The 288,358-nt window shown below is 44.2% G+C and overlaps 1 protein-coding gene across 4 annotated transcripts; it reads left to right on the top strand.

Moving 5' to 3' along the window:
- The first annotated feature begins 1,812 nt into the window (after positions 1-1,812).
- FGF12 (fibroblast growth factor 12) lies at positions 1,813-217,924 on the top strand. Of its 4 annotated transcripts, XM_021536858.3 has the most exons (6): positions 1,813-1,893; positions 1,989-2,129; positions 141,173-141,283; positions 148,092-148,195; positions 208,439-208,637; positions 217,345-217,924. In XM_021536858.3, the coding sequence occupies exons 2-6, from the start codon at positions 2,117-2,119 to the stop codon at positions 217,461-217,463; spliced, it is 546 nt and encodes a 181-aa protein (XP_021392533.1). In that variant the 5' UTR covers positions 1,813-1,893; positions 1,989-2,116; the 3' UTR covers positions 217,464-217,924. The 4 variants fall into 4 exon arrangements, with proteins under 4 accessions (XP_021392533.1, XP_021392532.1, XP_021392530.1 ...); XM_021536857.3 differs by lacking the exons at positions 1,813-1,893; positions 1,989-2,129 and adding an exon at positions 80,637-80,739; XM_021536855.3 differs by lacking the exons at positions 1,813-1,893; positions 1,989-2,129 and adding an exon at positions 120,181-120,435.
- Positions 217,925-288,358: the final 70,434 nt, after the last annotated feature.

Consider the following 288,358-nt stretch of genomic DNA (forward strand, 5'->3'; position numbering starts at 1 on the left):
CTAGGAACTGTTTCCCAGCTTTCTCTGTGAAGCTGTTATTGATGGCTGTTAGCTTTCCAGGGAGTGCACAGCTTTGAAATGAGGCTCTTAGTTCATTGGTCCAGTGCCTGCTATTACAAATGGTGCCTCAGATTGTGCTTTTGGTAAACAGCCTGGCTGTGCCTCAGAAGTTAAGAGTTTCTTTGCCTTCTTTCTGTTGAAAGTTGCTCTTGAACTTGGATGTCAGGAACTTTAATGTCCTTTGAGATTTTGCCTGATTTTAGTCTGTGGGAGTTGATAACTTGAGTCCAAGACTGGCTGAGGAGTTGTGGAGCATTCTCGTGTATAATCTGTATTTTGAAATGTTAGTGAGGACTAATAGACCTTGAATGAGTCATTGTTTCATTGCTTTTCAGAAAAAGCACACAGATTGACCCTGGAAGTGTAGTTGAGTCAGTTTGGCATTGATGATGGGTAAAGATATAGCAACAGGGAAATAGGATCCCACATCAGTCACAGAAAGAATTGATGATTTGACTAGAAGGTCAAAGTAAATGGCTGTTGCTTCTTCAGTTTCTAAGCCTGCTTCATCAGTTCTCTATAGCACAGTTTGACTCACAGCTTGCCTACAGTACCTGACTATTCAGTCCTGAAATTAAAAAAAACCCCAAATGTCATTCTTCACAATAGTGTAGGACCTAATAAATGGATAGGAGCCAATTTAAATGTGAATTTTATGTGTTGGGTTTTCATCCTGGGCTGTTTCTAGTTGGTTTTTTTTGGGTTTTTTTTGTGTTTTTTTTGCACTAATGGGCCATCTCTAACTTAAGTTCCCTTGCACTTTGTGGGGTGGCAGCTGAGGTTGGAGCAAGTATTGCTGAACTGCCTGGGCTGTGTGATAAGGTGGAATGATGTGTGCAGTGTTCACCTCCATAACCAAATTCAGGGTTTGGATTTGGGATGGGAATGCCCATAGGTAGTATCTGCAAGATGGTTTGCAGTAGCTCAGAATGAGAGAATATGTAATTACTGAGTGTTTTGCCAGTCCTAGATAAGAAGGGAAGATATGAACACCAGGATGTATAAAGGAACCAAGAGTAAAGCAAAAGAGAGGAGTTAAGTGTTCCTGTATTAGAAGCTTACATTGTGCTAGAGCCATCTATCCTCTATTTGTGCAGCTCCCAGGATGCCATGAGCTGCTTTTTCAGTTGCACAAACCATAAAAATAAACACAGAACTGGGTTTTACCATCCCCATTGCACCAAAGTTAAAAATCTGAAAAAAACTTAAGAGGTAATTCCATTGTGGAGAAACTTTATAACAGGGATGAACTATTTGTTCTTCAAAAAAAGTGACTTGATCCTATTATGAATGTTTTATCAACTTATTAGCAGGGGACTGCTTATTTTATTCATGAGTTGGAGGATGAGTGAAATCCAGTCGTTGCTGGATGCAAAGGTGGAAAAGCATAAAGTAGCCATGAGGTGGATGTTTTGTGAATCAGCATAATTAATCTTGAAACAACATATGCAGGGAAGGCCTGAACCTGAGGCTGGGCATCTCCTGAGAGTCTGCAGGTGTGCGGGCTCAGCCCGGCGCGCAGGATCCAGGGAGGCTGGGGGCGAGCGGAGCGGTCTCCCCGAGCCGCCCGGCGTGGCACTTGTGGTCTGGGGGTTTGCGGGGCAGCAGCGGGGCGGCGTCGTCCCGGCCCGGGGCTGCCGCCGGGCGCGGGACGGGGCCGCCCGTGCGCGCTCGCTGCGCGGCGCGGAGCCCGCAGCCGGGCCCGGCGGTGCCGCGGTGCGGGGCGGGGCGCGGGCGGGGCGCGCATGCGGGCGGTGCCAGGCAGCGCGGCGGGCCGCGGAGCCACTCGCCCCCGCAGCACCGCTCGGCCAGGGACAGCTCCCGCCGGCCCAGGTAACGCGTCCCCCGCGCCCCGCTCCGCGCCCCGCGGGCTGGGGGGGCCCGGCGCCTCACGCCGTCCCCCCCGCCGCTTGCTTGCTTGCTTGCAGCTCCGGGGCTGTGACAGCGCCGTCCCCACCGCGGAGCGAGGCAGCGGCCGCCGGCTCTGCCCGCCGGGCTCTCGGCTGAGGAGGGTGCGCGTCTTCCCGCAACTTCCCGGCGCTCGCAAGGCTCCGCGATGGAAGGGAAAGGTGGGTCGGGCGCGGGGGGGCGGCGGCGAAAGGACCGCAGTGGCCGGGCTGGTGCGGGGCCGGGCGGCCGAGGCTGCCGCTGTGCTGGGGACATTGCAGCACCGGCGGGGAGCGGGCGGGAGGCGCGTCCCTGCCGATCCCGCGGGGTGCTCGGCCCGCTGCGTATGGAGCGAGGGGAAAGGTGGCTGGTTTTTTAGATTTATTTTCCTTTAGGGAGAGACAGATGTTAGTTGGTGATTTGTTTTCTTAATGCTAAGGATTTGCATAATAAATATGAGGTCCGTCCCGTGTTTTCTAGCCAGTCAGCAATAGGGAGGTTTTTAACAGATGAAAAGCATTTTATGATTAGAATGGGTTTAAAAAAATACCTCGTTTTTATTTTTTTGTGAAACGAGATCAGGGCTATAGAGCTCTGCCCTCGTTACATTGCATATTTAATACATCAGAACATCCTGATAGATTGGAAGAAATGCAATGAGTATTGGGCTATTGAACTGTCCACCCTAGAAAGAGGAGATAATTAAATCTTGCCTGGCTAGCTTGTGTGTTTGCATACAGAGATATCTCATCCACATATATCCCTTCAGGTTGAGTGTATGCGCTTTGTTTCTGTACATAGCTCTGTGGTCCCGCACACTTATTTACCTATCCACCTCTACAATTGCACTGGAAATCACACATTCAACTGGTACATGAACTACGTGTTAATTGCCAATGAAATACTGATGGTAAGTCAGTCCTTGCAGAGAAAAGGCGAGTTGCCATTCCTACACAATGTAGCTGCCGGTTCTCCTGTGTAACACAAATCTGTGAGCAGTTTAATTGATACTGATCAGGGCAGTGGGGCGATATGGACGATATTAATTCAAGGAAAACTACGGTAGACTTGTATAACACAATACTACATACCTTCCAGGGAGACGAGCAAGCTATATTTAAATCCCAGGTTTATTTTTGTAACTATCTTGTCAATCAGGGCTATAGTTCTCCTGTGTGGGAATATCTGATTATATGCTGATTAAGGAAGGAAGCTATTTCAATCATAAGGAGGCAGTATGTTCTATAAAGTGCAGTTTCTTGTGGGCAGTGATCAATAAACATACCAGGGCTTGGGGAACACGTAAGTACCTCTCGAGAAAGTGTATCTGCGAAGACTTTACTTAAATTAAAAAGCTCACAGCAGTCACGTTAGCCCTAAAGATAATTTCTGTACTATCCATGATGTTTTCACAGTTAACCTGAGATGGCCACCTTTGCTTTTTGAATATCCTGTTGGTACTTGCCTTGATGTGAAACAAATGGACTGTGACTTCAGAATAACACACTGTGTGCCTTGTCATGCACTACAGGGGCAGGCAAAGGCTCTCCATGGAACTTCAGATGGAGCTCGTGTAGTTGGAGGAGTTGAGCAGGAAGGAAACATCTGCAATAAAACAAGGGTCTAGGTAGCTGGGGGTAAAAGGACCTCCAGAAGGAGGGTTGCCCTACTCCTGTCGTGTGCAAACAGTGACTGTTACGCTGCAGTTGCTGCTGAATTGGCAGTGAAGTGTCTGATAAGGTAGATTTTGGGGCTGCTGATACTTGTGTTTATTAGTTGCAAGATGGGCTCCACAGCAGGGCATGTTTCCAGGTGCTTGACTGGTGGAAGGGATAGTGGGAATAAGTCAAGCCCAAGAGTCACTACTTATTTTGATGCAAAATATTCTGAGCAGTTTGCTGTTATTAGAGATTTTCCTTCATGGGGTAGAAGAAGGGAACAAATACTCTCTGGGTTTCCTCTATCTATGTAAAAAGGAGGGCTGTTGAGAGCAAACCCAGCAGAAATCCAAGTACCAAAATGGGACAGGTCCAAAGCAGGGATGAACTTAAATGGAATACATAAAGAACTTTGGCAGCTCAATGAAGAAATGAGAAGGCAAAGGAAGTCTTGTCACGGCAGGGATCCAATTGTGTTGGCACTGAAGTAGTTTTTGTAACTTGGATAGAGTTGGAGTGGCACAAGAAGGCCTGTGAGGCATGGGTCTCACGGAGCAGTTTTGTGTAGGAGTACAGTCAGGCACAATGCAGAACATCTCCCCAGAGGAAAGATATGAGCCAGACTAAACTCTTCACTTCTTCAGCTTTTGAGACTAATCCTGGATGGATTTGCAACTGCATTGCCTGACTACGCACTGGTTTACATTTTGTTTTCATTACTAACCAGGCCTCTGCATTGCGAGTCCTCTGTTAGGAGATTGGAGAAACATCATCTGCAAGCAACAAAGTCATCTCTTGCTTTTTAAATGCTTCCTCCTGCAGCCTTTCTCCCACCTCTCCAGTCTTCCTCAGTGCAAATTTCAGAACATCTCCAACTCAATGTTGTGCAGATACTGAGGAAGAGTGTGTGCTATATTAAGCAACATAAAGTCTGTTTAAGAAAACCTGCCGTCTGGTCCCTGAATTCAGCTATCCCTGATGAATGCTGTGGACATTTCTGGATAGGGTTTGCTATCACAAGAACTTGGTTGTCTGAATATGGTTGGAGCTGGTGCTTTGCAAAACCTGCAGTCTGCAGTAAAAAAATGGGCTAAAAAACCATCTCTGGCACTGCTTAGAGCAGCCATAACTGATTTCACTGATTGGGCTTACTCACAAGAATGAGGGGAGAAAGACATAACCTAGTTTTTGTGCAGTGGGATGTGGGACTAAGGACTTTACTGTTAGGAATGTAGCAGTAAGAGTACCAGCCAAGAGGGTTCTGTTGAGGTTTGAGGAGGTGGTGCAGCCTGTGCCATCTTCCAGCAGACAAAGCTGGCTAGAACCAAGCATCTCTATCTCCTCACCATGCCTAAAAGATAAATAACACCCCAAGGAGCTGCACAGTTACCAACACATCTTGGTGATCTAAAAGTAGCATTTGGCCTCATCTAACTTACAGCTTCTCTGACTGATTCTGTTCTGCACGTTCACTGCCTCCAAACCTTTTGCAGAAGTAAGGAGCTTAAAAGTTGTAGCTGTTCCCAAAGCTTATTAGGCAATGGGGGATGCAGGGCACTGTGGGTGAGAGCTCTGTTTTGCATCTGCTACCTGATCCCTGTTCTCTGAATCTTGCCACTACAGCAGTTCCTGTGGGCTGCAGCAGTAAGCGACACACCAGGCATCCCTGGAGCTGGGCTTTGCCAAAGCTAACAATAGTTAATGTGGAGGTTAAAGAATGCTTGGTCATTTGCCAGATTCTTCAGTCACAGTTAGAAAGATGCTTAGCAGAGGAAGGAACATCATGCAGTGATGTTCACACTCAGAGGCTGGAAAAGAAATCAGCCAAGCAAGAGTCAAGCTGCACAGTGTGGAATGGATCCCTGGGTTTCTGGATGGAGTAGAGAGGGACTGCAGGCTAACCTTGCTGCAGGGAGAGCTCTGCTTCTCTGAAAGTGTGATACCCTTTCCTGTACTCCTGAAAACACAGAAATTGCTTTCTCCCTCACTGGTAGAAAGCACAGATTGCTACTTTTATCTTGCCTGAGATGGGGATTGGGGTCTTGATGTGTCAATGTTGTATGGGGAGCAGAGCCAGGCTGCCTGCCTGAACTTTCCTCAGGAGCCCAGAGAGTTTTTGGTGCTCTCTGCTGTCCCTGGAAGTCAGTGCTGGGCACTGGTGGCTCTGGAGTGCCTGGGCAGGCTGCCTTCACCATAGGATGCCTGCTGTTAACTAGGAAATACTGCAGGACTTGTCAGCTGGTCCATGGGGACAGCAGAGCTAAGGCATGCTAGCTGAGATGTGGAGATGCTCTTGTCATTCCCTGAGCCATGGTCCTGCCCTGTTGGAGAGACTTCTCCATGCAGTAGGTCTGCCCACAGGACCCTCATCGTCATGCTCAGAAGGGTGTGTGGGAGAAACCAGGGAACCTGTCCTTACAGCTCTCTTCTTCTCAGGGTCCCCAAGCAGCAGGGCTTTGAGGAGATGTCTGCAGAGGACATCTCTGCAGTGTGACCGTCCCAGGCAGATGCTGCCACAGTAGTGCTGCTTGAGACGTTCTCTTCCTAGTCACAAAGCTGGGAGCAGGATTTTTGCTTTGTAGAAAAGCCACAATGCTGCTGTTCCTAGGTATATGATGTTCAGGTCTTTGAGTGGAAGGCCTTAAGCAGTAAAATCCGACTTACTCAGGGCACAGAGTTCCCCTTCCTGGGACTGGCAAACAGGTCTCAGCTCTTTGCATCGTGCTGTCTTGTGGACAGGAGAATGGTCAGAGTGTTTTGAATCATCTTGTTCCACCAGAAGTACTCTGGAGATTCCTTGGCCAGCCCCAGCATTGTGGGCCTGCTTCCTCTGTGCAGCTGTCTGCATGCTAGGCCTGTAAAGGACAGATCATCACCTTGAAGAACTTGTGATCAAAACCCAACAAGAGCCGGGGAATGTTAGGATTGAAGACGGACTTTGTGGACAAGGTGAGAGCGGGTAGCAAGTGAGAACATGCAGTTCTGGAGGTTACTGTGCACTGTTCCCACCTTTGTGGCTTTCTTCAAAAATCAAAGGAAAGATCTTTAAGATCCAAGACATAGTTCATGTCCTGCAGCTGTCTGAGATGCTCATGTCAAACTGTACCCTGTGATACACCTTCCTGACGTGTCCTGTGTTTGCTAGAGTTGAGTCTGCAGCACATACTGTCACACATGTGTTGGAGTAGTGCAGATTGCTTTGGAAAAGTCTGGGTCACACAAGACCTTTTAGGTGCTTGTTTGTAATGCGAACAAAACAGTGGCACTGTTACTTTTGTTACAAGACTGTTTTCTTTCTCAGGGAATACTTGCACCTCTGTCAAGATAGTCAGAGGGTTCTTTGAGCAGTGCATTTTCCACAGAGGAGGCAGCTCCATGTTCCCAGGCTTTCCAGTGACGTGCTGTGAGATCCAGGGCATGTCACTGAGGCCAGCTGTTCTCAAACTGGCTGCTTGAAGTTTGACACAGGGAAGCATATTTGGGGAGGTAAATAAATGGCCTGATCTTTTTTTGCTGTCTCCCCCATGCCCCAGGTTGTGCTTTTCAATGTAGATGCCAGCATTCTGTATAGCAGGGGAGCACTTTGATTGCCTGACCTTAGCACCTTACCCCTGAGGCTGGAGTGGGGTGCTTTGAAAGATGACTTTGGTGCTGTGCTTCAGACTGTCTGCACCAAAAGAGGAGGGGAATGTCAGGCACTAATTTAGCAGTGCAGTCTTGCTTTTCTTTAATGCGTTTCTGAAAGGGAGAGAAATGTCTGTTCCCATTGCTTTAGAAATCACATTAAACTCAACACAAATATGAGGGCTCAAAGATAAGAGCTTGGGTTGCTGTGTGGCTCTTGCAAAAATGAGCCAACCTTGGCTATTTGCTGCCACCTAGAAGAGCAGGTAGTAGTCCAATACCTTTATTAACCATCATTTGAAAGCTGCTGAAATTCTGTGGGTGGGCATCTGCAACTTCTGAATGAGAAGAGTGCAATATGGTACCCCAGGAAGTATCTGTGCTCTAACAGGCCTCTAACATGCTCAAACAGGTAATTAAGGGGGAAAAGTAAGTGGCCATGCTCATAATCCTCCATAGCAACAAACCCACCATGTTACTAAACAAAGGTGGGAAGAGAACCTGAATAATACTCTTAAATCTTATAAAAATTGATGCAGGACTTCGTCATCAGGCATTTATGAAAATACCCAAATACTTCAACCCATTTCCACAAGTTACATGGGGGCTGTGGAAGTCACATTTGGACTCAGTGAAATGTGAGAGTAATTGAAAGGGATTTTTTTAATGCATTCAGTTGTTCTGACATGCCATTTATATACAGAGTGGCTGAAGACATAATCTGTGGATACTCTGAGTAATGACCTGCATATAGCTGTTTCATCCCTAGGTCACATGGGGTCCAGAAATTTTTAAAAAATGTGATTTTTTTTTTTTTTTTGAGGCTTAACTTATTACCAGATTTTCCTTATTTGTTCTTATCTTTCCCTTTCTATCCACTCAGCTATTCAAATCTTGTCCAAATTGCACTAATTTCTAATGTGCCATAAAACTTGATATGCAAGAGCTAGTTATTTAGGGAGAATTGCAGAAACTATTTTAGTCTGTGTGTTTTGACCTATAAATGAGGTAACATTATTAATTTTTACATGCAAATCATGGTGTTTATTAGCATGGCAAAAGGCAATTTGACAATGAAAAATATTCCTGATGGGTATAGTAATTAATGCTTTCACTCAAAGTATAAAGGCTTTAATAATGCTGTTATGCTTAAAATGATTGAAGAAAAAGTTGACTATTTTCCTGTCAGTGATACAAGGATTTTTCCTTTTAATATAACTCCGATATCCCTGCTTTTTTGAAGTGTTCTTTATAGTCAATAAGACTACAAGTCACCAGGCTAATTCATTGAGTTGCTTCTCCCAGGTCTCGGGTTTGGATGAACCTTTTGATTTGATACTTCTGTGGGGATGCACATTGAAAGCGATGGCTTTTCTCTTCAGATTGAATTAAACCTTTTAGGGTGTCGTCATGTTTCAGTAGGGATCTTGTGGCTGGAGATGATGGCCGCTCCGTAGAGCGCCGGAGCGATCCTGCGGCGCCGCGTGGCCGAGGGAGGCTGTGTGTGCATCAGGATGTGCACTTGGAGAAGTAAGGCGTTCCTGCTTGCTATTTTTAATAGCATGTGCAAAGCAAGAAATCAGGGAAGCATGGAACAGCATTTCTAATTTGGAAAACTGGGTTTTTTTTTGAGCTGTGCTTCTTCCTTCTGTGTTTCATCCCTCCACTGGAGGCTGGCTTAAGGCTGGCTTTATCTGCCATCAGCCTTCAATAGGTAAGGTTAATTTGCCAAATGTAACTACTTGGATTTTCTTCATAAATCCTCCAGAAGTGCTGAATGTCTTAGTGGTATAATGAGGGAAAGTTGCCTTCCTTCTCAGTCACTGAGGATGTATTATTAATGCAAAAACACTTTTAATGCTATTTCCAAAAGAGGCTGGCAAGCAGGAAGGCCTCTTCAGGATGACTGAGGCCCATCTGGTCACTGAGAGTTGTATGCAATTCTTACTCCAATACAAAGTGCTATCATTGTTTATTTTTCTCCCCAAGTCCAGGCAGACAAGTTTATTGGTAGGATGGCTTGCTTCAGTGTTGTGATACCACTATGCAAGCAAATGTGGAACTAGAGGCCCTGAGGGATCTTCCAGTTGATGTTGGTCACTAACATGACCCTACTGAGGAGCTTGAACTCTCTAGTTCCAGATTCTGGACCTTGACTCTTCCTCCTCTTACTGACACTCTGTTCTCCCCTTCTTCTCATTTCTGTGTTTATCATTACTTGGGGCATTGAGGAGCAGGATCCAGATGTGGTTGGTTGGCTGTGATTTGTTTGCCGTAGAGTGGAATTACAGTTGTCTTTGCAGTTTGAAAGATCAAACTTGTATGAAATTGAGCAGAGTGGAATAGAGTTCTTCTTTGAAGGACAGCCCTCAGAGCTTCATCCTTTATTGATATGCAGTCCTGAATATATATATTTTAGGGGAGCACTTCAGTGAGTATGAAACTTGTTAAGAATATTTTGCAGCAGTGGTTTTAGAAAGATAAGAAATAAACACCAAAATATTCCACATATACAAAATTATTGTTTCATCACAGATATTATTTTGAGATTCAGTTTGGTTTTCTGACTTTTTTCAAAGCAAGGACATACAGTATGAATTAATTCTCTGCTTGAGAATCTTTGCACATCCTGTGCTTGCTATGATGCAGAATGTCCATTTCTCTGCCCCTTTAGAATAGCTCTGAATTCAGTCTTATACATGCTAGTGGCTCTACCATACTGTAAGTGACAGGGGAACGGCAGTAATGCCAAAATGAGGAAAAATGTATAATCCAGCACCTTTTAGTAAATGGAGGAGAAAAAAAGTTAATTATACATGAAGGGAGACTTGGATTTCCTAATTTGATACTAACAACCCATTGCAGCATAACTGGGTTGACAGTAGAATAAGCTTCCTCAGCAAGACCTGCTTTTTGTAATATTTCCAGCTTATTTGATCTCTTTGAAGGCTGAATTTGAGCTTTTGAGATATTTTCTGGCCTCGAATTCACATTCCCTTTTAGTATTGACCAGTGCTTCTGGTATTGAGACTGCCTGTTAGCTGGGGCCATACATTATCAAATAATCGCATTGGCAAAGTCATCTGTTAATTTTTAAACTTGTTATTCCTATCAGTGTGCCCCAGTGGAGAAATATCATACTGCAAATTATAATAATTTTGTTGCAATATGAGAAGTGCTGGGAGAATCAGCAAAGAAGTTTAAAAATTACTGTCTTGAGTCTCCTCTTCCAGTCAAGATTTTAAGTGAAGTACATGGAGCTGTTCTTGATTTGCACTGGTATAGGCAAATGCCTCATTTGGTCAATAGGCAAAGGCCAGGTCTCTAATGACTTACTGAACTAAAACTAAGGAAATAATACTGATTATATGGTGTAAGACCTATTTGACTGCCTTTAGACCTAGATTATTAACTATTGAAGAAGTAGTAAAGGTTTGAAGAAATAATTTTGTATTGGTTCAAGGGGATGCTAAAATAACAAACATTTGTGGTTTATTTACCTTTTACTTTCTTCCTGCCACTTTAAAGGCAATTTACTTTATTGGTACAAATTATATAGCCTTGAGGCATTTGTATTAACAGCTGCTATTAAAATTGCTATGTGGTATCTTCAAAAGTTGGATTATCCACCCCATCTTAAAAATGACTATGAATTACACTTACAACAAGTGGCTCTGTGCTGAGACATGTCTCTGCCATTGCTACTAAACATAGTGCCAGATATCTAGATTTACCTGTCAGTTTTATTTGCATGATTCATCTCTCAGTATCGTGCATTGCAGGCTCTCGGACCTAAATGGTGCTTTTAGTGCATTCCCCTCTCAAAAAATATCAACATCCAGAAACATCAAGACTTTGTGGGGTTTTTTGTTTGTTTCTTTAAAAAAAGGAAAATAAAGTCACTAGGGATGAATTTCTCACCTCCTTTGATTAGAAGGTTCCCAGAAATAGTGAGGACAAGCCTGACATATTAAAGCATACAGCCGTGGGCAGTATACAGAGACAAAGAACAGAGTGTGTTTAAAATCTTAATTATTTATAGTAAGAAAATACTGGTTTTGGTTAAATTGTCCCTTCTGTGGCAGCACCCTAAGGTTGATGACAGCAGATCTGAGTGCAGAATTTAGCCTCACGCTCTGCTGTCTGTGAAATTGAGAACAGGGCATTGAGGCTGATGCTGAGCTTTACATGCAAGGGGATCTTCTAGTGCAAGCAGTGCTCTGTGCTGTGCAAGTCAGCCAAGCAGTGGCAATTTTTGGATGGATAGCTCATTATAGACATACTGCTGTATATATGAAAACACAGGCAGGTCCTTTTTTATTTAAAGGTTTTCAGGAGCAGTGAATCCAGAAGTCTTGCTGAATCTCAGCACTGTTAAAGCTGGCATCACCACCACATGAGCATTGATGCTCATGTGAAGCATGAATTTATGCTCAGTAATCTCAAAGGCAGGGCTGTTACTGTATTCCTGAAATCAGCTTTATTACCCAGAAGCTGCATGGTGATTTGATAATCCAAACCAAACAGAGCATGTCCTGACTGTGGCTCCAGCTGATTTTGAAAGGAGCTGTAGTGGGCAATTGGCTTGGAGAAAACTGGGACCATGTAGGTGGATATCTCACTTCGGTCCTTCCCTGGTACCTTCACATCACTTCTTTAATTTGGCTTTGGCTTGGAGGCTGCCCTTGGCACCCAGCAGATGTGCCTGGGTCTCCATCCTGTCTCCTCACAGCTGAGGACTTTGTCTTCAGAGATTTCCCTGCCAATGAACAGGGAAATCCTCTCCTCAGTGTCTGGAACATCAGCCTTAGGTGGAGTCAGTGTCTAGCAAAACCTAAGGCAGGGCATTTTGAGCAGTTGTCTGTCAGGAACACTGAAGTTCAGCATCTACCACTTCTTCCTTCTGTTTTCAATGGAGCTGCCTAAAAATCTTATCTATTTTGCAGAAAATCCAATTTTGTGAAATTTCTGTGCTGAACTGGATCAGACCCAATATTTCCCTTACCATCCAGGCCAGTCCAGGGCTTCCTGGACTCTGCATTTTCTGATGGATCTTGCCTTAGAGTCACAACAGTTTTTCAACACCTGTGGTAGCATAAACAGCACAAATGGCAGTGAACTCATGTTTGTAAGCAAAACAATTTTACTGTGTGCTGTTTTTGGAAGGATGTATCACAATAGCCAACTCTTAGAGATTTCTGAGGGATTGGGGACTTCATGGGATGCTTTTAAGGCCTTTCCAGGTGGAGGTACATATAAACCATAAAGCTTTATCACTGTTTTTAGCTTTTGTTCTATTTCCCTAATCAACTTTACACATCTTCTCTCTATTGAACTATGGAGCTTAAGTTGTTGGGAAAAATGGTTTCCAGGCTTCCATTTCAACTTCCTTTTAAAAGAGACACAATGCTATTTTCCAGAAAGATACATCATCAGAGAGATACATCATCAGAAAAGCCTGTGTATTCTTCTCTTCAAAAATACTGAGTTTCAGTTCTAAATAACAGTAGTTTGAACTTGTTTTGAAATTATTTCCTTTGGGGGAAAATATTATTAATTACTGTTATATTACTGTTATTAATACTATTAACAAACAATAATGGGTTATTGAAAGCTTTAAAACTTACTTTTTACCTAGGATTTCCCAGGACAGTTCAACAGAATTGATCTCTAAATTGCAGGTGTTACAATTGACTATATCACATATTTCTGTGCAGAAGGTACCAGCAGCAAATGTTCTGCTCATTGTTTGCCAATGGTTATTGGCTCAAATGTCATGCAAAGCCATGTGAAACAGTTCAGTTCTATGAAGATGTGATCTCATCTGGATAGATTATCTTGTAGCTTTAACAAAAAAGCACTATTCAAGCCACATTGTGCTGTCTTGGTCTATTAACTATGTGGCTTTCACCCCATGTCCCAGAATAGCCCCAGCTGGCACTGATGGCTGTGGACTCCATATATCTATAGTGGTGCTGCTTGGTCCCAGAAACAGTGACCAAGGTGGCTATCAGCCAATGACTGCTGAATGTCCTGAGTGTAATGAATTGAAAATCTCATGTACCTCCTTGAGTAGAAAATACTATCAGCTTGTCTCTAATTATGACCCCAGATAATGATGGAGCAATCCAGAAATATCACAGCATGGACAGTGAACTCAGTGAACTTCCTTGATATAAGACAAACCTGGATGGGTCTGATACTGGAGCCTTCTTTTTTGCTGAAAGACATATTGGACTGTCAGTTCTGTTCCTGGAAGGGCTAATTACAGCCACATGAGGCAATAAATTAGCTCCTGCTCCTCTGGAAAAAAAACCCCTTGGCTCTCAGCTCAACCCATGCTGGCAAAAAAGTGTGGCGATGGAGAGCCAGTTTTACACAGCTGTGCCAAGTTCAATACACCAGTTTTTAAATCACCTGGGTTCAGACCCTTATGTCTGTACTCCATTGGGAAAGAATGGCTACAGAACTCTGGTTAGTGGACTTACTGTGCATAGGGACTGACTTTGGCTCTGCACTTAAGTGTGAGGCTGTCTGGACAGTACGCTCTGGGGTTGAGGTCTTCATTAGCTTATGTAGGAGTAATATTAGGAACCCAGTGTGGCCTTAGTGTCAGATCAGTGGTGACCTGAGACCTTGTCTAGGCAGCATTTACAATGTGGGAGTGGTTGGATCCTGCTCTTGATGTTGTGCTGTTGGCCAGAGAAAAATCATCTTTATGGTCACAAGGAAGAGAACAGTACAGAACAGCAGGACTCCTGGGTTAAATCCTACCTCCCAACTGTAAGTGTTGAAATTACATTTAAATCTTCTGTGCTGCTCAGTGGAATGAAGATTGGTGCATAATGCAGCCCTGAAACCAGGGCACTGATGCTTTGTTTTCTCCTGCTAATCCAAAAGGTTTTGAGCCATTATACTACTAAAGCACATGTTCACCCCCAGCCTAGTGGAGTGATGTTATCTTCCCTCTGTACCTTTTTCTGAAGTTCATAGCTCAGATGTTCTCTGAAACATCTTGGTTGAGTTTAAACTGGAGAGATGGATCCCGTGCCAGCTGCCATCATGACTAGCAAAGTTGAAGTTTACTAGTTATGCTTTGGATGATGAATTCCAAGAGCTTTTCACCACTTCAGCAACAAAAAGAGCAGCAGTGTTCAGTAACTGTAGGTAAGATCATAGTGTTGGGCCTGGAGGCATTGCATTAGGGCTGCAGCAGCCTAAATGGTGGTTGAAGACTGTAGAAGGATCAAAGTGCATCTGACCTGTTTTAGACAAGGACACAAGGAAAACTCTGTTCTGGTTATTTTTTTTTTCCTTCCAGGTGATCACTATTGTAACATCTTGTATTCTGTGGGTTTTTTCCTTAGATGTTATCAAGGCCTGTATGTTTAGGCAGTCACCTGATGTAGGTCTCATAGGGGTGGTAACATCCCTGCTGTGCCTCAGCCCTAATCTTGTCCCTAGCAAAGATGGTGATGCAGAGGCACTAGGAAAACATGGGGTCTGAGAAGTGTTCCTGTAAGCTTGCTGTGTTCTCTAGGCTGATCTGGGCTCTCACAGAAGGACACCCTTTCAGAAACACAGATGAAGGGACAGAAGTAGCAGTCTACATAGTTGTCCCATTTCTGTTACGATTGCTAATCACCTGGCATTTCATAACATCTTTTCCTTCTCCCATGCTGTCAGCTCCAATACCAGCTGTACAACCTTGCAGTCATTGGGATGGCAGAAGATTGCAATCCCATAATTGTGTTAGAGTTGGTTTGCTGCGAGCCTGGTGGATGAAAATTCCCTTGAATGGTAAATGAAGTCAGGAGCCCGTGTGAGCAAATGCTGGGTGCATCACTGCCCTCCTCACGTTTCGTCCTGCATGTGTAATGTTTCCATTAACCTGAAGGACTCGTTCATCTGTTTGCACCATTTTTCAGGGTACACTAGACTTCTGTGTAAAAGATGTTGCTAATATTTTTCCTACTAGAAACAGCTGATTGATAGGCCCTTCCTGGTGGGACTGAAATCCTTAGGATAAGAGAGAGCTCCTTTTACATAAAACATTTAATACTTTAAAATATCAGATTTTTTATAGAGCTATGAAAATGTTATGGATTGTGTATATAATCACTCTTAATTTTAAAATCTACATGTTTTATGAAATTATTATAGTGACCATATTTTAAGTTTAAATTAGTGCAGTTGGTTTGGCTTAATAATCTGTAAAGGGTTCCATGCACAGTAAACCTAATTTTTCATGCTGAAAAAGATCTTCAAAGACAAATATTTGCAGTAATAGTAAAGTTAACATAGAGAAATTATGTGGAAGAACATTATTCTTTGGGTAATTGTTTCCTTTCTTTTTCTTATGGCTCTTTGCTGGAGGTAAATACCCAGGGCTCTCTTGTCAGTGTGTGTGCTTCTAACAGGTGGCTATTTTTAATCACCTTTCTCTGAAGAAAGGGGAAGAAGAGTTGTGCTGTTTTAATTTTGAGGCATCTCAGGTGCTAGTTGGCTGTTTCTGTGGGTGATTGGATGTATTTGGGACTGTTCAGAGAGGTCAGTGAGTCCATCTTGCCAAATCTTGACAGGGGCACACCACTATTAGTTACATAGAACTGTAAAATGGCCATTGAGAGACCCGAATCAATAAGCACCTGTATTGGTGGGTGCTTTCCTGTGTTTGTCTTGTCATGTTGCCTTTGACTTTTGCAGTCACCCCTGTCCTGGCACTCCCACCTGTGCAGAACTGGCACATCTCAACATCTCAGGCTCTTATGCATCTTATGCTGCTGGTGCTTAAGCAAAGGTACTGTAATGCTCCATGCCTGATAATGTCTGTTTGGCTAATGTTGCTATTTCACCAATACAGGGTAGAACACAAACAACCCAAAATCTTTTTCTGAAAATTATCCACTTTGTTCTGTTGCAAAGCCTGGTCAGGAACAAGCAAGGACAGCTCCTTATGGTGGTGGTGCAGCTCACCATGTAACTGTCCTGGGACTTAGGCTTTGTCTTTGCCAATATTTCTACTTTTCAGCTCTTGGTATAGACTGAATAACTTTTGAAATACCTATTTCCTAAAAAGTTAAAATATTTCAATACTAGCAGTTGTCCAGACTAAGAAAAGATGGAATGTGGAATCTGTGGGACTTGAAGTCACTTCATCAGCATGGAATTGCTTGGTTTAGATTCTTCTGTTTAAAGCTAGATCAGCATCTCAAGGACCTTGCAGGGAGTAGTGTTCATGTGACATTTCATGTTTTGTCAAAGGAGCCCAAACCTTGATTCTCATTGGTTTCAATATTTTTCCTAATGCCACATGGCTTCTGGAGCAGAGTCTGGCAGCTGGACTCCATTCTTTCCTCCCTTCAAATCAGCCTGTCTGGTGAAATGCCAGCCTTTGTGACATACAGCACTGAATTGTTGCCTAGCTCTTTGTATTTGTGAGTATCAGAGCTACAAAAAGGAAGCCAAGAGCTATATCAGTGTTACAGAGGAAAATGAGGCACAGAGTAGAGCCACTTACTCAAGGTCACCCTTGAAAGTGCTAGTAAAACTCTCATTCTAGCACAGTTAGGAGTAAAACACCTTTTCCATGATACTCTGAGCTAGAACATCAGAAAATTCATATCTAATGAACGACAAAGACTCCTTATTGCAATGTGAAAGGTGTAGTTCTCCAGGGACTTTCCCTTTATAAGAGAATGGGGGCGTGACCCACAAGTTTGAAGCAGTGTGTTAGTAGGGAAAGTCAGCTGAACTTATTAAAAATATTCTTCAACTATTTTTGGATTAGTTGAAGATGGCAGAACATTTTTATTTGGCCCTGTATGATACTTCACTGCAGTCACTGAGACTGTCTCATTGTTGGAAAATGCAGAGTTCTCCTTGCATAATTGGAGGGGTGGGGTGGGGTTAGAAATCCAAAAGACAATTCTCAATAGTGGTAATAAGGAAAGTCAGGGGGCTTGTTGAGGAAGCACCTGTGACCCTGGATCATATACAGATGACCTCTCTGAGTGAGGATATTATTGCCCTCCTTTGGCATAAAGAAATGGAGCAGCACTAAGTCAGCACAGTAATTATGCTTGCTTTCAGCACGTATGATTCCTGGGTTTAGGGGTTTTAAGGAAATGTGATGTTTTCTGTTATTTACCAATACATAAATATCACAGTGGATATACAGAGTGGAAGTGGTTTTTAGTCTTAAATGAAGATTTTGGTGGAGTTTAGAGAAAGCTAGATCTCTAGGGTGTTCACTTTCTTTCTCTACCTCCCTGAGCATTTCCATAGGAGTACTGTGGTCCTTATAAATTGGAGTTTAGTACCTGCAAGGGCTTTGACTCCAAGCATCAGGCTCCCTGAAGGAGTAACACCAACTCAGAAGAGGGTTGCTCTGAGGACAGAGCAGTGCCTTTGCTCAGGGTGGCAACCATGGAGACTGTGCTTTTGGAGGCATGGCCCATCCTTCAAAGTTAGCCTTTGAACAGCAACTTCAGAAACAAGTTACCTGCTGGAAAATCAGGGAGTGCAGGGACATGGTTACACAGTGCAGATTTAAAGGTGTGTTTTTGCCAGAGGTGGGTGTGAACTGCTCAGAGATTGAGAGGTGAGTACGCATTCATTAAGATGTGCCTTTCAGCAAGTAGGACCTTGAATCCTAAGAAATTAGGAGAAACAGAAGTATGCAGAAGTATCTATGTGTAGGTGATACTCCTGCCTGTTCTGCAAAAGGAGATGTCAAATCAGTGTTTATTTCTGTAGCCTACACATAAGGATACTTTGAAAAGATAATACCGCTTTGCTGGTCCCCCTGTTTTTATGGAGTATAATTCCTTAGAAAGCCTACACTTAATTTAGAAAATAACAGATATAGCTCTGCAGATTTAGTTTTTGCTTTTACTCTAAATTGAAACTGTTCACTCTGTGGTTCAGTGTCTCATGGCTGAGTGCTCTGTATGGAAGATGGATATTTCTCAAAGATTAGATATTTCTCAAAGTGTTCACAATATCAGCTGCTGTCTAATCGCTGCTCAGTATTGAAATGCAACAAATACTAAGACACTTCTCAAAGCTTGAAGGAAAAGGCTCAAGATAAAAACTGTTTCGTAGTATGTGCTTTCTTCAGAAAGCAATGTATGCCATAAGAAATTATTTCTTAGATTTGTGTAGATCTGTGCTGCTGGCTGGTTTTAGTGGTTTTACCTGGGTGACAGGCTTCTTCTTGTATAAGCCAAAAAAACCCCCTTATGTTAAATTCCACATAGAAACCAATCAGAAGCTTAGGGTAGACATGAGAATGTTATTGTAGTACATTCCTGCATGGACTGTAGGTTGTCAGGACCATGGAGTGTTAGTTTAAACCCTGAATACTTTTGTTATGATGGTGCCTTAAAAGCAAAGGGTTGTGCTCCACTGCGAGTGTGGGTGGTGGTCCTTGCTCTGTGGGGGCAGCTGAAGAGCGAGTTTGTTCTGGGCTACCAAGTGAGCTGCCTGAGCCAGTGCAGAGCTCCTGGGGGCTCCTGCTGCTGCAAACCAATCATTCAGCTGGTGCCAGCTCACTTTTATTCTGGGCTTTTCCTAGCCCGGGGTCTCATGGGGCAGTGGTCTGTACTGAGCTGCCCTGGAGGTGTACTGCCCTGTGCAGCTCCCTGTTGCTCCTGGCCAGGAGCCCCTGCAGCAGAGGTGGGGGTTTGCAGGTGGGGCTGGGCTGCTGGCCTGGTTCTGGAGGTGTTCTCACCCTTGGCTGTGTGAGAGCTCCATGCAGGGCTGTGCTGGGAGGGTTTGCCTTCTCCCAGATCTGCAGCCCTGGTGGGACAAACCTGCTGCACAGAGCTGCGGGAGAAAAGCTGTCAAAAGTGTCAGCTCTGTGACATGTGCTGTGGGACAGCAGAGTCTGCTTCCACTGCTGCCTTGTCCTATGCCAGCACTACTTCTAGGAAGCTGTTTAACCATGTAGATACTGACTTTGTATCTGGCTCTGTGTGAATGACAGAAAAGTGTGCCAGCACTCCAAGTCACTGGGCACAAGCACTTCATTCTTGTTCTTTGCACTTCATTCTTTGCACTTCATTCTTGTTCCTTTTTTTTTTTTTTTTTAATTTTTTGGATAGGAAACACCATGTATAGCTATTTATAGATTTACCAGGCCTTTTCTGAAGCTCAACCAACAAGACATTTATGGATGTTCTGTCATCAAGAAAATTCCTTCTTCTGTTGGTTACTTGGGTTTATTGATTTATTTTGAATGATACTTATTAGCATATTACATGGAAGGATTATATTGCAAAGTATCTGACAGATACAGAGTTTCTTTCCTTTCAGTCTCTGCACAGTTATTTGTGAAAACAGGTATGACAACTCAAACCCTCACTCCTGTGTAGGCCATCCTGCTTCCTGGGCAGTAACAGGGATGCCCAGGGGGATGTGGACACAGACTTCTGGCATCCTTATCTGTCCAGTGCAGGAACTTTCTTCCCAATTCTATCTTTATCAAAGTGTGGGGACAGCCAGAGCCCTTCAGATGGATGTTTGAGAGGGACCTGCAAATCACTGACCAAAGCTGAGCTGAGGACTGTGCTCAGTAGAAGGGATGTTTCCTTTTGCTGAGACTCTGCAGCCTCTCAGAGAAGCAGTGCCTTGTGTGTGTGTGTGGCTTTCCTTCCTATCTCTGCCTAAGAGAGGAAAAGGAAGCACAGAGGATGCACCTGAGTGTCCTGAAGCATTCCCAGAGAGCTGCTGTTAAAATGCACTTGGTTTGAATGCAGAGAAGAGGGGTCACGTTTGGCTGCAAGGAGCACAAATTACTGCAGCTTTATTGCAAGGATTTAGGGTGAGAAGGTCAAGCAGATGAGACTTAATGACACACTGGACAAATTAAAAACTCCCAAGCATTAGGTGCTGTGCAGCTTGAGCAGCTCACAAGCTGCTCTTGGGTGCCTTTGGCCAGCAGAGTTTTATTGGAGAGAGAACAGCATCAGATCCCTGGCCTGAGTTTGAATTGCCCATAAGATTTGTACCTCTTGGATCCTCCTTGAGTGCCTCAGAGGAGCTAAATGAATAATGTACAGCCTTGAGGAGAGTAGCACTAATTGTTTAGGAATAACCCTTGCTAAGGCAAATATATTTTAAGTGGAGTCTCAAATGTCTGCCTCAGCAAGCAGTTTGCCTAAGACACTCTGATGGGCAGGTGCTGAGCTCCAGCAATTCTTTTGTGTGGTTATCATGAGATTGCTTAGGTCTGCTACAATATGCAGTATGGTGTGGTCAAAGAAATTACAAAATCATTGTTTGTCCTACAGAATATGGATCTGTGAAAGCCTATTTTCCAGCTCGGCACTTTGGAGAAGTTTTAATGTGGATCTAAGCACTGCCTTGGCATTGTATGTGTGTTTGTGTTTTTGCACCCCACAGAGTCTCATTTGTCAAACAAATTAGTGTCCCACAGGTGACTCTTTAGAAAGTGAAGTCATCCTTGAGTGGTCAATACCAGCCAAATCTGCCCTGAAATAGGAAAAAAATGCCTTCCTTCTTGGATGCTTCTGTGTTGCTTCACCTCAAGCCTTTTGTGCTCTTCTGGAAAGTCCTGGAGGCTAGGATATGGCATTATGGATGATGACAGCTTATTTCTTGTCAGAAGCAGGGAAAATAATTTTTAATTGATTTGTTAATTGCAGATCAGGGTCAAACATTGTGGAAAAGTAATTGGCTTACATTGATCTGATTCCATATTGGATAAGTGTCTTTATTCTAGCATTGATTGGCTCTGGTACCCCAATGGAGCAGTGCCTGAGGGAATGAAACAGGAGTGTCAGGCTGGGAGTGAGTGTGGGCAGTGCCCAGTGTTGGTGGAGTTTGGTTATCAGGCATAGATGTTGCTGAGCCTGGGCTGCTCTGATGTCAGGACAGGCAGTAGCTGTAGAGAGAAATATCAGGGGGATGAGGAAAGGTGATCAACTGATTCCCTGGTCTGAACTCCCAAAATAACCCTGAAATCTATTTTATTCCGCTATGAAAGAATAATTTCCTTGCCTGGGAATTAACATAGCTGTGATGCTATTCTAGCACCATAAATGGGATTGAGAATGTGATGTTCCCTGCCCTGGAGAATCACTGCCTCAGAAATTTGCTGGGGCTCTGCAGTTGTCACTTCCACATTGTATCAGCATCCTCAGCCTCATCAGAGTTTCAGTTTGAAGCAGCATGGGCTTTTGATTGTAAACCATTTTACTTTTGGGACAGCATGAAGGAAACTGTGTTATGCTTTGCTCAGAGAAGGGGAGGGAGGGGTCTGTGCCTTTCTGTGTGTATTTTTGCAGCACACTGAGCCAAAGCCTTCTAATTTAATGGGAGAGATTTGCAAATTCGCACCTGCAGAGTTTGCCTTCACAGGGTTTTCATGCACAAGCTTTTTATTTGTGCCCTGAGAGCAGCCTGCACCTGGCTTCATCTCCCCTGCGAGACCAGCAGCTCAGATCTATTGACAGTTCCCTCTCTCTGGTAATAAATAAATGTCTCATCCTGCAGCATGGACCCCCTTCAAAGGGTAGTAAGGCTCTCCCAGGTGAGCAAGGGCCAGAAACACAGCCCTGCCCATCTGTGCTGCAGATACTGCCACAGCACAAGTGCAGTGGAACGTGGATGACACTGCTGCTGTCTGAGTCTGCAGATCTCCAGGCTGTCAGGAAAGTTGTTTTGTTGGATTTTTGTGCTTGTGCCCACATGTAAAACATCAAGGAGCTGTCCTGCACAGCTGCCCAGAAGTCTGGCCTTGTTTCTGCTGCTTCCTAGCAGTGGTTCATGCATTGCATTTTTCCCTGAGATGAGTAGCTCAGGCTCCCATAACCATGGAAACCTGGTTTGTCTTCCCTAATAGCTTCAGCTGAGCTCAACATCTGTCTGCTTGGGAGAGGGAAGACTGCAAGCTGCAGGTTAATTGTGCACACCTCTGGGCATGCTAAAACCCTTGAACACCTCCAGCAACACCCTGGTGCACCAGGATGAAGCAACAATGCTGAGATAATGTTTGAGGGGCTTATAAAATATATAACAAGCAGGAGGGGAAAACAAGAGTGAAAGAAGGCTCTCCTGAGGCAGGAAGGTGTTATGAAGCTGCCTAAGAAGATACTGCATTATGGTTGTCTTGCTCTGTGTGTGTTGGCCTGGCATCCTGGGCATGTGGACCATTTTGTTATGGCCTTTAAGCTTTAAAAAAGCCATTTTCCATTTTAAGTTAGAAACCCTTTAAACAGCTTGCTTGTAGCAGAGAAGGAAATCTGGTTATAAGCTCATGAGCATAAAATAAGCTTTGAGATGGGGTAAGTGCCTCTCTGTGGTAACAGCAGGGTTCCATGCAGCTTTTCTCATAGTTATTGGAAGAATGGTTGTTGATAAATGTGTCTCATAGCTCTAACTTGGTGCTGGCAGTGTTGCTGGGCTAGTTAACATGGGGATATGGGGAGGAGTGTTTTTAAAAGAAGCTTAAAAACTAATTTAAGAGGGTTGATTCTGCTGCATTTCTGTATAGATACACATGAATTTCCTATGGGCTGCAATTTGAACTTTCCTCTTTGAAGCACAGTTGCAGCCCTGATGGTTGCCAGCCTCTCAGAAAAGTCATTGTGGGAGCTGCCAAAGTTCCTTTCCCGATGTGCCGATCCTGTCTCTCTGTTAAATTAGGAGCAGGCCTGGTGCTAGCTTTTGGAAGTGTGTGGAGAAGTTCTGCCCACACCAGAGAGGTGCTTGAAGCAGGGACCTGTGCCAGGATGCTCTGTAAGCTGGAGCCAGAAGCAGAAATAGCAATAACATTGTCCACTGGCAAGTTGCAACCTCAGTGTGTCCATCTGTGAAAGGGAGGTCATAATATTTCACTGTGGATGCCTTAAGGCTTAGTGTTTATGAAACGTTCTGAACTTCGGGATGGTGCCTGCTGTAGAGGGCACTTACAATGGTCCCCAGATGTCTTTGTTGACACAGCAGGCACATAAAAACACTGGCATCTTCCTAGTACATAGAACAAAGAGATGCTGGAATTACTCTCAAGAAAAAATAAGAGAGTGATTCTAAACCAAACATTTAATATTAATCTGACAGTTATCGCCTGCAGGTGTTATGAGAATGAAAAAGAAAATAGCAGGTAATACCTAGTATAATTCTGTGTTAAGATTAGTGCCTGAACAATAACAGCTGTTTGGGAAATTCTTAATATATGTTCTTAATATATATTCTTAATATATATTCTTAATATAGCTGTTGATGTTCTACATCTAAGCACAGAGCCATCACACTTTCTCTGTGGACATGACAAGCATAAATCTCTGCTTTCTCCATAGCAGCCTGGCAGGAGGGTTTTCATGCCAGTTGCTGCAGTGTTGGAAGCCTGAGCCAGTTCTCCAAAGTCCCCTCTCAGTGGGGACTCTGGCCAGCACAACCGTGCAAGATGCAGCCTTGCAATAACAATATGCTTCACAGAAACAGTTCTTAGCTTTCTGGCTCCTGGGTGTCTGGTGAGCAGGGAATCAAATGCTGGTCTCTTGTCTGCTAAATCCAAGTTAAGATCTTGTGTTTGTGCAACCATGTATACAGCAACTGCTGCAGGTTATGTTACTGGCAGTTTAAATTGAGTATTTTTTTTTCTCTGCTGCTTTTTCTTGGTAATAGGTTCTTTCCCACTCTGTATATACACAGAGAGAAATGGTCTGGATACCTGGATAACCCATCTGCTCAGATTACTAGTCTCTATTTCTAACCTGGACCTGAGAAATTTTTTCCTCAAGTAAATTTAATCAAGATTGCTTCTTCTAATTAAGCTTCAATTAAAATGCATTTATAGCCAAAAAACTTCTTTAAGAGCCAGCTGGGAGCACTTTTTTCCCTAGGAGCTCCTGGGAGCCAGCAGTTCCACATGTTGTCTGTGTCAAACATTGGAAGTGCATCAAGAATACACACCAGCTGTGTCATGGATGGTGCCATGAATTGGTCCAGGTCTGCAGTTTTATCCTCTTGTATTAGGATTTTCTCTGGTAGTACCAAACAGAAGCTCTGTTTGGCCAGTGACTATGGACAAGAACATACACACTCTGCATTTTTATGTTTGTGCCTACACACAATTACAAGAAATACCCGTGCTTATTAACTACAACAGCAGCTGTTTATCACACTGTCTGTGCCACTGATAGGAATTAATTATGGCAAATGTTACCTGAACTCTGATAGCAAGTTAGCTTATTTAGAGCTACATTGCAAAAATTGGTTTTTGGCTTTTTTCTAAGTTGCTTCTAGCATCTATAAAGTTACACAAATAAATTCAAAGCTAATCTCTCTATCAGCACTTCAGAACTGAGAGTGCAGCTCCAACATTCAGTTGATCTAGCATAGACACTGTGGGGATATGAGATAACCTGACCTGGAAGCAAAAAACAAAGTTGGACCTTGAGTTGTGCTAGAAAATAACTGTTCTGTCTACACTTGAGATCTGGACAATGACTTTGAGTTGGGTCTCAACAGTGGATATGGGAAAATGAATGGAAGTGTATTTCTGATGAACAAGTTGGCATCAGGAACTGGGCTGGTTATTCTTGTGCACTCATTGATTTGAAGTTGCCAGGGGTGACTTTCGTTTGCTGGAGGTAGTGATAGCTGCTGATTCTGTCTGCTGAATTCCATTTTCCTGGTGACCTGTTTCTTGCCAACCCAAGTCTATTTTTGGATCAAATGGTGAATGAATGACTACTGTTTAGACTGTTTGTGGAGCTGAGCACCCAAAATGAATGTTGATGCAGAAGTGACAAATCATCCCGTGGCTGCTGAGAAGAATATCTGATGATGACTGCAGCTGTGGTGCAGCTCCACTTACTCTTTACATTTCTGCATCAATAAGATAGGTCTACACAGAAATTACAGGCAAGGGTCAAGTTCAGCAGGTAGGCAGCTGGTCAGGGAAGGAGAAAAAGCTGCTGGAAGGGTTTCAGGACATGGTGGTAATAGTCTTGCCTGTCCACTTATTTGCTTTGACACATTGATCAAATTTTGTCCCTTTACCATGCTTTTGATGTGCAGTCAGGTTTTAAATTTACCCATTAAACTGCAAATGCTTGAAAAGTGCTGTCCCTTTTGTGTGTCGGTGTCTGATACCTGGTGCTTTCAGCCCAGGTTCCCATCATCCCTTCAGGGAATTCCTGTTGAAAAAGATCAAGTAGCAGTTTGGTCCATAAAGAAGCTGAATGTGAACATCTAGGGAAATCTTTTCCCCTTCAGGGAATATTCTTTAGAGATTTCAAAAATGGCTTATATGTTTTTGCACTGTCTAATAATGAGCTCTCAAAAGCTGAGGGAAATCTGGAGGTGGTGTTTTGGTCTTATTGATGCATGAAACAGGGGATCATAGAAAACAATGGGAAAAATTTAGACACCTTTAACTTCCAGAAGTGCTATAAGTTCAGGCCTCTTCATCCCTGTAGCCAGGCAGAGGTGGCTGTGGCTCATTCAAAGCAGCTCAAAGCAGAAGTGGTTTGTAAAGCTCTGCCCGTGGCTCAGCTCCTCCTTGCAGAGGTGCAGCTCCCTTCAGTGCCTGAGAGCTGCAGCACACGGCTGCACCGTGGCAGCCTGGACTCGCTGGTCAGGCATTTCTGGCTGTCTTGAACGACTGCCTCCTAAAGCTCACTGAGAACTTCTGGTGTAGTTACAGATGCTAAAGCAGGCGTGTCACATCTGAGCCCCACGCATACAGATGGAGCCACATGTGCTGTCCACGTTAGAGAGTAAGGACTGCAGAGAGCTAAGCAGGCATTAGCTTTGCTGCAGAGAAGGTAGTGCTGATCTCAGGATAATGAGATCAAAACCCAGATTTGCTTTGATATGTACAGCCCAGACATGCAGTGCTATGCTTTGTGTAGTGCAGGTTAAACCCAATTACTGCAGCAGCTTCTCTTGGGTTCTCAGGCTAAGAAGTGACTGTGGCTTGGCTTCTAGTGCGTCATGGTATGCCCTGGTAGAGCAGCATGTGTGCAGGAACTTGCTGTGTTAAAGGAGCATCTTTGGTTTACCAGGAGACCTTTATCTGGATTCAGGATCTAGGTTTTCAAATGATGATGTAATCTTGATTCCAAAAAAAACCAGGGACAGACAGCTTAGCTGGTACAACACACATGGAGAAAAGGCAAGGAGCTTCTCTATGCCTTCTATTGGCTGTTCCCTCATGGTTTGGAGCTCAGCTGGGCCTGAAGCTGTGCCTTTCCCAGGAGTGAGGTGCCACTGATGGGCTGCTTGCCACTGGCAGGGGCGTGTGGCTCCTGGCTCTGGCAGCATGGCAAGGCTGCATGTGCTGAGCAGATGCAAAAAAACTTGTCTGAGCAGAGGGAGTCAGAGAGGGGACCAAATGGATCTGAGCTGTAATGCCAAATTTTTGCCTGTTCTCATGTTTGAATTGTGCATAGGTTCCAAATGTAGAGATCCTTTTTGTAAGGAAGGAGACTAATGTACCACAATACTTTAAAAGTATTATGGATGTCCCCATGGGATTACTTCTGGCATTGCTGTTCTGGGTGTGAAAATGTACATTGAAAAGCTGGCAAGGTATGGGCAGGAATTTTTTGGTGTTTGGGAACTGTAGTGCCTCTTTGAAGAAAAGAAATTTACAATGCTTTGAAAGGTAACAGATTTAATAAATGATTGCACACTCTTTTAAACCCAATTAAAAGCTATATGAAGAGTCTCAAAGTCTCAATTTAAGGCATCCTCAATCACCAGTAATTTCTGGAAAATAAGTAATGTTTAATTTCTTTAGAAGTGCGTACAGAGCTAGAGCTATGCAACTGAGTGTGGAAAAAAGTCTGATAAAAATCTCTATCACTCCCTCCCCAAATTCAAAAAAGACAGAAAAATACTTCTAATTAAAAATTTAAGAGGTTCTTTGGCTGTCTGACTGCTTGTGTGTTCTTTAAAATAATACATTATTTTCATCTTCTTTTCTGAAAGATCTCTCTCTGCATGCTCTGAGTACCTCCCTTGCTTTACCCTCCAAGATTCTTAATAAAGGAGAACAAAAACCCTCATTTTCTTGTTTGAGAAGGCTTCTACAGCAGCTGATGTTAGTAAAAGTGAAGATGATGTAAACCTAAGCCCATAGAGCTTTCACAGCTGGATAGAAGCTTTGAGTCTGAATTCTGAAGTCTGTTTTGACCATGTGTTTTTAGCTTCTAGCAGTTACACTGCACAAGGCAAAACAGGCACTGCAAGCCCTGGATGTCCATGGTTAGTGTGGAGGGTTCTGCTCAGAGCAGCACCCAGAGGTGACAAGCATCCCCTGCAGGAAATTATCTCTTTCATGCCCTGTGAGATGGGAGAAGGTGTTGTTGACCTGCATGGGGACTTGGGGTAGCAGGTGGGGTGGGCTCCACACTGCAGCTCTGCTCATCAGTCCCTCATTTAATTGGAGTAATTTCTTCAGCTCAGGCTGGGACTAGGAGTTGGTCTTTAGTCCAATATGGAGGTGGGAAAGAATTGGCTCCAGCGGATCCAGCACAGCTTTCCTTGTCCATGAAGAGCTGAGGGTTGTGCTGCTTCAGATGACTAAAGGCTCACATGGACTGACTGCAGAAGCCAGAGCTCATGTGAGCATCTAGTGATGATGCTCCAGTTTTGTTTCTAGTTATTTATGTCTGCTTGTGCTTTGGAAACTTCTTTGTGGGTCTCAGCTACTATGGAGCCCTATTAAGGAGAAAGATTTAAGTCTAAAAATTCAAGGGCTCTGGAGACTGAAATCAGCCTCTAAGGGAAAATGCAGTTTTCCTCAGCTTAAAATAACTTTATAATGTCCTTTACTCTCCAAGGTCTCTTTCAAGGCTCTGCCTGGGTTTGATTTTTGACTTGTGCGGAGTCAGGCTCCTGTGAGAAAGGAGGGCCAGGAAATTCAGAAAAGGCAGCTGGGGAGGAGAAGAGAAGGGGGAAATGCTGATAAGGGTGACGAACAGTTTCACCTTCAGGAGTGATGAACTGTGGGAGAGTTGGCTGCATTGAGGGTCTGGCACAGCTTCAGCACATGCACGTGGGGATGGATCAGCTGAGAGAAATGACTGCATTTATTCAATGAATTTACATGAGGTGCCTGCCTTGCCAGAAAGGGATGGGCTCCCGCCCCCTCCAAAACATCAGTGGCTCCATGCAGGAGCGAGGAGTGGAGCAGCAGGCTCAGCAGAGGGACAGGGCTGGGAAATTTTCAGCAGAGCCTTTGCAATGAAATCTGCTGCATGTGCACCTACATGCAGAGAGGATTTCAACTCTGCCCTGGGCTGTGGCTCTTATGAACTGAAATAATAAATGGCTACCCATAGCCAGCCTGCTGCTGGTTGTTCTATAGGCTGCTTTTGCCTCTAGGCAACCTCTCTCCCCTTTTCCCTTAGGCCCTCATTCCTAGAAATCCACCAGCAGCTTTTTGTACTTTTGATTCCAGGTACTAGATTCTGTTCTGTAGTTGTTTCCCTTAAAAACAGTTCCTGAATGTTGTTTGTAGGGCAGGAAACACTGATTTGTGCTTAAATGTAAGGGACAGAAGAGGAGGAATACACTTGTACCAAAAGGTTGGAGCTGCAAATGCTTTCATGTAATGCTATGAAAGGGAATTGGGGCTTAACATGGGGAGTTCAAGGCCCCCAGTGCATTCTTAGGGCTTTATCAGAGTGTAGGACACTGCAGTGCAAGCCCTGAGGATACAAACCTCTGGCACCCAGGAGTCTAAGAGCTTCTTAAGAAAACATGCTGAAGAGCTTAAACTACTAGAGAGGTGGTGGACTGCCCACCCATGGATCAAGATCAGGCTGGATGCTGAGTAACCTAGTTTAGAGGAAGGCGTTGCCTGGAACATCTTCCCCTGAGCTGGATGATCTTTAACGTCCCTTACAGCCCAAGCCCTTCTGTAATTCTACTTAGTCCTTAGCACTGCTGGGTTACTAACAAGGTGACTGTTGAATAGGCTGCCCAGGACTGTGACTGGGATGTTTTTATACTAAAGGCTCTTCTCAGTAAAACCTATGGAACCAGCAGCAGCTGGGGGTCCTGCAGCTGATGCTCTGCTGCCTCAGCTTTCAGAGCCAAAGAATATTTGAAAGAACAGCACATCCCCCAGTCCTTCTAAAAACAACCCACAGTAAGCAATGAATATTTCATTTTAAAATGGGATTAAATAAGGATTGGATTCTTCCCTTTATGCCTGTTATAGCTGTTGCCTTCTGCACGGCTCAGGGTGCTGCAGGATGTGACCTGGGCTGAAGGTTCATGGAGTTCAGGCTCCATCTGAATGTGCATGTTCTATCCCAAACAGTCACATCTGTGGGAGATGATGAGAGATGAGGTACTGTGAGAAATACTAGCTTGGTGTGAGAATGTTGGCCAGCTCATAGTATAGCAGAGAAGCTTCAGTCTTAAAACTTAAAACTTTAATTCCTGATAGATGCCAGAGTGACAGAGTCTGTCCCTGGTGCACATCACAGTCACTGCCTTGGAGAGATGCTCCTGCTGTAGGGGCCTCATGGGACACACAGGGCTGCTCATGGAAAGTCTGTGCTGTAAAATTCCCTGGCTGCTCTGAATTAATTCTTTTTTAGCTAGAAAGTTGCCTCTGAGTAGGGGGGAAAAAAAATCACGCCATCATATTTTTAATGTGTGATTGAAAATCCATGACAGCTTTTATGTCCTGCATTCAGCCTTACTGACAGGTATCCATACTGGTAATACTGTCAACATCAGCTGTAACTGGTTAACCATCATAGACCTATCTTTGTTTGGGTCTGAGTTTGTCTGAATTTTGTATTACCTCTTGTTAGACCAGATTTGCTAAAGGACAGAGCTCTTTGGTCGAATTTCTGCTCCTTACGTAGGTACTTGCAAACTGTGATCAGATTGTCCTATTAACCTTCTCCCTTCATTAAGGAGAACAGATGGTGCTTCTGGAGCCTTTCTCTAAGCTGAGCTTTTGGTCCTTTAATCATCCTCTTGGAGGCTCTTTGCATTGCATTCAGGTTTTCAATATTCTTCTTGAATTGCAGGCATTAAAACTTACTATAATTTTGACAGTGATAATCCCACATGCTGATTTATTTTTTGTTTTGAGCATCCCACATCCAAAATTCTCTGAGCTTCCCTTGAGCAGAGGACCATTCCAGCAGTGTGCTCAGCTTCCCTAATTGCATGTTGACCATGAAGCTCCTGCCAAAATCAATGGCTTCACAGGAGGCTGCCCCGTTGTTTGTGTTGCTCTGTGTGGGTGGCAGTACTGAAGTCTCTGCTGTGTTCTTTGGTGGAGGTTATTTAGCCATGTGGCTCTGTTGTTCCTTCTCAGTTATTTAGCAGTCCTACGATGTTTGCCATCCTCAGGCTTCATAAGTAATGATTTTAGATTCTCTTCCACTCATTTACACCACAGAGCCAAGGAGCAGCCTCTGCCAAGTCCTCAATAGGAACATGCATGTATACCTGTGACTATTCAGTCATCACTGCATGAAATGATTTTCATCCATTAATACATGTCATGTTATTTCCTCATCTCAATCAAATAATTGTGTAGTACGAAGCTAAATTCTGTATGAAAAGTCCACAGTGTCATTTTATTGACTAAAATAATGTTGAAGTGTATTATTTTGTACTTTTAAAAAAATCTATTAATACTAGGTACTGTGTATTCTGGAGAATTTCCAATTTATGCAAATTCATTTTGTTACACTCATTTCTTGGAGATAATTCTTAGGATTTTTTATTTAATTCTTAAAATACTTGGCACATCAGCACAGCTTTTCCCAGCTACTGTGACTTCCATGTACCCAACATATTTTAAATTGGTATCAATAATAGAGTGTTTCAGGATGTTCTTTTAAAACTGTGGTGAAAGTCATCCAAACCTGCTGAATTTAGGTTCTGTTTAATTAGCTGCACTTTCAGATTCTGCTTAGTTGGTAGTAGAATAAGGAGTGTGGAAGTGATGATGTAACACATGCAGACACCCCTTAACTACTGCTGCTCTGCAATGAAAAGCGGTAAAAAGATCTTATAATTTTTCTGACCCCTACCATGTGGAACTGATTGAAACAGCAGTGGAATAATCTTCAATTGCCTTAAACTCCACCTATATGGTTCTTAATTTTCCTAGCTAAATTTACCTCTGAGCCTTCCTTTATTAAACTTATAGTTGCTAGTTTTTGGTCCCTTGTCGTCACCTTTCCCTTTCTCCCGGGTGATGTGTGTTTAATCCTGTGCTTCCAAGAGGCTGATTGTTGGACACAGCATTTTTGAATTAGTGCATTGTCATCTGGGTGGTGGTGATAATGTTTGGAGGGCATTTCGGTGGCAGCCATGTGGGACCTCCAGGTTTTTCTATGCTGAAATCCCCTGCAATATTTTTTTTATTCTCTATCCATTCCTGATGATTGTTAAAGAATAAGAGTAAAATCTCAGCTTTATCTTTTATCTGAGCTATCATTGACTCAAGGAGAGTTGTTCCTTTTCTTCTGTATTTGCCATTCAGAAATACATTAAAGTCATTTATGGCACCATTGAGGAGTGGAGTTTCAGAAATGAGCAATTCTGGCTTCTCTGGTGTGTTGTAGTCTTCTGCTGCCTAGACAGAGGAAACCAATTAATTTTAACCGTATGAGAGACAAAGAGGAAACAATTCTGAGTTTTTTCTTTCAGAATCTCTGCTCTGCTGTTGGGTTTCCAGTGAGAAACCCCAAAGAAAATCTTTCCTATACTAAATTGTACATAAGACTAACAGTTGGTGGAGCATCATTGCACAAAGTGGATGTTCTCTGTGACCCACAGGGTTCCCAGGTGGAGTGCTTGTTAGCTGAGAAAGGATAAGTGTGTTTAAAAAAGGGTGAATTGCTCAGATGTGGCTGTATGCAGTGAAGCACTATTAGGCCCTTGGGATATTTGCCAGCAAGCTTCAGAAACCCTGAATTTTTCCTCTTGTCCTGGATCTGATAGGACAGCAGGCTGTTCTGTTGCTGTCTTGCCACCCTGAAGAACACTCCATGCAAGGTTTGAAAGCTGTTAGTTCAGAGGGCTTGTGGGGATGAAAATTCCTCCCAAGTACATGCATTATGAAAGTATCATGCATAGTTAATAGCTAAAGACACATGTCACAAGGGCAGAATAGTGCATTATTCTCAAAATATGTAGCTTGAGCTCACCTGTATGCCCAAGTCAGTGCAGTGCATAGTGAGAAAATCAGCTAATCCATAGCATCTGAGTGCAGAACATTGGGGCAGGGGAGCAAATGCAAAGCAACTCAGGCATGCCCAGCTTGCTTTCACTGAAAGATGAAATTATTCAAGTTGTTTTGTGTTGGGCTTGAGCTTTGGGTTTCCTCAGCTTGGTGTAAACAGAGTTCCTTGTTTGTCTTGTGTCTTGTTTGCCTTATTCTTTAAATGGTGAGGGAATTCTTTGATGATTTGTGTGGCACTCAATTAATGGGATTTTTATAACTAGAATCAGCTGATTTGTAGAAACAAATAAAGAAAATATTTTTAAAAGGCTTCCTTTGTGAGAACCACGTCTAAGCATTATGGATGACCTTGATATCGAAACAACAGACACATCACACAGCTTCTAAGTTAGCCTTTCTGAAATCTCATCCACACTCTACCTTTGAAGCAGTTCTTATAAGGATTATCTCCTCTACCCTCAGCCTCTATCCTCCATAATTGAAAGTTTATACAGCAGCCATGTGATTTCAATATGGGCCGCTGGCAAATGTGACTTCTTTAATTCTCTCCCTGTGCCACGATGTGATGGGAATGATGATGGGAGTTGTTACACTCGATAACTACAAGTACTGTTAATGTTGTTGCCAGACAAAACAAATGTTCAACATTGTATGGAGTTTTTTTCCCCTTTTACTTTTGACCCTTCTATCTCAACTGGGCAGAATTGAGATCTGATGAACTCAGACCTACCTGCTTGATGCTGCAGAAGATTCTCTGTAAGTCAATGTCCCACAGTGGGCAGGACTGTTAGTTCTATATTATTGGTATGTTCTGTATTACTGGATATTCTGTATTATAGGCATGTCTGCCTTCTGCACTCTGCTGTAATGTAGCTGTTAATCAGTAAAAACACACAGAATCAAATATGGCCCTTGTCAATGCTACCACTGAGGTGCACTTGCAAGTCGGAGCCCTCAAGAGTAGCTGCAGGTGTTGCCAAGCACACACTGTACCTGCAAGAGGGAAGATGCCCTTTGGAAAACACAGTCTCAGGCTGTGGGTGGTTAGGAACTGATGCTTTAAATTGTAGTTTTGTGCAGATGGCAATCACAAACAGCATTTTTTACCCTTTTGCATTATAGTGTTTTTGCCGTGCTGTAGGTCTGCTACATCTGAATGTGCTCTAAACTTCCAAAGCAGTAGCTGGAGAGGGCAGCCTCAATTGTCCAGTTGGCCATGGGCTGGAGATACTGAGCCTCTATTAATTAGAGCAGTGTGGCAGGATGCCTTCATTCCCTGAATAGTGGCATGCACAGTAGAATGCTGCTGGAAAATTTTCTTCTACCAAAGACACATCTATATGCCTTAAACTTAATGTAGCAAACCCAAGACTTTAAAGGCATCTCAGAGGTCTCATTTGTTATTGCAGATAGTGTGTCTGCTGTATGATGATTTATGGGAGATGGCTTTTGTCTGCTTTGGAGAAAGTACTCTGTGCCCATAAGCAAGTCTCTCTGGCATCCTGTTGGCAGTGGGGTGTGAATTCATTGCAGGGGAGATGTTATTTGAGTCACCTCAGAAGTGACTTATGGTAAATGATCCAGGTTGCCTTCAGGAGCTGTATTTTTGCTATGCTTAATGTTCAAGGCTTGAGATCAGATTTTTGGGATGTTTCCTGCTGGAGCAGGATGGAGTGTTGTATACAAGACAAGGTCAGGGGCAGATCACAGTTGACACTGGGATTCTGCCTGTGTTCAGTAGGAAGCTGGAGTGTTTGTTCCTGGGGTTTGGTCTCAAAGCAACTGCGTGCTTGATGTCACAAAGCCACCCAACACTGAGGCTCAAGGAACTCTTGTTGCTAGAGCAGCTGTTGGCCCCAGGGATGTGGATCCTGTCAGCAGAGCAGGTGACTTTGGGTGATGCAGGTTTGTAGTCCCCCAGAGTGGGTCTCTGAGCAGCACCAGGCTCCTGCTGCAGATCTGTGCTGGCTGTGGCCAGAACCTTCACTCCCACATCTCTTCTGTGCTTTTAAATCCTTGATACTACAGGTGATTTTGGAGATGAGATCCTGGCCTGAAATTGTTCTGGAAAATGGCTCAGGAAGGAAATTCCCCTGAGCTACCCTGCCAGGGGTGTGGGTTCCCCTGTGGGAGTTGATGGTGGCTGCATCCATCCCAGGGCAGCTGCCCTTGTCAAAGGAGAGGTGAATGGGATTTGTGGACACTGAGCTCCCTGAGTGTTATGAAATCTCAGAATCACTGGTTCAGGCAATGCTAAAAAGTGTAAAAACATCAGTGAATGTAAGATTACGTGGCAGTAGCTATGTGATGTGTACCTAAGTCCCTCTCCCTCCCTCTGTTAATACCCTGTAGAAACAGGGTTACTGATCTATACAGCCCATCTTTATGCTGAGAATGGAGAAATCGAAACAAACTGGAGTTGGTTGTGAGAGTTCACATTTCATGTTAAATTTCATGTTCCTCATGTGCTAAACATTAAATCAAATACCATTATGCCAACTATGTATTTTTATTATAAGCATATTAATATCTCAGCTGCTCCTTTGACGTTCTCTGTTGTTCAGAAAGACAGTTCTTGGTGTAGAAGATAAAATGTATTTGTTTTCACTGTTAATAAACATCCAGTTATGTTCATTGACAGGACAATGAATAAGTGCAGCAATATGCCAAGTCTGCTGAGGCCACTTCAGGAATGTGGTGCTGCAGTTCCCTGCAGACCAGGCACGAGGTTCTCATGGGTCTGTTGTTTTCTGCTGTCCACCTCAGAGAAAATGAATTGCAGAACGTGGGAACTTTTTCACATGCTGCATATGCTGTGAGCAGAGATGAATAGCAAAGGATTTTGAAAATACCTGAGTCCTCATTTTGGAAAAAGTGGAAAAATGATCTATTAATCTCTGGTGGGATTCTGCCAGTGTGGAGTAAATCACAAGACAGACTTGTTGTCCTTAGAGTGTTATCTTTCTGTAACAGCACAAACTTGCTTATTTAGTGAATAGAAAAGGTTTTACAGCTTAGTTATTAAAGAAGTGAGAACCAACCTGGCTGCACTATGAAAGAGATGTGCTAATGTGATTTCAGTGTGAAATGGTCCCAGACACTCTGCTCCTTGAAGAGCTATTAATGTTTGGAAATACTTTCTAGTTTTAGGATTTGGGAGGAAAAAGTGATTTGATTTTTTTTTCCACTAAGCTTCTCCTTTCTTTCTTTCTTTTTTTTTTTTTTTTTTAACTTTACGATTGAACCAGAATGTAGGAGAAATTAAACTGTTTTGCTTTAGTTGACAAAGGCACAAATTTCACTTCTGCTTTGTAATAGATTTTTTTTTTTGTTTGGAGTAATTATATTAATTTATTTTTGTCTCCAGGCTAAGACTATTTTCCTGTCCTCATCACTGTAGTTGAACATAGGTTTTAGAGTCTGTCTCCTATGTTTTTAGCTTTTTCCATGTGGGCAGGCTTTAGCATCAATAGGGCTTTTTTTCACCAAGCTCCCTTGATCTACAGCACAGGTAATGATATCCAGGGCTCACCTCCTTTCTAAACTGGATCATCTCTCTTCACAGGAAAGAATCGAAAGAATTACTTGTAACAAGGAGATGAATTCAGCGTGCAGTTCCATATCAGATTTCAGTTATGAAAACTGTTATCTTGGCTAAAGGAAATATACTTTGTCCTTAAAAACAATTAGTTCAATTATTTTTTGCTATGCTGCACTCTGCTGATGGCATGTGTGGCCAGTGAGACTTACTTAAAATATGTATGTTCTTAATATCAGCTCAGAAAGAAAGCTATCTCAGCTGGAAAAAAATTAATGGAATGTAAAAAATTAGATTATTTTTCCATCTAACTCTACCTCTATTTAGTTATCTCAGCTTTTGATGTTGAATTTACAGATAATAATTGTAGCTGCTTGAGAAAAGTCAGGGCAAAGAACAATTACAACTATAAACAAATCCCTTTTCAACTCTGCCTTTCCTTCATTCAGAGCAGTGTCTACAGCAGTGCTGTAACTGTGCACACAAATACTCACTTTCCTAATAACTCCAGGAAAACTAATTACTTTTTCAGAGCCATTTGTAGCCAAAGGAAGGTTTTTTGTTGCTGGTGCAGCTGAAGGTCTGGGTTTATCCTGCATCATCATGATACCACAGGATGCTACATCATCATGGAGCAGCAGCAGCAGCTCAGAAGCCTGGTTAGGGCCACAAAGGGTTTTTCAGGCTGGTTTTGTTAAGTCTGTGCTGAGCTTTACTCAGTCCTTGCTTAACGTGCTCTGTGTCCCTAGTTCAGTGCTCTGAGGCTCACTTGCCTGGCTCTGGTGCAGCCCCAGGCAGGCTCCAGGTGCTGTGTGAGGGCACATCTGGCTCTGGCTGATGCTCCAGCTGTGAGTCAGTCACCGCTGCAGGTGCTGAGCTTTGCTCTGGCCACTTCACAGATAATGTTTAGAGCTTGCAGTCAGAGCTGCTGCAGTGCCTGTGGCCGTGTAAGGGCTGTAAAGATCAGGGCCATCAGCCCCACAGCAGCTGTGGCAGGGGACTGCAGGGGTGGCTTGCTGCAGGTGCTGTGCCAGGCACACCTTGCAGTGTGCAGCACTCTGTTCTTGGAAACCAGACATGAAACTGCCTTTGTGGTGGAACAGCCTGTTATAGCATAACTACCTGAATTTTTGACTTGGAAAGCCTCTTAATCATCTCATAAATCTAATCAGTGCTGTAATTTTTTGAAAACTCGGGATTCAGCTTGGAGCTGAAGCCAAGTGTTCCTGGAGAAGATCTAAATCTGTTGGAGAAGGTGGATCCTTAAGCTAGAAGCATGACATAGAACAGACACCTGTCCTCACTGTTGCTGTCAGAATTGAAGAGCTGGTGTCCATGCTAAGCAGGTTTTCTTTTGCATCTATAGGTTTGAGGTGCTTTTAACCCAGTGCACTGCTCACCAGATCAAAAACATGATTAGAAAATTAGATGTTTAATTATTGTCTCATTAGTTATACAGACCTGCAGTACAGAGCTTCTCTGTCCTGCCTCTGAAGTTGTTCCTAAAGCTTAAACCTTTAAATATAGGGGTTTTCTGTCTACTTTAAGGCATTTTTTAGAATTAAAGACCAACTGATTTGGCTGTAATTTGTAGCCCAGCTCTCTGTTTGATGCTAGTAGAGTTTGATAGCTTAATGCTCTGTCCAAGCAAGAATGAACCCTTCTCTGGGAAGGGGGAGTTCTCATGAGTCTTTCATGCTTCCTTCGTTTCATCTGTGCCTGGATTTCCATGACTGTGAAGTGACTGATAAATTGTGGAGCTGTGAAGGTGCAAATAACTGCAGTGCTCTGGGAACCTTTCCTGTGAAGTGGTAGTGAAAAGCAGTTTTATGGCTATTACTCCTTTTGTGCTTTGCGCACACCAGGCACAATTACCACGACACCACAGGTAGCTGCAGTGCTCCTATAATTAGCTGATGACATGGGGAGCACTGGTGAAGTAAACTTTCCTTGGGAATACACCAGCTACCTACCTAATCATATATTGGAAGGGGCCCTTGGAGCCACAACTAGCACTATTTCACATGTTCTGTGTGTGAAAGCTAGTGTTACAGCCAACTAACTGCCTCACCAAGAGAGCAGAAGGGCATTAAAGTGCTGAATTTAAAGCAACCTGTGAAATTATTTTTGTCTAATAAATCATTTCAGGAGCTGGATTTTGCCATATGCCCAAGTTCCTGTTCCCACCAGCAGCCTGTTTGATCTCACATGTGGTTTTGCACCATGTCACAAAGTTCTCCCTTCTCCCTACCCAGTCCTATCACTGACTTCAGTATTCCTTCATTCAAGTGTGAATGACTCAATGTGGAGGAAGTCTTGGAGATGGGGACAAAGCCTGAGCATCCCTCTTTTCTCCCTACTGCTAGCCAAGCCATCAGAGGAGATAAATCCATTTTTCTTTCCCTCCCTATTTGCTTTAAGTTGGCCTGAAGTTTCATATGCTGAGCACTGCTTGCATCTCACCTTGTGCTGCTGGCTGAGTGGGGTTTTGGGACAGTAGAAATAACCAAGCTTGGATGCTGGAGGAAGGCTGCTGGTTCAGGAGGCTACAAAGGTAATGTCAGCCCTGAGCATCCCAGCACGGTGCTCCTTGGGGCTGGAAGGCTCCCCCACAGCCCTCTCCTGTTGGCCAAAATGGGCTTTAGGCAGGGCAGCAGATCTGCCAGCCCCTTGTCTGGGTCTGAGGGCAGAAGTAAGTGTGAGATTTTGGTGGGAAATCCCAGAAGTGCTCACAGCTAGTGTGGCAGCTTGCACCCAAAAAAATCCCTTAATATTCATTTTGGTCTGCTTTAAAAGTTGTATCAGGATATCTCCTGACATGAAATGTGGGGATTGATTTCCATCTCTGTCAGGAGCTTCTCAGTTCTGAGGTACCTTCTTCTGTAGCTTCTACAAGCCCCAGCAAAGGCAGGAGTGTGGGATTCAGGAAAGGTCCTTGTGTTGACAAGCTGGTGAAACACTTGAGCAAACACTTGTTCCTTTGTACGGTCCAGGGGAATCTCTAATTTAAATGCTGGTGGCTGCAGAAAATACACTAATGAACCAAACCTAGCAGCCTCATTTACCCACATGAAATCACTATCAGCGGATAACTCATTCTCCTGGAAAACACAATAATAGTAATGTAGTATACAGAACACAATGCTGCCCTCTAATAAGTCTGACAGGCAGATTGCAGAGTATATTTAGACTGTATTAGCCAGCCAGAGATTTTAAATGCTTTTATGTGCAGACCCTTGTTTCTCAACTCCTGCTCTTTGCTGGTTGGGCTAAACTAATTAAAGAAAAAGGTACTATAGCTGAGAAGTCTCGAAAAGCTAAAAGCAGGCTTTCTAAACAAAATAAACCTCCTAAATGAACAGCTTTCAATACTTCTTGCAGAAGCAAAAGTTTATTTGTTTTTCTTTGGAAATGGACATGGATATGATGCTATGTTTTGTTCAGTATCTTGGGTTCATCAATATGTACCTTTATTTTTGCAGACTATAAGCACTCAAAAAGACCTGCATTATCTGGCTCTTTTGCTCTTACAACATGAAGTGACAGTTCTATTGAGACAAAAGTCATTTAGTGCATGATATATTGGCCTCTGAGCAGCAGCACTTCTGGTGTGTGTTTAAATGTTTAAAGCTCTTTGTGGCTGAGGTGTGCAGTGCCTGAGGGCTGCCTGCATAGACTTCTTAGAGCATGTAAGCTGTGCAGGACTCTCCTGCTTCTCCTTCGGTGTGCGTGCAAAGCGCTGCCCCTCTGCTTTGGCTGCTGCAAGCTGCCACAGGACAGCTGTGTCCTTGGTGGCTGCAGTGGAAACAGCTCCCATTTCCGTGCTGGAGTGCTGCTTGGGATCTGCTGAGTAAATGTGTCAGGCTTTTGTGAGGAGGGTGTTACAGTAAAATAGCTGGCAGGTGTTGTGGGGCTGTATTTAAAGGGTGCTTGTGGGTTAGAAGGCCTTACAGCTGTGGGAGATAAGTTCCACAGGACATCCCCTCCTCACTTGCACAGCTCCATAGGGACCACATATAGGTGAGTTTGGGGTCTGTGCATCGAGTTGCTCAGCAAATGCACCATCTGGATCAGTCTATTGGTAAAAGATGGTCATGGTCTCGCTGGTTTACCCACATACCTAGAGGAGTCTTTCCCATGTCCTATGCTATTCCATGAGCTGGAACAGAATAAAAAAAAAAATCACAATTTCATATATTTTTATGAAGATTGCTTGTTTCTTTTTGGGATATTTTCTTCTGAAGAGCAGATTAGCTTCTGAAGCAGTGAACTTGTGCTTTTGTCTCTCCAGACTACAAACACTGCATGTAGCTGGAACTGGCCTGATGTGCGTTCAGGTGGGTTAAACCATTGCAGAGAGATTTGGGCAGGTTCAGGCTCCCTCCTGGTCTGTCTGAATTTGACTTGAGTAGCCTGTTCTTATATTCTCCATGGTGAAAATTAGCCCAGAGTAGGAAATCTTTATCTGTGCATGTAATGTAGAGGCAATATCTGCTGTGGGGTTGAAATGTAGAAGCTGCAGTGTTCAGCCTGTTCCCTCTGCAGCCGGAGTTTGGAGGATGGATTTGGCGTTCGAAGAAATACTGGCATGCTGTGCTGTTGAACGCTGGCCCACTTCAGCTGCTGATGGAAAGATAAAATACATTTTGCTCTTGGCTGGCTTCCTTGCTGATGCTAATAACATCACGAGCTAAGCATTTCAGGGGTCATCTTGAGAGAAGCACAGACCTGAATCCCCCTGCTCACACCTTCCTGATGCTGTTGCCATTTCAGGAAAACTTTGCCGGGTCAGAGATCAGTGTTTGCACGTCAGCACAGTGGCTGCCAGGTGACTCCAAGGGCTGCTGTGCAATGGGAGTCATGATCCAAAGCAGGTTCTTCTGACTGGCAGGTTTCTCCATGCCCACGTATTAATTTTTGCACTTGTACAAAGGTCAGACTTAAGACCTGCAGGACTGCAGCTTTCACAACCACCTTTATAGGATACCAGGCTGAGGAATACCTGGTCATGTATGTACATCTTTATTGTCCTCTAGGAAGTTTTCTAATCTCTTCAACATTTTGTAGCACCCCAGGGAGCTTTTCTGTCTCTGCCAATTAATTTGCTGTGGTTATTTCAATTTTGTTCACAATGTGCTCGACAAAAACTCCTTAAAGCTAGACTCTTCACATCAAGAGAGGAAAAACACAAAGCTGGTCTGGATCACAAGTAACAGTAGGAGACATAATGCTTAGCCATAAAAATTGCATACATGCTTATAAGCTGATGCATTGAAAATGCAAGTGCTTCCTCAGCTGCCTGCCACTATGAATCTTAAAGATGATAGAAATAAACTTTAATTTGTTCATTAGTGTGAAAATCAAGCAACTGCAAAGCCAGCTTTTATTATACCTCGCTCAGAGGGATTTTGTGGCAACTACTTAATGCCAGTTATTTCTTGGTCTGTCATTGTCCCAGATAGCAATCACTTTTCTTTCTTCTAGACTCATAGTGGGAATTTATGCTTTTAGCACCTGATTGAGACTTTGGTTTTGCCTGGACAGCCAAGAAAGATGGAAAAAAATGGGAAGCACATGGTGTTACCAGTCACTAGTTCTCAAAACAATTAATTGTGACATGAACGTGCAAAGTGCTGTTTAAAGGTTCCACTAGATATGTCCACAATCCTTGAAATCCTTTTCTCCACAAGAGGAGAAGAGGATTTCCAGGACTGCTTAGGATTTCCATGTGTTTGCTGCTTCAGTGCAGGACTTGGCAAGTAGTGGAGGGCTGCTGTGCAGTGCTCTGGCTTAACACAGGGAGGCTGTGCCATCTCCCCTGCTCGTGCTGTCAGGCAAGCTTTGACTCATAGATGTTAATTAACCCCAAATAGTTTTTCAGCCTCTACTGTGGATTTTTTCTTTCTCAGCACTTAGGCTTCTGCATGAAATTGGCATATTTATCCCACATTCCCCCAGAGTGGAGAAATGTAATTCTGTAAGCACCAAATGTCTCTTTTTCTTCCCCTACACAAGACTTTTTATTGGCCTGCTGCTGCAGATCAGTAATTAGCTGCAGAAGGGTTGTTTGCAATAGTATTTTCTACCTGGGGAGGTTGCAGTAGGTGTAGGGTGGCAGAGGCTCAGTCAGTCCCTGTGTAGACACCCCATTGCCAGCCCTGCTTCTGTCTGTGCTTTGTCTCCTGGCAGCTTTCTCTAAGGGTGCTGCATAATTTCTCTGCTGGAGGTATTTTCATTAATAATGGAATTTAACTTTTTAATGTGCTATTAACTAGATTTCCCTCCCTTAGGCTAATATTAGCTGTGGTGGTTTATGGGGCTTTTCACGTGCACACAAATGGAATTGTGTGCACAATTTGGACCTGTCACTCAGGGTGATGGGTCCCAGGGTTGTCGGTGAAATTTGCCAAGTGACCTGAGGTGAGGCACTTGGATTCAGTGAATGTGAGTTTTTCAGGAAGACTTCATGTTACTGAACTTAAAAGTGCTGGAGGCTGCTCTGGAAAAGGGAGGATGTCCTGTGCCTCAGTTTTCTCTAGTAATTTTAGTCTAGCTGATAAAATAACTCTGCCTGCAGCCTTGATGCTTCAAGCAATTTAAAATGGTGTTGCCTCTGTTGAGAATTTACTGCCATCAGAAAACTCATGTGCCCTCAAGAAAGATGGCTTGATAAATCTTTCATTTGCAGATGTGAGGAAAGGTGAGGATGCCCAGAGAATCCAGGGGGACTTCATGTCCCTTCCTGGGAGAGTGGCAATAGGGGCTGTCCATGTCCCATCTCAGCTGCTTGGCACAATCCCACGAGGGACTTGGTGTTTTCTTGAAGAGCTGAAAGCCAAGTCAGATATGCTTAATCAGGAAAGGAATTTTGACTGGTTTCAGGTTCCTTAGATTTATTAAAATCTTTTTTTCTTCTCCCGTTTATAAATTAAGGCAGTGCTTTCAAAACTCTTTAATTGGGGCTGTAACAAGGCTCATCATATCTGGAATGATGAATAAAGGGTTTGACTGGAGCATATGTTAATGCACAGAGAACAATGACGCTTAAAATAAATGTCCCCAAAGTGCCATATTTGGCAGTGGCTGCAGGAAATCTGTAGTAAATGATGCAGTGCTGCTGTTTTGCTTATGAGGGACAGAAACAGCAGTTCCTGGCTGGTTCAAGGATTTCATTCTGCTGAGCTCCTGTGTGGGCAGCAACCTACAATGAATGTCTTGCAAGGAGGTTTTCAAAAGTAGCCACTGGTCTGAGCTGTCTAAGAGGTTTATTGTCATTCCCTCTCAAAAGGCTGTGAGAAGGCAAGGCACTCCAGCACCAGATGCAGGGACTTTGGGGTTCTGGGGGCTCAGTTGGTTTGAAATATGGGCTGGAATTTGATTATTTATTTAAGGTTCCTAGGCTGCATGTAGTCAAAGTGCTGAATGTCTATTTCTGGAATACACATCTCTCTGCCTCTGTTACAGGATGCCACCTGACAAAGGGGGCTCCTGCATGTTTATTTGCAATTGTGCTATGTAGCCTAAATTGCTTGGATGCAAGAGCAAAGTGCCATTTGCACTAATACACAGCTTTTACACTGGGTTGGTGTTTGTATCTCAAGCAGAGTTCTTTAAGCATAATATAAGCCACTTGCTTTTTTGAAATTGATCTTTTTCCTCTTTTGCTCTTATGCTTGCTGCCCTAGCATGTAACTGAAACAAAAAAAAGCACCTCTTACTTGTCACTTGCAAGGGTTTTAGTGGTGGCAGTATGATGGCCCTGGAAAGGCACACATTAAAAAGCTTGTGGGGGTTGTAAGCCTTTTGATTAGTAAGAGATTTATTTCTCATCTGTGGGCACAAAATTTTGTTACACATCAATTCATTAATCAGATTAAATAAAGCCAACCGAGTTGGCTGTGTGCATAGTGGTGTTTTCACATGAAACAAGAAGAGATGGACAGACCATTTATCATACATTAGACAGTAAAGTTCAGCTCAAGCCTTTTGTCTCTCACCACTGCTTTCATTTTAGGGGACAAAAAACCAAATCTGAAAGCACAGGTAAAGTCTGTAACCCTGCACTTCCAGAAAGGGGGTTAATGCAGAGGACAGGGCAGCACAAGGTGGAGAGTGGAGCTGATTGAAGGGTTCTGCTCCAAGAGGCTGCAGCCACCTTGCAGGCTTCCCAGAAATGCATCTGGAAGTTGAGCAAGATGAGGGGAAAGAGAGGGAAGCACTGGGACGTGGGTGGGGGTCGGTGTTTGTGGCCAGTTCTGCTGTTCCATGAGGTGTGTTTGCACCTGCAGTGTGACCCGGGCTGGCCACGGGCACTGGAGCAGCTCCAACACCCCCATGGGCAGTGGGACATGGGACAGCGTGGTCCCATCCTGCCAGGGACATAAACACTGCCAACTGCCTGCCTGGCTCAAACCGAGCCTGGGATTATAGGCCTGCTTTCAACCAGACTGGGCAGGGCCAGCTGTGCTTCTCGAGCAATCATATCCAAGCCCTGTGGCAGGAGCAGAGTGTGGCAATGTTTCTTCTCTCTGACAAATAGAGCTGCTGCCACAGAGAAGATCAGTGTTAGAGAGCTTGTAGCAACACCCTTGTCACAGCTAGGAGTGGACTAGGGAAAGCTGAGTGGGAGAATTATCTGCATGCCTGTGCCAGGATGATCTTTTGCTTAAAGAAGTCAGGAGAATTTTTACCTGGAATGGCTTACAGATATAAACTTAGAGTTATGGAAATAATTTGTATAATTTCCTTAAAGAACTGTTGGGAGTAATGGGCATATAGGATACTGTGTAATAGAGAAAAAAAAAAAAAAACAATTAAATAAAATAGAAACCAACAAAAATCCATCGGAACCCCTCTCCAAGCAAAATAAAAGACCCTGTCTGCTAGAGGGTTTCCAAACCTCAGCTGGTTGTCTTTGTGCTGTGTTTCTTGTTGTTCCATGTTCTGGGAAGGTTTATTAAATCAGCACAGTGCTGAAGGTTTGGCCGATGGGTCACATTTTCCTGAACCTGCTAAGTCAGGCCAAAAGTCCTGCCAGTTGTGACAAACCCTGCTAGATGTGAACTATCCTACCAAAAGGGGTTGTGGTGCCACTGATCTGTGCCTGGGGAGCCTGCCCAGGGCAGAGCTGTGCAGACACCAAGGAGACAGAGGTGCTTCTACTGAAGACGATGAAGAAAAGGAGAATTGTTTTCCTCTTTTCTGAAAATAGATATTACCTAAATAAACTCCCGGTTCTTTAAAGAACACCTTAGAACCAGCCTGGCTTTTACAGCACACTGGGTCTCAATGCTGAGTGAAGGCTTGGTTCACTTTCAGTGTTTGCTTTCTCATTAGGATTGTGCTAAGAAAATGCACTGTCAGTTCAGCAGGGAGGGAAATTAGACTAATCCTTTGGGGATTTTCTTGTTCTTACTCCAAGATATTGCTTCATTAATGAAACAGAAGAAAATAGAGGATTTCAGACTTTTTTTCTTTACCAGAAAAAAAGTGATCAAACAAGCTTGTAACAACTTTTAACTTTGAATGAAGAACTGATATGAATTAACCAAAACATTTGTTAAACAGTCTTGATTTTTGATCACTGTGGGAAAGGTAAGAAGCATGGATCTACATCAAGACCAGAAACCTGAGCTGGAAAACCACCTTAAGACAAACCCAATTTTCTCCTCAAGTTACAGCTTCCAACCCACCATGGCTACTTACACAGCAGAAACATAAATTTGTGTTTGTTCTCGCCCACCCAGTTGCTGCTGATGTGTAGGTATGACATCTGCTCCCAGTCCCTGGAAGCCAAAATCTCTGCTTTTCCTCATGCTGTTTCTGTCACGTAGCTCTAAGCAGGCTTCACTGGAGATTAACATGTTTAAAAGCTTGTCCTGTAAATTATCTTCAGCTGTATTAATTGACAAATTCTGTAGTTCTTGCTAGTGTTTCAGTGAGCCTGAGCTACCTAAGAGTGAAATAAATGTCACTGCCTTCTCTAGGACAGCGGGACTTCATGAGCTTGCAGTTGAACTGAGACATCCCTTGGGATTGCCTTACAGGCAGAAAAAGTCCTGCAGACTGCATATTAAACTTCCTATTTTTAACTTTATGTCAGGTTTAGAGAGCATAGCAAGACAACCCGATTTTCCCCTGAGGATTCAAGCAGAAATATCACTGTCATTTCAGTTCATTTCTTGGGGATAATTAATTACCGCTGAGGACAACTAATCGTTTTAAGGATTTTTTTTTTTTTTTTTCCTTGAGAAGGGCAGGAACAAACACAGGGTAAAAGTCTTTGGTTGACCCCACATTAGGCCAAGCCAAGGCACATGATATACAAAATATAGTAATTATTTGCAGGCCTGAACCCTGGGGATTCAGAGCTGGTTTGATGGTGTTTGGGTTCCTTGGTCCTGTCCATAATGGGTGAAACCATAACTCAGTTGACATAGTTTATTCAGGTGTGGTTACTGATTTCAGGGGACTGTGAGTAAAGCTCTGCCTGTGGCAAGGGCCAGAAGGGCTCATGAGTTGCTCATTGGGCTGCTTGGGCAGTTGAGGAAGAAGGGCTGTGATCTTCCTGGCTTTTTTTTCCATCAGGCCAGCACCACAAGCCCAGCCAGGAGGAGCTGTGACAGCAGCTGTAGGTGTGATGGCTCAGGACTGAAAGATCTCAGCATGCATAAGCCTCTCTGATACCAGCTGTGGCTCTCCTGCCTATCATCCCATCTCATAATGATTGCTGGATGTTCTCTGTGTTGCAGAGCCAGCCTCCTAATGACATGGTAAAAAAGGAGCTTGATATGAGCTGCCTTTTGCCAAGTTCAGCTGTGTTCCCTCTGTGGTCCTGGCAGGCCTCATTGCTGTGATAAACATATCCATAACTTCATGAAAAAACAAAGGTGATTCTTCTTCCAGGCCTCTCAGGCATGTCACAGGTTTACTGGATGAGAACACCAGTGTTCAGAGATCCTGTCCCCTTCCCCACACCATCCCTGAATGTATCTTGACAAAAGCATCTTTCTGCAGCTGCTACTGGTACCGGTTTGCAGGCTTGTGGTGGCAGACTCATTATAATCTGATGGTAGTTTTGAGCCCTGACAGTCCTCCTAAATGTCACATGTGAACTTTAGATCATGTTGGCAGAGCAGGGCACACCAAACCAGAGGGAATACATGTTCTTAGCTTCAGTGTTTTTCCTGTGAGCTCAGGACCACCTGCTCAGGTCCTGATGCTGTTGGGCATCAGCAAAGTTTTCTCCCTGTTGTTCTTTCAAATACCTACCAGGGTTTTTGAATATGTTTGCCACTGATTCTGTACTGACTGCTAGGGAAGTTTGGAAACATTGTCTGAAGGAGGAGAAGCAAGAGTCCATTCCTAATGTGGCCAAAGAGACTTTTATGTTTCAAGAGGTAAAAGAAGAAACAAATGGAAGGTTTTCCTGAACTCTGGTAACTCTAGCTCTCCAGTGGGCTATTAGAAGGCATCTATTTTCCTGATCAATTATTGCTTTTTCTGAGCCCATAAAACCACAAGAGCATTTAGGGTTTCTCAAGCTCTGTTTCACAAAAGCATGTAAGCACCAGAGGCTGTGCAGTTGCAGATGTTGGGGGACTGTTGCTGAGACAATCCTTTCCTGCCAGTGCAGGTGGCCAGTACCAGCACTGCTGGTGAGCCTGGGGTTGAGGAAGGGGGGAAGACAGGCATGTTTAGTGTGTGCATCAAGAGGCCTGTCAAGGTCAGATACTGCCCTTGAGTCATCATGGAGCACATCCTAGGCAATCTCACTGGTTTAACGGAGGATTTACTCAAGGGTGATGAAAACTCAGACTTTTTTCCTCATTGTGTAGCCATCATCTCTGACCTACTTGTTCTTATAGCATCAAGAGCTATAGTGTGTACATAGGACAATGGGAAAAAGCAAAGGGTCAGTGAAGCCAATTGTATAAAAACTGGTTTTGTAAAGTAATACTGTAATTATATAACCTTTAGATAACTGGCCCAGTTGAGGATGGGTCTGATCCAGCACTGCATGTACAGCCTTTCAGTGCATGGCTGAGCCATACATATTGTGAGCTCATCCCAGGGCTCCTGCTGAGGAAAAACATCATGCCCCTCAGGTGGGAGAAACCAAGTACTGCTGGTGCTTACCCAACAGGCTTATCATGCCCATGGCTGCTTCTCTTGTTCTCCTTAGGCCATGGTGAAAGTGTTAATGTAAACCCACAATTCTCTCCATGTGTTTGATATCGTGACTTCCATAGATATGTACAGGGCAATTATATGGATTGATTTCCAATAAACAGACACTTCAGAGCTAAGTGGAACATATTCTGGTAATGTCATATCAAGAATGCTTTATAAATAAGTCATAGCTGTTATATGTGGTGTGAGAGTATCTTATGAATAAGTTAGACTGCCTGGGGTCAAGCATGTTTTCTTTAGGTCATTGTAAATGTGACAGAAAAGTCAGTTTTCTGCCTATACTGTAACTTGCCTAGGGAAGTGGGACAGACTGGATGGTGGGAAGGAACAAGGGCTAGTGGTAGAAAAACGAAATAATGTTGCCTGGACACGTTTCCAGAAAAATCTCTCTATACTGAATAAGTGATACTTTCTCAGCACAAATCCCAAATACACTTCTTTCTTGGTTTACTCTGTCCCCAGTTAACCTGGTTTTGTCCCAGTCTGGCTTCTCTGAAGGAGAGTCATGATGGAGTAACCTGGTCGTTTTAAATGTTCAGCCCCTTGTGCAGTAAGCTTATCTGCAATGGATATTTGGGATTTTGGGATCTGGGTGTTTGGAATCGTTTCCTGAGGAAGCACAGAGAACAATCCTAGCATGGAAGTGTGTCTCCATGTGGAAGATCCCTTATTTTTCAGGCACTTAAGTAGAAAATATGACCGCCAGTGCACCTAGACATCTGTCACGTACCATCCAGCCAGTGTCCTCTCCTGCCTGGGGAGTTCTTGCTAGAATCAAGTGGACAGGATCAGTGTCATGGCTGGGTCTTTACTTCATTCATGCAGCAAAAGGCTGTTTCAGGTGCTTTTGCTGCAGATGACTTCCTCAGTTGTGGCTGCTTTGCTGCTGGCTGCCTGAATTTTGTCCAGAATCAGAAAATACTGCCAACAGATGCAGTAGCTATTTTTTCCCCCCTGCACAGGATTGAGGACAGCAGAGCTTTTACATAAGTCAAGCTTATTCCTGCATGCATGCATGCAAGTCTCCCATGCTGGCTTGTACTTGCAGCTGGTTCTAGCTCTCCATTAAACAGATTCCTGAGTTCCCTGTTTGTTCTTATTCCTATCAAATCTGTGCTGAGCTGACTGAGCATTTAGCAAGAGTAAATCTGTAAGAAGCACTAATTGAGAGCAGCTGTTATTATCTTGAGAGAAACATCATGAATCTTCCCTCAAGGTATGTGTATTTCAAAACTGAGAGAAAATATTTAGACGGTGGCTGGTCCATAGGGGGGAAAAGGAAACACATTTATAAAGAGAGGTCTGATTCCATCTTCACAACCTGCCATTATACCAGCCAAAGAGTGGCAAAGACCTCCCTGGCCAGCTGTCCTTTCTTCCTCCCCTTGCTGAAAACCTCATTCTACACCATGTCCATGAACTTCAAGTGCCCTCCTAAAATCCATATTCCTGCTGGGAACCTGCTTTGAAGCCATCTTGTGCTGATCAAACCTTGCGTATTTCTAGGTTATGTGTATTCTTGGCCATATTTATCTGCACTGGGCTCCAGTGCTGTCCTATAAATACCTCAGGGAGGATCATATTCCCTCTTGCATTCTTCTTTGCTGGGTTTAAGTGGGCCAAGCTGCTTTAGTCTCTGTTGTGCAGAGCTCTGTTTGCAGCTGACCCTGCTCTGCTCCAGATGGGCTCCATCTCACCCAAACTCTACAATGCAAGAAAGCTACTTCTTTAAAGTCTTTCAGGTTGATAGGCTTAAAGATCAACATCTTGTGTGGCATAAGGCTGGAGTCTGCAAGTTCAGCATTTGGACTTAAATAGTTTTTCATTTTTCACACATTTTTAAAAAATTGCAGTATACACAGTAAACAGATGATGCTCAGCAGGGCACTGCATAAGCGGCTTTCTGTTGTGTATTGCTCTCAGTGATGGATGGAATTAGGCTTCAAGAGTTACTGGCAGCCCTTTCCCAGATCTGTGACAGGGGACGTTCTTTGGTGATTTCATTTTCAACTCTTGAGCCATCACTTCTTAAAGTGCTTGTTTAGCTCTGCCAACCTTCACAGAGACTGAGGAATGTAGGAACACTTGGATCCAAATACCTTAAAGGGTTTATGAAGTTCAGATCCAGCTATGAGTCTGGCAAGTGCCAACTAATGGAAGCTGTCACAGTAGCTGAGATTTATGGTTGGTTTTGTCCATTACCTCTCTGACCGTGACCAAGGGCCAGTGCCTCACCAGACCTCTCACAAAGCAGCCACAGCTCAATGGCTCTGTAGGAAAAGTGTCTTCCCAACCTCCAATATTTGGCTTATTCCCTAAAGCAGGAGTGTTATTCGTCATAAAATATGTCAGCCAGTACCTTTAGATGTTTTTTTCTTATAAATAGATGATCCTTTGTGGATTCATGCCAGTCTCTTCCAGTATAAGGCACTAATACACCGAGTTTCAAAGGCTGTTGCAGCTGAATCGTGCAAGGAAAAAATAGGGTGAATTTTGGAAATGCTGTGATCCAGTTATATGTCAGACTTCTTAAAAATTCTGAATTTTTATTGAAAAACATAGTTGCACATAGTATTGTGCAACATATTCAATGAAGGCTGAGATTTTTGTAATACAAATTTTTCTTTGGTTGTTTAATAGACAACCAGAATTACATGAATTTATTAAGGCTCATGTTAATATCCTTAGTTCCACTTTGTTACTGGACCTAAATTAAGCTTAAATAATTGGTAGAATAAAAGACTTACTAGGAACATGGGAGTTAAATGCTTTCTGATACTTGTGTGGAATGAGTGAATGTGAATGAAGCAGCAGAGCAGCAGTTTTGAGGTGACTGCTTTCCCAAGCTGGTGTAAGCATGCTGTTAATTAACATTTCTCAGTGCTTTGAAAATGTAAATTGCTTTAGGAATGTTAAGTATCATTATTATGGCAGTCTTGAAAAGTAATAGCTTAATCTGTGAAACTGAGTCCATTCTTTAGAATTACAAGTGGGACGATGATGTGGCTGCTAGAGTAGCAAACTCCAATTCAGGACATTTGGTTCAGCTCTTGGGGCTTTTTAGTGGAGTCTGTCTGAGGTCAGCTCGTGGCTGTTTACTGCTCAGTATGAGTGACCTGGAGGAAGGGTAAGGAAGATGAGGACAGGTCTCTCATGGAGAACCACCGAGTTGCTCAGAGAATTAGCACAAGGAGTGGAATGAAAGTGTTACTTGCATAAGCAGGATTTGGACACAGAGAACTGAGAGGGTGGCCTGTTTATGGGAAGCAGAAAGTATGCAAAGGCACAGAGCCCTGCTTCACCTGATTTCACTCACTAGTCAGGTGAAGCAGACCCTCAGGACTTGACCTGAGGATTGTGTCTGTGTAGGACAGTGATGGGGCAACTGCTGCCCCAGCAGCCAAGTCCAGCCCAGGGAGCTCTGTGCTGGGAGCTGAGCACAGCAAATGCTGTCTGTGGGAGGGCAGGCACAGAAATCTGGAGAAGTAGGAAGGTGAATATGTTTTATCTGAAATTAGCACTAGTGAGATTTCTTGTAAAATACCTGAAGCAGTTTATGATACTTGTAATTAAAAAAAAAAGATACTGGAGGGGGAAAACATGTCAGAGATAAGTCAGAGGCTAGCATGTGAATGATCATAAGGCATGACTTATAATGAGAAGCTGCTGGAATTTGATTAATTGGAGACTGATTTGATCTGTCTGGTATCTGGACGGAGAATAGTTTTTAATGTGCTGCAAGATCCAGTGGCTGAAATGAAAGGTGGGCATATTCTGACCAGAAATAAAATGAGGTTTAACTGTGCAGCTAATTAGCCATGGGAACTGTAACTGATGCTGAGGATTATGGTGATCTCTTCATTTCTAGAAATGTTAAAATGAAGATTGAATACGTTTTGTATCCCAGCTTTCATCAAAATTGATTCAGGACTATGTCTTGGTTTCTGGGTAAGGTACAGGACCCAAACAAATAATAACAGTGGCTTTATTCATTCACTGTTTTGGGCAGGTTTAATGAGGGGTGTTGTAATTTTAAGTGCTATCAATGAACTCGAAGCTCTAGGGGTAGTTCAAAGGGAAAATTTTAACTGAAATTGCCAGGGTCAAGGTTTCTCCGATGCTGACTTTTAAGAATGTTGAATCCTCCAGAGTCTCTTCATTTCAACTGGAGTTTTCTCAGCATCTATGAAAATACAGCAGTCAGCTGGAAAAATGAGTGTCTCCAGAACTGGAGGTCAAGAATAACCATGCCTTCAAACCCACATCTACAAATTTTGCCTTATCCTTGCTGTGAGGACAAGTTTAGTTTCCTGTGAAACGAGAGTTCACGTTGGTCAGTGTCTCCCAAGGACATCTATGTGATCTGATGAGCTTTTGGAACAAGTCTCACGGAAGGGTGGCTGCCCTTGTGCCCGTCCCCCGGCGACGCTGGCATCTGACGCTCACAGCGCTGCCTGACACAGAGCTGCTGAGCTGACCTGCTGTCTGCCCAGGGAACACGAGGGCTGTCTTGCAAAAAGAAAAAAAAAACAGTCAGGATCTGGTGTGTGTTGTCTGTAAATGCTTCTGTGTAAAAACCTGAGGAGGGGATGTGTGAGTGCTGCATCAGAGCACTGCTCCAAGCTGGGCAGAGCAGGACTATGAACATGCAGTGCTGCAGGAGACTCAAGCATCATTTCTTTCTATTTTATCTTAATTTTTTGATTTGGTTTTGATTTTTTTTTGTTTGTTTCATTTTTTTTTCTTTTTTGCTTGTTGCAACTTTTTGTTTGTGTGTGTGTGTGGTTTTGTTTTTTGTTTAAACTGTAAGCTCTGTTTTTAACAGCAATTCCACTGAAACAGTTTAGTGTGAATGAGCTAGTGTTTTGCAACAGGGGCATTTTAACCTAAGTGAGTCTCAGTAATACCAGAATGGTTCCTGGTCAAGGAGGGGACCCTTTGGAGTCTGCAGCCTCTGACAGGGAGGGAGATGGTTTGAGGTAGGTCAGCTGTGTAGGGATGGGTGGCTGTTCCTTGCTTTGGTGTGTGTGTTCTCCAGTGCACAGGGAGAGGATACAGGGGATTTGTGTTCTTGAGGTTCTTCTGGTTTGCCTGAACTCACCTCTCTCATCATGGTATCTGCCAAGTGAGGGACAGGGCTGTTAGTGCTCTCTGCTGTGGTGCAGCAGACAAAGAACTAGGTGTCACCAGAAGGTGATGGTATCAAAATGAGACCCTGTGTTCAGAAAGTGTTTTTATTTGCATAAAAACTGCCTAGCCCAGTATTAATGGATACATCTTGCATATATGGGAACCTAAGCATGACCAGTCACTCCAAATGCACAGGCATCAAAATTTGACCTAGTCAAAGTCACACGTTGAAGCAGGAAGCAAAAGCCAAGAATAAATTCAGGGTCCTGAACTTCCCCAACCTCTAGAATGGGAGCCAAATTTCATCTCTCACTTGTAATTATGGTCAAAGCCTGGGCTGAAAATGAGAAGAACTGATTTCTGTTTCTGCTCTGTGGTAGATTTACTGTGTGACCTTGGAGGAAAATGTGTCCTTCTGTGTCTCAATTTACCTCCCACTAATGGCACCAATTGTACACAGTAAGCTTTAATGGACTCTGTTGCTGCACCTACTAAACTTAATGGCTCTCCTTGCAGTGGGAGGAAGACCAGATGCACTGTTCGAAGTGTCTGGATGAAGGGAATTTGCAGAAGGGAGACAGATACTATTTGTTTTAACATATGGGCCCAGGTACAAGCCACACATGCTCAGTAGTGGACACCAAGGGATCACAATTCAGCTGGAGCACAGCAGCTGTCTTGACCCTCCTTGAGCTGATGCTTTCTTTGTGTGTGGTCTCACCTGGTCCAGGTGCTGCTGGAGCACCTGGGGGAAGGTGGGAGTAGGGGAGTGGAATTTGTAAGAAATCCAAGACCCAAATTAATCAAAAATTCACTGAGTGCTACACCTTGATGTTATGTGTGGTTGAGCAAATATAGTATGTGGAGAATTCCTGGCTGAGCAAGACTGTGTCCTGTGCCTTGTTTTCCTCATGCATTCCTCCAAGCTAGCTGTTTTTTAAGTATGCAGAAACTACTTTCAAAGATAAAGCTGATCACTGACTCACTGTGGTTCATAATGCTGAGCTAGAGGAGTTATCAGTCCCAGCACCATGGAAATGAGTGCAGCACCTCTGCTCTGCGCTGCCTCCCGTGCATTGCAGTGGTCTGGCTGGCTCTTCTGAAAAGGTAAGCTAATGTTGCAAAGTTTATCTGATGTGTTTTGTGGTAACTGGTGTCACTAAGTGGAGTATTTCTGGCAAGTGGAATAATGTTTCTCTGTTAGTAGATTAGGTCTAAGCACTACTATCACTTTACACCTTTTGTGCTGATTCTTTATTTCCTAGGCCAAAGGGGTAATAAATCACCATCTGATCTGCTGACCAACCAAAAGCCTGTTCAAGTAAATTATCCCACAAAGAATATTCCTGTGCATTTTACTTTTCAGTTTTTCTAAACCTGATTAAGAAGTCCCTGTTTTGGAGTATCGAGGTTGGTCAGGTCTCAGTGCATCAATATGTCCTCACTTCTAGCACTGGGGTCTCTAGAGCCTTCTCTTATTGATGAATTGTTGGTTTCCATGCTCAGCAAGGGACTGTGGTGCCTGACAAAGACACTTGGCTATATCCAAACCTGTGTTACTGCTCTGGTTTGTTAGAAACTGAAATAGATTCCATTGATTTTTCACCAGGTGCATAATTGCATGCTAAAGGCATCTTTCATCCCAAAAAGCTTATGACTTAGAGAGAGCAAAGGGAGGTTTAAGCCTCCAAAGTTCCTGTGTCAGGTAGCAGTTAATGTGTTCCTTTCCTCCTGTCCAGGAAGAAGGACAGGATTGTTCCTTTGCCATTATGAGGCTTTACACGTTTGCATACACCCTCACCACTACTTTTTTTAAATTCTAAAATTATTTTCTCGTAAAATTGCCCTTGATCTCCAGCCTTAAGACACTGATGCATATTTATAACCCGTCCTCTGTACTTCCTTCTCCCTTGACTTAACCAAATCCCAGTCCTTGCTTGAGCTGGGGATACAAAGCACAAGCTGTAGCCTGAGTGGGGTTGAGGACTGCAAGGGCTCTCTTGCTCTGCTTTTACTCTGTTCTACTTTGAGCTCCAGATGTATAAAGGGGCACTGTTTTGCTGCCTGCTAATGAAGACCTTCAGTGGGATGTAACCTGTTCTTATTCTTATTTGAATTCAAACTCCAGGACACCTGGCTTTCACTGCACAGTTATCTGAGGTCCTCTGTGAGCAAACAATACATGGCAAAGTCCCCCAACAGAGGGGGGCTGCCTCCACAGCCTGCCTCCACTTGATGATCTTAGAGGTCTCTTCCAACCTCGTGATTCTGTGATTCTCTGATTCTGTTGTAATTCAGCAATTCCTGCACCATAATCCCAGGGGCTACAAAAACCTGTGCATTGGGTTGGTGGGAGGTGGTTAGGAAGAGCTGTAAAGGCATCTTTTACACTCTGCCCTTGGATGCAAAATCCATATTCTGAGGGTAGTTTTTTTTTTTATTCAGATGATTTCCCAAGCTCTGGTGTTGAATGCTGTGGAAGAAAGTGATTACTGTTGTTTTTGCAGGCAGAGACGAAGTGCAGGGTGGTCTAGTGAGCTGATTTCTGAAAGCTGCTCTTAGAGATATGTTTATTGGGTTCTTTGGCTTGTTCTCTGCTTGTATAGAGACAGTCAGAGCATTCTGCTTTCTTTCACCTGCTATTGGTGCATGAGAAAACCCAATTCCCTGCACAGGTCTCAGGAAAAGGTCTGGTTATGTTTTGGCAGGTGGATTTCTACCTGCTGGTCTTTGTAAATTCTTCTAGTATCTGCTAGATGTGAAGCATATTCACACAGACAAACACTGCCTGCCTTCAAGAGTGTCTGGGTTTTGGGGTTTTTTTTGGGTGGTGTTAATTTTGTTTTTTTTAACTGCAAAACAGGGGTATGCTGTGGCTTGGACAGGGACATGCCTTTTCCTTTTCTATCTCATCTGTCCATGTCAGCCTTGGCTTCCTCTCTTTGTGGAGATGAAAGAAAAATGTCCCTCATGAGCTGTGCTGCAGAGCTGTCAGCCAGGAGTTGCTGCATGGGTGTCCTCCCTTTGCATTGCACTGTGATGGTGCTCCAGTGGAGCTTCCCTTCCTGGCAAGGCTTCTCAGGAGGCATTGAAAGGGCAGGGCAGCCTCTGAAGGCATGGAGGGCTTTGCATCGTGGCCTTCAAGCATTGGCACAACCCACCTTTTATGGTGCTGTGAGAGCTGGGGCTGGTGCTGAGTGGGACACTCCAGCTGCTGCCAGGGATCAGCTGTTGGGCACTGGCTGAGCACACTCGGGGCCACCCCACTGGGTGCACCAGCTGTGCCAGTTAAGTGGCGGCTGCGTGCTTCATCAGGAGCCACTGCCTCCTGGAAGCCACAGAAATGATCATCTCCACTGGGAAGACAATTTCTGAGCTTCTCCTGTGGAGCAGGTGTGAACTGTGTAGAAGTGGGGTCATCTTTATTTAAGTGCCCTCAACATCAATCAGTTACCAATATTTCACATCCCTTCCCTGGTGCCTTTGGAGGCATCTGACATCCATCAAATAAAGCAGTCTCCAGATGGCCCCAGCATATGGCCCATGTCTCGGAATAGCTGAAATCTAAGTGCTTGCCTCCTTGGGAGGCTGCAGCCCCTTGCTGAGTCTCAGCATCCAAGGGAGATGCCTGCTGCTTTAATCAATGTGTGTTCCATTTTTTTTCTGCTTTGTCATAGTCATAATAATAAGCAAGTCTCGCTTCAGCATCCCTGGCTGCAAGAACCTTTCTGTGCTTGAAATACTAAATGCGTGCCAGTCTCTTTCTTTCCTCTTGTCTTTTCCCTCATCACTTGGATCCTACTGATCTTCTGAATCCTCACAGCATTAATTACCCTCCTCTTCCCTCCTGCTCTCTTATGGCCTTCCTTCTTCTAATCTTTTATTGTATAAATCACCAAGGGTGAAGGCAGAGTAAATATCAATAAAGCAATTCAAGCCACTCATGATGTTCCTGAGGGCTGCCCAAGGGGAATGGCAATTAGTGACAGCTGTGGTTGGTCTGTCCCACTTCACACCAAAGTTTGTCTCAGTCTGTCATCTCTTCATTCCTTTGTCCTCACTGTGTTAAGCATTGTGAAACAGCAAACCAATTCCTGAATCTCCTAGGATAGGCCTCCAGATTTGTACTCCTTTATATATTCTGTCTGATTTGATGCTATAGTCCTGCTGTGTCTAGGAGTACTACCAGTGTAAGTACTGGGAGTTGGGCAGCACCCAAGGAAAAGTAGTCTTGAGCCTATAATGACCATTTTCCTTGACCCTGTTAAAATCTGTTTAGAGGGAGAGCCTCCAGAGGAAGACACACTTCTTTAACTCCTGCTCCCTATCAAAGCAACAAGTCTTTAAAAAATAATTCTAAAAAATGTGTTAAATTATTGGAGTTGGATGGAAAAAAGTCCCTGCACAAGAACTTCAGATGGAAATCTTCCACTAATTCAGTAAATATATCAGGAAAAAAGAAGGTGCTCATTTAAAAGTGGCATATGTGACTAAATACATCACATATTACTGCAGTTAGGGTATGTTAGTAGTTATGATCTGTACATATTTGCTTTGTGTCCAGAAGTATTTTGTCAAGACTTACCTAAATCAAAACTGCAGTTAAAATTCCCACTGAAAAAGGGCCAATCTCTACCAATACAAGCCCTGAAGAGTTGTTTGTGCTGCAGCAGATCTCTGTCAATTCTTCAAAGGTTCATAAACTTTATGAAGTTTACCTTGTGAGTGATGTAACTCTGTGTTTCAGATGTCAGAGGCTGAACAACTTGTATGGGACTCATGCCCTGGTCCCTAATGGCCTCGACCTGCTGAGCCCTGCACAGGTTTGTTATTGCAGAGCTGAATTCACACACCCTCCAGATGCTGATATTGCCACTCAAATGGTGCAATCTGCTGGGATGAGATCTGCCTTGTGTACTTGTCTGTGTAATCTGTGGCTCAATTAATTTAGCCTATGGCATCCATTCAGAAGCCCGTTGCTTCTTATCTGGCTTAGTGGTAGTTCTCTGCCCTGTGTTTGAGATCAGGGCAGATGCTCCCTAGACTGCACCTGAGATTTTAAAGGTTCTGAAAGTGGAGAGCAGAATGAGATTCTGCAATGTGAGAAGGAGTTACTGATACTTTGGTTTCTCTTTAATTTTCCATGAAACTTCATGCTTTTTGGAGCCCCAAAGTCAACGAAAAACATGTCACTTATTCCAGTCCAGGCTAGTCACGGGTGCACAGAGACATGGGTTGGAAGTCCTGAGGCTTCATATCCCACCACTGTGACAACAGACTGTCAGAGCAGGTGTGCAGCTTATGTCTGGGCTATCTTTTGGGGTGAGACCTTGCTTTATTATATCTGTTTGCTGAAGCTTGTCCTCTCTGCTGCAACTACCAGCAGGGACTCCTGTTAGCACCCACTGCTTTGGTTGGTTAAATTGGATGTATCCAGTTTATGTTGCCTAAGTCACCAAAGAGGCACCACACATCAGCAACTTCCCAGCATGACCCTACAGCTGTCCCCATCTCTCCTTCTCCCTTCCCCAGAGGTGCCAGTACATGCATGAGTGCTGTAGAGTGAGCAGTTCCCTTGTGTGCAGATGGCAGTGTATTCATGTCTCTTGTAAATTATTTACAAGTCTTGATAATTATGTGCAGGAGGTATTGTGCTGGGATTACATTAATGAATTCAGTCTTGAAGTTAAAAAAGAGTTCATGATGAGAAAAAGGGCAGGACAGCCTCCTCCTTGGCTGTGGGGGTCAGAGAGGATTGGTGGGGCAGCAGCTGAAATAGGCCAGGAAAGTGTCTGGAGTGTCTCTGCATCACCAGTACCACATTTTTCCTCTGCCTAGATCCCTGCTCACTTCCCTCTGCTGCTCCCAAAACCCCATCCCTTCCATTTCCCCCCTTCCCTTGCAGCTCAGTCACCTGTCTCTACCCCACATCTCACTGCCTGCAGAGAGTTGCTTAAATAGATGCTTTGCCATGTGCTGGTGTCCTCATGAGCGATGGGAGCTGCAGGAAGCACCGTCAGCCTGGAGCCTTCCCTGCACCTCATCACAGCAGTTCCAGCTCTTTGTCACCAAAGGCAGATGCCTTTTATAATTCCTGCTGATAATGGTTGTAAGACACATCCTCTACAAGCTGTGAGGGGGTACTTAGCAGAAGGAGAGAAAACTCTTTCCAACCAGATGGTTGTATCAGCACTTGTTTGACGCCAAGGTTGGCTCTTGGTTAAATTGGGATCCCACTTTTCGTGCCTACGTCTGCTGAAGGAAAAAAGTTTGAGTTGGGGCCATGAAATGATTAACTTTTTTTCATGTTTATTTCCACGCTTTCTTGCTACATGTAAAGCATACAGCTTAAAAAACAGCTATAGGTGTAATAGTTTGGACTGTGGTACTGTACTAAGATGAGTCAGTTCTGTCTCCACTGAGAAGCAGGAAGAAAATCTCTGTGGTTGTCATGCTCTATCACCTTTCCTAATTACTTTGAACATATATTTCTGAAGATGCCCTCCCTATTGTCTCACACACCAAATGATTTATACTGTGCTTTGAAGACCACTGCTGGTGTAAGACCACAGCTCTGGAAGGCACTCAGGAAGGTTTCAAGGATGGTAAGCTCCTTATTTCTGTGGTTATTCTCCGTGCATTTATTGGTATGTTGATGGGTACGAATAAAAGCTTGTGGTTTTTCATTAAGACCTTGTTTGGTCTGTTCAGAATGATGATGCATTATGAAAGAGCAACCTTTATTCTTTTAAGTTCACCTTTGAATACGAAAACACAAGAAAATTGTTGCTTGTACAAACAGATATTGAAAAAAAAACTGTTCTAGAAAACCTCCTGAAGTAAAACTGGGATCTAGAGAAAAGGAGTGGTAGGAGGTGTGAATGGAATTTTGACACAGTTTGTTCATGTAGATGTGGGGTCTGTGACTGTGAATACAGGAGATATTTCCTATGGGTGCTCTGGGTCAGTTTTATGCCCATCATGTGGTGTGCCAGACTGGCTTAGTGGCTTGGGTGGTCAGAGGTTAAACTGTAACTCACATTTCAAGTGATGCAGAGCCTTGTGCCTGTGTTTGAGACTGTGTTAAACTGTATGGATTTAGCCAGTATGTTTTGTCCCCAGATTTTTAAGTCTTTTTCTATCCCACTTTCTCTTTAAAATGCTCATTCACAAAGCTTCATATCACAGTTTTTACCAGTTCGAAAGTTATAATTAAATCAGCCAGAAAAAGAAGAGACTGAACACTCAGCATATCTGAGATGGGATCAATTTAAGACAAAAAGGTTTAAATGGATTAGAAGAGCTTTGGGTGTCATCTGTCTCAGCCTGTGCCTTCCCCACTGCCTGACGTGAATGCCTTGGAGCTGCTGTTGAAAGCACACTCACAGCGTGATGCTATTGTGGAGCCTGGAGTCAGCGCACGCTAAACTCCACTGATAGAATTGTGAATTGGATTTTTTTTTCCTTCTGATGTTTTATATCTTCATTAAAAACTAGAATCATACCTAATAGCCCCCAATGGCAAATGTTTGAATCAGAATCTTATAGATATGACATTTTGAGGATTCTGCATTTCTCATGCAGCATTTAATCTGAAATGCCATAAGAAAATCCTGTATTATCTCCTCTCAGAATTTGCAAGCAGGGCTTTGAACAGAAATAGAGTTTTAGTAGAGGCAAGTATCAGTTCTCCAGGTAATCTGATCAATCCTTTCCTGCTACACCACATGTTCTGCAAATGCTTTTTTCTCCACAGTTTTTCATAGTGAGAAATGTGAATAGTTTTCCCTAGCCAGCCAAACCACTGCACTTCTTCCAAGCTGGTGGGGGGGAGTCCAGGCCCAATTGCATATTTTTGTAGGGAATGGCATAATGAAACAAAGACTGTGAGGTCCTTAGCACTTCACTGTTCAGCCTGACTCAAGGCTTTTAGCAGGAGAACAAGTGAAGTGTATGCTGGCAAAATGGCTTTAGTTGCCTGTTGACTGACTGAAGGCAAAATCAGGCCTGTCCAGAAAGACTTTATGGTGAAGTTCAGTTGCCAAGCACTGATGTTTAGTGCCACTTCAGTCTCCTCAAGAAATGTAGGATATTCATGTGGGCAGACAGAGCACCAGTGCACGCGGGGCTAGTACAGCTGCACACCAACATGAGTGAAAACTGAATTTAGGACTGGATATTATGTTGGTGGTAATAATTTTACTTGGAGAATCTTTATTAGAACAGTGATGTAAACGTGGAAGGACAAAAATAGTTGTAAAGGCTCTCTTCTTGCTGTGTGTTTTAGGACTTTTTTGGCTGGGTAACTTTCATTATAATGAGATCTTAGAAATTTTACAGGAGAGGATTCCAAAGAGCTCTGGCACAGGGACCGTGCCAGTCTCTGGCTGTGTGACTTGTCCACATCTGCTGGTCCACATGGGCAGAGCTGTGCTCTATTACAGGCCTTAGCTCTGTGTGCCACTGTTTGCAGGACAAGAGGAAGGGTGAATGGGACAGGTAGGACGTTGTGTAAGAGTGCTGTGTCTTGTATTGCTGCTGGTTTTTATCTTTACTAAGGCTTGTTCTAAACCCTCTTTGTCTAAAATCCTGCTGTCTGAGTCACCCAGCCACGCTCCATGAGAACACGATCTAACCACCGTTAGCAGACTTTTGCTTTTATTATCCTTTGGTCCAGATTTCATATAGCTCTCACTAATTCAGATCTGAATATGAATGCCTCTGTCTTCCCACAGCACTTCTGTGCAACTTCTGTCATGCAAACTTGAGTTTAACTCATCTCTTTCTGTTGATTTGATCATCTTTCCACACTTACTATTGCTTATTCAGTTTCACCCTGCAAGAACTAAAAAGGCTAGGAGAAAACAGGCTTCTAAGGGTGTATGTTTCTCAAGTGAGAAACCATGGATAGCTTTTGTATTTATAATTTTTTTGTTTTGTTAGGATGTTTTCAATATCTCTTTTGTCTCATGTCTCTGTGCCCTCAGAAAGCCAGTCCGAGCTTGTTCTGTAAAATTGCCAGTCCGTTGTGCAACAACACGTGCTGGATCTTCTATAGAAAGGGAGAGTTTTGCCAAGAAAGGGCATCTGCTGGGCAAGGAGGACTTATTAATGTACAAGCACCTTCTGGCCTCTGTCCCTGCCTTCAGGGCTTGATGCAACGTCCTGAAGAAGTCAGGAGCAGCAAGGCTGGAAAAGGGCTCAAGACCTCCTCACTGGCTTTCTGGTTCCCTGAGCAAAATGTTTGTCAGGCTGCTTTCCATCTCCGTGGTAATTGTATGTTTGTGCAGACATGTCAGTATGGGGAAGGCTGTTACCTTAATTGCATTCAGTCATTACATAAAAGACTGTCAATGAGGAGCTGTAACTACTCAGGAGTTTTAATTATGCCCTGATGTGACGTTATTGTCCTGGCCTTGCACACTTCTGTGGGTGTATTTCTGAAGGAGGTGGCTTTTGTTGCTCCAAGCAGATGACTCCTCTCAAGAAGTTGTTCTCTCCATCAAGGTGACATTCTGGAATGACAGTGTGACACGTAACTGAGGAGGAGGAGAAGTGCTTAACAAGGAACTGCAACTTCATTGTAATGTTTCCCCATATTGCCAGTCTTTTGCAAAGGGGAATGCTTGTGATCTCCAGGGTTTCCTGTGGCATCACTCTTAATAGCCATCCTTTTAATCATGAAGAGAAGTTGCATCTTCTTAACAGCTGTACCTTCAAACAGACCAAGAAAGGGCCTGGTTTAGCTCCCTGTCTTGTTTCAGACTGCAGGTCAAGGAGAACTTGGTTGAATGGTTTGTAATAACAGATTAATTTATATTAAATGTCCAGACATATTGGACAGACGGGGAATCTCAAACTGAGATACCCCAGGCTCTAACTACCCTATCAGGGATGCTTAGTGCTTCCAAAATATCTTGTCCCTTTGAGGTCTCCTGACCCCAGCTACAAGAGAATGAAAACACCTTTATATATTGGGTTCTTTCTTTAAGAAGGTCTGTAAATAGATCTTGCCCAGACTGTGCTCTTGTGCTGAGCGTCTGCTGCTTCACATTTGTAATTCATGAAGAGGCTGTAATGGAGGAGTGAGCTGCTGGGCTGGATTTAAATGATGCCACATATTTTTCATAGCACTACAAGAGGGTGATGCTTCTGGCATGTTTAGCTTTGGTGTCTGTTTTGAGGAGGTGTCTGCTGTTGGTGGGGCAGGACTGATAATCAAGTGCTCTACAGAGGCAGAAGCTTTTCCCCAGAACTGGAAGTCTGCAAGAACCTTTCCTCTACCTCCCATTGCTTCCTGACATTGTGGTAAAGGGCTGGTCCTCAGGTCTGGCACAGCACCTGGGTAGAACAAGTGGGATAGTACAATTTGTGGAAAATTTATTTAGTGACTTTCACTTGTTTGTTAGAGGGACAGAAAGCAGCTGCAATGAACAGATACTTAATTAGTACTAAGTGTCAGCTGCACTACAGTCTTAACCTACTGGGTAAGCCATTCCTGCAATAAATAAATGGGATACATCAGGGAAGGTTAGTTTGTTGTATCTTTTAGCAATGGGGAGATATGAAAGATTTTGTCATTTAGGGGCTGGAGGATTTCTTTGCGCTTAGGTCTAAGTGAACGGAAATTTTCAACACTGCAAGTGCAGCTGGATGAATAATTTGTAGTGAATAATATATCTCAAGGCTTTCACTGCATTTGGGATTGACAGAAAACACATCACTATTTTAATTATTGGGAATGATTTGCTGAAATATTCAGGAGCTATTTTTGGTTCCTGCAGACTGTGCATGAAAAAGTTAGCTATTTAAAAGCCAGACTCTTGTCGCCCCCACCCCCTCCCCTGTGCTCCTGTCTGGTCTCCTTTACCCATACAAGCTTCCCAGAGCAGGGCAGCAGGACTCCCTGCATCCTGGCTTGAGACTTAACACACAGGAACCCTTAAAAAAATATAATAAAAGTTATTGGAAGTCTTCCTACTCTTACACTCGGCAGAGGGCATGAGGGGGGTCAGGATGAGGTTGGTTTATTGGCTTCTTGAGGTGCTTGTGGAGCTGAGGGCTTTCTGTGTGACTGCGGTGGGAATCTGCAAAGTGAAGAATGGAGACTTCTGGAGAGGCAAGGAAAGCAGTACAAAAATATTATGTCTCTTCCTCTCCTTTACTTTTAACAGCTTCGAAGCAATCAAAAACTTGGGACTGGCCATCAGCAATTCAGTGTTATCTGAACATTGTATTAAAGGATGTTGGGATAATCCAGATTCCTAATGTGGGGAGCTACTGGTGTAACCAGTTTCCTGAAACTCCTGGAAACAGCTATTTGCCCTCCTGACCCTCTTCCCCTCCTCTTTCCTCCCCAAGGGTGGTACCCCACTGCTGAACTCCACCCATAGGACATGGCTTGCTGCCCACTACTGCAGGGGAGAGTTGGCTGGGGAGGGATGCAGACACTATCAAGAAAATAAGGGAGAAACAAGCTTCTTTCAGGGAGAAGGGTAGGAATAATTGAAATATAAATCTTCTCATCTGCGAAGAAAGCAAGGCAGCAATTTAAAATGGAATGGATAGGCATGAATAAAATTGTTATTTTCCTGAATAACTGAAATAGCAACCAGAAAGTGAGGAGGGAGAAGCAGGTACAGATCAGGCTGCTTTGCCTGGGCTTCTGTCAGCTGCTCTCTAAAATGCTCTGCTACCCTCTGCTGGCTTCCTGAGGATCTGTGCAATCTAATTGCTGTTCCTTGTACAGTCCCCTGCCAACTTTCTGAGCTGCATTGAGGAACCCAGATCTGCTGATGGAGGTTTATATTTTCTCTGATTCCAAAGTAGCAGTACAATAATAATGAAATAGCAGTTTTGTGGTTTTGAGTTTTTTTGTTGGATTTCTAGTTTGGGTTGTGTTGAGTTTTTTTTCCTGTTGTATGTATGCAGTCTCTCTTGGTCTACAGTTATAATCACAAAAGTAGCTTGGTTAGGATGTTCAAATGAATGACTAATAGCTTTGTAGCTTGGTTGTCTGTGCAGTGGAGCTGTTCAGAGTTTGGGAGTGACACGGGTTTTGTAGTCCTGCAGAATGCAAACCCTTGTCCTCTATTGCCTGCAGAGGACATGAGTACCAGCAGAATCAGTAACAGCCAACATCCCATGATCTCCAGGAGTTCAGAACAGGTCCTGCTCAGCCTGGTGCAGGGGCAGTGTTCAAACCTCCATCATCCTTCACTGTGCCTTTATCAGTCAGTAGCTTCTTGTTTTTTCTCTTTTCCATTTTCCCTGTTCTTTAATTGATTTTACTTTTGTGGCTTCATAGCAGAGAAGCTGTAGGTAGGGATTTAAAGGGCAGTGGTTTGACAGATTTTACAAGAAACTCCTCCCAGGTATTAATTCCTGGGTTATGGGGTCAGAGAGGCTCTTGTGATCTTTCAGTCTGACCTCCTGTGGAGTGCAAGTCACAGGACTGCCCTCAATTGACTCCTGCTTGAAGTGCAGTGCTGAATAAAGAAAATATCCCCTTTTGCTTTGAAACTTTCCAGTGACAGAAGATTCACCTTGTTAAATTGTTCCAATGCTTCAACATTAAATACTTCTGAACTTTGCTTTGTTGAGTTTCAGCTTCCAGCTTTGGGCTTTTTTTGTTGTTGTTGCTTTGTGCATTTGGGAAGCCATAGAGTTGCCAACCAGGTGGAGGTCAGGGAGGTACCTTGGTTGTAAGAAGTGAAAAGTTCTAAATTCTGGGTAGGTGTGGGGTGGGATGTGAAATCACAAACTCATCACCCAGAATAAAAAAAAGCAATACAAGGGCATGATGAGGAGTGTGTGTGCTTTTCCCCAGTGTTTGTCTGCACTGGGTATTTCTAGTGCTTACATACTTAAAACAAACACTTAAGGATGATTTATGCAGGTTTTCAAATGAAATCTTACTGCAAAAGTCTTGCAGAGGTTGACTTTAACGAGAAATTTCTTGAATTACAAAAACATTTGTTATTTTGAGTGCATTTTTTTGTAAATCAGATGTGCTGAGGTCCTTTGGGATGTAGGCTGCTACATTCAGCACAACTGCTGTTAGCTTCTTACGCTGTTCCAATTTATGATACATTTTATAAGCAGCTCCATCTATCTCACAGCTTGGCAGGGGTTTGGAGTGGAGAGCAGCCAGTGCCTTTTGTACTGGATTAGCCTGAGAGAGTATGACCACAAGCCTGGCAGGCAGCAAGCCCAGCTATAAGGCCATCTTAAAGGAAAACAGCTTTTTGTGGTTCAGGCAGAGGAAAGGGATGCAGTAGATTTGGGTTACTTCCACCACAGAATGTGCTGTGACAGCAGATGACCAAACTTATTCTGTGGCTTGACCTCCATCAAGCAAAACTTGCTGTTTTTAAAGCCACTGGAAACCCCACAGGAGATGGTGGGAAGTCAGCTGGTGTGGAGGTGTGGGACAGGCTTTTAGGTTTCAGAGTCTTGCTTCTTCTTGGCAGGGCATTGAGCCCAGCACATGGCACCAAGAGTCCTCAGTGCAAACTTGTAATAGAGCTCCTTCCATGGCCTTGTGGGCTGCTTGTGTGAGGCTCTGGGAGCTGCTTATTCCTGTCCTGCTGCAATGTCGCTGCCTGTGAAGTGGGGACAGAAATGCCAAGCTCAGCGTCTCTGCCAAGGCGGACTGTAAGGATTTGTTAACGCACACAGCTGTTGTGGGATCAGCTCTGCCGCTGATGTTCAGCACACCCAATCTATCCTCTGGCATTGATGCTTTCTAAACCAAAGAAGTGTTTTGAGCTGATGCCAGTAGTCATGGGTATGTCTTACAAGATCTTTTGCAGCCAGATGCAAACTTGTCTGGGCTGTGTTTTGGGCTGGCTGGACTCAGTCTGCTTCAAGACTGCAGGCTGTGTAATTACACAGCTGGGGTGTCTGAGCTGAAAAATCCAGCCTCCCAGCAGACCTTAGTAGCCAAGTGTGGTGCTTTGCTGACATGGTTACAAGGCTTTGGGACTGGAGACAGTTTACATCCCTCCCTCTTAGGGAAACTTGTCACTTGACAATAAAAAGAGTGTGGACACTTCTGAAAAGAAAGCATGTGCCCCAGCCTTTGAAAGCCCTGTACCCTCTTCCCAGGAAGACTAAGGGGATGGTATAGAGTATGAAACTGAGAAGGCTTCAACTGAAGTGTTTTACACTATAAAATCACTTTTCAATGTCCATCTTGATCTTGTCAGACCGCAGCTAGTTCTGGAGGAAGACAAGATGCAGACTGACAGCCTCTAAATCAGGCAGTAAGGGAGGTCACAAGGTATTTATGTGAGCACCTCTGCAGAGGGGACCCCAGACTGCTGCATTCCCCTGATGCAGCCTGTCTGTGTAGTGACAGGAGATGATTTTCCTGCAGCAAATCATGAGTATTTCAGGAAATCAGTATTTCTGGCAGTTCAGCAAGAAAGCACTTAGCAAGCTGAGGATGAGGGCATATCTGTGATCACTGGGACTTCCTGAAAGCTGTTTCTTCCCCAGCTGCCTGTATAAGAGGGCATCAATAATGGAGGTGTGAAAAAGTAGAGAAAGACAATGAATCACCCACCACTCCAAAAGGATAGGGAAAGAGACAAAGGGAGAAGAGCCCTTCAAGTCCTTAAAAAACAGTCTTTCACATCAGTTTTGGAAACAAAACTGGTAATGGTTAGGGAAGAACAATCTCATCTACAAAATTCACCAGTGGGGTTTGGCTTCTTAGTACTGAGGGGAAAAATGTACTTTGGAAGCTACATTCCTCCCTGTTTTCCAGGACACTGCACCCTTTGGCTGCAAGTGCAGCAGACAACTTTCCCAAAAAGGCACTTTGGGGATGTAGCCTACATCTCTGGAAGGAACTGAATGGGGAGCATGTCTGCTAATGAAAGCTGCAGCCAGAAATAAGAGTTCTGGAGATTGAAAACTAGGTTAAAAGCAGCCAGCAACGGAAAGCAGCTGAAGATGGAGTGGGTTAAAGAGCTCTTGAGCATTACACAGTGGATGGTTTAGCTTCTCTCCCAACTCTTGGTAATGCAGTCCTGGCAGATTGACAGGGCTTCTGGGGTGAGTTGTCACAAGATGCTTCAGCTTGTTGGTTTTTTCCCTTAGATTTTTATTTTTAGTTTAATTCTCCCACTTAACACACACTACAGTGACCCCTACTGCTGCCAGCAGTCAAGGACCCATCTCAGTACAACCATAAAACTATGGGAAAGTATTGCCTGTAGTTTTGAAACAACATAGTATCATTTATAACCCTTAAATATGCAGAAAGTCTGTTGCTAAACTATGCACCACCAAAGAGCAAAGCTTCTGTAAACCCATAAATGATGCTTAGATTATGGATACAGTGTTTGTGTAAAGAATAAGAATCAGCAAAGCCTTCAGAATAAACCTATTCTCCCTTTTCCAAAAAAGACTGGGGAGGAGTGCTGACCAGTTGGGCCTCCCACGTGGCAAAACTGCTGTACTGCAGCACATGCAAAAACAGCATCTTTATGTTCCTGCTTGGTCCCAGCCACCAGGAATCTCCTATTTTTCAAGAGCAGTTGTGGGGTAGGAAAATCCTGACAGAAATAAGAATATGAAAGGATGTTCAAAGCTACTGCTCTTAGGAAAGTGGATGGCAGCTGCTCCATCTTCTGTAATGCCTTGTGATGTGTTAACAGAAGAGCATCATTCTGGTCTGCACAGTATTTAATGTCTGTGTTAACTGCCCTGACCCTGGGCTGAACCATCACCTTCACATCTGAGCTCTCTTTTCAGCAGGATTTTTCTGGTGTGTAAAATCTTAGCAGGAGCATTAGATCTTAACAGGACTTACAAATGAGATAGTGAGGAAATATAAAACTTGTAGCATGGAGTAAAAGGAAGTTTGAAAAGTTAGAATATTATATGTAAATAGCAGGGTCTCGGTGAAGTGCAGTGCAAACACAGCTGCTGTGTGGCATGATGGCCAAGTGCCCATTTCCATCAATCCTAGTTGGTGTAAACACCCATAGGAAAAATGATAATTGGCCTCAGCAGGCGTCTTCCATGAAACCTTCCTTGATGAGAGTGCCACTGTGGAAGAAAAAATTATGGAGTACCAGAGACATGGCCCAACAGTTTCTACAAGGTGAGTACCTAACTGTTAAAGCAAGATGTGGAAGATCAGAACAATACTTTAAAATGAGATTATCCAAGCACTTCTGCCTGCATCCCTGACAGACCAGTGCAGGCTTTCCCCTGTGAGCTGCCCCCCAGGAATTGCTTTGTTCCAGTTTTAGCTGCTCAGACTATGCCATAGGCTGGAGTAGATGTTAGCTCTGAGGTTGTACCTGATTGTTGATTTACTTTGTGTTAATGTAGCCCATTTCCAGATGCTTGCCCCAATGGTGTACAAATAAAGCTGTTGTCTGTTCTATCTCATCAAAAGCACTGCAAGTTTTACCTGGAGACTGGGGCTGCCAGGTGTTCTGTGCTCATTGAGACCTGACCCCACTTCTGGGCTGGATAAATGGGCAAAGAGACAGTTCAGGTGCCCTGCCTGACCCCAGGGGAGCTCTGCCAAGTGGCCAAGCACCAGGAGGGATCCCTGGCTCTCCCCGTGAGTGATGCCCGCTCCTCTGCATCGACAGTCTGACCCGTGGCCATGCTATGTCCAGTGCACATCCATGGGCACTGGCAGCAATGCTCTTCTCCCCAGCTGCCAGATTTAGTGATGCCTCGGGCCTGGGGAAAGGCAGCTGAGTTACTGCAGCTGTGTGGGGACCCAGAAGTCCTACTTAGGCACTCTTTCAGAAGTTATCTTTGACCATCTGTCCTCTGAGAACATCATCCTGAGATGGATCCTTCTGCTTCTGCCTGCTTGCCTCTGTGTAGCTGGCTGTTGACATTAACCACCTTGGACATTTGTGGCCTTGCCTGACAGCTCTTGCTGCGCCCAGGGTGGTGACTGAGAGAGCAGCTGAGGAGCAAGGCTTTTCTGAGCCCTGCCTTGCTCTCACTTGCTATCACTGCCATTCTGGGACCGTAGTGTATAAAAATGGGGAGCATTCTTGATATCAGACTCTCCTCCTTCTGCAACACTGCACACTGTGCCATACAGCTCTGCAGAGCTGAGCCAGAGTGCTTTAGTGCACTGCTGAGTGGTGCTGGATTCCTTATGGCTTCATTATGGCTTGACACTGAGCACTGGGGAATGAAAAATAGATGATGAGGCCGTGACACTTGCTGTAACTCAGCAGGGAAAAAGAAAAGACACCACCTTGGGAACCTGCCTTCCCATTCCTCACAGCTTCCAGTGTCGTGTGCTGCCTCACAGAGTGCCTGGCACTGACCTTGGGAACTCTGAGGCTCTGCTGTCATGAAAAGCAAATAGCTAAACTGTGCTTTACAACAAGCTGCTCCTGTGAGGCTTAAGCAAGGACAAGTTGAGGCTGTGACAGAGGGAAGCAGCAGGAGGTCCACAGAGTTGGGTCTGTTTTTTCTCAGAAAGAAGCCATTGCTTTCCTTTCCCTTGTGCAGAACCTCCAATCCTGACCCAAGGACCTTCTGGAGAGAGGCAGTGATTGCTCTATAGCAGGAAAATGTTGAGCTGTCATTCCCTGCTTCTGAGTCATCCTGCTAAATCTGTGCACAGCAGCTGGCTGAGAAGGGGAGTGGGAGATGGAAAATCCCCTTTGGGATCAGGATAACAGTCAAGGAACCAAAGTGGAGGAGAAAAAATAAGTCAAACCTCTGAGTGTAGGGATTTGAATGTGGGGCTGGTGTTCAAGATATCTAGATAGAGCAAATGGAGTCCTCACTGCTGGGATGTAACATCTAAGGAGGGTTTATGTGAACCTGAATGCTGCATAGTTGAGGTTGCCTCTGTGTTGGAGCTTTAAGCAAATGCCAGCTGAAAGGAAATAATTTTGTCAGTGGTCTGAGGATGTGGATGCATGACACATGAGAACTGGCTCAGAACAGCTGTGCTTTAATTGGACATTTTTCCCCATTGTAACTACTGTTTCACTGCTGAGTTGCGGGATGCAGCTTTTTGGGAATGGAAAGTGATGGCTGTGGTTCCACTCACTTGTGAGCCCCCTGTAGCAGGTAGGATTGTTTGTGCAGGGAGAGAAATGGTGTGTGGAGCTAAGGCAGCACTGGGGACATGGGGTGACTCAAGCCTGCAGTTGTGGTTTTTGATTCTGCAGAGGATTTCTCATTTGAGGGAAATTGCCAAAATTTATTGCTGCCATTGGGTGACATTTGTTTAGATAATGTCTGTGACTGTCCCAAATGCAAACAGGCAGAGGGCTAATGCAGGTCTGGCTAGAGGTCAAGCATGTCCTGTAGCAGAGCCAGTGCAGTGGCTCTGCCAGCAGCCTGGCACACAGCACACTATGGTGACTTTTCTCAAGTAGCTGGAAAAGGCATCCTGGCTACATGCCATTCACAAGCTAAGGTGAGAATTAGAAAAGGTGTGTTTTAGTGACTCATAAATAGCTTAGCACATGCTGACAGAGCAGCAGCTCAGCTTTAGAATTTCAGTTTTGCATACCTAAAGTGTCTGTTAGGAAAAAAAATAAATATATCAGCGCCTGAAATGTATGGGCTAAATTCAGACCTCTTGGAGCAGTATCAGTTATAGCAGATCAGAAACTGGCCCCATCTCTCTAACATTATTGGAAAATCCTCTGCACCCAGCCCTAAACCTCTTAGGGTCTCCTCTAATCCTTCCTCAGTCCATCCTGTGGTTGCAGTTACAGCTTTAGCTTGTGCTGAGTTGCATTTTTTGCTGTGCCAGGTCCATCACATGTGCTGTGTGTAGTGTGGTCCAGGTTTTAAACTCTGCCTGTGGGAAGTAGATAGTCATTGCAATGCTTGACCTTCAAGGCCTCTGGTAGTGCCTGATAAAGAAATGCCTGGCTGATTTATCTGCTCACACACAGAAGCATTTTCCTCCTGTATTTTTCTCTTCTTTGAAATTCCACCCATTGGTCATCCATCTTTTGTGATTTCCTCTTTCTTGCTGTTCTCCATAGCAATAATCACATAATAGCACTCATCTTTGACTTGAACACTTCTTGTTCCTCCCTGATTTGCCAGAATATATATGTTTTGCAATGGGATTTGCTAGAATCTTTGTTCCATCTTAAGTGAAATATCTTCAGCTGCTGAGGAAAGTAGGATTTTTTATGTTCTTAAAGGGGAGGAGAGTTCTCCAGAGGTTGATAAGCAGTCTGTGGGCTGGCACTGCTGTGTTTTCAGCAAAAGCAGGATAAGGCCATTACTCAGTATGTCACATGTCAGCAATGATTCCTGTCCCTGGGAGCCAGCCATGTTACCTGTCACTGGTGTGCTTATTGCAAACTGGTGTTGCTAACTTTTAGAAGATTTGGGGCCTTTCTTAAATCCCTGAGCCATTATGTAAGAATGGTAACTTGGCATATTTAGATTTCCTCGTTCTAATGGCTGCAGAGAAAAGCTAACAACAGAAACCTTAAAAGATGCTGGACCATGAGTCAAATGCAAAAAGGAACCCAAAATATGTTACTTAGGTTTGGGTTTTCTCTTACAGCAGAGGGTGGAGAAAGTGATTCTTTCTGCCTTGTAGCTGGCAGGGTCTGAGCCTGGTCATAGCAACTGTCTCCACCATTTGTCCTGAAACTATGAACAGCAAAAAATCATCTCTGTCCCATGAAGCTGGTGTGTGGATATGCATGTGCAGGGGGCTGCAGAGCAGTGGGGGACTTGTGGCCTAATGGGGAACAAGTCAAGTTCATCTCTGTTCACACCGCTGTCAGACAAACACTCCTGGTATTCCTCAGTTGTCTGTGATTGAGAATCTTGCAGAAATGTTTTATTTTGATGAGGTCAAAGCCTTTAATTGCAATTTTATTTTCATAATACTGCTAAAATACTTTAGCAAAGTTGAGATACTTCAGAAAAATGTAATTTTATGGAAAATAATATGTTAAATTATTTTTTTTACAACTGCCCCAAAGTAATAGTGTGCTCTGAGAGAGAGAGACAGGTTTTGGTGTTGTTTTTTTTTTTTTGGTTTTTTTTTTTGTTTTGTTTTGTTTTTTGTTTTTTTTTTTTGTTAGCTCTCTTGCATTCTGGTGAGGACTAAATGACATAGGTCTCAGAAAAGGAAATTTTCCAGACAAAAAGTCTTAAGTTCACCTGGAAAAAATGTACCCAGTAGGAAGTCCTGTCCTAACAATCCAGGATTTCAAAGGTGGCTCTTACAAAGGTCTTGTAAATCCCATCCTCAAATCTCTTGAAACATTAATTTTCCTTTACCTACATAGATCCTTTATAACTGCACTGTAATATTATTATTTAATATCTAGCTTTTGTCATTTTCTTCCTTTCAGAGCCAGCAGGGACAAGTCTGTGTGTAGGTCTGATAAAGAACCTTAGCTGTGCTATACTGCAGGCACTGGGAATTGCATGTTCCAGAATAGTGGTCTTTCCAGAGAAATCTCTTTCAAAGGTGTCTCTGTGCACTCTTCAGCCGTGGTGGTCACTTAATGAGTGAGGGTCTGAACTGTGGTGTCCTGATAGTGGCTTTTCTGACATTGGAGCAGCTGTGAATTGGAGCAGAAAGTGTTTCTTGTACCATCATTCCCAAGGCAGGCAGGCAAGTACTTGCTTGTCTTGATGAGGCTGTGCCACATGTGTTGTATTAGCATGCCAGAATAAATACACTTCAGGTCTAGACAACAGCAAAAGGCTCTGTAAGTGTCACTGGAAGTAGGCAGATGGGGAGGCTCGTGCTTCCACAGATGCTGCTCCCAACCTCAGATGCCCTCTGGAACATTAGGAGTGAGTTTGCTGGAGGGAAAGGGGAGATGGCTTTTTGCGTGGTTGGTCCATTGTACTTTTACCCTCAGAAAATCCCCTTTATTAAGCCTGACAATTTTTCCCTGTGAGGTGGATGGATTGGTTGCACTCCTAGATGAGGAAAGCAGACTGACAGTTGTTCATGTTGCAGGCAGGAAACTGGAGGGAAAGCCTAGAGCACATCCTGAATTTGGAAGCTGCACCTATCCCAGCTCTGGCTTTGCCTTGGCGGTTGCCTGCTGAAAGCAGAGGAGCCAAGGGGCTGTCGGTGGGCACAGCCCAGGAGCTCTGCTGGGCAGCACAGCCCAGGAGCTCTGCTGGCCAGCAGGCTGGCTTGCTGCCCACCTCCAAACCCTGGCTCAGCTGTGATCTGCTGCCCTCAAAACTTGGGTCATGCCTCGGGCAAAGCCATCATTACCTACTGTGGATTAATAGCCTCAATTACTGGAGCCCTGTGGGTCAGATCTTCCCCGTGCTGGCTGCATTACAGCCCTTTAATCTGCTTTCCTCTCTCATAACCTCTGAGCCTGGAGGGATCGGCAGGCGAGGGAGATCTTCTGCCTTCCAGCGTGTTTTCCCTTGGAAGGGCTGCAGATGTGGAGCAGCAGCCACAGCTGGCAGGGGACTTGAACCCAACAAAGAGGTGCACCTAGAAGGTGCTTCTGCAGCTCTAGCGTTCAAAGGACAAACATGGCAACATCTGGAGGTCTGCCATGAACTGCATCTGCAAAAAATCACAGCAGCCATCCTGTGGGGGACTGGCAGTCAGGTTTGGTCATCTAGGTAAGGGGCTGCATGTCTCCTGGGGGAGGGACATCCCCCCAAATTCCTTAATGTTCTTTGAGCAACTGGGTAAAGGTGAGGCACAAGTCTGGATTTCTAAGATGCCTCCTCACTGGGTGTTTCCCTAAAAGAAAAAAGAGCAGGTCTCTTCAATGGGGAACTTACCAGTGAAGAGGGACTGAGCTGTGCAGTACTGGATGTGCTCTTAAATGATCTTGAAGAGTGAAGGGATGAAGAAGAGACAAAATCTTTGGAGTAAGAGAAACAGAAGTGGACATAAAAGAGCTGCAGAAGGAGCATCTGATATGGAGCATCTGCTGAACCAACAACTATAAACTGGGGAGGAGTGCAGGGTAATGCACCCATTGATGAAACCCAAATATATGGGGGAGTGGTGTATATAAATATATATATTGTGGTAAGTGTAAGGGGTGCTACTGGGGTCCATTTCCTCACTGGAAAAAGACCACAGATAAAGTGAATCTCTCTAGAAGTGCTACCTCAGCAGATGCAAGCAGAAAATATTGGAAAAGGTACAGAAAGTAAATAGGATCTATCATCCTGCTGTTCTAGAAATCCCTGGAGCACTTGCACCTTGAGTACTGTGTGCAGCTCCAGTTATCCTATCTCAGAAAAGATGTGATAGAACTAGAAAGGCACAGGAAACAGTGACAAGGTCAGTGGAGTGTGAAAAGTAGCTGCTCTCAGGCAATGATGGAACAGATTAGGCATTTTCACGTGCCTTCAGAAATTAAACAATTGAGGAAGGAAATAGACAGAGGTGTATAAAACCATGACTATTATGGAGGACATAAAAGTACTATTTCACAATATAATCTTATAATGCTCACCTTATAACTTAAGGTGAGCATTAAATGATTAAATGGAGCTATTGAGAAGGAGTTTTGAACTAATAAAAGCTTTTTCCTGCCATATGATTAACCTGTAGAACTCCTTGCCAAAAGATAGTTAGGAGGCCAATGGTATTACTGGTTTCCAAAAATAGGTATAAAAAGTAGCTGGGGAGAAATCCATCAAGAGTTCTTAAACACATTGTGAGACATCCTGTAGTTGAGGGCATCTGCTGGGCAGTGGAAGTGGATGGAACAGTGTCTGGCTGCCTCTTTTTCCAGAGGATCTGTTCTGTGCTGCTTATACTACTGCCAAAATGTTTGGAGATGCTCTAGAAGTTCAGGTTCTGAGGAATTGTCACTGTGCTGAAAAATATTCAGAATAACCACTTCTCCCTAATTCAGACTGGAGACATTTAATACACAAAGCCTTCTTTACATGTAATATTAGATTTTTTCTTAAAGTCAGGAAATTCAGCTCCTGAGTGCTCATTACTATAAGCTTTTTATATGTCTCAGGATAAACCTATTAAATTATCAAGGCTATGGGACATATTTTCTTTTGCTCCAGAACCTGCTTTGGTGAGCTCAGAAGGGGCTGAGATTTTACCAAGTCAGTCTCTCCAGGAGGACCTGGAGTTGGTGGTTTCTGCTCACTCTTGTTCAGAAAAGCAACAAAGAAATTATTCTTTCTTGTCTGATGTACAAACTCAAACTCTGTCTTTTTTTTTTTTTTTTTTTTGTCTCCTATTTGCTCTCAGAAGGTGTGTGGTATATTTTATTCATGGTAGAGTTTTCAGAAGAATCTTTTCCTTAGTTCAGCTTTATACTGATCAGGGAGAGGCTCATTCCCTACTTGTACACAAATTTATTGTGTGATCTTCAGCAAACCTCTCAACTTTGTGCTGCAGTTCCCACTGTCTCTGGTGTGATTGTGCCATGCTTTGGTGGAGCTGGGTACAGTAGGAGCTGTATGTGGCTGGTATGTCCCTTGCCAGCTTCATCAAGAGGAAAAGGGTAAGCAGAAATATCCAGAGCACAATGGTGACAGTGGTTTGCACTAAAAAGGGCTTGGCCCGTTTTGGTAGATTTTATTCTTGCAAGGAGAGGTGTTGTGGAGTGGTTCTCTGCCAGCACTGAAGAATATGAAGTCACTGGTCACATATCGACCCATGGAGTGAGCTTGGAGAAATGAGCACCGAGTGCAAGGAGTTCTGTAAATTTACAAGAGGGAGGGACAAGGTGCAAGCTCTGCGTCAGCACCAGCTTGGACAAAGCTCTTAAGGTTAATGGGCCCTTTCTCATCATATCCGCCTGTGTTTGGCCAGAAAATACAAGGGCAGAGACTTGCAACAAAACCCAAACCAACCAACCAGAAATAATGCACCTGCACAAGCTGCTTGTCTGTGTACCCATCACAGTGTTCAAAGAACTACCACTCAGCATGGGTGAAAACAGAACAGCATAGACCCAGCACCCTGAAAGATTATTACTGCCTTTGTATGAACACAAGGAAATTAGCTTTCCTGGCTAGTCTCTTCTTGGAGCTTTTGTAGATTTTCTTTCTTTTTTGGCTTTTGTTACAGGTGAACTCATACACATTATGCTATTTTAATACCTAGCAAAGAGCCTTGTCGACTAAATCACCTTATTTTTCTCTGATCAGAGTGCAGTACATTCCTCTTTTTAGCAGAAGGTATTAATTTAAGTTCCATAATCCTAAACATATTCTCATTTCTATTCAGTGCTTCAGAAGGCCAATGGCATTTTAATTTAATAAGGGAGAAACACACATGACATTGTGTTCCCTGTAAATGTCTTCTGACCTCAGTGAGGCTTTCACAGCTTTCTTTGTGTTCCAGCAAATGAAATCCCTGCTTTTATTCAATCATGCTATCATTTCTAAAACCTGTGTTCTACCAGTGGCTAAAAATCTAAATATCTCTAGCATTTTCACAGTAACTTTTGACATGTTATTTGCTTTATTATTTAGTAGTGTGAGCTCATCAGAGGAGCCATAGTGAGATTTATGCACTGTGTCCCACTGAAGTATTGTTTGGGTACATGCTGTCTCTCTGCACTGAAATAAATTTTATTTTGGTTTACCTTGTTTTCAGATTAAAATGAGTTAACACATCTAGCAATATCTCAATTTATGTCAACTCCATTTATCCTTTCAAATTCTTTAAGCTTTGTATACTGGGCTAAGATTTACCTAATTGGGTACATTATATTACTGAGTATTTTGTGTCATGTAAACAGTTGAGTCATATGCATCACAGTTCTTCCTTTACCATCTTTATGCTTCCATTTTGCTGTCTAAACTTCCTTAAACATACTCAGTTTGAAAGAGCACGTGCTTGTTGCAGTCCTTATGGCCCTTCTTTGGAAATGTCAGGTAATATTCATTCTTTTCATTGGTTTGAGTCTGCCCCCTTTTCCTCTAATGTGACTCAGCAACTGACCCCATAGTGTGCTGGATAATCAGACTTGCCTGCAAGCTGATGGAAACTCCCCAAAGAAATGGAATTTATTAGTGGTTTTTATTTTGAGTAGATTTTCTAGGAACAGCTGTGTTTAATGAACAGAGGTCTCAAAATTCAGCTACCTGTTGCATTTTCACTTTTTATTCTAACAAACATCTGTATCAGATCCAAGACACTTGCTCTTGCATGTTCATGGGATAAATCTGTCCATTCCCATGCTAGCTTGACACGTTTAACATCTAAGTGCAACTCTTCCCTCTTACCTAGTGCTGAACTTCAGTCCTGGCATCTCTAAATGAGAGCCCCTCATTTACAGCTCCATGTTGGCTGCTAAGCAAGGAGGGCACCTTGACTTTGGATCTCACTGTACTGCCCTTCATCAGCCAGACCCAGAATTGTTCTCATCTCAAACATGCTGCTGAAGCATTTGCAGAAAGAGGACTATTATTTTTTTGTGCTATTACTGAAGTAGTGGAGAACCACCAGTTCTGTTTTAAGGCTTCACTGTGCACAGGCCTTGTTCCAGCAGGGCTGTAGGCTTGCCCTCTGGTGATCAGGTGTAGCAGAGGACTGAAGGACAACTCTGGGAGAAGGGGAGAGGTAACTGCTCTAGTCTCTGTTTGATATGTGCCCTGACATGGCACCGTAGCCTTTCATTGATTGATTGATGGCTGGGGAGCAGGGATTTCTGAGGAGTGTGATGGAGCAGCAATCCTGGGTAACTGGGGACATAGAGAAGGGCAGTTTCATTAAGCTTTTTGCTATGACTTGGTGCATATGCAAGGTCCTGTCCAAAATAGCTGATAAATTAAGACAGAGTGAGGATTTTTCAGCCTAAGTCACATCAGACAATAAAAACTGAATTTAGCATGAATCCCAGGGATGTTAGTAATATCTTCCATCCTTATAACAGTCCTGACTGTATGCTACTGGTTTTGCTCCTAGCTAAGTGCTGTTCTTCAGCATATGAAGTAGAGTTGACTGGAAAATAAGAGCTACCATTTCATGAAATGTTTAGCATTTTAACTGTTTTTTTTTCTCCTTTTCTATTCAAGAGTAAAACTAAAACTGTGGAATATTTATTGAGAGCATGAAAGACTCCAGATGCTCTCAAAAATATTAATTTTGCCACACATGCTTGATAGATTCTCACACCTAAACAGCATTTCTTTTGTTATGCCTGGTTTATGTGCCACAGTATTCTGATCTAGATGGTAACACTCTTTCATCCCATTGAAGTGCTGGCCAGAAGCTTGTTACATCCTGGAGTGCAGTCTCTAGAAAAATATCCATCTCTTGAGCTGGTCACAGACACCTGGTCACTTCTTCCAGATATTAAGAGAAACAAAAGCAGAGAAGGCTTTGAAAGGTGGTGTGTGAGTAGGGAACCCTGCTTGAGCACAAGGTAATTCAGCTAAAAACTCACCCTTGTGCTGGGTTCCTATTTGTCCCTGGAGGGCGTTGCTTTTTAGTGCACTATTACTCAGGTGAAAGAGTTCTTTTGAACAGCTTTTGTATACGACAGTACTGTTTTGTTGAAGGAGTTTTTCTGTGCTGCTGTGCTTTCTAGCCTTGTGTTGTGGGTTTTGTGTAATTTCATGAATTGGAGACAGTTCTAGTTAGTTTCCCTTACCATCCTTGCATGTGAAATATGTGTCCTACCTTTCTCAGTGAAGCGCCAACACTGTAACAGAGATAGTTTAAAAGCAGGTAAAAAATAAGGTACTTTTAGTTTCAACGGAGCGCCCTTTGCAGGAAGCCGGTGCCTGGGGTAGGTGGAAAGACGGAGGCTCCCTCGTTTCCAGCGTGCTCGTCAAGGAGCACCTGGTGATTTAAGACCAGAGGGGTCTCTTCTTGCCGGCCGCGCTGGGGCCCCGCGGTTCCAGCCCCGGGGGCTGCAGGGCCGCGCTCGCTGCCCCCCACGCGGCGCCTTCTGCCGCCGGGCACCCGCGGGCACCGGCCCTGCCGGGCCCGCACGGCGGCCACCATGGGGCGGGCGGCAGGGCTGTCTCCTCCCTCCATCCCTTCCTCCCTGCCCGCCGCGACTCGCAGAACGGGGCCGGGCCGCGGTGGCGGGGGGAAGCGGCAGAGCCGCGCCGGAGGAGCGGAGGGTCCCGGCGGCGCGGCCCGGCGCGGCCCGGCCCGGCGGGGGCTGTGCCGGCAGGGGGCAGGGCTGGGAGCCGGCCGCGCGTGTTTCTAGGGCTTGACGTCCTTCCAGCCAGCCCGCCCCGCTCCCCGGCACGGCCGGCCCTCCGCCGGCGGACAAGTCCCGAGAAGTGGCGGCGGGGTCCCCCTGCCTGCCCCGGGATGGGCCGGGAAGTTTGGCGGCGCGGGGGCCCGGCGCCCCGCCGCTGAGAGCCGGCCGCTCCGGGCCGGTCCCTTTTCCGAGGAGCGGGAGGGCGCCACAAAGTGAAATCCATGAGGATTCTCGGGCTTCTCCTGGAGAAAGGCTCGCATATGCTGCAGTGTCTCTGTGGAAGGCGCCTGAGATCCAGCCACAGCCCAGGTGGGGAGCGCGCGTCCTTGTCCCCCGCCCTCGCTGCCCGCCCGCCGCCGCTCGGCCGGGCTGGCCCCGTTCCCTCGCCCGCCGGGCCGGGCCGGGCCGGGCGCTGTCCGCGGTGCTGACCCCGCCGCGCATCCCGGGACCGAGCGCCCCTCGCTCGGCATCCCCACAGCCGGCTCCCCTCCGCCCCCAGCATCCCCACCCAGCCCGGCCCGCTCTGCCCGAGGCCTGGCCCCCACCCCACCCCGTGCTTGATCCTGCCTGGAGCCCCCACCCACACTGAACCCCACGTGTGTCCTTTGTCCTCACAGAGATTCCTACCTCACACATGGCCCTCTTTATTGTATCCCACCTGCAGCCCACTCAGGACATTTTTATTCATATGGGACCCGTGTATTTCTCATCCCACCTGGAACTCCCAACTGTGCCTTCTGTTATCACCTGGCCATTATGGGGATAGCCTTCCCCAGAGTGCTGGCCTCTCTGTGAGAGCTTTCTATACTTTGTGCTTCTGGTAGTAGTAATGTCGCAGTCATTTTGTGCTGAAGGGTGCTGAATGAGTTTTTGAATGGCAGTGTACTTAGAAGCAAAGAGAAATCCCTGCCTGCTCCTGATGGGGTGCCTGAGGATACTCCCAACTCCTCTCTCAGCTCCTACCCTGTTGGGGAGAGCATTTCACTAGGATGGGAAAAAGTGCAGTGGGGTGAATTTCTGAACAATATTGGTGATCCTAAACACTTCTCCTGAGTTCTTCTTGAAGAGGGGAATAAGTGCACGAGTGCCTTGGTTTGGTGTGGTAGTACCTCTGAGTTTTAGAACGATCTTGTTGAAACTTTTAAAGTGGTATTTCTACAATTTCTTCTGTGCTACACGTTTCTTCCATGAATCAGAATTCTCTCTCTAGAACACTGGATAAATGTCTATGGAATGAAATCCTGTTTTATTGTTCTTATTAATATCTGTACAAGCTACTAATTGGATGCTTATGAGCGTGTCTTTTAGAGTATTTCTTCCTAATGCTTGTGTTGGGTTTTTTTGTGAGATCTTGGTCCTAGAAGAGAAAAATACCCATGCCTCCAGTGCAAATGGTGTTCTCTTGAAGAGAAAGGCTGTTCTTAGGGGAACACTGTTGCTGAGGTAGCCTGGATTCCCTTATGGCCTTGCTAAGGAAAAGCTGTTAATGGTTATAGCCACCCATTTATGCCTCAATAGCCTCTTCCCTCCAATGACACTCTTGTGTGCAAGTTGCTGTCTGTGACAACCTCATGGCTACAGAGGAATCTTTGGGAGAGAATGCTGGACTCCCTTCAAAGACTGTTCTGCCCTGCTTTGAAGAACAATATGATAAATAAATAGAATAAATTGTGATTGCATGTGGAAGCAGTACAGACACTGGTCTCTTTTCAGTGAAAAGCTATAATGGAGTTTTCATCATAGTGCTATGTGTGAATGTCTGGTTTGTGTCTTTTGGAAGAGCAGTAAAGAAAACAATGAGCTACTGGTAAAAGTGGGGTGTACTCAGGCCACGGGGGATGCTAGGCTGTAACTTTAGTGAACTAGATAGTTTGCTATCTAGTATAAGATACTATACTTACTATATATATAATAAACTATAGTATCCTACTAGTTTCCTGGCTGAGTTGGTTTGCCTTTACAGGTGGATCCTGTGCTGGAGTGTGCTTGATGCATATGTGGTGCCTGAGTCTTTTCTTACAACCGCTGTTCTGAGGAATGGTATTGACTTTGCATAGTCCTTGTATTTTATGATGTTGTGCTGTAAGGAGACAGTCTATGGGAATGATCTCCAACTGAGTTTATTTTCCAGGTACTAACCCCACATCACCCTGAGCCTGACCACTCCAGATGGGGTCTGTTGCTTTGAATCAGCATGCTAAAATCCATTCCCTCTTTTTGGCTGTGTTTTTTCATTTTCTGTTAAGGTTTGGGTTTATGTTCTTGAAAAATGCGCAGTAAAATGAAAGCTTACACGTATAAAAGGGTCACTGTGGGGTGGGCCTGCTGGAGGATAAATCTCCTTGCTAACTTCTTCATAAGCTGAGCATGCCCCAAGAGACAGGTGTATACTTTGGCAACAACCCTAAAGGCGTAGTGCTGTGCCCAGCATGGCTCTGTGGGGCCAAGCCAGTCAGAGATGTAAACCAGCAGAATGATTATAGAATTATGGGAGTGGAAGGACTGAGGAAACATCGACTACAGCAGTGGTGGCACAGAATGTTGTGAGCTACTTATGTGTCCTTGATCCTCTGATCTGAAGTTATTCTGACAGGTTGACCAAACCTTTTGCCTTCCTCATATCTATGTTTTCTTTAACGCAAACAACTCATAAGCATGTAAGCACACATTTAAAGCCAGATTCATATTTGTGTGTTGTGCTGACTCAGAGCCTTAGATCACTCCTGATTCTGACAAAAGCTAATACAGTCTTCAAAGAGAAACAGTGAAATATTGAAGGTAGTTGTATAGTACTGTACAGCTCTATTGTGATGTTAGCAAAAATATTAGCAATATTTTTTTATTGTTATGCAAAGACCTCTCACCTCTTTCCTTTATCTAACTCTAGTCTGTTGTTTCCTTATTCTCCACTTCCGAGGTGTACAGACCTTGCCTTAGCAACAGGCTGTGGTTTTTGGAACAGCACCTTGCAAAATGGGGCTTAATGGGTCTCCAAGCCAGCACAAAAGTGCAAGTAATTCATAACAATGCAGAGTAAGAGATTTAGCCTCTTCCTGTGTGAATTTCTTTACAAGTATTTTAGCACAGCAACATCCTGTATAATCTTTCAGGTGCTTCACTTGTTATCTTAGTTTCAGAGTTTGCAAGCTGACTGATAGTATTGCACACGCAGAGATATTTCCTGATGTGATGGTACAACCACAGTTAATTTTAAGTGTTTTTTTCTTTAATTATTTTCTCTGCTAACACTCTTTTCCCCTTTGCTTAGGAGATGTGGTTTGCCATCCAGATTTCTATTTTTGCTTTTGGCTTCCTACCCAAAATTATGAAATAGATAGCTACTACACTGTTAAGTTCAAGATAAAAATTAAATAATGTAGCTGTGAAAAACTATTTTGGGTGACCTGTACCAGGTTTGCAGCTGCTTTGATGTAAAAGGCCCTGTACCCATAGACTGCATAGTAGAAGCATGGAGATTTCTGCTAGTGAGTGTGTTTTAGTCTTCTTCCATAAGGATTTCTTACTTGGCTCTATGAGTGTTCTGTCTCATGCCTGTCCTCCCCTTGGCTCCTGTGCAGATTCTCCTGTGGGATGCACCATTGCTAAAACCACAGCTACTTCTCACATCAACCAGCAATAGCATTCAGCATCAATGCATTCTCAGCTTTATTTTCAGTAGTAGAGGTTTAGTTGTATCCAGAGACTGATCTATTATCAAACATTCGCAAGAGTACTTCTCAGTTTAAGTTCCTATTTTGCAAATTGATGTCTTCAGTACAAATTAAGCTCATATTGAAAATAAATCCTGACCTTGGCTTCCATGGGAGTCTCATACTGGTGAAATTTGGAAATGTTCCTGGAAATATACTGATTGATACTGGCTTTATGGCAAATTAAAATGATGTCTGGCACAGTAGGTCTTCATATTTCTCCAGGCATCACAACAGAAAGTTTGATATTTGAGGCAACAGGAACAAGCATTCTGACTAGGTAGGCAGGGTCAGGCTGTGCCTCTGCCATTAATTAGCTAGTCTGTTGCTGCCCATATACATCTTTGCATTTTCCCTGAGATTATTTATGGCACTGTCATAATGTGTCTGCACGTGCAAGACATCTTTAGATGCAAATGGAATCACACACATAGGAGGTACAATTCCATATTCAAGAATAGCATTTGGCTTACGAGCAGAACAGGCACTCCATTGTTTGCTTGTGCAGTCATCTATGCATCCATCTACATTTTATTTACATACATACTAGTTCTTGAAAATTTTCCCACTGCTGTTTATTATAGTAAACAGCAAGTTAGAGTGTACAGCAAATACTGCACAGTTCAACTTCAAATTACTGGAAGCAACAGTATGTAAGTGACAGATAGCAGAACCTGGAGTTCCTTGCTGAGTTCAGGGAGCACAGAGAGGCTTTGATCTGTCCAGCTCAGAGTGTGGATGTGCATTGCTGCTGGGAGATGGGAACGGTGGCGTAGTGCTGCTGAGCTGGAGCTGGGAGAGGGTCACAAGGCTGAGAAGCTCTGGGATCACACTGGGGGTCATCAGTACATTTTCCTTCACACACCAGGTGTCTGGCCTGCCGTTCTCTGCCACTGTTACAGCACACATTTTGTTCAGGCTCCCTCTTCCTATTTTCTGTTTTTGGAAAAGTAACATTTGCTGACCAGTGGAAGTTAAGTACCTGTGCTGTTCTGGGAGAATGCCTATTGTTGACACTCATATGCTAGTGGAAAGAATACCTTTGTCTGATTTAGTTTAATTCACCTGGGAAATGAATTAAACAAAACTCTGAAAACTCTTTTTTATTGTAACAGGAGCACTCCTCTGGGGTATTATTCAAGAATAGCTATAGAATTTTAAATCCACACTTTCCTTTATTCTGAAGTAACCCTCTCATGCAGACATTGGCTAAGCATCTCTCCTGGAAGCCCATAGTGCTTCTGAATCTTTGTAAAAAAAATCAGTTCTGGAAATTATGATTTTTTTTTAACATTTTTATTTGGTAAAATTACTTGGTTTCTATCATACAAAAATTCCAGAGATACAAATGATAATGAACTTAGTTATATACATGTAACCTTCTTAAGTGCTTGCAGCAAGTTCTGTGTAGTTATGCAAAGGAAAGTCTTTCATAACATGCAGGATTTTATTTTTCAGTTTGCAATAAACTATTTCATTAATCTTCAAAAGAAATGCAGGTCCAGGAACTCCCTGGGTGTAAAGTGGCTTAGCAATGCAGACCTGTCAGCCAGATGTCTGAGGTTACAGAGCTGAGCTTCTGGAATTGCTGGATCTTCACTCAGTTTTCTGAGTATTGAAACTTGTCTGAGTCCTACCAGAGCACCACTGATATTGAATCATATTTGAAAAATGTTTTACTTTCTGTGAATGAGCAAATACAAGCAAAATAAGAGTAATTTGAATTTTCTTAAGTATCTGTAATCAGGATGATAAAGAGGTTGGCTGGTTTATGGCACTTCTCACCTAAATGTTTGCATGGTTTTGCAAAGGAATAAAGCTTAACTTCCTTCACTTCCCAATCTCAGCCAAGAAAAGAGTAAGAGGTGTCTGAGGTGTACAATTGTGATGCATTAGAAACTCAAACACTTATGGGAAGTGTTAGCTAACAATATAATGAAATATTTTTTCAGCTTTTCCATTGGTTTTCCTGAATGACTGTGTGTTTAAAATTCTGTGTTGCTATTTTTCCACTTGAAGTGTAACTATAGAATCCAGGGTCAAAGGGAGATGTTTAAAGTTGATGACTTTCAGAGCAGATGCTTTCAGCTTAAGAGCTGTGTGACTGTCCTCAGGTCATGTCCACTGAAGACCAAGGAGTATTTCTGGAGACAGTCTCAGCTCACTGAACCATCTGAGTGCGTATTTAACTCTATTCATGCACCTAGTCCCAACCAGAACCATTACTGAACTATGAGATGAGTGGTATGTATCATCCCGAAAATTCTTCTTGTTTGTCCTGTCCAAAGAGCATTGACAGTAGGCTTGTTTTCTGTTTCCAGCAAATCCCTTTGGAGGTATTTCACAGCCATCAGTTCCCAGATGCAAAGCCTGTTCATTAAAGAAATTGAAATCTTCCTGCTTTGTTTGTGAGAGCGATCTACTTCTAGCTCACTGAACTTTGTCTCAAAACCAAGCCACTTGTCTTCCCATAGCCCTTTCTGCTGCTTTCCAGAAGTAACCTGTTTAATTTTTTACCAAACTGATGCTAGTTTTAAATTTTTTAGTCCAGGTTGTACATATATCATCAAAAGTTCAGCATAGTCTGAAAACTAGATAAGATTGCTTGTAGAATATAGAATTTTTTCAGTTGTAAAAGACCTCTAAGATTATTGAGTACAACTGTTAACCCAGCACTGCCAAATCCACCACTAAGTGCCACATCTGCATGTCTTAAATACCTCAAGGGATGGTGACTCTACCACTTCCCTGGGCAGCCTTTTCTAATGCTTAGCAACTTTTTCTGTCAGGGAGTTGAGGAGAGCAATAAGGTCCCCTCTGATGCTCCCTTTCTCCAAGTTAAACACTCCCAGTTCCCTCAGCCACTCCTCACAGGACTTGTTCTCTAAACTCTTCCCCAACTCTGTTCTGGAGCTGGATGGATCACCTCGGTGTCTTCCTTGAAGTCAGGGGCCCAAAACTGGATACAGAATTGAGCTGTAGACTCATAAGTGTCCAGTACAGGGGATGCTTGTAATGGATACCAGATGCAATGGTAGTGAGCAAAGCTTTCAATTGTGTGAATAAATGTTTGATTAATAGGCCTTTAAATAATTCTTCTTCCCCTTGGAGGAAAAGAGATGCGTAATGTTTAATAATAAAAATAGTGTTTCTTCCTATAGCCTGAAATGGCATGGAAGGAGGTAATCATGTTTTGTATGGCAAAGCATTTTTCTAAATGGCATGTTTATGCCTTTCTAGCATGGTGGCTGCAATTGGCTGCTGGGCCGATTTGCATGTGCTAAATTGCAGTCCTGGGGATCTGTGAAAACAACCCAGCAAAGCCAATCTCAGCTGGGAGCATGGAAGCTGCTGCTAAATTTGTGATGAGCCACCCCCAGGCCCAGCATGAGTCATTATCATTGTTTTGTTTTCCAGAAGTTGGTACCAAATGCTTCCAGGATCCAAAGTGTGGATTATCTCTGGAATTGTATTTGTTCCCTCAAAGCTTTGTTTGTTCCAGATAAGAGGAAAGAATAGGAAAGAAATCTGTTTTTAAGAAAATGAAATAATTGTCTCCTTATTAGTGTTCTCTTCCTGCTTTTGACGTGCACTCACAGCCATTTGTTCACTTGAAAAGTCACTTTTGCACGGCCCAGCAGTTGCTGCTTGGTCCTAATCAGTTTGCTTTGTGCTGTCAAGGCAAGGGGGGGCAACAGTAAGTACAGTAGGATGAGGCAACTTGACTGAAGTCATTGTTTGGCTCTGGCAGAGCTGAGGTGGGCAGTTTCTGCTGTCTCTTCTTCTATTTTCCTTGTTGGTTTCTCAGCAAGTGTTTTTATGAAGCCACAGCTGCCTGTGGGACTAGCTGGGACATCCATTTGTTGTAGGTCAGGAGTCTTTGATGTGAGGACTGCAGGGTCTTACACCTGATGCCACTTGCTGAAGTTTCTTGTCCGTGGGAAGATAGGACAAAGTATTGAGAGAAAAAAAGACCCTGCTTTGTGCTGTGATTGTGACAGTCAATTTGTTCCCAACTTTTAGCCCTTGTTCCAGGTTGTCTTCTGAAATGGACTTCTTTGATGTGCTGTGGACCATGCAAGTGTACGTGTAGGGACTGTGGGTGGAATGCAGAGGAAATGCTGGGTCCTGCAGAGGAAAGGTCCAGAAGTAGGAAAATGCATGTGTGTGGGCATACAGAAGCATATAAAATTGATTAAAATTCAAAACTTCAACATACAGTGGGTGGAAAAGACATGGACGGAGTGGGAGGCCTACATGAGCATAGGAGTGGAATAAGGAGCTGAGAGCACCGATAAAAGGGAACGGAGAAAGAGCAACTTCTAGTGAAACTGGTTTTAAAATGTAGTTAAACATGCTGTGCCTGCTTTGTGGACAGGAGTACCCAATCTGGTATTCCCTCCTCTGCATTACTTATTTTCAGGTTGGGAAAATCTGCTGGGAGGATCCAAAGTATGTCTGGAGGGAGGGGCAGGCAATGCAATCTTCCTTATGGAGCCGAGGATGAAGCTGGACATACTTGTACAGAGCATTCAAAATGAAAAAGCACAAGGATCAAAAGTGTCCATGACACTCCACAATGCTCAGGCCTTTCTATGACATTGTTGTGTCTACAGATAACCACTGGAACAGTATTGCAATGTCCTCCACACTGCAAGTTCCTTCTCAAGCTCTGGATTTCCTCTTTTGTTGCAATGTGACATGAAAACCAAACCAAAGAAAATAATGATTCTACTGCTGGTGGGACTGGACAGCCAATGTGCTGCCACTGCTTTTCTGAGTTCCTGCGACTTAGTGTTGCCATTGTTTATCCTCTTCTGTGGCATTCTGGTGCTGGAGAGAGGGGCATGTGAGCCTATGTTGAATGGCAGCAGTGAAATTCAAGTGCAGATCCCTCTCCTGTGTCCCAGTGCGTGGTGTTCCCTTTGCTCTCAGTTCTGTGTGCCCAAGCCCTTTACTTATCTGATGCTTCAGTTTAGCAATAGCATAGGCATATCCTGGGTGGTGTATTTGTGAGGCTGGAGGGACTGTTAGGTGTTGTTTGTGAAAGGCTGATTTCCCCAGGTATTTATGCTCAGTGCAAGCAGGGTATAATCTTTGTAAATATTCAGTTGGTTGATCAGACAAATATGTATATAAATGTTCACATATGGTTTAATGTTCTGTGGCTGTGCTTGGGTGTTCCTCTCTAATAACTCTAATTTACCTTTAATGGTTAAGACAAAGAAACCTGGTTTGCTTTTTCCTCTGTTTCTGTGTTTGCTGGAGTTTCTGTGATAAATCCTTTACTGGGCTCACCCTTAACCTGAAGAGACAGTTGTGGGAATATAAATCATGCTCCCAGATGCTTGCAGGCTGCTTAGCAAATAAATGCACTTTCCCTGTCCCACCTTCCCTGCTAAATGGCTGACACACATCTTAAAACATCTCACTGAAGATCTGTTTTTGCCTTGCAGCTCGTTTACAGCACCTTGGCTGAGAAGGTGATGTGGCTGCATTTTAGGGTTGGTCTGGGGTTTGTTTTTGAGGTCAGAAAAGATCAGAGTTAGAACAATCAAATTTGTTCAGATGGTGTGTGAATCGTGAATAAGGAGGGCAATTAAATGGGAGCATGTCCTTTCCTGAGGAAACACTTTAGTGAATGAATTTCACACTTGTTTGGCATTTCTGGCAAGTGGATCTTGCTGAGAGTGCTCCCATGAGAGCTTCTCTCCTGCTCATCCACAGCTCGTGCCCTTTGGGTCAATACTTCTCTGTCTAACATGCTGTTTGGCAAGGGATGCTCCCACCTCCCAGAGAAGGTCAGGCAATACACTCTAAATGATGGTCTGCTAAGTATAAAAATATCCAAACCAGAGGCTTTTCTTTGTTAGTAGTGAAAAAAAAAACTAATTCCAAACTGGCAGAAGGATCCAGACAGGCACACTGCTTTGTGAAATAGCCATGGGTACCTTTTGGGGACTGTGCTAAGGGCTGTCCTGGCATAAGGCTGCGTCTACTCAGTGGGAAGAGTTTATTGCTTATGTCCATGGCCACTGAAAAAAAGTGTTTCAATAAGAAAATCAGGTTTTGACAATGGACTGGCAGGGTGCAGAAAGAGAAATGCAGTGCCCTGAAATGTGCTGGGAAGATACTTATGGGTCCAATTCCCACCCAGAGCAGGGACAAAGGACTGGTAAATACTGCTTACTCAGCCCAAAGGCATCACTTCTCTTTCTCTCTTGTTGGCCTGCTCACTCATGTGAGCTCCAGACTCACTACAAGTCTCAGACTCACTAGATTTTCCCTGATGCTTCTTTGCTTCTGGTCTGTAGAAGGGGAGGACAGCATAATGTTGGGGAGGAGAGAAAGGCATTGAATCTCTATTTATGGGAATGTTGTTCATTTGGCTGGTAAAATGCTGCTGGGGTTAAACATTAGAGGAATGATGTGCTTGTTACTCAGTGAGCACATGTTGCCCCACTAACTACCAAAGGACAGTCATCTGTTTTAGCACTTCTATAATCACTTGTTAAGCTTTGAGACTAAGAGCCAATATGTCTTACTCCTTTCTTCATCTCTGCTTTATCCACAATGGTGTTGCGTTATAGAGACAGATCTTCACTGGGGAAAAGTCACCAATAGAAAGATATAGGGAAGTAGTATCAATTAACAGAAAAATATGAGAGCAATTAATCTGGGCCAGAATAAAGTGTCCATCTAGTCCAATAGCCTTTCTCTATCCCCATCAAATAGGAAAAAGTAAGAAAATCTGATCTGTCCCCCAAATGCTCTCCCAGCTGCTAGCTATTTTCAGCTTAGAAAATTATCTGAGTCAGACATGGTTCAATGTACGTAAGAGTTCTCAGTGGATGTTTCCTTTGTGTACTTGACCAGTCTCCTCTTGAGTTCACGTATATTTTTAGCATCATAGTGTCCTGTGGAAAGGATTTCCCCAGACCTGTTACATGAAGAAGCCTTTCTTTTCCTTTGTTTTGAACTTGATTCTGCTAGCTTTGGTTGGTGCTTTCCAGACACCTGTACTGAACGAGATTGCAAATAACAGACTCCATCGTCCTCTCATGCTACTTGTGATTGCAGAGACTACAAGCATACTCCTGCTAAACTGTCTCTCACAGTTTGAAGAGTCTTGGATCTTACTGCTGCCTCTCTCTAAACCATTCCCAGTTCTAGTAAATGCTTGTTGCAATGAGAGGAGCACAACATCACACACTTGCCTCAGGTAGGACATTGCTTTTCTTTATGCCCAGGGGTTCAAAACCAATGGGGTCAATTCAGCTGGAGAGACAGCAGTTGTCATGGGGGGGTACAGAAAGGAAAGCAGGCTGGTGAGTAGGCTGTTATGGCCAAATGATGAGTTCTGTAGCTGTCAGTCCCTACAAGCTTGTGATCAAAGTGGCATCTCAAGCTGGGGGTGGACACAGCCTCAGTGAGCCCTTTAGCCACGTCAGGAGATGAGGATGGCTGTGCTGGAAGCGCTGGGTGTGACGAAGCGTGGGGGATCACCTTGAGACACGACTTCAGCTTTGGGATGCTTTGAGCTCCCTTCTGCCTGATGAGCTGTGCTGGCAGCTGGCTGCCCATGGACCAGAGCAAGAGTAGGGGAGCTGGTCCCCTCTGATATGAGATGCTGCCTCTCACGTCCAGAGGAGAGAAACCAGGATACCTGGGGTGGAACTGATTTAGAAGGGACCCACAAGGACTGTGGAAATTCAAATCCTGTTTTAGTATACATCTGCATGGTGAGATGAGCTGCACTTAAACTCCATTGATTGCATTGGCAAGATCTCCACCGAGTGTAGGGGAAGCCAGGGAGAGTTGCTCAGTCTGACATTTATGCTGAGGGTACCTGCACATAACTCCACCCTGGGTTCCACCACACCTTCCTCTGCCTTATCGCCTGCCTGTAGTGTGGGACAATGCTGCCTTCTTTGCAAAGTACCTATGTGACTAATCTAGGACCTGTGTGACAACTGAAGAATTATAAGCTTCAAGCCTGTTTAATATTACTCTGTCTGTACACTGTGACTGGGGAAAGGGAGTAAGATTTTAGGAATTTAAGAAAAAATGCACCATGAGAATTTTAGAGTACAGTTGAAATTCCTCATTTTTGCTTTAAGAGGCATTTGAGACCCCCAGCCATTCAGTAAGCTCCCATTAAAAGCACATGCATTACAAATTTCTCATGTAAAAGTATTTAATGTTCAGTAGGAGTGCAGCTTGCCAGGGAGAATATGCTGGCTTCCTATTAAGAGAAACAGATGAAGGCAATTGCTTTCTAAGGGTTAAGTATGACCTGGTAAGCCAAGGCCTGCAGCATTAGCAAGTGCCAGCCAGCAGCTGGAATAGCTCAGTGATGGATCCATTCCTCCAAAGAGAGCCTTGCTCAGTGAGGGTTTCTAATGCTGAATCAGCAACAGCACAGAGGACTCTCTAAAGGGCTCAGAGTTAACAGCTTCTGCACACTAAAGGTTAATGGTGCTATCTCAGGAGGTAATTTCAGAAGAAAAAGGTTTTATTCACTGTTGTTTGGGGTTTGCCTATCCTCTCTATATTACCTGCAGCAGTGTGCTAAACGCATAGGCAAAGTGGGCTGTGACCTCAATCAGCTAGTTAATTTTAAGCCTATGCTTAAGTGATTTGCTAAAACTGTGCTTATTCAGAGAAAGAAAGCTGATTGTATTTTCATTGCTCAAGCTAGGTGAATTATAACATCTAAGTTATTTTAATGATGAAGATTATGCTTTGAAACAATTATTTACATTCCTATGAAGAATATCAGTCAGTATGTCTGATGATTGATAGCCATGTTCATACTTTGCTAATAACCCCCTCAAAGCTACTTGAAATACTGTATTGTGCATTACATTTACATTTTTATCTCTGTAATTTTAAGATGAGCAGAGCTCATTAAATCAAAGTATTTTTATGTCTTGTGTCAATAGAAAATGTTCTTTTAAATGTTCAGAAGGAATTGGTTACAGAAATATGGGAAAGAAAGGAAAGAGATTGTTTTCCTTTCGTGTTCAGTACATTCTTCATACTTTTGCTTTTTGATGACTAAACTGTTCTGTATTTGCAATTGAAAACTGTTGATTGGAAATTCTTGTGAGACTAACATAAATGGGGCTTGATTTTGAAAAATACATTCATGATCATTTGCCTAATTTGTGTGTGCAATTAGTATGATTGCCACTGAAAATGGCCATCTGAGAACAGACTCTTGGAGACTTTCATCTTTTTCTGATCTGTTTTCTCTCTCTCCTCCTTAAGGTGCCAGCTTCTATGATGTCTAAATATTACCCATGGACTTGGTAATATGTGTATTGATATCCTTCCCTCTCTTACCTCTCCACTTTCAGGTGTTTGTCAAAAGGCTGAGAATGATTATTCCCTCTGCTTCCTTCTCAAGTCCACTTGATGCAACACAGAAGAGGTTCTTTCATCTAAGTTGTTGATCTTGCAATTTAGAGAGTCAGATGTCACTGGCAACTCTATAGGCCCTTACGTGGCCACAGTAATATTTAAGTAGTTTCCAGGTGTGCACAAAGGCTTACAGCTCTCATCTGTCAGCTCTCTTACTCCCTCCTGAGGAAACCTGTGCTCGCAAGGGACATTTATTGGTGACAAGGTGGAATTGTTTAATTTTGCTTTGTTTTAAACATGTGATGAATTAAAAAGGTTAAGATAGATGAGTCTCTAGAGTATTCCCTTCACTGAAGCTGAGAAACCTGGTTCAGGTTAGGGATTTGAAGGGCATGTCAGCTCAAGATATCTTTGAGCTGATTCGGAGTCCTTTTTAGGAGCATGGTATCAAGGCTGCAGTTTCTCAGTGGCTTCACCTGATGGGTAAGAGAAGGGAATGAGCTTGTGAACCCAACCTCTTGGGGCAATACTCCTATTTCCTCCTAATGCTGGTGCTGGGGATTAAGTCAGTGGGAAACTAACCTATTGTTATTATCGGTATTTTAAAAATTAATTGCTTTTAATCAAACCAGCCATACTCGAGTCATCATGTGGCTACACAAGTGCTGCTGTTGTAGGGAGGGAATCAGCAAAAAAGGTGTAGCCTGAGGCAGTGAGAGGAATGGGTGGAGCTGTTTAGAGCTACTCACACATACCTGGGTTTGAAGCAATGGGCACTGCCTCACTGCTGGTGACATTCACATCCAGTTCATTGCTCCTGAAATGTTCTCCATCCTGAGGTACAGCTAAGTCAGATCTAAAGATTAGGTGTACCTTCCAGTCTGGAGTGTGACTCAGCCCTGCAGCTGCAGAGGTGGGAGAGCCATGGCAGTGTACAGAAGAAAAATATCCCCAGTCTCATTAATGATGGGATAGAGAGCACATACTGCCTGATTGCTTATTGCCCATGGCCTTTCATTAAGAGTAAACTCAATTTTCCCAGTATTGACAGCTGCCTGGTGGAACGGTCATGCTATGTGGCAGGCGCTGAACTGCCAAGAACAAAAGCCCAGATACAACAATATGTCAGGAATGATACTGGCAGTGTATTTTGTTCTTTTCTTCTGTGCTCTATCTTCTTGTTGAGAAAAAAGAATTTATAGGGACGAGACATTAAATATGTCAATCCTGGCTTGTCTGCTAGCTAGGAAATGCTGGAAAGTTAATGGATTTAAGTGGGAAAGATGGTTCTTGTTTGTACTTGCTTGTTCCTGGGGTTGAGACTCATTTAATTAAAGGAATGTAGCATCCTTTCCAAGAAGTCCCCCAAGCCAATCAAAACCTTTGGGTTTTTTTCCTGCCAAGTCTTTCTGATCCTTTCCAAAGCACAAACATTTATTGTGCTGTGAGGGAGAGCTTTGGAAAGGAACAAGCAGAACATGTTTTGCCAGGGAGCATCAGTTTCTGTTGGCCCTAGCACTGCTCTTCCCCCTGCTCTGTCCAACCAAAGGCCCCCTCCATTAGCATAGCTCGCTCAAGCATCTTCCCTCCTCATTCTGTGAGCTGCTCCAGCCCCTTCCAAACATATAATTATAGGCATGAAAAAAAGAAATTTGTTCTTATTCAGCACCTGATAAAACAGTGACTCAGGCATTTTCATTTTCCATTGGAAATGCAAGTTCTCACACATTCGGAGTGCTCACCAGCATGCAGCCTGAATATTAAAGAGAATTCTGTCTGCCCCGTGGAAGGGCAAAATAGTTACAAATGCAAAGTGCCAGGTGGAGGCTCTCACAAGTAGCTTCATTTGGCCACATGGTGAAGCAAACCAAGGTCACTCACCTGTCTCTGCACTTTCCCCTGCAGTGTAGTTATCCCAGCAAAATCCCAGCCTACACCCAGCAGTGGGCTATGGAGACCTGGCCAGACTGGCAGCCTGGAGCTTTCTGGCCACTGGGACTGCATGATCAGCCTGGAATTTAAGACAAATGGTAAGGGCACCTCATCAGATTTAGGATGGCCCTTGTGAAAAGGGTGACGACACTCTGTTCCTAAAATAAACATGTTTCTGTGCTGTGTCAGGAGATGGCTCATACACAGGCTGGAAGGAAGCAAGATAGTTGCTGAAAGGCATAAATCTTTCTAACCACCTTCAGTGGTTATTTTTAAGCTCAGGGCACGCAGTGCTATGAATCCCATCCCATTAGGGCTGGAAAAGTGTTGGCCAGGAAGATGGGTGCTCTGGAGCATGAGAGCGCTCTTCTTCCTGCCCACATGACCTGTGCCTTGCAAAGAAAACCCCTGGGCTGTGACAAGACTGAAAGCATGTTGTTTGATTTTAGTTTAAAGTGAATTAATTAAATGGTGTTTTATTGTATTCCACAGCAGCCAGAGTTGTAGGATAAATATTTATACGGAACAGCTACTGAGTTAAGAAAAGATGCACCCGAAGTACAAATATATGTTTTTGCCTTTGCTTTTACCTGAAGGTCCCTGAAGACTTGAATCAATTATTCCTATGGGTCCCTTCAAACTCAAAATACTCTACAGTTCTATGACTTTGTTGGAATCAATTATTACTTATACCCCTTCTGGATATGGCTTTTTTTTGTTTTCATATAGCTCAGGAAACAAATGTAAATGAGGTAAAATACAAGTCCATGAGAGTCCATGAGTGCTTCTCCTTTATCTTGTTGTTAACCTATGCCCAAATCCACCATGGCCTGGCAGCTTTTTACAGAAGTGTACTGGACCAAATCCAAATAAGTGTCTAGTCCCTCATTCTCCAAGCATTTGCACTTGCATCAATTGCTGATGTAGCTTAGTAAACAGGACCCCTTGTGGGAAGGACTGTAACATCTCTGAACATGAGCCAAAATCCTTTAATCATAAAGAGATAATCCACTAAATAATTAGAGCCCAGCAGTCTGCAGGGCATGGGGGCTGCTTTCTGGCTTTGCTCCCAAAGATTCAAAAAGTTCTTCAGAAATGGCTGCCCTAGTGCATGATGCAGTGGAGAGAGCTGGGAGAAGACAACATTTCAGTTTGGGTTTGGTTTTTCCCCCATGACAACATAACTTCTATATAAGAAAAAGGGATCAACATCTTGATCTGTTGGGAAAAAGGCGACATTTCTTCTGAAAAAGGGATCTTCCACAGGGTATTTTTTACATCTAATTCTCATTTGGCAGAATGTGGGTGCATTTTTACTGATGGAAAAAGCCTTTCCATAAATGTTTGAGGATGTAGGAGCAGTGGCACTTTACATATTGCACTCTGTCAGGAAATGAATGGCAGGTAAGTGTGCGTGTATTTGTTAATGAATTTGCTCATGTGTTCCCAGTGCCTGTAGTGCCTGGTGTGAAATCTGTCTGGCTATGTTATAAGCCTGGGTAGAGAGAATTGACAGACTATTAGTTTAACCAGTGTGGTTGGAGAGGTGGCAGTTTCACCCTCCAATCCACTGTCACTTTTGCTATTGTACATATACTGGAGTCAGGAAATAAAGTTGATCTTTTTAGGTTCTTTTTCTTTCCTTTTACATCGAACCTGCTTCAGTGAGTTATTTCGTGATGCTGTGTGACATCCTCATGGTTATAAGAGAGGCTTTGCTGTTGCCCTGTCAGTTGTGGTGGTTGCACATTTCTCTAAGTCTCGTAGCATTTTCTGCTTTGGGTGATCATAGGTCAGCAGTGACAGCCTCCTTGGAGTCTCAGACACTCAGACCTGACAAGTCTCTCACACTGCAGAGCTTGGGGCTCCAGCTTAGGGCTCTGTGTCACCTCTGTCCCCACTTTGGGTGAGGCACATCTCCCAGTGATGCTGCCTCTTGCAGTGTGTATTAGCAATCACTGGACTGGTACCTCTCCCCACTTTTCTTGTAGTAGTAGTCTTCTTTTTTTCCCTTTAGGATGTTTGTAGTGAATCTGAGGATTTGCAGAGCAGAGATTTGCATATTTTCTTTAATCTAACTAGGTCCAGCAGCAGACTGTGTTGGTATGTTCATCACATAAGCACATACCCAGAGCAGCCAGTGTGCTGGTATAATTGATTCTGCAGTTCAAGCATTTTTTTTTTTTTTTTCTGCTATTTTTGTCATTCAAAATAAATAGATGTGCCTGCCAATAGCTCAAATATAACTTCAATTAGGTTCAGTAACATTCCATCTCAACCCGTACTCCATGGCACTTTCCAGGTAAACTTACATCCCATAAAAAACACAAGGATTACTCCTGTCTTGGACTATAGTTAGTATTCTTCCAGTTAATATGATCATCCCTAGAATAGAAAAATTTTGAGCATCCAGCTATTTTCAGCCAAGCCCCTGACATGCCCAGCTTCTACCACTTGAAGGGAATGTCAGATATTTTCACATGACAGAAGTGTGGCCAAATTCTGTTCTAAAAAATATTCTTAACTTTGGGGTTACCGTTTCTTTACTGTATTTCAGTTTCTATTTATTCTTGGAACTTGCAAGAGATACATATCCAAATCTGCTAGATAGTTTTACAAATTACAGGCTCATTTAGACACATGTGTAGGCCTTTTCCTTTAATGATAACCCTCAGCAAGCTTGAAAATTAGTGATACAGACTGACAGATACACCTGGAGGCATTCACAGCCTTAAAATATTAGCCCATGTTTTCCACCTTTTATTTACTTGTTGGGTTTTGTGTGTACTGTAATATTCATGGAGTGAAACAAAATAAAGAACTGAAAAGAGCATTTTTATGTAATTTTGTGATCCCTGTTAAAGTGCTTTTTGTGTTTATCAGAATGAATCACTTGTGTAAAATTCTGTGCTCTTTTTGCTTTTCTTGACATTGTGAAATATCTACATATGAGTGTAGGGAATGAAAGCACATACAATATGGGGAGCAGAGATGCACGTAGGGAGTATTTGCAGTGAATTCTTGTGATGATCAGGAAAGAGAAGCCTATGAAGCCAGCTTTGAAGAATGTCCTGTGACAGCCAGACTGAACTTGAATGTGTCCTGGCATATTTCCATAACAAACCAGAAAATCCTGCAGTGAGCAGTCGATCGAACGCTGCCCTGCCGGCGGCTCGCTCAGCCCATGCAGGAGCAGCCTCCTCACCTCCCACCAGCAAACGGGGCCTGAGCAGGGTGGGAGCAGCCATGGCTTTAAAACATTCCTTGCCATATGTCACAGCGCCAGCCTGACCTGCCGCCGTGCGCCACGCAAACAAAATCCGTGTCCGAAAGATGTGTGCCAGGCAGAACACGTGTTCCTTTTCTCTCTGCTCTCCGGAGCAGTCACTGCGCTTTTTTCATCTGTAGTTTGCAGTTTTTCATCACCTGCAAGTCACTGGTGTTTTCTGAAGGCTGGAAATTGAAAAAGAAATGCACCAATCACCTTCTGACTGCTGTCTGTGCTGTGTCTGCCAGCACCACGCAGATCCCCCGTGGGCATTAAGGCCAATGCCACCCACATCATTACCCAGCTGGAAGGCAGCTGCTGGCAGGGACAGCCACTTTCTGCAGAAGCAGGGAAAGACTAAGGTTTCTCACAGTGTGCACAGATGCTTTCCACGAACATATGCTTAATTAAGAGGCAAACTCACCACCTGCTCTGCAGCGTGGGTATCCAGGCTCCTTTCAGGCAGGTATTTGCTTTGCTGTGTGCTTATGCTTTTACAGGGGTCTGGAAGTGCTTTTGGTAGTGTTTGTGCAGCTGCGCCTGAAACCCCAGGCATCAGGTGCTGTTAGCATGCAGAGCTGCCAGCTTCATTAAGGTAATTGTGCTCAAGTCCTTTCCTTCCTTACCCGAGTTTAATGAGGAGCCACAGCATCCCCTCGATGCTTCCAGGGGCTGCAGGGAGCTGCATGTGAGTGGAAACTGGAGTGGGTTTGCCCTCTGCCCCTACAGACTCTGGGGCTGCTGCCATCACCCACAAAGCCCAGCACTGGGCACGGAAGGTGAGTTCCTAAAGGCAGATTTTGCTGCTTAAATTAGTATCTCATTTTTTAAAGATGCAAAGAAATTCATTGCTCCCCTTGGAACACTTGCTTCTGCTAGAATGTTGCACAGGTTTGGAACCCCTCATGAGCCCTTGCCTAAGCCTCAGACTCTCAGTCTGCAGCCAAATTCCCAGTGGAGCTGGCAGTGCTGCGGCAGCCCGGGCAGGGATAAATGGGCCATGCACTCTGCAGCATTGGTGGCAGGGACAGATTAACCCTCTTTTGCAGAACCAGTGCAGTGATGGCAGCTGGTGGTGGCTGAGTCCCCTCTCCCTGGGGTGCCCTGAAAATGGGCATGTGGCCTAGCACAAATACCTGTGCTGAAACAGAAGTCACTTAATATATCTGCCAGGCTTGGCCTGTTTTCTTTCTTTGGATTGTTCTCTCTGCACCCATCTCAAAAATGCCTTTTCCACATTCTCTGTGCCTAGTTTGTGATGCATATGACATCTTCAGTGAAAACGAACATCTCTTCTGCAGCATTTTTAGATTTCTGGGTCCCAAGAGGAGATAATGCACAGGGATTTCAACCTGCAGCCACAGAATCTCTACGAAGGAGCATGTGCAGAAATACAAAATGCACATCTGTGCTCCAATCAGGGAAACATGTTCTTGTGCCCAGCAGGTTTCCAGCCTTTTCATTCATTAAAGATGATTCAGGATGAGGACAATTAATTATTCACTAAGAGTCATTTTGAATTTTCACTGGCTGCAAGAAAGTGCCTGTGAGACAGCAGGAAAACAAGTATGGCAGTGAGGGGCTTGCTCCATGCTGAAACATGGGGTCAGAGCCCCCCAAGAGCTTGTTAGACTGGCAGCTTGTGGTAGACCAGTACCCCACTCACCACAGAGGAGGCAGCACCCAGGCAGCACTGGGGGGAGCTGGAGCACTGTGCCAGCCTGCCATGAGCTCACAGAGGCAAGGAGCACAGAGCTTGAACCTCCAGGGACCCGCCCAGAGCCTGCCTGGGTTGCTGCACTGTGTTGCAAAAAGCAAAGCTGGTCCTGGACCCATGTTTTTCCAGCTGTGCAGACACACAGATGAACCAGGGGTTTATTGCTCTGCAGGACACGTTTTTCCCTGCTGTGAGACAGAAACCATCAGCTCAGGTATTGTAAGGTGAGAGGAGGAGTGGGAAGCCCACAGCCAGCTCGTATTCAAGATGGTGATAAGAGATAGGGCTGTGTTTCCTACCTGAATGAGTCCCAGGAAGGCTGGTTTGAGTTGTGCCTATGTCCTGCTGCTGAGGTGACACTGGCACAGGGGGCTGTGCCCAGCTGCAGGCTGGGTGCCGGGGATGTCGCTGGTCCCCGGGGAGTGCACAGGAGCTCACGGCACTGGGCTGCCAGCACCAGAACAGCAGGAGAAAGGTGAGTGGGGGTTGGCTTGCTGCTGGCAGCCCCTCTCTAAGCCTGAGGTGATTGCCCAGATTTCAGCGTGAGTAGGAACAGCATTTGCACATCTTGCTTTTGGTGGGATATCATGTGCCCGAGTCAGGGTTCAGCACCAGCAAAAAGTGGCTGTACTTCATGATGTTGTTCACACTGGCATAACAGGCACTGGCTGGGAATGCTTTGTAATTAGTACCAAGAAAATGGGAAGGCTCTTCTAAAATACAACTATCCCATAGAAAGCTTTTACTTTTCCTAGCATAAGTAGCAAGGTAGAACACTAACGGTGCTCTTTTTGAGTCTTTTTTTTCCAAGTGGAGTTAATCTTATACCTGTGCTGCCCAGGGCTGTGCTGCAGATACACAGAAGGCTCTGTTCTGGCTGTACTGACACCTTGTTTAAAACAAAACCTACTTGGAACAATTGCTAAGAGGAGAGCTTGGCGTTGGCCCACTGAGACTTTGCAGTATCCTGTGTGTACTTATTATTTTCTGTGATCAATGGCACTGCAAAGCCTGTTTCCCAGGGTAGGAAATGCCTTATTGTATAAACAGGCTATACTGGGAAGGAAAATAGTACCCAGGAGAGAAAGCAGTGATGCATTAGAAGTAACAGGCTCTATCAGTGTGATTTTGTTGGGCAAGGTAACCTCAAAGATTTATTTAAATAGGGCAGAGATATGAGTGACTGCTACATTCTCATTTTTTAATGCATTTTCCAGTCAGAGAGCAGATAGCAGTAAAGGCATTGCTTTTTTGCAACACAAGCTCATTTAAACTGAGGCTCGGCAGTACTTGTTCTGTGGTGAGATAAAGCAATACCCAACACCTTTTTCTGAGGAGGAAAAGTGGGTATTCAGACAGGAATAGCTGCATTGGTGAGTTTTTTTTTTTTTTTCTGTTAATTTTCAGCAAGTTTTTAAATACTGAATAAACTAATACTGAATAGATCTGTTTCGTGAGGGGAGAAAAAAGGAGAACAACTTCAGAGGTTTGCACCTGTTATCCATTCTCAGTTCTTGCTGTGGGGTCAGGATATGGGACCAAGGGAACCATGGAAATTTCCTTTTCCCAGGCGAGCAACTAGCAAATACAGCAAAACCCAGTTTATTCTGTTAAAATGGAATACAGTGCTTGACATAAATGCTGTAGTGGAAAGCTGTATGTAGCAGCCTTTTTCCTACGTTAATTTCTTATTTTATAGGAGAAATTACAAATGTTGGGCTTGCATGACTGGCAGAGCGAGAACTGCTCAAGGCAACATAAACAAATAGCTATGAATAACAGATCTAGGAGTAGACAAATGAACACAACTTGCTTGCAGACAAATGAACAAGCAGTACAGCTAAGGCCAAGCTAGTTAGCTAATGTTTTTCTTTGTAATCTGTGCAGCTACATTACCCTGCAGGTGCTAATATCTACAGCTGGTGCATTAGTACATTGGTTTGATTGGTGTCCCTTATAATTTGGCACTATATCCAGAGATGCTCCCCGGATTTTGCTGGATGTATATTAAAGGCTGCTTAGGTGCAGAACCTAAGCTTCCCATGACTGTGCTAAAACAGATGGCAAAGGGGCAAAAGCTGCCTCCCTTGTAAATACTGTGTGTGAAAAAACTGCAGGTGCAGGTTTAGGCAGCTGCCTCCTGCTTCTGAGTGAGTTCTGGCTTGCAGTGACCAGGACCAGGCAGGAGGGGAAGGAAGTGTGCAAGGGGTGGAAAGAAGCACTGAACCCATCTGTTCTCTCTCATTACCTGTAGACCAAGGCCAAGGTGTTTAACTATGCCCACTCCAAGGCTCTGGTCAGCTTCTGACTTGGCTGCCTCTGGCTGCTCTAAAGTCCCCTTCTCCTTCGCAGTGCTGTCCCCTGGCCAGCGTGGCGGGCACACTGCGGGGTGCTGCTCTGAGCTGTTATACAGGTGATTTGCTCTGCCCTGTTGCTGGTTGCATTTTCAGCAGGGAGTGAAGGTGACCTTACCTGCACTCAGATTTTTGAGATCTTTAAAGCAGAGCAAGATATGTGGAAGCAAGTGGACATTTCCAATGTCAATTATAGACCTTTACATTTATCAGCAAGCAATTCTAGCACTTGGATTTGCTAGGTACAGAGCACAAAGGGAAAGGCAGTTTAATTTAGCACCGGGACAACAACATATCTGGGGGTTTGTGCAGTGCCAAAAAGTTTGGAGGGAATGAACGAGATTTGTCACACTTAGTCCAAAACTCCAACAGAAAAAAAATACACTATGATTTTAACTTGTTAATAAGACTTAGAATAAAGCTTTGTGAATAAAAAAACAGGCAGGCTTTTGACCTGCAGAGAAATAAATTTTCTTTCTTTTCAGTTCTTCCAAGTTTTTTTTTTTTTAAACTAGCACTGTAAAATGTCACAAATACAAAGCACTTGTCAAACTGCATGCAGATTTTTTTTTTTTTTTAATGGGGAGATGATGAAACAGATGATTTCATTGACCTGTCACCTGCAGCACAGGGCACCTGCGCTTCTGTTGCAGAGCTGCCACGCGTGCGAAGGCGTGTGACATGGAGGGGAAAGCCCGGCTAAGAGCGCAGAGCTGTCCCATTTCACTGGGAACAGCAGGAGAAACCTTGCCTTTGGAAACGGGCGGGCCGGGGCCGGGGCCGGCCGCCGAGGGGCAGCTCGGGTGCTGGGCCGTGTTCCCGAGCGCCAGGCGGCGGTGCTGCCGCGGGACACAGCGCGCCCGCGGAGCGCCGCCGCCGGCCAGCCCCTCCGCCCCTCCTCTCCGAGCACCCTTCTCCTTTCGCCCCTTTCTAGGCCACGCGTTGTTTTCGCGAGCCCAAATTACGTATTTCGCATTTCTGTTGAGCAGCGAGCCCACCCTTGAGCCCGACCAGTTGTGCCTGTTTTGTCGCGCAGAGGCGTCTGACGCTGCGCATCTGCGGGCGGCGGGTGGGAGCTGTCCCGGCGGGTCCGGCCCCCTGCTTCTGAACGCTGGTGTTCAGAGGAGTATCTCGGGCTGCCAGCGGCTGCATTTCCCTCCAGCTGAGCCTGCAGCAAGTCCCGGCCCCTGGTACAATCTCCGGGGCAGCTTTGGTGCGTGCGGGAGCCTCAGCTCCCTGCCCTGCAGGCGGCGGAGGGATGCCCGGCTCAGCACAAGGGGAGCGCTCCCACTCTGCCTTGTGAGAGGGCTGCTATGTGCAGAAGTCCTGCCTTATTCATACAGACCTTCCAGGTCCTTGTAAGAAAAATTCCTCTGTGTTTATACTCTAAGGTTTGGTTTTTCATTTCTTTTCCTTCACCTTTCCTTCGTCCCCCTTTGCCACTCTTTTCCTCCCTTCCCCCTTGTTCTTTCCCCTTTATTTCTTCTCCCCTTTCCACTCCCGCCCCCGTATTTCTTCTTTTTCTTCCTATTTGTTTTCTTCTTTTTCCATCCATTTTTCTTCCCTTTTTTCTTCCTTTTTCTTCCCTCTTTCTATCCCTTTTTCTTCAGTTTCCCTCCTCTTCGTTTCTCCCTTTTCCTCTTTGTTCCTCCCTTTTTTCCTTCCTTTTTCTTCCTTCCTCTTATATATATTTTCCTTTCCGCGCTTACCTTGCTTTAATTTATTTTTCTTTGTTTTTTTGTTTGGTTCGTTTTGTTTTCCCCCCGTTTTCCCCGCTCCCTCTGCTCCGGAGCCGGCCGGAGGGTGCGCGCGGCTCCGGCGCCGCTGGGCGGCGCTGCCGCTCCGCGGCCGCCGGGCCGTGCGGGCGCGCCGGCTCGGGGCCTTCGGGGCGAGCGCTCGCCGGCCTTGAAAATGAGGAAATAAAGAAAGGGAGGCAGAGCGCCGCTTCACAAAGCGTGGGTTAGCACAGGAGTCGGTAGCGGTGTCCTTCCCGTGTAAATTCCGCTCTGCACTGATTTAAGCAGACAGTTAATTTTATCCTAATTTTCTTAAATCCCTGTGGGTTTGGTTGAGAACCTGCCGCGTCTCTTCCAGCACAGAGCGCACGTTCCTGCATAGGGACTAACTGTGCCTCGACGTAGATGCTCAGCCCCAGGGGGACAGCACTGTAATGATGAAAAGAAAGTCAAACTTGGTTTATTTCCTCATTTCACTGGTGATTCTTGTATTGTGTCTCAGTTTCAGCAGCAGCTCTCGTGTGGTCTGGTCGCCATATTCCACTGCTGTCCCCCTCTGTTGTGTGTCAGTCTCTTATAACAGGGATTCATTGAGTCCCTTCCAATCTTATCCAAACTATTCCACATGCAAAAATAAATTCAAAAAAAAAAAAAAAATAGGCTTGTTCTAATCCACAGGCCCTTGGAAACAAAACTGGGAAAGCTTTGGCCTAGGTGCAGCAGTGACCAGGATGCCCTCAAACAAAAATCAATGTTGGATTTAAAGGCAAAGTAGGATATTTTCCCAATTTTGGAAAATCCCCCTTCCCCAAAAAATAAATTAATAGCCTGAGGAGCTTTACCTTCTTCCAAGTCTTTATCTAATTGCATTTCCAATTCTTTCTATGAGAGACGTATTCCAAGATATTTTGTAATTCCCGCCACCACCCAAAAACAGGGGAAAGTTTACAGCCTTCTGAGGTTTCCTTAAGACTAACCATTCAATGGTTAAATAATGTAGGAAAGAAACAAGTTTAATTTAAAGTAAAATAAAATAGTTCTGTGACCCCAATATTGTTTTCCATTTTTCAAAAATTCATTGTAGGAAAAGAAGACAACTTGGTGCGATACTGTATTTTACTTTTTTTCACTCTACTCACAGGTGTAAAAAAAGCCTGGAAATTTTCTGAAATTGTGTGCACTGAGAGCTGTAATCCTATAACCCTGTGAGGCACAGTCACTCTAGTCATGCTGCTGTAGTTGGATTCCTCACTTATTTACTCGGGATGGAAAAGGATCTGAGTGAGAAACATCTTTGTGAAGCCCTGGTGTTTCCCCAGAGTGGGATGGAAGCTGCAGGATTAATCCTTGTTTTGCACACTGGAAAGACAGGGCTTCTGTGATGCCTATGAGTGTCTTGCCAGTGAAAATGGTTTTGTTGGTGCAGCCCTGGGGAAGTGTGGGCTTGGGTGGGATTAGTGGGTCCCCACTGCTTGCCTGGTGGCACCTCCATCTCCTCTGCCTCTGGGCTGCTGAGCTCAAAGTTCTGGGGGCAGAAGGATTGTGGGTTTGAAAAATAAAGTCCTGGTGAAGCAAGGTGGCAACCTTGTCATTTATTGCAGTGCGAATCCAGGGATCCTGTAAATACGCTGGAAGAGCTGGTGAGGGGGCAAGAGGGGCTGGGGGGCCAAGGCTGCTCTGCAGCATCTGTGCCAAGCTCTCTCCGTATGGCCTCCCAGGGGGGAGCCAGGTCTGCTGGGCTTCTGCTCAAGGTGCAGAGAAGCTGAGCTGCAAGCAGAGGGGAGCTGTCAGAGGTGGCAGCTGAAGAGTGTCGGTCCCTTCTGAAAGGGAGCCCTTCCTGACAGCTCCATCTGTGCAAGCATGGGGAAAGCTGGGGCCTCTCCATCAGCCCCTCTTGCCTGCATTGCATGAAAAATCCCACCCTGAAATCCATCTGCCCCCCAGGGACGTGTCTTTGCAAGCTGTCCTACGGGGAAGGCTCACAAAAGCAGTATCATCACCCTGATTTCGTGCAGTGTGGGGAGGAGGGTACGCACCTGCGGTCACTCCGTGGTCTGGGGGCAGTCAAAGAGAAGTTGGTCAGGCCGGTGCTTTCTATTGGCATTGAAGGTGATCTGCAGTATTTGTGTCTCAAATGCTTCAGTGCTGTGCTTGTGAATCAAGCAGAAAGACTGCTTTAAAAACAGGCAGTCTGGTTTTAGAGCTGGCATAATCATAATTCCTACGCCACTAGGAGCAGGGGGGAGGAGCAGATAAAAATCAGAAAATTAGAATTTTTTTACAATAAAAGCCAAAGTGCTAGAAGCCAAAACTGTCATTGTAATGTGAGCTCTTTTTTGATAGTGTCCTATTACATCGTGTAAGAGGTTGAACACGCATACAGATATCTTGGTTGGTAATTATCTGATTTGTGATATGTAGCTAATGCGAATTTGTTGTTCTGTACATTATGCAGCAGCAATTCATTTCTGAACAACATTAAATGGCACTATGGCAGTTCAGTGCAGAAATTACGGGCATAAACATATGTTTCACTTTGGCTGAGTAGTAGCTAAGTCAAGACACCAGCCATGCTGGTCAGGGGACATGTGGGGTGAAGAGCTGAGGGTACATCTGTTCCTAACTCACCCTGGCAACAGAATCCTCCTCTCCCAGATGATGCCGGGTATCCTCAAATTATCCAGCAAGCAGAAAAGATCTGTGCGGACAGATGTGGGTACCAGCTGGCCAGGGGACCCCACAAGTGGGGGCTGACATCTTCCCTATTCTGGAATGAGTTTGTGGAGAGTGGTGTCTCTGCAGGCTGCACCAATTAATAGCAAAGTCTGCAGGAGTGGCTTCCAAATTAGATAAGCTTTGGAGCTGATGTCTGAATGATGGTAACAATATAAACTCTTAACTGAATGCACTCCTGTCACTGCATCCCTAACAACTCTTAGATAAGACTATTTGTATTTTATGGGATCTTATTTGCTTTCACTTTATTTAATGATACCACTAAATAAAAAACACTCAATAATTGTTGTTGCTTACTTTAATTCATCAATTAAATGTGCAAGGCTATTAGTATAGATATATTTTAAGATGGATCAATTAGCAAAGGTTAAATAAAACACCCTACTGAATGCACATCAAATGTCTCCCCATTCTTAGAGTATTAAAACTAGATTTTTTGAAAGATGGAAAGTATTAGTACTACAGATCAGAAAAAGGGTCTTTTGGTTCATGTTATTGTAGGCTGTGTCAAATAAATTTTTCACAAATGCGTACAAAAAGCCTCCTTGGAACAGAAGGAGCAGAATGAGAGTAGCAATGTGCCCAGTGGACCTGTTGGAAGTGTCTTACTCCTCTGACTGCTAGAAACCATGTCTAATTTCTAGTCTAAATTTATTCTTGGCCAGTTTGTATGTGTTTCCTCTTGTGCCAGCATTGTCCTTCAGCTTATCTGTCCTCTGACTGCTGTTATTTATGCCCTGTGTACATTTCTTTCTGCCTGGGCAATGAAGATCTATGAAACGTGCATTCTGCTTTAGTTTGTAGGCAGTTTCACTTTCTTAATTGCTCTAGTGCCGGGGTTTCAAACAACACAAGGGAGCATCCTTTGTTTTAAGAAGAAAAGCTTTAATTGAAGCTGCACAATATTGTGGGCATATTTCCTGTTTGATCAAGGGTTTATGAATTCTCTATAATTTTTTTCAATTTTTATTTTCCCCATGAAATTGCAAAGCTGGGTCAAATTTAAGCTGAGTCCATATCAAATGATTAAATAAATAAAAAAAGAAAGAAGACTTTTCAGACCCTACATTGTGCCAGGAGTCAAGGAAAAAAAAGTGAGAGAATTGCAATAAATGCTGGAGCTATCCATGAGCAAATAACAATAAGGCTGGGAGTAGCATGTATCCTTTTCTAGAACAAGTGCCTGGTGTCTACCTCCTTATGTCAACTGTTTTTTGTCAAGATGAACTTTGCAGGAGTCAGTCTGGTGTACTTAACTGGGGTGAGAGCTGGTGCCTGCTGCCCAGGGCTCTCTCACACACCCCACACAGGGCAGTGGTAGTGTAAGGGATGGATGGTGGAGCTTATGGGGAGATCCCTGTGAGATCTGGAAGTTTGCTTCATTTATGTAGACTTTGATAATCCCAGCTCACGGGGGTTTTTTTGGCTCATGACAGCTAAGACTTGCTGATGAATAAGCAAAGACCTCAAAGTTATTGAAGGTAATGAAGTGTCCATGAATTATGCTCTTTCACAAGGACATGTTTGTGTTGCATATGCTCCTTTTACTGCTACTGTCTTCAAGCTTCTTTACCTGCATCTGTAATGAGGAGACAGACACTGCCCTGGTAGCTACAGATCTACACACCTAATTTCCTAAGTGCCTGACTTCATCAGTGCAGACTTAAAAGTAGCTCTGAGTCACTGCCCTGTCAAAGCAGTTTTTTCATCTGAGGGCACCTTCTTGCACCCCACATTTTACAACATTTGAGGTGGGCTGAAGTGGGTATTAGAGCTACTAGAAGTATTTAGTTTAGTATTTGAGTTTCTAGAAGTATCTACTGTAATGGACTGAAGAAATAATAGATTTGCCTCTTAACATTGAGAAGGGAACATGTATTATTAGTATTCTTTAGCAAACAGAAGGGTTCCCAAAGCCAAGTAAATGAGCGACAAAGCTTGCATCAGGCTTATGAAAATGAGTTAGGGGAGGGAGACCATCCTTACAACCCTGTACATAAGTCAAGCATAAGTCAACTCTCCTCCAGGCTGGAACTGCCCAGAATGTTTTGATTTACTTCCTTTGTATGGGGAGGTTGCCCAGGGATACAGAGCCTCTGAAACTGAAATAGAGCCTCTGGAAGACAGAAACACCAGTGGGGCCTAACTCTGCAGAAGAGCTACCTCAGGAATAACCAGTTCCATGAAAATAATTTTGTGCCTCCTTTTCCGTGGTGCAGATAATCTGAGACTGTGAGAATATTAGGATTTCAACCCATTTGCTGCTCCAGCCCTCTTTCAAGACTGAAGGATGCTTTTTGGGAAGGAAGTCCCAACATGCTTCTGCAGCTGATGGACAGCTGGTCATCTCTCCATGGAGTGCTGAGGATCTCTGTTGCCATATTGCTACCTGTACCCAGCACAAAGCCATCTTCTCCTTAATTACTGACAAAAATATCTCTTCAGAAGCCTCCCAATAATTACTCAAGTATCCACTTAAGTGGCTTTTAATTCAGGCTCCTCACCCCCACATGTGTGCATTTTCTAATTGCCAAGCACATCTGGTCCTATGTATAAGCATCTGCCAAAAGAAAATGCTAATACCCTGTCCCCTGGTTGCATGAGCTTCAGTGAGCCCATAGCCTCTCAGGAGATGGTCTTTCCAACAGGCTAGAGCAGGAGCATTCAATCATAATGAAAGATGAAAACTCTTATTGTGAGCTACTGTACATCTGACAACACTTGGCAGTTCTACAGCATCTCTTGTCTTGCTGGCTGCTTTGCCAGCTCCTCTCATTATTGGAGGCTGCTCCTTTCCCCTGTGCTGGGGCAGGAGTGTCCATGGGCTCCTGTAAAAGTTCTGGGGGTAGGTGGCAAGGATAAGCCTTAGACATTTTGCTGGGTGCCACAGCAGACTACTGATATTTCTCATGGAGTGGTGGGAGGTCAGAAATTCCAACTTTGCAGCTTTCTTTGTGGGAGTAGAAAGGGAAGCTCAGGGGATCCTGTCCTCTCATCCTGTAGGACCCAGCAGCATTCAAGAAGGAATGCTTTAGATCATTATATGGGTAAGCAGGGTCTGTTGCCTGTTTCTCCATGACTCACAGAAGGCATTGCTCTCTCTGTTTTACTGGGGTAGTCTCCAGACACCAGGTCCAATCAGTGACCTGTTTGTAGCTGGCTCCAGCAGCCCTTTAGTGGAATATTTTTTCCTGTTTGTGATGGAGACCAAAGGGACACTAACTCTGTCCCTGAGGTGAGAAAAGGAACATGCATGTGAAGAGGGAGGGCAGGCAAACATGGCCAGAGAGGAAGAAAGAAATCACACTGTACAGGAATTCCTTGTCCAAGACAGAAGCTGTAGAGGGGTCATGAATAAAGGATGCAAGGAAAAGGGGCTGCCCAAGTCCAAAAGCTGTTCTAGCAAAGCCCTAGAAGAGCCATAGAAAGTGGTCAGAACAGCTATTGCATCTTCTGTTTTAGGCACTTCAGGAGTTTAGCAGTCTGAGAGCAGAAAAGGCAGGAACCGTAATTCATGTCAGAGACACGTGTGAGTGGTACATACAGGCTGGGAGGCTGTGATGGATGCATCAAGAAGGAGTAGCCGAGCAATCAGTAAAGGCGCTTTTTTCCCTTGAAAAATATCACTTTGTCAAAACCATGCAAGGGAGAAATGAAATGGCCATTTCAGATGAGCACGGAGGGATTTCAGTGTCAAATTTCATGCCACTGCTCTGCCTACTGCAAAAGCAGAGACTTGGTCTGAACAGTGGTGAGACCACCACTTCTACCGCATCAGTGTGCTTTCCTCTCTTCTGGCATTTCACAGTGAGCTCCACAAGGTCCCATTTTCATTTCACCTGGGGAAGAAACACAACTTTGAATGCAAGATTTTCTGCAGAGTAGATTTCTGCTGTAATACCGACTGACGCTGGGTGAGTGTCAGAGGCCAGGCAGAAGAGACCAGTTGTGATTACAAGTCTAGTCTCCACCATAACACAAATCAGGACTGCACCAAACAAGCCCAGTAAGTCCTGTGTGGCAGGCATAATCAATAGGGCAAGAAACTTGTAGCTAAATGGGACTGGGACTAGGTGTTAGAAGTAGGCTTTCTCAGCTGATGGTGGTAGAGAGCCGCATTCCTAAGGGAGCTGTGGCATTTACAGTGCTGCAGGTGCCTGAGCAGAGATCAGACTATCAGACAAGCCTTGTCAGTGATGATGAAGGTACTGCTGGCTCAGTACATGGGTGACTTCTCCAGGGTCCCTTGTACCCTGTGCACTGTGATATCAGCTCATCTATTTTTGAAAGAGGTTGGCTCTTAGGGTGAAATGATAGCAAATCCATCACAAGTCTTGCCATGTTGTTCTCTTGATGAATTACCTTTGATATTAACAATAAACATGAGCCTTGCCTTGACTTACAGCCTCCAGATTTCACTCTGACTTTGCTGAATTGAGACAGTCCCTCCTTTCAAAAATGTGAGAGATTTATCAGTCAGGGCTAAGTTTTCTCTGTCATTTTCTTGGATACCAAGGCTCTCAACCATTTGTCTTTTGTGGCCAGATTTTCAGCAACACCAAACCATTAATAGTCACAGTATTAACAGGCTAAACACAGGCAAGTACCAAGAGCATTTTCAAGAGTGGCCCCATGTGAATCCCTGTAGATTAATTACTACAACCAAGAGACCAAACTGCTCATGTCTTTCACTATATCCATATTCTTCATAGTTCTCAGATCATCTTTGTTCTGCCACTTCTGAAGTGTGGTAACCAGACTTCATGACTTGTGATACTGGTGTTTGCTGCACTGATACAAATGTATTTCTACCGATTTGGTAAAATAAGCATTGCTCATTTTTCTCCCTATTGCTCCATCTGTGTCTGCATGGGCTTGGGCTCTCCTAGCTGCAGAAAGCTCCTCTTAGTTGTATCTCTGTCATGGTTTCCAATTCCCAGAGTCACTGCTTTCTGAGGAAAAAAAATTTGCCCAATATTGAAGTAATACAGGCAGCACAATTTATCCACAGAGATTTGATCTGGATGTGTTAAAAGGAAACTTGTTTCTATGAACTCAGTTTCCATGTCAGTTCAGTTTATTCTCTTCACCAGACTTACTGTGATCATTAATTACTACAACATTAGTCTTTGTATGCTTGGCAAACTTAGATTTCCTTCCAGACCACTGATATCTTTATTGGTGTCTGGATTTTGCAGCAGCTCTCAGATTCCAGGGAAAGAGGACATGGGATCTCATTTTGCTGAAGAGATAGAGGAGTTGATTTATTGCTGGAGAGGGAAATAAATTACAATGCAAATAGCAAGAGGTGTGCTTGTAAGCCAGGGGTTTGTGGGGGAAGCAATGCATTCACCCAGATCCTTTTCACCCAGCACTTTAGGTCATCAGGGGATGAGCGAGTCTTCAAACCTTGTCCTGGCTGCATGACAGCTCTAATCTCATATTTACTTTTAGTGTTGAATGTGCTCTTGTATGCAGGAGAAAGAAGCAGGTTTTGTTAAGTAAGATGCAATCTGAATACATGTAACTTCAGAGGCATTTCTAGGGCAGGATTAATGTCCCAGCACTCCTGGATTGCAGAGCTGGATGGCAGTGGGAGTACCAGGTCCTGCCAGAGCTGCTGCTTTTCTTTTAAGCTCTGCAAACTGGAAGGACACTTTGCTGAGTGGCAGAGCAGTGGGCTGCCCCAGTGAGGCATTGCTCTGCTGACCCAACAGGATTTGAGATTTGACCTAGCTCAGGCTGCAAATCCTGGGCTTCTGGATTTGGAGTCTGAATGAAGGGACAAGCAAAGTTTGGGTTTAGGGAACTTTCCGTGGCTTCTTTAGGTCTGTCAGAATCCATGATGTGCAAACGGACAGATTTACAGGTCTGGAGAAAGTTTGATATTTCTCTTGACAGCTTCCTCTCCCTCTTGACCTATGCCAGTGCTACAAAGGTGCAATAAGGAGGTGGATGTCTTCAGTCTCCAAGCCTTGACCTGCTGTGGAGCAGCAGATGGTCCCACAGCCCTGCTGGAGGAGCACAATAGGGGTTTTGCTCTCCCTCCCTCTTTTTTATCATTCTCAATCATATAATCGGGTTGGTTTGCGTCCACCAAGATCTAATCAGGAATGATCTCTTTGACTTTCAGCAAAGGCAACTTAATGGAAACTTTAAATTGAAAGACTTTTCCTGACACACTTGAAAATGGTTTTGGTTGAAATTGGTGTCTGGCTGCATGGTTACAACATGAGGAGTTTTCCTTCTTCCCAGGGAGAGGGAAACGTTTGGACAGCCTCTCAGACCTGAACCCAGGGTCTTGGGGGCCCTGGCCTGGAGCTGCACTGTGGGGTTTCACTCCCCTCTCTAGCCAGACCACACCACCTTCATGCAGGTGACCTTTAAATCCAGTCACAACCATGTTCAGTGTCCATGGGACCTGGGGATCTCTGGCATCATTGAAACTATAGGCCAAAATGGGCTACAAGTTGTCATCAAATAGGATGTAAAGAGAACAAGGGGGATGGCTGACCTCTCCTAGGGAGAAAAGTGGGAATTGTCTTGTTCCTAAAAGCGCTGCTATCTGAAGGATTGAGAATCTGGTCTAGATGTGTGCATGCATGGAGCATGATGTGTGTGTATTCAGCCTCAGGCTCACAAGTGGGGCTGTTTAGTGGTGGCTATTCCATTATTTCACTTCAAGATTCTGCTCTGCATTAAAAGCACAAGGGATGTGGTATTTTTCCAACATACTGTGAATGCAGATGTAAGAACTGAAGTGAAATTCTCAAGTCCATGCTTTCTTTCCTCTTCCGAGTTCCTGTGGCTTAAGACTATTTGACAGGTAGCCATAGGTGAAAAATCCCTAAGGAAGTGGGTGGAGGAAGTTGCTGGGTGTTGGGAGAAACCCAGTGAGGAAGAGGAGGTAGAAGGAGGAAGAAAGGAAGAGGGGAAGCTGTCTGTCCTGTCTTTTAAATTCTCTAGTACAGGCAAGAAGATACTTGAGTTTTCTTTCCAGATGCATGGGTGGGTGTTTCTAAGCCTGGAACAGCTGGCTGTGTGTGTGCCAATGGCTCAGCAAGGGTGGCCTCGTGGCTCTGTCCTGCACAAGGTGACCTGCAAGGACAGTGTCCATCCTTTCATTACTCCTTGATGGGAGATCCTTCAGCAAGGGCCCTTATGACTGAAGTGCTGTGAGGGAGCTGTCACTGGGGAGGTGTTTGCAGGCCCTTTCTCTTGGACTCCTGCTGCTTAGGAAGCCACAACTGAAGAGTATCACTGCAAGGACAGCAGCTTTTCATGTCCTGACCCCATTGGGGAAGGCAATGACAGAATGTTGATGAACAGGACTCTTGGGCTGAGGTGATAAAAACAGATTTGCAATGAGCCCACCTTGAACAAGCCCCAGGTCTGGCTCTGGCATGTGGGACAGGCACTGACCTATCTGCAGGGAGGTCTTTGTATGTGGCAACAGTTTGAGAAGCTCCCTGCTACTTTTCAGGCTTCATTTCAGGGAAATGATCCCAACAGGTGCTTCCAGAACCCTGGAGACAAAAGTCCATTCATTCATACAGAAGGCTTCTTGAAGAAAAATGCTTCAAAACACTTTCACTTCTAGATACCCACAGTTCCCTTCAGTGAGGTGAACCCTTCTTGTGTTGCCCTGCCTCCACCTCATATAGGTGAGCAGTCTACAAGGACAAATAAAAGCTTCCGCTAGAAAACCTTCTCTTAAAAAGGAAAAAAAAAAATGTAAATGCATAAAATCCTAGTAGTAGAATTATCTCTTTTTCTTGGCTGCAGCTGGTTTTGTTGTGCTGGTACTGCTTGTGGCCTGCTTTTTGCAGTTGTGGTTTCATTCTACAGTCTGCCAGATGTGTACCTGCCCCTTGCTTTAACATCTAGACAGGCTCAACTTCTCCCCAGGCTGGAGTTGGATTGAAAGACAGCAGCTAAACTAATAAATACTTCTTGTGATGAGTTGCAAATTTTGTTTAATTGAATCTTTGAAGGCAAAAAGGGGAGTGAAGGGCCCATTAAATGAATTATTTCAATATAGCAATCAGGTGATGCAGGCTTTTTTGTGTTTATTAAAAGGCCAAGTCAGCTCAAAGCTCAGCTGAGCGAGAACAGCCCAGAAAGCTGGCCAGTTCTTGTACTCTGCTGCTGTTTAAGGGCCAGATCTCTCTCCCTGAATAGCATATTTAAAGTGGCCATGTGAATTCTTATTAGGCATCCAAACATAGATACAAACTCATGCATTGTAAACAGAATTACCCTGCACAGAAACCGAGCAAAATGCAGTAAGGTCTCGTCTTTTCTTTTATCAGGTTACCCAGGCATGGGTTTTTTTTCAAAAAGTCCGCCCACGCAGAGAGACTGGGGAATGCCAAAGCTGCATGAATTTTAATTATGCTAGACATAAAACAAGGGGCTACCTTGTAAAGAATAAAGTTAATAAAACATGGATATGGGCTTAATTCTGCTTATTAAGCAGCCCTGGCAATGCACATTTTAGATGTAATTTACACAGCGTGGAAATTTGGTACTGTTCTTAAGAGGTGTCTGCATGCAGACTTTCAAACTCAACAGTGCCTTCCTATTGGAAGAGATTTGTTGCTATGCTGCTGTAAAATGGTGAACTAGGCCATTCATAATTATTGGCCAGAGATGGGATCCTTTCTTTTTTTTCCCATTCAACCACAGCAATGTGCACACACATTTTAAAGTGGTATTAAATGTAAATCTCTTCCTTAATTTTCATGTATGCATTTTCAGTAGCTCTGCAGATAAAATAGTAAAAATCCTGCATATATTTGTATCTGTCGTTAGCTCTATATGTACAGAATTAGTAAAGCAGAAATATGCCTAATGACTGAATCTACAGAACACAACCCATGGCTTTTGAAGGCTCTATGAAAAATAAACAGGATATTCTGTTAGCAACCCTGCGGGAATTATTGCACTTCACTAAGGAAAGATGCCAATAACCTCCGTTTTGACCTAGATAGATCATTCTGTTTAGGAAGGTAAGGGAATGCAATTCTAGATCTCTTCTCTGCTCAAGTCACCAAAGCCCTGAAATTCAGCCAGGCCTTCATTTTAAACCTCAGCACTAAGGACAGATGAGTTTATATATCAAGAGAGTGAAACCTCAAAAATGGTAGTGTCTTGTAATATTGATGCTGGTCATGCAGAAGCTTCTGTATGTTTGGGGTAGGAATATTTAGTGAGCACAGTGAGTCTGATCCTTCAGCTGCCACATGGAGTCTGAGCCTCTGCCTGTTCCTCTGTGCTAGATGGGGTCTTTCTCCACATACTGCAGGAGGAGCACTGGCATATCTCTCCAATGTCATCAAAACAGTCTGTCTTGGTTATTTCATGAGTTGGTGCTACTCTTGCATTCTGTTTTTCATAGGGTGCACTGTGCAGCTTTGCAGACTGGTACTGAAGTGAGGAGGAAGCCCGGAGAGAAGGGGCATGTCAGAAAAATTGCCTTAATAACTATATAATATATATACTATTTTATATTAAAATATGTTTTAAAATTATGTTCCTTAAGGAAAAATGCCATATTGGCCCAGTTTGCTCAAACAATTCAGCTTCCAGTGGTAGTAATGAGGAAGGCAGCCTGTGACTCTCACAGACGCTAGGTGGTTTGGAACAGTGTAGGCTGCACAACCCTCAAAGAGGAGTGGCTGATACAGATGAAAATGGAAGATGTTTTGAGCCCTGTTTCCCCAAATGGAAGTTGAAGGAGAGAACTTTCACTATTAGAGATGAAAGCACATGGAGACTTTTCTGTTTCACTTGGCAGCTCACCAAAGGTTATGTTTCACTGGTGAGAATGACAGTTCAGGAGCATGATGAGATTGGCATTCCATTCTCCATCTCAAGACCACTCTGAGCTTCCTTGGTGTTTATAAAAGCTTGGGCTCTTCAGGAAGTTTTGTGAAGTTGGGGCATGATTTGACCCATGCAGATGTACGTGTCAGTTATGTCACCAGGAGCTCATGGCACTGTGCCCATGTTCAGAACCAAACCCTGTGGACAGACTCCTTGGCCATCTACAGATAAAGGCAGACCTGCATGTTGGCAAATGCAACACTACATTCAGTTTCACAAGCTTTGGCTTAATTTAATTCAGTCACTGCAGAAGCAGGAAAGACCTGGGAGAAGCCTTTCCTCCTAAGAGTTGCAGCAACTCTCTTTTCAGATCCACTAATCATCAGGAAAAAACATACTGTGACTGACTTTATCACTGATTAGGATCATTTTTAGGTGCAGAGCTGCTGCTCCAAGTTTACAGCTACACAACAAAACAAATTTGTCACACGTCAAAATAACTGGAACTTATGTAATATGGGGTGGATAAACTGGCATTTTTTCATCAGCAAAAAAAGTATATATATAGATGGAAAAAATCTCTTTCTTGAGAAGATATGAAGATATGCTCACATCTTTTGAAGATGAAGCTTTGGATAATTCACTGGCATTTCAGACAGTGATTCTCTGATTGCAAACAGCTTTCTTGAGGCCATGTCTGTACCTTGTACTGCAGTAATTCTTTGATGTTAAGTGAAATAATCCGATAGAGAAAATTAAAATCTGAAGCATTTTAGCTACAGGAAAGGGAAGAAAAATCTTTATTGATTGGGATGGTGAAATCTGAACAAAAATGTTGGCAGTAGTTGAAAAGAGAGCAACAGCCTGGAGAACCTGATTCCACCTTGTTTTGGTATGCATAGAGACTAAGAGTAAAAATCAGGAAGTAATGCCAGAGTTTAGTTAATCATTATGGACATAGTTGGTCAGTTGTCTTTTTTCCCTAATACAGTAAAATAATTTAGAGCTGAAATCTAGAGGTGAAGAATTCAGAAATTTTTTAGAACTTAGAAGGGAAGTAGTTAAAAAGATTATTTTGCTAAATCTGGTAATTCTTAGGGAGTGTCACCAACTGGTCTAAAATGCTTTTGTCAGCTGGAAACATGCATCATCCGTACACCTTCAGGACTGGCTTAATCCTGTCCTGCCGTTGTGTCCTCTCTCCCCAGCCGAGATCCCCTCTCCCTCCACCCCGACGCCTGTGCGCTCCCCGAGGTGTCTTGCTCGTCTCCTAACTAACCTGGTAGCTACCATCGCTACCTGTTACTTGAACCTGAAATCTGGAGAGCACCGTCCTTGTGCAGCAGCAGCAGTTACTTATCTAGATAACCAAAGATGTATCTCCACCTTCATTTTTTTTTCCGTGCGGTTTTGTGGCAGGAGATATGCGGGAGCCTGCCCAGCACCTGCTGATGGCGGTGTGGGGCCGGGGGCAGCTCGCCCGGCAGAGCAGCCCTCGGGACTGTCCCTTCTCTCTGCTTCCTCGGAGAAGCAGGGAAAGCCACCGACACGCTCGGCTGCCGAGGCTGGGTGCTCGGGCGTTGTCAGCAGTGGCCAGGCAGGCAGTCGGGGCGGCTGCACGAGTGGCAGGCGGCTCCGCCGGGAGGGCTGCGGTCCCGGGGAAGCCCGGCTGCGGGCAGGGGCGGCGGGTCTGCCCGGGCGGAGGGGCAGAGCCGCCGCGGAGCTGCAATGGCCTCGCTTTGCCTGCGCGGTATTTCTCATCCAAACCTCGATCACGTAGGATTGCGTAGAAGAGGGCGAGCGGGAGCAGCTGCAATTCTCTCTAAGCCCGGAGCCCGGCTCCTGCCCGGGCGCCGCGGGGCTGCGAGGCTCCCCGCCGCCTTGGCAACAGCCCTGCGCAGCGTGGGCGTCCGGGGGGGCTTCCCCGGCCCCTCCCTCCCTTCGCCTCCCCCCACCTCTCCTCGCCTCCCCCCTCCCGGCTCGGGCAGGAGGATGCAGGCGGGAAGCGGGCGCGGCTCGGCTCCTCCTCGCCCCGCCGCCGTCGGGCGGCACCGCGGAGCATCCTGAGCCCCGCACGGAGCACCAGCAGCAGTGGCAGCCGCACCCCCCCGCCCTTTTCCTCCTCCACCTCCTCCCCGCCTTGCATCGCTCCTCCCGCCGCCGTCCCTGCCGCGGCAGCCGGGCCCGGGGCCGCCCCGGTGCCGAGTGCTCGGCGGCCGCCCGGTCGGCCGGACGATGTGGGTTGCTGCCGTCGGGGAGAGCCGGTGCCGGGGCAGAGGCGGCGAGCAGGGCAGGAGAAGCTGCGCCAGCCATGGCGCTGTGAGTCCGGGGCGCCGAGCTGCGGCGATGTGAGCCCGCACTCGCGGCCGGGCGCTTCTTTTTTTTTTTTTTTTTTTTTTTTTTTTTTTTTTTTTTTTTTTTAAGAATTTAATTTTTTTCCCTTTCTTTTAAATTTGTTTGTGGGCCTGCTGCTTTTCCCCGTGGCTGCTTTTTCCTTCCCCTCCCGCCCTCTCTGAGAGCAGAGTGGGTAGGGGGGGAGAGGAGAAAGAGGAGGAGTGCGAACAGAAATGCAGCGCGGCTCTCCCTGAGCCCGGCCGCGGAGCCGCGTCCATGTGCGCGCCCTGCCGCGCAGCGCCTCGGAGCCGCCGCGCCGGGGCCGGGGCTGCCCGCGGGCCGAGGGGTCTCTGACTCATCCCACAGCCCTCGCCGGAGGGCGGCCGGAGAGAGGAAGCGCCGCCGCCTGCGCCCGGGCGGAGCGGAGCGGCACCGCGCCGCAGGGACCGGCGGATCCTCCGCGTCCCCCTATCCTTTGGACACAGCGGACCTTCGCCAGCGGGGCGGCCGCTCCCGGATCTACGCGGCGCTGCGCGCTACCAGCCCGGCCGGGGGTCTCGCCGACGGCCGCCCGCGCCGGGATTTGCGCTCCCCGGGGACAGACCCATGGGCGGCGGGGTCCGGCGTCCAGCCATGGTTGTTAGCCCGGGCGCCCTGCTCCGCCTGGCCGGCTGAGCCCTCCCCGGCGCCGGGACTCGGGGCTGCAGCGCGTTTAGCGGGGTCGTTCCCGTCCCCGGTCCCCGCGGGGCGCGGCGGCGGCTCGGCCCCAGCGCGCCCGGGCGGCGCACCCCGGAGCGGCGCGGCGCGGGGGGCCCATGAGCGGCGATGGCAGCGGCTATCGCCAGCTCGCTGATCCGGCAGAAGCGGCAAGCGAGGGAGTCCAACAGCGACCGGGTGTCCGCCTCCAAGCGCCGCTCCAGCCCCAGCAAGGACGGGCGCTCCCTATGCGAGAGGCATGTCCTGGGGGTCTTCAGCAAAGTGCGCTTCTGCAGCGGCAGGAAAAGGCCGGTGAGGAGGAGACCGGGTGAGTACGGCGGGCCGGGGCCGTGGGAACCCGCTTGGCGGAGAGGGACCCGCCGGGATGGCTGCACCGGGGCACCGCCGGCTGCCGGCTGGGGACGAGGCTTGCTCCGCGCTCAACTTTGGCCTGGGTCCTGGCAGATCTGCTCCCCTGGTCGGATGGGATGGGTGGGCAATTCCTGCTGCCAGCATCCCTTCACGACTGTCCGAAGGGTGAGCACAGAGGGTCTCTAGCAAGAGTGGCCCAGCAGTTTAATCTGTCGAAGCTTCACCCAGAATTGTATTTTTCCACTTCCTCGTAGATAAGTTTTTAAAATAGTGTCTCATTTTCTGCATGGAGACAAGGAAATAGATAAACTGAGGATCAGTTAAAATTGTGGCCATTTGGTTACTAAATCCATCAAGTGCTACTTCAAGAGCAGAGTTTCTAAGCTAATTTCAGTAGCTTAGAAAGCTTTTTTGATGGCAGCTGCACGATGGTTACACCTGATACTGAGTTTTTGAGACCTAGAAATGCTCTTTAGGATAGTCCTTTTTTGTCTTCTTAATTTTCTTTATACTTTTATCCTTGTGTGTGCTCAGCCTTGATTCCCTGTGAAGAACTTCACCCTAGTGTACACCCTAGTGCTCACATCCCCACAACGGAGTCCCACCACCCACAGTTTCAATTCTGAGCATTGCTCTGGGCTCTCAGCTGTCCTTGGTAGGCTTGAGAACTCAGCACCTGGCAAGAATAGGTCCTCCATAGTTTCTGAGTGGAATGATGATTTATGTCTTGCTTTATTTTTTTTACTGCTATAAGTCACCATAAAGGTAAGAAAAGAGATTGGTTTGAGAAGCTGCTGTGAAGATGTAGTTTTTTCAGATGTTCTTCAGTATAATGGTTAAAAAAGGGGGATACTCACTCACTTAGCCATTCAGGATGTACCAGCAACCTGTGTAACCCCCCACGTTTTCCATAAACATTAGTATTATGTTTGTTCATCAGTCTCTTCATGAAGCCCCTTTTCCACAGCTAAGATCTGTTGGTAATGACTCTCCACCAAGGTGTCAGATGTAGCTAAGGCTGCTCTTCTTGTCTATAGACTGATGTACATGACCTGGACTCATCTGAGCAAGGGAAGGAAATGGGACAAAGCCTCTCACCATAGAAGGCCACTTCTGTCAGAAGGCCACTGTTGTCAAACAAAGGGGAAAGAATATTTACTCTGGATTGCTGTCAGCACTCCAGATTCACAGGCTGTGAGGCAGGAACCATATTTAGTTACAAAAATGTTTGAAGACTCAATGCATGGGTTAGGCTGTGCAAACCCATTTTTTTAATGGTCTGCTTTAAAGCAGGTATCACAAGATGCTGTAAAATACTTAAGATATAGCGTGACTTGAAATATTCAAAGGGGAAAAATTGCCTATCATTTTCTTCTTACTCAAGTTATGATGGGTGGTGGCTTGCTGGACTATCCTATATATTGGTTAATCTGTGAGACAAGACCAGAACACGGCTCTTGCCCAAAAAAATGTTGGCATTTTGTCTCAGGAATCACTCTTTGTAGGATCAAGAATGGGAACTGGGAATCTTATTGATGTAATTTTTTATATTCCTCTTTCCTCTCCATCCTAATCTGCTATTAAATGCAGTCTCCTAAGGATTAAAAGGGCTGGGAAGTGTAGATCTTTAGCTAGATTTCAAGATGCTTTGTCTAATGAAAGTTTTAGTGACTTCCAGCAGAATTTGGTTGGGAAAGCTTTCTATTGGTCTTACCCCAGTGCTCCCAGCTACACAAGTCCAATTCTGCTTCCTTGGAGTCAGTAAATGCCTGTGAATAATTGATGAATTTTAAGAATTCCCTCAACTTTCATGGACTTCCATGCTGAGGAACATTTTTGATAACTTATAGGCAAGAGTGATTTTAGGGAATCTTTTTATTGACTTAGAAGGAGGATCAGCGCTACTCAGTGTTGTAAAAATAGAGCTGCTCAATCTTCAGAGCTGTCAGTCAATTGCTTGTAACCATACTGTATTCATTTTATAAAATCAAAAAACTAGAGGAATTAAGTTGCTATAAAAAAAAAAAATCTTAAGTCTCCTTTCATAGGCTATGGACTGAGTCTGCTTTAGTTTCCTGCATCCATCTTTTAACTAGGGATTTATTTCACTGATACGTCGTATTTCCTGGTCTTGGGCACTCAGGAGGCAGCACGCTACTGAGATTCTTCTGCTCGCATTGTTTATTCAGGGGACTGTATTGTGCCCAGATAACTTGCTTATTTCAGAATCCAGTTTATCACAGAAAATGACATGCAAATGAATTGAAAGTGGTTTAAAGAAATGTGCATACATTGTGCAGTGACCCACAACCCCAGTGATTATAGGTACTTAATGATATGCTGTTTCAGTAGTTTGCAAGTCAGTGAAGGGAATGAGAGAAACACCCTTGTTCAAAAGAGGTACAGTTGTGTTTGGAGATGATACAGTGCTAGGGGATCTCTCCTTACGTTTTTAAACATGACTTTGTCCTCTGGCTATGGAGAGTAGCTGTCAAAATACTTCAGATTTACAGAGTGGTTTTCATTCTATAGCACTCAACAAGCTCTACCAAATGGAGAGGGTTCTTCCCATTTTACAGAAGGTGAGACCAGATCCAGCTATGGAGCAGTTACCTGACACAGAGACCTAATTCCCAATGCTGGGACCAGCACACCACACTTTGGGCTCTGCTGCCACTGAGGTCGGGATGCTGCAGTGGTGGAGCTGTAGCTTGCACATTACACAGATACAACTCTACTGGAGGTTCATGTTCCCTTTGCTCTTTGCTTCTGTAAAGTAACCGTGTGAGCTTACATTGATTAAATAAGATGCTTAATACATGTCTTAATATGTGACTCAAACAGTGCTGTAACTAAAATAGTCAGTAAAGACGTGGGTGAGCAGGGTTACTTGGCACTGGTTGGCACCCTGTGCTCCACTTTGCAGCCTGTGTGAAGTGAGAGTGACATACTCCTGCTGTCATATGGGAAGGGAGAATTTGCACCCTGGAGCAGTTGAGTCTCGCATATTGGGCATGAGTACTCAGAGGTTTTGGCAAGCTATGGGGAACCAGATCCATGCAGGGATATCTTGTATAACGAAAGCTATCTGCTCCTGGGGAAAACAGACTGCAGAAACATCTCATTTGTTGGTTGCAATAGGAACTGTGTTGTAAAATGAGAACTAATTTTGTCTGTCTTTTCAATAAGCAAAGGCAGCTGTCTCATATGCACACTGCGTTCTTTTAGAGCTCTTGGTTGTGTTTTGCTCCAAGATGACTTACTAGTTTAAGATAGGCCAAATAAGGACACTGAGTGCTGTGGACTAAACTGAACATTTGGACACATGGGCTTAATCCATTATTGTGAGTTAATACAAGTCATTTGCTGCAATTGTGCATCTATAAATTATATATTTTGCTCTGAACCATAATGACTTGATAGAGGATTCAAAAGAAATTATTGTATGGCATGGCTTGTCAGTGCAGGTTCAAGGGGTGGATTCTTCCTCAGAGACTGGTAGATCCAAGAGTTGAATGCAGGAGATGAGACAAGCTGCTCTCTCCATATGACTTCCCTGCCAACAAAGAGTTGAACCAAGTACTTTCATCCTCTTTGTGTCTGAATTAAAGCATCCAAGCGTGTCTCTTCTTCAGCTGTTTAACAGCAGTCTGAAAAGCCTGGGCTGGTGGGTCCAGCTTGTTTGTGAAAGCTGTCACTGTTGCTTCACTAGCCATCTTCTCAGGCGGAGCGCACCCCAGAGAGCTGGGGTAGAGGTGGCTTTCCATCATGCCATGGCCACTGAACAGCAAAGCTGAGCAGTTTGGCAGCTTTGCATGAAGGGAGACAGACTAGAACATCAGGCACAGTATCTCTGGGGATTGCTAGAATTTTTATCCAAGTGAAACCCACTGAAAGGGTGCTATTCCTTGTGGAAGTCATGTTTGAATTGAGGCAGCTTTGGGTCAGGCAATGCCAGGCACTTTGCAGCATTGTCTCAGTCCCCTCAGATGTTGTGTTTATAGGTGAGTTACCAGCTCAGAACGCAGAGCTCATTCTCAAACAGGTTTTTCACCCCAGGGAAAAAAAAAGTGTTTTTTAAATTTCTTTTTTATCCCCTGTTTGGTACATATTTTGTGCTTTTCCAGGGAAAGATGCTTTTCCTTAAGGATATATAAAGGCTTCTTCCAAAGTGAAGGAAATGGCTTGCACATAGGAAAAAAGGAGTAACTTAAACCAGTTTTTCTCTTTGCAATATTTCTCATTTTGAATAATAAATAGAGATTTGGAACTTAAAATATATTAAAGTAGCTATTTTTGCAGCAATATAAGTAAAATATAAGGGCAACTTTAGTTGAAGGACATAGAAGGACTTTGTTCATTCAGAGATTCATTTAAAGCATTTGAGAAGTCTGTCATCTGCAAGCTGTTAAATTCCCCGACTTAAATCCTGAAGTCCATTCTGATTTCATGCAGGGTGAAAATGATGATTGAAGCTTAGGGTAAAAACCACCCTTTTAGCCCATAGTCCTTGCCTGCTTTTGTGGAGTGGTGCATCTCAGAACAGCTGTAATACCTGCCCAACCTGTGGAATTTGTCCACTTTGTTGCTACTGTCTGAAAGCTGGCTGCATTACCCAGGGCATAGCTGCTCCCTGCAGGAGAGAATTCCTTCTGGATCCCAGCTCTTTTCTGTGTGTCCATGCATGTCTGGGTGTGTGCCCAGCCAAGGAGGGTCCATCACATTCTTCTGCCTGCTCCTCTGCAGAATTTGCTGCTGTTTTCTCTATCTAAGAAGTGGCTGATGGGAATGGAAATGGCTGGAAATGTGACATCACCTGGCAGCGGGAGCTCCTAGAAGTGCTAGCTGAGATAACGGCATGGATGCCAGAGTCTCCAGCCAGACCTGAGCCTGGATAACACCAAAGGGAAGGGCACAGCCCTGAGGGGGCAGTGCTGTAAACTCCTTCTGCACCACCCATGCTAATGAATGCCAGCATAATCAGAAAGGAGGAAGAGGCTCCCTCCTGCTCATGCCAGCTCGGCTGATGGGTCTGGGTTTATCCAGTTGTTCCCGAGGGTGGTATCGCACACCTTGGTGACTTGCAGATGTGGTAGATGTCATGGTGCATGACTGTGCTCCGTTACTGGGGGTCAGATAGCAACTCCGAGCTCTCAGTCTCTAAAATTTGGGGAAGAGCTGCAGGTTCCTGGCTTTCTCCAGAGCATGGAAAACTCAGCTGCCAGCCTGCTTCCCAACACAGCTTATGGCCGAGCATGTCAGTCAGTAAGCTGCTTCGTACTGGTTCTGGACTGAATATGGTTGATGCCAAGAAAATCCATGGAAGTTATCCAGGCTCTGAGAGGGATGGATATCTTCTGTCCCCATGGCCTCAGGGGTAGCTGTGCTTGTGAGAGCAGTGAAAATTGTTAGGCAGCAGAGGCTCACCATTAGATCAATACAAATGATTGATTCCTCCGTCACCAGCCAAATGGGAGAGTCAAGGCAAAAAGTGGTTTGTGAGTGATTATTTCCCTTCATCATAAAAGATCCATATAAATCAATTTATTGTTGACTGATAACACTGCTGGGTTGGTTTTTTTTTGGGTGGAATTTCATTTAGAAGATTCTGATATGTGTATTTTTCTTTAACTTTCAGGTATTCTTCTAAATGAAATGTTCCTTTGAAACAGAAACCCAAAAGCTTGAGTTCCAAAAAAATACCAAAATGGAGACAAGGTTTTCTTTCTTTCTTACTTGCTTTGCTGAATTCAACACAAAATTTGAATAATTCCAGTAGACCAGATACTTCATATTTTAAGAGATAAATTACCCATTAACCAAACAATCATCAGCTTTACTTGGGAAGTGAGGAGAGCAGAGCTGCCGTGGGAACTGATGAAGCTGTTTGAGAGACAAACATAATCATGAGTGTCACTGTGGTGGGGAGCAAGTGCAGATGCAGTTGGGCTTATCTGCTTTCCTTCCTTTCCCCCCCCCAGAAAGGAATACCATGAACCACAGTGGCCATGTAGGCGTTTGTTTCAGCCCCATCTGTCTCATTTGATCTGTCCTTCTGAACAGTCATGTGCACATTACTTCTGAGATTTTTCTGCTCCTGCACGGTTGAAATCAAGCTGTGATTTGTTATTAAAATCAAAGGAAGAATTTTATCAAGCGAAAGACATGTAAGAGATTGACATTCCTTTCATATTCGCAAATTCCATGGCTTGGCAGAAGGTGACCAAGAACATAGACAAGAACAGGTCAGAGAAAGCAGCTCCAAAGAACTAATCATTGAATACAGATACATTTTTGTGTGGTCTGTCATAGTGTCATTGCCACGACTGCATTATTGTTGTGTCTTGATCTTGGAAATGTTGTGAGAAGAGACCTGTACTGAAGTCATCTACTCTGTGCCTGGGCTGTACTTGCTGCAGTCTGTCAGGGAACAGTACCTTTGTGCTCTGCTCTCCTGTTTAATACGTGGTTCATCTCCATTCCCCAGCTAACACAAGATTCTTCATGTTCATGCGTTATCCTTTCTGAGCATGGAGTAAGCTACTACACCTGTTTTACCTTCTCCCTCTTCTGACATGCAGCAGAATCCTGAAATAACTCTGCCTTTCTGGAGGCTAGTTTTACTTTGCATCTCTGTTAAAAGCTGTAGGAGAGCCATGGATGCACTCGTGGGTGCCTCTCATCCAGCTTGCAGGAACAGGGGTTTTGTGCTTTGAGGGAGTCAGTGCAGAGACTGAGCTTGTGCAGCATGGTCACAGGGCTGTAGGGCTACAGCTTCTTAACAGTACCGCTGAAAATAGCAGCTACAACACATTTCTAAAATGGTAAAGCAGAAGGCATGTTTCTTGAGAGCTGTAGAATATGACTGTGGGATTCACTGTTCAGGCAGACCACTCACTTTGGCTTTTCCAGCCCCCACGCTGCAGCTCAGACATGTAACTGTACTTGTTCCTAGCACTGAAATGAGGCTTTCTGACACTCTGATGGAGCTTATGTGGCTGCTGACAAAATCCACCTGGATGCAAGCTGGCATTTGCCAAACATCTCTTCTGTCCTGTATTCATTCCAGAATGCCCTGGCTAAAGGTGACAGAGAGACAAGGCCATGAAGCTGAAGGCAGGGTGGTGACCTGGGGCCTGAGCCTTTCCAATCTTCTGGGAGGAGCTGTGGCTGGTTGCTGGTGTGATGAGGCTCCATGCAGCACCTCCAGGCATTTCTGCTCTCTGCCCCTGCAGAGAGGGCTGCACTGGGAGATGGAAGTTAATGCTGGAAGCAGCAGCATCACGGAAGGGATCTGTGCAGCTCTGTTGCTGCATCTGCTCTGTGGCTTTGGGCTTGTCATGAGGAGGTGACTGTTCCTCTGTGCTGGGGTACCCACTGAAGAGGTGCTGCCTGGGGTTCTGCAGCTCTAAGCAGAGCTCTAAGTTTGGAAGACTGTTGAGCTCTTGAGCTCAATAGCAATGGGTGAGGTAGCAGTAGCAGCTCCTCTCTTGTCTTGGCAGCAGGTGCACCTGTTGTACCTGAAGTTATGTGTGGGAGGTGGAATTCTGTGCAATCCCGTCTGACTTGCATCAGTGCTCCCTCCTCCTTCAGTCTTACCAAGCACAAAAACAAACTCAATTTGCAATGGTGCTTGGCTGGCCCTGCTGTGTTCCTGAAGAGGAACCCTCAGCTGTGCACCTCCGGCACTTCACTGGCCAGAAGGTGGGCAGCTGTAGTAAAAGGAGAGGAGCAGGTCTGCTGTCACCTGCCTGTGTTCCCCGTCTTTCTTCCTGGGATGTTTTCAGCACAATTCTTTTTTGGAGTGTGCAACTTCATTGATAGATGTCAGAATGGCTGGTTGCCTCTCATGGTGGGGGCTTATGTGAGGGTGAAGATCCAGGGCTAGGTACAACCACTCCAGTGGTATAGGGCACAGAGCTTCTTTCACATCCCACAGCAGCATCTATGGAGTGCTCTGTGCACTCCTGTCTCACCTTCTCTCCAGCAGCCTGCTCTGTTAAGGGCATATGTTACTTCCAGTGGACAGCTACATGCTGTGAACTGGCAAAATAACCACAGAGAGGCAATGTAATTCTGTTACTTGTGCCTCTTCTCCAGCTGAAACCCGATTGCAGTTATGATAAAGATAAAATCCCCCTTAAATGTTCCTTTCTTGAGATACTTAAGCATTTTGGATTGGAATGAAGGAAAAAAAGAGAGGTCTTGGGGTTAATAGAACATACTCACTTAATTGATATTTATCTAGAATAGCACAGTTGGCTGTCTCCTCCCTTGTTGGCTGCACAGATAGTTTCTTTGCTTAGCAGTTGCCACCCATGTTGCCTCAGCTGCCAAATAAATACATTTCATTCATCCCCCAAAGCAAAACTGTTTGCAAAAGGTCAAGTGGATGGGTCTGCTGCAAAGGAAGCCGGGCTGCAAAAAGCCAGTCCACATTTTCCAGAACATTGAGAAGCAGTAGAAATTAGCAAAAAGACAGCTGGTTTTGGCTTCCAGTGCCCAGCTTAGGGTTGGGTTACTGAAGGTTCCCTGGGGTCTTGGGAGCCACTGGGCTGCAGGAGATGCAGGGATCAGATGCTGGCAGGTCCAGCTGGTGGTTTTCTGGCTCAGCTCCTGTAACTGGAGCCAGGGTGAGTCACTGGTATCGATCTGCAGCCGTCCCTGTGGTCATTCTGTGGTGATCAGCACCAGGCTCTTGTGGGGATTGTCACTGGTGTAAAAGGGCTGGCAGAGCATGTGGTGTAATGAGTAATTCTGTGCTGGCTTCTACAGTTAGGTGTGGTGCTCATCAGTATGGGCTCTGCCTGCTGGCAGACACAGAGCATCAGTACTGAAACATTTCTAAATATTTATTTGGGCTTTCATTTAATTTCATTCTGTGCCACTCCTACCTTCTTTGCTTCCATAAACATTTCTTCTTCTATTTTTCTTCCTGTTTCTTCTTCTACTCTACTTTCCATTAAATAAATTCTAAGATTTTAGAGCTACAGCCCCATAGCAGCTTTTGAATGATTAGCAAGCACCAAGTGAAGTTTTAGAGCTTTCTGAGCTCTCCTGGGCAGCTGGGGGAGCAGGAGCTTTGTTCAGAAACCTGTTGGAGAGGCAGATTTTCTGTTTTCACTCCATCTGCACTGTGTCATCCTCAGCACACGCATCCCTGGAGAGGGAGCTCATTGATTTCAGCTCTCTTCTGAGATGGCAGTTGGGTGACAGGTGAACCTGCCTGTCTCACTGGAGTCCTGAGGGCTGCTTGATACCAGAAATGAGGTGTTTGTGCTGAGAGATGAGCAGTAGAACATCATCGTTATTTAAAACAGAGCTTTAGATGGAACGAAGTGGATGATCGCTTTCTCACACCTGGAGCATTTTCATTAGTTTGAGGGAAACCTTTGGCTCTAATGGAAAATTAAAATCATTATGCAGATTAAAAAAAGGTGTGTTTTCACAAAGCAAAAGGAAAGAACTTCGTGTCATATGATGGAATTTGGCCATTTTTAGCATGATCTTGCTCTTTGAAGTATAATGTTTCAGAATGGCACAAGCAGCACATTTTCATTATGCATTTGGGTGTTGTATAAGATTTGTTGAAATTTAGTAACAGCATCATTTTAAGTCAAAAATGCTTCCAGACTGCTTCAGAAATGCTTAAGATGCACTAGTGCAGTGAACAAAACATATTCTTGTAATACAACCCGATTGATTCGAGCTTTAATTTCTTCCACATCACAGGCTCATTACCTGTTAAATAAAGGAGTTTCACATGCTCATCCCATTGGAAAATGCTTCGAGATTGCTTGAGGAATACTGTAGCAAAAGAGGATGTTATCACTTGGGGCTATTTAAAGCTTGCAGAATGACACTGGGACCCAAATTTTTCCCTGAGTTGTTATCCAGTGATTATTCAGGGCACTTCTGTGAGCTCATCTTGGTAGGACCAGGTACCTTCCCCAAGACTCATAGCATCTGAAGTGATTAATTTCTCCTCAGTGCTTGTTGGTAGTATGTTCTGTCCATTTTTTATTTTAATGAATTTACTATTCTAGGTGTTCAGAGCAGAGTGGAAGTTTGATGTTTGTTTCCTTAGTATATTTTTTTTTTGTGTTAGGGACTTCTCAGTGTTTCTGCAGTATTTCAGTCCTGCTGGATTGATAGGGGAAGTGAAGAGATTTAGCATCTTAGAATAGCATAAATCCCAGCACTGTGGCAGGCCTGAACAGCAGGGACGGTGTCTGCCCTGCTCATGTGATCACTATTAGTGATGAGGTGCCTTGCATGGGGCACTCCAAGGTGAGGAGAGATGGGGACTCTATTGTGGAGTCTGTCAAAACCTCAGGATACAGAATGTGCTAATGTCACCAAGTCATGGTCACCTAGCTGCAGGGCTGAAAGGGACCCTCACTGTTGATTAGTCCAGCTTCAGTCCTACTCTGATTCCAGATGTGCGTTCCATAGAAGGCTGTTCTTAAACTTGTTTTCTGCATCCTCCCACAGAGCAAATTCTGGGTAGAATGTCCTAATATCCAGACCACATCTCTGTAGGAAGCCAGGAAGAAATCTGATAAACAGCAACAAAGTTTTAGGTTGCATTTTGGAGTCAAGAGAACAAAATAAATTCTTTCTAACTGTACACACAGCAGAGCACTGCCACAACATTCCCCAGCATTTTTGAGCCATCAAACAAGTCCTTAGGATGGGTCTGACATGTAGCTCTGTAGGAAACCTTCTCTCTGGGAAGCTGCAGGCCAAGAGGTGCTGCAAGCACGACAAAAATGGCATAGCTGCTTTTCAGTTTCTCCTCCTGTCAGCTCAAGGCAGCAAAGCAAGCAGCTTCTCCAGACATCATCCAAGCTCACCTTTCCAACTCTCTTGGCATAACATATGTGGGAATATACCCTTCCTTCTCTGGTATGAGCTTTGGGCTCAGTCATCCTGAAAGCTCTGCAGTGTGGGTGTTCTCATTTGTTGAATCCTCATGCAGCTCTTGAGCTCCCATTGCTGGCACAGGGAAAGTCAGGATTTTACTCCCCATGTTTCCCCTTTGTGGGTGTTGGCTCAGGAGCTGGCACAGCCCAGGGGGCCAGGGACAACCACGCTTGGTTGGTTCATGAGAGACGTCTGCACCCAGATGAGATGTGCTCAGTGGCTGTGAGCTCACACATAATATTTATGCTATCCTCTGTTTCACTCTCGGTGAATATGCTGCAATTTTGGCTAATTACACAATATGTCAGGAATAATTGCAGGGTGTTCCTCAAAATAAATAATACATTTTGTATGCTCTGCTATCCATACTCATGATCAAGTTTTAACCTTCAGTAGCCAAGGCATTGACTGTGCTGGAAAATGACAACTTAGGAGCTGTAGCTACAACTTATTTTACATTAAATTTCTAATTTTTAAAATTCCTTTACCTGAAAAAGCTTATCCTGCATAAATTCTAGAACAGCCTTACATCTCTTCTGTATGCCTTTTGTTCCTGCCTGGCTTTGGTTTTATCATCAGAGCTGAAGTCAATACAGGTGTAGAAAATCGCTCTTGAAAGGGAAATGTTTTGAAATTTTGTCTGCTGCTAAAACAGACTGAATCAACAAAGCAACATAAACTGCATCCTGGGGGAGGCAAAGACAAACGTGGCAGTGAACTGTATGAAGAATTGGTTTTTTTTAGTTCTCTGGTCAAATAAAAGGAGTTTCTGGGGAGAAGAGGATTCAGACTCAATGCAGTATTTCATTGTACTTAAAATGAAACTTCGGATTTAATCTCTGTCTCTGTTAACATTTTTTTCATTACGTTTCCAAAGAAAATATCATGTCAAAAGAAAAAATGAAAACTTGCATTCTTTTCAGGCTTCTCTTTTTTTTTTTTTGGTTAGTGAGATGGAGTTAGTATATGGCTTTATCTACTCTTACTCTGAACTTTTCAGCAAAACATTCAGCTAGACAGTTTTACTCAGAAATAGTCAGCAATGCTGTGCCAGAATACCTGGTGGGAGGTGGGCCATCAGTTCTCATCCACTTTTTGTCCCACTGTTTCATCTGCAGTGGTCTTTTGGTTCATTTTTGGCCTGCTGTGATGGCTGTTTTGTCCCTGGTGTTTGTGCAGAGTGGGTAGCTCATGTGTCATGTACATCAGTTTGGTGTTTGCCTTCTGGGAAGACTCACCCACAACTTCATACCTCGTTATCCTTGAGCTGTTGACCTTAGGTGGCTGTCACATGGGATCCAGATCTCAGAGAGTGGGTGAGCTGCAGGGTGACTTCTTTACTTTCTAACATCCACAGGCTGTGCTAAGGCCATCCACAGAGATGTAGCAGCGATTCCATGTGGCACCCCTCATTTTCAATGTTTTATATGACTAATTTCTCTGCCCCTTACCTCAGACTTGTATTAACATCCCTGTAAAGCTGATTCCTTGGATATGGGAGGGCCTACATAAAAGCCACAGATGTGCAATCACATCATTTCCACCTACTCTACAAGTGAGAAATAAGACTTCTCTGGTGGAGGGACTCATCTTGGTTAGAGCAAAGCAGGCATCGTGGAAGGGTGCAGGCAGGCATCTGTGATCCATACTGGAGAGATAATTACTATTCCTCCTGGCAGGTGCCAGCACAGGAAAGGAAATCACTTCTCTGGATGCTCTTTTTGCCTGCAAGGTGCCATTCTGCTCTAGTGACTCAGTGACGGTGACAGGAGGCAATTGTGCTGATGGGTGCTGTCATCGGCTCGCGCCCATCATCCCTCTGAGTTGGGGAAATGTCATTTTTGGAAGCATGTCCTTCAAACAGAGAGGCCATCCCTGCCAGCACAGCCCGTTATTACATGTAATGCATCCTGGAAACACCGGTTGTTTCTCTGTAGTTATTAGCCCTGGGTGGAGATTTGCACTTGAGATGAATAAATACACGAGTGTACCGTGCAGTCCTGTTGTCCCAGAGCCATCTTGTTCTCCAGATGAATGCTTTGTAATTGGAGGGTGACACTGTTCCTGTAATCATGTTAAACTGAAGCTGGGTATGGTCTTTGTTCTGCATCATTGGGAAGGGACCTGGGATTGACTGTTTGGTGCCCCCAAAACCATAGACCTCGTGAGCAAACCTTGATGTCAGTAAGTCTGTTTCCATCTCTCCCTCCTACTCACAGACTGAGTGATGTGCCAGTGTCTTAAGCCAAATGGCTGCATCTAAACTGAAGGGGTTCATGGCAGCTTTGCAAGGTGGAGTTGGATGCCTGGCTTTGCTGCAGGGCTCCCTAATGTTTGGGCAGCTGTTTTTACTCACCATGACCGGACCTATGTGCAGGCAGCCTGAGGAGACATCCAGATAAACACAAATGCTCCCCTCTGTCACTCACTTCCCTTGGCTCTGCTGTTTTTTTGCCCTCTCCCTGCCTGTTACTCAGGATACTACAGGCAGCATTGCCCAGGCCATCCTACTTGTAGGCTTCCTCAAGGAATACACATCCTTCAGCTCCAAACAGTTTTGCTGAGTTTAATGACAGAAACTGGAAAATACTGTGACACTGGGAAATGTCTTGCCTCTGCCTGTGCACTTCTGTGCACTGAGTGACTCCTGAGGGAGCTGAAAACGCTCAGCACGTTGCAGCAGGATTTCCCACCTCCACACCTGCATGACACAGTTGGAATGTCCTCCAGGATCCCCGCGTGGGGCTCACGATGCTCCGACCTGCTCCGTGCGTGACTCGCTGCAGGTGCAGCCACAGCCAGCCATGTGCAGCATCTGCTGAAGGCTTACAGCCACGGTCACTGTGTGGCAGAGTTGGGCAGGGTGTTTGGCCAGAGGAAACACACTCTGGGTCTTCAAGGGCGGCAGCTCCTTTCGCAGCTGCAAGTGGTGTTATTCCTGGGCTTCCCAGTTTGGGTGGATTCAGTGAATTGTAGTGAGTTAAGCTATTAAACTTAGGTTGACAGTGATGTGTTTAATTTGAGACAGTCAAATTACTTCATCTTAACTCCAAACACCCTGGAGAATTTGGCAGCTCCTGGCTGGGAAAATAACCCCAACATTTATCTCCCTCAGCTTTTCATCCCCGAGTTCTGTGCTGATGCCTGTCACCATAGTAATCTGCATGGAGCTTGCTGGTTCTCGTGCCAATTTATTACAAGCCTTTATTAATACTGTACTTCTGAAGGAGGGATTTTGGTGCCCTTCTCTGTCTACAAAATTTGTGTTTGCAAAATTTGGCTTATTGAGTATTCTGGAACCCATCCTTTTTAGGGGAGGGGAACTGCGGTTTCTGCAGTGGCACTTAAAATGCAGAGTTAATCTAAGTAAATTAGGAGCAGTTTATGCTCTGACTTGCATGCTGGGTTTGGTGTGCTAAGGATTTGAGTGCTGGTTAGGTGAGTCATAAATCAACCTCCAATTATGACAGCTGCAGCCTGAATGGGGGGAAAATAAGAATAATGGAATGTGTAAATTCCAGGCTAAAATGTTTAATTGCAATAAACAAATGTTTGAAGAACATTTAGGTGAAATATGCTCCTGAGATGTATTACAGTTCCTGTGTTTGCAGTCATATCCTCAGCAAAACTGTTGCACGGGCACAGAAGGGAGTCAGCAGTGTGCTGAGGTGGTTCAGAGGAGAGCTGGAGATGCTTTCTCCCTCACCAGACCGATGTCCTTAGGAGGTGCCAGAGGGACTGTTCTGGGAGCCTGCTGCTGGCATCTCTCACAGCCTTGCTGTGCTCAAACCAGACAGAGGCACTGAGCTGCAGTGAAAGAGCAAACAAATGGGCAAGTCTCCTGTGGAAATTCTGCAGTAGGTGTCTTCCTTGTACCTTCTTGCAGGTTGCTGGATAGAAAATTGCTGCTTCCCATCTGAGCTTGCAGAGTCATCTGTTGTTTGACAGCTCGTTGTGCAGAGAGCAGTAACCCCATGAGCATCAGTTTATGCCATAACCCACACTGAGTACCACTGGCACCCAGCACAGTAACTTCTGAAGTAGATTTAGAAGCAGTTCTGCACCAGTAACCTCAAGTGGAAGCTTGCCTGCCAACCAAGAGCATTGCAAGAATACTTGGAGCCAGTGGCTCAAATCCCTCAAAGGTCACTAAGCCCTTCATCTTTTTTAGGAGTTCATTGAAAAGTGGCCCCTCCAAGTTCTGTGCCATGGGTTGGAGAATTCAGATTGAGGCGACTTCCATGAGTATGGTTGGACTCAAAGGACTCAAGTCCTTTTATAATTCCCAGCCCAAGGCAAAGTGGGGACTGGCTTGCTGCAGCCTCAGGTTATTGTGTTGCTGTAATAAGGGGCATTCTGAGAGTTGAAAGAAATGAGACCTTATCAGACTACCTTCCATAGTGGAGTTGCAGCTGGAAGTTGTGCCCTGTTCTTTGTTGCTTCAGAGCAGGGTTTGAAGCAAATTGAGATACCCTACAGTGATTTTAAAAGAGGTCCTCCCCCAGGGGTTTAGTGCTGCTTCTTTGCTGATGGAAATAAGCAGGAGTTGGTGCCTTCAGTGGGGCTTTGCTAAATGCTGCATTGGTGCATAACCTCATAGCTCCTCTCTGCATTAAGGGGAGTTGTTATACTTCTGTGTTCTCCATTTTCCATTTAAGGGGTGAATTCCTTATTCCCCTTAAATAGGAGAGCTAAATGAAAAGGTCATTAAAGAGTAATATTTCTGTCAATGGTCTTGCTCTTTTCCCCACAGCACACAGCAGATATCTTCAGCAATGCCTGCAGCTTGAGGGTGAGGGACATGACTCTGCAGAGTAGCTGATTTAGCCATGATCCTCTGGCCTTCAGTGAGCATGCCCCTGGAGATCAAACAAAGTGCATGTGAGCACCCTGCAACTATCATGTCCTTGGCAAGCCCCAGGAGGATGAAGATCACTGTATAGCTGCATAATAAGGCAGAAAGCACAGCAGCTCATGGTGAACTGAGATGACTTTAAGGCTCAGCAGCAGGACAGCAGAAGTGAATAATGGCAGCATCACATTACCATTTAAGTAGAGACAGGAAGATTAGCAGTCAGATCATGATTTAGTTAGCCTCAGCTGTGCCAGAGGGCTCAGAAAGTTAAAAGCAGGGCAGGCAGAAGTGGTGTGTTTGGCCTGTGGAAAGGGTAACCAAGCAAGATGCCCTTCAGGGGATGTTCAGTGAGTTGCCAGTGGATGACTGCCCTAAGAAGGGTTGTTAGGTGACAGCTGTGTCTTCACTGCAGGTAAAGTGCCCAGTCTGACAGATGCTACACACTAGGAGAGTTACATCTTAGCCCTTGCTCTGTGCTATTGTTCTGCTCTGCACTCTGATGTCCCCATGGTGCTTCCTCAGCTTGCTCTTCCCTTGAATCTTTCAGAATTGCCACATTGGAAGGAGCTGAACTTACTGCATCTGCATAAAGAGAGTCCACTGAGTTTTCTTCAGTGCTTCCCAGCCCTCAACAGCTGTATACAAGCAGCTAGAACAAGAGCTTTAAAGTAAACACCTTGAAGTATAGCAGTATTGCTTATAAAGTGGGGATAAAAATATCTCTTTGCATATTGCATGGGAAACCTGGTCGCATGGGGTCTTGCACTGGGAGTAGAAGCTGCATGGAAATCTATTCAGTCAGTAGTTTGGGAGTAAGGCAGCAAGAACATCGTAAATCCATTCTGAAGTGCTTGACTTTGTGTTTAGGGGGACACTAATTTGGTGCTGAAGTCTTGTCCATGTTCTGCAGGGAAAGCTGCTTCTATAGCAGAAGGAAAGTGGACACAGAGGAGTCTGAGGAGGAATAGGTTTATCCCAAGTGTGTTCTGCAGTATTGTGCCTTTAAAAGCAAGAGGATTTCAGTCTCCTTTGCTTTATAAGGCTGAGGTTAGGGAGCAGGTTTAAGTTTGATTTGTGATAAACTCTAAGAATTATAGAAAAAAAAATTCTCATAGCAGAGTTTTTGCTTATCTGTGTTGCATTTTTTTTTTCCTTTATTTTACAGTTATCTTTCTCTTATTGAATATAGCCTGAAGCAGTATCATTGAGGGAAATACAGACAAAAGTATAGAAGGCATGGGGTTTTATTGTATTTTTTTTCCCCCTGGTACTCAGTAAGCACTGTCAATAATATCTGCTGGGAAGGGTGGTTCTCTTTTTATTGCAAACCTGGAAAGTTCCCAGTCTATTTCGTTGTCTTTCTGTTCTGACTTATGAGGGTGTCTCAGCGTCCTTACTTGACAAGGAGACTTACTGGTTTTGAGGGTTTTTTTTCTATAAACTGAGGTTTTCAGCACAAATGCTGCAACATAAGGGTTAGCAGTGCTGGAAGATTGATAGAATTGCTCTGTAGATGGAAAGAAGTGATGTTAAAATATATTATATGACAAAAGTAGGTCTCTTAAAAGTCACATGCAGCATTTTACCTCTGGGCTAGCAGCAAAATTCCCATCTTGTGATTATACAATTTTCTCTTCCGGTAATAGCTCCATACTGAGAGGGGAAGATGGGTAAAACCTTGCCCCTTGTTAAAAGTTGTCTTTGCCTAAAATTTCATCTGCAGGCCTCCAGCCACACTGCTCACTGTATGAAAGGCAAATCCCAGTACCTCGTTTATGCCCAGACATAAGACGAGAGGTTCCCTGGTGGGAAGCAGCTCCTCCGGCAGCTGTTGTCACCTGTGCACCTGTTTGTGTCTGAGCTGCCTCCTTGGCAGGCACTGGAGAGATACTGGTGGTTTTGGGACCCTATGGGCCTGGCCAGCCTGTGGGGGTTTGGGGATGCAAAGAGAGATCAGTTCAGGTGGAGAGGTGGCTGTACTGTGTGAGACAAATCACCCAGTGCTCAAGTGACTCCCCAACCCTCCTTGTGTTTGAGAACTCACTGCTGGCTGTGTACCTCCCTGCACTGCTTCTGTGTTTCATTCAGGTAGCTAAAAGTACCTGAAAGTGCAGCTTCTCTGCTGTAGAAAGAGACCCAAGGAAATGAAGAAACTAGGGGAGACCTGTGTGTCTCCAAAATGCTCTCTGATCCTTTGGTGCCTGGAAGAGGCATTTTTTTGCTATAGGCCATCCTAAATGAGTGTGGGCAGGGATGTTCTGCAGAAGAGGATCTGTGTAGTGGGGAAAGACAGGAGCTCTGCTGCTTTCAGACTGTGTTAGGGACAGGAGGAATGTGGTTTTGTGTATGGCTGAGAACTCTCTGCTTCACTCCCTTTGAGTTTTACTTTTGAGTTTGGGTGTGAGCCTCAAAGTTCAGTAAAATCAGGTCATGTAACACAAGATTTCCCCTCCAAGTCATCCCTAGGTAGGCTGTGACTCAGAAACAGCTGGCATTATGAAGAGGGCAGTTGTTAAATCTGACCAGGTGTCTGTTAGGTCAGTAAGATAAAGGAATCTGAAAGGGTTTTATTTGCTATGGTGATACAGCCTTCTGATGCAAGTGTTTGCATCTATAGAAATGATGCAAGGAAGCATCAGGGGATCTTGGGTGCTATTCTGATAAACTGTAAAAATGTCATAAGTTATTAATAACAAGCACATTTGGTCAGTGTTTTACATGGTAGGCTATTTAGTAAAAATGGGAGAGGTTTTCCTGTTCCAAAATCATTTGCATGGTTGAAATATAGTTTGCATCCCTAAGAAAGAGGAAAAGGTGCTATTCCAATCCTATCCTGTAGCTAAGTTATCTTCTGAAGAAAAGAGATAAAGTCAGGGTTGTTCTCTCTCCCTGCTCCTCTTCAGAGAGCTTTAAGACAAGACCTCCCCACTTCTCCAGCACACAGAAAACCTCAGACTGAAGGAACATCTTCTACATCTCTCCTTCTGGGAGCTCTTCCATTTAATGCAATGTACTTCAGCATTAAAATTTAACCAGTGAGTAAAATTAAGGCTAAGATTCATTCAGGGACTCAAACGTAGGTGTCTCATATCAAAGAGTGCCTATTAGTGCCTTTACTATTGTGGTATTAGATAAAAGGGAGGAAAGGGACAGACTTGAGGAGGGTGGTGCAGGCATCTGTGCCTGAGAATGCAGCTTTTCATTTCCTCTAGCTTTGATGTGCTTTTCTAACAAAAAGCAAGTTAAATCAAGCTTCTACATTCAACAAAATAGGTAATTCATTTTGGTAAGAAGAATGAGCTAAGTGTTTTGCTAGGTGTTATTTTGACATATGTTGGCTTGACCAACACTAGCTCCTAGTAGATGACCAGTACTATTGTACTTATTTACTGTCCCAGCATTGAGAGTTGCTGGGAGAAAGCCTGACTGCAGCCTACAGCACTCGCTGCGCTGAAATCACTTCTTTTTTAAGGCAGCATAGAAACCATCTGATCTGATTTATTCAGTGGCTTTTGCAGCTGTGAGAAAGTACCCGACTCTCCCCTGCCTAGTGTAGGGATTGCTGAAACTGAAATCCTTTGTACTTGCAGCCTGTCTTCATCTGAGATCCCTGCTGCTGCTGTCAGTGCAGGAGAGCAGGGTGAGGGTTCCCCAAAGGGGAGTCGTGCAGGGATGCAGCCAGAGCGGGGCTCCGGATGGGAACATCAACAACAACGTGACCACGGTTATGTAACGAGCATGGCTTATTAAACAGCCTCACCAGAGGCATGAAAGGCAGGAGCCTGATGAGATTTTGGTATGCTACGCTGGATTCTTTCCTGTCCATTGAGCCAGCAATAATTGGGTCTTATTTATTTACTTTTGGAGGGTGGTCACATAAAACCACTAAGACCTGTCACACAAGGAGGATCTCCTCCATGCAGCGAGTGTGTCTGCTCACACACAGCTCACTTCTGTTCCAGCAGCAATGCCTTCGACAAGTTTTTAAGCTCACATGATTACAATTGAATTTGGTTTTGACTACTTAGTTTGTTTGGTTGGTAGGGTGACACGGAAACACCTCTGTCATGTGAAGTTCAAGCTGGTTTTGCTTTTGTTCATGTTTTCCTTTTACCCTTCAGCAGGAAGGTATAAAATGTTGCAGAGGCAATATGGAAGAGCTAGCCATGTCCTGGCTGGCTCATGATACATATGGGCTGGGAAAGGTCCCTGTGGGAGACAAAGATTCTGATCTGCCAGAGTGTGTGGCACATGTTTTAGAAGGGGGAGAACATGCAGGATTTTAAAACAGAGGTGGTCTGAGGTGCCCATAAATGCTTCAGAGGTCAGTTTTGGAAATGTCTTGTCTGTCCCTTTCTGAATTTTTGTGCCCAAGTCCCACAGAGTTGCACTCACGTGCAGCCCTAATTCAGCACTCAGTTGCTCTGGGTTTACACCACTGTAATACCAGTGATTTAAGCAGCTGTTCATTGGCATAAAACTGGCACTGTGTGATAGTGACTCAACCATACAAAAAGCAAGGTGGTTGTTTTCACAAGCCGAATGAGAAACAATGGGCACGTTCTTTGCAACAGTTTTAGCAAATACTCTTCTGAACAAGTGGCATATTTTAAATACGTCAACTGTCTAAATCCTTCCATTTGGTAGGTAACTTTCAGAGAATTGATATTCCATAATCTGTTTCTACTGCACCAAGTATGCATTTCATTTTACCTGCTCATCTGATCTCAATTGTATTTGCCTGTCTGTGTATTATATGTGAATATTTTACAGCCATGCTTGGAAGGAATCACTGAAAGCAGTCTTACCTGCCAAGCACTTCTACATCTACTCAGGGCTTAATGGGGGACAAGCAAATTGGGTCTTGTGCTACTCGGTATATCTGATAATAGCTATTATTTTTATTTTGCAGAACCCCAGCTGAAAGGAATTGTGACAAGGTTATTCAGCCAGCAGGAATACTTCCTGCAGATGCACCCAGATGGTACAATTGATGGGACCAAGGACGAAAACAGTGACTACAGTAAGAAAAATTAGCCTGTTTTGCAACCCAATTACAATCAAATGCATCACCTAGTAGGTCTCACTTGTGCAACTTCATTTTTGAAAAGATCAAATTAGGAGGAAGACAGCTGTTTTCTGCATATTTTTTTCAATCTATCCGTCCCCTTTAAATCTTGCCAGTATAATTTCATATGTTTCCTCTCGGATCTTCTTCCCTCCTGCCCCGATTCTGTAACTGCCATCTGGGTGGGGTGGAGAATAAAACCCATGATTTGAATTGCTGCCAGAAGAGAAAGGAGATTATATTTATACACATGCCACGTGGGTAAAGGATACGGGGAATTCTCTCTCCAAGGAGAAGAGGAGAAAGTCGTTTTTACTATTTTAGCCTCAAAATTCAGCAAGCATCAGGAATTTCTAGGCTGGAGAAAAGCAGCTGTTCACTGAAGTCTCGTGCTTTGAGGCTGGTGTAAAGGCTGAGGGTATCAAATGACCTTGTCAAAGGAGGTCATCTTCCAAAACCATGTTCAAAAGGATTGGGTTTGTGCTGGACAGCAAAGTTTAAAAACCATGGCCATATGCAGGAGCCATACTGGTTTAAATGCATGCAAAGCAGTAGTCAGGCTTCCTTTTGAAGAGGAAGTTGTTTTGTCAATGCCAAAGCTCTTCAAAAGGTTAAAAAAGGTGTAGAATATTTTCTGCAGTATCTCTGCATTTCATAGGCATCAGACTGCTGTCCCTGAGTGGGCACTTAAGCTCAGATCCTTGCTGCCACAAATTGCATCAACAGGGTGGGATTCGAGTCTTGCATTTTCTATGTTGGTTTGGAGCTCCCTGTACCACTGCTAAAGGGGTATTTAACCTGGCCAGCTTGGAATTTGGCTTCCCAAATTATTAGAGGTGAACAAAAATTAATCTGTGTGGCAGGGTTGATGGAAGCAAACTTCATGTACTTTGTGAAAGGAGGAGCCTGCTTGATTTGCAGACAAATTCTTGTCTAATTCAAAGAAGCTCCTAGCGGGATTGAAGGTGGCATTCCTCCAGGAAGGCAGGGCTAATCTGCAGGTGAGAGGCATCTGTAGGGGTGCAGCACTGACACTGTCCTCTGAAGGTGCACTTGGACAGGGGTGCAGGGTGGCTGCAGCCCCTCATCCCTGGGGTTTACCCCATCCCCAGGAAGCTGCAGGGTGCTGTAGCAGGAGCATGCTGTGTTCTGGGGCTGCCCTGCTGCAGGCAGCTCAGGGCTGGGGCTCCATAAAGGAGAGAGGAGCTGTGGGAAGATGGTGACTGAAGTTGCAGGTGGCTGGCAAAGCCCTTGTGGAATGACTCAAGAGACTGCACCAGAAACGTGGCCTGTATCAAATGCAAATGTCAGGTTTTAGTCCCTTTTCATACACTCATATAGAACAAATTAAATACTGCAAATTGCAGTAAGACGATTTCTTATTTATGTGCGGAGCAGAAGAATCTGTAGATTTAGACACACACACACTTCTATGCTCAGAGACTCAGGAGGTCTCCTTCAAAAGAGTCTGGCCTTGAGACACTCACACCAACACATGGGGTGAGTTCAGTGGACTGGATTACCTGCTTTTACTTAAAAGAAGACAACCTAGGGTGTTCTTAAACTACAGAAAATCCCATTGGAGGCCTATTTGTTAAAAATATGGGAAGACATGCCAGAGGTGACAGGGATTCATTGACTTCATCTATCACGGAGGACTGAGCAACAAAATAATGGGCTTAAATGGGAGCAGGGATGAATTTAGGTAAACAGCAGAGAAATATAAGAGCAGTTCTGCAATATTTCAGACTGACAGGAGAGATGAGGGGAGCTGCTGCACTCTCAGTGGTCGCAGGGGAACCTCCTGAATTCCTGTGGCTGAGGTTGGGCCCCAGTTGCCCAAAGAGCTGTGATTTATTAATCCCCCCAGAAATGTCAGAGATGAGTTTGGCCAGGTGCTGAGTACTTGAGAGCTGCTTCCACCCAGTGTTCTTAACTGGAAATAGATGGGCTAAAGTACACTTCTAGAGTGTAAATTTATCTGGTGAGATGGCAGCCCTGCCTCGGCAGCTTGGTGGGACAGGAGGCATCTCACTGAAGTGTGCCAAGGCACTGGCTCAAAGTCAGGGACTATGCTGGAAAGTTTAGGCAAGTTTTTGAGAGAAGATCGAAGCCAAAGAATTCCCCATCTTCTGATCTCAGGGGACTCAAAAGAGGGAAAGAATCCAACCTAATATTTGGCTCTGGAAAATGAAATTAGGACTGTGCTTTATTCAATTTTATATAGCATTTTGCCACATGGTCTCATCAATAAATCTTCAGTGTGAATTAACATTTTAGAATATATAAAGCTTCCAGTTACAGCTTCGAAATGAAATCACATTTTGCACTTTGGAAGTGCCAAAGTCAAGCTGATTGCCTTTATTCTTTTCTCTTCCTCCAAAAAAATATCAAATTTTGACCAGAAGAAAGTCTTAAGTAAATTGTTTAAGTGAACAGCTTACAGATTTGCCTTCACTGCAGTTTTCTGTTTTGAAGTACTTCTGCAGAAGATTCCACACCAGCCAGTCAGAAGTGTGTGCAAGAGCAAAACTCATCAAAGACTAGAAAAATAATATTTTCCCGTCCCTGAAGAGCGGTTGCTTAACTTGCATCCATGGCAGGGAAGGGCACTCTAGAGGGTCACAAGAGGATCTTTCCCACCCTAGATGACCATCTATTCTCCATGCAGAAGTCATCTTAGCACAGTTAAACAGCTGGTGAACGCCGTGTTCTATACATTGCTTTGTGTTCTGTATCCCCGCAATGATTATTCAAATTAACATTGTGAAAGAATGCATAATTTTCATGGAATACATTAGGTTGGTTTACTCTGACAAAATAAATGTTTAAAATGAGACATGCCATGTCCCTCAGATATATCTGATGGAATTAAAAGTTCTAATAAAAACCCAGTTATTTATACAAGAGGAACTGCTAATATTTAAGCAATTTTAAAATTAATTATCTGTTGCCCATTTTATGTATGTTCTTGAAGCTGATGGCATTAATTTTCCACCTCCTCTCACTTCAAGAAAAAAAAAATCCCAGAAGCCAAATTCTAATGGCATTTGAATGGGCATCCAGCCAGCTTCCCAGGAGCCAGCACTTGGGACATCTGTTCCTTCTGCCATGCTGTTAGAGACGTGCCATCTCAACGTAAGCAAGGGGGCACATTCTCTGGCTACTGGCATTGGCATATGTGAAGAGTTTTCTTCCCACTGGAATGCATTTCCATGGTGTATGGCTCCTGTTTGTGTTCCTCCTGTGATGTATGAACCACAGCTTGGGGCAGCATCTTTTCCTTCCAGCTCCAGTGATCTCCAGTGGCCTTTCAGGGCTCACTGCTGCTGTCAGTGTTTGCATTGTTGCTTCTCTCCCCTAGGCTGAGCAGGGTAATGCCCCTTCATAAGGGCAAGTGGACTTCCTTGTCTGCCCACATTGTCCTGCTGAGCATCTGAGAAGCTTTGGCAAATGACAGTACAGAAAGGACAGGTGAACTGGACTGAGCAGGTGGAAACAGCCCAGCATATATAGGATATTTTTTGGGCTTTCCAGCCAAAAACGCCAAAAGATTAAAGAGGCTTGCATTCCAGCATCCCACTTGGCTCTTCATCTGTACAGAGCCTTGTCGAGTTCCTTCAAACATTTCTAGGAATGAGCTATTCCATAACCTCTCGGGTGCAGTGCTGCACTATTTTCCTTGTAGATATTTTTCTGCATAACCAGTCCTCATTTCTATTTGAGGCTTTTGTCTAGTACCTCTTGTCCTTTCATTCTGTTCCTCTGAGAAGAACCTTTACCTTCTTTGAGTTAAGCAAATGCAGTTCCCTCTGTTTCTTCTTTTGTTATGTCTTGTACCAGAGCCTCTTGATCATGTCAGCAGCCTTCCTTACTCCCCTCAGGACCTTAATCCTCACCACCTCATGCACTGAGGCTGCTCTGGCCTGTTGCATCCTCCATCAGTTCTTTGTTATTCATGTGCAGCACAAGTGTCTTGCTCAAGAACAAATCCCCTGTTATAAATTACTTTAGCTCCTCTGGTTTGCTGCTGTTTAAAGCTGAGCATGTTGAGTACACCTTGTATGTGGCAGGTCCTGCCTCACTTTGCCATTTCTGTAGATAACTTAGACCCATGGGGAAACATGCTTTTAGAATTTAGCTGATAAATTACCATAACATAACAGTGACAATATACTGATTCATTTAGGACTGGAGTGTGCTAGAAGTAGTAGGGTCAGGTGTAAATACCACTGGTTTAAGATGGTAAGATGTGATGAAAGAAAAGGGCACAAATATTCAACATCTTCAAGTTTTTTCCATTTTGCCCATGAAGTAAAAGAGCATGTTGCTTCCATGAAGCTGCAGATGGCATAGAATATGTGCCATTTGCAGTAGAGAAACAGTTTTAAAGCATTTTAAAAATTTTCTCATGTCAACTACCGAGTGTCCAGTTCTATCCTACCACAGCTAGTCCTCTTTCCTGTTTTCAAATCTGCTGTTTCAAATGAATCAGATTTTTTTTTGAGACAAAAAATGAGACATCTTGCTTTTGAAGTTGATTGAGGAGTTACCCCCCATTTTTGCTTTAAAGCTTATAAGCTTTTAAATCTGTTCTAAATATGAAATACTTATTTGGAAACATGATAGTAAAAGGTACCAACTTCTACAAAGGTATGTCTAGATTTGAGTGCAAATATAGCTCTGGGAATTTACAGAATCTTCATTGACCCAAACCACTGTGTTTTTTAAGAGAGGAAGATACTGGCTTTCTAAAACTTCTTTTGGTTGGCACTTACCTCTGTCAGCATTGTGTCCTTATGCTTGCCTGCCCACTTGCTCCCCTGCATTAGAGAAGGAGATGCTGTGCCATGATCATGGATCCAGCAGGGTCCCAGGGAGTTTGGGAGCTGGCAGTGGTCCTCCTACTGTAGCACAGCACAATAGGATTCTTCCTTTGCTCCCTTTGCATGTAGAGGTGGAAAGAGATTTGGAAACATGGGTGCTTCCAAGTGGAACTTCTCTACTGCTAATTCTGGGTGTTATCACCTTGCTGCCTAATGAATGCTTTGAATGGTCTGTCACAGGTTTCCTATGCAAGACAAATTGGCTGTAGGAAATGAATGATGATGCCCATTTTGTTTCATTATTAGCAGTAATATGCTCCATTTTTCAGTAGGAGGAAGAAATAGGGAAGGGGAATTGCTCATAGACTTGTTAATTGCAGAAGGTTTTAGACCTTCATGGTGGGGAGAAAGAGATAGGCAACACTCCTAATGCTGAATAGTTACTCTGGGATGTGTTTGTCTTGTCTAGGGACAGTACCAGAGTAGCACTGTCCTTGACTCCAGTTATTCACAGAACAATACCCAGCCTGGACTGCATTTTCCATATACATCTATTGACATTCTCCCCCAAACACACACACACAGCCACTGGATTTGGTAAGATTTCAGCACACTGATGTTTTACAGAATATGGTGTGTGAAAGCACAAGAGGCTGAGATGAGGGGCTTTTTCACTAGACTTGAGATGTCTCCATTTTAGGCAGTTTAGTCTTCATTCGGAATTAAGTAAAAAAAAATAATATATTCATGTGCACTGGAATTTATGGATCCTCTTTTGGAGGCAACCTTTAAACCAGCACAGCCAAGACACATGGTGGATGTCCTGAGCAAAGTGGCATTGCATATTCTTGTTTCAGGGCTCTTGTGTAGGAAGAGACCTTGAGTGAAGTATTTCCACTGTGCTTGTGCTTATATTTCTGCCTGACCCTGTGTCCATCTTTCCCTATCTTCAGCTTCCTGGGATGAGCTCTAATTAGCTCTTTGTAAGCTGCAGCACAAGGGATCCTGTGACATCTAGCTCTTGTCCTATAAAGCTCAGTGAAAACAAAGCCATGCTAATGCTCCAGTGCTCAGTCTATCAGTGCTGATAACAGTCTCCTCTTTGAGCCCGTGCTGTTAGAAACGTAGCAAAAGCCTGAAGTACATTAATGTATATACTCATGGGAAGAATCTTTCAGTGAGATACAGGGTCTGCTGGGTGGGAATCAAGCAATAAAGTAATTAACTGAGAGGAAGTGGTTGCAATGCTTTAATCAATAAGACTGCAGTAAAACTGAATAATGGAAGATCTTGTCCTCTTCTGTCCTCTCCAGTGCTGGTCCTGAATGGGGAGCAGTGCTGATGTCCCAGAGTGAAGCACTCTCTCTTCTTGAGTTTCTTCATTCCCTTGACAGCCCAGGATCACATGGGCAAACACAGTCAAGTTAATTTGCATTCTTCTGGCCATGGTCACTGTCTGTGTACTCTTTTAGCATATGGCAAATGCAAGAAAGTGTGACTAGGCTTAAATGTGTCTCAGAGAGAGCTAAACTGAGTTGTGTTGTTGTGTTTGCCACAGGCAAAGTCTGTATATGTGCAGTTGGCCTGGCTCAGCTGGCCCTCAGAAAGCCATCACGATGCTCCTGCTTGGGAGCACGGATGAGCCCTTGGCATTGCAAAGGCAGTGATCAGACAGACTGATGGGTGTGTTAAGGCATTTGGGAGGCAGCCAAACTCAGTACTTTTAAAAATTTCCTTTCACCATCAGCTCCATGGCTGCGGTCCTTCCCTGTAGCTGGAAGCAGGATGCATGATCCTAGTGCTTCTAGATGCATGATCCTATTGCTCTTCACTTGTGTGAAGAGGCAGGAGTGGGGTGGGCAGGCCCTGGGGCAAAAGCAACAGTGGCCATGTAGGGGGATGTGTCCATAACATTTGCTTTTCTTTTCCTTCCACAGCCCTTTTCAATCTAATTCCTGTGGGTCTTCGCGTGGTGGCAATCCAAGGGGTGAAGGCAGGTCTGTACGTTGCCATGAACGCTGAGGGATATCTCTACAGCTCAGTGAGTACTTTGCACTGTGGGGCTCCTGGGGTGCCTTGGTTTTGTAGGTGGGAGGAACAGACTGTGCCGGGACTTGCAGCTTTTTCTGAAAACAGTCACAGATCAGCAAACCTTTAAAAGCAGGAGCTGGGGGAGCTGCTGTAAGGCCATGCAATATTCACTTAATAGTGTCTCCATGGAGATTCATGGCAGTATTTCCTGACCTGTGAAGATACACTTTCTGTTCCTTTAAATATGTACTTAATGTAGGTCACATTGTTGAGCATTTGTATAGAGTTGGCTGGTCATATTCTGATTTCTCATTTGTGAAATGGCATGGACTCACTGGGATTGCTTCTGAATTGCACCCAGATACCTTATCATGGGTGGTGCCCCAATGGGCCATACTCTGCTTTTGACTGCAGTGTAAATCCACAGCAAAACCCTGACTCTCTTGGCAGAAATTCCTGTATTTGTGTGGTCTTTTTAATGCACATAAAAGATAAGTGCGGCAATTTTTGCCAACTAATTCCCTTATAACTTTCTTAGATGGCATGAAAGGGCATGAGGTTATTCATAAGATTCTCATTTAAAGTAAGTAATTGATTTTCACAGTGAATAATTGATTCGGTGATTTATTAAATATGGCAACCCTTTGCCAGAATTTTTATGCTTCAAATAACTTTGTTCTAGTTCTATATAGTAAAAAGGGATAGTTAATAATACACTTCCATTTCTGTAGTTATGATAGCTTTACAGTGCATAGCCAGATTCTAATCTCATCTGCCTTTGTGTAAATTTACAGTGCAGTGATTCTGCTCTTGTCTGGGCACTTTGCTTCAGAAGTGTTGTGAGCATGACGATGAGACCACTGAAAGGACAACAGTCCGGGTTGCTCTATGCAATTTTTTCCTAACTTTTATCTTCCATCTTTATTCCTGGTCAGTTTTATACTGCTCACGTGATTGGGTTTTCGTCTTTTCACTTGGGATGTAACAAGGCTCTGTCTCCCAGCAGCTCAGGGTAGGTTAGTATGCCTGGCGAGATAGGTCTCAATACTGGCTGCGTGTCAAGAAGGGACAGAGATCAGTCTGGATCTCTGTGGATGCCAGACGCTTCCTGTTCTTTCATAGCCCAGTAAACATAATTGACTGCTTCTAAATAAATTAAATTGGTTTACTAACAATGAAAACTTCCTCTCTTTGTAAAGCTATCAGTGTCCTAAAGGTATTACCAAGCATGGTGTGGTACTGCATTATTGCGTGTGTCCCTCTGGGGACATTGTGGGTCTCAGGACTTATGCTTTGCCCTATTTGTGCAGTGCAGAACATGGTTCTGGCCTAATGCTGAGGCTCCTTGTACCATCACTGTCCTGTAAATGAGGATTGCAGGAAATCAAGAGTGTGTCACAAGGCCACAGCTAACCAACGGGGTCCTCTTGGACCAATGAGTGGTCATCATTTTCTGAACAATTAGTGCACGGGAGGGAACGGTGTGGGTCTTGGGAAAAAGAAGAAATAGAGAATTGAAAGAATGATATTTGGCAGCTGAGAGACTGGAGGAGATGCAGAGAAAAATTTTCCCTCTCTCTTAGTAGTGAGACACGATATAAAGGGTGGGAGGGGTGCACCAAGAGGTGGTAGACAGCAGGAAGACCATGCTGTCCAGGAAACACATCTGTTAGTCATTTCAAGTATCCTAAAAAGCATCAGATCACACATGTATTCAAGTGAGAGTGATTTAATGGGCCTGCTTATTTCCAACAAGTGTGCCTGTCTTGAGTAGGTTAATCAGGGAAGGCTGATGGGGAAGGATGCACTGTGGTGGCCGGTGGTTAATGAAGTGAACCTCATTACATGCCACAGCTTGATGGCATTGAGCTCTGTCTCAGCTAATAAGAGTGAAACTGCTCGTTTTATCAATGTGATCCAAGGTTGCTGCTTGCAATAAATGTGTGATGCACTACTCCAGGGTGATGGGCCTTTTTGGATGCTTTCCTTGTGATGACTGGTAGCTCTGTCTTACAGCGGTAAATCAATGAATGCACTGTGCATGGGAGCAAACCCCAAGGCAAGAAAATAGAAGATTTGTGGATAATGTGTGTTAGGAGCAGGAAGTGTGGGTCAAGCTCATTGTAAAGGACAAGGGATGACATCAGGATGCCATGAAAGAACTGCATATGTCTGAGAAGAGTTCGACCTCTTCAGGCAGTCTCTTTTGGATGCTGCAGGTTTCCTTGTGGGGTGAGGATCCCCAGGCCGTGCTGCCTGGACCTCATTGCTGACTACATCAAGGGACACATGGTCCCTGGTCTTTGCTTAGCAGACTCTAAACTACATCTTTGTCCTCTCTGTGTACATACCTGTTTTTTTTCACTAGCCATTTTTGGGGATTTCTGAAAAAAAATGGGTCAATATTCCCCACAGATATTGTTCACTCACATGAGCCAATTGATAAATAAATTGCTTGGCTGCCATCCATGATGCGTGGAAGCCCTGTAAGGACTTCTTAGAACACCCTCAAGTCCAGGATTGATTTCAGATAAAATTGTCCAGGATAATGTTTTTTTTTTCTGTTTGTTTGTTTTAGGTTTGGGTTATGTTTTTTCCCCTCCTCTTGAACGCAGATTCACGTTGTAACTGAACATGTTATCACTGTGGGTTTGTTTTGGTTTTGTTTTGTGGGGTTTTGGTTTTGTTTTGTGGGGTTTTTGGTGATGTTTAATCTCTTTGTGACAGCTGAGGTCTTGGCTGACATCCTCTGCCCTGAATCAAACCAGAGGCTGTTATCCCTGGTCTTAGGGATGGCTTGTGCCAGCTCCTTCTGAGTTTAGGCCAATGGGCTCTTGAATGAATGGGCTTAGAATAACCAGCCCCTGGAAAAAGTCTTCCTTGTGTTAATTAGCACAAAAGTAGAGCTGCGTAGAGTCCTCTAAAGCCAAACGTGGTGACACAGCATTTCCTAGAAACTTGCAAGACCTTTCTGATGGCTTGGCCACATCGCTACCTTCAGCAATGAGTTTCCCCATCCCTACCTCATCTGTTCAGGCAGGGATAGTGTCAGGCTGGATTGCTGGCTTGAAGCCAACCATATATTCCTAGCCAGCTTTAGAGGCCTAAATTTATTAGATGCTAAACCTTCTTTGTTTGGGAAGCAGCTGTTTGGGACTCGTGCATTGTTTACTTACACTAGATACCTGATTTAGTTTCCCCTAGACTAGGTTATTGCTATCTCTGAGGCTGACAGGGAATTAGGTGCTGAGTAGACCAGAAAATCATGCTTTGGTTGGAGACATCCTGCTTTGCAGAAAGTAGGATGCAAACCACTGTCTGCACAGCAAGCTTGTGGAGTCACTTGTGTGTTGTGTTTTGATTTCCTGTAATGTACAGCAGCTGTAAATTCCCTGAGGGTGCACAAAGGTTTCACTCAGCACCTGTTCTGGGGAGGGGCTTGACTCTCCTGAAGATCCACTGTTAGCATTTGATGCCAAAGTAAAAATGCACAGAATGAATGAAGGCAGTGGGTATAACTTACAGTGCCTCAGCACTTGGGAAGAACCCAAGACCACTGGCTGGTTGTTGCACAGGATTCAGAAACATGGAATAAAGAGGTCTGTCCTACTCCAATGAGTTTACAGCCTAATCCTAATGGGAGAAGACTCAGAACATGCTCTCCTGTCTGTCTGGAGTTAATAGTTCTACCACCAAATCAATTTCCACTCCTGTATAACTTCATGAAGTTTCTCCCCTCAGTTCCCAGCTTTCCCTCTGTTATTCCTGCAACAACTCACAGGGGCATAGGAAAGGGAGTGCTTGTGAAGAATTTTGCCTGGGAGGCAAACCTGGTTCTCTTGGAGCAGATCTTCATCGTGGGGCAGCAGAGTCTCCACAGGTCCACCCAATCACTCCAACTGCACTGAAAGTGCATCTCTCAATATGATGATCATGTCTAATTCAGTGGCATTGCAGCTGGGATTGATTTTGCCCTAAGTGCAAAACACTTCTCGTCTACAATGTATTGCTCTCAGATATTCCTTGTTGTTTAACTTGGAGTTCCAATTATTTTTGAAATGCCAAATTATGATACATAATTTATTGGGAAGACATAGAAAACCCTAGCAGAGACAGAGAATACAGAAGAAAAAAATGGGTCACTTACAGGAGCTCACTATGGTTTTTCAGTATAAACCTATGAGTTTGAAATGCTGAAATTAGAGCCTGAATCACTTCAAAGATTCCTGCTAATAAGGGAATGATTATGCGCAATAAAAAAAAAAAAACAAAAACAAAACAAAAAAAAACCACTAAGCAGCATTGAGAAAACCCCAGTCATGCTAAAAGCTCAGTGTGTCTTTGCATTTTCTTTTCCTCTCCTTTTTTTCTGCTTTATCATTTTGCATAATAAACATGTCTTGAATAATAATGAACAAGCATCTGGGGAAATATGTATATTAACTGTATTTTTAATCTGCTTGCAATGCTGTAACTATTTTGCTACAACTCCTCTAGGGTTGCTGCACTCCCGTTTACATCACTCCAAGGTCAGGGGCTGCAATCAATAATACTGCATTCTCTCCCCTAATAGGCTTGGGGTGTTAAACCTGTTCCTGCCAATGCCATTTCTTTAATTCCTTGATCTCCAGTGGTGCTAGTTGATTTGGTTAGAAGTACAGATAGGCCAGGCAGGTATCCTGGACATTTTGCAAACCTTGTAAGAAAGCACACTTGTTGGGGGCATTCCCTAGTTTACAGGCCTCATTAGGAAGCCAGGTCAGTGGAGGGGGAGAGAAATGTCTCAAAGGCAAAGCACAGCAGGAGACCAATGTAACGTGCTTCTAATTTCTCTCCAGAGCTCCTCTTCTTCATTGGTTAAAAGGGGCTCACTGAATGAAGGCATTAACTGGGAGATAAAAAGCTCCTCCTGTCCCCTGATTTTTTAATAAATATAGGAACAAAATGAATATTCAAGGAAGCAGCAGTCCTGAGAAGAGCCAGCCCCTGGGAACAGGTTCCTGCCTTGCATCAAATGTTCCTAAAATACAGCTCCTGGCAGGCACCCTGGCCATGCTGTCCTTGTAGCATGGAAACTTCTAAATACAACTCTCATTATTAAAGTGGGCCCTTTTCCCCTGGTGAGATGCTGCCATCCATGTTGTTCAACTTGTCAGGTGGAGGAGAGCAGCACAGAGCATTTCTGTGGCTCTTTGGGGGCAGGTTTCTCATCTGGCACCCTGCTGAGGTACCTGCATTCCCTGAACTTCCCAGCACAGCGCTGTGGTACAGCTCCCAAAGGGAGGGTGGGGATGTGCAGCTTGAATTCACATCTAGAATGAGTTAGATCAGACTTTGCTGTTCAAGCAAGAGACCTTCAGAGGAAAAAATCAGTAACAGCAGGGCCTGATCCTGCTTTCCTAGCTGCTGTTACCTTGTCTTATATGATAGCAATACAAATTATAAAGCATAACTAAGCTTCAGTAAAAATATTCTTCTCTTAGCCTTAGTTGCACAAGATATTTAGGAACATGCAATTGTCTACCTAACACCAGCTGGGGGAGCAGGGATGAGCTGTTCCCCTTCTGAGCAGTGGTCTGTCAGTGTTGGAATGAATTATGATCTTTTGTTGAAATTTCATTTTGGAAGAAGACTGGGGGAAAATGCTCCAGATGTGCTGACTCATCTAATTTTGATACTTCCCCAAAGAAACATTACATATTCCCATTTTAAAAGAACTTTAGAGTGGTTTATATTGCCTTATCATTCGTAATAAAATCAGAACAAAATGTTTAGATTTTGTTGGAGCATCTTAATCCCACATGATTCCCTTGAAATGTGGAGGGAGAGTAAAACACCGTCAGGGATGGGTTGCTGTAAATTGAAGTGAAGGCAAGAGTAGAAACTAGAGAGGTGGATCAGTGGAGGCTGGCATCTCCTACAGTGTTTTCTTTGCTGATTCCCTCGAGGCCAGACAGGCCTAGCCCTGGATAAGAAGGCAGGCAAAGCCTTTGGAGCAGGTGCTAAGCTGCAGTAGTGGTGCATAGAGCTTGCCTGGTTTTGTCCTGTGTGTTGTGTGTGATCAGTTAATCACTGTCGGGGAAATGATGAGGTTAAAGCAGAACAGTCAATGGCAATGCAATGTCTGAGTTGGATTTTGGAAGGGAACTCTTAACACGTCTAGATTGAGGACAGGACAGTATGCAGGGAAGCCCCTGTTTAGCAGAAAATATGTGCAGGTGGAGCATTTATCCCAGCAGGGAAAAAACAAAAGACAACTGTAAAAATGTCCTTCTGGAGAGGTGTTTACAGCAGAAGTCCCTTTTGTTGCCATTCTTTTGCTAGCTGGGGGTGCAGGACTGGCTGGTAACTGAGCTCCTTTCTCCACTACCTGGCTAATACTTGGCTTTTCCTAAAACTCTTTGGCCTGCTTTGCTTGTTTTTAACACCATTTATCCAGTGCCTATTTTGACAATAAATTGTCATCAAATAATTTGTCTGTTATCTGTTTTCCAGGAGCGAAACCTAGACAGAACTCCAGGATATCCTGGGTTACAGTGGGACTATCATTGGCATTTTATTTTGTAGTGGAGGGAGGACACATGTTGTCCTTCCTGAGTCCAGGACACTGATATGAAAAGAAGCAAGATAAGTTTTGAGTGAGAATATGTTTGACTGAGGTCAGGTGGGTGTTAATGAAATGATTTGGATCTTTTTTCTAATAATACAAAACTCAAATACAAAATGGATAAAACTAGAAAATAGTGTGCCTTTGCCAAACAATGACCAACAGCTCTGGAGGTGAAAGCAGGAGAGAGGCTAAAACATCCAAGGAAAAAACTTTACTGACTGTGCATGTAATTATAACTGTGAGCCAAGTGATAGAAAACTTCAAAAATAGAGAACACTGAATTTTAATGCTGTTTTCTAAGGAAAAGAAAAAGTTCCTGGACTATTTCAAGACAGCCTGGCTGAAACAGTGGTGAATATAGGGTACTGTAGCAGCAAGGCCTGGATGGAAACCTGAACTAGCCCTAATTTGCTCTCAAAGGGTAATGTCCTGACTAAGCATCTGCAAAACAAAAGTAATTTTATTGAGGTCTCTGAATCACAGGAGCTCAGTTCAGGTGCTTGAGACTTTTGTTACCATGGATCCCAAGATACAGGGCTGGCTTCTGACACAGAAACCTTCTGAAGTTGTTGAAGCAGAGGTGCACAGCAGGAGTTAGGAACCTGGCCTGAAATGTGTGTGTGCAGTTCAGTGAAGTGCTAGAATTGCACCTTGGTGCTTTTGTGAATCTGTGTTCCCTGGTCACCCCTGTTGCAGAGATGCAGGCTATGGGGAACACCAGCCTCTTCCAAATGCTTCTTCTGGCATCTTTCTGAATGAGACTTTCCATGCTGCAAGGAAATCTCCAAATCCACCCATCTTCTCTTGCAGTGAAAGGGAGCATGGGGTGGCAGGGGTGTGTGTGTGCTGCTGTCCCTGCTGTGGTGTGGTGTGAGGTGCTGTGTGGTGACAGTGTGCTCAGCTCTGCAGAGCCACGGGATGGCCAGGGCTGTGCCGGGAGCCTCGAGCTGTGTGCAAGCAGGGAGGAGCTCAGGGACACCTTGCCAGCAGCACTGCCCAAGGGCAGCCTGGCAGGACACAGCTCCGTGTCTGCTCCAGGGCCTCCTGAGCCTTCATGGCATCGGAGGTGTGCCAGGGCAGCACTGCAAGGGCTGTGTCCTGTGCACGCTGGCCCTGTGACAGGCCTTGGAGGGCACTGGGCAAGCAGCCCGCAGCCCTGCTCACCCACCACAGCCACTGCCACAGCGACTGACTTTTTAAAAATATAAGCCCAGCCCTCCTGCGAGACTAAAAATGTCAGCCTCGAGGGGAAATGGCTGAGTGTGTCAGATCTGCTGGTTGTTTATTTCTAGGGCACTTAATTGTATTAGTCGACTTGTACATTTTGAATTAATTAATATCTACTGTAATACTTGGGGTTTTTCTATGTATTTTTTTGCCTCTGGAATGGTTCTAGGGTGGGGCCCACAGGGTTTTGAGATGATGCCATCCAATACCATGGAACAGGCACATTCAGAGGTCCTTGGTTCTTCAGGGCAGAAAGATGACACAAGACAGTCATTATTACAATAGAGGCTTTGCTTCACCCTCGACCTTTTGCAGAGCAGGTCAGTTTAGCAATCATCCCAAACCCTCTGCAGCCAGTTAGTATAACCAACATTCTGCAGAGCATATTGTTTCACACATTAACCTTATTGTGAGCTAAAACACACAGACAACTCATTCATCCCACCTGCTGATCCTTCTCCCGCCCAGGCAGTTGTGACACTGCAGGGTAGTTAGCAGAGCACTGCATGTGCTTTCACATTCCTGTCTGTGCTATCAGGAATTCTCATCAGCCTGTGGGCTCAGGAGTCCTTCAGAGAAGTGTCTGGTGACCCAATGGCCATGGCTGATGGCCACCAGCCCCACACAGTGGTGCAGTGCAGGAGGGAGTAGAGGGTGTAATCATACAGATGCAGGATTATAAGAAATCTGGGATTTTGAGAATTCCAGTACTAAAGTCATGGCTTCTTCTGCATCATGAATAGGAGGAGAAAATCCTCACTTCACTGGAGGCTGAGCCCAGATAGGATGATTCAGAGCAGAGTGTGGACTTGCAACTTGGTCCTTCTTTACCAAACTGAAATGAAACACTCTCTGCTGCACCAGCAGTTGTTTTTAGACTGCTTGCAGGACTGGAGAACCAAGTAATCATAGTTGAACTGGTACCCATTAGGCCTTTTATGGTGTATCATCACCTTTCTGCCTGCAATTAGGTTACATGCTTAATCTTTCGTGACTAATTTCATTTGCTTGCAGCAGTTTTGCTGTTCTTTAGTTACACTTCCCAGCAGCTTCTGCTGCTCACCTTAGTTCTGTCATCCTTTCTCCTGTTCCTTTACCCTTTCTTACTCTCATATCAGTGTGTTTTGGACAACATACCCAAACCAGCAGATTTATCTTAGCAGATGCAAACTATGTATTCTTATGCCTGTGGCTTTCTCAACAGCTTTTGCTTGATTAGCAAAGGAACCATCTTCACTGCTGATGAACTAAGGATTGCATACTTTGTTTTGTGGAGGTTTCTACTCTTCTGTGGAAAAGCCTAACAAGCCCTGAAGTGTTTAAATAGTATTAAATTAATCATTCCTCCGTGAAATCAATAAATCCCTCACACCCACACGTAAGTCACAGGTTAATGCAGTGTTTCGCCGTCTCAGCCATTGAGAAGGCAGTAAGGAGCCTGTGAGGGTGCCCTGCCACCTCCCACATGCTGCTGGTATCCCAGGTGCAGAGAAGCTGTGCTTTTGGAGCCGTGGTAACCTTTCATGCAGCTCTTCCCTTCAAGTGAGGGGATTGCAGAAAGCTGAAAGTATTTTGGTATTCACAATGTGCTCCCTAATCCTCCAAATACATACCTATGCACCAGCCCCATGCTGAAAGCTTTCTGAAACATGAACAACCTCTTGACATAAATTAGACGTGGCACAATGATGGTCTTTGTCTCCTCACCACTTTCCTCCTGAGATGACCAAAGGATTTCCTCCTCTCTATAAGACACTTCCTTGGTCAGCTGCTGAAGGCTGTGCATCAAATGCATTATTGATAACAGCCCTTGGAAGTGCATGCACACCTTACAGACTCCCAGCTGCTGTCTGGAACGCTGCAGAGGAATGACTGCAGCTGGACAAAGATTATCTGCTTCTTCCTAAAAACCCCCAAGATAGAAATCAGTATAAATCTCCTGCACAGCCTTTTCTCTCCCACCACTAAATCATTGTAAGTGTGAAGTAGAAGAGAAGAAAATAGAACCTCAGGATTTTGAACAAAGCTGTTGAGTGAGGAGGCACCAAAAAAGAATGTCCAACTTTCTAGACACATGCAGAGTGAGATGAGGAGAGAGATTTAGCTTAATTCTGACATTCCCTCAAGCATAGTGGCCGTGCTGGGCTGTTGGTTCCCATAGCAGGAATCTGAAGCAAGCAGGGGTTGAGAAGGGCAGTTCTTGGTATTCCTGCTCAGTGTTCAAAGTCCATGTACTCATGCCACACATGCCTTTAAAGTGGCTTTCCTGCTTCTGGTAGCTTGAATCCCCACATTGTCCCATATTGCTCTAAGTTGATTCATGTGCACTGCAGAGTGGTTCTCTTTTCCTCCCGAGGCTGGATAACTGCTGGTGGTGGAGCTGGGACAGCTGATGGGTTTGGAGCATTGGACTGTACTTGGTGCCAAGGAGAATCACCACCCTCTGCAGCTGGTGCCTGCTGTCTGTTTCCTGCAGCCCAGTCCTCTGTGCTGTGTCTATTCCCATGCCAGTTAGGGGGCTGCACAGAGCCCCTTCCTTCCCAGCAGGGCAGGGCACACTGCTACAAGCAGGACCTTTGCCAGGGATCCAGCCAGCTCAGGAGGAGAGTGCTGTGCACGTGTACAGCAAGTGGGTTCTGTAATGTTGGTTGTTGCCCTCCTAGTTCTTAGGAGAAAAGGTCTCAGAGTTGTTACACTAGCTTGTCCAAAGCAACTTCTGTCTTCTTGCACCTCTTCCTACTGCTCTGGGCATTTTGGCTGGACAAAGCACTTCTCCTTGATTCTGCTGACATGCTGCAGAAGCTGTTGTTAAACAGCACTGGCTATGCTGTCCTTAGAGATATCCTGTGTCTTTTTTACCTCCTGCTTGTCTATCTTCATAGAGACTCACCACAGTCTTGTCCACAGGAGATGTCTGTGGATGTCGTGTGAGATCCCTGTGGGCTCTCCCATTTTCTCTGATAATTTTCCACTCAAATTGGGAAACTTCATCATGTAGCTAAGGAAACTGAGTGTAGAGGAGTGATGTGATATGCCCAAGGTCATGTGTGGAGACTAGATTAGGCCTTCTGTTCTCCCTAATCCTAATACTTTGCCTTAATCACAAGCTTTCTTCTGTATCACTGTGATTATTTAGGGAACTGGTGCATCAGCAGCAGCACAACTTGTTTGTGTAGTATATCGTGTCTGAGAAAATCAGTTTGCTTTCAAAGCTGTGCACTCTGTAGGCTGGGATTGCTTTTCCCTCTGTCTTCCCATTGCATTTCTTTTCTGGCTCCTCAGCATTTATGTCCCTAGCAATCATCATTGAGGATAATGGGAGCAGGCAAAAGAACCACAGGAGAGTCGTGCTTTGCCAGCCATCTTCCCTTGCACATCTTAATACCATATGTCAAGTGCAGTTGCTCAGGGCTCCACAGATATCTCTTTTTCAGCCACCCGAGGAGCTGGGGCTGTTTACAGTGTTGGCTTCACAAGATGGCAGGTGGAGAATTAGGAACTGCTCTTGAGAAGCTCAGGATTGCAGCAGTGCTCTGAAAAGAAACACTTGGTAAAGTGCTGATGCCCCCAGGAGCTGAACAGCTGGGTCTTGCAAGAAAACTATTTGCAGTAACAAAAGCAGGCATGGGTTTTCAGATAGCTTAAAGCCCTGCTTTCAGAGGTATTGAGCACCCAGTACATCCCCTTGCTCTCACTGAGATGAATGTAAAGGTGGCCCTTGTGGGTGCATTTAACTCAGTGTCCACCTCGAGTAAGTGCCACTCACAGTGACAGCTGGAAGAAACCAGTAACAGAGACAGTAGCAGAGTCAGCTCTCTGACAGCTGAGAAAACATCTTGGACTGTGCTGGAATACTTGGTTTTTCAGAGCTAGGTTTAGTTTTAGAAACCATCCAGGTGGATTGCTGGGCAGTCTGGCTGGAATTCACAGAGCTTCAGTAGTGCTTTATAGTTCTGGTATAGTGCCATGCACTGTGTCATCCCCTCTCCAGGCATCTCGTGCCATCCAGGCATGACCAGAGACTTAATGAGAGCTGTGGGACAGCCCTAAACTGGTGGTTTTGCTTGGAGGTGGACTGGGTGGGACTCAACAGAAATTCTATTCCATAGGGTTTTTTCAGTGGTGGAAGGAAGCATGGCTGTAAAGCATCACATATTAAGGCAATCAGTGGTGAAAGGACCAGTACAATTTCTGTGGTATTGAAGGGTGTATTTTAGTGTCTGCTGTCACTACCACTGGGTTATACTTGGAGCAAACAACTGGTATTTATGATATTCATTAGAAAACTGAGATGAGTGTGTTTATTCCAGCATCCCTGAGACTCCTGCTCAGTCTTTGGGTAATGTCCAGTGAATGGGTGCATGCTCATGTCACTGCATCTGTGGAAGACCAGCTCCTTTGTGAGGCATGAATTTTCTGTGAATGTCCTTTGTTAATAGTGATAGAATGATTTTGGTAAAAAAATGGTAATTCATTAGAAATAGTGCCTGGTTTGGAAACTGGAAATTATCGTGTCTTTCTGGGATGTGATAGCAAGATTGACCTGTCTACCAGAAAGCTCAAAGTGATTTCCAGAAGAAGAAGAGAATTGTCTACCTTTTACACAAGAAAGGAGAGGTGTGGAAAAGGGAAAGGTAGCTGTTGGCCCTCTTATGTTTGGTTTGTAACTCCTTAGTGGCAAAGCACCCAGGCTCCCATAGCCTCAGCTTCTTTCATGAGACAGGCGAATTTCATGTAGTTTGTAAAATATTTCTGCATCCCCATAGAAGCTTTTCCCTCTGGATTCCAAGTGTGCGTGTCTCAAACTTCATTGTGTAACAATCTCTGTTTTTGTAAGGAGCTCTGAGAGACAATTTATTAAAGGTTTAGCAGAGTATTTAATAGTTTCTTGCATCTCCAGGAGTGTTGTGCAAAGAAGGTCTTTGTGAAAGTTTATTATTCAAATTTGGAGGACTGGAAGGAAATCAATTTCCTTCTTCAAAACTGCATTTTTTCACCTACTCCATTTGCTTATCACTCTCTGCCTTGCCAGGATTATTCTAATCAGATTTGACATACAAAAAAATAATAACATAAAAATAATTCTCCTCTTTCAAGTCATTGTGAGACTTAAATAAATTAAGACATTGATCAGATTCTGCTCACTGTTGAAGCTGTGAATACAATGGAGGGTACCTGTCGTGGCTGGGGATTGTGTCAGATGTGTGTTTTTTTATCTTCAGAGGGAGGGCCAGAAGGGAGGATTGAAATCAGACTCATCCCTGGGGGTTACTTGGTTAAACCTGTGTTTCAGGTACCACCTGGGATGTGGACCTGCAAGGCACATGGCCACAGTCCAGCCCAGAGGGGACAAATGGCAGAGAAGGGATGCCTGTGTGGCTGCAGGAAGCTGCTCCAGCAACCAGGGCTGCCAGGCTCTGCTTCACCACCACCTCGTGCACTGGGCTGCTGCAAAGGGGAGCCCAGTGTCCAAATTGCTGGAGTGGTTTTCAAGTCTGTCCTCAACCTAATGCACCAAAATGCCAGCCTGTAGTAAGGCAAACACAGCTTCTCTGCATACAGCTTATTTCTGATCTGGCAGCTGTTTGGGAACCTTATTTGCTGTTCATGTCAATACTGATAGCACTCCTATGGGTGCTGTGACCTTGAGCATCCTTTCATTCTTCCTCAATAAGCTCATTATGAGCTCCTAAATCGTCATCAGGGATTTTTCATGAGCTAAAATGAATGTGTCTTTCTGTAAATACTGCCACAATGAAGTATGTTCACCTCTCAGCATGAGGTCTGGGCTTGTGGGTTTGGTGGACAAAGGCCACTCTGATACTGATTCTGGCCCCTTGTATGACAATCTGTGTTTCCGTTGTGTTTGACAGAGAATAACTCTATATTCCATAGATCCATAGGGATCTTCTTGATAGTGGCTAAAAGGTGTGGGTGGGTGTTCATATTCAGCCCATTAGACAATTCACAGGCTCCTGACAGCAGTAGTTTATTTTGAAGTCCCAGGCACACAGAGCTTGGTAGCACCATTTAGTAATAAAACAGGCCTGCAGTCAACATTTTTTAAAGATGTTGTGTCCCTCTTTGCAAATGGGAGTTTGGCTCTTAGGGTACTCTTAGGACAGTTTGTAGGGTTCAGCTCCCTGCTCTCACAGAAGAAATGCCTTGCCTTGACTCGATGATTCAGTTCAATTGTCTAAACCTGGACATTCGTCTCCCTCTGCAAGGTGTCAGCATCCCCTGCCTGGCTTCCACAACACCATGGATCTGCCTTAGGACCTGTTTCCTGCCTGCCAGTCCTGTGCATGTCTCACATGCCCCAGGACATCTTAGATGGCACTGGAAACCAATGTTGAGGTAACCAGATCGAGCCCTTAATCTCTCTGCCTCAGCTGCTCATCTCTCTGGTGTTGATAAGATTCCCTTCTCGCTCCCTCGGAGACAGTGTGGAGATAAGCGTGTTGTGATTGACAGGCACTCGGATGCTGTGCTAAGGGCACAGAGCTTGAGTAGGTAAGAGAGTGACTACATGACAGCATGATGGTTTTTTTACATTGTTCTTTACCTCAGAAGATTTTCTCCTTCACATGTCCTTTTTCTATCAGGTTGTTAGTGCTCTGAAAGAGATCAGCTCACATGAGCCTCTCACACCTGACTCCTTCTGACATTGCTCCAGTCCTAGCTAGGTTTCTCTGAGTTCAGCCATCCTGTCCCTATTTGACCTATTTGCCCCATATTGATCAATTAAAGAAGTGTTCCAATACCTCAGCAGTGTTTGGACGCAGCTTCTATTTGAGATAGCTCTATTCATTAATAGAAATGGCAAAAAAAATTACTTGGTTTTCAGGTTTGTCAAGTTGGAATGATGCAGGGAAGTAGGGAAATCACTGTCTGACTTCAAAATGGAATAAATTGGCCTGACACCACCTGAAAGAATAAACCCAGAAGCTAGATATCGTATTTTTCAGCTAAATCACTGCTCTGACACCTAGTTACTTCATTACCAGTGGTGCTGTAAATACTCACAGCTCCCTGTGGTTTCAGTGGGATTTCAAAGTAATCACCAGCCCTGCAGTTCTTTCCCCTTTTATTTACAGACTTCAAAAGCTCAGATTTCTGCTCATCATTTAGGACTCTCTTTCTTGTCGTTTATTTGGAGACTGTCCGAAAGAAATTTTCTATAGCCAGGAGATGTTTTCAAAGTTTGCTCTAAAGGTACTGAACACTGGAAGTCTCTAGAACATAAGAAAACAAGACAGTCAAGCTGTAAGACCCCACTGAAATCTGTGGCAGGGTATGAGTTCATCTCCATCCTAGGGTTTTCCCTGGGAAAGATCAAAGAATTATCCTCTACAGCAGAGGACTGCCATGCTCAGCAGGGGCGATGGGTGCGTTGAGGGCAGCAAGAGGAAGCTGTGAAGGGCTGTGTGCTCTGCAACAAAAGCTTCAGCCACACAGTTTTCCCTGTACATCTTTCCAAAGACCCCACAAGAGAGTCTGCAGCATGCACTTCTTAGGTCATTACGTCCTTTTATTTATCTTCACTTTCACAGTGTCCCCTTTCTTTATGCCTGTAGTCATCAATTATATCTTCAAATACTTGGGTATAATCTGCTCACAGTAGTGTCACTTCAAATTGTAAAATACTTTATGGTTAACAGTTTCCACAGTTTCTGTGAACACTGATGTAAACACCACTAATGGACTTTCCCTCCTGCAACTCTTGAATCTTGAGTCATTGAAACCTGCATGAGGTGAGCAAAAGCTGACAGGCATTCTGAGTGTGTTTTAAAGTTGGTGGCCTTGCGTAGATTCTCTGTTCACTTTTATTCTTTGGGTTTTTTCCTGAAAACACACCTACGAGAAGGCTGCAGTAGCTGTTGCTGTATTTCCATGCATTGCTAGCCCTGGGAGCCAGGAGCTGTTCATATCCATCTCTGGGGCTTATACAGTAACTAAGTCATAAGGGACATGTGCATATCCTCAATTCTACAGGAAATCTTTTACCTGCAGTTACTCCTCTGGTCAAGTTTTGGCTGAAATGAGGAAGTGTTTTTCTTCAGAAGATCCTCGGGGACTAGCTTTTGATCTAGACCTCAGGGCACCTCTTGTGCTCTGCAAAATTTGGCAGCATCCATGTGGTGAAAATATCCCTCCCTGCATCTTTCTAACTCATCTCCCTGTAGGAGCCATCTGTCTGTCTAATCTTCCCAGGGCTAATGGATGGCTGTGCTTAAGAGTTTGACCATCCAAGTAGAGTCCTCGAGTGATGGAGCCAATGATGCAATGATTGCTGGGGCATGGTGAGCTCTGTGCAGCCTGGCTACAGCTGCTTCCTTGCTTTCTTTCCATCACTCAAATCTGCAGTGTAATTTTTAAAACTGCCATGGCAGATGACCCTAGTCTTGTGCCTCTAATGCAAATATTGACCACATTTCCTTTAAAAAATGTTTGGAGGAAGGAAGGAGGAATAGCTCAGAGGAGGTACGTTGTCATCTGTACAAAGCTAAATCCACATTGAGTAGGACAAAGACTAATTTCCATACTCAGAAGGTGTAATTGCATAGCAAGTACAGTGTGCATGCTTGGTAGGTAAATTGTAACACTCTGAGGCTGTCATAACAAAAATGTTGAGGGCACAAACCAGATTTACATATTTGAAAAAGTGGACTTACACATTACTCTTGCCCATTCAGCTGCCCAAATCAGCTAATGTATTAATGTATTAGCTTAATACATGATAGCCTTGACTCCTCAAATACACATATTCAGAGAAAAATAAAGATTTAGAAGCATTTTTTCAGTAAATATGGGGATTAATCACAAATCCAATAAAAAATGGCAGTTTTACTTCCCCTTTTACAGTCTTTTATGGTTTGAAAGCATCTGAAATGATGCTATTTCCTGATTAGATACCTTTTTAAAATTTTCTACCAGTCATTTTCCTGTGGCTTTTTTTTTTTTTTGTGTTTCTTTTCTGTTTTAAGCTACTGAATAGTTCTTTAGTGTGTGACAGCAGAGTCAGCAGAAAGTAACTGTCCAGACTGCAAAAATGGACTTATTTAACCTGGTCTTTAGATTACGGTGAATAAATGAGAAGGAAAAATGTGTTTCTGGATGTTTTCAGCCTTCAGCAATTCAATGACCATGCCCTTTTCAACCTCAGCTAAATGAAATATACACTCCTAATGAAGTTCTGCCATTCAATTATTTTCATGTTTTCATGGGTTTTTGTGGTTTTTTTTTTTAGATCACCTTCATTGCCCAGACAAATGGCACCTCCGTAGCTTTGTTGGTCTGTCCCTTTTCTGCTAAGGATATCCCATCACCTTTAGTGTTGGAATACTTACAGATGTATTTGAGAAAGCAGTTGCAAGATGGAAAGTGTGACTGAGCCCTCCTGTTCTGTGGAAAGCAAGCTGTGAGGCCCCTGTCAGAATTGGATGAGTCATTTTTACCTAGAGCAATATTTTAATGATGCGATTGAGCCAGGACTGGGGGGTTTTCATCCATCCTGTACAGAGGATGGTGTATTCTGAGTGACTGCTTGTCCTCTCACAGCAGTTTGGAAGGGATCTGCAAAGTTTCATGTGATGTGACAGAGCAGAGCAAATAGGGAACTAATTAGGTGTAGGCACATAGTGGGGTAAAGCAGGTGCTAGAGACAGCGAAAGTGTCATAAAGGTTGGTGTGCAGACAAGAGGGAGGAGAAGATGAGTTCAAGCATTGAGGTGAGTCCTTGGAAGTCCAACCCCACTGAGAAGTCTCAGAGGAGGGTGAACCTCTCTGTCTGAGTATCTCTGACGTTTTCCTGGAGAGCATTAGCAAGTTTAAAACAGAGAAAAAAACTATTCTTCACATAATATGCGATGGCTGTAAAGAATAGCACAGACTGCTGAAGATTCAGGGCTGTCAGCAGGGTTCTTAAACTTTTCATCAGTATAGCCAGTACTGATCCCCACCAGCAACAAAATACTCAGCAGAAGGAAACCTATGTTCAAGAGGGTGTAGGAGCAGTGGGATAGAAAAGATCTTTGGAAGACTGGAGAATTGACTTTGAATCATGGAGAAAACTCATCGCTCTCCTGCCTTAGCTGTTGAGCTCTCTTTCTTATCTCATCATGTTTCATACACTCTTTTCTCCTGATGTCACACGTGCTGGGGGCATTAGCCCAGTGGCCTACAAAACAACAGAGCAAACTTTGTGGGCAGAGCTGGATTTTGCAGCTGGCTTCAGGTCTGGAGGTAGTGGGCACAAAATTAAACACAGGAGATTCTGTCCGAACACCAGGAAATGTTATTTTACTGTGAGGGTGGCTGAGCACAGGCACAGGTTGCTCGGGGAGGTTGTGGAGTTTCCCTCCTTGGAGGGATTTCTGCCTTTTTGATTCCTGGCATTCCCTGGTATATTTTAGTGGTCTCTGCAGATGTCTCTGGAGATTTTTGTAAGACTCAGCTGAAGTGGCTTCCTGGCTCTGGAAGCTAGGGGACCACGAATAGAATAAAGCCATCCAGTGTCTTTAGATGCCTTTAAAAGTGCAAATGTGTTGACGAGATCAGACCTGGGTAAAAAAGTGCAGCAGCATAGCAACCTGCTACAATAAGCTAGTGCATAAATATTCCAGAAGAAAGGTTCAGAACCATCTGCAAAGACCACTAAAACTTAGCAGGGAAGCCAGAAATCAAAAAGAGAGTTAATAATCAGTCTTCAGTGTCTCAGGAGCATACGGGCCTCTTTCTGCATTATGCTACATGAATGTCTTTTGTATTGCAGTATCAGCCTTTAGGTGAAAAAAAAAAGAGGGAGGCACAGCAATTTTAATAAAGTACTCACATATAGACTGGAGCTATTATCTTGCTGAAAGTCCTGGTTCTTTTGAAGGAACAATCTGGTAGCCATTAAAAAATAGCAATAAAAAAATCTCCTGCCCCAAAATTTTGCATGCTTGCATTTGTGTTACTAGTTTCCTTTGTGAGAAGTAGGAGTAAAGTCATAGGAAGGACAGAGAAGACTTGGGCATGAGAAAGTGGGTTGTGGAAGAGATTCTTTATGTCATGCAAAACCTATCACCTCCACGTCCAGATTCCTCTCTGTCCAACTCAATACCACCCTAATAAATCTCCACCTCTTGGCTGATACCTGCATCCAGGACATGCTATCAGTCACTGCTGACAAGGACTATTAGTCATTATTGCTAGGATAGAAACTCAGTCTGAACAGGCTGGATGGAAGACAAACCAGTTTCTCTGTGCTGAGAAATGTTTGCTGCCAGGGGTGTGTGGCCTGGGAGTCAGCAGAGCTGCCTGCTGCCAGCGCAGTCCCTGCAGCACCACAATTCTTGGGCAACACTCGCTGTTTTAATGAGTAACATGTTCCTTTGTGCATTGCTTCCCTTGCTCTGCACCAGCCCTCCTCCCAGGTGCTCCAGAAGCCCCGAGATGATCCTGCAATCAGATAATAAAAGTGTTGTCACTTAATTTGCACTCTTGCTTCAGAAGGAAGTGATAACATTCCGATGATCTGCCTTTAAAGGGAGCTCGTTTGTTGCTCTTACTCAGTGAGAAGGGAGAGAGATTGTCTTGTTCCATTTGGAAACTGCAGTATTAATTAAAAGGTTTCCAGAAACCATCTGTGAGCTTTTATTACAACTTGAGGTTTGTTCCCACTTGTTCGAGGGGAGCAGGGGTTGCAGGCTGAGGGCTTGCAATTGTTTAACTTTTGTGTATAGACCCGTGAGCACATACAGAGCAAAACTTATTAAAGACAATAGTGCTGCCTCTCTGCTTTTCCTCTGACAGGCTCCCCAGTCACCCAAGTTCTCTGTATGGCTTTTGCCTCTCGTTTTGTGTCTGACATTTTTGCTACTGGGAGTTTTTTCAGTAGAATTCCTCCAGACGTGCTGTCATGGATTGTTCCAAGCCACAATCCAACAGGACAGAAGGTGCCTGAGTTAGCTTCAGCAGTGAAATTATACAGCAGAAGGCATTATTAAAAGTGGATCTTTTGTCCAATAAATCCTCCTTTATGACTCAGAGATTGGAAGGAATTCAGAGAAGGGCAACAGAAACAATTCTGGGGCTGAGGGTTGAGTTAGAGGGGATATGTTAAGGGAGGAAAAGGTATTAGCATTTGTTAAGGGAGAAAATTAAGAAAAGTGTAATGAGATGTACTGACTAAGAAGGGGGATGTTTTCAGGAAACCAGCAATAAACATAAAATGCTGCAAATTACATAGGAAGTTCCAACCTGGTGATGGACGTGCACTGGTTCAGTGACTTTAGCTGTAAAATGGAGCTTTCCAGGTGTGTAGTGAATATAAATACAGGTATGTGATGGAGATCACTGTCCTTGCACTGCTAGGGATGTGTCCCTTTCACCTGGACCTTAACCAAGGGTGGGTTGACAGGGCTTAGTAGTATCTTCTCTTTTGATACCCCTGTAAAAGGGACATATTTACTGTGATGGAAGAAAAAGCCCTCTCATTTGCAAAGAACAAGTAATTTGGAAGCTGGAGAAAGCTTTTATTATCCACTGAGTGTGTGTTAATTAACTGCCTCACAAATTAACTCTTTGTAGAAGGTGCTTAAGTGAAATGCCCTAAAGCTTCTTAAGCATCTTCTCTGGAAAAAGAAGTTGGGATTTGCTGTAAAGTCCAGTCACAGATCTGAGGAGAGCCTGCAGCAATCCTGCAAGAAGGATGCTGGCAACATTTCCATCCTAGCTCCATTCTCTGATCTCTTGGCAGCTTTTCATTTCAGCAATGACAGTATTCTTTTAACCCAGCTTTTGTACCTGTTGAGTTTTCCTGGAAGCACTGTCTCTGGTTTGTGCTGCATGTATTCTAGTCTGCTGGATTTTGTATTGATCATGGATGTCTATGACAGATGCATCTGATCTTAAAATCTCCTAGTTAAAGGAGCTTGTAGACGAGCCATGTTTATGTTTTCCCAGCTCATTAGAGGAATAGCATGTGCTGTATTCCTGACTTTTGACTCTTGGACTTCATTGTGGGAGGGAGGAGAATGTGGTTGTTTTCCTTTTGCTGTGTTTGTGGCTGGGGGTCATGAGCATCTCCTTGTGCCCACTCTGTGGCCTTAATTTATTAGGGTTTTTTTACTCCTCCCCTCAGCTGCTGCCTGTTACTTGCCTCTTGTGCCACTTCTTTTCTTGGGAAAGCCTCATGGTGCTTGAGGCGGCAGTGACAGCTCTGTGAACACCCCCTGCTCCCCTTTTGGGGACGGGGCTTCTCTGTTCAGGGCACATGGGAACCTGAAAAAAGCAGCAGGGATGTGCACAAGGATTAGTCCCAGCCTGTCAGCAGCCCATCAGCACAGATGCAGCAGCGTGTTTCAGGCTGATGCCTCTGCACCTCCTTTCTTCATCTCCCTGGGAAGGCAGGACGGACAAGCCCAGCTCTATTTTCACCAGGGAAAAGTGAGAATTACTCAGCGCAGCTCCGGGCGAGGCAGTCTGAATCTCTGTCTGCGTGATGGGAGTGGGCTGTGCGGAGCACCGGGGGGGAAGGGGATGCTGGGTTGCTTTGCTCCAGCATCCGTGCCACGGAGCAGAATCCCGGCCCGGAGCCTCCGAGCAGGTTTGCAGCAGCAGGAGCACACGGGGCTTTCTGTGCCGGGCTGGGCACCTCCCTCTGCTCCGGGCAGCGCTGCTCCATTCCCACTCCTAGCAGCCAAAGGTACCAGCAACACTTCTGCATACAGAACTTCGCTAGGGCATAACAGCTTGCATGATTTAATTATTTTAATTGGAATTAACTGGGAAAATAATTCCCTCTTTCAGTAGGAATAAGCAGGATGCAGCCTGTCAGAGTTTTTTCAAATGAGCTCTGCTGAAGGCAGAGGTGCAGAGATATGTAGTCAGCCTGCTTTAATGAGATTTGGCTGCAATTTTGTGATGAAATTATTCTAGGTTAAACTCAATCACATACAGAAAAAAGTGTTTCATTGTATTAAGGCATATTTGAGACCCACAAATCTCAGTCACAGTATTGGTGAGATAAAAACTATCAGAAATTATGCCATTTTGAAAGATTTTCATTTTCTGAATAGATGTTGGAGAACAAATACTGCTCATAATGCTGGGTGCAGATTTACCAGGATGTAATAATTCACGGATTTCTTTCCCAAATAGTTATTAAACTAAGAAAAAGCAGTGCAGATTTGCAAAATATTGAGATTATTATAAAATTCTTAGATATAGACAGTGACCTTCAGCTGAGAGACCGTGAGTTGTTTCAATTTAAATAGATGGAAGACTAAACATTCAACTGTAACTAAGATTTATTATTTTATAAAAATTAAGAAAATTAGTTATAGAGACAAACTAGGCTGTAAAACTGTGGACTTGAATACAAAAGTGTCTTGTTTTTTTTTTTTTTTGTTTTTGTCTTTGTGAGAGAGGTAAAAAGCTGTATAATTAATATACCACACCTAGGAAAAGTCTGCTAGGGAAGGCATTTAGTCTCAGAGATTTTTTTTAAAAGCAACAACCCATAATAATAACCATAGTAATAATAATATAAAACAACCCAGAAAAACCTACATAGATTAAAAAATGGGATATTTGCAGGCAGGAAGTCCATAAAAATGCAAAATGTGATTGAGTGAGGAAAGGTACTGCTCTTTGGTCAGAAAGCATAGGGGAGAAATGAGAATTACCAATATGGAGAGGAGTGAGATGACCATCAAAAAAAGTAAGAGAAAAAAGAATGAAGAAAGCAAAACAATTAGTGGAATGCTGTTTAGTCACTAGTATATAAGGAGAAGGAATGGTGCTCTTCATCACTTAATCTGTTGCCAGAGAGGATGAAGAAAGTGAGTGTTTAGGAAGCAGAATGAAGCAATTGCATCTAAGTAGGAAATGGTGCCCCAGACTGCTGAAGGATGTGACATCCCAAATCGTGAGTCTGTTGACACACAGACATCTGCTCGTTTCATGAAGGCCATGTGGAAAAGTCCTTCATACTGGGGAATATGGGAAATTTTGTTTAAAAATGAGCAGAATAAACATTATGGACATGTAGAAGCTCATCCTTTTGGCTTCAGTGTAATCTAGAAAGGGAAGAATCATTTCAAACGATGGAGATGAAATGTAACCTGCATTTAATAAAGGTAGATTGTGCAGATTATTCTGTTACTGGTCTCCTAGACAGGGGGAATGCAGTAAATCTGATTTGTCTGGATTTCAGTGAGCATTTGCTGTCATGCCACATGTGTTACTCGTGCAGTTGGGAAGGGCAGGATTAGGAGAAGAGAGGACTGCAAAGGGAGGAGGATCCCTGCAGTGGAGCTGACAACAGGCTGTGCTGCAGGGTGAGCCTGTCCTGGCTGCAAAGCTGCTGAAGTTTAACTGAGGGGAGCACATGGAAAGCCAGGTCTGGGACATGCTGTCACTGCAGTGGGCAGCTGGAGGATTGTGTAGGAAACACAGGAGTGATTCTGGGGCACTGGGATTGGTGAAACATCAGTGACACAAGAAGTTGTCGTGTTATGTAAATATTAAAGAATTTGGCCTAGTAATAAGAATTTTCAGTCTTACGTTTGCTATAAATTTGAACCAGTAAGGGAATGCAACTCAGAAAATGCCAAATAACCACACAAGTTGTAATAGGCACAGATCAGCCATGGAGAGTTGAACAGATACTGAAATGCTAAAAAAATCACCACAATCAGTCTTATTTTGTGTGTGAATTAGTTGTATTAAAAAAGGTTGAGCTGAGCAAGTTGAGAGCCTTTTCACATGATCTGCTTTCAACTGATTTGTTTAGTCCCCAGCAAAACGGAAGATGAAAATGCATTATAATTACTGTATAAATTACCATGAGGGGGTAAATACCAGCAGTGTTTATGCTGAAGGCCAAAGCTGGCACAAGAACAAATGGTCACTGCCTGGAAGTGAATCCAATCCAATAACTCATTTAAAAGTGAAACTTGATGAACTTGTGAAAGAGATGATGAGATATTGCCAGGAACAGGGCAGCAGTGGACTAGGAGGGTACTTTGCCTCTAGTAATTTGCCTCTGTCTTAGAACAGTCATTTTTTATTGCCAAAAGTCCAGTTATGGTGAGATTGGTTTTTAAATTGAAGTAATTTATTAATGACATTGAGAGAAGCAAATTATAAATGACCAAAACCCTGTAAGTATTCCCTTGGGAAATTGCAGAAGTGTTTATAAATGTGCCCCTGTAGGATGCTGTGAATTAAAACAGGCAAAAGCAAGAAAATTATAAACCATGGGTCATGGTGCTACCAAAGGCCACTTTAGTAAGTTAGGCCACTTCAGCCTCTGTAAATGGCTGAAGTTGTTTTCCTGTGGTTAAACACATGTATCACTAAGGGGCTTTTTCCAGCCATGCCCTGGCTGTCTCCAGGACACACCTGAGTGCCCAGTGAGTGCCTTTTGTGCCCGTGGCACATCTTTGCCAAAAGCAGTGCTTAATTCCCAGAGCTAAATGCAGTTAATCACCTGCTCATCTCTTTGCATCTTCTGTGATCCCTCACTCTTTGCTGAGAAATGCAGATGTTTACGATGCTTTTGTCTCACTTGTGGCTTGGTGATTAATATTCTGCAAGTTGCTGAGCTTATGGGTACCGATTTCCTGCTCTACTTACTGTACTTAAGTCAGCTTGGTTTGTTTTTCTTCCTCTTGCTAATATATCCACCTGGCCAGTTAATTGTGTAGGAAAAGAGCCAGGGAAGACAGAAAAAGCAGAAAACATGATGTTGAGCTCAGCTTGGGAGTATTCTGCAGTTCATTTCTGTGTTGGGAGTGTGTAAGGGGCTGCATGGCAAAGTTTGCTGTGCCAGAGGAAGCTGCTTGTGGTGATGTTCCCTTGATAAGGTCCTGAATTATGAGCAGGAGTGATGGGCTCTGTCCTGGCTTGATTTTGTGGGTGGGCAAACAATGTGTGGATTCTGGACTTCCTCCCCAGAAGCTTGCATAAGGATTCACTGTCATTCTTGAAGGTGAAGAAATATTAATTTTAAAGATGTGTCGCTCTCGTCTTTGGTATCTGTTGCTGTGAATTGATGAGAATTCACACTGCATTTCTTCTTTACCCGACATGGAAAAAGATTTTACAAGACTGGATTAAAACCAAAATCTTGAGGAGAGGTATATGAGGGTGTTTCCCTACTTGCTGGTTGCTCATTACCAGGATAAGGTAGATCCTTGTTTACTGAGGGCATCCAGATTTGCATCTCCAAGCAGATCCTGTGAAACAGCAGAGTTTGGGACCTGGTACTTAGGTTGCATGCTTCTATTTCATGTAAATAAATATCCAGGGGATCACGAGTTAGAACAAGTCCCCAGGACCACCAAGCAGAAATAAGGGTGTATTGGGATGGGGTTGTTCAGGTTGTTTCTGGCTCTCCTGGGAAATGTGCTCCAGTTCATGGAAAGCATCAGTGGTCAACAAAGTAAGTGAGACAGTGGTCTTCCCTTCCAGCACAGCCTTGCCTGCCCACTGGTCTGGTTTCTTGTCCTTAGCAGTCTGTACTAATTCTTCCATCACCTTACTCTCTGAAATGGAATAATCTTAGTCCTTTTATTGATCCATGTCCATTCAGTCCCAGTTTGCCTCCTGTCTTCTTCCTTTTCCCACATTTCCTTTTGTCTCTCTGGTTGGTGGTCCAGCTTTCTCTCATTTGTATTCAAATTGGCCAACTCATCCATTTTGTCAGGATCCAACAGAGAAGATAGATGAAAAGAAATCTCTCTGCTGTCAATTCAAAGCAGTCCTGGCACAGCCTGTAACCATCCAGAGTTGAAATTGCCAGGAATTTGTTCACTGGAATGCATTCAGTTTGGACAGAATCAGTAGGAAATAACAGCTCTTGAACTATAGCACATCTCCCCTGTACTCATGTGTGAACTGCTCATTTTCACAGATCATCAGCTTAGCTAAAGCTTGAGTGAATATTCTTTACTCTGAAGAATGAGGATGAGGGATGTTTCTGCAGGAAAACATCACTAGAATTAACATATTTTTCTTATATTTTTCCCATAAATGTCTGAGCTGTCACCACTGAAAGTTTCCGGGTGAATTAATCTCGAAATAGTTGAAATTATCAGTTTAATGGTTAAAACTTGGCAAAGTTATAAGTGTGTGAAAAAGGTGTTATCACGGGTTTTGTCAGACAACCTTAATAATAGTTTCACCTACAACAGCAAAATTCAGTAATGCAGTGTAATTCTGAGGCATCAGCACTGCACGGATGAACACCATTAGATAAATGGGACCTAAGAGAGTGCAGAACACCAGGAGTACCCTGGTACTTAATGCCCTGGGTCTGTTCTGTATTCAGGAGGGTCTGAATATAATCAGAGTGGAAAGCAGCTCCCAGGATGTGTGTGCAGCAAAACCCGTGCTGTGTGCGGGTAGTCCCCAGCACTGTCACACCTCAGCCTCGTCACCTGGCCCACTCTTCCACCTCCCAGCTCGGATTTGAACAAAATTTGTGGTGGTACCAAACTGATGGATCACCATCCCATTTGCTAAAATGTCGTCCCTGACAGCATAGGCTGTGCCAGCAAATGTTACTGAGAACGTCCAGGATAGCAACTCCAGGCCATTTATCAAGTCCATCTAAGGCTTGCAAGATAGAATTTCTCACTTCTCTCAGTAGTGGTGCCAGGAGTAGAAGAAATCCATCCCCAACAGGTGTCCTCCTGCATACCTATGTCCTCTTCTCAAGTGTATTGAACCAATCAGTCCTGGAGCCCATATGTCAGTTTAGCCTATCCTTGCTCAATAGATGGAAGAGAAAGTGTGGGACAAAACAAGTTTATCCCTCCTAGTCATGTACAAGCTTCCTTGCTCAGTTTCTTGACAGTTTATTGAGTTGCCTTTGTTCTGCCTTGTTACAGGAAGCATTGACTTAATGAGTTTCAGTGTTCCAGCAGGATCTGTGTGAAAATGTGAAGGTAGAAGAGGGGCAATAGCTGTAGCAAAGAGAAGGGACTGTGAGTTTTCAGCAGTTGAGGAGCTGTCTAAGGCTGCAAGGAGAATGTTTCAGCTGGCGTAAGAGCTATGGACTCCCCAGTGACTTATCACGAGATACTGTGAAAATGATTTGAGCTTTAAGGCATTCACTAACTGCTAGAGATCAGAATGAGACCTAATATAGGGTACTTCCCTATTTCCAATTACTGTCAAGAGACCTTGGTCCTGGCCTGCTCCCATATTTTCCAAAGCATTCTGCAAGGAGGAGATTCCATGAGTCATCCTGGTCATAGTGATAAGCCGAACTAAGGCTGCACAAAAGTGTTGGAAGTGCTTTGCTGCAACAGTAGCTCATGACTTGCTTCTTGCCATGGGGACCCAGTGTTGCAGTGGGATAGCATCAGTGGGAAAAGCAGAGCTGTTTCCACTCACTTTCCTCGTTAAATGGGCTGAGGTGTGCAGGGCATTTTGGGGAGTTCAGCCTGGGCTCTCCTTCCGTTGGTCTCCACTTTAGGATCATCGCTGCCAAGACAACCAGACAGCTTCTGCATATGTCTGATAGTTTGGGCAGGCAGTTGTCATGGTTATGAGTGCTGCATAAGAACCAAAATAGATATATAGAATGATGGTGATGGAAGCTGGCACATAGCCTGTCTTTTCTGTACATGAGCTGACAGGATGTGGCATGGAGGAACCACCTGTGCCCTGGCTCCCTCCTGCTCCCTCAAAGTCAGGACTAGCCATGCATTCGGCCTTCCCTGCTGCAGGTTGCAAAGGGAGCCAAGCTGTCTGAAAAAGGCAAAGTGAAGTTTTTCTGGGGGAAAAAATAGACAAGTGAAGATGTTAATTTGTGAGAAGAAGCTCATTTTTTGAGTTTTTGATTGCAGGGTATGAAAAATCTCAGTGTCTGAGAGTGTCAAACTTTGTCTCTCCTTATTTCTTTTTTCGCTCTTGAAGGGAAATATCAACCCATAACACTGTCTTTTGTCCTCTGAAACTGATTGTCAAATGCTAATTTTTTTTTTTAGTAATATCTTTTTGACTGGTACTTGTCATCACAAAACTCTTCCTTGGGTTTTGCTGTACAAATGCATCAAAACCTAATGGCATGGGGAGTTCCACTGAAGAACAGTGAGCTGCTTCTCCAGGGATATCTGCTTCTGGTGGCCAGCTGAGCACACAGGGGAAGCAGAGTTCTTCCTTTGCTCCAGCTGCAAAGGTCCATCAGGCCCCTGGAGAAACCAGCCCAGCCTGTGCAGCTGTACTAGTTTGTGAATCTCAGTCACAAGCCCCTGAGAACTTCAAGGCGGAGTGGTTTATCTGTGCAGCAGGCAGATGAGCAGCAGAGAGATTGCCTAAGTCCATCTTCTGCTCTGGATTTGCAATTGGCCTCGAGGGTAAGGGAAGTCAGAAGACACAAAACAAAAGCATTGGGAGGAGGTGATCGAGAGCTTTAGTCAAAGATGTTGCAGGGTTTTGGACAGAACCTTGGTAAAATTCTGCAGCCAGGTCCTCACAGGATCCTGAGCAACAGAATTTTGATTGAATTCAAGCTGCCAGCATCAGGGCCTGCATTAATATACTTTGTTTTACTACCTTTCCTCTGCCCTCTTTCTTCTACAGAACCTAAAGCTACCTGGACTCTGTAACACCATGGGATGAAGGGTAAAAGAAGAGGGGTTATTCTGTATGCTTTTTAGCCCAGATCTCTGTTTTGAAACCTCTTATGGCAGGGTTTTAAATTGGTTTAGGGACAGAGCCTGAGTGTGATAAGATGTTAGTTAACACGATGGAATAATCAAGTCACTTTGATTTTTCCCCAGGCAAGCCTCTCTGCAGTCTATTAAAATGAAATACGATACTACTGCTGTTTCCCTCAGCTGTAGTCAAGGAGATATTTGTTTTAATTCAGTACGAGATTGCCCCACAGGCTCCGATTTCTACTATCCGTATTGATGTTTGTAATTTATTGCCCTTTTACAATACACACTAAAAGGATGTTGTATTTGCCAGACTGGTTTTTGAGAACTTTATCTCCGAATCAGTCTGTGTAGGATACACTGAAATTGTTCTCTCTGTCGTTAATGTTCTGTGTCATACAATATTAACACAGGCTCCATTCGTTTTACAGGCAGCCTTGGGTTTAGTAAGGGACACAAATAGTATACAACATATTCACGGAATGTAATTATATTATCCTGGGCATGATTAAACAGATGCCCTGTTTGTCCCAGTTTACATAAATGTTCAACATGTTTCTGATCTGCTGGCACTTCCACTGCAAATGGCCTGCGAAGGTACAAGTGACCACACCATAGATGAAAGTATCTGTTACTGTCACGTTCCATCCAGCAGGGATGCATTTCAGTGTGTAATTGATGAGGAATGTTGGGACAAAAGATGCTGCAAAAGTGCAAGAGCCTATTTTAAGCTCGCAGTTTAAGCCAGGCCCATGAGAACTGAAACAATCTGAAGGTTACAGACGCCAGTCCCATGTGAAGCTGTGCTCAGGGCAAGCCACAGGTCTGACTAGTGGTGCAGGCAGCTACTTCAACACTTTATCTAATACATTTTCTAGTTGGCAAATCTGAGTTTCACAGAACCAGACTTCTTCAAAGGGAGAATGACAAATTGATGAGATGTTACAATATTTCAATTAGATGAAGTGAAACAAAGTTTTCATTTTGACATTGATATGTCATAACATTATGATTTGATTGAAAATGTCCTTTCTGCTATGACAGATTCCACTTTCAGTTCTCCCCTTCCTGATTTTTTTTGACTGCTTAATACATCAATATCTCACCCTGCTTTGAACTGAGAACATTCCAGACATTTCCAGAAGAGACTTTTCCTAGAAAGGCTGTTGGTTCAGTCCCACTGTCTTGTGTCTTGATTGTTTAGCATCCACCACCTCTTTGGATCCAAAGAATTACTGCAACTAAATCTTATGCAACATTTTATATTTCTTAAGGCTGAAGAGAAAGGTGAAAGAAAGGTAGAAGCAAATTTTTTGGATGGAAGAAGAGCTGCTAAACTAATTTAGATTATTCTCCTTTGAGATGTGGCTGAGGATTTATTGTTGGATCTCACTGTACCTCTGTTTGAAATACTTTAGTGAAGCATTTGAAGCATAAAACTCCTTCATCTTTCCTATCCATTACCTCTTACTCTTGCTGGACTCAAAGACTTGGCTTATTAGAAAAATACAATAAAAGACTAATTGCAATGAACAGGAGATTTTAATTACTTGATTTACATATAGAGAATTAGTCTAAAATCAATATTAGGCTGTCAGTAAAGAAAACTAGCTCAGTGGGGTTTTTTTCTGGGTTTTCATGTCAAGGAAATGTAAGTTTAAACAATGCCATTTGGAATACTCTTTGGGATTACTTTCCTCTTCTTCCCTTAGTTATTCATCCTTGGCTATTTCAAGACTTTTTTTCCCCATGAAAATTGGAGAATAAAGGGAACTTCCTATGTTATCATTGTACTCATGATAAAAGATACCACGAGTTTTACCTGTGGATCCAGTTGTCAGAAGGTATTAGGAAGGGACGGTGTTGTGCACTGAGACTCTAAAGTCAAGGCTGAGATAGAAACATTGAAAAACAAAAACATGTTGACTGTTCTGGAGGAACAATGTTGTCTTTCCTAGTTATGGCCACTGCTGGTGCCTGGAGAGGCAAACTGACACATCCTGAAGACTGGCCTCAATAAACTGGAGCCGTTAATCTTTCATCACCCTGTGAGCAGTACCTGGTGTAAATTACCAAGCAGAGCATCACTGAGGTGGCACACAATTTGCAGAAGTTATTTATTATCTGAAGTTACCTTTCTTTACTGCAGAAGCTGTTGCAGTAGACTTTCTCTCTTCAACATGAGGCTCCCTCTCCCTCCAAGGTTAAACCAAGTGGCAGAGGGAAGTGCTGTCCCTGCAGCAGGACACTTGCCATGTCCTGACGTTGTGGGCTGACCACGCCTTTGGCACACAGCAAGCATTGGCAAGGGTCTACACCACCCCACCAGTGCCTCTTGCTGAGCCTGGAGGGCAGCCAGCTCCCCTCTCTGCCTTGGGGCAGGATGAACTGTAGATAGGGTCCTGTGTCTCTTTGTACATGTGTGTAATGCCATGCACTGCCCAAATAACAGGAGATTCCTGTAATTTTCATAGAGGCCTCAGGAGACATTTTACTGCTCCTGGAAGTCCCCAGAATTACTGCCAGTGATTGATCCTTTGGGATGGGATGTGTGTTTGCTCCCTGCATTGCCCTTCTGGGTGCTCTATTCCTTCTCATCCACTGCTAGCCAAGAATCCCAGTTCTCCATTAAAATGACTCTTCTATTTAAAATACAAGAATAAAAAGAAGTCATAAAGAGCCTAGAACTCCCACTTGGTGGAAATGAGAGTTACATAAAACATTCAAGTGAATGGACAAAATGGGAGAGAAAAAAACTTTGATGACCTCAAATGGGTAAAAGAAGTTACTTTGGATCATCAGTGATTCAGTTCTCTTCCTGAGGCTTGATTCAGTCATTGGATTTGGAGTCTCCTTGTTAAAAGAGATGTTCAGAGCACAAGGAGTGTATCAAGCTGCTACGGACTTTTGCATGAAGAGGTGTGAAGAGCTTGTTTTGCTTAGTATGTGGGGAAAATCTTATCCCAAATGATCTTAGTAAGGACCTGTCCTGGTTATGATGCTGCTCTGTGTTGTACCTGACTCCCCTTGCCCTTCACACCATCTCTGTGCCCCAGCAGTGGGGTGGGGCCTCCTGTGGAGCCACTGTGGTTTTTGCACTGCAGTCAGATGGGAAAGGCCCTCCTGCTTCTCCCTTTGATATGAGCTTCACTTGGACTTCTGAGAGATGGAAATTCACATTTCACTGGGTCATCCTTCAACACCCCCCAAACTGGAGCAGCTGGCTTGCACACATCCATCTGTACTCAACTCACGCTCCTGGATTTGAAATATTAGGGGAAAGTGAGCAGACAAGACTGAAATGTGAATTCTTGGAGAATGTAAAGGCTGTTTAAAGAGTTGCTATTCCATTATAGTGATAGTGATCAAGTGTAAACTGAGAGAGATGTTGTGGTTCTGCAGAGCTGCTGCTGTACAGAATTTGTATCGTTCTCATTTGTAGTATGTGACTGTGGATTTCCCATATACTGAACCTGAGATTTCTGTAGCATTTTGGCTCAGGTGTGTAGCATCTGTTTTTGTAGGTCTCTCTTGAAGCCACCCCTAAAATTCTGGCAATTTGACATGAACAATGTTGTTTCAGATTCATCACACATTGCAGGACCATTTTCCAGTTGTGATACACTCTGGCTAGTTTTAAATTGTCTGAGCTTAAAGGCATAAAGAAAACAAAAACTTTTTAAACACAAAGATATTTGTTTAGTTGTATGTCAAGAAGAATAATTTTTCATCCAGCTTTTCCCCCTCATACATACATAATAAAGGTCAGCAAAACAGAACAATATCTCTTTTCATGGCTGATTCATCACTGACATGAACATTGTTCCTCTTCCTGCCCAGGGAGGAGATAGCTCAGCCTTTGATCCTCAGAGTAGCTGGGGATGGAAAAGCCCTCAGAAGTCCATAATCTCTCTTATTTTTAGCCCTTTTTGCGTTGTGAGAAGGGTCCTGCAGATTCTTCTGTACCAGACTGCCTGTTAAGCTTTGTTGAAGGTCATGATTTCTGTCCCACTTCTCCTAGGGCCTTTCTGCTCCGTGGTGGATCTACACCTATCTGCACACAGGTGTTGGTGTTCCCTGCCAGGGTGAAACCTGGCATGCATGAAGTCTTCAATAATGATATCCACAAATCTAACAAAGCCATCTGGTTCCCCTTGTGTTCTGACCTGTGGTTGATGAAGGCTGTGGATCACCCACTGACCACCACAGTGGTTTAACTGGGCAGAAATGAGTAAGGGATCTAAAGAAGGAGTATGTCTCAGAGTGGGGAATGCAGACATAATGTGCATTGATCTCATCTCTAATGAGGCATCAAAGTGTCCTACAAACAAATGGTGGGTTAGGGTACACACCGTGTTCTTCATGTTTGCTTTTCATGATTACAAATAACTATGTCACTGACTTGTATTAGATACAGATTCACAGAATATCCTCTCAGAGTCCCACAGAATATTTCTGTAAAAGATGAAACTTAAAGGACATGGTAGAAAATGCCAAAGGCCACAATAACATTGTTTATTTTTTGACTACAGAGGATAGAAATGAGACATCACGTTCAAACTTTGCATAAAGAAACAATATTTTTATATAAATGCAAACCAAAGCTCAGAACATTTTGACTGAATATTATTTAGTGGCTCTTGTTCTCTCCCAAACAGGATGTTCCAAACACATACAGATCCTTTATCTGGAAAAATACATCCGCCTCTTCTGTTCATAAAATATACAATTCCTCAGTCACCATTCACATGCCGTCTATATTACATTGATTTCCTTGTCTTTGGTTGATAAAAATGGTTCCATTCAGGCTGTATTTGAGAGGAGAAACAAGGACAGGCATATGCAAGTGAACACAACTGAGCTCATATAGCGAGCCATAATCCACACTAATGCCCAGAATTCTGTAGAAGTGCAGCTCAACTATGTGTATGTGGACCAACACAATAACAATAGTTTTGTTAATTGAACACATGACAGCCTCCTGTTGTTACAATAATTATTAATCCCCAATAAAAAAACAGCTGAATGTATCCAGACACTGCAAACATTTTTATGAATTGTGCATTTATTAACTCTCAACCTACCCTGTATTTCTGGAGGGAAATGATTACTTCATCTATTCTATACCACATATGTTTTGAGTCCTGGTCTTCCTGAGTGTCAGTGGGCAGGTAACCATTCCTTATTTGCTGATGACGGGTTTATAACAGAGAATGAAAGGGTAAGTAAAGCTGGGAAAAGCCTCTTAATAGGTACTGCCAGCAGCTGTTTGATAAAGTGGAAAAAAAAAATAAGGAAAAGTAACAAAAATATAATCTCAATTAACAGTCTGTGTTGAGGAGGAGCTGTGTGATACATTAGCATCATCCTTTGGGACTGATGTCCACTTACTCTCATGGTCAGGACTGTTTTCATCTCCCATTTTTCTCTCCCCATCTTCCAGGCAGTAGGTCAGCTTAGGCCTTTGCCCAGAGCATCTCTTGTAGTCTCCTCCCTGTGAGGGGCTGTCCTGCCTGTCTTGGAACTTTCCAAACTTTAAATAGCAATGTGATAAGGAGTAGCTGAAAAATCATTCTGTTCCATGGAGCTCTTGGTGTCACATGAGCATGAGAGTTTGGGGACAGCTGATGAGATTGGGGTGGCCAGTCTCTGCTGGAGAACACAAACCTGGGGAGAGCCTGGAGCCTAGACCCACACCACAGACGTCCCACTGGAACCCTGTACAACGCACAGATATTTTTATTTTCATGAAGCACTTCCCAATGATGGAAGTTTTAATTTAAGCTTTGGAATTTTTTTAGGCTGTGGGATGCTTTGCTTATTTATCATTCTTTAGATTCACCAAAGAACTGTTGGAGAACATGAGGTGTGAATGTAGTGTGGAGGTCCCCAGGTCAGACACAAATCCTTTCTCAGGCAGTCAGGGCTGGCTGCAGCCATGGTGAGGATGGGGACAGGAGGGTGGGTGCACAGTCATGGAGAATGCACTTCAGACCTTGCCACTTATGACCTCCCTCCTTGGCAAGTTAATCCATCTTTGCTGCTTCCAGCCTGGAGAGCACATCTGGGGACCTGCCCTTGGCCTGTCCTCAGCTGCTGATGGAAAGGCTGAAAAGGAATGGAGGATCTTCCTTGCACAGCTCCTGTGTGACTTTGGGGAGGCCAGAAGGAGAGAGGTGAAGGCACTGTGAATAAACACAGTGCCCTGCTAGCATGTGTAGATGTTTTCCAGGGAGGATTTTGGAAGATTTCCCATGGGAGACATCCAGGCACCTGTGCAGGCTGTGATTCTGAAACCCTTCCTATCAGCCCTCAGATGGGAGAGATCACAGCCAGTTAGTTTGATGTTAGAATCAAATGCAACTACATTTAATAAAGCAGATTCAGGGAGTTTTGCAGGCCCCCTTCTGCTGTTGCTGCCTCTGGGTTTGTTGTCAAGGTTGTTTAACAACCTTGACAAATGTTCTTAATAAGTGACAGGCTGCCTTGGCAGGGTTTCCATGCACATCAGACGTGCTGCTCGAGGTTAATCCAGCCGTCCCGCTCCTGCTCGGGAGAGCCTCTCAGACACAGCCTCATGTTTGGCAGGATCAGGGCTGCCTTGCACTGGGGAGGTCCACATGAAGCCATGTCACGGTCCTGTGGACACAAATGGCAGGGTCTGAAGGAGTGGTAACATTTCTTCACTTTTTTTTTTTTGGTTTTTTTGTCCTTGCAGCTGCGACATGTCAGGGCAGACGTGCCAGTGTCATTTTCCATCCTCAGTCAGTGTGTGACATTTTTTATGATGGCCCTTTATAGGCCACATCATCTTCCCTTCTATTGCTTAAAAGTCTATTACCTTTTTATGCATCAGTTCAATCTCCTTTTCTGCTATGAACTGCTTTGTGGTAGGACATGGAGGTTCAAAAATGCTACAGTTGTGGATTTGGCTTCCCCAGGAGGTGAATTGATTCAGTGACTTTTTATTTAATCCAACCTTTACATTTTGGGGCTACAGCAATTTTCATTGAGGTAAGTTATGCATTTAATACCTTGGTGGGAGTACTTACATGGTCTCTGAAGCAGCTTGTGCTGCTCTGAGAGGGGAGGTTTTATTGGAAACCCCCAATGTCATATCTGATGTGGCAACTCCTATGTATAGTAAAAGAACTTGCATGCAGAAAAATAATCTGTGTCTGGACTTGTCTGTATCCAATACAGATATTAACTGGGAATCCCTGTTGGCAAATAAAAATGGGGAAATACAGTCTGAAGAAGTCTTTGATGGTTTTGATAGTTTGTGCCCTTTTAGACACTAAAAGGATTTTCTGATCTGTCAGGATCAATACTGAGCTGAGCTCTGCACAGCTGGTTGCACCATCTTTCATTAGCACAGGGCCCAGTGGAAGTGATTTGAAATGATCTTGTCACTAGATTTTGGAAATTATTTTTCCTTTTCTCCCCTGCTCTTGATTCAGTAATCAATATCCTCTTGATCTTAACAGAACTCAAATATTAGTTGTAAATAATGATAAAAATCATCGAAAGCTCAAAGAGCACACTTTTCCTTCTGTTCTGCCCAGACAGTGCCTGGCTCCAGGCACTGTTGGCACAGCTGAAGACTCAGATTGGTGGAAGGTGAGAAGCAGGATCCCTGCTCTCCTCTCTGACTGCAGGGCCCTCAGTTTGCAGTTCTGCCATTTTAGGATTTTTGGTATAATTCATCTACTGTTTAAGTCTGCAAGACTTCTGTTGAACAGAGACATTGTAATACATGTTTGCCTGTGTAAATACATGTTTTAGTGCATTTAAAAAGGGAAATTTTTAGTGACTGAAGTTGTTTTGATCAATTAATTGGATTTACAGCCCTTGTGACTAATAGGCAGCTCACTTTGTGAGTGCCCATGTGAGTACCATGTAGCACCTGAAGGTGTTTTCCTGACTTCCACAGAGCCTGTCCACTTGCATGCCAGTGGTAGTTCCTGTTGCAGTCTCAAAATGAGGATTTAGCAGCCATAGCAGAGAAGCAGTGAGGATTCCTGTTACTGAGAATTAAATTACTTTCCAGAATAAGCTGTGGTGAAATGATCCCCAGCACCCTGTGAGGCAGTGGCATGCATAATTAAAAACCAAACTACTCGTGGCAAGTAAATGAACAGAGCATGTCTTGTCAGCTTCCTCTTTTGTCTTTTTATTTTTTGTTACTGTATATCAATCTTTGCTTTGGAGTTCACAAAACTCAGTCATTTGTGGCGCCTCTCTCATCATTAGTATGGCAAACACGGCCAGAATCAGCTTTCTTGTGTTAGTAAAAAACCAAAGCACAGCAACTAACAGACTGGGTCAACTCCCAGTATTCCCATCTCATCTTATAGCTTGTCCATTCAGAGTAGACAAAAAAATGCTCTCCAGCAGATAGGATTGAGGTAATCTGCCAACCCTTCCCTTTTGTGTGTTGTTGAATTTTGCTCTCTGTGACATTCCCTGGCCCAGATTCCCCAGCTGTTTGCACTGGATGCATGGTAACTTACTGCCAGGCTGTTTTCTGGAGTCAACAATCTGAAATTGTTGACTGAGATTGTTGGGGTAGTGACAGCTCTCCTGGAGGCAGAACAGAGAAAAGAGCAAGATAGGTGTGGTTTCTTTCAGTCCTTGTTCAGTCTCCAAAGTTATCCTGGCAGGTCTTATATCCTCTTAAATCCTGCTGATCTATGACTGAGGGAGGCTGATCTATAACCCAGGGTATGCTTGGTTCCATGCTCTAAAGCCACTGGGCTTCACCGTGACGCTCAGGTTATCTCCAGGACCTTGACCTGAAGAAACACACAGCTGATTTTGATGGTGTGACAGAGCCACAGGAGCCCCTTTCACAGCCCAGGAGAGCGGGCCAGGGGCTCTGCAGCCTCAGCAGCCTGACTTTGCTGCAGCAATTTGGTTGTGAGTCCATCTACAGACTTGGATGGACTGGGCACAGGGACATGCTCTGTTGCATGGGCTCAAAACTCACCCAGATTGCTCTTACACCATGAGCATGATTACTCTCAAGAGAATGGTCTCTCTCTGCTGTCTCCAGTCATTCTGCTTGCCACATGTGCCTTCAGCCCTGGAAAAAGGTGAAACTTGAGCCAAGGAGAGAAAAAAATGCAAATAGAGGAACCTTAGGTGATGGGTGGGGAAGAATCCAAATTTCTCATCATTCCAGCAGGTCCCCTAAAATTGCTCAGGATCTCACAGAAATTTTTCTTATCCTGAAAATCAATAGAAGGTAATTAAGTAGAGGTTAGAAAGGGTCCTTGCTGATAAGCCAAATAGGCTTTTGGCTCCTTCCATTTACCTGCCAGGCTCATTAACAAAATCTGAACTCATTCCAAGGACCTGCTTGCTGCTTCCCCTCAGGGCTTGCCCTTCCTCCCAGCTCTCATACCCCACCTCTGTCAAACACAGCATTTTGAGCAAATCACTTACCTAGGCAGCTTTCAAACGTTCTCTCAAAGGAGAGCTGAATTGGGAAGATTTAACTGAAGATGGGTTTAGAAAAAAGCAAAAAAAAGCAAGGACACAAAGGGTCTGTTCCAAGGGGATACAGCAGCAGCTGAAGAGCAGAGGGAAAAAAGCACTGTATAAAGAATTAGCTGCATGAAAGTATATCCAATTTTTATAGACTTACCCAGATTTTTCCACACTCCAGCTACCATTATTAACTGCCTAAACCTGTATTTCTGAACAGAAAGGAGTTATATATCTGAAAAGCATGTAAGTTTGAAAAATCCTTAGGCTCTCTTGGACCCACTGCATCTGTGCAGTGACTGCTGTCAAGGTGCAGGGTGATTAGCTCTGCTTGCTTCTTCCAGGACTGTGGTCTTGCATTAGTAAAGCATGGGAGATGCTGCAGCATTTAATTTCAGACCTGCCTTCTGAGCCAGAGCAGCTCTCTGACTAGCAGGCGAGAGGGAAGGAATGGGAATGTGATGACCTGTGCTATCAGTGAACCACTTGAGAAGTCTCCACAGGGAACTCCTGCCCCTGCACAAAGTGGGGCTGGATTAACTTAATGTAAGGTGGGAGGACACATAATTAAAGAAGTTGCTCTGCATAGAAGCGTGTTGTGGTTAAATGGGGGACAGACTCTGAAGAGTCTTGAGCAGTTTGTGTTGAGTTTGATTTAAGCCAACATTTTCATTAATGGTGTATGTGATAGGAGACCATACTCCTAGAAGAAATACGTGGTTTGTGCCAAATTGGGATTCACTTTAAAGGACATAGCCTGAATTAAAGTATCATCTTGATACATTGGAGAAGTACTCAAAATCAATAGAGCAGAATTCAGTAAAGAGAAGTTTCTTATGAGTTACACTCTAGAAAGAAGACTTAAGTGCACAGATAAAGCATGAAAAATATGGAAGGCAGCAACACTGCAGGAAAGAAATAGGAACTTACAGCAGACCACAAATTGAACATGAGTAAAGATTGCTTGGGAATCTTTACAAAAAGAGTACTTTTCAGTCTGGCTCTGAATGGATGTCACTGGGAGGAAAGGTTGTTATTCTGCTTCTCAGGTGAAGGACTGGAGCCAGTTCTGGGTACTCTATTTAGGAAAATGACAGGAAAGCTTGAAAAAAAAAAGGTTAAGAGGAAAAAAGAGGTATGAGGAAAACAATATTGTTTAGAGGCAAGAAATATGAAATACTGGGAGGATGAAGTGCATATTTTTTTTGTAGAAGAGAGAAGGTTAAGTGTGGCACAGAGGCATCAGGACTATGACAGGCGAGTATCTATAAAATTTGGTTTGGTATATTTGCTGCTACCTCAGAGCAGATCAAGAGATTTGAGATCTCTAGAGATATACGACAGCAGTATTTCCACATTAAAATGATGCTTGACTGCTTGAGTGTCTTCTAAGCAAAGACATTTGGAATGGTATTCCATCCTCATCTTGTGCATCTGCAGTCAGTGAATTAATTTCTATATATACACAGCAGGCTGTAGGCGCAGGCACGTCACTGACCTGGGATGGCAGGCTGTAGGCACTCTGTGTATTTTAATTCTCTTCAATTCCTCTTCTTCCACTTTTTGAGACCTGTTTGATTACCAATGGCATTACAAGTCATTGAGCACTGTTAATAACCCCAGTTAATCACAGCAGCACATTTCCCCTTGAAAGAGTTCAAATGGTGAGAGCAAGCACAGCCAAATTTAATGTCTCCACTGCAGAGATTATGTGCTCCCAGCTCTTACTGCAGGGCCATCAGGACCAGGCAAAAAGAGAGCTGCAAATGTTTAGTGCTTCTGTGAGCTGGCCCTCCTGGAGTCTCGTTGGTTTCTCAGATGAGGCTGAAGATTTTCCTATGGTTTGGGCCAGGATAATAATTACAATGCAGTTTTGCACACAGAGATTTGCTTGCTGTATGTTTTTTTTTTTTTTTGCATTAGAAGTTAAGCCTCATCCCGCATCCTGTTATTTTTAATGAGCCCTGCTTATAGAACAGCATAGCCACTTGTAAGTCTTAATAGTACTAATAGTTACAGTACTTATACATCTTTATGCATCTTCTACTTTGCATCTACATTACAACACAGATTTCCAATAGTATTTGGATAGGGAAAGATGCTTACAGAAGCTTTGTAGGATTTCCAGACATGCTTAAATTACTTAGGTGTCTAATTCCCTTTTGATGCTCAGCTGGAGCTAAGGTGCCAGAGCTGTTTCATATCCTGAGTAAGTGAGTGAAGTGCATGTTGAAACTGCTAAATATCTACCTTTGGAGATGGGCATCCAAGCACGTACTGTGCTCGGGTACAGTCTGGCTGTGACAGTAATTAAAGTACAAAAGACAGATGATTTTAGGTTTAAAAATGCAGGGCCAAGTTTCCACTTGTGACCATCCACTGTGATACGACACATGCAGATCTGAAGCCATTAAACCTCAGGGTTATTACTGATGACAAAATTAAAAGAGCCACTCAAAGTCAATTAATTTTAATGCAAAAGGCCTGTGACCCTCAAACCTAAAAGCACATATGGCACAGAAATGGGCATTCATTGGTTTGAGGCCAACCTTAGAAAGGTTTAACAAAAATGTTATGTAAAAAATGAAATTATTAATATTCATACCAGTCCTGAGGAATGACATTTTGATTTCCTAACACCAGTATTACCATTTTGCTTTTTGTCAGCAAACCTAAATTGATTTTTGGCTCAGTTTTGCCCTTTGAGGTAAATCCATGGTAGTAAAGTTGTACTTTCATAGCTTACTGAGTGTGCATGCATGCATTGGAAAGGTGGCTGTTTTGATGTAAGATGAGAGTCTGTGGGAAAAGTAATGTAGCAGGACAACTTTTAGTAATAACCATTTCTGTTAGCCACTGGTTTGTATTTTCATGGTAGCTGGATAGCCTGGAGCCAGGATCACAGAGGACAAAGAAAAGTTCATCTTCCCAAACCTGGATGAAACTCTGACAGGTAGAGATACCCTGGAAAGTAGCTGGAAGGAGCAGCAGGATACTCAGACAGGCAGTGCCAGGCTCCATCCCTCAGGAGAAACCAGCTGCAAGGGCTGTGCCTGAGCGGGGCTGTCACAGCACAAAGGTCCCTGGAGGAATTACTGGAGAGCCACAGTTGTGAGAGGTTTTTTGCCCTGCTGTTGAGGTTATTTGTCTCAGTTTAAGGAGCCACACAGTGAAAATATTGTTACTGGAAGAATGAAAGTCTTGCAGTGCAGCTGGGCGCTCACTGCCTGCTGAGCAGTCGTGGGACCTTTGCGCTGTGATTAGAAGATGAGTGTGACACTTTTTGTTTTGAGAAACTCTCAATTTAAATTAATCTAGCACCAGAGCACATTTGGGCTGGCAGGACACTCAGGAAATTAGCTGGGAGCCAGGCTGGTATCTTCAGCTCTCATCTTGTTTCACTCTTACTGCCATTGCTTGGTGACACTCAATTTGAAAAATACTGGCTTAGGAGAAATGGGCTTGTCACCTGTCCAAACAGCCAGTCTCCAATCCTCTGAATGCCTAAAGGATTTTCACTAGGTGGAAGGGAAGAGTTCATCAATAATACAAAAGCAGCATTTAAAACACAGAGGTAAGTTTTATCAAGGGATCTTAAAGGTTAAAGAAGATCAGAAAAGTTTTAGCTATCTGTGGGTGGTGTATTTGTCTTCTTTGAAGACACAGAAGATTGCAATTAATATTATATTTGTATTGACAGAACAGCAGGGAAATCCTGCTGCCAGGCACAACCAGTCACTGCCTGTCCTCTCCCTGGTAGAAGTGAAAGCCTTCCAAGAAAAACTGCTGGTGTGTTCATTCAGCACCAAAAAGGCTGCAGTTTTGCATAGGCACCATCAGACCAAGGTGAGCATTCCAAATCCTGAGGTCCCTGATGGCCCTTCCAAGATTGAGACAATTCACATCAATGTTTTCTTCATAACATGAAGAAAATATCCAGACCCTGGGAATCATTGCCCTAAGTACTCCCTTATATGCAGGAGGGATGGCTGACTGTAAATTCCTGGAGAGTCTGGTCCCTGCTTCCTGTGCCTCCAAGTGAGGAGGAGCCAAGCACACTGCAATGAAATCTCAGAGGCAGAACAAGCTGCAGCACCACTTCAGTCCTCTCAATGAGTATATGGATTTGGACAAAATTAAACCTTGAAATCACAAACCATGTAACCCACTGACGCCAAACTGCTGTCTGTGTAGATAGCCTCTTTTAAAAACATGCTCTTCTCCCTGAGCTGTCAGGGCCCCTGTTTTGTCACAGAGCCACCCTGCTGTGACAGGACATGAGGCTCTCTCTACCAGCCAAACTCCTTCTTCTGTTGTGTCTTCCAGGCCCTGCCCAGATTTTTTTTTTTTCCCCACTGTATGGCTATATCTGTTTTAATAGAGGACAGATGTCAGTCAAGAATCTGAATACATTTGCTGGACCCCAAACTGTGTTGGGGGTTTTTTTCTCTCTTCCTTTCTCTCAACAGTGGTAATGTTGTCATTGATGAGCAAAAGTTACTGAAATTCTCTGGTGACCTACTCATAAATAGGAGAGATAAACAGAAGGGAGGAGATATCTCTGCTGCCTAGAGTGTTTCAAGCACATTCTGCGTATCTGTTGTTGCATTTTTAGGCTAAAGACATCATAAAGCCAGTAGCTGAGGGAGTGATTATATGACAGCAGTTTCCTACTAAGAGAAAAAAATGCTTTTGCTGGTCCTTGTGTACAGTTGTTGTAGGGTAGTGTATGCAATACCACATGGCCAAACCAGAGGCATTATTTTCTAGCAGAAGGGAGGCTTGAGGTTGGTTTGTGTTTCAGTTTCTGATTGTCTTCTCCTTGTGATCATGGGACTGCCCACAGTGCTCTCCCCAGCTCCAGGACTGCCATCCGTGCACGCTGCAATGAGAGCAGCCACAGCATGTGAGCTCTGCTCTCCTCCTCTTTCCTTCTCTCCTCAGTGCAGTGGCAGCTCTGTGCACTGGGGCAGTTCTGTGCAAGCCCCTTCCAGCCCTGGTGACACACTCGGGGGATGAATTTCTGCCTGTGGCTGCTCCCAGCCATCGGTCCCTGCTGGCTGCCTCTGCTCCTTCCTTGGAAACAGCTTTTTCATGGAAATTAACCTGTTTGGCCAAGGTTGCTCACTGTTGCTGTTTGGATTATTTTCAAGAGTGAGTTGACAGCAACAGCAATAAACTGTCATGTGTTTGGACAAGAGCCACATCTCTGCACCACTTCCCAGCTGCTGCAAGGGTTGCATACAGGAGGTTTGGAAAAGTTGAGATGTAGACCCGGAGGTTCTTGGATGCAGAAGTGAGGCAGCAGGAAAAGACACTCCTTTTCTGCACTAAAATTTCTCCAAGGCAGGAGGAGAGAGGTTTGACCAATGCTGAGGTTTCATCCAGGGTAGCAGAAATCCCATGCAAGCAGCAGCTGCACATGTGTATGCTGCACAATACATACAAACCAGCTTAGAATATTTAAAATACAGCATGTGTTCAACTCATCAAACCTTTTCTGCAGCACCTGTACAGTCCTGATGCACTGGGACATGCTGGGTATCTGTGCCTGCTCTGTGTGTTCATGTTTCCCGTGGGGGAGTGACAGGAATGGATAAGCCTTAGCACAGTGTGACAAGGCCTCCCACATCCCACAGGGCAGCCAGGATGGCATCGCTGCAGGGCCATCCTGCTTGCCTGCAGGGGGATCAGGGCTGTGGAAGATCCCCAGGAGGATCCCTGCTGGCTCTCAAGGTGGCTTGAGAAGAGGAGAGCCTGAATATCTGCTTCTGCATAGGCTCTTCCCCAAATTTCTGCTATTATCACAAATAATTTTGTGATAAGGTGTGGTGATAAGGTCTGTTTATGTACTGTGAACTACACATGTGAGAGCAAGGGAGGGACAGGAGACCTCTGTGCCATCCCATGGTGGGCACAAGATGCCCTGTCAGCCCAGACTGCACCAGTTCACAGCTCCTAGTTCTAGTGTTGTGATATGGGATTAGGCTGCCAGCCAGGGGGCCTTTATCTGTCATTGCTTTGTGCCATGATTCAGGATTGCAGCAGACAGAGGGCAGTCAGTGTGCTGAAATCAGTTGCATGGAAGTTGAATTTCAAGTGTGCAGTACTTCAAGATGGCTTGCTGGCTGCTGGGCTCGGACTCTCTGTGTTGGGTTGAGATGTTGACAGAGGCCTTGGTGCTGTTATATTCTTGCTCTATCATGCCAGCAGTGTTTCCCATGGGAGAACAATATGTCTCTTTCTCATTATGCTTGAAAAACCCTGTTCCTGTCTCACGTTTCTGTATGTTGGAAGTTGCCAAAGAGAAGTTGCTTCTTTCAGTGAATCGAAGTCAAAATGGAGGGGGAGAGTGCTTAAAGTTTATAGGGCATAGTGCCTGTGACTTGTGCCTGAAGAGTACTGAATTTTTAGAATTTCAGAGTAGCTGAATTTCTAGATTATCTCAGTTATCTAAAACTGTGTCTCAGAAACTGAAGCTTACTGTGGTGAAATAAAGCATTGGAGAATAAAGAAGGAGGTATGGGAAGAGGAAGAAAATTATTTTAAGTTATGGATTAAAGGAAAAGGAAGAAGTAGGTATGATGTGGCATTGCTCATATTGTGAGACTAAAGGAGACAAGATGTTTGGGGATTTTAGAGTAAACTGTCATCCTCAAAAGCATGGGAGAGAGTACATCCCTTTCCCAGTCCAGATTGCCCTAAGAAACACTGTGCAGAGTCATTCCTGAAAGGGCTGTTGTCATATGATGAAGATTAAATCACTGTGCTTCCCTGCTGTCCCAAGCATATTTCTCCCAAAAGTGCAGTCAGTGCAGTTGTTCTGCATGGCCTGTAAACGCCAACACATCTCCCCCGTGCTCTGTCCCTGAGTGCACACCTTCAGCTTTCAAATGGCTTCTGGTGCTGAGGGATTGCATGATACACTTCAGGAATCCCCAGCTTCTCTCTGGTCATCAGATTTGCATCAACTCTTTGCTTTCAGCAATTTCTGAGTATCTGACCACAAATTTTCATAATCCCACAGTATTCTAGTCACTATCTGCACAGATCTGACCTTTGTCCTAGCAGTGGATCAGAGTGGAGAGCAGTTTAGTACTGGGGGAGTTTGCTTCATGAATGATTCATGCTGGGATGGCCCTAGTCCTATTCAGTTCAAAATGAACAGTGAGAAATTGCAGAATTAGAACTCTTAACTGGCAGAGGCCCTTGAAGCACTATGGCCACCCTACCTGTCATCACTCTTGCTCGTTTTTTCACATGAAGTCAGTGGATGTCACAGTACCCCATCTCAGGGCCTTCTGAGGATCCACAGGTTAGAGGGGTTGTGCAGGTGGAGCTGTGAGCTGCCTCTGGCTCTGCTTTGGCTTTTAATCACCAGGAGATGCTTGTGTCAGAGCGCAGCAGCAAGAATGGCAGTGTGCTCCATTGTGTTGCCTGCAGGGACAGCAGCCCACTGCTTGGAGCACACGGTGTTCAGGAGTTTGCCACATTGATAAAGGGAAAGCATATCAGGCTTTGACAAGTTACACTGGAGGCTGAACATTGTCAGCTGGAGAGTACATGCTAGCACATAGACTGCATGCATAAAAAGCTATTTATCTTTGCAAAGGGAGAAGCTGCTGCTGCTGCTAGGGAATTCATTTCCAGAGACCTTTTGGGGCTTTTTGATGTGCTCGGCGTCACTGCGGAGTGACTTTCACTTTCCCAAACGTTGTGCTACTCCTGCTAGAGAGAGATGGGGCACAGCAACGTAGTGCCACGGTGGCAGGGATCTTGGGCTAAGAAGGTGATGTGGAGTGGAGCTTTTGGGTAGTGGAGCCTGCTCTGTTTGGCACACCAGTATCTCTCCGTTCAGTCCTGAATGCAGTAAAGGAAAGCTTTTACAGTGAAAGCTAGGATTCAGAAAATCCAGATCCTGACTCTGACACAGCCTTTTCAAGGATCTTATATAACTGACCTCATTTCTCTTAGTCCATTACCTCCTCACCACGGTGGGACTTCCTTGTTGGATCCTTGTGTGAGTGGGATAAATGGAAATACTCAGTTGCTCTGCTGGTAGGCACCATTTGTTTACCTACAGGGATAGACCTCCACCCTTGCTTGTAGTATTATGGATTTGATCCTTCTTCTGTGACCTGCCTTTGTCAATGTCAGTATGGCATGACACAGACAACTATGATGATCAGAATTGGTTTTGGCAGTTTCTAATCTCCTTAAAATATTAGGTATTCTTCTGTCATTTCCTCCCAAACACATTGAAATCTCAACAATGGTGAATCCTCCATGGGCTGAGAACTGACAGTCACTGAGCTGGGCAGCAAAGTACAATCAATCCTGGAGCTGCTCTTCCAAGCTGAGCCCCACCAGGAGTCCTCCATCCTGTAATGTTTCACTGAAGCCTCTCCTGGCTCAGGCCCTCTTGTCTCTCCTTGGGGATCTACATTAGCTCTCACAGCCAGCTCTGAACACAGAGTGCCTGCCACACTTCTGCAGTCCCCCAAGAGGCTGGGTGCTTTACCTAAGTACCAGGACACCCCTGCTGGTCCCAGCAGGCACAAGCTCCCCACTGCCAAGAGCAAGAAGGAGCTTTCACTGCATTTTCCCTGTTCTTACATCTTTCCCTTGGTGCTGTTGCTGACCACTGCCAGACTGGCAATCTGGCAGTGCCAGCAGTGCAGCAGTTCTTTAGTCAGTTTTAATAAGTGTGTTTGAAAGAGGCTGCTGGCTGGAGAGGTGTGGAGGCTCATCACACAGCGTGCCTGTTGTGAGCGTATGTCTGGCGTCGGGATGAAGCCCATGGCTCTGGCTGTGAGGCTGCAGCATGGAGGGTTTCAGCTGCCCATTAAAAGCAGCTGATGGATCAATGTTGCCAGCAGACATTGTCCCCTGCATCATGACCAGTAATTAGTACTTGGGGCTCTGCTGTCCTTTTACAATAATCTCTTCTTCCGTCGCCCTCTTCAAAGGTGGCTTTGCATACAAGACCAAGAGTGAAACCATAGCTCATTACTTGATTGCATAATTACATTCAGTTACAGTGTAATTTGGTTATGGATGCAATTAAATGGATCAAGGTCAGCAGTAGGGCTCAGGACACAAGTGGGGTGAAAAAAGGCAGAGTACCACCACGTTAGCAACTTCAGCAGCTCAGGTCAGTGTTTTTGTGGCCATGCTGCTTGTCCCTCTGGCTTCACAAGATGTATGTGATGCTTTTCAGATGGCTTTTCCCATGGCTGTGGGGTAGCCAGCAGTGATGTGGTGGGTGGGCTGGAGAGCTGCAGGCACTTGGATCATTTGAAGAGCCCCTTTGCCTTCCTGGCAGAGATTTTCCACAGGCATCCCTCGAGACCCCTGAACCTGATGGGTTGTGTCCATAGGGACTTTGGGCTAGGTTTTGGGTGGAAAACAGAATGTGACAGCTATTGAAGCAGGTATATTTCAAACATCTTTGCAGTATTTTTTGGATCATACAATTTGTGGAGGAAAGAAATCGGAAGGTTGTAGATGGAGCTTTGTTGAGAGCTGTTGTTTTGTAGTAAGGAGAGAAACAATGCAGGGAGCTTCTTGCACTCTGTCCTGCTGCATTGGAGCATGGATTGTGCTGCACTATGGCATCTGCTTCCTGGATATGGACACTACTTGGTGCACAGACTTTCCTCTCCATTCACAAAATCAGGGAAAGGAGAAACCAAATATATTAATGTATGCCAAGACTTGTAATAATGAATTTATGTTCCTTAAAAAGGTAACTGTAAGTAACTTATGCAACAAAGTTTATGGGAGTTGAGCCCTTCAGAGCAACTTGGTCTATCCACTGCCTTCCAGAGCCTGATATGAATAAATAGTTTAATGGCTATTAATGTGAATGCTGCTGATTTGAGTCTCAGTTCTTACAATATTAAACCCTACAGCCAGTTCTGCCCTTAAGGAACATTCTTTCTGCAAAGGCTTTGTATCCATGCAAATGTTATCTGCACCCTCTGAAGAGGCTGCAGCTAAAGAATTGCTTTTGAAAATGTGTAGCGCCAGTATTATCACGCCTTGGTTTTTTATCAAATGTATGCTAATGAAAAAAACAAAAGAACAAACCCCAAGACTTTTCAATATCAAAGTTAAATTTAGAAAGCAGACTTTTTAAAGCATTCTTGTCAGTTGAAAGTTTATTTTTTAATGACGAGCTTAAAAACCAAAAACTCATAACTCTCATTATTTTTCTTTTGTGCCTTAGTTGCCTCATATTTTTTATGGCCCTCTTCTAAGTGAAATGATCCCCATGGTGCTCTTACTTTCTGTGTGTTCCTCTAAGTGCAGTTGCATGTATTTGTGAATTAGCAGTTTGCTAATATGCTTTCCTTAGGTCAATTGAGATGCAGTAGTGTGGAACTAGTAAATAAAACTCAATGATTTGATAAGCACTCTACCACTTGCCTGACTGAATTTTTGTTTCACAGGTTTTCACCTTCCAGGTACTTTTTTGTTGTGCTATATGGTGAGGGTTGTTGATGGCTACACTGTTTGTGACAGGATAGGCTGGGACACCTTGCCTGTTGCTGACCCCAAGTGCCATGGATTGTGGGGGCAGAAGTGACTGTTCAGGTCACTTCATCACAGTTTGCCAGATCATTCTGCTTGCATGAAATCCCTGCCTTTGGCTCAGTTAAATCAGACACTTGACACAGGTTATGTTTGTGGGTTTCTCCCAATGCCGTAAGTTATATTTCCACAGGACTTCTCATCTTCACCTTCATCTCCGTTGATACGGAAGTGATCATATCAATTTTAATACAAACATTCATAAATCAGTACTTACTCCTAGAACAGAAGATTTAGTCCAGCTTTAGTGATTCTTAGAGGATCCAATTGTGCTCATGTTGCTGTACTAATGATTCAAGACTTAGTATTGATGAAAACAGATGGAAACTAAGAAATATTGCAAATAGTAAGAAAGGACTGTTATGCCCATGAGCAAATCTTTTCTTTTTGGCAGAGCTTTTTTGGTTCAATGGGGCCTTTTTCCCTCCCCCAGTCGTGTAACAGCATAGAAGAAAATAGGAATTACATGTTTATCTCTAGTGATATAGTCAGAACAGCTCTGAGATTTTCTTCCCCTTCAGCATGTTTGCTGAAACATATAAATAAGATTTCTTTAAAATTTATCATGCTAAGGCGGATATTTTCACACCTTGGAAGAGTCCAGCTGTGACGTGTAGTAAACTCCAGGCTTTCTGCAAGCCAGGCACTGATTTCAGATAGGCAGGCTTAGCTACTGCTTTGTTGGTACTATGGCCAGTGTAGCTGTTTGTTGATGTTGGTGGTAAGTGCTGTTTGGAAGGCTTTGTGTTACTACATCCAGGGTGACTGAGGCATTTGAGATCATAAAGCAGCAATCTGAAATGTAAATTCCACATGGCAGAAGAGGACCTTGTGTACAGCCCCCACCCAGGTTACAGTGGGCTGCTCACGTCCCTGTTTTCCAGAGGGCATACAGGGCCCTCAGCCCCTTTTAGGAACACTGACATTTCACATCATCACATGCCTACTTTATTATACCCCACTGCAGTAAGCCAACTATCCAAGCTATTTCTGGGATTAGTGCTTTAGTTAGACCAGGATCACATTTTTTGAAAAATCCCTCCAGTCCCCTTCACACACAGCTCTTCAGTTTGCACTGCAGAGTGCTTCAGGCTGTGCAAACCAGCTTCACTTCTAGGTGAAACTAAACTAAAATAGCTTCACTTCCGGGTGAAATAAACTGAAGGGTTGTCTTTAGGAGTGCCCCTAAAATACTAGATGGTCAGACCATGGGACCAGGTGGCAGCTAGACCAGACTGAACCCATCCTGAAATGTCTACAGCGCCAGCATCCAGCCCTTGGCACCAACAGTTTCACTTTATGAATTTGGTCCTGCAGTGTAAACACAGTCTATGTAAAAAATAATCAAATGCCTTCAGATCTAATTGTAAACCCTGAATCTCACTGAGCCTGTATGCTGCAGTAAGTAGCTACAAAGAAAAAGCAGTAATTTTTAACTCTGGATTGCTCTGTTGATTTTGGGTCATATAATTTAAAGACATTTGTACAGTCTTCTGTATACTAGTCCCACAATAAAATGGTCTCCTGCTTTACTGTGCATTGTGCCAAATGGAGTTAGTGTGTTATATTACTCTCTCTAGAGTGACTATATTATCTTAGTTTGGAAGTTGAAGTCATTAGTTGGCTTCTGAACAGGATCAGATGCCAAAGCTAATCTGTGTTCTCTAGCAAAGTGTGCAACAGAGTGAAAAATTTCACTACAGCCACTGCTGCAAAATCCCTTATGATATACTTCCATCTGTCTGATTCCTGGGAAGCAGAGCATCAGCTATGATGGGTCAGCTGGCTGCATACACTGGAACAGCCAGATCTGAGCTGTGGCATAGTGTGGCTCCATTCAAAATGTTTGTACATTGCCCACGGGTTATTTCACATCAAAAGGAAACTAACAGAAAAAGAACAAGTCAGGTTGTCAGCACATACATACCATGGAAATCCATTCAAGGTATTAATAAGCCCAGTATTGCCTGTGAAGTTGTTTTGGGCTGTGAGATTTGTCAGCTCATCCACACTGTGCATAGTTACTGTGGTCAATATGTGGATGGAAATTCTGTCACAGCAGAATTTCTTAATTCTCAGAAAACCAATGAATAAATGTCTAAAAGCTACAGAAATGTGCCTGCACACCCTCCACACTCTTCCTTTACAGCACCTACCTACCTACCTACCTTCACTGGGGGTTGGGATGATGAGCAGAGGGGTGTGAAGTGTCACCTGAGTGTCACCCTAGCAGATATTAAGGGAGCCCCTTGGACTTTTTTTGCTGGCTTTGTCAGCAGAAGTATTGCTGGGGCCCAAGCTTCGAGGCACAGATGCCAGAGGGTTCCCTTTGGCTCTCACAGTGGGCAGCAGAGCTGGCCTCCTCCCAAAAATACTCTGTGAACCTTTTCTTCTCACTGTGTAGGCACTGCAGCAGTGGGTACAGGGCATGGAAAAAGCCACATAAATTGTCACACTTCGTAACATCTCATCTTGGTTGTAAGAACCTACTGGTCCAACACCAGCTCACCCCAGCCTCAGCTGATGCTTTAGACCACAAGACTTTCTGTTAATTGCCCAGTTGTAGCCAATTTGTCAGTAAGCTGTCAAAATATTAATAATCTAGCACCACTCATTTTCAAAATGGATGTTTCAACAGCAAAGAAATTGAATTTCCAGCCCTGGTCATGACAGCTCTGAAACTGGCTTAATGCAGGAGAGATGTTTCCAGCATTAAGAAAGATAGAGTGTGTTTCCAGCGAGTCTCACAGTTTGAATTTAAGAGTCAAAGCAGAGAGGCTATCTCAGCACATCAGCATCTCAGGGCTGTAATAGGCCTGGTGAGCTCCTTGGCAAGTCCTCTTATCTTCTGCCCACATGACGATGAATTACACAGAAAGAATGAGTTCCACAGAAAATTGGGTTGAGGCCATTTTCTTCCCTCAGACCTGCACTCTGTGCAGGCTGTACCATTGGGTGAGAACAGGGCAGTTTTGTCTGTGTGTTAAAAACCATAAAACACTTCTAAGACTGTTCTTTACAAGGGCTGGGACTTATTCTCAGTCCTTTTCTGACTGACATTGTTATAATTGCATTATTTCATTTATGTCAGAAAGAGAGGGTGTTTGCCTAGGAAACTGAACTGGAACTTGGTTCAAATTAGCTTTTTCACTCACTGACACCTCCTGTTTGCAGACCATGTAGCCAGCTATCTGCTCTTTTAGTGCTCAGGACCTCAGCATGTAGGAATGATGAGGTCTACCCTGTCCTCCTGTCATTGTGAGGGCATTTTATTGAATGCCCGAGGCATTTATACTCTGTTGTGAACCCTTGAGGATGGTTTTCATAGCAATAAAAACATGAGGAACCCAGTATTGACTGCTTATTTTTCACTAAAAGGTTTCCTTTGACTATCAGAAGAAAATAATCTCATGTTTATAAATGCATAACCATCACTTTAGTTTATCCATTGCAATTATTATCAACAATAATAAAAATAGCAGGATCGCAAACATAACCAAAGGCAACAAATCAATTTATTCTGCCCTGTGCTCAGACTCTGATGGATGCCAAGAAACAGAGATCATAGGTTCAGAGCATCCCATCTGGCTGTGCTTCTAGGATTCTTACATTATTATTTTTCTTTATAGTTATTTCAGGCTTTAGCAGATGAGGCAGTGCGATGCTAATTTAGGAAATCTGTTCTTCTTGTATGCAACTAACATATCTTCATCTAGTGCCATCTTGTCTCATGATCATTATGTCTGAAAGCAAAAATGTATTTCTGGATGGTGTTTTGGAGTAAGCAGAGTTGATAACATTGTTAGCAATTTCAGACACTTTTTCTGGAAAACAGAATATAGAGAAGACAACAGATGAGTTGGGATTCCCTGGTTAGAAATTATCCTGGGGTTTCACCAGATCCCCAGGCTGCCAGGAATGCAGTAGCAGGGACAGTGGTGTTAGGAAACACCCCTTTCGTGGGAAGCAGTTGCTTTCTTGGAAGAGCAGTGCTGCACTGGATGGGCCAAGTGCCACACGAGTGAGCTGTGCTGTGATCACTACTCCAGTTCATAGCAGTCCAAACTTTCAGAGGCTTTAAAATTCCAGCTTGAAACAGAATTCAACATTTTAAACCAAATCAATCAAGTAAATTTCAATCATACCTTATATTTTAAAAAGAAGGGATGAAAATTTTCTCTCTCCAACCATGAATTTGAATTTGGGGTCCATCGTTATGAAAAAGTGAAGCAAAGGGCAAAATATGTGCCTTGCTCATTGTGCCACATGGGTGAGCAGCTCGATGTGCTGGCTTCTGCAGGTCACACTGCCCACAGGGCTGTGCAGTCACTGGTACCCAGAGCTGACTGACAGAGCCTGTTCTCTCATCCAGTCCTCCTGGGCTCTCCAGGGAGGTATGGAAGTGAGCAGCCTTGGCTGGAAGAGTCATCTCCAGTTATGTTCTTGTCAGCAGTCATTAAGCTGAAAGCTGTGTTCCTGTAAGGATTGCGTGAGCAGCTCACCAAAGGCCAATGCAGTTAATTTGGGCAATTTATGAAGTATTTGGTGAAAATGTGCCTGCACCATGGGCAGGCCTGGAGCTGAAAGAAAAAGAACACAATACTAAGATGTGGTGGGCTGGACAGGTGTGGATTAGGATCCCCAAAACTCATTTGCTTTGTAGCCAGAGGGAGACGGTGGCTTGTGTGGCTCTGTGTGTGCTCACTGCGGTCGAGGTAACTGGTTTATCTGGGCTGAAACAGAGCTCAGTGTCTTGCAGGACCTGCCACGGGTTTTGGTCAATGCCCTGCTACGTGCTGGGCAGATATCCTTGCTGCTGCAGGACACCTTGGACATGTCCATGCTGCAATCACACCTTTGTCTCCAGCATTCCTCAGTGATGGTGACATGAATTATTTAATCAGTCCTTGGACATTAAAAGGTGCTTGAGGACAACCTTTGTCCGCATATAAAGATCGCCAGCCTAATTACAGAGGCTTGTCCAGCACTTGGGTTTTGCTACCTGTCTAGGAATATTGGATCAGCTCACAAGACTTAGCAGATCTGCACTCCACTTCTTGTGTGGGTGTTTTAAAGGGAAGCCAGCTGAGCAATTATTTGCCTTGAGTACAGAGAGTTCCCACAAAAGTGAGGGCAGATAGCCCTCTAGTTAAATTTTCAGAGGCAGTAAGTTAGGTGACTTGCTAATGCTGCTTCCCAGCTCCCAGAGCTGGAGAACAGACCTGCATGGATGATGATTTATTTGAAAATGTGTTCCCTCCAGCCCACAGATGGTCCAGGCAGAGTCAGAATGCTTTCAGATACCATATTGCCTCACTGTACACTCCCATGTAGCAGCTTGTTATTTTAAAATGTATGTGCTCTCTCCTACTTCTAAAAGGCCACCATGAAGACTTGTCACCAATCTCTTACAGAGCTAGAAGGGGGAGGAAGAGTGGAGTGTGAAGAGTAGAATATCACCTGCCATCTGGACAAAGATGTGATGAGATGTAAAGTTTGGATGCACATTTGCGGTTCTTGATCACATGCCAAGAGAGAGCTCAGCTACAATTATTTTAAAGCATTTCCAGACAGATGCAACCCTAGGTCAGGGGAGAAGCTACACAGAGGCAGGTGGGCACTGAGCTGCATTGGACTCTGTTCAAGGCATGTCTGCACAGGGCTTATCCTGCAAGTGGAACCTCTGGGGTTAAAGACCTGTCCTGGCAATAAGAGTATGCCAGGATCAAGTGCTGTCGTATGAGGTTTGTGATCACAAATTCCCAGATGTTCTAAAACATAGTCTCTGAGCTTTCAGGGGTTTAAATGGGAGTTGGGCATTTGCATTTCATCTGGAAGCTCTAATGTCTTCCAAGAATCCAGTGTCTTGCATATCCATATTGATTTCAATGCTGAATTACTCAGTGCTGTTAGCATCAGAGGAGTGCTGATGAAACCCTGCCTTAACTGAGGTCAGTGAGGAATGTAGAATGGGCTTTACAATGTAAAGAGCACCATAAAACAGATGCTCTTCTACAGTGCCATCCTTTTCCCTGGGATGGAACAGTGCTTACACCGACAAGTGAACACAATCCAGTCATTCCATGCTCTGCCTCCACAACAACAGTGAAGTGCCTCTGCTGATAGCTGTGCTGATATTTATGATTCCTACTTAATATGTTTTAAATGAGTTGATGACCTCTTAAGTATTAACACTAACATCAGTAAGCATCCTGAGCCAGATTCTCTGGAAGGGAAGCCTTGCCATGCCACAGACTATGGTACAGTTTAGTGCTTTTACCCCATCTGAAGATCTGGCTCAGTAATTGTGCAGAACATAAAAGAGAAACCCATAAGTGCTGTAAACAAAGGAAAACTGTTACTCAGGGAATGTGTTAGTTAGATATTTCAACACTCATAATTAACATCCCTTTCCTAAACTGTGGCACAAACTACTTGCAGAATGGTTTTTTTCTTTTATTGCTGCTAGTTTCAGTGACTAAATTTATTAAGTCATTAGGTTTGCTTGTGGATGTGTGTATTTGCTGTTCTCCTTTGGGTTATAATAAAAGGAGATCTAAAAAAAAAAAAAAAAAAAAAAGATACCTTTATTTATCTGGCAATTTTGGGAATGGTTGTAGGGAAATGGTGAGCAATATGAACAAAGCTGCCCAGTCTGGGGGGGACGCTGAATGAGCAGCTGGGTTTGAATACAACAGCAACCTGTGAGTTTCCTGCTGGCTTTCCCTGAGCATTGCATATGGAAACCTGTCACCATTTCTGCCATGATCTGGGGACACCAGGGGCTTCTGGGGAGCAGATTGGTGGCTCTTGTGATCAGAACCCAGATACACCTTGCTGTTGCTTACTGGGTGCGGTGGTGTGTTGCACAACAACTGGGGACCCTTTATTTTGCACTTCCTGGCTGAGGATGCTCAGTGGCAGGGACGCTCCCAGGCCAGTATGGCAGCTGGCACTGTTTTGTTCAGCAGCACCAGGGCTGTCCACTGCCCTGGCAGCAGTGTGATTGCACCAGGGCTACAGCACTGTTGGGTTGGCATTTTTTGAAGAAGCTGGGATCTCCGAGGCTGTCAGTGCATCACTGAATGTCCTGCAGCTTCGTGCCCACAGGTCTGACAGCAGTGCCTCTGCACTGATGTCAGTGGAACTTCTCCAGCTTTACAGAAATGCAGAGGGTCCAGTCAAACTTACTGTGTTCAAAGAGTTTAGGTTAGATCTACCTGGCCAGGCCAGGTGAAAGCTGAGGTGGATTAGGAAAAAACTCACAAACCAGTACTCACAAACCAGTCTGTGCTGTGGTGAGGGACAGATGGGCCCAGACATTCCCAACATCTCCCAGAAGAACCAAAGTGAGAGACTGGGAGAGATTGGCTTGTGCCTGGAAGACATCCATATTTCCCTCTACAGATGGCAGGAGACATACTGGGATCAAGGATAAATGCAACATCTTGGTTTTCTAACCCATAAATAACTTCTGGGGCAATCCGTGGTACCTTAGACCCTCCCTGAGCAGGTCTGACACACTGAATGCCCTCCCACCCCTGCCAATGGCAGATGCAGCCATTTAGCTCCTTTTGCTTCCAGGTGTCATTGAATGTGATCTCCCTTTTTTTTCTGTGTGATAGTACTGCGTTAGGGCTTTTTTTTTTTTTAGACTGAAATTTCCAGTAAAACTACAGTTTGCACAAACCAGACCTATGTTTGTTTTTTCAAAGCAAATCTAATTACTCTTTTTAATACAACTGTCTTTTGTTCAAGAGACTCAATTGAGATGCAAAATACAAGTTGCAAGCAGATGCTAATAATTTTGCATGTAAATTGCTAATTTTTTTTTTGCAAATATTTCATACAAGTTTTTAATTTAACGATTTAAAAAATAACTGCTTTTCCAAGCCACTTGCAGTAATATCTGTAGACACTTAACAAAATACCTCAGGCTCTAAATCTCCAAATGGTAAACAAATAAATGTATTTTTTTACTTTGTATGCAAAAATAATTCAGTCAAAGACATATTTCACATTGAAATAAATTGAGAGAATATTTTTTCTACAAATCACAAGCATTCTCTTTAATGAGAAGACCTGATGGGCTTTCTGAATGAACTAGTTCATGACAGTTCTGACAGGGGAACTCTGTGGGCTTTGTGCAGAAAATAGAGTCACTGTTTATTTCTTTGTTTAAAGACTGAAGATGTCTGGTGATTAAAAAATAGAAGCCATCTGTCCTGTCATGTCTTATACCTGGTCATGCTTTTTCAATCAAGGAGAGAGTTGGAAAAATAATTGAGTGGAAGTCGTTATAACCTTGTTTTTGAAGGTCCCTGCAGCAAGTGAGGAAGTGAAGAGGTGCTCATGACCCCAGGGCTTTACCATAGCATTCCCTCTGGGGCAGGGTGTCCTTATGTCCTGTCAGAAGCATGTGGGGGGCACAGACCGTGGATCTCTTTGTTGTGTTTACCCTCTCTTTATCTGAGATGAAGAGAAAGTATTGGACTCCAGGTCTGCCCATCTAGCACATTTCATCTACAGTGAATTTATCTTATAAACAAATCCAAACAAATAAAAAAACCCTAAATTGTGCGTGATCCAGAGGTCTGGTGAATAGATCAGCAATTTTTAAAAAATATTTTTTGTTACCCCAGATTTCTGTCTGTGCATCAGTGGCTGCTACAGCCTGCTTTGTTATTGTGCAGTCTGTTGTGCTCACCTGCAGTTCTGTCTTTCTTCCCAGCTCATCTCAGCCTAATACAACTGAAACAGTAGTTCCCCCCTGATTCAGCATAATTGCACAATTAATTTTGACAGTGACGCTTGCAGAGAGGTTCTGCCATTAATATCCCAAAAGCCTTTTGTTTCTGGTAGCCCCGAAGCTGACAGCAAAAGGTGTGATGAAACTAAATGATGCAGTGCAGCTGAAGGCTGGCCATGGGGCACCAAGAAGATAGCAGTGAAGGAAAACATAAGGGTTTGCATGTTAATGAGATTTAGAGGACACTAAAAATCCTCAGGAAGTTCTTGGAAGAGTGGCCTGAGTCGTGCTTCTCTGTCCTGCCTCCTCTCCAGTCATCTGGTTCTTTCTTCATCCTCTTGCTCTTTGTGTCAAGTCCATGGTAGTGCCCGCAGAGGTTTCTGCTGCTCAGACCTGTGAGGAGCCTCAGTTTGGAGGCAGGATGAGCAGAGCAGTGTCCCACGAGTGGCTGTCTCCATGTGGCGCAGTTGTTGCAGGTGAGATGATGTATGTAAGAAGGGTAATAGTAGATAAAACCAATATTATTTAACTGGAACTTAGCTGTCAAATCTGTGGATTTTAAAGGCTGCTGGATGGACACACCTGGCGTGTTTCATAGTAGAGTTGCCATGGTTCAAATCCTGAAGTGCTGTTTCCACTGAATTATGGGAGATGAGGAATCAACCAGCCAACTCACAAAACAAATGGGATGCTTCTGTTTGCTTGTGGGGGAGCGTAAACATTTAAAGGAAATCAATAGATTTTTCTTTATTTTCTTAAAGTCTTCATTACTTTCATGTCTTTACATGCATTTGCTTTAAAATAATATAAGAACTTTGTAAGTTAATTGGTACAAGTGGGTATACAATACAGCATCTGCTTTTATGAACTACTCCTGCATGTCATAAAATATTACACTGCAGTAATTTTAAAGTAGATATTGAGCTAAAAATTTAACTTGCAATAACTTCTAATTTAAATATTTGTTTTACTTTGTGAAATTACATTTTCAAAATTGATTAGCTTTTGTATTTCTTCTTCATTAAAAATAGTCTTAGTTCCATGTTTAAGTCAAGTTGGAAGGTCTTTCACAGCCCGACAACTTTTTAGTCCCCCTAGAGGGAATTTTCGTGATCAGCTTTTGCTGATGGGGTAATGAAGGCTTGGGGATGGGGATTGAGTTGTCCAGTTTGGTTTGAGAGCTGCTGCCTGGCTGGGGCTGGTGCCAGGGAGTGCCCCCGAGGCAGCAGTTCAGAGGCAGCTCCTGCAAACCCAGCTCCCAGGTGAGCTGTGCCTTCCCAGGCAAGGCAAAGCCTGGAGATAAAGGGCAGATTAAGGAATGCTTAAACACTGTTCTTTTGGGAAGCTACTTCAAACACCATTTTATAGTGCTGTAAGTCATCTAGATCTCTCTTAACTTGTCTCACTCTCTTTTAAAAATACTTACTTCTCTGGCACAAAGGACTCCCTCAGATAAGGCAAAATGGCCTGTTTTACTGATGGTGTTTTTACCTGTGTGGTGCTAATGATTGATAAAAAATTCACATGTGCAGCACAGCTCTGCGCTTTCTGCTGTGCTTCATCTTCTGTAGCTTCAAGCCTGCCAGTCTCTGCGGGTCTGTTGCACACTGGATTTATTGTCACACCAGCAACACTTTATATATCCCCCAGATCGCTTGGGAACACATTCCTGAGTGTTGCTGAATGTTCAGAATGTTTGCTCTTGAACAAGGTCTGCAGTAAACACGTGGCATTACTCCAGATGCTTTGCTTAATGTTGGTCATGGGTTTTGCATTGGCAAGGCTGGAGAAGCTCCCAAAGACTTGGGAGTGGCTAAGGTTTGGGAGGGAGCATCAGTTGCCTTTAGAAGCATCTGTCTTTACTCACAGGCCTCAGAAATGCCAGATCTGGGATCTGTAAGAAGGGATTTTTTTTGCAGAAATTGTTTTGCTTCAGAAAAGCAATTTTCACTGTGGCTTGAACTTTTTTTGCAAGAATAGTTTCTAGAAAATTAGTGAGAGAATTTGTTTAGCCAGGATGGGTTTTCTGCTCAATCTCAAAGTGTGGGAACAAAACCCCACCCACTAACAACCACTGAAGGTTGGGGACCCCACTGTTACAGAATCCCCTGGCCAGACAGATCTTTTAAAAGAGGTTTAATGTTTCTCTGTTCTGTAAATCTTGAATACTGGGACATAACAAGTACTAGTCCATAGATGAGTGTAGTTTTGTCGTGGAGACTTCATGCAAAGCCAGGGCAAGTGGCAATGGCACAGCCACTCCCACAGTCCTGGACAGATCCATATGTGCTTTGCTCCCAGGCAGGTGTGGAAATGCTCCTCAGTACCTGCAGAAATACTTATGCCAGAAATCTTGAAAATTACTTATTTCTCTTTATTGAAAGATTTCTAAGCTTTGTGCCAGTATTTCCTCACATCGCTTTTGAAATTAAATGGTTTACTTGCTTTTGTACTCTCATTTCTTTGAATCCTCATAAATGGTTTAATAAACTGCCTTTTGCCTCTAAGAATTGAAGAAACCTCAATATCTTAGACAACAAGCATTGTACATTTGCCCATCACAGGGAATGTATGAGCAAAGCCAGGGGAAGGCATCAGGAACAGCAAGGGTGTCTCTGCTTCTCAACTCTCTTTTTCTTTCTTTTAAATCCTGGCAAATTTCTGGCTTTTCCTGCACATTTTTCATGCCTGCTCACTGTAGGCTGTTTTGCAAGCCACAGCTCTGCCAGGGAAGGACAGCCTTGCCTTTCAGCTGGGAGTTGTCTAGATGGGTGTTACTGCTGGGAGCTGGCATTGCTGATGCCTGTTGTTTTCTGTTGCTAACTGCAATGTGTGATGCCTAATTTAGAAGATCAGTGATTATTAATTCTTCCATTGCTTTTTCTTCTTCTCTCTCTCTCTCTCTCTCTCTTACTGCAGGATGTTTTCACACCAGAGTGCAAATTTAAAGAATCTGTCTTTGAAAACTACTACATTATTTATTCTTCCACGCTGTACCGGCAGCAAGAATCCGGACGAGCGTGGTTCCTGGGACTCAATAAAGAAGGTCAAATTATGAAGGGAAACCGAGTGAAAAAAACCAAACCCTCATCACATTTTGTACCCAAACCCATTGAAGGTATGGAATCTGCCCACTTTCTCCCTCAGTGGGGTTTGGGTAGGGGGAAGTAACAACTTCAGAGCTGGAGTTTCCTGGGTGGGGATGTTGGGCTTTGAGACCAGAAAGCAAGAAGAAAAGTTTGGAGCACTTCAGATAAGTGATGGGCTGCACTGTTAGCATTTCCTCTGCTTTTCTTCTAGCCTCAAAGGGGTTTCTTAGCTTTGGGATGCTAAAGGATGAATCTAAAAGTCCAGCAACACAAGAAATTATTGGTAAAGAAAAGCAGCCAGCAGTTGCAAAGGAATGTGATGCAGCAGTGATCATAATGTTGTCTTTTCAGAGGATTTTGCCAGTGTATTTCAGTAGATTTCCAGTCCCATATAGAGTCAGCAGAGACAGGATTTATCTCACCTGATTTTAGACTTTGCCACTCCGTTCATAGTACAGAAGAAAAATGGGTCGTACCAGCACAGCTGTGGATGTTCTTTATATTTCTACCCTGAGATTAAATCTGTTTTTCCTCATATGCAAAGATATCCTAGTTAGTCACTGGGGGGTAGAGTTGTTGTCCAAAGTTAGATGGGATACTGTCATCCCATATGTCTTCATCACAGTGTGAGGCTTCAGTGAAAGTCATGGAGTTGAAGTTCTGCCCTCCTGCTGATGCCTGTACACTCTGAAGTGTGCCTCACACTCCTGCCAGGACATTTTGCTTTTTGTGGACTGGCCCTGATAAATGGAGAGATAGTGTGATAAGCCTAGTACTTACCAGGTACTAACTTGATTCTGGAAATAGCACTTGCTATCTCTTGCTTAGGAGAAGCACTACTTTTTGATCCCCAAACTAGGTATGCCTTTCTGACCCCATCTTTATCCTGCCATTTGTCCCCTTCAGGGGCACAGTAGCCTGGAGCTGGCCTTGGCTGCACAGCTCTGTGTTCCCTCTTACTACTTCATGTTGGCTTGGGAGAAGGCTTGAACTGATGCTCCCCTAACAGATACCACTCACAAGTGCTGGAGGCCAGAGCTCACTCCACACAGCAGTGGCCTTTTTAAAAGCTTCCCAGCTCAGGGGTGGAATTTGTGAGTGTAAGGAAAAGGCCGTCTGAAGCAAAGCATTAGAGAAATTCAGTGCAGCATTCCTGGAGTATCTGTGGGCTTTGCACAGGAAATGGAAATGTTGAAAGAGCAGAGAATGGCCTGGAGCTGCTTGTCCTGTGCTTGTTTTCAACAGCTTCTCTCAGCCAGGAGCCCTTTGCTGTTTATCTGAGGCATTAGTGGGATTGGTACCCTAAGCCCTCGTGTTGCTAAGGAGCAGGATCTGCTTCAGGCATGGGGTTGGTCACCAGCTTCTCTCTTGCCTTGACCGGAGGAGAGTCTTTTACAAGCCCCAGCTTTCACAGCTGGGCTTCCACCTCCTTCTGGTATTTCTTCACTTCCTGGCTGGGCATTGGCACTGATCAGTGGGATCCTTTGAATCCAGGCTTCTTTTTTAATCTAGCATGCATGGTGTCTGCTGAACAGCTCAATAGTTTCCTTCTGCATTCATTAAACTAGGCCATTCCTGTGGCTCTCCTCGTGGAAAGCCTTGCCTAAAACAGAGCTACCTGACCCACAGCAGAGATCTCATTTCAGCAAATGCCACTCTGGCTTTCATTTTGAGTAACCCAGCCCAGCCTGAGAGCTTCCCTTTCCCGCAGTTGCATCCTCCCACACTTGCCTCAATCACAGCTGTCACATAACCTCCTGAGCAGCGAGCTTTGGAAGTTGGCAGCCAAATTAAGGGCTCCTCCACTCCTTCCCTCCTCCACATGCTTTGCAGTCAGGCTTTGTGAGCGCTGCTGCATCAAAGAGCTGGCAGTCTCCCAAGCCAAGGCACGTGTCAGCTTCCCAAAGCATTCAGCTGTCTGGGACTGTGCCTCCAGACGGAGGACTCTGTTCCCAAGCCTGAGATTCATTGTAGGCAGCAGAGGCTGGTGGGGAGGCTTGGAGTAAAGCGGGTTCATCTCCACGTGACTTCTGTGCACCGCATCCATCAAAGTCCCCGTGAGCAGAGCTTGCAGAGATGTTACAGAAAAGGGGCAATTCCTACCCTGTTTTAACAGCTTCTTTCTCTTTGTTATGACTCCAAGGAAATACTCAAAGCACTCTCCTGCTGTATTTGTATGTCAGTTCTGCAGAATGCTGTGGCTTGCCCCAGTGTGTGGGCTTTGCTGCTTATTCAGGGCACAGCTTCCATCCACAGGAACTTTGCAACTTCCATCCACAGTCACATCCCCAGGTTTTCTGTTACTGGATACCAGCACCAGCATTAGCCCTGTCCCGTGATTGCTGACACAGGAGTGTGTGTGAGGAGGAATCTGCTCCCCCTGGGAAGAAGTGCCACATCCATTGCTAGGAATCACTTCACCTATCATTCAATAGCAGTTATATCTGAGATTAAACTTCCCTGTTGTTTCTGATATACAGAAAAATTATGCAGCAGTTTAGTGAAGAAAGGGTTCACGAGGAAGGGAAACAGAAAAAAGCCCAGATTGCTCCCTAAGCTCATTTGATTCCCATCGCTTCATCCTGCTCACTGAATTCAGAAGTCTCCTTGAAATTGCAAATAGACAGTAAACTTATACATAAATAAGAAATATCCTCACTGATAATTTCTAAATACTCATGGGAGCACATATGCATATATACACAGTGGTATCTGTGTATGGATGTGTGTAATGCATGGCTTTTAGCAGCTATGGCTTTCTGCTGTGCTAAACACTCAGAGTGTTTTGACTCATGTAGATTGGCAGGATGCTGGAGGTAATTTATACAATATTCAGTAGATACCAACTGGAAAAGTTTTGGGTTTTGGTTGGTAGGAGTTTTTTTTAGTTTAGTGTAGGTAGGATTTGTTTGTTTTTGGAAATAAGATTAAGCTTAATCAATATGAAAGCACAAAAAACTTACTAAGTAATAACAGGGGAGACGTTAAGTTCTTCTCCCATCTGTGCACAGGCAAAGCCAAGGCGAACAGCCTGGTAGGCAGCAGTTGATGTACTGTGTGCTGCCAGTTTTGCTTCAAAACACACATACGCAACACATTTATTTTGATATTTTTATTTCTGATCACTGATTATTCAAGCTAAATGAACCCTAAAGGGAAGACATCAAGATTGAGCTACACTGCACAAGAAATGAGCTTGAGTATAATTGTCATTTGAACAACAAGCAATCTTTTAGAGAAATTTCAGTCTCTTTAAGTGTCTGTAATGATTAGTGCAGAACAATCCTACCATCCACAGTGCCTTTTGTTCTTCTAAATATCCAAATCCCTCTCAATGTGAGAAATTTCCAGTCATTTAAGTAGGAATATTATCAGATGCTTACTGTGGATGTGCTCTGTTATTTATATTTCCTTCTTCTTAAAGACATAATTTCCAAATGTAACTCTCCCAAAGAAAGAATTAATTTCCTGTCTCTCCTGGCACAAACTAGAAAACATCTAGGGTGGCAAATCTGGCCACAGAAGCAGAAAACTTCCTCCAAGTCAGCAGAGCAGTCCCTAACTCTGAATTTATGGCGCTTCAGCCTCATGATGCGAACATGTCTCAGATACAAAGGTGACCTGTTAATGGCTAGTCTGCATCCATTTATTACCACTGATGAGTATCCAAGCAGACAGATCTTTCCCAGTGTCATTCCTCAGGGAAATAACATCCAAGTTTTGTTAAGGCAGAGTCCTCAGATGTTGTAGAGAAGTACAAGACTGTTGACTAGGAAAATGCAGTAGACCTCGTGAAAATGCTTCAAAGGTATCACCTTAATACATAAAGCATAGAGTCATAGGAAGTCTTGTGTTGGAAAGGACCTTAAACAACATCTAGTGCCAACCCCCTGCCATGGGGAGAGATGCCTCCCTGCCCAGATTAGGCTGTTCAGGACCTCATCCAGCCTTCCCTTGGGCACTTCCAGGGATGGGGCATCAACAGCTTCTCTGGGCAGCCTGTGGGAGTACCTCACTGCCCTCACAGAGAAGAATTTCTTCCTAATGTCTGACCTAAATATCTCCTTTTTTAATTTAAAACCATTCTCCCTTGTCCTGTTACTACCTGCCTGTATAAACTGTTACTTTCCCAACATCCTAAGAAGTATTCTTAAAAAATCAAACCTCAAAATCTCCACACTCTGTAAGTCTTTGCTAACATAGCTCCTCTCTTGGGTCTGTCTTCCAGGTGGTCAGGCTTTGATATGTTTTCTATGCCACACTAACTTACGTTCATCTATCAGACTCTTGATCATCTTATTAGATGGCAAATGTGATGTATTTTAACCATGATTTTGCTTGTTTTTTTGCTATCCTGTGCTGCCTGTCTTATCTGAACAAAATGTGATTCTACCTGGCAACATCCTTTACATTTTACCATCAAACATACACAAGCTCTCATACCTCTGAAATGCATCAGCTGGGATTTAGAACATGGTAGTTAGAGGCAGAAATGAGGGTGCCTAATCACTCACTCCCTGGTGCCCCTGAGTGCTGCTGCTCAGGCAATTAATTCACCAAAGCATTGGCAAATTCAGCCCCTCGGGCAGACACCAACACCCAGAGCTGTGGTGTCTGTCCAGGCAAGGAGCCTCCTCTGGGCTGCTACCAGAGGATGTGCTTCCACCATCGGGCACGTGGTGATTCTGTAGGGCTGCCCACCTCCTGAACAGCAGCTTAGAAAAGTTGTGGTTCCTCCTGACTCACAAGGGTCTGAGACAAGGAAAGCCACAGAGTGAAGATAGATAGATAGATAGATAGATAGATAGATAGATAGATAGATAGATAGATAGATAGATAGGAAATATCTAATGTGCTTAATAAGCATTTTGCCATATTCTAGAGAAGGGAAATGGAGTTTGTTGCATCCCCTGAACCTCCTCAACTTGCAGTGATGCCAAGTGAGAAATGCTAGGGTCAGGACACAAAATGATGCTTCCAAACTCAGGCAGTCCCTGATGCCCAGGGTGATTTTAGTGTCATCGTGTGGGTGATGTGCCAGTGCCGTGTCTGGGAAACAGAAATGAGAGTGTGATCCTGTGCCAGCATGTAGGCAAGAGTTTGAGCTGTTTCTGGGTGACAGGCAGCCCCTTCCACGCCTTTGCCTTCAGGAAGTGTGGTCCCTGCCACCCCTGTCCTCCTCACTTGTACACTCAGTCTCCTTCCTAATTGGTGAGTTTGTTCTTTGTGCAAATTTTTCCCTTGTGCCTGTGAGTGGCAGGCACTGCTGCTTCACGGGGGAGCAGGGAATCGAAAGCCTCAAGAACCAGATATGGGCACAGCTCCACTGTGTTCACCCCCTTCCATTAATGCCTACAGCTCTTCAGCAGATCAAGTTAACAACACTTTCCAGTTAAAACATGAATATGGATGTGTTGATTGGAATCTGGGGCATAGGAGCTGATTATCTGATTGAAACTCCAAAGCATTAGCTTGGTTTCTAGACATTAAGGGCTGTATTTGGCTTGGTGTGTGGGTGTGGGTGGGTGGGAGAAGCAAGGCAAAGCAGGGAGGGAACTCTTGTTCTAGCTGAATTGCTCATCCTTCCAAAGCTCCTTGTGCTGTGTGCTCCAGCAGACCTCCCAGGTGTCCGGGCATCACTGTCACACTGCTGCTGCTTCACCTCAGAGCAGGTGACAGGGAAGTGTGTCTGCACACACACACACACACATACAGAGGGATCCCAAAGAGACCTGTCAGTGAGTGCTGCAAGTCCTGGAGCCCAGTGATGTACTTTCAAAGCTGTGAAGATCTGGGCACTCACAAGAGTCCATTTGCAAACACCCCCTCCTCAGTCCATGACTAACATCTCCCTGCGTGAGTCACGCTCAGACTCCCTCAGCACAAAGAGGAACAAGCTGCAGTCCAAGAGCCTGTGTTGCACAACATGTTGGGCTGTCTCTGAAGCCCTGTGCCTGTGCAGATGTAGATGTACACACCTGTGTGCCATGGTGCAGGGGGTTTACAGCCCTGCTGAGACATGGCCATGGTTCAGCACATGTGCACAAGCATCTTGACTAGGAGAATACCCAGGCATCTCTTGTGCATGATGCCATGTAAGTACTGCATACACTGATCTAGGTTTATCTAAATACTGAAAATATGCTTGTCCTATACTGCTACAGATTTTCTGGCATGGGCTCTTGGCACAGCCTGTCTGGTACAGAGGCTTTGACAGCTCTGTCTGAAAAGCTCAATGTGAGCAGTCTCCAGCCATGCCCTACATCAGTATTTGTATCCTGCACTAGACTGGAAGATAAAACTTTCCTGCCTTATTTGCTTGCCAGTTACAGGGTCAAATGTTGTTTACTTCAGTAGTCTGGTTTATATTCTTTACTCTGTGAGCCTTGTTGGCAACTCAAGGTTTTTGCCCAAAGGCCGTGGTGAGAGGCAGGGAGTTGAAGAAAGGCAGCATGCCATGGTGATGCTGCAGCATTCACCTGTGGTTAAATGTTTGGCCCAGCCTGATGGGTTACTGGGGATGGGTGTGGGTGAGATGAGCTTGGTTCTGGGGGAACAACTCATGGAGATCCCTCCAGCTCCAGCTTGGGACCAGAGAGGTCAGGGTGAAGGCAACAGTGCACTTGAGACAAAACTTGTGTATGGAATGTCAGGGGCATTGGGACAACACTGGCACAAATACATAATTCTGCTGGGCAAACATCACATCCGAGAATAAGGTGAGTCACAGAAGTGATGCACACCCTCAGTGCTGTCCAAAGACTGCAGCTCAGGGTGAGAAATCACAAGGGCACAGGTTTTCCTCAGTTGTTAACCATTTCATGCGTTCTTTAGGATTTTATTTGATACTTTGCCACTGTCACCATGTTGTTGAGGAACATTTTCCAAGGTGCGAGGGGCAGCTTCAGGACTGAGAGGGGATGTGAGAACCCTTTTCCATCTGTTGCTGCCATGCTACACATTGTCCTTGCAGCATGCAGACAGCATCCATTGTCTGCACCTGATGAGCAGTCCTGGCATGGCTCATCCTGGCTCAGATCCATGGGACAACTCCTTCATTTTCTCTTTTTTTTTTTTTTTCCTAATTTTCATGAAAGAAATAGCTCCAGTAGCAGTAACAGTTTGGAGAGCAGTACCTCCTTTCAGCCTTGCTGGGAGGACCAGTGTGTGTGTGTGTGTGTGTGTGTGTGTGTGTGTGTGTGTGTGTGTGTTTAAACTGCTTTGAAAGCCTTGCATGAAAAATACTCCACGGGAAAAGTAATATATTTTTACTGCTCTTATATTGAATTCAATATCCCTCCTATTAATACACAGTTGACTGCACTTTATCTTTGTCCTGTATTGTTGCACAGTGCTGTAACTGTTTATCTGGTCAGGAGTAAAAGCACAGAGCAATAATGTCATTTTCAGCCTGCCTCTAATTGCTAGGATTTATTTGGAAATCAAGGGGGATTATAGATACAAGCACTTACATTGCCTTTTTGTACATGGGGTGTTTCTTTTTCATTTCTTCAGATAATTTTTAAAGTTTTATTCTTGTTGATTAGCCAGAACCTTACCCTGATAGGTTCTATCCTGTGCTGGAGCTCTGTGCCATTGTCTGTGATGTGACAACTTCACAAAATGAAGCAATACACAATTATTTCTTCATTTCCTAATTTTTGCAAAGATCTGGACATGACATTTGCAGTCTGGACCTGCCTTATGTTCTCATATCCTCTGTGCCTGCCCTTGAGATGCCTCACTCTTTCAATGCCATTTGCACCCTGCCACATTTGCAGTGAGCTCATCAGAGATGCTCTCCTTGGTGTGAACAGCTCGTGCCCCTGCTCTGGCACACCTCACATGGCACAGCCGTGAGGACAGTCCACGTGGTGAGCTGGACAAATGCTTTGTCCTGCCCAGGACGTGGGGATGAGCCATGCCTTGGGCAGACGTTGCCTTCTCCGGCTGTCTGGGCTCCAGCAAGTACATTTTTATAGGACACACACTGCATAGCCAGGGGCTGGAGAGAAGGTGCCCTCCAGCCACCCTGTTCTCAGGTGCTGCCAGATGACCACAGAAAGCTGGGACAGCTCCTGACTTGCTGTCACTGAACTCATCCATGTGTCTGCTCACAGCCCTGACCTTGGCTGGCTGGCTTGATTTACAGAGGAATAAAGAGGAAGAGCCGAGAGCAGACTCGGCTCCCGGCCGATGGAGCCAAATGGGCTTGAGTCACCTCTTCAGATCCACAGCTCAGCACCCAGAACGCTTGCATGGCTCAGATGCAGGTGTAGTTTTGATTCAGGTCTCTCAAGGGCTTTTGTTGCAGGTCAAGGGCTGGGAACCAGGTCATTCTTGAACCTGTTGTTAGATGATAATCAGCATCTCAAGGCAGTACATGGCTCTGTGAGCTAAAATGTTTATTTTATGTATACGAATATAACATGAAAAAAACTGTAAAACACATAAAACCTAGAAAGAAGAAAGATTTATCTGTGAGCAGTCAATCTGCTGTCTCTCTCTTCCTTTGAAATAATACAAAGACAGAAGCAAATGGCAGCAAGGGCAAGTAAACAGATCCTGCTGGGTAACACGATCTGCTGCTGGGTCGATAGGGGTTTTGTAAGTGTGGGTGTGTGTATATGTTTGCAATGGGGCTGGAATCCAGCATCATGTATAAAGAAATAATTTGTTGTGGTCATGACTGTCTGTGACTTCAGGGCTGTTAACGGGTGTCTCCTCTGTTTGCAGTGTGCATGTACAGAGAGCCATCGCTGCATGAAATTGGAGAAAAACAAGGACGCTCAAGGAAAAGTTCAGGGACACCAACCATGAATGGAGGCAAAGTTGTTAACCAAGACTCGACATAGCTGACAAATACCCTCCCTTCTTCCAACTCCTCCCCTCCCACCCACCTACCCACCCCACCTGGCGAAACCACACTGAGATGATGACAACTGGGCAAGGCAGGACCTACTGGTAGTGGCTTGGAGTGTGAACTCCAGAATCTTTCTTTGTGTAGGACAAGAAAATCGAAACCCAGATCCTGTCTGTTGCAACGTTTTAAAAAACAACAACAAAAAAAAAAGTGAAGAAAAAATGTTTTAAATCAGGACTCCATTAACATTTTCAAAAGCAAACTGTTTGCTCTGTGATCAAAGGGGAAAAAAATCTCATCTCTGCATAATAATAATAATAACTAATAAATATAATAATAATAATAATAATAATAATAAAGATGTTACCTTTAAAAATAAAACAAAGCTTTTGGAAAATTGAACTTAGCATATGATGTGCAACAAACACATGAGAATTACATCCTGTGACTGTGCTTTCTGTCTTATCCTTTCACCTCACATTCACACTGCTGTTTTTAACATCCGTGCTTCCCTGGGGATGGATGGGATTTTTCACAAAACAGGAAGGGTGGGGGTACATTATGGCTGTGTTGGCTCTGCTATCAGTAAAATATGGCCTGCCTGAATTAGGAGCCTGGCAGTTATGGGCAGTGAAGTAGCTACTCTTTATTCAGCCTTTTCCATCTACATTCAAACCCTGCATAGTTATTTGTTGCTAATGTCACTCCATGAGTATGTTCAACTCAAGTCTGGCATTTTATGCCTTTTTATCATAATTATTTATATTTATAGGCTTGCTTTACTGTATTAGTTTTCAGAGGAATTTCAGAAATGGGTTTTCAGGTCTCACAGGATGAAACAATCATATTTATTAGGGCAGAGTTGGAGATAAAGGTCAGGAGGGATAGCTGCTTGCTGTGAAATATGAAACAGATCAAGAAATGCTGCTGAAATCCTTGCTATCAGATGGAAATGGTAAGGCATGTGCTGTATGAGAGGGTACCAGGATTTCAGCAAGGGAAAGAGGGATGTGGTGTGGCTAGGAGGGAACATGTGGGGCTGTGCCTGTCCATTTGTGCCAGGGTGAGGGCATTTCCTTCTAGCAGCTGGGGTCTCCCTAAACGCTCTGGCTCCACACATACCACACATGTTCAAAGCGGAGGCTGCAAACCCCTCCAATCCCCAGCTTTACCACTGTGATGGTCTGAGCCCCCTGAGATGCTGGGGCAGCCCGGATTTGGGTGTGGGCATGAGTCTTGCTGGTGCCAGGGCTGCAGATGCTGGAGCAGCACTTCAGAAGTGATGAGTTCCCAAGTGGGAAAAGGCCAGGAGGAGGGCAGTGGGGTGAGGGATGCCCAGTGCTGAGCCCACCTGCAGCAGCCAGGGCTTTAGTGGGGACTGCAAGGCTCTCCCTGTGTGGTGATTTCTCTCCTTGTCCGGGGGTCAGCAGTGAGCCCTCGCTGCTGGGTGGGGCTGAAGCAGGGCAGCGTGGGCTGGTTTCCCATTACAGAGCACACACATTAACTCCAGCCTCTGGCCACTTTGGGCAGCCAGGGCCTGCAGGCACCAGCAGCAGTGCTGGAGTTGGTGTGACAAAAACAGGCACTGCCCTGAATCAGGAGCCTGGGGAGCCTTTACTGCTCAGCCATGGGCACAGCTCCTGCGAGGGGTGAAAACTAAAGGAAAAAGCAATCGCCCAAGGGCCTGGAGAGGGAACAGAACAATTCTTTATACACAGGGAACCAGCCTAAATCCTTGCAGTTACAGGCTGTGTGGGTGTTCGTATTGCTCATAACAGGCACCTGTGAAATTCCAAATACCACCTTAATTGTGGGACACCTGTGCCATCCCAGCCAATGCCTCAGCTGGCTGGCAGCCACACAGGCAGAGCTGCTGCTGGCAGTGCCAGGGAGAGAAGAGTGCCAGGGCTGTGCCAGAGCTGGCCACAATGCTCCTGCAAAGCCACTTCTGTCCTGGTGCCTCTGTCCCCACACACGAGGTGATGTTGGGGCGCGTCAGGGCTCGGTGAGCGGCTCCGTGCAGAAAGCCAAGAGACAGCCAAAGCTCAAGGTTATGGAAGAGTCCCAGGATCAGCATGAAAGAATGAATTTCAAGCATGTTCTTTTGTGTTTTGGAAAAGCTGAAACCTTGAAATAAAGAGCCTCTTGCCACGGCTCTGCTGCCCAATGCTGCACCTACAGCAGGGAACCCCTGTGTTACACATCATGTCAGTGACTTACTGCTGCCTTAGGAGAACACACCCAACCCCATCTGATGTAATTCACTGCCTACATTTCATATCCCTCACAAACTAGACAGCCCCCCAAATTAAAGGATCACTGGAGACATGTACACTCAAAGAAATAGAGTCTCAAGGCCAGTATGTTGAGTTAGCAGGTTCCTGAACAGTGCAAGTCACCAAACATGGTTTAGGCACTGAGCCACAAGTTTTCCAGCTGCGCTACTGGAAAAAGCCCAGCACCAGCACAGAATAGAACACCCCCAACACACCATGATACCACCAGCCTCTTCTGGGCCTAGCCACAGCAGCTAGCCAAAGGCATTGATGTCATCTAGAGCAGCTCCAGCATGGACTAAAAATTGCTCTGGCCAATGTGCAGGATACCCTTTGCCTAAGTCCCAAAGAGCTGTGGGCAACAGCAGCCCCAGTCCTACCATGTGCTGGTTTTTCCATTGCAAGACTCACCACATCCCGCGCTGGGCTTCTGCCTTGTTAATAGTCTTTGGCCACATCATTACAAGAATCCCTGGAAATGCCATATTCAGCTCTAGATGTCAAAATAATCTGCTTTTATATTCCATGGTGTTTGAGCTGATCACTTCCATGTGACACTCACTGAGTCTGCCCACAGCAAGAGCCAATTGCTCCTGCTCTCAGCCAGTGTCTGCACCACCTCGGAGCAGCTCTTCTGACGTGTTCAGTTAAGTGCTGGCCCTCCTTATTCCCTTCTTAACCATGAGCCACACACAACGGCATAAACTGTGATAAAAGCCCTGAGGGAATACTGGGGTTTTTTCCTGACCTCTAGGAAGCTGCAAAAGTCTGCTCATGGTGTCGTGCAGGGACTCCTGAGATCACGAGAGCCCAAACACCAGTGAGGCTGCACAGTGTCCACTGGCACCAGCTGCTGACTGGCTCCAAGTAACCCAACACCCTCCAGATGCCTGGGAAAATCCAGGAGATCCACAGCTTGTAGATATCATCTAGAGCTTCATGCATTTATTTTACTCAAGTGCCTTGCAAGCTCTGTCCCCAGGCTTTATCTCAAGGAGGTAATGTGGGTTTTGTTGATTATCCATCTTTGCTTCCCAATTTTCAGGGAAAAAAGGAATCCACAGAGAATTTTTTTACTTACTTTGAAGTTCCTACAGTCTCTTCATTGATTCTCTCTCTCTTCTTGCTTGGCGTTAAAGTCTTGATAAGTGATGTTTCTTTTTTTTTTTTTTTTTTTTTTTTCTTTTTTTAGCCACACATACAGCAACCATTTAGGAAGTTTTGTGACTCAGTTTAACATTATAGTGTCCACAACCCTTGTCTGGCTGCATGTGATACTAGCAGGACAAATTTCCTTGCCATGATGGCATGGCTTTGGGCAAACACCTAGCACAGAAAAGTATAGTATGAAAAAAGAAGGATGTTTTTGTCTAACCTGGCCCATAGCTACTGTTAACTCTGTTAAGGCTGCAGCAAAACTTTGCTCTCTGAGTAAGAGATGCTCCTATAAAAGATTCTGAGCACAGAAGTCCAGCAGCAGAAAATACGTCACAGATATATGAGTACAATTAAAGCATTCATTTAGTTTCACCTCATTTTTAATTGTGATGTTGGCGTGGGTCTGGCTGTATGTGCTGTGCAAAACAGCCCCTCTCACCTAAGCATCAAGGACAAAACCTGATAAAATGGCTACAGCTTGGACCATAAGGATTTTCCTGGGAAGAAAATTCAGAAAAAGCTGCAGACAAGCATGCCAGCAAGTTCTGCCACAAGTGTCAGCACTGGCATGTGACAGTGTGCTATAAAGTGAAGCTGACACTCAACAAAGCCATTTATGAAAATTGTCTGTCAACAACATTTTTGTGTTTGCGCTCAGAGAGCTTCTGGCTGATAAAGGCCCACGCAATCCCCCAAGCTGTCACGGGCTTCGCTTTACACCTTTATATCTTAAACTGCACTGATTGTGCACCAGGAGAGCTCCTGCCCCAGAACGGCACCATTGCCACACCCTGAACAACGCCGAGGAGGAGATGGTGTAAGCACCCATGGCTGAGCAGGACTAGCAGGAGACAAAGTGTGCCATCCTTCCTGGTTCCACGCCAGCGGGGCTGCAGCCTGGATGCATGACAGGCATGAAAAAACATCTTGAGGATGACACTTCCTAAAGCAAGGAAGGCATAGAATTCTCATTAGTTAAAGCACACAAACCCAACCTTTACTAATGGGTGTGCAGTAAAATACATTACTTTTAACATGGGGGAGATGTTGGCCCCAGAACATGTCCAGCACTAAAACTGTTAACTGGGGCACAGTGTAGCCCTGGTCCTAGATGGCAAAGATCAGTTTGTCACTGCATCGAGGAAATCAAAAACAAGAAAAGACACAAGTGAGTGTCTTCAGGGACAGATTCCTCTCCCTAAACTGAAACAAAATGTTTTAGTTGCTGCTGTGGGATGACCCGCTGCACACACCTAGGAGTAAAACCAAAAGAAAGAGCACTGCACTTCCTTAGTGAAGCAAGAGATGTTTCCATGGCATTCCTGTTTTCCCTCTCCCACCACCAATGCTTCAGCCTTCAAGTCGATGGAAGGCTGTTTCCATGGAGCAGAAGGCATCAAGGCTTACATCCTCCTCACCTGCATGGAGTTAAGCTTGACTGCTCTGCTTCAGCTGCTGAACTACAGCCATGGGCATCCTTCAATTTCCCCAAGTTCTTCTTACCCATCTTTATTAAGGAAAAAATAAAAATCAAAAAAAAAATTCCATAGCCAGGCTGATACATTTTTAGCATCATGTTTAAGAGCATGAAGATCTCAAAACTGTTGATACATTTGTGAACACAAAGTTAAAGCTTAATAAGTCCCATTCCAGGAGAGAGGATTTCTATTCATGATAGTTGCACAATGAAGTGCTGCATGCACAGAAAGTTGGACATCTTCCCAGCCTGCCTCCCTCTTGGACTTCAGGCTCTCCCATGGTAGAGGAGGTCTAGGCCAGCATGGCTCCATCTCACCACAGCATTCACCAGGAATTGTGGTGATGACACAGGGAGTTCACATAGACTCCAGAGCATTCCCAGCTGACATAACTGCAGTTTCAGTGCAGAAAAATTTGACCTTCCATGGTCAAATCTTCTTTCTGGAAAGTAAAGGATCTCTCATCAAACAATTGCTTGAAAAGAAATAAGGGGGTTTGTTTTACTCAAAATACTCTGGTGCAGGCACAGGGATAATCCATCTGTGGAAAATGCCATTAATATTTACTGAGCAATACAAATGGAAAAAAACAAGGCATTAGCAATTATTAAAAAAAAAGTCTGCAAATGGGATCTGAGGAATAGCAGACGATCACTCTCCCAAGAGTCTGTTAAGAACAGGTTATATATTGTTCCATTTTCCATGCTCATTACAATCACTGCCCCAATAATAGCTGAATGCCTTTTTCTATTCTAGTACAATTTTCCCGTGGGAACTAAATAACTCTATGTAAATACTGAGCAGAATTGGTAGAAGAAAGCTGGACGGTTCTGCTGGGCTACCCTTGTGGCAGTCTGCATCTTGGGGAGCTGGTTACAACTCCTCTTTCTCATAGCTTGATACAAGAGTAAAGGGGCAGCACTGGGCAGGAGGAGCATGTTGGTCAGTCCAACTAAATGACATTGTGAAGAAAAAAATTATGTCAGACAATAATTTTCAGAAATTAAGGCTTTGGTGAATTTTAATTCCTCGAGCTCTTAAAAAAAAATTGCAGGGAGAAAAAGAACCAGTGGGTCCATATTAGTTCCAGTCCCTAAGCAAGGACTTTGGTGGCATTTAAGTTTTACGTCCAGCTCCTGGCTTGTCTCTTACACACAGTGATGCCTCCTTTCCTTTCTCAGAGCTCTCAGTTTCCCTGGGGATCCTCCTCACCGAGTCCTTGGGGCACCCTGGCCCAAAGAGGGCAGAGCAGCTCCTGCTGGGGCAGCAGTGGGAGCCCAAACTCAGTGTCCTGCTCAGGCTCTCAGCTGTGGCCCAAGCCAGAGGGGCTCCTCACAGAGGCCCCCCAGGGCACCTCCTCCAAACATGGCAGGAAAGACAGGAAAACAGAGCTCATTGTCCTGAGCAATTCTGCTTCCCAGGGCCCTGCTCTGTGCAGAGCCCAAAGCAAGAACCCCAAAATGTGAGGTGCACAGACATCAGCTCCCCTGGTGTGCTGTGCCCGGTCTGGGCTGTGGTGCCAGGAGCAGCCATGAGCAGGGGTTTTGGGGATCACAAAGGTTATGAAGTGATCTGATCCCATGATAACAGGACATTGCAAAGGTGAAGAGCTTCTGATTCGACTGTGCCTCACGGGGGTCACTTACACGCTGTGACTCCGACACTGCCACTTATTAATTTTATTTTCCAACTTACTGCACAAGCTGGCAAATCAAACTGTTTCACTCAATTCACCATTAAACAAAGAAGCAAAACAGTGCACAGGGAACAAGATTTACGTGACATCAACTCAATTTGAAGATCAAAAAGAGGTGTGTTTAACTTTGCATTATCTTCATTTTTTAATTTTCACTGGGTTTTGTTCTTCCTGCTATCAGACAGCTCAGAAAGCAGAACTAATAGGGAAAACTGGCTTCTGCTGTGGGAGGAGAAAATGTTATCTCACAAACAGATGGGATACTCTGGTGACTCCCAGCTGAGCTCCTTTGAGCTTCAGATGAGGAGTCTTCACATGAGAATGTAATGAATTTTCACAAGGTCCCAGTTAGGGCACTGTGAGACTTGTCCTTCACTGGCAAGTTCATATGATTCTCCCAGCAAGGTCAATGGGCTGCCAGGTAGGACCTAAATCTGAATTCAGACTGTGCATTCAGAACTTCCCAGGAAAAGCTCCCTGTGGGTGCATAGAGACCTAAATTTGCCATGGAAAAGGGTCCACTTCAAATTACCATCTTTGGATTCCACTTTCATATTTGTCCCTGTAAACCCAAACTCAACTTTCAAATTCTATGGTCACCTCTGTATTCTTGAATCTCCAAATTCAAACACTAGACTGTTTCAAAATTTTATTCCATCTGTAGGATTGAATATGCTTTGTATAAATTGGTAGCATTTAAAATAAGAAAAACACTCACTCTATTGACAATATTTAATGGACAAGGAACACAATAATCTAGCTCTAGACATACCCAAACTGTGGAGTCCACATCCATGCAGAAATTTAACTTGAACTGCTGCAGTTTGATCCCACTTTATATTAATACAGTAAAACCAGTTTTCTGTTCAGAAATATGTTCTTCTGGACAAGCTACTGCAAATACATCAGCAGGTGGTGGCTTCAGAGAGACAGAATGGCTGCAGTCCTGAGTCAAAGCTGGGGGTTCTTTAAACAGAAAGACATATTCATCAATAAAAGGAAATCTTTCTAAAGTCGACATGGGCTGGTTCCAGGTGAAGGCTTTGTCTTTTCTTTGTAAAATATTTGCCTGCTCCTACAGATTTGCAGGAATAAATTTTACATCTTGTGTAGCTTGTACTAAAACAACTGACCAAAAAGACCCCCAAAATCCAAACAAAATACCCCCAGTTCCATATTGCTACCCACTTGGATTCTGCATTGTTTTGGAAACTTCAAGGAGTTGAAAATCAAACTCACCCCCAGGGCAACTCCAATGAAATCAATGTGCAACCCTGGGAATTAATCTGGCCCAAGCCTCATTTTCTCTTTAACTGCAGGAATCAAGGTCATTTTCCCATCTGGATTTTGCAGAGGCTTCTGCACATACTGATGAGTTATACCTTTTATCAAACCTTGACCCATCATTTTCAGGGCTAGAAAATGATTGCACAGTGTCAGAGGATCACAGGAAATAAGATGAAGTCTCTTGGTGCTAATATCCAGACCTTATATTTACTACGTGCCACCTCTCCTGTGTCCCCCAAAGTTATATCCAGTATCCTTCCAGAGTACAGTGTGGGAATCTGTCCTCCTTTGTCCAAAATCTCACACTTAATGCCAGATGACACCACTCATTCTCTGTCTTCACTTCAGGGAGGTTACTCTTCTCCACATCTGTAGGTTTTATGCAACAGTGTGACCATCATTTTTCTGCTGGCTGAAGGACTAAAAAATCAAACTGTAAGTTTTTGGTTTTGGAGGGGAAGTGGGTCTGTCTGTTTATCTATGCCTATAAGCTTGTACCTCCTCCCTCCTCAGTAATCCCCTCTGTGCCAGCCCATGTGATGTCTGGGTGGATCTGGCCCTGCAGGAACCTCTGATGGCAGCAGAACATCGTGTGGTCAGCCTGCCTTAGATCTTGACTTGGTCAAAAACTGCTTTTGAGAATTTGAGGGCAAAGAACTCATGGGAGCAAGCAATTAGAGCAATTATTGCAAGTTCCAAAAATGGTAGGTACGTCAAAAACTGCGTAAAGGATTGGCTGCAGACTCCTCTCCCTCACAAGGTGGGTTGTGTCAGGCATGCTGGCCAAGGTTCCACCTGAGACATCCAGCCTCATCATGGGGCCAAAACATGCCATTCAAACGTGGCAGTGACTGTAAAACAATGTATTGGAGATAAAGGGGCTGCAGGAGCAGTTCCTGACCAGAAGCAGACTGCACAAGGCTATCTTTTAACCCAAACTTGATATGAGCACATCACCTCCTCGCTCTATAGACTGGTGTGCCAAATGTCTGCTAGGAAATAACACTGAGAAATTTGCGGTTTGGGATATTTTCATATCCTGAGCAGAGGATTATTTGCTGTTTAGTGTGCAATTGATAGCTTTACTGCTCCTGGACAGAATAACAAACAGCTGTGCTGCCAAATAAAAGAGATCTTTTGGATCATCTCAGAGCACCATCTTGGCAGCCTTGGAGCCCCAGTGACTTGCAGAAAGGGTGAGTGGTCGTGGGGCAGGTTTGCCAGCTGGTACAGGCACTTGCAGCTGCCTGGGGCTCATGTATAAAAGATTTCATCACAGATTATTAAAGGCAGAAAGAACAGTTGTAAATCAGAGAGTCTGACCTCTTGTGTAACACAGACTGGTGATTTCAGAGCAGAAGTCAGAGATTAGGCTGACCAGAGCTACTCAGCCTGGCAATGGAAATTCTGCTCTTAGTTCACTGGAAGCTCACATGCCACAGTGTTGTAATTCCACAATGCAGAAGAGAGTTCATTCAGAGGCTGCAGACCAGGTAATCAGATTCTATGCAGGTTTACTTCTTGATTATTTATTCAATAAGGATCACATTAAAAGCCCACTGGAGGCAGTGAAAGACTCCTGTTGACTTTGCAGCAGCCTAAATCAGACCTGAAGCGTTCAGAGTTTTAATATGCACAATTGGAATTTGGTAGCTTCCAGAGGTCTGTATCAAATGATGAGCTCCCTTTGGAGCAATGTGCTCATCACACATCTTTACTTGCCCGAGGGTAACCTCTCATAACTTGCTCCAAACAGCTTTCCTGCCTGGATTGGCACTTCCTGGGGAGACCTCTGAACTAGGATCACCTACTGACCCCCTTCCATGCAAAAAGGATTTCTTGGCTGAGATGAAGGAAAGCGTGCCTGGTGAGGACAGCAGAGAGCCAGAGCCAAAGCTCAGGAGTAAGGAGCAGTTGGGGCAGAGCTGTAGAAAGGACTCCAAACAGCTTTGTGTGAAGCCTCAGCTAATGTTGTCTGAACCCTCTATTTTATTTTCCTTTCAAAACAGGACACCAGAGGCACTCCTTCCTCCCTTTCTGCTGCACCACCATTCTTCTCCAGCAAAACCTGAATGCTGTCTTTTGCCAGAGCTTCTGGTGTTCCTGCAGAGCACAACAGACCACAGAAACTGCCCATATGGATGGATTCTGGGGTAAAATCTTTCTGGGTGCAGGGTCACATAAGCCAAATAAAAATGTGGTCTTTGATAACCCTTGCTATGTGTAAAAGCACCAAAAAGAATGATCTGACAATATCTAAATATGTCAGATGTGGAGCCAGATGTGTTACATTGTCTGTTGACCACTTTATTATCTTCTAACCCATCTGTAGAAGATTAAAAACCTATATAATATTTTTTGGTGGAACAGTATTTTTCCAATGAGAAAAAACACAGCCTCTGATTTGTATTCCTCTGACTTGAAATCATTCATTTTAAATGACTGTTTGTTCTGCTAATTTAGAATCCGGGCAGGCATGGAAACAATTTATTTTGGTTTGCAAAAGTAGCTGAGCTTGGCTTTGTTAAGAGCATATGTACTTTGTTGCTTTGGGATCAGTACAGCTCCCTGCTGGAATAAGAGTTCTCCAGAGGCAGGAGCTCCACACTGACACCCTCAGAGAGGAACCCGTCCTTGACTGAACATCAGATCTGTTGCGTTTCCCTTGTCTTCTCCCCAAGAGTTTTTTCTAAGAATCACTTATGAACTAAGCCCTCCATGGCCACCCCAATGTGATGCAGACAACAGATAAATGCTCCCTCAGGAGCCCAGTCTGGCACGGATCCTCTGGCCAAGCTCACATGGGGCTGCTCCACTCCAAAATCCAATGTGACTCGAGTTCCCTGCTCCCATGAAAAAGTCCTTGCACTTCTTACAGCCTCAGTAGAAACTTGGAGTCTCCTACTTCTGGAAGCATGAAAACACATTCAAAAAACCAACTCGTGCAGATAAAAAAGGATTTTGACATCTCTAACAATGGCACTATCCCAGTAAATAAATTATCAACACTCACTTATAATTAGTTTTGTTGTACTTGTACCTGCTTTGCAGCAAATTTCCCAAGACAGAGTTCTGATGTCTTCTAATTTTATTTTCCATAATGTCTAAGCAAAACCAATTTTTTTGAAAAATGCTTCTTGATATTTGAAGCAGAAAAGTAATTGGTATTGAACCAATTCAAAAGCTGGATAATATTGTCTTTCATGATATGCTGGGCAATGACACGGACTCCAGCAACATTACATGAAGTGAGGCTTTTTAAAAATAGCTTTCATTCTGGTTTGCCACTAAACCTCACTAACAGCACATTAAAGACATGTATTTCAGTACCCCAGCACAGACATTTTGTCCTGTAACTCAAAATGTTTCATCTTATTGCTCTGAGGATTCCTGCCAGTTGGCACCTTTGCACATGTGCTAAGTTGCTAAATTTCTAATCTTTCCCCACTTACCTGGTTTGACACAGCATAGATATGTGAGGCAGAGGGAATTGGCCCTGGGAGTGTGGGCACTGCACTTTTGGGGTTGTCAGCCCTTACATGGGCACTCTGCAGTCAGCACAGCAAAGGGCTCCTTGCATAAGCTGGTAAACAACAAAATGTTAGAAGCTGAATGAATTGAAACAATAGCTCTCTAACAGCAGAGTAATTTTCAACAGAGGTGAAAATTCTCTTCTTCTTCAGGAAGAGAAGAAGCCAAACACAGCTGATTTCCTGCAGACAGTTCATCTCTTTATCTCTGGGAGCAGATAGCTCTTCCAGCATCTTAGCCAGTGTCAGGCCATGACCCCAGTGCCTGCCTCACTGCAGACACAACAGTAGGATCCCTTCTCACAGGCTCCTGACTGTGGAGGATTTCTTGCCACTGTCAGATTAATGAGAGTCTCACAGTCCTAGGGTGGCTTTTGCTCTGAACCAGAGACTTTCCTTTCTCCATTGAATGGTACGAAATTAATGAAAATTAACAACAGCCCATGAAGAGAAGCACATTAAAGCTATACAGCTGCTATAAACACACAGAGATTGGGTCATCTCTCCACAGATGGCTGCTCTGAGTACTTCTAGCACTGTTGCTAACTAATCCTATTAGAGAGAGCCAGGACTGTCCGAGATTTCCCAGCCATGTGTCCACAGGCAGTGTGCAGACAGAATTGCATGGCAGCAGCTGCTGACAGCCTGCCTGGCCCTCAGCTGCCTGAATTTCACAGCAGTGTTGTGCTGAACTGCCAGCTGTGCCTAGCTCTGTTCTGGGTTCACCAGGGATCTTCTTCCAACCACATCTGTCCTGCCAGGTTGGTGCCAGAGCAGGGAATAAATTCTGTCCAGAGAGTGGCCCTGAGTATCCAAGGCAGGCAGCACAGACTCAGCTGTCTTCACAGAGAAGAAAATTGGCTTTTAGAGCCCCTTGCAAAAATAAATAAATAAATAAACACAGCTCTTAATTCAAATGTGAGAGAGGCTTGTGGCCAAAAATTTTGCATTTTGCAGTATTTCAGAGAGCTCTGGTCTTTGTTCCAGGCTGAAACTCCAGCCCAGTTGGCACACATCCCATGGGTTTCAGAGCAGCTCAGATTTCATTCTCTAACACACACTGCTGAAAGCGCTGGCTTACAAAAGGTGAATTACTTCTAAGAAATGGGCTAGGGCCAGACTGGCCCTCCCTATTACTGGCTGCTGGTGTTTTAGTGTGAATAGCAGGCAGGTAGCTGGTGGTGAAAAGAACCCACAGCAAGAGCAGAGTCCCAAGGCTGTTAGAGGCAAAAGCTGCAGCCTACCTCCTGGCTGAGCTGCACAGCTGCAGTGAGGCTGCCCATAAGATGCTTTACAGGGAAGGAATGGAACGACACCTCTTCTGCTGAGCTCTTTACCTGCTGAGCTCTCTGCCAGGAGAGTGAGTTTGAAAAGCACTGGCAATCCTCCCTGTGTGCCAGACACCATGGCTCTTTCTCCCTGTGGTGAACAGCAGCCTGCTGAGGATGTCAAATGGCAATTCTGCTGCTGCCTCATGCACCTGAGGGGAAATAAACCATTGCTAGCAAACGTGTTTTTCTGAATGTCCCCCATCTACAGGTGTTTGAATGTTGGAATGAAAATGCCACCTGGCTCTGGGAGTCTGCTCCCAGCAGCGGCACCAGCTCTGCCTGCCCTCACTCTCTGCCCCCTCCCACCCTTGAGGAAGGGATTTGGGCTGGTCCTGACTCCAGACTAGGTCAGCTGGGCTCTATTCCCAGCCCTCCTCCCCCTGCTCCCCGATGCTGTGCAGCTCAGATCCCTTCTGTGAGCTCAGTTTATCTTTCTGCAGCAGAAGAGTGAGCCATGGGTTTGTGTTTGAAAGCTCCAGACCAGCAGTACAACAGGAGAGAGAGGAGTATGGAGACTGTCCCAGCTGCTCCTGTTTCTGCAATGGCCTGAGCTCAGGAGTTGATGGGAACGGGGCTCCAGCAACCTCCAGCTCTGGTTTTGGAAGTAAATTTCCACACTGACGAAGAGGCACAAGTCTAAATCTCCTTCCTCCTGTACTCCTGCCCATTCTCTATGGTGCCTCTGAAAATTACAGTTTTGCCATTTGAAAACAAAAGTGCTTAGTTGGCAAGAAAGACTCCATAAAGAAAGCAATGGAAGCTGTCACATCTGTACTGTCTGAACACCATCTGTCTCCCAAGTTTACTCTGAAACAAAGAAAATCCCATCCAGTCCTCCTGAAATATATCAGTAAATTGCTTAGCAGTGGCACTTGGAGAAGGAATGAACATATTTCAATTAGACAATGGCATCATTAAACACCATCTCAGTAAATAAAACCTGGAGGTTAACATTTGTAGAGATTAAGCAATCTGTTAAGTAAAGTTTACTGTGGCATATTAGGGTTTTTGTTATACAGCTATATACATGTAGCATCCAAAACAACCTCCTTAGCTTACTTTTAAGATAATAGTTTTTATTTAAGCACATGTGATTACCTGAGAGTTACCTGAAGTCCTGAGACTGGCTTGGAACTGTAGATACCTGCAGAAATAGGTGCATCACTTGTGGTAGAGAAAAAAAGGACAGCAGAGTGATGGAGAGGAAAAGTAAAATCACAGAACTGTTTGGTTTGGAAGAGACCTATAAAGATCAAAAAGACAAAATCAAAAAGATCAAAGCAAATCAAAAAGATTGCTTTAGGGGATGATGACAAATGCTGAAAATGGGATGTAACTGCTGCAAACAGCCTATTTACCTTCAGAAAATCCTAAATCCAGGTTAGGTAGAACTGAAAGCTGGGATAACACCTAACTGGAAAATATCTATCACCTCTGATTTCCAAGACTTTGTGACCACTATGGTTATGACATTTTAATTTACTGCTTTGTACCCTGTAAATCTCAAAATAGCCTCACACATATTTGGTCCTGGAAGGACTGTATGCACTGCAAGCTTAAGCTAAGAGGAGGATCCACTGTTTCTTGGCTGATTTTACAAACAGTCTTTGCATCCAAAGCAGAGTAAACCTGGGCAGGCTTCAGCTTCTTCCAAACTCAGATAAATGTTTTTGATTAAGATAAAGCAGTGCAAATCCTTAAGAAGGCTGCTCCTGCAGAGTGCTCCTGCAGGTCCCTGTGAGAACAGGGAGATCTCACTGTGCTTTTCAAGAGTGGATTCTCTGCAGCTTCAAGGAGTGGCTGCTCACAGCTGCCATCACTGTGACCCTCCATTAACTCTATGAACAAGACATGGGGCAGAATTTGTTTTCAAAGGACCTTGTGAATATTCAGTGTGAAAAGTGACCAGCACATTTGCACGGCAGTGAGTTATTCCTCACAAACAGCCAAAACGAGTGGGCCCATGTTAAATAGGGATAAATGAGCCTCAGGCAAACACAGCCTGTGATGATGCACCTTGCACTGCACTCCCCTAAGTGCTGCACCAGACCCACCAGGTAAAACAGCCCAGAGAGCTGCTGAGAGCTGCTGGAATCCCCTGTACTGCAGCACCCCTGCTCCTGTGCTGCCAGCTCTGTTCACTGCCACTTCCCCCTCTCCTTCAACACCACTGCCCCCCACGCGAGCTGGGAGATTATCCCAATTATTCCAGCTGTTGTGCTACACCACACTGAACTTAATTAAAGCTAACAAAGCATGCCTCACTGGCCCTGTTGTCATCTAGCACTGAAGGCTGAGGATCCAAATGAGCAGGGTTCAGGCTGATGTCACACTTGAGAGAGTTTGGCAGGGGAGAGGGGGGAGAAAACAAAAAAAAAAAGTGTGGATTTTGCATGGCTGTTTTTATCATTAGAAAACTTCAGTGAAATATTGATAGGGTGGGATGATACTGTGATTCTTGGGGTTTATTTGTTTTGATATCTTTTTGAAATGCAGACTTCTTAGACAAATATTTCTAGGTATACCTTGGATTACCAAGCAGATTTACCTGCAGCTGTGCTCATACAAGGTCCTAGATAGTCTTTCAAATCCAATCACTTGTGCTGATACAGGCAAGATGAAGTCTTCCGCTTTAACACCGTGATGAACACAGTGGCATCATCAATGCATCCACCTGAAACAAAATGGAAAGAATAAGAAAGAAAAGACTGCAGTAGAGCCCACATTATACACACTGCCAGCTTATTTCCCTAAGCAGAGAACTCCAGACTCACCAGCACCAGGGTGGATGATAAACAAGGGCCATGGCATTTGGCAAAAAGAAGTCCATTTGCTCATCCAGCTCCATCCAAACTTGCAGCAATCAGTGCACAAAGGTGCTCAGGTAGGAAAGAGGAATGGAAATAATTTGCCAGTAACAGCTGGGACTGACACTGGACCCTAACCCAGTGCCCCCAGGGTGAGAACAAGCACAGGTTAGGCAGGACCAGCAGCTGAAGGTGATCTCTTCCCCAGGCCTTGCTTATCTAACCAGACACAGCTCCGAGAGCCCCTGCCAGTGGCTTACAGGCTATGGGCTCAGTCCACTTCTACATTTTTGGGCTGCTAATTTTTGCTGTAACCAGCTGAGAATACACCAGATGCCCATAAAACGGCACTTCCCTCCCATGGCTGGTTTTTCAGGTGCTGTTGGGTTCCACATCCCAGCAGCTGAGAGCATCTCTGAGTGAGAAATGCTAAAAGGGGATCCTGAGGTCATCTTCAAGGACTAAGCAACAATTTCCAAACCACAAGGGATTGAAACTCTTCACACATGGCCCCACTCCTACAGACTTCTAAGCTGCTTAGTTGTTTTTAAAAATGAATGATGACATTCACATATCCTCTCTCAATGCCAGAAAGGCCAGAAATTTGCAAGTTTTCATGTGATGGCACTTCAGCAGGCTGAGACGCATTTCTGGGCTTCTCAGCATGTGGATTGAAGCAAACTTCTCTCCATTTTCATCTTTGGTGTTATACCAGGGATGTGCATTCCAGAGGCATTCAGAGCTTTGTGAAAAGCACAGAATAATTTCCAAAATCTAGGTTTATGCTGAATGAAAGAAGGGACTCCCTGTCCCTCTGGCACACAATCAAAGAGGCCAGCCTCCACCTGAGCAACACTGAACATCCACAGAGAAAGCTTTGTGCAAGATTCACATCCTGAATATACAAACTTCTCTAAGATACCATGCAAAAGTGATAACCACACGCAGAGCTCACTTAACACTCAGCACCTCAAGTGTTAATACAGCACAGAGGAAGCCATGTAATCCCTGAAATGAGGACAGTGCTCCAAGAATGGATCGATCCAGAGTTGCCCTTCAGTACCCAGCTGCTGACAGACAGCAAATTGATCAGTGTGGTTTGAATTCCTCTCCTGACAATTCAGGCAGGAGAGGGCCAGGAGCTCTGTAAATGCATAATCTGTGCCTGGCACTCGCTCGCTGTGTTCTAAACCACGATAAAACCTTTGGAGCAAGCTGTTTCCCCTCCAGTTGGTTAACATTTGTATCCAGCTGAACTCCTGGGGTGATAACTACAGCAAACCTCCTCCTCTGAGGCAGATAAATAAAACATTCTGTAAAGAAAAGTGCAGGGTATTGGCACGTCTCTCCCACAGGCTGTAAGCAGCTGAATGCCGCATCCCAGTGAAGGCGAGGAGCGAGCAGGTTTTTTTTTCCCGGGGAGGCTCTGCTCCCTCTCTGCCTTTCTCCCTAGTAACTGATCCATTTTTCTGTTCCTCCTTTCCCCTGGCTGGTGCACAGAGCCATGCCCTGGCACAGGACACAGCAGCATCTTTGCTAATTCTCAAAGTGCCACCTACAGTTTGTGCGAGTGCATGTGTGTGAGCAAACACAGTCCCAGGCAGACATCCTACAAACCATATATATATATAATATATATATATATATCTCTGACTACTGAGACATGATCAAACCAGCCCGTAGCTCTCACATGAGAGGACAGAAATAAGTCTGGAAACGTTTCTGTTCTGGGAGCAGGGGGAAATCAGGCGCTGAGCACACCAGCTCTGCAGGGGCACAGCAAACCCTGCAGGGAACGGAGCAGGGTCTGAGTGCACCTGTGTGCTCTGTGAGTGATCCTCCACTCCCAGCTCACAAGAACTGCCACAAAACCAGAATATGGATCCAGGACCTGTTTTCCTTCAGTGAAATACACCAGTGGATGTGGCAGTACCAGCTCCCCAGAGGCGCCACAAAAATGCTGGCACGTGGGGAAAAGCGCTGGAGTGGAGCAGGGCAGTGGCCTCCGCAGTCCCAGTGGTTCAGCATCCCCAGCACCGCTGCCATCCCACTCCCCAGCCCTGCCAAAAGGGCCCTGCACTGTGCAGAAGCTTTTTTTAGACTGTAAAGAAGGCAAACAGGGTAAATTAAATGAACACAACAGCTGAGAGGTTTAGGATTTAATCAGAGCTGGCTTCCTACTGCTTGCTTGCTTTCTTCACTTATTTTCAAAGGAAAATGTCCTTGCCCATGGAAAATATAGAAAACCCCCAAACCCAAACAACTATTCCCTATTCCCACTGTGCAATTGAAATGGCAGGGGTAGGGGAAGGGTTTTGTTTATTTTTTATTAATTTTCTTTCAGAGGTAATTTAAGAGAAATAAGAGAGGACTTCACCGATCCTGTGTTGTCACATAGCAATCAGACTGGCTGGGGAGCTCACAAAATCCATGCCTAGACCCACAGGAAAAACAATGGCCAAACACACTCTCAGCTGGAGGTTTTCCTTGGAGTTTTGCCTCCCTCACCTGTTTTGTCTGGGGGGGGGTTGACAGTTCTGTGCAATAGCTTTGTCCTTTCCTTGGGGTTTCATCCAGCCCATAGCAGGCTGAGATGGACTGCCATCATCAGGGGAGCCCTCTGACCAGATTTCCACTGGTGTTATGTGCAGAGCTCAAACAAACTCCCATGGTTTGCTGAAGATCCTGATTCTGGCTGGAAAAATCCCTTCTCAGGCTTGAGCAGATGTTTGCAAGAGAAGACTTGGAGAGGCTGGAGTGCTCTGCTCTGGAGCTCCTCATCCTTTCTGCCCCCTGCCCAACCAACCCTAGAGAACACAACTACAGTCCTCTGTTTGGACATGGGCACACTTGAAAATGGTAGTTTACTGTGATTTCACTTGGACTGACAGGAAAACAGGAACACAGAATGGTTTTTAAATACACCCTGTGGCTAAAAGCCTGGAAGCAGCTGGCCTCTGGCCAGGCTGTGAGAATGAACAATGATATTTTGGGGCAGAGACGGAGGCGAGCCCAGATTCTTCCTGCTATAATTTGACTTTTTTGAATGTACTTAAATGGAGAGGTTGTTAACTAATCGGATGTCTTTCAGTTTGACTCTTAGCTTTGGCTCACGATAGAGCAGATACACAAAGAGCACATTCCCTACACACCCTTCAGTCATCAGTTATTCCTCTCACCCATCAGTTTCTTTCTTTCTTTTGTATTTTTTAATGTTTCTGTGCTGTACATTTAGACCTTCTGTGAGAAAATGAACACAGAAAAACTTTTCTTCCTTTCTGTTCTTAATAAACACTTTTATTCTGCATGTTAACTGATTTCTTGGCTTCTGAAGAAGTAAATAAAATGTAAGGAAGTCAAAATCAAAGATGAAATATTGAGGTTATCCAGACTTCTTGTTTCCTTTACAGCTCTGCCATCAACCATTTGAGATTTAATTTCTGTTCCAAAACAGCAAGCAAGAAAAGTTTACAAATTCTTCAGAACTCCCACAGAAAATGGGAAAAAACAGTCTTACTTAACCATCTAGACAACTATTGTGTCTGCTCCAGCTCATGGCTGTCAGACCCCAATCTCCTCATCAGTGGTGGCAGCAGCCACCTCCATCCACAGGTGATGGGACCACACTGACTCCAGCCTGAGGCTGTGGTGCTGAGACGTGTCCTGCACCATCCTGTGTGACAGAGGAAACAAAGTCACTGAGGGCTGGCCCCACACCATTGGGAATGGCACAGAAAGCTCCTTCAGGGTGGGTCTGGCTTATTTAGGGTTGAAGGAGCACTTAAATCACTGCTGCTGAGACAGGTTCTCAGCTCTTTTTAACAATACAAGAATAACTAAACAGGACTGTTTAGGGTTTTTTAGTTTTTTTTGATCAGCAGGTGGTCACTCATCATAGCAGATGATCAAAGTAGACAGATCAGAGGTACACTACTCTCCTGGTCTTTTCTGCTAGAGAGAGATGTTTGTTAGGGGTGGAGAGAAGGAAACTGAAAATGCAAAAGGCAAACTTGACCAGACTACTCCCACTCTTTGAAAACCCAAAATACATGTGTGCATGCATAAGCTGGCTAGATGGGGGATAAATCCCAGCTGTACGTGGACTCACCCAGCAATATCCTTGTTTGTACTCTTACTTCTTCCCTCTACTGAATCCTGTTGCCTTGGAGCCTTGCAGTGGGTTGAGAAGAGCCCCAGAGAACAGGGGCACTGCCTGGGGATGGTGCCACAGCCCCACACCCGTCTGGAGGATCCTGCTGCCATCGGGAGCTGAGCCAGGTGCTACAGGAGAAGACAAACACAGGCACCTGAAGGTCCCCTCAATGCTTAATTACAAAGTGGGTGGGGTGCTTGTTGCCAGAGGGCTAAAAGGCAGAAAGACAGAAAGCCAGTCCTGTGGCAAGCCTGGCTGCCCTTTCCATGAGGTGATCCTGCTGCAATCCCGTACCATTTTGTTGAAGCCAGTGCTCTACTATGACTAAGTATGTTTGAGTGGTAGAGGACAGATAAGCCTGAAAATAACTCTCTGGGTATGAGACACAGCAAAAGTCCTTCAAGCAGGGGACACCCTGCAGAGATATCAGAAATGGGATGCTGGGATGGACAACAATCAAAACACAGAGTTTTTCCCTTAGAGACCACAGTCAGCCAGCTGTGGCAAACCAGTCCAGAGGAAACTACATCCCATGAATTCCAATTGTCATGCAGGGACCCCTAATGCTCTACACTTTCCTACAGGCCTGACACACTCCTGCAAAGCAGCAGGTTCAGCAGGGGAGGTCAAGAAGAAGGTGTGGCACTGCTGAAACATCTTGATCAAATGAAAGAAGGGGTCCAGTGAACCCAGTGACCTGGACCCTCGTGTGGCTGTGAAACTGGTTGGCAAAGACCCTCCTCCTCCAGGCTGCCAGCTCACATCTTTAGCTCTTAACTGGCAGGGATGCAGTTTGCTAACTGCTCTCACAGTGCCTTGCACAAGAGAATCCTCTTAGAAACACTGCTGAAATGGAACCAGAACAGCAGGGCAAACAGGGGCACAAAGTTAATGGTTAAAGGGGCACATTTTGCATCAAGAGGCAGCAGGCTCCAAGCACTGCCCGCTCGGCACTGCTGGGCTACCAAAGCTGCCTTTCCCTGGCAGACATTGGCCTGCCTCCCTGGTGGAAATGGATCTCTGTGTGCACGTGTCCAAGCAGCTGGCAGGGCTGTGACCCTCTCCCCTGCCTCTTAAGACACCTACTGACCACGTCCTGGGGAGCTGTGCAGATAAACAATACGTGAGAAGGTGTGTGAGGAGGAGCGTGCAAGACAGGGCGAGAGAAAGGAGAATATGAAAAACCAGACATCTAACAAAGAAGGAGGAAAGATGTTCAGGCAAAGCAGTGAGATGAGAGAGAGAGTTGTTATTAGAGGCAAGAAGTGAAAAGAGGCAAATTAAACACTGGTTCAAACCAGAGTAAAAATAGCACAGGAGGAAAAGGAAAAAGAAAAGACTGCAAAGGAATACAACTGATGTCTTTCAGTAGGTGCTATCACACTCACATACCTGCTCTGCCAGATTTGCAGAGGAGCACACCCTGAAATTACCTGCAGGGCAGCAGGATGGCCCTGGAAACAGCCCTGGCTGTAGCCCTCATGCCCTCCAGCTGGGCCAGCTGAGATAACTAACTGGGGGACTACTGCTGGCCACTGCAGTTAGTTACTCACATCAAGTGTTGACCAGACACTGCAAAAGAACTTGGCTCTGTGGCTGCTTTTTGAGACATCTGCATCTCCCTTCAACCACAAAAGCAGATGGGGTCTGGTCCATGCAGCTAAATCCAGATTAAAGCCAAAGTTACATCCAGATACAAAATTAATTGGTGCAGAATTCTTCATGTTGCAATGTCAAGAAGGGTGTCACTATTAAGATATGTCAGAAAGTTAAGACAGACTCAAAGTCTGTACATTTATACTTGATTTCCAATCTGGAAATTAAAACTGAGGATGAGGTCAAGATCAAAACTTAATCTCAGGTCATGACCTCCCTCCTGTGCCCCATGTCCAGCTGGATCCACACAATGAGCTGCATTAATCTCTGGGGACAGCAAAGAAAACTGAAAGCAAAGCAAAGCAGGAATTTATGTGCATGAAAGAACCATATGACAGGGTCCAAAGCAATAATGCATCACTGAAAAAATATCAGTTTATAAAATGCATCTTGTGGTTGTCTCCCTAGCCCCTTCCCAAAGCAGGCTTTGTCCTTATCCTGGATGCCCAAATTCAGAACCAAGTGTCACCAATACGCATCCCAAGAATGCAGCTGGTACCATGGTGCTTGCTGCTGACACTCAGACATCTGAGGAGGTGTAGGGCACTGGAAAGGTAAAAATGAGTCACTCCACACCTGTGTGCCTGCCCTGCTCAATCCTCATTCCCCCCTGGATTAGCCTCCAGGGCAGGAATGTCTCTAAGGTTTTAAGAAAGCTGTCCTGCTCCCTTTCCTGCCTTCAGTTTTCCTGCCTGACCTTCCCCAGGCGACTCTGCAGTTCAGCTCCCTCCCTGCAAAAGGAGGATCACAGAACCACCCTGCTCCAAGACAGCATTGCAAGAATAAATGCATTAACAGTTGCATTATGCACAAAAGCAATGAGAGGTTGGATGAACATGAAAGATGACTGCACATTTGATTTCTAATGTTACATCCCTGATCAGGCCAAGGAACCTGACTGTATCTAAGGGCCACTCATGCTGACAGCCTCTGGAGAGCAGACAAGACAGCCTCCTCAGAATAATCTCAAAACCCAAGTGGAAAGAGCAGCCCTGGCAACTCTTTGGTTCTGCTGTCACTTCTCTTACAGTGTTTCCCCACATTTCCAGGGGTGCACACACTCAGAGAGCTGGAGATCTGAGCAGAATGAAATACCAAGAGGAAACAAAGCCCTAGGGCACATATTTATATGCAGTCATAAAAACACAATTCTTGCTTTGATTCTGTATAATCCTGACAATCTTCAAGTGTAAATACATGCTTCTCCAACTAATCTGAGGTGAATACCAATGTTAGTGCACCATTTCTTTGCTTTAATATGAATACAGGTCTTTGGAGGAAAGAGAAGCTGTGTTTGTGTGTCTGCGTGATAGACCGGTGGGTTTGAAACATTGACTAAACATTTTTGTGCCACAGTTTCATGGGTAGGATTCATGCTATGAACTCTTTAAAGAATAATAGCTCTACTCCAAGCCCCTTGCCCTCCCCTCCCTCCACCTCAGTGTTGCTGCTCTGCTGTGGGAGCAGGTCTCTTGATTCAGACAAGCTGAAATAATAAGGGGAGAGGGGAGGAAGGTGGAGCTGACCTTGTGCTGCACACGCTGCCTGGGCAGGAGCTGCCTGGGGACCATCCCCACCCAGCTCCCCGCTGGAAAGATGCTCTTGCTGGAGTTGATATTCACACCCACTCTCTGCAGGGCTTGCCAGTGCCCGAGGAGCAATTAACCTGCCACAATTGCTTGTTTAGTCATTTTTAATCCAAGGCATTGACAGGAAAACATAATGTTTTTTCCTCCTTGGCTTAGAGTAAGAAGCAATGATGTCTACAGATTTACTGATGAAAAGCTTCCTAAAAGGAATTCTCAAACAATGAGCCCTCCAAACAGCCTCTCTTTACCCTCTGATTTTCATGCAGCGACAAATTTAGATTTCCTATTACTTATACCTGCTTTTGTGAGGGAAATGCCTTTTTAAAACATGCCAGTGCCTCTTTGCTGGTGCAGTTATCTTGCACTTAGAAAGAAACAGTTAAAAGAAATACATTTAATCTTATGCCAGAGCCAGACCTCCTGTCTCAATTCCTTTGAGTCAATCAGCACATTGGTAGTGCTGTAAATCAAAGGCAATTCTGCAGTACAACACCATTTTGTAAGGCAGGTACTGCCCTGCAAAGGTAAATGCATATGCATATTAACTATCAGAATTTATTCAAAGTTCATAATCTCCCAGTGTTTTGCTGATAGTCTAAATATTTAAACACATTATTTTAGCTGACATATTTAAGTGAAGTGCCGAAGACATATGTACAGGGCATATACTACAGATGTGTAGATACATCACACATACATATTTATTTCACTACACAAGAAGATGGAATCATTGCTATATCTCATGTAAGGCTGGGTGCTGTTTTCTGTAGATCATGATGACAGCCTCAGCTGGAAAACTACAGGAAATTAGCCTTGAATACTCTGCATAAATTCTCAGCTTTTGAGGAGCTGCAAGAAATCAACTTATATTCAAGTAAAAACTGTTCCTCAAGAAACATGCACATTCTGAAAAATATGATTTTTCAAGCCAGTTTAACTAAAGACTGTGAAGCAGAGGAAATGAATGTGCAAAAGAAAAGACTTGAGAGCACCCTGAGAATATTTAGATTGTTAATTACCAAATATGAACGAAATATTAGTATATCTTGTTATCACTGTATGTTTCAATATCATAACAAAAATGAAACAAGGCTTAAAATTGTAGATTTTTTCCTACAAACCAGAAGTTTACTATGAGTTGTTACCACAGTTATTGTCCTTTAACTAGTAAAAAGGACAGTCAGCTTTTCTGGAAAGCCAGAACATGGCTGAGATACTTTTTCTGATTTAGGATTTCAAATGTTTAAAAACTAGGTCCAATCCATCTCCTGCTTTTCTGCAGGCATGTGAATGCATTATTTGAAGCTCTGTACACTCTGAACACCAGCATCCACAGAAATTCTTGCAAAACCCAGCAGGGAGTACAATATGGCTTGCCCAAAATCAAAGTGGGATCAGCTGCTGCCTTCTCGATGGAACAGCACAATCCTCACACCACAGAACTGGCACATTTATCACCTGGCAGGTCCTTTATGTGTTGATGAGCAGAAATGAGCACAGCTTCAGGAAAGCTGTGATGCAGAGGTGGCTCTCAGAGCACCTGCACTGGACAAAGCAGGGAAGTTCAGCTGCAGAAGCCAAAGGCTCACGGCACGAAGGATGAAGCAGGGGCACCTGCAGCTCTCCCTTCAGTCAGTGCCTCGGGTTCCTTGGACCTAGCACACCTTGACTGCCACAACAGGGGCAGCTGGCAATAAATCTCTGTTACAGGAGCTGTCTGAGGCAATTGGCAAGTTTGTAAGCACAGAGACTTGCACGTACCTGCACTGGGTGTGCACACAGCCAGTGAATTCCACACTGGATGTTTATATAGACATACATCTGGTACATAAACAGACCCAAAAAATGCACTTTGCAATATAACCCATGGCCATCCCATGTGACCTAAATAATTCAAGGGCAGAAAAGCTACATAACATAGTATTTTTGTTGATAACAAAGCAATAATCCCCTTTCTGTGAGGAAATGACAGGTTTGAAATTGCCTTGTGTTCCCAGACTTTAAACTTGGCAGCATGTCGCTTCTTGTAAATGTTTCACTCCAGAAGAGTCTGGTGATCCATTATTAGCAGCTAATTCACTGTCAAGCATGTGGGCACCAACATTTGGACAGGAGTGATGAAGCATCAGCTGTTAGTCTGCTGCAAGTCCCCACGTGTTGGAGAGCAGGAGATTTTCTGCCACAGGAATGTATTTCATGTGTTGTGGGTCACTCTCCTGGTGACAACAGCAATTCAGACAAAGCCTGGGCTTTGCAGAATCTCTTCTCCCTGTCTGAGGCAAAATCCTACACTCCCCTGTCCCATGGACAGAGGGAAAGCAAGCTGTCTACAATAAAAATAAAAATGAGGTGAAAATAAAAATGCGGTAAAAATAAAAATGTGAGTGCTCAAAATTCATGTCAGGCTGAAAAATCACTGTTGGTTAAAAGTACATGTGTCTGCTACCTCAACAATGTTCCCTGGCAGTCAGCTTGATGGGAGCATTCTGATTGATGAAAATTTACAATATAGTTAAATTCTTTCATAATGCTGTCTCTTTTTTATTTTTTTTTAAAACAAGTAATTAGCAATAATGAACAATTAAAAATAGCTTTACAAATATCACCATGCTCTTACACAGGAAATTACTAAACTCATTGTACGCTTATCTGCCACAAAAAAGATTCAGTCAGCTCTTCTATTTAAAACAGCATCTCCCTCAACTAATTAGTAGCATTAGCATTCACAGGCTGCTCACCAGGAGGATCCAAAGACCCTTGTCTCCTGGTCTGGGCCTGGATATTTTGCATCATATTCCCATTAGCTCATGGGGACTTTCTACTACCTGTGTCCTCAGTAAGTCAAGGTTCTCTCATGTCTTGTCTGTACTTTTGTCACAGCCAAAGCATATTTTGCCAGGAGGTCACAGCTCTGCATGTGGGCACAGTGGCACACAGCACCAAATTCTGGCTGAGCTCACCCACTGTCACCGAGCCCTTAGTGCTGGTGGCTGTATTATCTCCAAGTCCTTTGCAGAGCCATCATAGCAGGCAAGAGCTGTTCAGCAGGAATAACAACATTAGATTTTTGCCTATTCCTGAGTGACAGAAAGAACAGAAAAATCTTTCCAGAGAAGAGGGGGGAAGTCAAATTATTCTGAATATTTGTGAAGAGCAGAAGAGATGCTTTTGAGAGGGGGTTTGATACCAGATTGAAACAAAGAAAGAAAATAAGGAGGAATAGGCACTAAAATACTTCCCCCTTGCTGGGCTGTTTGTCTTCTAGGAAATAACAGACTGAGATTGCACTGGGAACCCAGCTCCAACTGCAAGGGGAAACGCTGTGAAGTGAGAAAAGTTGGCCTGGGGAGAGATCAGACACTCTTGTGGAGTTGGCAGTGATGCAGTAAAGGGTGGGGAGAGCAGTGGGGGTGGAAATTCCATCCTAGTTTGACACTTAGGGAACTGCAAAGCTGTGCATGGAATAGAAGTCGGGCAGCTCTTCAAAAATAGGCTGGGAAATCCAGCAAAGATACAAGCTGTGCTGGTGGCTGCTTATGAAGCCAGGAGCTGTGAGGAAAGGGCTGTGAGCATTTGCATTGCCAGGAGGTGTGCAGAAAGCATTGCACCTATCAGACTGTTTACACAGTGATTTTCCTGCCTTTGGGAGGTGCTCAGACTGCCCCTTTGAGAATCTCATTTTGTATTTATAAGGCTTTATGAACTTGAAAAATCTTTCAGAACTTCTGATCTGTGTGTAATTTCCCATGCTTTTCTTCAAGTGCTTTTCTTCTCCATAACAATGTGTTATTAACTTTCAAAATCTTACTGCATGACTATAAAATTCATGTGAGGTTTCAGAGCATTGAGTTTCAATGGTGCAAACTGATCCATCAGAACCAAAGGAAAACATATTCTGGGAAACAAGAGAGGGCAGGCTACAATAATTCTTCATATGAAGAAAAGAAAGTTGGAGTTGTTTAATAAAGGAAGCACACAGAAGCACACCATATTCTTTATTCACAGGGGGAAGGTAAAGAGAGAGAGAAAGGTACAGTGAATGTGAACATCAAAAAGGGGAGGAAAACAATTTTTGGCCTTCTCCAAATTGTCCTTCATACTGCAGAGTGGGTGCTGTGACATCCATCCATGCATGTCCTCTGGACATCTTGTTTTGTGACCAATACTTAATCTGCAGCCAAAGAAATCCACACAAGCATCCAGACTTTCCTTAATATATTGATGGGTTCTCAGTAAGAAGGTTTGTCACACATCATGAAACTCAGCCCACAAACCCACTTCTCAGACATCCCATGTTCCAAAGATTTCTGGATGCCAAAGGCACAACAAAGTATTCACATTTTCTGTGTGACACAGGCCACAAGATACCAGTTATCACATTTTAGATCAGTAAAATAATTCTCATTAGTATCAGATTATCACAAGGGAAGTCATGTAGTTGTAAGAAAAATAAAAAAAAGTAAGCTATGGAGAATCTATTCTGTCTCATCTGTCTCAGAATTAATGACCTTTTTGCTGAGCAGTTCAGCTCTGACTTTAGATTCAATTTTTCTAGATTTGGAAATTGTCAAACTGCCTGGGTGAGACTCTCCAACCTTGGTGATAGAAAGGAACTGACATTAGCTGATTATAACAGCATTTCTAGCTCAAGCATATCTGCATCTCTGAAAATACTAGGAATTTTGACAGGTTTTCAATACATTTGTCCACCCACAGAGCTGATGTCATCTCACTTGCTGGAGGAAACTATAAAGGCGAGATTTCCTTTGGCTCAAAAGAGATGTCTGAGTAGCAGCAAAGTCTGTTCTTCCCCGGCCATTTCAATGAGCAGGGAATAGGCAGGGAATGCACGGGCTGCTACAGGCAGGCAGGGCCAGAAGCACTCAGGGAGCCCGGCCGGGTGTGTCTGCACCGGCACCATCAGCAGCCCGCTCCCATGGGGGAAAGAGACAGAAGTGCACCATCGGAACCGGCTTGAACCGGTATGAACCGGTATGAACCGGCTTGAACCGGTATGAACCGGCTTGAACCGGTCGGAACCGGTTTGAACCGGTCGGAACCGGTCGGAACCGGTCAAAACTGGTTTGAACCGGTCTAAACCGGTTTGAACCGGTCTGAACCGGTTTGAACCGGTCGGAACCGGTTTGATACGGTTGGAACCGGTTTGATACGGTTGGAACTGGTCGGAACCGGTCGGAACCAGTCTGAACCGGTTTGAACCGGTCGGAACTGGTCGGAACTGGTCGGAACCGGTCTGAACCGGTCGGAACCGGTTTGAACCGGTCGGAACCGGTTTGATACGGTTGGAACCAGTTTGATACGGTTGGAACCGGTTTGAACCGGTTGGAACCGGTCGAAACCGGTCTGAACCGGTTTGAACCGGTCGGAACCGGTCGGAACCAGTCGGAACCGGTCGGAACCGGTCGGAACCAGTCGGAACCGGTTGGAACCGGTCGGAACCGGTCGGAACCAGGCTGTGAGTTGAGAAGTATCAGGAGGTGGCAAAGATTCCCAAAAGAGGCTCTTACCCCAGGTATGTTGGTTCAGCTCTCGTTATTCTGTGCTGTCCAAGGGCAGAGCGGGGCAAAAGAGCACAAACAGGAAATGTCAGGGGTCTGTACAGACTTTGGACAGGGTGGGCTTCCCTGGCTCTCCACGAACCCCGCTGGGGCAGGAAGGAGGGTCCAGGGTTATCTGGTCAGAGCCACAGGGTCCCGGGGAAGGGGGCACAGAATGCCCATGAGCTCACTGTGACACCTGCCCATAGTGCACAGCTCAGTCCCACTGCTGTTCCAACACCTTCTCCTCTCTCTCTCACATCCTTTCCCATGGAGGGGCACCCTGACAGAGGTGTCAGCGTGTCTGTCACTTGTTGCCCCGGGTCTTGAGGCTCTGCATCTCAAAGCAAACTCCTGCCTTCACCCCCACCCTGCATCCTACCAAGCTCCTCACCTGCAGAAAGAATGGCAATATGGGGGCACCTCACTTTTTGTGACATTACTTATGGAACCGGGGAGAAATCCCAGCGCTGCCACACACCTCAGGCATGCACCCCTGGCCCCACACTCCCAGGAGCCCTGCTGGAAGCCAGGTTTCCCAATTTCCCTGCAGATAGTTCTTCAGCCTGTTTGGGAAGGGAGGGAGGAAAGTGGGGAGATCTGATATTGGCTCTCCCTACTTGCAGCTTAGAAATATAAGAGCTGTAAAACTAATCAGTTGGTGAAATTTTCCTCTGTAGGAGTCACAGCCAGTGAAATAAGCATTAGAAAAAGATGGATGTGGCAGGTCTGATTAATCCAGGTGCTTTTCCTGAATAACGATAATTGGGGTTTAGCGTGGCTATACGTATAAAATCAAATTTAATCAGCAAATGGACTGCCTCCAAAGTTACTGCCAACCCACCCTCACATTTATCTAGGTCTACTGCTATAATTTCATTGAAATTGAAGTTTTCACCCTGAAAATTTATTCTTTCACCTTTGATAGCATTTTAATCCTTTCCTTTGCGAAATACAAATTCGGCCTTTCAGTCTAAGAAGTGGAGCTGCATGTTCATGTGCCTGGTCCTGTCAAGAGGCATGAAAGATCAGTGAACTTTACCTCACCTATGGCCACAGGCCTCAGTTAATTCACAGCTTAGAAGGAGGAAACAGCAGGGCAATGCACTGAGTGTCAGCTGGAGCTGCCAGCAGGAAAATTTACCTGAATAGCCAAATTAGAGGAATAGACTACACCAGCTCCAGGAGCAACCCTGTGAGCTGCTAATTGTGGTTGGCCTTTATCTCCATTGGCTTTCTTAGTTACAGCAGATGCAATATGGCTCGTTAGTACTGCAGCACACAAACACAAGTGTAATTACAGTAATTACTTCTCTCAGCTATCCCAATCATAAGAGTCTGAGCACCATCCCTTTGGATAGTCAGAGGACCTGAAGAGGACACTTGAAATGCATCCTGCTCTTGTGATGACATGGAAGATCCTCAGAGACTCTCCAAGTGCTTGTGAGGCAACTTCAAGGCATTTAGTATTACCTTGTTATTTATCTGATGTATGAGGTTCCATGGGTTAATAAGCAGCCTTCTGCCTCACAACACCAGTAAAATCAAGTCTTTGTGATGGTGCTTGGTTATCCCAAAAGAGGGATGCCCCAGCAAAGCAGAGCTCAAACCTCCCTGGCCAACACTTGGTAGCTGTGGTTTGACTCCAGCTCCCCGATCTGCTCAATAATCCCTGGCATCCCAATGTGCCTGGCTCTGCTCACAGACAACAGACAGAGCTTCCTGACCTCCAGCCAAGCCAAGGTATCGCCTGGATTGCCTGGCTGGGATCATCAGTAGTGATGTTCTGAACTCTTTGAATTGTTGCCTGCTGAGGGAAATGCTCATACATGTACACACATGTGTACATATATGTACACATGCTTAGACATGTACAAACTGCTTCTCTCAGCTTCAATCAAAATCCTACTGAAGCCCATGGCTAAGTGACAGGGAGGGACCTGGATGCATTAGGAAAAATGAATAAGAAGAACAACTGGAGCAGTTTGCCTCACAGAACCAGTGCCTGCACAGTCCTGGAAAGTGGCAACAGTGCTCCTGGCTTGTCAATTAGGGGCTGAATTAAAAGGGAATTAATGGAGTTTGGTCATTGTGCATTCCTACAGATGTGGTCCTACTGAGGGACAAGAAAGCAAGCTGTGTGTATGTACAGACACTGAATTTCAGTATAGCCCAGTTGTTTGAGCTCAGCCTTCTTTATCCTACAACCAGTCTTGGAGTGGCATCCCAGGCTACATCCCTCCCCTGTGGGCTCTTCTGCCTGTGAGGACTTGGCACAAATGCTTAACAAGCCAAAAGTTGGCTCCAAATGGATGAAGCAAACTGGGAAAGCAGCCACTGCCCCAGGGGGACAAGATACAGATGCTTGAGGCCATCAGTCCTGGGGATGCAGGACACATGTTCTCATTGACCAGGATCCCAGCCAGATGCTTCTTTTGTTCTCCTTCTCTTTCTTGTTGCCTTTTCAAGTAGGCTCTTCTTGACTGGTTCTGGGGTGAGCACAGCCATAGGGAAGAAGAAAAGAAATACATGCCCTGCCAGCTCCTGAACATTTCCCAGTGATCAGCTTCTGGAATTTGTTGATCTTCAGCCATTCCCCAGCAGAGGTGAGGGATATTACGAGAAATGCAAGACTGACAGGAAGAAAATCCCTGTCCTTAGCTCCATTTGTGCATCCCCTAGGACTAGTCAGTCACGTGAGGGATCCCTGGGACCTGTGGACCAAAGGACAATGGCCAGCACTCTAAAGTCACTTCTCCTCTGACAAGTCTCTGCAAAACCTTTATAGTCCTCTGCCTTTTACAATATTTTCCAGCTTTGTGATAAGTCAAACTTTATATTTGTCTGATTACTAGCTGCAGGGAAGGGATGATTCTCCACTCTATTGTTCCTTTTCACTGCAGTAAGTTGCTGATCAAATGTGTCCATGTTCATTGTCCAGTCAGCCAAGACCTTTTTCTGTATTTCACAAGTCACTCTGAACTAATTTTTCTTATCATTTGTAAATAAAAAAGGCAAAAGGACCAATATTTACTTCTAGAATAGCTACTGCTCAAATGATATTTTTATTATTTAAGAGAATCAGTTCCAAATATCACCATAGGTGAAATTAAATAAGTTGATATTATCCCTTTGCTTCCAGGTTGCTGTTACACTGCTCTTTTAGAGCACAGACCTCCCCTCTGCCCGACCTGCAGTGGCTGGCACAAGGGCTGATGGAGCACATCCTACTCTGTCTCACTCTGAAAAGCTGCCCGTATCAAGCACGTGGACAGGGCTGCTGGCATCATGTCACATGTGACAGGCAACAGGTTACACTTGCAAATGTTTGCACAGTGGAAAAGTTCATGGGAACAGGCAGAGGCTTCCATGGATCAAATCTGGTTTTGCCATGCAATATGGGAGCAGTTCTGCAGCAGGTGCACTGCACGGTGGCTGTGCACTGCCACAGTGACACACACTGATGCAGCACAGCTCTGCCACTGCTTTGGCACAAGAAAACCCTGGTTCGAGCTAGGATTTCTGCCCTAAATCAGAAATAGCAACTCTTCCACCCAAACGGGATATAAAATTCCAACCTACATAAGGGAAGGAAATCCCCAAGGTGTTCCTCAAGCTCACCAGACATTAATTGTATCAAGTACAAGCTGAACACTTTTTCTTAGGGCTTACAGCTTTCACAGAGCCATTCCCTTGCTTCATTACAGATTGGCCTCTGTAATAATGGTAGAGATCAAACCACAAAATCTGCATTTCCCTTTAAGCAAATTGCATTTCTGTTGAGGGGCCTGGAAGAGAGGAGAGCTGCCAGCTCTGCATCATTTCCTGAAGTTTCTGCTGGGGGCTGCAAAGCATTTAGTGCTGGTTGTGTTCCAAGAGATTGACCTGTGCTGGCAACACCCTGCCCGGGGCAAAGGCTGGCAGTCTGTGCTCTGCAAAGGGCTTTAAGAGGAATCCTTCATCATCTGCCCTCAGGGAAAGTTTCTTTATCAGGTGCCTCAGGGTTTGAGGCAGCCTGAGAGCAGAGGTGGTGGCAGCGCCTGGGACTGGAGGCACAACCCCCATCAGGGAAACCCTGTGGCAGCAAGGATCCCTTCCCATGGAAAATGTTATTTTGGGCTGATACCTCCTCTGCTTTGGGAAGGGTGTCCTGAGCTGACACCAGTGGGTGATGCTCAACTCAGCCCATTGCAGCTGCAGTTCAGAGTAAACCTCCTAAGATTCAATCTGAGTTGAAATATAAGAGAAACAAAAGCATCTAATACTGGCACAAGCACATCCTGCCTAACAGCTGCTAGAAACCAGGATAAAATGTCATTGCTTTGGTTATTGGGACAAACCAGCCCTATCTGTGAGGCAGCTCAGCCACAGTCGATGATACAGAAGGATCACTTGATAAAACTTTAACTTTTTGAACCTGAACTAAAACTGGAGAAATAATAGTCAAAGGAAGGAAGCACAGGCTTGAATGATGTATGTTCAGATGATAGTGCATCACAGAAAGCAACAGGCATTTCTTTCTATCAAAATATCCACTTAGATGGAAAAAAAATCATAAAACTGCACAATGTAGCACTGCTGAAAGAGTCCCCAAAAACCTTTAAATGCAGCTGAAATTGGACTTGATATTGATACTTTTGACTTGAGCTCAGACTACAGCTTCTCAGAACCACGTTGCAGAGATTTTGTTTATTACTGGCTGGAGATGCTGCATTTCTCTTCTCATATTTCTTTTTCTTTCCTTTTTGTTCCTTTTTATATTATGGGTACATATATACATACACATACACACACACACACACGTGTATATATATATATATATGTATATATAATGTGTATATATATATGTATGTGTATATATATATATATATATATATATATATATATATATATATATATATATATATAAACAGCCAAATCCCTGCCTTCCTGGATGAATGATGGGATGCCTGTGATTACAGCAAGAATCATACACCCAGGCAAAGACATCCTTGTAACCTGGAGGTCCAGAGGCATCCATCATGCTCTGAGGGACCACTTAAAGCTTCTCAGTATGACAAAAATCTGCCAGTGGAGAGGCAAGCTCTTGTGATATGGTCCCTTCCCTGCCAGGAATCAGGCTGAGATAAAATCACCCTGGAAATTAATCTCTAAAGTTCACTTAAATTAAATAATTATCTGTGTTAAATTAGAACACTTGAAACAGTATAGCATTATAATTTTCCCTCAACTTGAGAATAAATATTCATATTTCCAAGATCTACAGAACACTTCTTCAAAGGTACTATCCCCATATTTTAACCTCAACTGCTGCAAAACGCATTTATTTCCTACTATTAAAAAATACAGATTTTTTGAAGTAAAACCCACTGGATAAATACTTTTTTCAATGTTTTTCAAACCAAAACAAATTTCTCATGGCCTCACAGATCTTCCCCAGGATTCATTTAATTGTAACCTGGACTTGTACAACCCTTATTAATTCAACAATGTTAAAGGACATGTTGTTTGATTATATGAGTTTGCTCTTCAATGGTACAACATTTAGCCATTATACAAATAGACAGAGATAAGTTATAATTAGAGACTTCAGCAATGTTCTAAAGATCACTTGTAATTGGCAACAGCAATAAAAAAAAACCTAATTCATTTAATTAGGCCTGTGATAGGTATTATGACTTGTAAAACCTATCTAAGCTTATTGATAAGGAATAATTATTAAAAGTGGCTTCTGTTTACTGAAGGAACAGCAGCAGATACATTATAAACAGTGTTAGATCTGCAAGTCTCTAATTAGTGAGGGCATTGTCATTTTTGCTCTCTTTTGTTTTGCTGTAGCACTTGGAAGGGTCTGCAGTGTGGCAATAAGGGTAACACTGGGTTTCTGCAAAGATTATGGGCTGCTCATGACAAATTAGCTAAAGATGAGGTCCAAAAGCTCTGTTGTCTGTCCTGTGCCACAAGAACACCCACATGCTGAAAAGGCAAATTAATGTATGAAAGCCCCCGGAAGAGAGTTACTCCAAAATGCCAGGTATGATGACCTAAGCATTCCTATTTCAAGTTACTGAAGGATATTATTATTTGCACAAGGGCTGGAAATTGGTCTCACACTGTGCTTTTAATGACAAGGGAATATCATGATTTGGAAATCTAAGCAACTCATCAGGAGGCTGGGCTCTTAAATGATGTTTAAATTGAATGGTGGGTAAGATGTTCTCCAGAGCATCCTCTATCAGCTTTATGTTTTGAGTTTTGCCAATCTCAGGGTAAAAACTATAATTAATTTCTCCTTTTCAAACATTTAAATTATAATTAAAGACAACATACATAATAAGAAAGTTTTCTCTTGATATTACATGCAATGTTGGAGTTAATTATTATAATTTTAGCTCGTGGTTTTTATCATTCAGAATTTTAATCTCACTGTCACTCTGAGAGATTGAGGAAAACCTGGAAAAAAATTTGTAATTAGTTTTTTTTTTTTTTTAAATGCTTCTGTGCACAAGTTGAATGTAGCATGCATCTAATTATGAGGAAAATATTTAATTGGCAATGACTACAAAATAAACTTTGTTCTTGTTCTCAAGAGGTTTTCTCCCTTTTTAAGAAGTACTTTTGGTAATTAAACAAAGGTGAAATCATACACAAAATTGCATTAGCTCATTGACTTGTACATATTCAGCTGGATACAGCTTTGCTGGATTTTAGCCTTGATCACAGAATCACAGAATCTGCTGAGCTGGAAGGGACCACAAGGATCATCAAGTCCAACTCCTGTCCCTGCACTGCACCTTCCCCAAGAGTCACACCATGTGCCCGAGAGCATCGCCCAAACACTTCTGGAGCTCTGCCAGGCTGCTGCTGTGACCCCTGCCCTGGGGAGCCTGGCCAGTGCCCAGCCACCCTCTGGGGGCAGAATCTTTTCCTGACATCCCACCCAAACCTCTCCTGACACAGCTTCAGGCCACTCCCTCAGTCCTGTCCTGGGCAGCACAGGGAGGAGATCCGTGCCTGCCCCTCCTCTCACAGTCACTAATGCTCCCTGCCTGCCAGGGAACAGCCTGCCCAGCCAGGCACAGTCTCTGGAGGCTCAGGTTAAACAAGCTGTCAAGTTTTGCAGAATGAGGGCCATGTTGCTCTCTGGGAGCCACTAAACCACAATGATTCAGGAGAAACCGGCCAGGTTTTGCCCTCTTGGCAAGCTGGGCATGGACTCCGGGTGTCTGGGCATTCTTAGTGCCTGCACTTTGTGCTGGTACTTCCAGAGAGGTGGCAGACACAGCTGCGATGCTGTAGGGCAGCAGAGATGAAATGCCCAAACTCCTGCTGTGCAGTGGGAGCACAGATCCCATCCCTGGAGGTGTGCAAGGCTTTTCCTCCCTGTCAAAGCCCTGCACCTCGCTGATGGACCCGAGCTGGCTCTGCCGTGGCACTGCCACCACATCCCCAGCTCCGTCAGCTCCAGGCTGACACTGAGCCCCTGTGTGCTAGCAAGGGGCAGGCAGAGCTGCTGCTCGCCGCTCCAGGTTTTGCTCCTGTGCTTCTGTGAAGTCCAGGGGTGCCCACAGAGAAAATTATAAAGGCACAGGACAATCACAACCCACCCTTGCACAGACAGCTTGTTTCTCCATTACCACACACACAATATCATTCACAGCCCAGGGAGCCTATCAACAACCAGGAACAAACCACATATGTTGTTTTACTCTAGCATGCAATATTATTAATCTTTTTTTCCCTTTCAGTGTGAATACATCTTTGTCAGGAAAAACACTGTTGCAATGTCTGTGCTGCAAATGTCCACACTGACCTGGGCTGTGGAAGGAATTACACTGTTGCAGAGCTTAAAATCACAATTCAGAGATTTTTTTTTAAAGTCCCTCACATGCAGAAAAAGTAAAGCTTCTCCAGACAGAGGAAGACATATTTGCTACACCACACTGGCTACATCACAAGCAGCAAGGACTTAAATCTTCATACACCCAGGTTGTGCAAAGTCTCCCAGGAGTGAACCTGAACCAAAAGGCTGGACATCAAGCTCTGGTGTAAAGACATGAGAGATACCACTTAGGAAGAGAAAAATGACTTGAAAAGAGAACAGGGAAATAATGTCTTGAACACAAGAGAATAACAACTTGCAATTCAAACCCAATTACATTTTGCAGCACTTAAAGAAAAATTTCTTTGGCAGTGCACAATGCTGAGAAGTTGATTGACACAATCTAGCATTTCATGGACATAACCTGGCTCAATTTTTTTTTTAAAGCAACTACCTATAAATCTACACAAATACACTTAGCTCTATTTCATCCTATCAAAAAAAAAAACAAAAAACAAAAAACCCTGTTACTGGAAACTGGAAAAGGAAAGAAGGAGAATAGGAGTTCGCAACTACCATAATTTATCTCTGTTCCAGAAAAAATCCTGCCTCAACTCTATTGGGATTTGTGCAGAAAAACAGATTTCCTTAGATTTTGGTGCTGAGCATGTGCTTAGAGAAAAACCTATTTGAGGTTCTTGTCCAGTAGCTGAGTCACAATCAGCTTCCTTGTTAACCTGCCACTGCCATACAAAAACTGAGGATGTGACACAGCAAACCTCAGTACATGCTGTAAGTTATTGAAAGAGATTTGCTGCAGGGTTCTTTGGGCTTTTTGGCTGATGTCAGTCAAGCTGTTTAAGGTTTGGGTCCCACAGCAACTGAATTATTTCTGCAACAGGCTTCAAGGATTAACCAAGGCAGCAGAGATTAGCTATGCCACAAAGCTATTTTCCCCCTAGCCTTTCTCCACTAAGGGAGGAGTTTGCATTTCAGAATTTACAGCATGGCCTTATGAGCAGTCTGGTCATAGCCATCACCCTTGAAAAGCTCTGAAATACCGGGATGCAAAGTGTGAGTTTATCTCTATTTTAAGCCTCACAGGAATACTTCCTACCTGATTTTCATCTGTTTGTGCCACAGTTAGAGTGGCCCATCTTTCAGTGCCACCCTGCTTCCCATGGGAATGAAAGGTCCAGCAGAGCAAGGAAACACAGCACAGGTTTAGCAAGCAGGTTATGACTTCCATGTGGGAGCATGGAACTGCCACCTCCCAGCCCTGGGTCAATAAAGACTATATTTCCTCAAACTCTAAAAATCCAAGGTTCCCTAAAAACAAAATTGCAGTTTTGCCTTCTAACCTGCTGAAATAAACAAGGAGCTTTAGGGTCCTTCTCACTTCCTCCAGCTCGCAGGGTCACACATCCCACTCTTCACTTAGACTTTATTTAGCTCATCGTCTGGCATCCATCCCTCCAAAAACAGAAGGGGACATGTTTCAGATCACCATTCACTCCCCTTCACAGAGAGATGGAATGGCTTGGGTTGGAAGGAACTTGAAATATCTTCCAGTTCCAAGCCCCCTGCCGTGGGCAGGGACACCTTCCACTATCCCAGGTTGCTCCAAGCCCCACCCAGCCTGGCCTTGGACACTGCCAGGAACGGAGCATCCACAGCTGCTCTGGGCAATCTCTGCCAGTGCCTCGGCACCCTCACAGCAACTCCCCCACTTTTGGGCTCAGTCCCTCTTTGCAGCACCTGCAGTGCCTTGTCACTCCCTGAACTGAGCTTTCCATGTCTAGCTCCATGCACGACATTCGTGAAGCATCCTGGTTTATCTGTCAGAGAAACAATGTTTGAGGCAGTGCCTCTGAACTGAGTGATTTGTCAAGGTAACTGCAAGGGGAGGACAGAGCAGTGCTGGGAGCTAATCTATTGCTGCCCTGATAGATTCATGTTCTTAAATTGATGCCTGACACTGCTGGACCTCTCAGTGGAGAAACTGCCCGGACCATTGAAAATGCCATGTTAAAAATACTGGTATTTATCACTTACAGGGTTCTTTATAGCCTTGGATCTATTTACAAAAATTAACCAATGGATCTCCTCCTGTTTCTGTGGTGAGAACACTGTGTAGCTAACATTAATCTCATTTTACAGCAGGGGGAATATGAAGGCCTCATGAACTGGCTGAGCACCCACAGATCTGGCTGAACATTCCAAGAGTAACAAGAAGAGTGCACGTGAGACATAAACCATAAATACCAAACTACAATGAAAAGATTGGTAAGAAACTACATTAAATTCTGTTTTCTCCCAAAGTAATGTAGAAATATGTAGGAAGGGTAGAATTCTGAACTCTCAGTGTTTTATCTGGTGCCACAATCCAAATCCTATTCCTGATGTGCCATTGACCCCTTTACTTAATTATACCATATGTTACAGCAATTCAGCAAAAAAAGCAATGCAGTATCTGGACAGAATTTAAAGTTCATTTCTCCTGTAACTTTTGTGTCGGTCCTGGAACTTCACAGCAAACAATCCCTTCCTTTAGAGATCTCACCAATACCACATTTGCAAGTAACAAGCCTATTTTAAGCCTAAATTATAAACAAGCATCTTGGCAAAGCCCAACCTCCCTTGACTGACCAGTGACTCTCTCTGTGCAGAAAAATGGAAAATGAGTCTCCCTTGCAGGCTATCAAAGCCCTGGCAGCGCTGCAGGGCTGTTTGTACATGTTCCTCTCCAACGCCTGATTTCAAAGCTGGGCTGTGCTCCTGGGAACTCCCACACACCAGTACAAGTGCTGTTTGTATTACTTAGCAAAATAATGAGGTAATTTCTCCTTTGCCTTGTCCTTCCAGCTGTCACTGCCTGCAGAGGCCATTCCCTGCAGCCTCTGTGTGCTCCTGGCTGTTCACAGGTGCTACCAGAGCTGACATTATCACTGCCTGGCACTTCCCTCTGCTGTTTTCAATTTTCAAATTGCTGTATTCCTAACAAAGATGCAGAATTGAAAGCAGCCAAAGGGAACATTGTACTACAGTCTAAGGGTCTTCAAAATGAAAATTAAACACCTCAAATTCTGTCTGTGCTTTTGGTAAACCCTTGCCCCCCCAAATTATGGTAATCAACACAATATTTTTGACATTTGGAAAGGAAACTACTGAATGGCCCAACCTTCCTTACCTTTAATGTTAATACTGACTTCCCTTAATCCCCACTCTTGAAAAATGCATCAGGCATATGTCTCTGTTTGCAGAGGACAAAACCCAAACCAAACTGCCCAGCATAGCTTTGATCTTATTTATTGAAGTCGTCTTTGTGAAATATTCTCCTTTTAAAACTCAGTTATTAGAAGTTCAGAATAATGAGACCATTAAAATAACTTAGCACAGACTGGGATCAATTAAAATAAATGGGTAGGAATAAGGACTTTAAGAACAAGTTGCTTCATCAGGGAATTCAGCACTCAGCTGTGTCTACCTTGGCTTCAGTCTTTGCCACATGTATATTCACAATGCCTTGATTCAGAGCTACACAGAGCTCAATGTCTTGGTTATTGGATCAACTCAAATGTGCCTTTTTTTTTCTTTTTTTTTTTTTTTTTTTTTTTTTTTAAGGTAGAAAGACTGCTTTTTATAAACAGACTGTGTGCCAGTTCACTGTCAATGGATCTTTAGTGGTCTCTTCTTTCTCAGCCAGATGGAATTGCTGTACCGGATCTCTGTGTATATAAACCTATGTTTAAGTTTATTTTGATCCAGTAAATCAGGTATTTAAGGACAGATTATTCACAGGGCTGTACGCCTTTCTGTGGGATTTGGGGAATTTAACCTCCCTTTGTTGAAATTTGTAACCAAAGTACTGAACTGAATAGGGATCAACAAGCTTAACTGGAGTTTTTAGCTCACCAGAGGTGTTGCTTTCTTCCCAAACTAGTGCTAAATCTAAAGAAGGGGAGACATTGCTGAATATACCTTACAAAAAGAGAATTTTTTCTGATGAAACATAAGCCTAGATTTGAAAGCACTTACCAGCATGAAAAAGGAATCTAGGAAAAAAATATAGCAGGAAAAGAAAATCACTTGTAACAGGTGGACAGCCTCTCTTGTGGCATGAAAGCAGATAGAAGTTCTTTATTTTCTGTTTACATTAGAAATAGTAGGAAAACTTTGCAAGAGTTCTTCAAGATCTGAGTATTTTCATATCTGAGATCCAGCACCTTTCCATTCTAGAGGTTAATGAACCCTCTGGGGCGTCAGGAGAGCCCAGTAAGACTTGAGCTTAGCCAGTGATTTTCAGTGCAAGGAGTCAAACAACCAGACTGTCCCCCAGGTTTTTTTAGCCCATTTCTTGTGACCCCTTTGTGTGTTATTTGGTATAATCCTAATCCTACTGCCCCATGACTGCCTTTCCATGCAGTGAAGAAATGTTCCAGCCCAGGCTGCATGGGGCTTTGAGCAACCTGGTCTAGTGGAAGATGTCCCTGCCTATTCTGTGTGTTTTTAAGAAGATAAATTTGTTTTAAGCATACTTAAGACTAATTTTACAAAGCCATTGCTTTCCAGCAATTTCCAGATGCCCAGCTACACCAGGTTTTGTTGAAAGGGCTTCTAACCTTATTATCAGATGGTTTTCAGTAACTCTGCCTAAGCATGAATGTTATCTGAGCAGGAACTTTGCATCACAAGAAACTGCATCTCAATAAAAAGCCTTCAGCAAGCAGCAGCTCTCCAAGGCACAGAATTATTAATGTATTAGAGCATGCTAGTTAAGCAAGGTAATTAATATATCTCTGAGCATTGGGTATGCATGGCCAACTCTGATACCTGTCAGCAAAACATAATCTAGGTAATTTCTAGCATATAAATTGAATGCACTTTTGAAAAAAAAATTCTAATTATGAAGAGTAATTAATTTAGGGGAAAAGCTTGCTTTTGTTTAATTTGGACAATAAATTTAATTATGATAACAAACACCCAGTGGACAAACCATTCTAGAGAACATTATCTCTGTCCACAAAAAATCAGTTTTCTCTCATTTAAAACCTGATCCTGGAATGTCACCAAAAAAAATAAAATAACTGCTTACTGCAAACACCAACATGATTTCCTGTGTCATATTTGGGGATACATCTGGCATTAAACTCACTTGCAATGATGCCAACTGCATACACAGTGAGGTATCACAAACTTCATGATGCTCAAAAGTGTGGGTGAGATATTCAATACCACAGGCAATTGATAAAAAACAAGTAGCTGGAATAGAAGGGTTTTTTTTTATTATTATTATCAGCTTCCAGCAGCCTGGGTAGTGCATAGAAAGCAGTGGAACAAGACCAAGGGATAAAAACTGAGCTGTGCCAGGTTTTCTCTTTTTCTCAGCCGTCAGCCTTAAAAACTGGCAAGGTGGGAACAAAAGCCTGTCCTTCCTTGTCCCCCTTGCATTCAGTAATACCCTGCTCACCTTCTCACAGCAGGTGTTTTTGTGGCCCCAGTGCCAGCCCTTGGGCAGAAGTTGCTGGTGACCCCATTTCAAATAAAGCTGAGAGTCAGTAATGGTACAGCTGTCTCAGTGCTCCCTTGTTTTGCCTGTTTACTCCTCCCCCCTGAGTGATATGTGTGGACTTTTGGAGCAGGAAATTCAGTCCTTTATCACAACACAGAACAAATATTTTGCTGAGTATATTGGGCTGTGCAGGCCAAAGGAGGAGTTATACTGTGATGACCACGAGGCATTTTTCAAAATAAAATATCCTGCTTTTGCCCATGGCAGAGAGTTGTTTTTATTGACTCTGAAGTGTCACATTCTGCCCTCGTTTGTTCGCATGGGATTTGAGATTAGAAAGTGAATTTCAAGCAGCCAGTTAAAATTGCTGAGATTTGGAATGGGAACAGCATGAGAAACAAGGATTCCCCTGAAGAAGGACAACAAGCCTTTGAAGTCTTTTTCCTTTGCTCAGCCATCTAACTTGTGTGCAGTTCATGGCCCCTGGGGTTAAGATTTGCATCCCAAAAGAAAGACTTGAAAAGTAGCTGGTTTGAGGCACTCCAAATCCAGAGACTTCACAGGCTTCATGGAGAGCTGCATCACATTTCTGGGAAGCCTCTATAACCTTGGTGCTAAGGAGTTGATCCTGTCACAAACCCTTCATACAGTGCTGAGTCAGGTGAAACATCAGCAAGGATGTGGCAAACTTGCTTACTCTTATTTTTCTCCATGATCACTGCTTTCCCTTCCTGAGTACCTGGCTTATTGGGGCAAGTTCTTCACAAAAGAGTGCTTCAGCAATGAGACATGCATTCAGATGACATAAGAAAGACCACAAAACTATTAAAATAAAATAAAAGGAAAGAGAAAAGGGCACTTGGTCTGCCTGAATTTCTGCTAAAGGCCGTTTGGAAGGTCCTTTAAAAGACTTGAGATGAAATGCAGTCTCGACTTTGAAGTACTGTATATGTGAGCTAGGGATCATCCTGATGGAAAGATTCATACATCCTTCATCCTCCCTCAGAAAATTTCTTCTCACATTTATTGTTTTACCTCCTGCTGCATTAACCTCATTGCAGCTGGAAGTTTCTGAGCTGTATTCCTAGGAGTGAACTCAGGAAGAATTGTCTGGTTTGCTGTTCTCATGTTCAGTTACAGGTGTAGAGCAGGGGTTTGGGAAGTGCTTGTTGCTCATTCCAGCTCTCAACCGGTCTCAGGCAAGTCACCACAGAGGGTAGTGTGAAAACCTCCCAGAAATGCCAGAGCTCAAGTGAAATAAGACATCTAACAGTGGATCAAGCCAAGCAAAACTAGTTTGGTAAAGAGGAGAATGGGATCAGTATGTATCAAATCCAGCTGGGTACTTCTGCTGCACTGTGAGGCTTCTGAAACCCTGACAAGTAAACCTGTGAGAGCAGGCTGGGCAACCTAAGAGCTAGCTGAGCAAACACACTCATTGTCACAGAGCAGCCTCATGGTCAGACAAGTGAGAGCGTCGGTACCTGCAGCAGTAAAGACAAATCTAACAGAAATCCATTTGCAAAGGACTGAGAGCAAACAGAAAGAGAAAAAAATTTCAAGCACTTAGCATAAAGCATCATCATCCTGATACCACAAGTGAGCGCAACAGGAATGAGCAAAATTTCTGTCACTCTGCAGAATACAGAGCCCTGCAGCTACCAGCTTTTCTCATGGGAGCAGGGAATCCCTGCAGAGGCACAAACAGCAGCATCTGGCTCTGGGTTGAATTCCCAAGGTCACTTTTAAGCAGAGCAGGAATTTAGCTGCTGCTGAGATTGAATGCAGTACAAAGCAGCACGGTGGGCTGGCAGGAGCCCTCGCAGTGTGCCCCTGCAGAGCCCTGCCAGGCAGGAGCAGAGCAGGGGCAGGGAGTGCCACATTCAGGGAAGCCCTCCTGCTCTCCCCCTCTCTGGAGCACCATGGCACTGCCAGCTCACAGCTCCAGCAGCCCTGAATGGGCTGCCAGGACCTGTCCATCCAGGCAAGTACCCAGGAATACACTGTGGGGGTGGAAGGAGATGAAGGATGAAGATTTTATCATTAAGGCTGCAATTGCATTTAATCATTTCACATTATAACTGAGTAACTGGCTTTCAGGTCATTGCCCTACAGAGGCTCTGCTGCGCAGGGAGCGCTGAGACTTGACTGCTTTTGATGAAATGTCCCTGCAATTACAAGATTCCTGGAAAATGTCTGGTTTCAAGACAGCATTTTCTGATTGAAAGCACAGTACAGGGCAATTCCAGCCAGCACAGTGAGATCCCCTCTCTATAGAGCAGGGATCCAAGGCATAGGAGGTGATTTTTCACCAGGGAATTTACAGCAAAGCAAACTGCAGGAGGAGAATCCTGACTGCAGTGTTTGCTTCAGGAACACAAGGGCAATTCTCATTAGCAACAAAGTCATTATTTAACATAATCTTTATCTTCTCCTTGAAGAGAAAATTGGTACATAGCCAAAGGTTTTGTTTCCCACCCATCCACCTGGCCCAGAAGACATCCTAAATTTTCTCATTAGCTTTCCTGCCTGACTCTTCCACCACAGGATTTGTGTGCTTCATAAAAATTAATGAATTAACTCTGCCAGCAGTTCTATGACAACAGAAAATATTACCCCCACTTTACATATTTTAGAGATGCAGACAGCACTACAGGCTTGCACTGGATGTCCAATTTAAAGGATGGGAGTCTCATGGATTTCTAGAGTGCCTTGATATGTTTATGCTCTGAGAGCAGTTCCAAAAAAAATCTGTTAAAGACACAGATTTGAAATACTGAGAATACAGATGTGACTTATCTCCATCCTGTCTGTCAGGCACCTAACAGAAACTAAATTAGGCCTTTATTTGCTCTAATCTTCCTCTATTGTCTCTGAAGAGAGGTAAAGCAACATGTGTCCACATGGCTGTGCAATACCCACCCTGGGTCTCCTCTCTCCATGTATTTTCCTCATAAGTGTGGAATGAGTTTTCTGAGATGGACTAATGAGCACATTTCCAACAGATTTTGTGGTTTAGCTTCCTCTAGCTCAGCACTACTTTGTTGGCTCTTACAGAGTCAACAGGGCTTCCAAATGGCTGCAGTGCAGCAGTCCCTGTTACTGCTGTGGTGCACTTGTGTACCTCTAGTTTTGATATTGCAAAAGCCTACAATAAAATGTCAGTCTGTGCTCCAACAGGCTGATAATTATGAAGGAGCTACTTATCTAACAAAAGAGTGATGAGGATAACAAGAAGATCTGGCCTGTGATGCTGTTCATTTATCACAAAGATGTTAATTAACTTGTGTTAAATCTTTGATGGTCTGGCTATTTGCAAAGGAGAGCCTTCACTGTTTCTGGCCACGAATGTAAGGTGTGGTCTCTAGCCAGGGAGGCAAAAGCAATTTTTCCTGAATTAGCATTTTTTAAAGCCTCTGGATATGCATATGCCAAGCCTTGGTTTGCAAAAGCACATGAGGGCAGCAAGTGCCTGTGTGACTGGAATCATTACCCAGGCTGCAAATGCAAGAAACTCAGCATGCAAAAGAAATGCATCCAACAGTCCCCACTTCTTCCCTGGAAACACAGACACAAGGAGCCACTTGCAAAACAGAGCCTTAGATCTTGAGCTGCTGCAGCTGCCATCTGCAGACTGCTTTCAAAATGTAATAAAATGCAATTTGAACAGGAGGTAAAGAACGTGATATGTTCTTTATAGCTCAATGATTAACAAAATGAATTGAAAAGACTGAAATATTCATAGCTTTAAATATTTATAAATTAAGTTTTAAAGTCACTATGCAGTATTGAGTTGTCTTTAAAAGTCTGCCAATCTAGGACCTCTCAGTTTCATTTCTGCTTGTTATTACAGTTATTAATGCTCAAAAAATGACAGGTGCTTGGCAAGAGAGATGAAATGCAGCTTCCAAAATATAAACAGCAGCTAATGGTTCTGCACTAGTGTAGGGTCAGCTACTCTGCTGGCAGCCACTGGAGGAAACCCAGCTCCTGATCAACCTGAGTGGATGTGCCCAGAGCCAGACAAGCCATGCTGAGCTGTGCCAGTAAATCCCTCAATTCCTGGCCCCATCAGTGTTAGCAGCAACCCATTGCTGACTGTGATACAGGGGCAAGTAACAACATCCCTCTGCCTGGGGTCCTTGCTGGACCACTCAGCAGCGTGGTGTGCCTCAGGGAAAGAGAACAAAGAGCAATTCAACAGAGAGCATTGGCTGAAGCTGTATCTCATTTCTCCTTGCCCCACAACAGTCTGCACACTGTAGCAGGAATTTCACCCATCCTTATTTGTCCCAAGAGAAATTGGACAGTTAATATTAAAAATATTAACAATGAGGCTGGTGACATTCCAGTCTGGCACCACATTGCCACTCAGGAGGAGAGCCCTGTCTGCTCTCCTGCATCAGTAGCTGAAAACATCCCCCTGGAACACAGCCAGTCTGCTGGACACACACACTCCCCTCATGCTCACAAGTGCCACAGACAGCTGAGCACCTCCGGCTCCTCCTGCATGTCCCCCTTGCAAACACAAAGTAACTGTGGCACAGAAGCAATGATCCTTTCAATATTTCTGCCTTATGTTTCTCCTTCGCTTCCCTTTCATACTTGTTTCTGATAAATACTCTCAATTCATGTAGCAGCAGGATACTTTTACCCTTTGACAAGAGTCTGCTTCCCTTGACATATCTAAATTATTCTCATTTGATGTGACTCAGATGGGTTACACTTAAAGGGGTTACATGGTAGTGCTTAGAAGAACAACAAAAGTTGTCATACTATTTTTTAATATCACCTAAGTAAATACTTACTTAAAAAAAAAACAAAAAAACAAAAAACAAACAAACGTATTTCAGTATTTGTAAGTCTGTGAATATCTGGAGCTTATATCTTTCCAGAACAACAAGAATGAAAGGTCAGCTTATGATTCACAGAAGAAATAATTTTCTTAGAAGGTTCAGTAGTTTAATCCAGAGCATTTCAGCATTTCTTTAATTTTTTGCTTTCATTTAGGATTATACTTCAAATAGAGCTGAATACCATAATGGAATGGATAATCCCATCTATGAAGAGTTCCCAAATGGGATATTATGGGACATAACCAGTGAATAGGATAGTTTTATAAAGATACTTCTCAAACCAGATCATTTCTCTGATCAGCCAATGTTGTTGCATCTGCTCCTGAGCAGTTCTGGTCCATCACAGCCCATGCCATGGGGAGATAAGCATTTAAGAGATGCAGATCACTGTCTATATGGTGATGTAGATTACCTGAACTTCTCTGCTATTCACTCATACTTTCTGGCAATTTCTTGTCTTGACTTAATCTTTTAAAAAGAACTCATTTAAATAATGATCCTTCTCTAACAGTCAATTGCTTTCTCAAAGTGAGCTGATGTAAATCGAGTAGGTGGCTTGTCATCACATCATAGAAACATCAGAGAGATGCAGCAAACTTCATCAGGCTGCAATTAGTACTTTCAGAGCAATTTTTATGGTTCATTTTGTATTGCCACTGCTGGTCCTACATAGTGAGGGTTTCTTTTCATGATTACAAATGTTACTCAAGACAGTTATAAAACTTCTTCCTTAGAATCACTCCATTTATGGTATTATTTAGTATATGTATGGGGAACTGAATAAATCAGAAAGAATTTGAAAGGCAAAACATACCCTTTTCCAGTTCAGAAAGTGTCTGTGTATATAATACCATCCTCTCAGACACTCTGTACAAAATTATTGGTTTGTTTATTTCTCAGAATAATGACAGCCTTGCAGCTTGTTAGTGAGAAGTCTGTACCAAGGATTTGGTATTTGAAGCCTGACCTTTGATTGGGAAACAACAGCTGAAGTGGTTATTACTTGTTGTTGAATAAATTAAAGTACTCCTTAGAGCTAGGACTGAAGAGCCCCAGAAGATCTTTCTCTAAGTCTCCAAGTTTCCATAGGAGCAAACACCAGTGGAGTTGCTGCCTGCAGTAACTCTCACAGTAACTGCTCACTGCAGCCCTGGGGATCACAAACAGGGGGGCACTTTGGGGCAGCCTGCAGGATGAGCTGCTGGAGCAGAGCCTGGGGAGGCACAGCCCAGGCACCTCCTGGTCCCAGCCAGCTCCCAGCACCGCCAGCAGAGCCCACCTGGGACTCCCAGACGAGCCCCCAGCAGCCTTCCCTGCCCCTCTTGGGCATCTCTGCCAAGGATGATTTCTTCCCAGATCATCACTGAGGAGGTTTTGATGCGAGGAGCTGTCAGAGGAGATAGTTTAGATGCTGGGAGGATAATCCCCATCTATCTGCTTTAAAAGGGAAGTAAATAAAAATGCTCTCCTTAAATCACAGAGGCATGTGGGTTTATTTGGCTGAACATCACCAAGGCATTCGCTCCCTGATCTGAAGGCAGAGCATAAGGGCAGTAGTAACCTGGGGCAGGGAGAATAAAAGCTACAATGGGCACTGATGACATTAAAAACTGCAGTGCCAGCATCCTGCAAAACAAGCTAACACTTTATATCCACCAATTTAATCTGCACTGACGCCTTACAAAGGAGTATCTCATCAAATAGCCACCTAACAGCAAATATTATCAAGGGGAATGTGTGACCATGGGCTATTTTATTCTGCTGAATACTCAGGTGAGCTAGATTTGTGGTGAGACACCTAGCTGCATGATCAGAAGTCAAAGAAATAACAAAATCACAGTTGCTGTCACCGAAAAAAGAAAAAAGCCTACTGAAGAGACACGCAGATGTTCAAGAGTTCAGGTAAATAACCATGGGAACAGAACACCTGGGGAACTGCAAGTGGGAGTTGCACAGCTTTATAAAGAAAGCCAATCTAGTTCAAACATGAGCTTACTTTTGTTTTAAAGTTATAAACTTGAGAAAGGTATAAATACTTAGAGGGTTTCTTCTGCCTTATTTTTTTTTTTTTTGCAGGTCAGATCATGTTGCAAAAGTGACTGATCTTTTATTTGAAATCAATGATTGAAACAACCATTTTTACCATCTAGTCTGACCTTGGATTTCTTTGATAACAATGTTTTTCTTGGTTGGGATAAAATGTTAGAGAAGTTCTAAGATGTTAACATGTCAGAGATACCTCAGAGACTGTGATCTCTGCCTCACCTGTGGCTCTGCCCATCTCACAGCTGGGTCAGAGCCTGCTGGAGAGGCTGAGATCCTAGAGATGATGCCCTCTGAAATATCTCTTGATTTTCAGATGTCCTCTCTTTGCTATCAGCATCTTGCTGTAGTCAAACCTGACTCTGTCTGACACTCTTGACCCTGTCTTGGTGTGGAATTCCAGAGATGTTCATATGTTACAAGAATAATCCTACATTAGAATTTCCGCCTGAATTTCAGAACTTTAAAAGGAGCCAATTTCTTACAATTTTGCAGAACATGAAGACAAAGCTTTCAAATGTCCCAAGATATTCCTAACAAAGTCTTATTCATGCCCTACAAACTTTTGCCTTCAATGTCCATTTTGCCCTGATGAAAAGCAGATACAATATTTATTTGCTTATGTAAGATTGTCTTCTCTAGGCACGGGGCCCAAGTATAACAATCATCTTCTATTGAGAAGATGGCTTTGAACCAAGCCATCTTGATGAAGTATTTCTCATAGCCTCATTTACAGCTGTGCATCAGCCAAACAAACAAGCTACAAACAGAAACTCCAGCAGGAATTGCTTAAGTACCCTGGTACTTTGGAATCTAGGTTTGGCAGAAGAATAAAAACCAGAGAGGGATCCTTTGTGCTGCTGTCTTTTGAGCTCTTTGATGAAAACTGAGGCTTGCAGGGTAATTTCAAACCATGTAACACACAAGAATTGCTGTTGATAATGTGGACAAGTCAAATTAAACAAGCTAACTAATATTAGAAACAAAGACATCCATGTCTGTATGTGTACTCCAGCCATCTAGGCTGAATATCTAATTCATGCCAGAACTGGAGGAGGAATCAATATTATTGTTATTCATTTAATTTAACTCTCACATATTAGCAAAGTTCTTAGAATGAGATAGACAGGGATGTTTTCTAGGGCATTTTGACAGCATTAGTCATAGAATTTATTAAGAAGAAGTCTCCCATTTTTTAAAAGAATATTTTAGACTTTAATGTGAAGGAAATATCTTTTTTAAAACTACATATTTTAAATTTTTTTTCCCACCAGAATGAAAGCCTTCTCATATTTTTGTTCTAGTGGGCAGACACTGACAAAAGTTGGGATGTGTGTTTAGGTGCCTGTGACTCTTTGGGCTGCACTGCTTGGCCTGTTCCTTGGGAACCTCATACTGCACAGCCTGCTGAGACACAAAAAGCACACCTGGAATGTGGAACTCAGGACTACTTTCCACCTCAATGTCTGGCAAATATTTCCTGTGTCAGATGTAGGGCTCTGCGGAAGGAAACCAGAGCCCACAGGCAGAATTACACAGGTACCTGATTTGGATTTGAGAGCAGGCCAGTGCCTCATCCCTGCAGAATAAAAGCTCTTTGACAACTCTGATCTAACCTAAAAGCATTTGCAACTCCCAACATCACACACCTCCTCCAGCACTAAACATTTCCCAAGAGGAGCCTGGAGAGCAGGGAGAAGGAGCGATTCTAGTGAGAATAAAGATGAAAGGCTAAGAGCAAGAAGACAGAGAAGAAGCCGTGTGCGGGTGCTGGGATCCAAAACACAGCCCCCTGCTCTCCTTGATCTGACTCTTTTCCCTGTGTCTGGAAACAACCAGAGCAGCACCAGCTGGAGCTTTCCCCTCGCTGCTGGAGCAGCCCTGCCTGGCACAGCAGGCTGGGCAGGAGGGCGTGGGCTGCTCACATCCCCTCACTGCTGCCATCCCCTCTCTGCTGCCATCCCCTCTCTGCTGCCATCCCCTCACTGCTGCCATCCCCTCACTGCCATCCCCTCCCTGCTGCCATCCCCTCACTGCCATCCCCTCACTGCCATCCCCTCCCTGCTGCCATCCCCTCACTGCTATCCCCTCCCTGCTGCCATCCCCTCACTGCTGCCATCCCCTCACTGCTGCCATCCCCTCACTGCCATCCCCTCCCTGCTGCCATCCCCTCTCTGCTGCCATCCCCTCACTGCTGCCATCCCCTCACTGCCATCCCCTCTCTGCTGCCATCCCCTCACTGCTCACATCCCCGTGTGGCAGCGGTGCAGAGATGGGAACGATGCTGCTCCTCAGGGGCCGCTGTGTGAGCTGCCAAAGACCTCGCTGGGTTCCTGTGAAGTGCAGAGAGGAGAGTTTTTTAATTGCCTTATGCCTCAAGGACACCAGTCCTCACTCAAAGGTCAAGAGCATCGAAAAGCAACCCGTTCTTGATGTAACCAGCTTGAAAAAGATGCAGAAGGGATTAAGCCACAGTGCCTGGCACTGACAGGCAGGGGAGGGGCAGGGCTTGCTGAGATGTGGCAAATGCAAAATTGATTTTCTTCTTCATTTAACACGTTTTTCACTCTCTTCCCCCCCCCTTCATGATTAAATTTAAAAACAACAGTGACTTCAAGAGGCAAACACACTTAAAAGTTTAGAGGGGAGGCATGAGGTTTGAGAAAGGAATCAGCTGCAAAGAGAGAAACTTCTGTATTAGGAAAGCTGCAGGGATGCAGACATGGCATGAAAAAGAATTCCCTGAGGAAAGAAATAGTCTTGGTTTCTGCACAGCCCAGAGCTCCTGATTCCTCTGAGAGAAGGATGACATGAACACAGCTGATAAATCAGTGGGGACCACGCCCTTGGTTTACTTAAACTCACACAGGCCTTCCTCATGTTCATTTTACTTCAGATATAGAAAACAGGAATTAATTAAACATCTTCTGAAAGAGGAAAAATACACCATAGATTTTAAATTAAACAGACTTTTCAACTGTCTTCACCTGGCAAAAAGCTGGGAATGTTCTGTAGGTCTGTAACGTTACCTTCATTTACTGCACAGTGGGAATGTTGGGGTGTGTGTGAAATAGGTTGGGAATATTCTAAATTGCAGCTATGAAAGTGTCTTCAAATATCAAAGAGCACTTTCTAACTTTTCTCTCTAATTTACCATTCAGTTCTGTTTGGACGTGCAAAACAAAATGCACACACCATTACTGATCAAAACATCTCAATAACAGAAGAAGTTAAAAAGCCACATTCAGCAACAAGCCTACAAAACAAAAACACCTTTTCTCTTTGTATTCAACACCTGTACTATTGGGAACAATATTTTCTTAAGCTTCCCTTAAACTCATATTTGCCCTCGCTTGCCTCCTTTACGGCACCTGTTGCAATCTCCAAAGCTTTTGTTTGGAGTTTGGAGCTGGGGACATCCTCCCTCTTGTGGCATATGAGCCCCTTGGCCTGTACCATCAGTGCTTCTCTCCACACTTGGCATCACTATAGATGCTCTGTTTCATCCAGTGCAGGTTTTTCCCAGCCATCCAAATTAGTCCAGAGCACAGAAACTTTGTGGTACTTATTAATCATCCGAATGCACATGCACACTGTTTGTGCTAGGCTGAAAATCTCACCTACAGGAAGGCAAGAAAAATGTAGAGGCAACAGGAGGTGACCTACACTGTTTTCCCGAGGGAACAATTTGTTGCAGGTCAGTTCTGGCTGCCCAGGGGTGCAGTGGTCCCTTAGACCTGAATTGACACAGGTCTACCATCACTATGTCCTCAGAAAATGATTACTTATTTTAAATTTTTCAAGCCAGGCTAGAGTCCTCAGCTAGATCTGGCTCTGCAAATCTTCTAAGAAATGAACATCTCAACAAGGCTTTTCATGGCTTTCAGCAAAGCATAGGTGATTATTAGAAAAGCCCCACTTCCCAGAAATTTAGCACAGCACTGCCTGGTTTTTAACACCAGTATAAAACACAAACTGTCAAAACTCTCATTTCTGTTTTTCAGCTGCAGTTCAGAAACTGTGTTTCCAAAGGCCCCTGCACCACATAAATTATGCATGAAAAATTACAGAAACAGAGAGTGACTGGACATGGTTGTGACCCAGGGAGCCCCAGGACACTGCACCATGGCTGCCCTGGTGGCTCAGTCCCTTCCCATGTCACAAGAATTTGAAATAATCTGCATCCTGGAAATTGGAAAATGATGCCATCCATGATGGTATTGTTAATCATGGAATGAGTCTATGTTCTATTCACTATGTCTTTTGTGAGAACCAAGGTAAGGTCAACTTCAAAGCCTTTCTTACCTTGTTGGACCTAAAACAGAATTATATCAGATAAAACCTGAATATGGCAAGATACAACTCATACAATGTATTCCACTGAGTCTGGTTGGTGGGGATTATGAAGATAATCATGTCCTCCATCCAAATACAGATAAAGATGAAGAAGTTTCCTCTTTGTAGATGTCTGAACTGGAACTGTCCAGGTCACAGGACTGTAATGAACTGAGCTGCACTGGGTTTTCAAAGTTCTGTTTTTGTCTTTATGAAATATTTCATAAAGCTTCCTGGGGAAAAGTGTTTTCCATACTGCATGAATTGTGTCAGTGCAGTCACAATGTTCAAACTCTACTCTGTCCTCCAGCTTGAATTTCTGTACAAGGATCAGCTCAGAGCTTATTCTTGGCTCTGCCTCAGGATCTGCCTTGGGATTGCTCTGCCCATATGCTCCCTCCTCTTTTCCCTTGAGAGCAGGAGACACACAGGAGGCAGCAACCTGCTCCAGTGAGCCAGCAAAATCCAAATCCAGTAAGAAGGTGGGAGGCTTCTGGCAAAGAAGAGACACATCAAAGTACTCTCCAGTATCCCCCTGCCAAAAAGGATTTCGGTACCCCTCCTCTTGCTCTGTGATGATTTACTTCTGCAGCAAGGGGAGTTTTCCATGTGCTTATTAACTGTCTCCAGGAGGCTTTTGGCAAATTACATTGCCATCTTCCTCCTTGACTGCATCCCACTGAAATCTGTATTCCTGTCACCTGCCCCCACCTCTCTTGGTGGCAGCTACTCAGTTCAACTCTTCTTCCACTCTGCATTCCCGTTAGACTAGCAATATCTGCATAATATCTTTGGGGGAAAAGAGCTTTTGAAATACAGCTTTTGTTTTAATGACAGAGCAGCATATGCTGTCACTCCTCCAAGCAGTTTCTAAGTGGTGAAAATGCTCTCAACTTATTTAAGTACAGTATTTTTCCACCAAGGCTCTTTGTGTAACAATGCTCCCACCTCATTTTCTTTCAGTAGCAGTGGCTGCAAACAGGGCACATGGAAGCCAAAACTATACAGGCTGCAACTCAGACAAGAGCTACTCAGGGATGGTAACAGACCCAAAAAGCTAGACTCAAAAATAAACCAGGAGGCTCTGAGATTAGGAGTTTTTGAAAGAGCTACAAAGACAACAAACACAGCCGGACTTGCTGTCCTTTTGCATTTTGTGCACATGAAATGCCTTTGGCAATGGATGCTGTGTGCAACTTTCACTGAAGATGCACGACTGCCTTTTGTGCCATGTGGTGGCTGGATATGAAAGTGCCCTCAGACTCAGGGCAGACTCCCATTGCCAGCTCACCAGATGCTTCCTGCCCGCCCAGAGGCCAGCCACAGACCCACCCGTGGCACTCTGCCTGCCTGTGCTGCCAGCACGTGAAATCACTCCCAGAAGCCAAGCACTAGAGGTGTCCCTGGGTGAGTTCAAGGCTGAGACACCCACCCTGCTGGTAAGGCATACAAAAAAGCCCTGGGCTTGGGTTTGCACCTCTGGCACAAGGAGCACTTTCCCCTTGCCAGCACCTGCACGCCTGGCACCTGTGAGCTGGAACAAAACTCATGCAGCACACAGACCAAAGGCAGAGGTTGGCCACGAGATGGGAAAGCTCAGAAGCCACCTCCACACTGCCCAGGGAATTTCCCATGGCTCACTTGTGTACCTCTCCTATTTGACAGCATCATTCTGCCTCTTCTGGCTGTGAGAACTGTGATTCCAGATTGTATCTGCTCCCATGCGAGTCCCACTCAGTGTGCTCACACACGTGTTTTGACTTGGTTTGTTTAGATTTGCAATATCATCCCTGGCTGGACAAATGCAAAGTGACTTATTGGCAAAGAGGTTTTTTTAAATTATTGAATTATTTACTTGCTCGTTAGCTTTGATTACGAGTGACCATGAGTTATTTAAAGAAAATTTGACCTCTGAATTCAAATTACAAACAGAAATGACAGCAACAACAAACCCAGCAACAATGTTTGTCGGACCTAGGCCTGGACAAAGGAGCACAGGGCATGAGTGACCTTTTCTGCAGAGGGAAAGGGTTATCTTGGAGCTTTCACTTCCCACGTCAGCAGATGTTTGCTTATTCCCCCAATGGTTCCAGGAGTGAACAGGTAGAGCATGTGTGCTAGAGAATCTCATTATAATACACAAAGGCATCAGAGAGAAGGATGTTCCTGCATTTTCTTAAAATAAAGACAAGAAATCTCCATAACCCAACAAGAACATTTATATTCCCAGTTTTGTTTTTAAATGAAGGTGGTTGGTACCTGTTCCAACAGAATGCAAATCTCCCAGTTCTGCTATGGTGTGCAGCTGACACCCCCTCTCAGACATGCAGCTGGCTCTAGAGCTTTCATTTATTTCAGAAGGTAGCTGAAGTAGGAAAGTGTAGACAGAGACTGGAGGAGTTCCAAAGGCCTCAAAATGTCACTCTTGTTATTAAAGCAAAAGGAGAATGCAGGAAACTGGCTGAGAAAAGGTCAAAAGTTTTTTCGGGAAAGAATCAAATTGCTCTTTTCTTCTCCAGCTGTTACCTGCAGTGTTGTTGACACTTTCACTAATGAAATGTGAGGACCATGCTGGATACATCCCAAAGCAAACCTGTGTATTGGGAGGATGGGATTTGCTCCATCTGATGTCCCAGTAAGAAAACCTTCCCACCCCATGGTCGCTTTTGGATGTGCTGCCCACATTAAAAAAGATGACTCAGGAGTGAGTAGAGGAAGGTGTGGAGTGACTGGAGGTGGTGCTAGCATTGCCACCCCCAAGGCTCTCCTTTGCAGGCAACTGTAGGCTGATGAAGAAGAAACAACCACATCCATCCCCACCAGGGTGATTAGAGAGGCAGTTCCTCAGCTTAGAGAAAATACCCAGCTTGGATTTGCAGTCAGAAGTAGCAGTCTGTGCCATTAGGAGGAAAAAAAAAAAAAAAATCCATGCTCTGGAAAGGATTTGGCTCAGACTGGTCCTGACAGAGCTGCATGACCCAGAGATGCAGCAGTCAGGCAGTGCAGAGGAGCTGGCTAAAGTCAGGCAAAGCTGCTCCAAATATGTGCTCAAATAGAGTCACTCAGAGTTTATTTTTTCTATTTGCTCTGTCTATCCTTCTAGGGTTTTTCTCCTTTGAAGAGTTCCCAGACAGATGAAAGAGAATGGTACAACCTTTGCAAAGAAATCAGATTTGTTGTCTAGACCATCCAAAAAAAAAAAAAAAAAGTCTTTATTTTTTTCCTCTTTATTCATGATACACCTTTCTCCAGGTGGGAGGTCTCCCTGTCTGAATAACACCCAAGTGGGACTCAGAGGTGGTGTAGCTCAGGCTCCTTTCCTCTCCTGACAGTGACACCAACTCCCTGCATGGGAAGTACAAGCACCAGCAGGTCCTGGAGATGCCACAGACCTGCACTGCCTCACTTCAGGGTTTTACAGCTCAGAATTAAACCAAAGAAGTAAGCTATAATATGATGGAAGCTAAAGCTTCCTAATGGCCGCTGGAGTCTGGCTTTACCCAGGTGGCAATGCCTGCAGGCACAGCCCACCAAAACCACACTGAACTGCCCCCCTCCATCCACCCTGCCAGGAGAGAGCTTCCTGCACCTGCAGCTAAATTCTTGAACAACCCTGAGTTATGTAAATATAAAAGAGACTATTTTTCCTGTTGTCCCAGTAATATTCCTGAGCAAGTCCCAGATCAGCCAGATATTCCCAAGGGAAACCTGCCTAGGTGGTTTCTACCTCACATAAGGCTGATTCTTATATATATCCTCAGTCCAAGCCATCACACAACACCCTGAAAAAGATTATAAATGCTTGATCTACTTTCTTAAATTCATGTTACTTAAATTCATGTCTCCATGCAGACCTATTCCAGGTCTGTGATCACAAGGCATCTCCAAGCATAAGGGTACCATAAACCTGCCAGTTTCCAAAATAAGTTTTAAAATCCTGTATAGAAGTTTGAAACACATGTACAACAGAACTGCCTGATATAAAATACTCCTGTTCCATTGAATCTGTCCCAAACTGGACTCAGTGATTCAGTTGTGGATATTCTATGTGAACCCTTTCATGTACATTGGACAATACCACAGTGTTGTCCCTAAAGCAGAGGTCTTTTACCTGGTCCACCAGAGCCAGTCAACAGAGTTAAGCTGCTTGTTTTTTTTTTTATATACCATTCTGTAGAAGAAGGATGTGAAGCACCTAACACCACTGACAGACCTTCTAGGAGACATGCACAGTGTGTTATACAAAAAGGTAACAGAGAAAGAATGATGCAAGAACAGATGATGTGTCATGTGCACTTCTGTAACAAAATTCTTAATGCATGTGTGGTCTTGGTCCAGTTCACTATACTACAGTTTGCACCCAGAAATTTTCCTGGGGTTGTGAGTTTCAGTATTATAATCACCTAAGGTAACTCTAGGTTATATTTTCATCCTATCAGCTACCACCAAGTTATTATTTAACTTTATACTATATTACAGTTTCTGCTTGAGTTTATTTGGACAACAAGAAATATGAACAAAACAAGTATTGTTAAAGTACTCTGTTCCTGTGGACTCCTCAGTCCTCCATTGCTCTGGCATATTATCATGGTTTCAAACCACCCCATAGTTGCTGTGAAACTTTATATCTGGCTTTTTTACTTCATTTGACATCACAGAGGCAGCAGTATCAATTCTGGATTGCCCAGGGTATGGACAGTTGAGTGCACTCCAGTCCTTCCCCTGCTGCACAAGGTCTCTCCATGGCTCTGAGCAGCTGCTCCCATATCTATTTGAAGCTGCACCTGCCAAGAGAATTTTTGTCTTCATCCACCTGTGCACAAACACAGATTCCCTCTTCAACACAAGCTGAACTGTTTGTGTGGGAGCTACTTTTGTGGTTGCAGCTGTAAATCAGAGAAAACATAATGCTTCTTTTTCAGGTATTGAAAAGCAATCCCTGTTCTCCTGAGGCAGAGATCTACAGCTCTGGGGCTGTGTGTCTCTGTTGTCTTATCTTGTGAGTAAGATTCTTGTGAGCAAGATTCTCAGTGGGTAAAAGCTGATGTGCTGCCACGTTCAGGAGCCAGCAGAGCTTTGGGAGCAGGTCCTCACCTGAGCCTCAGCAGCACAACCCTGTGCTGTGCCTGGGCTGATCCTGCGACAGAGCAAACTCGGCTGTGCAAGACTTGGGGAAAAGCAGCTCCCGGGGAAATTGTCCCTGCAGGGAGCAGACAGGGACCTCTGGCTAATGCCATCCCATTCCCTCCTCCTGCTTGGAACAAGCAGCCAGCAGCCCTGCCCAAAAGGCAAAAAGATAAATGTCTCCCAAGTGGATTTCACCTCGCTTTCCCCGTAGGCAGGAGCAGCGATTCCAGGAGCAGCATTCCCTGTGCAATCACAGTGTGACATTGTGAAGGGCACTGGGGGAGCTCCTTTTGTATTTCAAGTGTAAAAAACAAGTGCCAGACCTTAACAGCAGCTCGTCCTTCTGCAGAGACAGGCAAAGGAGGCTCAGAGGGGCTCACAGCCAGTCCCACACCAGAGCAGATCTGACTCCCCATCGCCGGGACTCCCTGCAGACTCTCCCAGGTCACTTCTCCGCAGGGGAGACTCGCTGCTGTCCAGCACTGCCATCCACCCCACAACGGGAAACTGAGGCATGGAAACACAAACTGGTTTGGCACCCCCACAAGTCTGAAGGAAGGACTGGGTTCCACACCAGGATTAATTTCTCACCTACCTCCTGCCCCTGCCATAGTTCTCCTCAAACCATCCCCATCCATGGGGAGCCAGGGACTGGATTTTGCAACTTTCTGTAGACATGGCTGGGATAAAAGTTTTAATAGGTCAATTAGCCACCTTCCTGAATCATACCAATCTCCTTCTCCTATGGTAGGCATCTAAGCCATTTTCCAGCCCTTTCTTTTTCTCCCTCTTGCAACTAACTTCTGAAAAAAAAAGGACACTTATTCAGACAGACAATTAGAGGAACAGCAAGTCCCCGCTAGGTTATATGACAATTTGTCAGGGTCCCGAGGCCCCCAGGAAATGGTGCAGAGATGATGGATGAAGGTGTGAAACAGAATTGTCACTCCACAGCCGAGGCATTAATCAAGTGTCAGGGTGGCTGAAGAGTGTGGCAGGCGAGCCTGGAGCAGGGGGCACCACGCTGCCAGCAGGGTCCCGCTTCTGGCACCTCTTGCAGAGGGAAAATACCCCGGGACTGCAGCTCTGCACAAGAAGCAAACGGTGCTGACAAGTCCCCAGGGAGTTGCTCCTCGAGGAAGCACTCGTTCTTGCGTTTCAGAGAAATTTGCTCGCAAGCCCTGCTCCGCTCCCCAGAGCCATCAGCAGCTGTGCCAAGTGGCTCCAGCTCTGCCAGTGGGAATGCTCACGAGCAAACCCAACACCCGCTCCACCCCCCTTCTACTTACTAAATAGTTTTATTTCCAAGTTGTTGTAGATTGCATTTTAATGGTAGTTTTTTTAGAAATTTTAAAAAATATTTTTCTTTATTTCTTAGTTTAGGCAATTTAAAAAAATAAAAGACCATGTTTCAGCATGAACTGTCTCCTTCCTCTTTGAAAATAAAAACAAGATGCTTTGTCAGCTGGGGGAAATCCCCTTATTCTCTAGTGAAGCCGTTCACCAAGAGCTAATTTCACAAAAAGTTTAGTTCCTCTGAAAACTCAGCTGTTAGTCAAGATCCCTATATGTCAAAAATATAAGCAGATATTCAATAAGATCTGTAGAAGGCAAGCTCAAGACAACTTGTGGCTCTAAGCAGGTGTTTACCCTGATCACTATTAAGCTGCTCTTTTCTGTTGCTACCCTCTTCATGTCTCCCTACTATTCATACCCCATCTTTCCCCCAGGCTCACACATCTGTAGCTTCCCTCAGCAGTGGATGTAGTGTTCCCACCAGCCTCCAGGCTTGGATCTGTGGTGCACTGCAATAACGGCCTGTGATGGGTCTTATATTTGAAATTTCTTTTAAGACATTTGCATTCAAAACTCCCCTTTGAAGAACAGGAGGGACAAAACCTCAGTACATTAAATTCCAGCTTTTTTCTAGACAATTTAACCTGAGTTGTTAAGTCAGTTTATGTCCAGTGCTGCAGGCTCAACCCTGTTTTTTTGATGTTAACAAGACTTAAGGGTGGGATTTTAGTGGGACCTTAGGAACAGAGATCTCCTGCATATTTTTATAATATGAAGCAGACATCTGTGCATGTACATTGATAACAAGAAAATGCCAGATCAAAAGCTGTGAGTCATGTTACTGAAGTTCTGGGTTTCATGGCACATCTGATAATCTCTGAGCAGGGAGAACAAGCTTGATACCCGCTCATGAAGAGATACTGGGTTTTCCTGCTGGGTCTCAAAACAGATTTGAAGCACCAGATTGCCACAGCTGACAGGTTTAACTCAAACATCTGCTGAGCACAGCCTGGAGGGATCATGTCAAAAGAGAGATTAGGAGCATCTCCTGCTCTTTGGCTGAGAGTGGTTATTTGGTGCAGAATTTCTCTGGTCTCAGAGCAAATGTAGCCCTTAGAGTGTGTCTCTCTCATGAGTGTTTTGGAAGAGGTGTGCAGCCCAGTAAATGAGTTTCAAAAGCCTGACAGGAGCAGGGAAGGGCAAACACAGTGTTCAGCCTTGCCATGTCTGTGCCATGCTGGTCAGGCAAGGCAAGCCTGAATTCCTGAGCAACCTGGCAAAGGTTGAAAGGTCTTTAGTGGCAGCCCTTACAGTGTCTGTGTCCATACAAACTGAGTGAAAATCTAATGAGGAAGGCAGAGAGAGTGGAAAATCTCTCCAGAAGTTCAACAGAGCCACAAAAAAAGTATTCCAGGGCAAAAATGACAGCTCCTCATTGCAGTCCTGGTGAAAGGAAAACTGCTGCCAAAGGGATGCAAAGCCTGTGGGGACTCCTGAGGTTCTGCTGCCATCCTCTTCCTTCAAGGGAGTCCTTCCAGAGCATTCCAAGTTTTCATTAATTTTGTGGGTCATGACAAACAGAGCAGAATCATGTAACTTGCAGATCACACTGGGAAACAACTTTCAATTCAGCACTGAACAATTTCCCCTAAAATCAAACTTCAGCTTTATGCCTGCTTTTACTGCCTCACCATTCCCCACCAAACAAAATACCATGGTTTGCATTTTGCCTTCACCACATGGCGGTGAGAGGGCAGATGAGGACACACATTTTGCATGTATAATGCAACCACTGAGCAGAAGGAGTCTCAGCAGTCCTGGTTCAGCTCTGCAGCCCTGTCAAGGGAAGCCTGCAATGCTGCTGCAGCATAAAAGCAGCACAGTGTCAGGCTTATTCATTAACTAGATGAGAGATGGAAAACCCCTGTGCCAAATAAATGGATTGCATAATCTTGAGCCAGTCTGGAATGCCTGGAAGGCAAAGGAAGGATAGTGAATATTATAAAGCTGCCAGGAATGTTTTCGGCAAGATATATAAAGCTGAGAAAGCATGAGGTGCAAATAGCAGCATATGGTGGGGGAACTCCAAGATTTCCATAAGGGGGACACAAAATTCAATAGGTATGATCAGCTCTTTCTACCTCCACCTTCAGCAATTACTTGCATATAATTCAGCATAGAAGTCTGCTTCTTCTATCGTCTTTGTTCCCAAACTAGCTATTAAATGAAACTCTAAAGCTCCAGGGTGAGAATCTGCTGCAACAGAAGTTTCCCTTGCTAAGGCATCTTTCCATACCACACAGACAAAGGAAGTGTCTGTCTGAAGGAATTATCACAGCAAGCAAAAGACTAATGGGACCATTCATTATCTTTAATTATATTCATCATCTTCGGGTGATTAGAACACAGTCATAAATTAAGATACATTTAAATTTGGTACATTTGAATGAACTGGATATCCTTTGAATATCTTATAGGAAGTGAATTTGCTAGGAGTAATGATGCTGTCACCTTGACAGGGCAGAAAGGATGCTTCAGTGTGTCAGGGAAGTCAGAGGGCCTTGAGGTACAGTGACAGTGGCATTATGAGAGGAAGGAATCAGCCTTTGCTTTGTTTTCTCTTAGCTGAAGATTCTGAGTGCTCAACTCCCAGTGTTCAGCAATTTCTCAAGCACTGCAACAAAGAGCACAGCCCTTCATACTTTGAAATATCACACAAGAGCTTCAGGACAAGGCTCTCTGTGTGGAAGTAGCTCCCCTTCTGCCCCCAGAGTGGTGAATCCATACACAGATTTATACTTGCACAAGGGTTACAGACTTGGGGCTGTTAATACACTAAACTCATGTAACCCAGGAACAGAAATCCGCATTAAGGCCCAGCCCTTCTAAATCCCTCATATCTTAGTGGCTGCACCATAAATTAATCCAGTGGGAAGGATTAAAAGCTTGTGACTTGAGCTGCACCTTCCTAGGGAATGAGTGAATGAGAGGGTACATCCTTCTCCAGGTTTTACTCCACTTTTATCTATGTCTTTAGAGAAAATTTAAGCAAGTTATTTCCCAGAGAGAAAAAGCCACAGACACAACTCTTATGCTCGCACTTCTCCAGACATTAACTAGCAGAGCTCAGATAACAGATATCTATCAGGTGATACCTATCAGGAGCTGTAATGTCTCCTGCTCCTGGCCCCATGCCTAGGCTGAACAATTTTGTAAATGGCTCAGAGAACAACCAATACAACACATGTGCACCTTGGGCTGCTCCATTGCAATTCTCCAGGGATAGCAAAAGGTGACCACATTTGCCTTTAGAGACAGCAGGTCTGCAACATCATCAGCTGTGTGTCACTCCAGAAGTTGGCCAAGTATAAATATTTTTGATGTGGATTAAGACACATAAACAGGATATGTCAGCTTGGCAAAACCCTCTGAATCCCAGCTGATTGTCAGGGATATCAGTGGGCCTGGTTGTAATTGATATGCATCACGTTACCCTGCATTTGCTGTGGACAAAGAACGTGTGGCCAGCAGGTCCCTGTGGCTTGGTCAGACTTCTTTAGTGGAAAAGGCACCTGATGCTGTCACCAGGGCTGTCCCATGTGAGTAAACAAAAGATCTGCTGTTATTTGTTCCTGGATACAGTTTTTTGTTGGTCAGCCCCTGGAGCACCGGAGTGCTTTACACCATAACAAGAATGTACATCAGCATGTCACAGCCAGCACTTCAGCAGCCAAACAAGCCATTGCTCTTAAGTAATCCACCCTGCCAACACACACTCCTCCTCACTGGCAGCAAAGGAACACCCTCTGTCCAGATTTGGACTTAGCTACAAGCCAGAATTCCTCCATGATCAAGCTATTCTGAGCTGCTTTAACTATCTTTATGTTTCCATTGGGAAAAAAAAATACGGAAAGTTTAGCCGGTTAAAAAAAAAAAAAAAAGGAAAAAGCTACATGAAAAGTGATAGCTGGTACATTACTTTGGAGAGATAAAATGGTCAATCTGACTGGAACTTTTATCTGTGAATACATCTGTAGAGCCAGGATTACTTTGAAACAGAAGGAATTCAGAGTAGAAGCAATGATCACTTTCAGAAGCTACTAAGAAATTGCTGAGTTCCTTTAAAATCTCCTTTATTCACACCACCATCTAAATAAGATATGTATAGGCTGCACACAAAAAAGATCATAATGCAGTGAATAGAAGCTGAATAACAGCATTGAACCTGAATTTAAATTATTTCAAACAACTAAAAAGAAATCCTGAGAAGAACAAAATAAGCCAGCCTGAAGCAGAAGCAAAATTTAAATAAATAAACAGAATCAATAGAGGTTATTCTCTCTTATAACCCAGTAAAATAAAATGCATCAAAATAAAAGAAAAATGAGGTAAAATACAACCAGAAGAACAGGACCTTAGTATGAAAATGACTCCAATGCATTTTCTAATGAAAATATTTGGAATCAATAAATGCAAATACTGCTTTTTGTGCTGATTTACATCAGGCACATCTGGCTTTATCTGAGATCTCCCACTGAAGTCCCAGAGTTCCACTGCCAACCTAAGAGATGCAATACAGATTCTAAGCTGCTGTAGGTAATGGGAAAAGCATTAAGTGAGGATGGTGCTTTAGTCCTTCAAAGCCCCAAACAAGGCTGTTTGCCTGGCACTCTGCAGTACACTGAATAGACTGCCCTGTTCTTAACAATAGGCCAGGGTAATAAAGAATATCTTTTCAATTCCTTCTAGTTATATATTTTCTATATATTTTAGATTTATTTCTTTAGACTGATGGCTTTTTTTTTTTTTCAAAGAAGCATTTAGATTCTAATGAACTGTAAAAATAATTTTTAGAACACACTAAGTTGTTTCTGAGGCTATTTCTAAGTTGTTTAAGAGGCTATTTCTTTGTTAATTTGTGCTCTCCTATACCCTAAATCACAAGGCGGGGTCCAATCTCCACATGTATTTTTAAGTTTAGATTACTAAACAGAAGAAACTGCTTCTGGAAGGAGGAGTAACACCCATTTACCTGAAAAAGTTACAGGATCTAAATTCCTACCCCTGACATTCACACAGTGGTACCTTTCATCTGTCAGAAACATTTTATTACTTTCAGCAAAGGAGGTTGAGTAGACAGAGTAAAATGTCACTTTTCATGGCAGTATGCTGTAAAATTCTCCCTCCATTCCTCCCCCAAAAGATCTCTCAGAGAGTGATTACACTGCTGCCATGACCATGAGTCCACATATGCTGGATTGTTTTAGTAACTAAATATGCTCAAAGGAGTTTGAATAGCTACTGATTCTTGGGCAGCTTTAGGTAATAACTCTTTTCACACCCACAACTAGAAAACACCACTTTATTTTCAATTCATGTCAATAATCAAACAGTAGCTATGACCCAGCACTATCTGAACATGAAACACTCAGCTAATCTAGGCAAAAACATCCTCCACTTTTGTTAAGGATGAAAGTACATCTCTGTGCTTTTGTTGTTAGGGATCTGAATAAAGTTTGAGGCTGTAGTTTGGTTTTGAATGTGCAATTTGAGATTAAAAAATGCATTTATACTTACTATTGCATATTCTATGTACATTTAGCCTCTGAACACGACAGCATCCTTAATTTTTTCCATGACATCTCATTGTTAGGCTGTTTAAATTAATTTGAAAAAGTCATTAGCTTTACATTAAGGATTGCTGTGGCACCTGGCAGATGATCTATAAAGTTGTGTTCATTAGTGTTCATAGACTGAGAAACATTATTTAAATGAAGAATAGCACTAATGGTATCTGGCACATAAATACACATCCGTGTTCATCAATGAATCACACAGTGCATTATCAGTGTTAACCCTCATAAAACCCCCATGGAGTAGGTAGGAGGAATTACTGAGGCTGTTGAGATGGGGAAATGAGGCATAGAGAAGAAATGGGATTACAAATAAATAGCAAATCCAAACACACAAACGAAAAGGGAAATTAATTCCAGTCTTTGTTTTTCATTCACTGCTGGAAAGACAAACCCATCCTGCTCATCCCGTCCATCTGACAACTGAAATGCCTGGACTGACATGGAGGGGACAAACATCTTAGGATTCCCTCAGCTCCAAGGCTTTAAGCTTCATATGGGTACCAACCAGCAAGGCATTTCAACAGGAGAGAGCCACAGCCACCCATGCCAAGGCCAGCAGAGCCCACCACTCTCCTCTCCCCTGGCAGTAAGTCAGAAGCTCACTGAAGACTGCTGCTGACAGGGGGCTATCAGCAGCACTGGATGCTTGTCATCCCCATCCATTACAGCTTTGACCAGGAAACAAAATCTGCATCCTCCAAGCCCACAGACATACAGGGAGAAGACACAGATGAAGGCTGGCAAGAAAACCATACACTTCTGCATTATGAATTTTTATTTTGCATTTGTATTTTTATGAACACTGGGAAGATAATTCCTGACTGTTTCATTCATCCATACTTCTGCTTGCTAAAAATATTTTTAAGTCAGCAGAGTGAAGATTATGGGGGAAAATGAGACAGTTTAAATGCTCCATATTATGGAGAACAATAAAAAAATGTTTAAAGTTTCCTGGTTTTATAAAACACAATGGACCATGTCTGCTCCTGAGAACAGTTTAAGTACACTGCACCCTATAAGATGTTCTACCTAATCATCCACATTAAAGATCCTCTTGGTACAATCAGGATTGCAGTAACCATTTGCATTAATGCTTGATTTTACCTTCCCTTTGGGAAAGACACAAGAGTCTCTCAGAACTAGCAATTTGTTTTCCAACCCACCTCTAAGGATGGGTCACTCACTTTCAGCAAAGGGTAATCTCTGCATTGTCACTACAGCAAAGTTACCTCTACATCATTTCCCCCTGGGATGGGATTTTCCCAGCAAGAAACCCAACAGGATACCCGAACTTGAAGCAAAAACCAGATCATGCATATACCCACTCTGCCTGATGCAGATTTCCTTTTCCAGTAAAATTTTTCTCATTTTTTTACACCATCCAGGTTTGAGATTCATGGCAGATAATGTTACCTTCGAAAACATATCAGCTCTTGATAGAAAGCTTCTGTAGGTGAACTGTATTTGTTCACTAAATAAACAAGAGACAAAACTGTCCTCTGGGTTTTCACCACCATTTTCTGCCAAGAAAACAAGCCCTCCTTTTACCAATTAATAACATGGGCAATGAGCTCCTTACCCACTAAAATTCAGCTAGTTAGGTTGGTAAGAATTATCAAGCTCAACACACATTTCTGAGGGCAGAGGATCGTCCTGCATCTCTTCAGGGCCCTCTCACTAAACCCGTTCTTGAAACATGACAGAGTTACTCATCTGTGGCTTAGCCTGGAAGCCACAAGTTCAGCAGACAGTTCTGGAAAACTTGTGATGCTCTAAACCTAGTTTGACATTGGTAGAAGAGTCTTAGAAAAAAGTCAAACCAAAACTATTTAAGTGGTTAAACAGCAGTTCACCACTCTTGAAAAGAGAGAGGATTGAGAGTGATTGCTCCTTGGCATGGGGATCCAGCAGACACCACAGAGCTCCAGCAAAATCCTGTTCCCATTCAGTCCAGCAGTGCAAGATCTGATGTCACAGCTGCACAAAGCAGGAAGCCAAGGTGGCCCAACCAGGACTAGTCCTCTTGACCTTAGAGGTGGCATAAAATAGACAAGACCTGATAGAAAGCCACTGATGGCTGACACCTTCTCTTTCCTAAAGGAGTCAAACACAGCAATGCAAACCTTGACATTACATCACTGTCAAAACATGCAAAAATGAAGGGGGAAGGTGAGCAAGCTTCCAGGTTAGTAATAGCTTTTGGAGGAGGGCAAGAAGAGCTAAACAAGCTGCTATAAAAATGCAGGTTGTGTCTTGGTATCAGGGCAAAAAAACACAGAGGACTGCAAAGGAGCTGAGGCAGTGAAGGCTTTTCAATCAGTGAGGGACACAATTTATTAGCCTGACAATAAACTCTATTTTTGACCATTTATTGATGAGATTTAAAACTAAACAGACCAATAGTGTACACTGCATACTGCTGCCACTTATATTAACACTGCAGCACATTGAATTAACTCCATCTTTACTTGCTGCATGTTCAAACATTTTTTACCAGCAATTACGCAGTTTGATCAAACACTGGAATCTAAATTCAGAATGCACAAAAACTGAAGGGCTCAACCAAGAAATTATTTACAGCAAGGTCACAGGGAGAACCTACAGATTTTTTGCTCTTTCCTTTAGAACAATGTTATTATTTTATGTGCTGGGGTCATGCTCACCATCTTTAACCTGGAAGAGCTTTGTGCAAGACTAATAAGCATCAGTTTCATGCTGAAAATACTGTATTAGGTGAGACTGTAGGTACACTGCCTAATGGGCTGGGAAGGAACCTCCTCCTAACTTCTACTATTACAGGGATTTTGAAGTGTATACGCTTCCTGCCTCATGGTGAGAAGGAAATTTTTTGCTCCAGAGACAACTGATGCTCTGTTGTTGTTCTGAGTCCAGGGAGAAGCAGAGGCCAAAACCCACAAGAACATATACCCATGACATTATTTTCATATGGTATTATGGAAGAACATTACTTTCAGTTTTCATCCTTGCACACAACTCCTCTGTCTCCTCTCAGACATGACACCAGAGCAGAATCTTGCAGAGAGAAGACCTTGTAGAACAAAGACCTTGCGGAACAACAGCACGACAGACTGTAGGAGAGACAAAAATTGGACAAGGCTGTTTTATGGATGTAATTAAAGAGTTTCTGGCAAGGGTGATTTCTACTAAGGTTATTAGTATAGTTCACCAGTGCAAAAATAAGCAAAAACTCAAAAAGTTGTTGGAAGTCCAGGAAATATTTTATTCTTTAACCTACTTAATTTTATTTCTTCATTTTTTATCACTAAGGGAGGGAAAAGAGGGCATTTCAGCCCTGAACTATAAGGCTGACTTGCAGCTGGTGGCTCAGTAATTGGTATTTATGGCTCAGAACGCATCACTAACACACAGGTTGCAGACTGATATTTTCATCACTCCTTCCTTTGCTCTCAGCTTTGCAGCTATTTCATGCACGCTGGGTTTGCCAATTACCTTCCTGAGGTGGGACGGGGTGATTTGTTTTTAATGCACGTACAATGAGTTCGAATAGCCTGGTTTGTTTTTGCATTTGCAATTTCATGGGGACAGATTCAGGGACAAACACATAGAATAGACAGCAGATAGCCTTGGTAAGCACCTCAAAGAGTTCTTGGAGCTTCATTTCACCCGAGCCTATTACATATCTGTCCCCAAATTGGCTCTTAAACCACCAGCTAGTGCTGCTCCCTTTGGTTTGTGCCTCCGTGCTTCTGGTGCCTTTAAGCTGTTGTGCAGTTCTCATGCTGTGAGCTTTGCCTCCCTGGGGACTGGGAAGGATGCTGAGGGCTGGAAGCTGTAGCTTGGCTAGACAGAGATATTACTGAGAGGGTTCACAGAATGGGTGTGCAGAGTCAGTCCTTTACAGTCCTATGAACGGGGGATGAGATCCCAGCACGAACCAGGAGGTGCGAGGGCAGCTTTCATGAGACATGCTGCTTGTTCTGTAATCTGCAGCCCTAGATTTAGAGTTTTTGAGGAAGTCAAATAGTATCTCATCTAGAATTCAATCCTCTTTCACTCTGTACTGGATTCCTAGAGTCCCAATTTCTCCCCAGGGACAGAACATGTCCTGCCTGAGGGCATGGTTACCAACAAATTGAAAGTGTCACCATTTTGTCATATTTGTCACTTTTGGAAGCAGCATGCTCAGAATTGGAAAAGGAAGTTAAAATATCAAGAGCACAACCAGCCAGAGCCCATTGCATGCAGAAAAGCTGTCTGGGATGATACAAACCCCTGAGTGAAATACCAATTCCTGAATTCATTGAAACTAGTCAGAGTCAGATAACACAGATAAACTCTTAAATACATAGTAGAGCTTAAAAGATGGACCCTATACAGATTTAATTAGCATGCTAGAAATAGAGAAGAGATACTGGGAAGACACATAAATCTGCATTCCTAGGATTTCTGAGTGTGAAGAATGGAAAAGGGAAGGCTTTCATATAGGAAAGAGAGGAAATAAAATATTTCAGCAAACACACAGAAACTTTCCTGTAAATGGGCTGCTGGAATAACACAGGCAGAATAAGCTTCAGTTTCAACTGAAGCATGAAAGTCAATAATATCTGTAACCTTTCTAAACTCTTTGCTCTTCTATCACATATTCAGAGGCTGAAGGGAATAAATCTATTCAAGGTGTGTGTGTCTATACTCATTATATACAGCAGAGTACTGCTTCACAGAGAACCAGTTACTCAGCAGTCTGTCTCATGCTCTGAACTAGTAATAATTAAGGAAAGTGCCATTGTCATTTATATTACTGAGAATTTTACTAACAGAAAATATCCTGTTGTCCTTCCTAAACAAATGAAAAGCTGAAGGATTAAAGGCAGTCCAAATTACCTTTTAACTATCAATTATTTGTCTAAAAATTAGTTTATTATACATATGTTGCAATTCATAAACCATTTTGTAGATATATGCATTGTACGTTAAGAATTAAATTTGCAATATTTCTTCTAAAAATGCCAAACCGACCCATGCTGCCTTTCTCTGTTAAGTTTCTTTGCAAGAGGAAACAGTGCCTGAGCAGAGCAGATCATGTTCTTTTCAGAGAACATTGTCAAGTTTTGAGTCCTGTAATTACTTTGGTTTAGTAATTTTATCCCTGATGAAGGTTTCACTTGCAGTCCATGGAGGGTACCTTTTCATCTGGGCAACAACTATTAGATAGTCCAGACTAAGACTTGCAGTTTCAGGACTGCATTAATTTTTAGCTGACAGTAATGAGACTGTCAGAATAATTTTTACCTCAGTAGAAATAATCTCTCTCAATCAGTGCTGCACAAAACATGCAACAGTCATTCGCTGAACTTCTCTTCTGCAAGTGCCAGATTGTTAGTGATAGGATGAAATAGAAAAAGGCATTGAGGGTAGGCAGCCTTGGCCCTAACAAGGGATTAATGAATAAATAATCTCCAGATCATTATTCCAAAAGAGAAAACCAAGAAGTTGTATCCAGAGAGAATACCAGAACAGACCCCAAATCTCCCAGCTCTCAGGATGAAATTTGGTTTCAACTAAAGAATAAAGATATTTCTATCCTCTTTAGAACACTCTGCAGATAAATTCCTTCAGCTGTTGGAAATACTCAGATGTTGTGGCAATGGGCTCTACATAAAATAGGCAAATACATCTTGAGAATATTAAATTTATTGCAAATTATTAATTTTAAACAAAGATTTATGATAGGCAATGATTGCAGTGGGAAAAGATCACCA

This window comes from Lonchura striata, chromosome 10 (assembly GCF_046129695.1).
Source record: "Lonchura striata isolate bLonStr1 chromosome 10, bLonStr1.mat, whole genome shotgun sequence".
Classification (NCBI taxonomy): Eukaryota; Metazoa; Chordata; class Aves; order Passeriformes; family Estrildidae; genus Lonchura; species Lonchura striata.

What these genes read in the sequence shown, in the direction of transcription:
- FGF12 (XM_021536855.3), top strand. Translation starts at nt 120,237, where the DNA reads ATGGCAGCGGCTATCGCCAGCTCGCTGATCCGGCAGAAGCGGCAAGCG. An exon ending in GCCGGTGAGGAGGAGACCGG is followed by an intron (nt 120,436 to 141,172) that starts GTGAGTACGGCG and finishes TTTATTTTGCAG; the next exon opens with AACCCCAGCTGAAAGGAATT. An exon ending in AGGGATATCTCTACAGCTCA is followed by an intron (nt 148,196 to 208,438) that starts GTGAGTACTTTG and finishes CTCTTACTGCAG; the next exon opens with GATGTTTTCACACCAGAGTG.